General features: G+C 53.2%; 25 protein-coding genes and 1 non-coding gene across 59 annotated transcripts; 13 read left to right on the top strand and 13 right to left on the bottom strand.

The window, feature by feature from the left end:
* Window positions 1-36,876: 36,876 nt before the first annotated feature.
* Zbtb9 (zinc finger and BTB domain containing 9) lies at window positions 36,877-39,391 on the bottom strand. Its single transcript, XM_041634467.1, has one exon. It carries the CDS (start codon window positions 38,971-38,973, stop codon window positions 37,588-37,590), a length of 1,386 nt encoding a protein of 461 aa, XP_041490401.1. The 5' UTR covers window positions 38,974-39,391; the 3' UTR covers window positions 36,877-37,587.
* A 715-nt stretch (window positions 39,392-40,106) lies between these two features.
* Window positions 40,107-70,531, bottom strand: Syngap1 (synaptic Ras GTPase activating protein 1). Of its 17 annotated transcripts, none has more exons than XR_005972557.1 (20): window positions 70,357-70,528; window positions 67,289-67,410; window positions 65,460-65,565; window positions 59,683-59,774; window positions 59,195-59,316; window positions 57,031-57,184; window positions 56,752-56,850; window positions 54,528-55,151; window positions 54,258-54,402; window positions 53,901-54,045; window positions 52,249-52,485; window positions 51,961-52,162; window positions 51,607-51,785; window positions 50,954-50,995; window positions 49,542-50,613; window positions 48,909-49,082; window positions 46,980-47,191; window positions 45,277-45,367; window positions 44,460-44,539; window positions 41,811-41,942 (listed from the first exon to the last, which is right to left on the bottom strand). XR_005972557.1 is itself a non-coding variant. In XM_041634370.1 (19 exons), the coding sequence occupies exons 1-19, from the start codon at window positions 70,421-70,423 to the stop codon at window positions 41,796-41,798; spliced, it is 4,029 nt and encodes a 1,342-aa protein (XP_041490304.1). In that variant the 5' UTR covers window positions 70,424-70,529; the 3' UTR covers window positions 40,107-41,795. The 17 variants fall into 17 exon arrangements, 15 of the variants coding, with proteins under 15 accessions (XP_041490304.1, XP_041490302.1, XP_041490306.1 ...); XR_005972558.1 differs by having other exon boundaries at window positions 41,894-41,942; window positions 45,277-45,380; window positions 70,357-70,529; XM_041634370.1 differs by lacking the exon at window positions 44,460-44,539 and having other exon boundaries at window positions 40,107-41,942; window positions 45,274-45,367; window positions 46,980-47,185; window positions 70,357-70,529.
* A 1,742-nt stretch (window positions 70,532-72,273) lies between these two features.
* Window positions 72,274-73,784, top strand: Cuta (cutA divalent cation tolerance homolog). Its single transcript, XM_041634571.1, has 6 exons — window positions 72,274-72,485; window positions 72,714-72,922; window positions 73,050-73,109; window positions 73,226-73,271; window positions 73,371-73,420; window positions 73,593-73,784. The coding sequence occupies exons 1-6, from the start codon at window positions 72,444-72,446 to the stop codon at window positions 73,723-73,725; spliced, it is 540 nt and encodes a 179-aa protein (XP_041490505.1). The 5' UTR covers window positions 72,274-72,443; the 3' UTR covers window positions 73,726-73,784.
* An 88-nt stretch (window positions 73,785-73,872) lies between these two features.
* On the bottom strand, window positions 73,873-79,128 carry Phf1 (PHD finger protein 1). 6 transcript variants are annotated; one of them, XM_041634449.1, is made up of 15 exons: window positions 78,637-79,125; window positions 77,815-77,987; window positions 77,649-77,730; window positions 77,163-77,258; window positions 76,730-76,830; window positions 76,494-76,642; window positions 76,237-76,332; window positions 76,062-76,130; window positions 75,846-75,969; window positions 75,698-75,765; window positions 75,503-75,607; window positions 75,206-75,395; window positions 75,019-75,113; window positions 74,707-74,784; window positions 73,873-74,483 (listed from the first exon to the last, which is right to left on the bottom strand). In XM_041634449.1, the coding sequence occupies exons 2-15, from the start codon at window positions 77,968-77,970 to the stop codon at window positions 74,204-74,206; spliced, it is 1,689 nt and encodes a 562-aa protein (XP_041490383.1). In that variant the 5' UTR covers window positions 77,971-77,987; window positions 78,637-79,125; the 3' UTR covers window positions 73,873-74,203. The 6 variants fall into 6 exon arrangements, 3 of the variants coding, with proteins under 3 accessions (XP_041490383.1, XP_041490382.1, XP_041490384.1); XM_041634448.1 differs by having other exon boundaries at window positions 73,874-74,483; window positions 74,707-74,787; window positions 78,637-79,121; XM_041634450.1 differs by lacking the exon at window positions 75,019-75,113 and having other exon boundaries at window positions 74,342-74,483; window positions 74,707-74,787; window positions 75,206-75,384; window positions 78,637-79,128.
* A 1,098-nt stretch (window positions 79,129-80,226) lies between these two features.
* Window positions 80,227-94,473, bottom strand: Kifc1 (kinesin family member C1). The gene is made up of 11 exons (XM_041634439.1): window positions 94,300-94,473; window positions 87,259-87,396; window positions 87,070-87,169; window positions 86,351-86,404; window positions 85,595-85,645; window positions 85,021-85,418; window positions 83,414-84,193; window positions 82,458-82,748; window positions 82,288-82,361; window positions 82,125-82,200; window positions 80,227-80,429 (listed from the first exon to the last, which is right to left on the bottom strand). Exons 1-11 carry the CDS (start codon window positions 94,315-94,317, stop codon window positions 80,385-80,387), a joined length of 2,025 nt encoding a protein of 674 aa, XP_041490373.1. The 5' UTR covers window positions 94,318-94,473; the 3' UTR covers window positions 80,227-80,384.
* A 13,256-nt stretch (window positions 94,474-107,729) lies between these two features.
* On the top strand, window positions 107,730-107,972 carry Smim40 (small integral membrane protein 40). Its single transcript, XM_041634588.1, has one exon. It carries the CDS (start codon window positions 107,730-107,732, stop codon window positions 107,970-107,972), a length of 243 nt encoding a protein of 80 aa, XP_041490522.1.
* Window positions 107,973-111,469: 3,497 nt separating this feature from the next.
* Daxx (death domain associated protein) lies at window positions 111,470-116,522 on the top strand. The gene is made up of 8 exons (XM_041634433.1): window positions 111,470-111,608; window positions 112,577-112,799; window positions 113,052-113,883; window positions 113,963-114,174; window positions 114,367-114,556; window positions 114,682-115,123; window positions 115,254-115,455; window positions 116,272-116,522. The coding sequence occupies exons 2-8, from the start codon at window positions 112,593-112,595 to the stop codon at window positions 116,329-116,331; spliced, it is 2,145 nt and encodes a 714-aa protein (XP_041490367.1). The 5' UTR covers window positions 111,470-111,608; window positions 112,577-112,592; the 3' UTR covers window positions 116,332-116,522.
* Window positions 116,523-116,876: 354 nt separating this feature from the next.
* On the top strand, window positions 116,877-120,230 carry Zbtb22 (zinc finger and BTB domain containing 22). Its single transcript, XM_041634443.1, has 3 exons — window positions 116,877-117,201; window positions 117,547-117,644; window positions 117,742-120,230. Exon 3 carries the CDS (start codon window positions 117,811-117,813, stop codon window positions 119,710-119,712), a length of 1,902 nt encoding a protein of 633 aa, XP_041490377.1. The 5' UTR covers window positions 116,877-117,201; window positions 117,547-117,644; window positions 117,742-117,810; the 3' UTR covers window positions 119,713-120,230.
* A 132-nt stretch (window positions 120,231-120,362) lies between these two features.
* LOC121435261 (TAP binding protein) lies at window positions 120,363-128,110 on the top strand. Its single transcript, XM_041634469.1, has 8 exons — window positions 120,363-120,634; window positions 120,761-120,931; window positions 121,109-121,369; window positions 123,942-124,340; window positions 124,489-124,830; window positions 124,906-124,995; window positions 125,098-125,162; window positions 126,869-128,110. The coding sequence occupies exons 1-8, from the start codon at window positions 120,598-120,600 to the stop codon at window positions 126,878-126,880; spliced, it is 1,377 nt and encodes a 458-aa protein (XP_041490403.1). The 5' UTR covers window positions 120,363-120,597; the 3' UTR covers window positions 126,881-128,110.
* A 286-nt stretch (window positions 128,111-128,396) lies between these two features.
* On the top strand, window positions 128,397-135,635 carry Rgl2 (ral guanine nucleotide dissociation stimulator like 2). Its single transcript, XM_041634426.1, has 18 exons — window positions 128,397-128,910; window positions 129,126-129,323; window positions 130,608-130,691; window positions 130,932-131,110; window positions 131,211-131,261; window positions 131,347-131,644; window positions 131,875-132,126; window positions 132,206-132,309; window positions 132,388-132,472; window positions 132,547-132,615; window positions 132,740-132,814; window positions 133,458-133,490; window positions 133,609-133,730; window positions 133,832-133,927; window positions 134,004-134,115; window positions 134,194-134,487; window positions 134,815-134,929; window positions 135,018-135,635. Exons 2-18 carry the CDS (start codon window positions 129,168-129,170, stop codon window positions 135,227-135,229), a joined length of 2,337 nt encoding a protein of 778 aa, XP_041490360.1. The 5' UTR covers window positions 128,397-128,910; window positions 129,126-129,167; the 3' UTR covers window positions 135,230-135,635.
* Window positions 135,636-136,290: 655 nt separating this feature from the next.
* Pfdn6 (prefoldin subunit 6) lies at window positions 136,291-138,406 on the bottom strand. 3 transcript variants are annotated; one of them, XM_041634579.1, is made up of 5 exons: window positions 138,164-138,406; window positions 137,698-137,836; window positions 137,442-137,512; window positions 137,238-137,362; window positions 136,291-136,753 (listed from the first exon to the last, which is right to left on the bottom strand). In XM_041634579.1, exons 2-5 carry the CDS (start codon window positions 137,759-137,761, stop codon window positions 136,630-136,632), a joined length of 384 nt encoding a protein of 127 aa, XP_041490513.1. In that variant the 5' UTR covers window positions 137,762-137,836; window positions 138,164-138,406; the 3' UTR covers window positions 136,291-136,629. The 3 variants fall into 3 exon arrangements, with proteins under 3 accessions (XP_041490513.1, XP_041490514.1, XP_041490512.1); XM_041634580.1 differs by lacking the exon at window positions 138,164-138,406 and adding an exon at window positions 137,965-138,036; XM_041634578.1 differs by lacking the exon at window positions 138,164-138,406 and having other exon boundaries at window positions 136,292-136,753; window positions 137,698-138,003.
* On the top strand, window positions 138,337-146,811 carry Wdr46 (WD repeat domain 46). The gene is made up of 15 exons (XM_041634444.1): window positions 138,337-138,467; window positions 138,556-138,756; window positions 138,848-138,928; window positions 139,040-139,152; window positions 139,274-139,361; window positions 139,442-139,503; window positions 140,919-141,023; window positions 141,130-141,280; window positions 141,394-141,529; window positions 142,457-142,556; window positions 145,503-145,816; window positions 145,906-146,000; window positions 146,093-146,188; window positions 146,292-146,405; window positions 146,500-146,811. The coding sequence occupies exons 1-15, from the start codon at window positions 138,399-138,401 to the stop codon at window positions 146,602-146,604; spliced, it is 1,830 nt and encodes a 609-aa protein (XP_041490378.1). The 5' UTR covers window positions 138,337-138,398; the 3' UTR covers window positions 146,605-146,811.
* Window positions 146,801-148,940, bottom strand: B3galt4 (beta-1,3-galactosyltransferase 4). The gene is made up of 2 exons (XM_041634476.1): window positions 148,780-148,940; window positions 146,801-148,420 (listed from the first exon to the last, which is right to left on the bottom strand). The coding sequence occupies exon 2, from the start codon at window positions 148,402-148,404 to the stop codon at window positions 147,286-147,288; it is 1,119 nt and encodes a 372-aa protein (XP_041490410.1). The 5' UTR covers window positions 148,405-148,420; window positions 148,780-148,940; the 3' UTR covers window positions 146,801-147,285.
* Window positions 148,941-149,294: 354 nt separating this feature from the next.
* On the bottom strand, window positions 149,295-152,610 carry Rps18 (ribosomal protein S18). The gene is made up of 4 exons (XM_041634572.1): window positions 152,548-152,610; window positions 152,001-152,099; window positions 149,501-149,781; window positions 149,295-149,414 (listed from the first exon to the last, which is right to left on the bottom strand). Exons 1-4 carry the CDS (start codon window positions 152,548-152,550, stop codon window positions 149,339-149,341), a joined length of 459 nt encoding a protein of 152 aa, XP_041490506.1. The 5' UTR covers window positions 152,551-152,610; the 3' UTR covers window positions 149,295-149,338.
* A 192-nt stretch (window positions 152,611-152,802) lies between these two features.
* Window positions 152,803-163,290, top strand: Vps52 (VPS52 subunit of GARP complex). Its single transcript, XM_041634432.1, has 20 exons — window positions 152,803-153,114; window positions 153,859-153,943; window positions 154,595-154,647; window positions 154,771-154,846; window positions 155,037-155,104; window positions 155,329-155,504; window positions 156,393-156,543; window positions 157,795-157,895; window positions 157,988-158,120; window positions 158,213-158,270; window positions 158,599-158,732; window positions 159,343-159,498; window positions 159,903-160,021; window positions 160,271-160,394; window positions 160,549-160,644; window positions 160,730-160,837; window positions 161,005-161,070; window positions 161,621-161,732; window positions 161,946-162,064; window positions 162,199-163,290. The coding sequence occupies exons 1-20, from the start codon at window positions 153,025-153,027 to the stop codon at window positions 162,343-162,345; spliced, it is 2,172 nt and encodes a 723-aa protein (XP_041490366.1). The 5' UTR covers window positions 152,803-153,024; the 3' UTR covers window positions 162,346-163,290.
* LOC121435728 lies at window positions 156,849-156,951 on the top strand. The gene has a single exon (XR_005972591.1). It is a non-coding gene; the product is annotated as a U6 spliceosomal RNA (small nuclear RNA).
* Window positions 163,291-169,580: 6,290 nt separating the features above from the next.
* On the bottom strand, window positions 169,581-173,664 carry LOC121435274 (H-2 class I histocompatibility antigen, L-D alpha chain-like). Of its 3 annotated transcripts, none has more exons than XM_041634493.1 (8): window positions 173,568-173,664; window positions 173,094-173,363; window positions 172,592-172,867; window positions 170,821-171,096; window positions 170,580-170,693; window positions 170,366-170,398; window positions 170,143-170,190; window positions 169,581-170,002 (listed from the first exon to the last, which is right to left on the bottom strand). In XM_041634493.1, the coding sequence occupies exons 1-8, from the start codon at window positions 173,638-173,640 to the stop codon at window positions 169,998-170,000; spliced, it is 1,095 nt and encodes a 364-aa protein (XP_041490427.1). In that variant the 5' UTR covers window positions 173,641-173,664; the 3' UTR covers window positions 169,581-169,997. The 3 variants fall into 3 exon arrangements, with proteins under 3 accessions (XP_041490427.1, XP_041490428.1, XP_041490430.1); XM_041634494.1 differs by having other exon boundaries at window positions 173,097-173,363; XM_041634496.1 differs by lacking the exon at window positions 170,143-170,190.
* Window positions 173,665-184,577: 10,913 nt separating this feature from the next.
* Window positions 184,578-188,010, bottom strand: Ring1 (ring finger protein 1). 2 transcript variants are annotated; one of them, XM_041634472.1, is made up of 7 exons: window positions 187,858-188,010; window positions 187,641-187,766; window positions 186,710-186,939; window positions 186,409-186,624; window positions 185,718-186,107; window positions 185,136-185,409; window positions 184,578-184,974 (listed from the first exon to the last, which is right to left on the bottom strand). In XM_041634472.1, exons 2-7 carry the CDS (start codon window positions 187,716-187,718, stop codon window positions 184,873-184,875), a joined length of 1,290 nt encoding a protein of 429 aa, XP_041490406.1. In that variant the 5' UTR covers window positions 187,719-187,766; window positions 187,858-188,010; the 3' UTR covers window positions 184,578-184,872. The 2 variants fall into 2 exon arrangements, with proteins under 2 accessions (XP_041490406.1, XP_041490407.1); XM_041634473.1 differs by having other exon boundaries at window positions 186,710-186,870.
* Window positions 188,011-189,406: 1,396 nt separating this feature from the next.
* Hsd17b8 (hydroxysteroid 17-beta dehydrogenase 8) lies at window positions 189,407-191,434 on the bottom strand. 4 transcript variants are annotated; one of them, XM_041634526.1, is made up of 9 exons: window positions 191,374-191,434; window positions 190,994-191,211; window positions 190,797-190,913; window positions 190,595-190,687; window positions 190,413-190,498; window positions 190,250-190,334; window positions 190,044-190,086; window positions 189,793-189,867; window positions 189,407-189,601 (listed from the first exon to the last, which is right to left on the bottom strand). In XM_041634526.1, exons 1-9 carry the CDS (start codon window positions 191,417-191,419, stop codon window positions 189,585-189,587), a joined length of 780 nt encoding a protein of 259 aa, XP_041490460.1. In that variant the 5' UTR covers window positions 191,420-191,434; the 3' UTR covers window positions 189,407-189,584. The 4 variants fall into 4 exon arrangements, with proteins under 4 accessions (XP_041490460.1, XP_041490459.1, XP_041490461.1 ...); XM_041634525.1 differs by having other exon boundaries at window positions 191,353-191,429; XM_041634527.1 differs by lacking the exon at window positions 189,793-189,867 and having other exon boundaries at window positions 191,353-191,429.
* A 205-nt stretch (window positions 191,435-191,639) lies between these two features.
* Window positions 191,640-195,157, bottom strand: Slc39a7 (solute carrier family 39 member 7). The gene is made up of 7 exons (XM_041634466.1): window positions 194,368-195,157; window positions 194,113-194,281; window positions 193,904-193,957; window positions 193,618-193,776; window positions 193,365-193,505; window positions 193,057-193,253; window positions 191,640-192,378 (listed from the first exon to the last, which is right to left on the bottom strand). Exons 1-7 carry the CDS (start codon window positions 194,776-194,778, stop codon window positions 192,106-192,108), a joined length of 1,404 nt encoding a protein of 467 aa, XP_041490400.1. The 5' UTR covers window positions 194,779-195,157; the 3' UTR covers window positions 191,640-192,105.
* A 98-nt stretch (window positions 195,158-195,255) lies between these two features.
* Window positions 195,256-200,941, top strand: Rxrb (retinoid X receptor beta). Of its 4 annotated transcripts, none has more exons than XM_041634457.1 (10): window positions 195,256-195,734; window positions 196,312-196,529; window positions 196,968-197,124; window positions 197,403-197,582; window positions 198,549-198,721; window positions 199,261-199,390; window positions 199,584-199,716; window positions 199,820-199,923; window positions 200,070-200,175; window positions 200,275-200,941. In XM_041634457.1, exons 1-10 carry the CDS (start codon window positions 195,518-195,520, stop codon window positions 200,420-200,422), a joined length of 1,566 nt encoding a protein of 521 aa, XP_041490391.1. In that variant the 5' UTR covers window positions 195,256-195,517; the 3' UTR covers window positions 200,423-200,941. The 4 variants fall into 4 exon arrangements, with proteins under 4 accessions (XP_041490391.1, XP_041490392.1, XP_041490396.1 ...); XM_041634458.1 differs by having other exon boundaries at window positions 195,257-195,734; window positions 199,832-199,923; XM_041634462.1 differs by lacking the exon at window positions 195,256-195,734 and adding an exon at window positions 195,801-196,148.
* Window positions 200,942-202,134: 1,193 nt separating this feature from the next.
* Col11a2 (collagen type XI alpha 2 chain) lies at window positions 202,135-230,755 on the top strand. Its single transcript, XM_041634367.1, has 64 exons — window positions 202,135-202,186; window positions 202,493-202,701; window positions 204,993-205,142; window positions 205,235-205,445; window positions 206,055-206,217; window positions 207,975-208,166; window positions 213,028-213,087; window positions 213,174-213,215; window positions 213,886-213,948; window positions 214,247-214,321; window positions 214,933-215,019; window positions 215,243-215,299; window positions 215,477-215,530; window positions 215,616-215,669; window positions 215,754-215,807; window positions 215,962-216,015; window positions 216,184-216,237; window positions 216,321-216,365; window positions 216,470-216,523; window positions 216,880-216,924; window positions 217,149-217,202; window positions 217,374-217,418; window positions 217,505-217,558; window positions 217,758-217,802; window positions 218,052-218,105; window positions 218,190-218,234; window positions 218,941-218,994; window positions 219,204-219,311; window positions 219,940-219,993; window positions 220,279-220,332; window positions 220,437-220,481; window positions 220,735-220,788; window positions 220,920-220,964; window positions 221,049-221,102; window positions 221,196-221,249; window positions 221,391-221,444; window positions 221,770-221,877; window positions 222,008-222,097; window positions 222,254-222,307; window positions 222,524-222,631; window positions 222,742-222,849; window positions 222,951-223,004; window positions 223,105-223,158; window positions 223,313-223,420; window positions 223,594-223,647; window positions 223,859-223,912; window positions 224,114-224,167; window positions 224,293-224,346; window positions 224,638-224,745; window positions 225,088-225,141; window positions 225,292-225,345; window positions 225,453-225,506; window positions 225,830-225,883; window positions 226,111-226,218; window positions 226,317-226,370; window positions 226,447-226,500; window positions 226,713-226,820; window positions 226,944-226,997; window positions 227,192-227,227; window positions 227,426-227,479; window positions 227,592-227,859; window positions 228,754-228,866; window positions 229,112-229,318; window positions 229,754-230,755. Exons 2-64 carry the CDS (start codon window positions 202,620-202,622, stop codon window positions 229,892-229,894), a joined length of 4,890 nt encoding a protein of 1,629 aa, XP_041490301.1. The 5' UTR covers window positions 202,135-202,186; window positions 202,493-202,619; the 3' UTR covers window positions 229,895-230,755.
* Window positions 230,756-231,871: 1,116 nt separating this feature from the next.
* On the bottom strand, window positions 231,872-232,651 carry LOC121435712 (keratin-associated protein 4-5-like). Its single transcript, XM_041635176.1, has one exon. The coding sequence runs from the start codon at window positions 232,649-232,651 to the stop codon at window positions 231,872-231,874; it is 780 nt and encodes a 259-aa protein (XP_041491110.1).
* A 5,108-nt stretch (window positions 232,652-237,759) lies between these two features.
* Window positions 237,760-248,477, bottom strand: LOC121435301 (HLA class II histocompatibility antigen, DP beta 1 chain-like). The gene is made up of 6 exons (XM_041634535.1): window positions 248,314-248,477; window positions 244,219-244,485; window positions 240,166-240,447; window positions 239,574-239,684; window positions 239,003-239,035; window positions 237,760-238,245 (listed from the first exon to the last, which is right to left on the bottom strand). The coding sequence occupies exons 1-5, from the start codon at window positions 248,396-248,398 to the stop codon at window positions 239,007-239,009; spliced, it is 774 nt and encodes a 257-aa protein (XP_041490469.1). The 5' UTR covers window positions 248,399-248,477; the 3' UTR covers window positions 237,760-238,245; window positions 239,003-239,006.
* Window positions 248,478-251,106: 2,629 nt separating this feature from the next.
* On the top strand, window positions 251,107-258,244 carry LOC121435304 (HLA class II histocompatibility antigen, DP alpha 1 chain). Of its 2 annotated transcripts, XM_041634538.1 has the most exons (5): window positions 251,107-251,232; window positions 254,750-254,995; window positions 255,288-255,569; window positions 255,669-255,819; window positions 258,160-258,244. In XM_041634538.1, exons 1-5 carry the CDS (start codon window positions 251,151-251,153, stop codon window positions 258,164-258,166), a joined length of 768 nt encoding a protein of 255 aa, XP_041490472.1. In that variant the 5' UTR covers window positions 251,107-251,150; the 3' UTR covers window positions 258,167-258,244. The 2 variants fall into 2 exon arrangements, with proteins under 2 accessions (XP_041490472.1, XP_041490473.1); XM_041634539.1 differs by lacking the exon at window positions 258,160-258,244 and having other exon boundaries at window positions 255,669-255,823.
* A 5,243-nt stretch (window positions 258,245-263,487) lies between these two features.
* Window positions 263,488-266,306, top strand: LOC121435309 (HLA class II histocompatibility antigen, DO alpha chain). The gene is made up of 5 exons (XM_041634549.1): window positions 263,488-263,569; window positions 264,997-265,245; window positions 265,433-265,714; window positions 265,807-265,942; window positions 266,165-266,306. Exons 1-5 carry the CDS (start codon window positions 263,488-263,490, stop codon window positions 266,166-266,168), a joined length of 753 nt encoding a protein of 250 aa, XP_041490483.1. The 3' UTR covers window positions 266,169-266,306.
* The last annotated feature ends 936 nt before the right edge of the window (window positions 266,307-267,242 follow it).

Genomic DNA, 267,242 nt, shown 5'->3' with positions numbered 1-267,242 from the left:
GACATGCTCAGCCAAAACACCCAAACACATAAAAGTAAAGAAAATCTTCAAAAATATGTCAGGCACAGGGGTGAGGCTGCGGTCAGCAGGGTGTTTGCCTAGTATGCACGAAGTCCTTAAACCAGGTGTGCCTGTACGTGGCTACCCCCTCTGCATCTAGAGGCAGGAAGATCAGGAGTTCAAGGTCATCATCAGCTACTTAGTGAGTTCAAAGCCAGCCTGCAGGAGACCTTGTCTGAAACACACACACACACACACACACACACACACGATACAAGAGAGAAAGCTCCAGGGGCTGGAGAGATGGCTCAGCGGTTAAGAGCATTGCCTGCTCTTCCAAAGGTCCTGAGTTCAATTCCCAGCAACCACATGGTGGCTCACAACCATCTGAAATGAGGTCTGGTGCCCTCTTCTGGCCTTCAGGCATACACGCAGAAAGAATATTGTATACATAATAAATAAATAAATAAATAAATAAATAAATATTAAAAAAAAGAGAGAGAGAGGAAGCTCCCCTTGCAGAATGCTTATTGCGTCAGAGCAGCAGCTGGTGTCTTAACAACCTTCTTCCCACCATGACCCTCACAGGGAGAGACGCCCCCTAGGTACTGAGTGTACAGCGCCCTTCTCCAGGTCATGAGTGTCTCAGTGTGGTAAGTGTGGGCAGCCAGGGGTCTGTGTCTCGTCCTGACTCATCAGAGAAGCTTCCCGGGTGCGGGGAACCCTGGATCTCAGAGCCCATCACAGTCCAGACAGCAGAGAAAGCTGGGAGGCACCATGGAGACACCACTGTGGGTACTGGAAGGGAGAAGGGAAGATGAGTGAGGGGACTAAGAGGGCCGCCTTGAATGACACAGCGAGATCATGCTGTGAGTGGATGAAGAAAAACACCTCGCTTCCTCAGAACTCCGGTGGCCTAGGAGAGCGGTCTCCTGCCTCCTGCGGCTGATTCACTCCGAGCAGAGGTGGCACGCGGCCTCCTCCAGGCCTGTGGGCTGTCTGCACCTGCGCAGCTGCTCAGCTCCACTGCTGGGGCCCGAGAGCAGCCACGTGGACACAAAAGATTGTGATCTGACAGGTCTGTCCACCGTGGCACTCTGCCAACCTCTGCAGCAGAGGTCTAAGAGAAGGGTCCTGCTGGATTGGGGTCCCGAAGAGACATTCCACAAGAGTCAGGCTAGCCCCAGCGGGACCCAGTAGGAGATGTAAGGGCAGCCTGGGGCCAGGGTTCTGCCATCAGGTAGCTGCTGCAGGACTGGCACCCAATCAGGGGCCACTGGGTCCTGTGCAAGAGCAGAAAAATGTGTGTCTCAATAAGCATAGTTCTTTTTGAGACAGGCGCTCATACTGTGGCCCAGGCTAGCCTGGAACTTACAATATGTCTGAGAATGCCCATGTCTGATCGTCCTGCCTCTACCTGCTGACTTCTAAATTCTGAGGTTACAGATACGTTCGACCACGTGAGTTTCACGTTGTAGCCTTGGCCTCCCAAGGGCCAGGATCATGATCATTAGGAAACACATTTCAAGTTTGATTGATGTGAAAACTGTATTCTTTTTGTTTTTAAGATTTATTTGTTTATTTATCAAGTGTGTATTGTCCTGCCTGCATGCCAGAAGAGGGCACCAGATCTCATTATAGATGGTTGTGAGCCACCATGTGGTTACTGGAAACTAAACTCAGGACCTCTGGAAGAGCAGCCAGTGTTCTCTTAATCCCTAAGTCTTCTCTCCAGCCCCAAAGAATTATTCTTTTCTTTCTTTCCTTTTTCCTTCCTTCCTTCCTTCCTTTTGGTTTTTCAAGACAGGGTTTATTTGTGTAGCCCAGGCTGTCCGGGAACTTGCTCTATAGACCAGACTGGCCTCAGACTCACAGAGATCCACCTGCCTCTGCCTCCCAGAGTGCTGGGATTCAAGATCTGTGCTACAACAAAACCCAGGTCACTCTTTTCTAAACTGTTGAGTCCCTGCTGTGCTGGTTTCCAGTGTGAGGAGCATTTCCAGAGAGCTGGTCTAAGCTGGTGGTCAGAATCTCTGGAGTGGCGCTGTGGGTGATCTTAACAGGGGTTCCAGGGAGACCCAATGGGGACCTCTACTGCTTAGAAGTAAGAAACCACTAGAGATACCGATATGAAGATTATGAAAAGATCCTATGAGACAGGAAAAGAGTGTGGAGCCAGAAACCGGAGGGATCAAGTGTCCCAATAACAATGATGATGGCCATCCATTACTACCTCAAAGAATGTTCCAGAAGGGGGGTTCTGATTTGTCAAGGTGCTGGTTCCATTTTTTAGAACCAAGTGGTCTAAAACAACACATGCATGTTCTTAGAGATTGAGAGGCTAGGAGTTTAACATAATGATGCCAGTCTTCCTGTGTGTGTGTGTGTGTGTGTGCGCGCGCGCGCGTGCACGCACAAGGGTGCACATGTGTGTGTTTGCATTTATATAAATTCTTTCTTTCTGAGGCAGGGTCTCTCACCAGCTGGAACTTACCAAGTACACTAGGTGAGCTGGCCAATGAGCCCCAGAGATCCATCTGCTACCATCTCCCAAGTGCTGGGATTGTAAGTGTGCATGCATCACCCCATTTGGCTCCTCTCCCACCTTTGAGATAAGGTTTCACGATGTAGCCCTGGTTGGCCTGGAACTCACTATGCAGACCAGACTGACCTCAGACTCAGACAGATCCTTCTGCCTCCATGTGGGCCACAATTGGCAAATCAGCACTCAGGCCCACACTATACCCACTCCTGGGGGATCCGGCACCCTCTTTTGGCCTCCACAGGTTCTGCATTTAAGTGCATAGACACACGTCCATATAATCAAAAGTAACACAAACCTCAAAAGAAGAGGCCCTTCCAGGAGGTGTGAGCAGTAAGCTCTTCACGGACACGTGTGAGTCTTCACCGTGCTGGGCTTTCTTTTCAGTGATGCAGCAGCTCAACAGTCACCCAAGACCCTGAAAGGAGCCCTTTGCTATGCGTGGCAAGCTCACGGGCTCAGCAACTTGGCCTTGGGTGGAACCTCTCCTTGGCATAGTGTTGGTTGTCTATCTATCCTGGGTATAGTGTTGGTTCTCTATCTATCTTAGGTATAGTGTTGGTTCTCTATCTATCCTGGGTATAGTGTTGGTTCTCTATCTATCCTGGGTATAGTGTTGGTTCTCTATCTATCCTGGGTATAGTGTTGGTTCTCTATCTATCCTGGGTATAGTGTTGGTTCTCTATCTATCCTGGGTATAGTGTTGGTTCTCTATCTATCCTGGGTATAGTGTTGGTTCTCTATCTATCCTGGGTATAGTGTTGGTTCTCTATCTATCCTGGGTATAGTGTTGATTCTCTATCTATCCTGGGTATAGTGTTGGTTCTCTATCTATCCTGGGTATAGTGTTGGTTCTCTATCCTGGGTATAGTGTTGGTTCTCTATCCTGGGTATAGTGTTGGTTCTCTATCTATCTTAGGTATAGTGTTGGTTCTCTATCCTAGGTATAGTGTTGGTTCTCTATCTATCTTAGGTATAGTGTTGGTTCTCTATCTATCCTGGGTATAGTGTTGGTTCTCTATCTATCCTGGGTATAGTGTTGGTTCTCTATCTATCCTGGGTATAGTGTTGGTTCTCTATCTATCCTGGGTATAGTGTTGGTTCTCTATCTATCCTGGGTATAGTGTTGGTTCTCTATCTATCCTGGGTATAGTGTTGGTTCTCTATCTATCCTGGGTATAGTGTTGGTTCTCTATCTATTCTGGGTATAGTGCTTGTTCTCTATCTTGGGAAAGTTGTTTGCTCATTACTTCCCAGGAAGAGCCATGAAGCAGCTATCCACTCTTTTCATCTGCTACACCTGCTCCTGTGGGGAGAAGAGGGAGAGACCTGTATCACAGACTCCAGTTACACAGCTTTGGTTGCTATCTTTCTGGAACCCACCATCTCAATGAGCAATGTCTTTGGGGTGTCTCTATGTAGCCCTGGCTGTCCTAGAACTCACTCTGTAGACCAAACTGTCCTCGAAATCGAGATCTGCCTGCCTCTGCCTCCTGAATGCTGGGATTACAGTTGACTCTAGACTTTTAATAGCCAAAGAAGTTGGCCAGCAAGAGGGTGGGGTGGCACTGCCAACATCACTGGACAGGAGGCACAAGAGAACAGCCTGGTATGCCCAGAGCTGCCCTTTGCCCTCCCCTCCAACATGCCCACGTGTAGGAGGCTGCCTGCTGGTGGCACCCACCTTTCCTGTTGTCTTGTCCTGAAGAGGGCACTGTAGACTCATGGAGGTGGGGCAACCTTCTGTGGCAGCACTGTTAGTGGGGAAGGGAGCACTAATTGTTGTCTTCCCTAAGCTATCCTTACTTTTCCCACAAGATTCTTGTTCTTGGGTAGCTGAACCCAGTTTACCACAGAGCCAAGGAGGCAAGTCTCATTGAACAACTGCCCAGCGCAGCTATGCAGTCTGCTCAGCAATTTCACACTAAGAGTTGAGACAGAAATATGTGGTGTGTTCTGGGGAATGGTGGGTTGAGGAAACCTCGGAATAATAAGAGAAAGGCCTTAGGAAGGAGCTTTGGCCAGAGCTGGCCAGCTGTCCATAGGCAGCTTCCATGTGAGACCAAGGTCGGGGTGCTGGAGAAGGAATTGCACCTCTGCACCTAGAGGCGAGTGTTTGAGGGCAGGTAATCTTTCAAGCCTGGGATTACATGGGGCTTTTTGCCTTGTTTTCTGAGACAGGGTGGCTAGCCTGGAACAGGCCAGGCAGATCAGGCTAGCCTTGAACTTGTAGCAATCCTTCTGCTCCCGAGTGTTGGGATTACAAGTGTGTACACCCCTCACCCCCAGCCCTTATCCTAATCTGTGGCCTAGGGCACCCCACCTTTCATGTGAATGAGGATGGGATGAGCCATTCCCGCAGGTCTGCGTGTGGTTATCAGCAGCTGCACCAGCCTGTGTGTGGAGATGGGAGAGCACAGGGAGAAAGGGGAAGGAGAGGACTGAGGAGCAGTCCCGCTGATGCCGCAGGCAGGAGAGAAGCTTGAAGCACAGGGGCAGGGAGATGGAAGCAGACACTAAAGTAGAAACAAAGCCTCCATCAGGATCTCCTCCTAGCCAAGGCCCTGGAGGGGAGAGGACCTCCGCAGTCACATTCCGGCAGGACCGCATCACACTGCCTTCCCAACTGCCTGCAAAAAGGCAGCAAGCCTGGGAGGGGGAGGTTTATGAGTCTCGAAACCCTGCGAGAGAGGTGAGAGAGAACATCATAAACCTAGAATTGCTAGAAAGCCAAACTCCTCCTCTGAACTGCCAAAAATAGAAAGTGGGAAGTCAAATGAATATCAGTGGGAATGACAGAGAAAACGGGGCCATGTGTGCATCTCCAAAGGTGACAGTCACAGTCACTGGGGACGCCCTAGGAGCCAGGTGCTGAGCTAAGCCAACCGCACTTACGGTTTCACTGTATCCCTGTCATAACCCGGGAAGGTGGCTCCCGTCATACTGTCTTCACAGTCAGGGAATTCTCCAAGTCACTGGTCCAAAACTGCCTAGTGAACAGGGGAGGAGGAAGGGGCTATACAACGGTGGTCAGTCAAGATGGCTCAGCGGGCAGGAGCACTTGTCTGTCCATCAGCCGACAACTTGACCTCAGGATCCACAGTGGAAGGAGTGACTCCTGAAAGCCACCCTCCGACCTCCACACACACTCTGTCTCCTGAATACACACACGTACACACCGATGCACACTCACACACATACATACACAAGACACACACTCATACATGTGTGTGCACACACATACGTACACAGACACACACATACACAGACACACACTCACAGATGTACGTGCACACACAAACATACATACACACAGAGACACACGCTGACACACACATACATACATACACACAGACGCACACAGACATACAGATATACATACACACAGACACATACACTATGTATGAGAATGTAGTAAGAATTGACGGAGGGGGGCTGCAGATGGCTCGGTGGTTAGGAGCCGGGACTTCTCTTCCAGAGGTCTGCTGGCCAGAGCAAGGACTCTACCAACTACACCTTATCTTTTCCCAATCTAGAAACTTCTGCCGTTGTCACTGAGAACTCAGAGCTCAGGACACACCTTGCACCTGCTCTGCCACTGACAGTCCCATATTCTTTAAAAAGAAGTGATGTTCACAGGTCCTCTGGAAGAGCAGCTAGTCCTATAAACAGTTAAGCCAACTCTCCAGGCCTCTTTTTTTTTTTTTTTTTTGGTCTTTTGAGACAGGGTTTCTCTGTGTAGCCCTGGCTGTCCTGGAACTCACTCTACAGACCAGGCTGAACTCAAACTCAGAGAGCTGCTGTGATATGGGTGTTGAACTTGGTCCTCTAGGATCTCTTCAGCCCCAACAGTGAGGACTCAAGAGTACCTCAAACTGGGCGGTGGTGGAGCACACCTTTAATCTCAGCAATCGGGAGACAGAGGCAAGTGGATTTTTGTGAGTTCGAGGCCAGTCTGGTCTATGTAAGCAAGTGTCAGGACACCCAAGGCTGTTATACAGAGAAACCCTATTTCAAAAAAAAAAAAAAAAGACAAACAACAAACAAACAAAAGAGCACCTTGGTCTCCGCTCCTGTGAGTTCTCTGTAGCACGGTGGAGAACTTGCCTTGGAGTCACTGGGAAGCCCCATAGGTGAAGCGCAATGAACTATGAGAAAGGGAGCTGCTGCTGCTCAGGAACAGCTCACACCAGGCACACCCTGCACCCCTGAACTCAGGAGTCTGAGGCCAGCTTGTGGGATGGGCAGAGTCCCTATGGCGGGAGGGCTCTGTAAGACACGCAGGAGTGAGAGCCTGTATACAGCCTTAGGACCTATTTAATGACTCCACGACTCTGCTAAGCTCAGAGACCCCCACCCCAGACTCCAGGAAGGGAATTTCCAGGCTCTACGGGCTGCTGTGGGAGCTCCGACCTCAGCTCCGCCCACTGAGTGGCACTGAACTAGGCCTCAGCACCTACCTACAGCCTACCTGCTCTCCTCCCGGCTGTGTGGCTGAAGTGGTGGACACTGGCCTAGCACCCCCAAAGCCCCGCTGTACCCCCAGAACTGCGCATAAACCAGGTGTAGTGGGGGTACACCTGTTACCTCAGCAATAAGGAGTCATTGGTAGGAAGATCAAAAGTTCAAGGTCATCTCGGTCACAGACATTCCAAGGGCAGTCTGGGCTAGAGAAGCTGTCTCAAAACCAGCAAGCATACAAAGGAAAGTTGAAAGACAGGGAATTGTTCTAATCAAATCAGTCAGTTGTTTTGAGAGGAGGAAGACCAAACAGTGCGGTCCCTTTCTGAGTCTGGGAGTTCAGATCCAGGCGAGGGGAACCAGGCATGGGCAGAAGTCCTGTTTCCCCGGAGGCGCTTATCTGAGGAGACAATCTTATCTGAGGCCTCAGTTTCCAGCAAGGTCAATTCTCAGTTAGAGGGTGACCTATCTGGGAGACTAGGATTTAGGTTTTGTTTTGTTTTTTGATTTTGTTTTTTTTTTTTTTTTTTTTTTTTTTTTTGAGACAGGGTTTCTCTGTGGCTTTTTGGAGCCTGTCCTGGAACTAGCTCTGTAGACCAGGCTGGTCTCGAACTCACAGAGATCCGCCTGCCTCTGCCTCCAGAGTGCTGGGATTAAAGGCGTGCGCCACCATCGCCCGGCCTGACTGAGGGTTTAGAACTTGCAGACTCCAGGGTCTAGAACGGGATGATGTGAACATTGACCTGAAATACCTTCCTTGGGGATCTGGGCGCCCCGTGACTGAGCAGGGGTCCGACCCACAGCCAAGGAGACTGAAAACAAAACAGAAGCGGGCTTTCCTCTCACCTTTAGCTACCTTGAGGTGAGAGTGAGGGGTGTGGCCTATCGCCGTCACGTGACTTCGTTTGCAGCCTTCCAATAAAAATCACACAGGTGCCCAGGGTCTGGAGAGATGGCTCAGTGGTTAAGAGCGCTCCCTACTTTTGCGGAGGGCTCCAGTTCGGCTCTCAGCATTTCTATGGTGGCTCACAACCATCTGGAACTCCAGTTGCAGGGTACCCAATGCCCTCCCTCTTCTGACCTCCATGGGCACTAAGCACACACTTAGTGCCCACACAGACATGCAGGCAACACGCGCACATGCAAAAAAAAATAAAATGAAGTCATCCAAACAACGAAAGACAGCCGATGAGCTCCTCGCACACGCACGCACGGAGGCTGTTAAACCACACGCCCCTCACGCTGCACACGGGAGGGCTAAGTCAGCCAGAACACTGAGCAAAACTCCCTATTCTTTCTCATCTTAGCTCAGGCCCCCACTCCAGGCTACTGAGTTATTTTTGCTCTCTGATTCTGTCATCCAGCACTTTAACTGTCCCAGTTTTCTGACATCTGAAACTTTGATTATATGCCATCCAGCTCCATGTCCATGTCACCACTCAGAACACCACAGCCCTGGCCCACGCCCCCAGCTTCTTCTACGTGGAAGGTGATGGAGACTTTTTACCAAGGAGCAGCTCTCCAAACCTGGCCCTGGACTAAGAGCTGAATAGAGATGGCAGACTGAGATAGGTTCTGAACCTCGAGGGCATCCCCAGCTTCTTGGAGGACACAGATGTGGCAACATCCTCCATTTGATACAGCTCACACTCTGCGATTCTCTCCCTGCCTCCAAGCTAGACCACAGCGGAAGAACACTGACTCCCCTGAAGAGTCCTCTGACCTCCACACATGCATTCCATGGCACAAGCATGACTGTTCTTCTTTTCCTGGGTTTTCAAGACACGGTTTCTCTGTGTAGCCCTGGCTGTCCTAGAATACTCTCTGTAGACCAGGCTGGCCTCGAACTCATAGAGATCCACCTGCCTCTGCCTCCTGAGTGCTGGGATTAAAGGTGTGCGTGACTGTTCTTACACATATCATACATACACACACACACACACAACTTTTAAAGGAAAACAGAAGGCTGGAGAGTTAACTCAGCAGTTAAGAGCGTTTGCGGCTCTTTCAGAGGACAGGAGCGCAGTTCACAACAGTCTGCAACTCGAGCTCCAGAGGATTCTGACTTCTGTGGGCACTTAATATAAGTGCACACACACACACACAGAGGAACACACACACAGGAACACACACATACACACACACACAGAGGAACACACACACAGGAGCACACATACACATAGGAACACACACACAGGAACACACATACACATAGGAACACACACACAGGAACACACATACACATAGGAACACACACAGGAACACACACACAGGAACACACACAGGAACACACACACAGGAACACACATACACATAGGAACACACACACACACAGGAACACACACAGAGGAACACACACACAGGAACACACATACACATAGGAACACACACACACAGGAACACACACACACATAGGAACATACACACACACAGGAACACACACACACATAGGAACACACACAGGAACACACACACAGGAACACACACACACATAGGAACACACACACAGGAACACACACACATACACACAGGAACACATACACAGGAACACACACACATACACACAGGAACACACATACACATAGGAACACACAAACATACACACAGGAACACACACACACATAGGAACACACACATAGGAACACACACACATACACACAGGAACACACACACAGGAACACACACACAGGAACACACATACACAGGAACACACACACATACACACACAGGAACACACACACAGGAACACACACACACAGGAACACACACACAGGAACACACACACAGGAACACACACACACAGGAACACACACACAGGAACACACACACACAGGAACACACACACATACACACAGGAACACACACACAGGAACACACATACACAGGAACACACACATACACACAGGAACACACACACAGGAACACACATACACATAGGAACACACACACACAGGAACACACACAGAGGAACACACACAGGAACACACACACACATTTATAAAAATAAAGTAAATCTTGAATAAAAAGAAGAAATCTTCAGCTGGTGTGCTGGCACCAGTACAGTTAATTCAGTTCTTGAGAAACCAAAGCAAATGGACGTCTGTGAGTCTGAGGCCAGCCTGGTCTACAGAGAGTATTCTAGGTCAGCCTGGTCCACACAGTGAGTTCCACGCCAGTCAGGGCTGTCTATACATGTCGCAAACAACAGCAACACAAATTGTAAAAAAAAGAAAAATATTGAGAGAGAGAAAAGGAAGGAAGTGGGACTGGGGAGATGGATGGGTGGTTACAGCTCTTACCACACAATGGAAGAACCAGAGTTTGGACCCCACCCCAAACCCATGTAAAGGCCGGGAGGGCATGGTAGGCTGGCTGTAATTTCCGCCCCTGAAGGCATAGACCAGAATCCCCAAAGATGACAAGGAGGCTAGCTGTGCCGGTAAGCTCTGTTGACTGAGAGACCTGCCTCAGTGAGTAGAGCAGAGGCTGGGGGGAAGATGACCTGGCTTCAACCTAGGGCTCCACATGCACGTGCCCATAGACACACAAATTCACCACACAGGTACAACATACATGTACACACAAATCAAAGTGGAAAATGAAGGAAGCAAATTAAGGAGAAATTATGCAAAATTTGCTTTTTAAATTTATGTCTGTAAGTGGTAAGTGAGCGAGGACAGAAGCCGGAAGAGATGTTGGTGCCCTGGATCCGAAGGCATTGGTTATGAGCTCCTGGCCCGGCTTCTGGAAACCATACTCAGTCTTCCGTAAGAGCAGCAAGGACTCTTAACCCCGTGCTGGCTCTCCTGGGCCTGGGTTTTAACCCCCGTGCTGGCTCTCTGGGGCCTGGGTTTTAACCCCTGTGCTCGCTCTCCTGGACCTGGGTTTTAACCCCCGTGCTGGTTCTCCTGGGCCTGGGTTTTAACCCCCACGCTGGCTCTCCTGGGCCTGGTTTTTAACCCCCTTGCTGGCTCTCCAGGTCCTGGGTTTGTTTTCTGTTGAGACAGAGGCTCGCCATGTAGCCCAAACTAACCTCCAGCTCACAGTCCTCTGCCTCAGCCTGGGTGCTCTTGTCACAGGTTTGTGCCTGGCATCTGACCCTGGGCTAGAAGGAAGAGGAAAGGTAGCGTGGGAAGAAAGGATGGAAGGACAAAAGGAAGGAAGGATGGACCTAGCTTATATGACATGACTAATTTAGAAAAATATAATATTTATTTTTTGAGACAGGGTCTCATATAACCTGGCTTTAAGCTTGCGGGACTTGCTATGTACCTGAGAGAGGCCTTGAATTTGTAATCCTGTGTCCACCTTCTGCGTGTTGGAATTACATGTGAACACCACCACACAAGAGTACATGGTGCTAAGAATGAAGGTAAAGCTTCCTACAGGCTGACCAAGCATGCTACCAAAAACAGAATATTCTCCTGTTTGAAATATTTTTGTTGGGAGCTGGAGAGTGTAAACCGAGACTGTGCTTTAGTCTCCTGGCTGCCCAGACCCAAATAATCACACAGAAACTATATTAATTACAGCACTGTTTGGCCAATGGCTCAGTGTGGCCTACCAGTAAGGTTCTGGAATATTTCTCCTTCAGAAGCTACACGGTGTCTCTGATTGACTCTGCCTTCCTTTTCCCTGCATTCAATTTAGTTTTTCCACATTGCTCTATTCTGCCCTAACATTGGCCAAAGCAGCTTTCTTATTAACCAATGGTAATAAAACATATTCACAGTATACAGAGGGGAATCCCACATCATCTCCGCTTTTCTGTCTAAATAAAAAGGTTTTAACTTTAACATAGTAAAACTACATATAACAAAATAGGTATCAAGCAAAAATTAAAGTTACAATATTTTTTGTGAGTCTAAAATTTCATATCTATTTTATCAATTCCATCAAAGACACCAGAAGAATATAATATTACCTAAGTAAACAGGAAGTGCATTTTAAGCAATTTCCAAAATTGTAGGATTGACAGAGATATCTCACTGCCTGGACAGTCACCCAAAGTTCTTCTGTAACATTGGGGTACCCATCTTCAGCCTACAGGCCCATTGTATCTAGCAGACTTTTCCATGAAGCAGGAAATTTGAAGGATTGTTTCGCCTGTATTGGCAGTTGTTCAGTTGCTTTCTTCTGTGTCCTTCAGATTGTCTGGAAGTTTCTCCTGTGAAGCAGTAACCCTGAAGGACCATTCCATCTTTTGACAAGTTCAGCAGTCACTTTTCTGTGGGTCCTGCATGTCCAGTTCAAACAGCATAACATCAGGCAGTCCAGGCAAGAGCAGTTTCTTGCCCAAATGGCTAGCCCTGTCACATTGAAGGCAAATTCCATAATGAGTTTCTTCAATGCCCACCCACCTCTCAGAAGTAATTGGTGCTGCCAGAAGCAGATGTCTCCCTGTTGAGAAATGTCTAAGCTCTTAAAACCTTTTAAATGTTGTATTCTGTAGGTCTTTGAAATGTTGAAAATTATCTATCTAACTGAAATATATCTCTGTATATCTAGAAAACCTAACTAACATAATTAAAAGTTTGATTATTATAGATGATGATCTATTAATCTGTATTTCTTATATACATTACATTTGTTGTTGTTGTTGTTGTTGTTGTTTAAGACAGGGTTTCTCTGTAGCTTTGGAGCCTGTCCTGGGACTCGCTCTGTAGACCAGGCTGGCCTCGAACTCACAGAGATCCACCTGCCTCTGCCTCCTGAGTGCTGGGATTAAAGGTATGCACCATCATTGCCCAGCCTACATTACGTTTTAAAATGAGTTATACAAACATAATACCTTAAACAAGAGCAGAAATATATATATCATATCAACCTTAAATTTGTATCAATAGATCAAGATCCATACCAATGCAAAATAGTCATCTGTATATCATATCCCCCTTATGTTTTTTTTTAAATATTTATTTATTTATTATGTATACAATATTCTGTCTGTGTGTATGTCTGCAGGCCAGAAGAGGGCACCAGACCTCATTACAAATGGTTGTGAGCCACCATGTGGTTGCTGGGAATTGAACTCAGAACCTTTGAAAGAGCAGGCAATGCTCTTAACCACTGAGCCATCTCTCCAGCCCCCTGGTTTTTTTTTTTTTTTAGAAATTGACTTTGACCATTAACCATTTACCACCAACCCTTTTAAAATGAAAACAAGCTTTTATAAACAACAATTTTGGGAATTTGGATGTTGTTTTCTCCAAACTGCTTCCTGCTGTTTGTTGGACAAAGTATTTTTAGGGTTCACAGAGACCTATCAGAGGGTCTTGTTCCATCAAACCACATTATCCTGGAAGGAACCCACAGGTTCTCACCTTCTGTAGAAACAAACGTAGAATCACTTTTTCAAAGCAACATATCCTTAGACTCAAATTTTGAAGTCAAGATACCTTAAAAAATATGTGTTGTTTAGCTTAGCAGCCCCCAGAATCAAATGTTTTTCAGCAGTTAGCTCATTAACAGTAAAAAAATTCAAAGAAAACACAATAATACATGTAATTAAGACTCCGTATATTCCAAGTTTATATGGCTTATTTTATCTTTATTACTTTTTAATATTTACTTTATTATCTTCACTCTTTTAATGTATGGCCGTCTGTACTCTTTTATACTACTTTTACTCTCTCTCTAAAAGTAAAGAGACAGTTTTATTTTTTAAAACTATTTCTTTCTATAACTGGCTTTACCCATTTTCTTTCTTTCTTAAGCCTACGTACATTTTTTTTTAAACACACTGTGACCTGTTTAGAGGTGTATTTCTGGCTGAATCTGTCTTTATTGTGCATCTGTAATCCTTTGGTGATCACTGGTGAACTGTTAAGCAGGCATGGCAGGACCAGAGTGGCTGCTTTGGCAGTTGGTTCCACCCTGTTCAGCTTTCCCACACGGCAGAGGTCCATTTACTACCAGCTCTGGGAGCTATGATTACCACCCCAGCTCTCAGAAGCAGCTGGCCCACACCACCACCAAGCAGCTTGCAGCATGCTGCCCACAAACCCCATTCAAGTGCTCTGTAGAGGGACCTCCCAAAGAACCAGAGCCAGTTGTGCCACCAGCCACCAGTGCGGACCAGGAAGCTGTTTCTTAAAGGAGCCGCACTGATGGAGGAAGGTCATTGGCTAATAAAGGCACTGCCCTGGCCCATTTTATTGGTTAGAGGATAGGTGGGAGGAGTAAACAGAACAAAATGCTGGGAGGAAGAGGAAGTGAGCTCGGAGACTCGACCGCTTTCCTCGCGGGAGCAGACGCCTGAGAGAGACGCCATGCCCTGCTCCCGGGATGAAGCTCGGACCCAGGATGGACTAGGCTAGAATCTCCCCGGTAAGCGCACCTTGGGGTGCTACACACAGATGATTAGGAATGGGCTAAATTAATATGTGAGAATTAGCCTAGAAGAGAATGGGCCAAGCAGTGATTAAAAGAATACAGTTTGTGTGTTGTTATTTCGGAGCATAAGCTAGCCATGTGGGCGGCCGGGTGTGGGGGACGCAGCCCTGCCGCCCCATATTACTACACCGCACTGTTTTGGGCTGCTAACACTGAGTCAGAAGCTGTGGCTCTGCTCACCACCAGCAAACAGAGCCTATCTAAAAAATATGCAGCTACCAAGAAGCTGTGCTGGGCTTCTCTCTTTGTGGGTCTAGAGGCCTCTTTTTTTTTTATTATTATTTATTTATTTATTTATTTATTTTAAGCATTTTTAGGTCTTATATGGATCCATGTCCCACGTTTGGTACCATTTTGTAAACAGACACTGCACTTCAGTTTCCTGGCCACCCAGACCTAAATAATCACAGAAACTACATTAACTACAACACTATTTGACCAATGGCTCAAGCATATTCCTAGCAAGCTCTTACATCTTAAATTAACCCATTATTAATCTGTGTATCACCACAAGGCTGTGTCTTACCAATACGGTTCTGGCATCGTTCTTCGGCAGCTACGTGGTGTCTCTCTGACTTTGCCTTCCTTCTCCCTGAATTCAGTTTAGTTTTCCTGCCTGCCCATATCCTGCCTTGCATAGGCCAAAGCAACTTCTTTATTAACCAATGGTAATAAAACATATTCATAGCACACAGAGGGGAATCCCACATCAGGAGAGATGGCCAAAAGGTTAAGAATGCTTACTGCTTTTCCAGGCTCCGTTCCCAGAATACACATGGCAGCTCACAACTATCTGTAACTCTATTTCAGGAGGATCCAACACCCTCTTCTCACCTCTGAGGGTACAACATATGTGGTACACACACATACATGCAGGCAAACACACAATAAACACAAAGGAAATCTAAAAATATACTAAACTTAAAAGCAGAACAAAACAAAGCACAAAACAGGCAGAGGCAGGAGGATCTCTGTGAGCTCTTCTTCATCTTGGTCTACAGAGCAAGTCTCGGGCTAGCCAGTTACACAGAGAGACCTTATCTCAAAACGAAAACAAGAATAAGGGGCTACAGAGATGGCTCAGGAGGTAAGAGCTTACTCAAGACAGGGTTTCTCTGTGTAGCTCTGACTGTCCTAGAACTCACTCTGTAGACCAGGCTAGCCTCAAACTCATAGAGATCCGCTTGTCTCTGCATCCTGAGTACTGGGATTAAAGGCATGTGCTGCCTTTGCCTGGGGAATTTACTGTTCTTTAAGGATCCAAATTTGGAGCCAGGTAGTAGCAGCACACTCCTTTAATCCCAGCACTGGGGAGGCATAGGCAGGTGAGTTCAGTGAGTTCAAGGCCAGCCTGGTCTACAGAGTGAGTTTCAGGACAGACAGAACTGTTACACAGAGAAACCCTGCGTAAAAAGGATCTACATTTGGTCCTATTGCGCATGTCATGAGGCTAACAACACCTGAAACTTCAGCTTCAAGAGTAACGCCCTTTTCTCGACTTCATGGGCATGCACATGCGCACATCCGTGCACACGACACACATACACATCGTTACAACTAGAAACAGAAAATTAACTCCCACAACAACAAAACCTGTGTATGACTTCTGAGTGCCCCAGGCCTCCCTGTCCCTCTGCTGAGGACGGTGCTCCTAGAAGAGCCACACAGGGAGCAGGGGCCGGCAGCAGCCTGTCCATGGGGCATGCGCAGCGGGGCTGAACTGGCTTGCTTCCCTGAGCCTGCCTTTGCAAGCTCCCTATTACCAGCTTAGAGCCGCAGGGATGTGCTCTGTGTCCCGGGTGTCCAGCTCGGAGGCACTTCACTGGGCTGCAGAGGCCCTGGGGGCTTCTCAAAAGTCAGCTGCCTGTTAATTGCTTTCTGCGGCACATAAACAAAATCCCAAATTGGGAAAGTGAGAGAAAATAGAGTATGAAAATTTCTCTACTCCAAATGGTGATTCTTCTGTAGTTTTATGCATTCTTTTTCCCAGTCCATCAATTATTTAATACATCTTTATGATACATGGAAGTAATTGGCCCGATTCAAAATTAAAACTGGGGAAAATACATATGTGGGCCAAACAGTGGTGTGTTTTCCCCACTAGTAGTCCTTCAGGGAGGGGGGACTCGCTAACCACTCGGAGCCGGTCCTAAGCGGAGTTCCCAATGAGCTAAGCTAATGACTTCCTCCCCGAGGCTGCTCTGGGGCTCGTCACTTCTCTTGCGTCTTTTACAGAGACACCGAGGAAAGCAGAGAGGAGAGAGACTTTTAAAAATCTGCTTATTTCTGGGGCTGGAGAGATGGCTCAGTGGTTAAGAGCACTGACTGCTCTTCCAGAGGACCTGGGTTCAACTCCCAGCACCCACATGGCAGCTCATAACTGTCAGAAGATCCAGTTCTAGGGGATCTGACACCTTCACACCAATGCACATAAAATAAAGTTAAATAAACCATAAAAATAAAAAATAAAAAAAAATCTGCTTATTTCTATGGCTCTTTTGCCTGCATGTCCGCCTGTGTGAGGTTGTCAGATCCCCTGGGGCTGGAGTTATAGGTGGCAGGGAACTGCCTGACGTGTGTGCTGGGAGCCGAACTCAGGTCCTCTGGCCTCGAACTCACAGAGATCCACCTACCTCTGCCTCCCGAGTGCTGGGATTAAAGACGTGCACCACCACCGCCCAGCAAGATGTATTTTTGATTATGTGTGTGTGTGTGTGTGTGTGTCTATGGACATGTGATTACAGACACCCTTGGAGGCCAAAGGGGGGCGCCAGATCTCCTAGAGTTGGAGTTACAGGCAGTTTGACCCACACATCATGGGTGCTGCTGGGACCTGAACTCAGGTCCTCTACAAGTGTTCTTAACCGCTGAGCCCTCTCTGCAGCTCTTGAGAATCTTATTTGTGGTTTTGTGTTTTAAGACCTGGCTGGCCTGGAGTTCACTATACAGACCAGACCGGCGTCGACCTCACAGAGATCCACCACATCCAGCTGCTGAGAATCCTTCACTTGTCTTGCCTGACAGGGTTTGCTAGCTTACCCCTGAAGCTCCCATGGACATCCATGTTTGTGTTTCTTACATAATTTGGGCCTTGCTTGTCTTACTGCCAATTCCTTTCCATGTGATTTCATTTCTGCACAGACCTGACACACACGTTAATAGAAATGAATTTAACAAAACCTCACGGTAGCCTAGGAAGGCCTCTCCCAGGCTGTCAGCAGGAGCTCACCTCTGAAATAAGAAAGCAGCTAGCAACACATGCCTTTAGTCCTAGCGCTCGGGAGCAGAGTCTGGTGATGGATTTGAACGAGTCCAGCCTGGTCTACATACTTAGATAGTTCCAGGCTATCCAGGGCTACATAGTGAGACCTTATCCTAGGGGTGGAGGAGAAGAGAAAGTACACAAGGAATCAAACTCCTGAGTTAGAGTACACTTATAACAACAAGCAGCAAAATGAAACCCACCACACGGCAGTCACAAGCTATCACAGGGGTGGATGCAGAGACCACGCCTGTGGTCCCAGCATTTGTGGATGCAGAGACCACGCCTGTGGTCCCAGCATTTGTGGATGCAGAGACCACGCCTGTGGTCCCAGCATTTGTGGATGTAGAGACCACGCCTGTGGTCCCAGCATTTGTGGATGTAGAGACCACGCCTGTGGTCCCAGCATTTGTGGATGTAGAGACCACGACTGTGGTTCTAGCATTTGTGGATGTAGAGACCACGCCTGTGGTTCTAGCATTTTGTGGATGTGGAGACCACACCTGTGATCCCAGCCTTCAGTTCACTGGGCACATAGACCACACCTGTGATCCCAGCATTCAGTTCAAGGTCATCCAGTTCAAGTTTGAATCAAGCCCGGGCCACCTGCTTCCCAAAAGAAGAGCTGTGGTGGGTAAAAGGAGCGGTTCCAAAACTGTCTGAAGTGTAAGCAGGGAGAGAGGGAGGGCGAGGAGGAGGGCACACCTGCTCACAAGTTCACCTGATGACTGTTTTGGGCACCGACTGACCAGTCGCTATCCTTGACTCTAAGAGCAGCTGAGAGCAGAGAAGAGGCTGTGGCTGAAGATCTTCCAGAACTGATCTGGGACAAGAATTCCCCGAGTCAGGAAACAAAGCCCAAGAAAAAACAAATCCTCTCTAGACACACCAGACAAGCTTAATTCAAGGGGTGGGGGGGGTGAGGAGGCTTCTAGAAATCAGAAAGAAAACTCAGGTTTCCCACAGAGCAGTGATGTCCAGACAGACTGCAAACTTCTCTGTACCTGTAGAAATCTGGGGACTGGCAGCTACAGGGCCGGGGGTGGTGCTCAGAGCTCGGAACATCTAGGACATGTTCTGCCACTGAACTAGACTCCTAGCCCTTCACAGCTCCTACAGGGCGGTGTCTGGCAACTAAGACCTACCACCCCAAACTAAACTAAGGAGACATTTGAGATCGAGTGTACCGTGAACAATTCCCCAGCCGAACCCTAATTAGACAACTGTAAAAGCATGGATCTAGAATGTGGTATTGTAAGGAGGAATTATTTTTTGTAATATAATATTGTAGTAAAATAAATGTTCTTTTAAAAAATCTATTATTTTATTTTGCGTGTGTTTTATTTTGTCTGTGTGTATGTCTGTGCACTATCTGCATGCCTGGTGCCCTCGAAGGCCAGAAGAGGGAGTCAGATTTTCTAGGACTGGACTTACAGATTTTGTGAGCCACCATGTGGGTACTGGGAATGAACCTGGGTCCTCTGGAAGAGCAGGCAGTGCTCTAAACTGCTGAGCCATCTCTCCAACCCCTAAATAAATGTTCTTAAGTTTAAAGATGAATACTTTAAACTATTAGAAGGAGGCTGAAGAGCTGGGTCAAAGGTTAAGAACATTTGCCCCTCTTCCAGACTACCTGAGTCCAGTTCCCAGCACCTGCATCTGGAGGCTCACAAACCCTAGAAACCCAGGTTCAGGAATCTGACTTCCTCTTCTGGCCTCCAAGGGTACCCATGTGCGCGCGCGCACACACACACACACACACACACACACACACACATCTTTAACAAATTGGGGCAAGCTGGCTGTGTGTGATGGCTTTTTTTTTTTTTTTTGGTTTTTCGAGACAGGGTTTCTCTGTGGTTTTGGAGCCTGTCCTGGAACTAGCTCTGTAGACCAGGCTGGTCTCGAACTCACAGAGATCCACCTGCCTCTGCCTCCTGAGTGCTGGGATTAAAGGTGTGTGCCACCACCGCCCGGCGTGTGATGGCATATTTGAGAATCAGCTGAGTCCCAGAGCAAGGCCAGTCTGGGGTGCAGCTCAGTGGTAGAGAGGCTATCTTGCTACCAGGCATTAGATTTGGTCTCTAGTACTGCCACAAGATACAAGGCCAGATGGGGAAACATACAAAGACCCTTTGTCAAAACAGAGGTGGGGCTGGGGGTGTAGCTCAGTGGGCAGAGAGCTGCCTAGCATGCACCCCAGTTCTGCACAAGCCTGGTGGTGCATACCTGCCATCCTAGCATGCACCCCAGTTCTGCACAAGCCTGATGGTGCATACCCGTTGCAAAGGTGGGAGGGTTAGGAGTTCAAGGTCACCCTTTGCTAATAGTGAGTCTGAAGTCAGCCCGAGTTACACGAAATTCTTGTCTTAAAAAAAAAGTCAGAGCACGCCTTTAATCCCAGCACTCGGGAGGCAGAGGCAGGCGGATCTCTGTGAGTTCGAGACCAGCCTGGTCTACAAGAGCTAGTTCCAGGACAGGCTCCAAAACCACAGAGAAACCCTGTCTCGAAAAACAAAAAACAAACAGAAAAAAAAGTCAGAGGCTGATGTGGTGACTCAGTGGGTGGAAGAGCTTGCTTTGCAAGGCTGGCAATTTGACTTTGACTCCTGGACCTGTGTGAGAAGACAGATGTGAGAAGATTAGAGAAGGCACACATCTCTAATCCCAGCATCCCATGGTGAAATGGAAGGTCTTGGGAGAATTGCTCAGACGCTCTCAGGTCAGCTAGCCTGGGGTACCTGGGCAAAAAAGAGAGACCTCACCTCAGCAAGTTGACAGGAGAGAACTGACTCCCCAGAGTTGTCCTCTGACCTCTGGCACACACGTGCTGCGGCACACAGGTGCCTGGAGTCACACATACATCGCACACATTCACATGCAATACTAATAAAAGAGAAAAGGACAAGGAGGACAGCTCCACGCATTCGATCCCCAGAACCCCCAGGGCCAGGGAAGAACAGAGCCCTGCACGTTGTCTTCTGACTCACAGACTTGCTGCAGCACCCATACCCCAACACATACGAAACAAATACGAAATATATAAAATGTAATTTAAGAAACGAAGATGAGGTGTATAAATGTGTATGGGTATTGAATGAAGGTCCCTCAGAGCAGAAGTTAGAGTAGCTATGAGCGGCCAGGGTGGATACTGAGAACTGTGCTCAGGACCTCTGGAGAAACAGCAAAGGCTCTTGACCACCGATCTCTCAAGCTACCACTGTTAGGAGGAAAAAAATTACATCATGGCATTCACAATTAAAATGAAAATTTTTAATGTCTTTTGCCGTGCACCGCGCTCCCCGTCTGTGCTCTATGCGCTAGAATCCAGTTCGTGAGCTTCGGGCAAGGGGCTGGAGGTTGAGGAAGCACACGCAGAGACAGACCGACACACGGACCTCCAATCACTGGTACAAAGCCCTTCTTTAATAGCACCATGGAGGCTTAAACACACAGCCGTCAATGGCCAACAGGTGAAAATCCCATCCTCTGATCCTCTAGGTAAGGCACAGCTTTTAGAAACTTCAATTAGAAGGCTCTAGCAGGGAAGAGCAGCTGAAGGCCAGGACCCAATTGGTCCCAACAGTCTTTAGTGCTAGAACTTAAGAGGCTAAAGCAGGCAAATCTCTGAGTTTGAGATCAGCCTGGTCTACACAGCAAATTCTGGTCTACAAAGGGCTATACAGTGAGACCCTGGCTAAAAAAATAAACAAAGAGGGGCCGGAGAGATGGCTCAGACGTTAAGAGCACTGACTGCTCTTCCAAAGGACCTGAGTTCAGTTCCCAGAACCCACACGGTGGCTCACATCTCTCAGTAGCTCCAGTTGCAAGGGACCTGACACCTTCACACAGATACACCTGCAGGTAAAAACACCAATGCACATAAAACACCAATGCATATAAAATAAAAATAAGTAAATTTAAAGTACTGGGGGGGAAAAGCCTCTTTTGGCCTATGAGGGCCCCAAACATAAATGTAGGACACAGACAGAAGCACACACAAAATATCCATACACATAAAATTAATTTTTTTTTTTTCGAGACAGGGTTTCTCTGTGGCTTTGGAGCCTGTCCTGGAACTAGCTCTGTAGACCAGGCTGGTCTCGAACTCACAGAGATCCGCCTACCTCTGCCTCCCGAGTGTTGGGATTAAAGGCGTGCGCCACCATCGCCCGGCAAAATTAATTTTTTAAAATTAAACAAATAGGCCATTTTAAGAGATAAACAGGCTATTTCACACCTGGGCATGGCAGTGCAAGCCTGTAGTCTGAGCACTCAGGATGCCAAGGCGGGAGGATCGTAAGTGGCATAGTGAGAGACCCTGCTGCAGAGGAGGGTCCCTATATTCAGGGGCTGAGAGTCCCCAGTAAAGTGTGAGCTGTGAAAACACGAGGAACCGAGTTCAGCACCCACCAAACAAAAGCTGACAGCTATTACAGGCTCCTCTAATCCCAGCACCAGGACGGCAGTCAGAGATCTCGGGGCACACAGGCCAGCCATCCTAGCCTAACCACCAATTCCAGTGTGAGACCCTCTTTCAAAGAATAAGGAGACAGGGTTTCTCCGTGGAACAGTCCTGCTCTGCTGTCCTGGAACTCACTCTGTAGAGCAGGCTGGCCTCGAACTCATGGAGATGCACCTGCCTCTGCCTCCAAGTGCTGGGATTAAAGGCGTGTGCCTTCACTGCCAAGTCCTAAATATATTTTAATGTCAGAGTTAAAATGGCACAAAAAAAAAAAAGGTGCAAGCAGTGGCTGAATTTTTCACTCTGCACGCAGTATTAGCAGCTTAAAACAATGCTCATTTGTTTCCAGTTTTGCAGATAAATGTGAGGCTGGGACAGCCCGTCATGCATGTATTTTATTTCAAAGTGCCAACTCTGAAGGAATTTCAGTGGTTTTTTTTGTTTGTTTTATTTTGTTTTGAGGCATGGTTTCTCTGTGTAACCGCTCTGGCTGTCCCGGAATCCCTTTGTAGAACAGGCTGGCCTTGACCTCACAGAGAGGCCTGCCTCTGTCTCGGAGTCCTGAGATCAAAGGTGTGCACTACCACACCTGGGCTGGAATTTGTGTTTCTGCCAAGCATCCTTGTAAGTTGCAACATGGTTTTGCCTTATTTAACCCTGTGCTAGAAAAGGGTTGCTACGTAGTTCAAGAATACAAGCAACCCAATGCCCAAACCCCATCCTTATTATTTATTTTCTGGGACCAATTTTTGTTGTTGTTTTGAGCAGAGTCTCACACAGCTCAGGGTGGCCTCAGCCTTGCTTGCTGTGCAGCCCAGGCTCACTTGGAACCCTCGGATTTAAGGTGACCCCTCGCCTGGGTCTTCAGCTATGGGAATCACAGGTGTGAACCAGCACACCACTCTGATTTTGATCTCACGTCAGCGAACACAGTCTAAAACTCTCCGCAAAGGCCAGTGAAGCAAGACTGGCTAGTCAGGGAGTGGGCTACACACACTAGCAAGACTGGCTAGTCAGGGAGTGGGCTACACACACTAGCAAGACTGGCTAGTCAGGGAGTGGGCTACACACACTAGCAAGACTGGCTAGTCAGGGAGTGGGCTACACACACTAGCAAGACTGGCTAGTCAGGGAGTGGGCTACACACACTAGCAAGACTGGCTAGTCAGGGAGTGGGCTACACACACTAGCAAGACTGGCTAGTCAGGGAGTGGGCTACACACACTAGCAAGACTGGCTAGTCAGGGAGTGGGCTACACACACTAGCAAGACTGGCTAGTCAGGGAGTGGGCTACACACACTAGCAAGACTGGCTAGTCAGGGAGTGGGCTACACACACTAGCAAGACTGGCTAGTCAGGGAGTGGGCTACACACACTATCATGGACAAGGTAGCTTTCTTGAAAAAAATTTGTTTTAATATTTATTTATTATGTATATAATATTCTATCTGTGTATATGCCTGTAGGCCAGAAGAGGGCACCAGACCCCATTACAGATGGTTGTGAGCCACCATGTGGTTGCTGGGAATTGAACTCAGGACCTTTGGAAGAACAGGCAATGCCCTTAACCTCTGAGCCATCTCTCCAGCCCTTGAAAAAAATTTTAAAGTTCTCACTATACTGTGTAGCCCTAGCTGACCTGGAAGTTGCTATGTAGACCAGGATGGTTTCCAACTCAAAGATCAGACCGTCTCTGCCTCCCGAGAGCTGGGATTAAAGGTGTGGGCCACCACTCTACCTTTCCCCCTAATGGTTCTGGAGGCTAGAAGCCCAAGTTCCAGGTCCCATCAGGCTCTTTTCTCGGCATCTGGACCACCCAGTGATGTTCTACCCTCCATATTCTCCAGTACGACCTGAACCATGGCCTTAAGGGAATTCCCCTCTGCCCCAGAGTCCTTCATCTCTGCGGCTACTCTAGCAACATTTAATTAATCTTCCTTCCTTTCCCTCCCCTCCCCTTCCGCCTTTAAGATACTATCCTGTTACATAGTCCAGGCGGGACTTGAACCCAGTCTTCCTGCCCCAACCTCTTACAAGCCAGGATTTTGGTGTGACAACCATGCCCAATGAAGTGCACAGGGAGAAGTATTTTGGTTTTTATGCTGGGAACTGAAACCAGTCCTTGGCAAGTGTTCTTCCACGGAGCCACACTGCCAGCTCCAGTAACTGATTATCCTAAACTATGTTGCTTAAATTACAACATAGTTTCTGTCTGCTGAGAGGATATAAGCGAAGGAAGAGTTAGCAGCAGCCCAGCTTGGTGCTGCTGGGGAGGCTGTGCGCTGGGTAACCTGCAGAAGGCAGGCCAGCCAATGGCACCACTTGTCCATCTGGAGAGCCATGCTTTGTCAGCTTTCAGAAGAGGAGGCTTTGCTCCCCCCACACCGCCTGCTCTCCCATGGAGACCCCTGCTGAGAAAAGATGTTCAACAGCTTCTTGACCCCGGATGTGGATGGACTTCCGGCACTCAGTTGTCTCCTTATTCCTTCCACAGCATGCACTGGCTTTTATCACCTGTGGGAGAACCACAGTGACCACAGCCTCCACAGGTCTCCTCTCATCTCTGAACTGTTCCTCTTCGGCAGCCTGGCTTTGTATGCCCTGGGCAAGCACTCTGCAGCTCGACTCCATCCCTCTTCTAATTCCACGGTTTTGTAAACACTTTGATTTTTTTTTTTTTTTAAAGCTGAGTTTGGCAACTCCCATCTGCAACTACAACTCTCAGGAGGGTAGGAAGGAGGATTTCCACTCAAGGCCAGCCTGGGAGGTTCTGTCTCAAAAACTAAATGAGTAAAATAAACCCTTGTACTGGTCCTGTGGTACTAGGGAGGATGAAGCAGAAGTATATACAGCAAGTTCAAAGCCAGACTGGGCTGCTGTCTTGGGGAAAAAATCATTTTAAAACCAGGATCCATAATGGTTATATTTTCAAAATTCAAAATGTTTTAATTCTATTGTTTTGGTCTATGTGTATACCATGTGTGTGTTAGGGTGTGCTTACCTATGTGCAAGTGTGTGCGCATGTGTGTGTGGAAGCCAGGGGCCAGCACTAGGTGTCTTCCTCTATGGATCTCCACCCTGTTCTACTGATGAGTGTGTTCGTGTGTGCACCCATACAACTCTGCATCACGAGGAGGTCGGAGGACAACTCTCAGGAGTTGATTTTTTTTTTCTCCCGCCTCCTTTTGGGATCAGAGAACCAAACTCAGGTCATCAGACCTGCGTGTAAGCATTTCTGCCTGCTGAGTCCTCCAACTGTGGTCTCTTGTTGAACCTGGAACTCACTGACCAGACAGTTGGGCTAGTGAGCCCTGGGAATCCTGTATGTACCTCCCAAATACTCAGACTAAAGGCCACAAGCAGCTTTTCTGTTTTGTTTTGAGAGAGGTTTCTCTGTAGCTTTGTAGCCTGTCCTGGAACTAGCTCTGTAGACCTGGCTGGCCTCGAACTCACAGATCTACCACCGTCCGGCCGCATAGGAATCTGAATTCAGGTCCTCACACTTACGCAGCACTGTACGCACTGAGCCATCTGTACAACCACGCAAACTCTTTCCTGTGCTTATTTGTCTCTGAGGCAGGTTCTTACCATGCATCCCTCCCTGGCCTAGAATTCGCTATGCAGACGGGGCTGGCCTCCTGCTCCTGCGTCCCGAGCGCTGAGATCAAAGGTGTGCACCTTCATGCCCAGCCACGAAATTCTTTTAAATCCATCCTTTCCCCTCTTGCAAAGTGCTCTTGTGTGTCAGGTTGAGCTGCCTGTTCCTGGTTTCGGCTTTGCTGGTCGACCTCACTTGCTTCCCTCCCTAGACATTTCCTGTGCCTCAGTCAGCTCTGAAGACTTCATTATATTCAATGTGGATATTTTTGGTGAGACTAACTCATATGCGGTGGTGGCATTTTCTGTAAGTGGAACATAATGTCTGCCCGTCTTTTTGTGATGGATCAGCTGCTGCTGTTGAATCCCTTTATCTACTCATTCACTGGGGGCTCTTTTTTCGTCTTAATTTCCAGCTAATGCAACTGACCATTTTTATCCATTTTTCTGTGTACAGTTTTGACATTAAGCACGTTCACACTGCTGTGGTATTATTACTGTCATTCATCCACCTTGAGAACGGTGTCCTCAGCCCAAACAGAAGCCACGTGAGGCAACGGTCCTCACGTTGTCACTGTGCCAGCTGCAGAAGACAATCGCCCATCTTTCTGTGACTGGTTGACTTCCTCTAGTGTCATGTCTCAATGCTTCCGTGTCATGGAGTATGTTAGAATTCCCTTCATGTCTGTGACAATCTGGTAGGACTTAGCATCACCTGGGAAACAAACATATGGACTCTCTGAGGCTTTCCAGGGAGGTACCTGACTTGGGAGAGCACCCATGTTATTGGTATAGGTGGCTCACTCTGTAGGCTGAAGTTCTGGGCTGCAGAGAAGAGAGCGTGAGGAGTCACAGAACCCACCTCTCCTTGCTCCGACTGCGACGCGAAGTCCAGTGGCCTGAGGATGCCCCCAGCACAATGGACTGTGTGTCCTCAAACTGTAAGCCAAAAATAAACCTGTAGGTGGCTTCTTGCCAGGTATTTGGTCACTGCAGTAAGGAAAGGATTGCACCACTTGAGGCTGGGTATGAGCCAGAAGTGCCATGTACCGGAGGTGTAGGCTCAGGCGTTCAAGGCCATCACTGGCTATGCAGTGAGCCAACAAAGGCTGGATAGTTTCCACAGTGTTTATACGGCACAGCCACGTGCTACGTAACTGCTTCAGTCAACAGAGGCTCTCATACTGGTCCACCCCACAAACCATTCATGCACCCTGCGGTGTTTGTTTGTGCAATGGCAAGGTCACCAAAACCACATTTCCTTTAGTGAGTTCTCACTTTAAGTGATGCACCCGGGCACAGGGATGAAGGTAGAATACTGCATAACTCTCATGACTGGCACTCCTGGGAACACAGGGAAAGAAGTACCTGTTGTACGGCAGGGCGGAGGTCCAGCAAGACGGCTCAGTGGGCAAAGATGCTTGCTGCTGAGGCTGGGCACCTGCCACAGCTGGGGAGCACAGACTGCATGCTGTCCTGACCTCCACATGCCAGCAGCATGTGCACACCTGTGCATACACACAGAAATAAACAAATGTAATAAACTAAAAAGAAAGCAGAAGCAGTGAACTCTGACTTTCCTTACCACCTGGAGCTTCATCCTGACGAGTTCAGGGCAGAGGCTGGAACATTTCTGGACATGCCTCTTGTCACGGGGATTGGACATGGTGTGTGGTACCCAGCTGTTCAGTTACACCCTGGCTGACATTACCCTAATGGTGTCTCGAGGGTGTGGCTAACACCTGCAGTCAGCTGGCTTTACACACAGCTTGCCCTCCATGAAGGGGTGACCCTCATCTACTTAGCCAAAGGCCCTGAGAGCAAAGTGATTTCCTGGAAAAAGGAGAAATCTGCTTCACGATGGCATAAGCACCCTGCCTGCTCACCCTGTGCACTGCAGGAAGCGTGTCCTGCAGTTCAAGGCAATTCCTCAAGGCTCTGAGGACAAACATGCATATACCCCACCAGTTCTCTTTCTCCGCAGAAACCTAACCGATGTAACTGCTATCATCAAACACTACAGATATAGCAATGTGGTAATGTTTCTTTCTTTCATTTTTCTTTCTTTCTTTCCTTTTTTTTTTTTTTTGAGACAGGGTTTCTCTGAGTATCTCTGAGTAACAGCTCTGGCTGTTCTGGAACTCAGTCTGTAGACCAGGCTGTCCTCGAATCCACTGAGATCTGACTGTCTCTGCCTCCCGAGTGCTGAAATTAAAGGCAGGTGCCACTATGGCCTGGCTGGTAGTGCTTCTTGATAACTTTAATCTAAAATTATATGGCAAAAGAGTGCTCCCATGAAAAATCTACTCTCAAAGCTGTTTGAGTCACAGGGGCATCTTATATGCCCTGTGCTGTCAAATTAAAGCAAAGTCTTCATGGCATTCTGATGGACAGATGCATTTTCTGGGCACGAACTATAGTTTCACTTAAGCGTTTTGATCTGGGTATTGGTGGCACACATCTTTAATCCCAGCACTAGGGAGTAGAGAAAAGGCAGATCTCTGTGAGTTCGAGGCCAGCCTGGTGTTGATAGAAGTTTCTGTCCCACCTGGTCCTGCAGATATTCAGTCCCAAAGAAACACACAGAGGCTTATATTAATTATAAACTGTTAGGCCTATTAGCACAGGCTTATTACTAACTATTAACTAGCTCTTATAATTTAAATTAACCCATAATTCTTATCAATGTTTAGCCACATGGCTTGGTACCCTTTCTCAATAAGGCATTCTTATCTTGCTTCCTTGCATCTGGCTGGTGACTGCATCTCTGCCTTTCCTCTTCCCATAATTCTCTTAGTCTGGTTGCCCCACTTATGCTTCCTGCCTGGCTATTGGCCAATCAGTGTTTTATTAAACCAATACAAGTGACAAATCTTTACGGTGTACAAGTGCATTATCCCACAGCATTTTCCTTTTTCCCTTTCAAAACAAGAACTCTGGATCTAATTCCCTTTGTTTAGCTTTTTTTCCTGACCATTATTCATAACAAATTGTAACTAACACTCTAAATAAAGATAAACATATATAATTCATTTTTTTAAGGAATGTGGGCATAGTTTTCTAGGCTACTTTCTACTGACTGGGTGGGGGGTGGTGGTTGGTGCTGATTATCTTATGAAGGTCCAAAGAAAATTTAGGAATATGGTCAAGTCCTGACTGGAGTATTCTGTGAGGTTGGGTCACCTCAGCCAGCAGTCCTGAAGCTGTTCTAGATGCAGAACTCAGAAGAAACTGCAACAGAGGTGCTCTGAGACATTAGATCATCTGGGTGATCTGTTCCTATCAGAGATTTTTCAGGGGGTCTTCCTCAATCAAACTTGATTTTTCTTAATCCAGAATGAATCCACAGCCTCTCATATCCTGTGGAAATAAAAGCAGAACCTTTCCCAAAGTAACATCTTTTGACTTAAATTTTGGAGTCAAGGCATTTTCAAAATACGTACGTTGGATTAATCCAGCAGCATTTATGATCCAATGTCTTTTAGCAGCTGTTGTTTACTCAGTCATCAAACAGTTCAAAGACAACATAATAGCACAGCATCCAGACTCTATTTCCCATCTTTACATGGCTCTTTTTAAAAACTCTATTCCCTTTATTTTTAATTTTTGTTATTTTTGAGAGAGTTTCTCTGTGTATCTTTGAATGTCCTGGAAATCTGTAGACCAGGCTGGCCTTGAACTCACATAGATAGATACCAGCCTCGCCTCCCAAGTGCTGAGATTAAAGTTATGTGCCACCACACCCGACTACTCTAATTCTTTCTCTTTTTTTTTAAATATTTATTTATTTATTATGTATACAATATTCTTTCTGCGTGTATGCCTGAAGGCCAGAAGAGGGCACCAGACCTCATTACAGATGGTTGTGAGCCACCATGTGGTTGCTGGGAATTGAACTCAGGACCTTTGGAAGAGCAGGCAATGCTCTTAACCGCTGAGCCATCTCTCCAGCCCCCTCTTTCTCTTTTTTTTTAAAAGGACTTTCTCTATCCTTTTTTTTCTCACAAGCCTATGTATATTTTTAAGCACACTGTGAACCATTTAAAATTTTTATTTTGTTTTAATCTGCCTTTACTATAGATCTCTATCCTTTTCTGACCACAAGAGTCCTTAATCTCCTAAGCAACATGGCTAGGATTAAAGCTGCAGCTTTGGCAGCTGGCTCCACCTCATTTCTTAGCTTTTTGAGAGTCTAACTTCATGGCAGAAATACTGGCAGGAGCTGGACTTATTGTCACAAGTCTGTGGAGTTTCTAGGTACATGGCACCACCAAGAAGCCTAATGTTGGCTGCTCATAAACACCATTTAAGTGTTCAGTGGCAGAGCCTCTTAAAGAGCTGTGAGGTTTTGTCGCTAACACTAAGCCAGGAAGCTTCTCTTAAAGGAGCCATGCCTCTGCTTACCTCTAGCAAACAGTCCAAGAAAAGACAGTTACCAAGAAGCTGCCACTTGACTCTGTTCCTGGCCTTTTTATTTTTTTTTTAAAGCTTCCTCAGGCTTTATGTGGAAACTTTTGCCAAACATTTGGGTAACATCTATAGATGGAAATTTCTGTCCTGCTTGGTCCAAAGAAACACACAGAGGCTTATATTAATTATAAACTGTTTGGACTATTAGCACGGACTTATCATTAACTAGCCTTTACAACTTAAACTAACCCCTATTTCTTGTCTATGTCTAGCCACATGGTTTGGTACCTTTTCTCAGTGAGGCATTCTTACCTTGCTTCCTCTGTGTCTGGCAGATGACCACCTCTTTGCCTTTCCTTGTTCCAGCATTCTCTTAGTCTGGTTGGCCCACCTACACTTCCTGCCTGGCTACTGGCCAATCAGCGTTGTTCCACAGCATTTCTGAGGATGGGAACCTGTGGATTCCTTCCAGGCCAATGTGGCTTGATGGAACATGAACCCCCGAAAGGTCTCTGTGAACCCTAAATATACTTTACCCAACAAAGAGCAGTTTGGAGAACACTGCATTCAAACTCCCCAAAATGATTGTTTATGTTTGTTTTCATTTAAAGGGGGTTGGCTGTAAGTGGTTAATGGTCACAGTCAACCTCTTTCTAAAGAAAAAAAAAGGTGGGGATATGATATAGAAATGAATACTTTACAGTAGTAAGGACTTTGGTCTATTGATATAAATTTAAGGTCAATTTTGTTATATGTGTATTTCTACTCTTGTTTAAGGTATTATGTTTATACAGCTCATTTAAAAATGTAATATATAGTTAAAAATACAGATTATCCAAACTTTTAGTCATGTTAGGTTTTCTAGATATATTTTGGTTAGATAATCTTCAACACTTCAAAGACCTACAGAATGCCAGGTGGTGGTGGCGCACACTATTAATCCCAGCACTTGGGAGGCAGAGGCAGGTGGATCTCTGTGAGTTTGAGGCCAGCCTGGTCTACAAGAGGGAGTTCCAGGACAGGAACCAAAAAGCTACAGAGAAACCCTGTCTCAAAAATCCAAAAAAGAGGGGCTGGAGAGATGGCTCAGTGGTTAAGGGCATTGCCTGCTCTTCCAAAGGTCCTGAGTTCAATTCCCAGCAACCACATGGTGGCTCACAACCATCTGTAATAAGGTCTGGCGCCCTCTTCTGGCCTTCGGCATACACACAGATAGACTATTGTATACATAATAAAAATAATAAATAAATATTTAAAAAAAAATCCAAAAAAGAAACAAACAAAAAAAGACCTACAGAATATGGCATTTAAAATGTTTTAAGAACTTTGACTTTTCTCAACAGGGAGACATGTCTGCTTCTGGTGGCACCAATTACTTCAGAGAGATGGCTAGGCATTGAAGAAACACAATATGGAATTTATCTTCAATGTGACAAGGCTAGCCTTTGAGTAAGAAACTGCTTGTCTCGACTGCTTGATGGTATGCTGTATGAACTGGACATACAAGACCCACAGAAAAGTGATTGCAAGCTGGGCGGTAGTGGCGCACACCTGGACTACAAGCGCTAGTTCCAGGACAGGCTCCAAAGCCACAGAGAAACCCTGTCTCAAAAAACAAAAAAAAAAAAAAAAAAAGAAAAGAAAACAGAAAAGAAAAAAGAAGAAAAGTGACTGCTAAACTTTCCAAAGGACGGGATGATCCTTCAGGGTTCCTGTTTTGTTTTGTTTTGTTTTTGTTTTTTTTTTTTTGTTTGAGACAGGGTTTCTCTGTAGCTTTGTAGCCTGTCCTGGAACTAGCTCTTGTAGACCAGGCTGGTCTCGAACTCACAGAGATCCACCTGCCTCTGCCTCCCGAGTGCTGGGATTAAAGGCGTGTGCCACCACCACCCGGCTTCAGGGTTCCTGTTTCACAGAAGAAACTGCCTGACATTCTATAGGACACAGAAAAATGCAACTGATGAACTTTACCAGTATAAGGCAGTACAGATCTTCAAATTTCCTGCTTCACTGAAAAGTTTGCCAGGTATTGTGGGCCTATAGGCTGAGGATGGATGTTCCAATGGTACAGGAAAACTTTGGGTGACTATCTAGACAGCGAGATATCTCTGTCATTTCTAGATCTTTGGAAATTGCTTACAATGCACTTCCTGTTTACTTAGATAATATTATATCCTTCTGGAGTCTTTGATGGAGTTGAAGACAGTTATAATTTTCCTTAGTTATAATAAAAGATAAATAACAAAGAAAACATTAGATTCACAAAGATAATACAGATGACAGAGTATTTAATTTTGCCTAATACCAATAGACTAAATATTATAACTGTAATTCTTGCTTGATAACTGTTTTGTTTATTTAATTTTACTATGTTAAAGTTAACATGGGTTAATTTAATAGTTAGAGCTAGCCAGTAAGAAGCCTAAGACCATTTTAACTTATACTAAGCCTCGGACAGAGTGATTATTTCTTTTTTTTTTTTTTTTTTTTTGATTTTTCGAGACAGGGTTTCTCCGTAGCTTTTGGTTCCTGTCCTGGAACTAGCTCTTGTAGACCAGGCTGGCCTCGAACTCCCAGAGATCTGCCTGCCTCTGCCTCCCAAGTGCTGGGATTAAAGGCGTGCGCCACCACCGCCCGGCCAGAGTGATTATTTCTTAAGTGGCTGCAGGAACTAGTTAGTGGGGACCTGGTGGGTGCAGAGAAGCCAGCCTGATGGGATCAGAGGGATGGAGAACACTTCCAGCTACAACCTGGTCTACAGAGTAAGTTCCAGGACAGCGAGCTACACAGAGAAACTGTCTCGAAAACAAAAACAAAACAAAAACCCCATTGTTCTTGAGGCCATTATCACGACTACAGGCATAAAATACTGGGGAGGCATGCACGAATACAAAATGTGCCCTGCTTCAGAGTCTTCTTTGGGCACACACACACACACTCACACGTATGCACACGCGCGTATACACATATATACACACACACGCATACATATACACATGCACACACACGTATACACGCATACACACACAGAGAATTTAAAAAATATATTTCTGTATATCAAGAATGATTAAGGCATCAAGGCGGTCAGGGTCACCTAAATTCTCACTTCTTAGTGTGCAGGACTTTAGGTGTACTATCCAGGAAACAACTGTCTCTCCGGGCGCTAATGTTTTGAGAAAGGGTCTGGGCACAGCAGTTGTCTTACACAGGGCGTCATACCGCCAGGCTGTGTGTACACGCTCCATGGAGCTGAGACTGACTTTGAATTCCTGCTCTGCCTGCTCTACCACGTTCAGCTCAGCATGACCTCAATCTATAACTGCAGTTATATCTTTGTTTTCTAAATATTTTTTATGTGTATGAGTGTTTTGTCTGCATGTGTATCTGTGTACCATGTGCATGCCTGGAGCCCTAGGGGGCCAGAAGTGGAAGTTGTATCCTTCTGAGATGGGAGTTACAGGCAGTTGTGAGTCATTGTGTGGGTGCTGGGAATTGAACCTGGGTGCTCTGAAAGAGCAGGAAGCGTGCAAGTGTTAACTATTGAGCCACCTGTCCAGCCCCAGTTTAAATATATATATTTTGGAAACTGTTTTTCTGTGTAGTTTTGGAGCCTGTCCTGGAACTCACTGTGTAGACCAGGCTGGCCTTGAACTTACAGAGATGCACCTGCCTCTGCCTCCTAAGTGGAGTGCTGAGATTAAAGGTGTGTGCCACCACTGCCCAGCTAATTTTTATATAATTACTATCAGGTAAGATTGCTGGGGGGCTTAACAAGATGTATCCATAACAAAAAGACACATCAGATTCGAATAATAAAGCTTCAAGAATGTTGTAATAGCAGTGGTGGCATATGCCATTAATCCCAGCACTCGGGAGGCAGAGGCAGGCGGATCTCTGTGAGTTCGAAGCCAGCCTGATCTACAGAGCGAGTTCCAGAACAGCTCCAAAGCTACAGAGAAACCCTGTCTGAAAAAAAAAAAATTTTTAACAGGTTGAATAGAGGTAACGGGGCAGGCTCACCATTTCTTAAATACTCTAGAAAGTGCTATGTATACTGAGGTTTTAAGGCTTCCCGGATGGGTTCCAGGAGAGACCTCTTCAGTGGACTTGGCTGATACTGGCTGGCCTGTGCACACCCTTCCCTCTTCTCCCTCAACATGTCACTGATGAATACTCCAGTCACACTGAGGTGCGGTCAAGGGCGCTCCAGCCACAGTGTTGGTATGAACTGAGAGTCTGACTGAGATTTATTTTGTGGGCCTCAGGTCAAGCCCACCTTTGTAGTTGCCAGGCAATCATCTACCACCAACTTACACCCCCAATTCTCTCAGGAGAAGCTTATTTTCAGTCCTGTGCCACAAGGACCAGGGTCAGTTTGGAGCTCGGTCGTGAAGAACACAGTTCCTAGTGTGAGTTTCTAGATTCAATTCCCAACACCAACAACAAACAAAACCCCCCAAAACGAGCTTCTGTGGCAGTGGGCTCCACAATCTCAGCACTCGGAAGAGGAGGGAAGGGGCGGAGCACAGGAGGCCTCCGGCACAGAGCAAGTTCAAGACAAACCACTGGAACACACAGCCGCAGCTGGCTCCCGAATGGCGACAGGTAGTCTCAGGCTGCCCTTTGTCTTCAGCACCTTTACGTCACCCACAGTGAGGGTTCCCAAAGATGCAAAGCCCATGCAAAACTAGGCTGGGAAAACCAGGAAAACCAAGGTATCCCTTGTTCAGAGTTCGTATTTGCCATTGTCTCTCGGAAGCTTAACTGAGATGTTTTGAGGATATGGAAACGAACTTGCTAAGGCTTAAACTGGAGAACAATAAGGAAGCCGTGGGGAAGGGAAAGCATCTCAGTCCACAGAGGCTGAGCCCCGCTGCAGCTGAAGACCTACCCTCCTTGAGATGCATCTGTCTGTCTTTCACCAGCCCGTGGGAACCCACGCCCGCCCCGGGACAAGTTGTTTCCGCAGGGTCTATGCCCTGGGACGCGGGCTCCATGAGCTCTGAGAGGACTTGATCTTCCACAGGCGCCTCAGTGCTGCCCTTTCTATTCTTCTATAAATTCACCTCAGTAAGGCTATCCCGAGCCAACTTCCTGTGCTTGCAACCCACGGAACCAAGATAGCAAGGAATACAGCCACCTACCTAATGCATGCCAAGCGGGTGGGTAGGCCTGTGGTTGATCCAAGACACCACCACTACTGCCTTTCCCAAGGAATACACTCCTCACCAAGTGCATAAGACCATGGTCCATCTGAGAGTTTGAAAATTCCAAGCTGTACTTCACCCGCTTAGCCACAAAAATCCCATTTTGTAAAATATTTTTTAAATTGTGTGTCTGTGTGTGCAAGCATGTGCTATGGCATGCGTGTGAAGGTCTGTGGACGACTTGCAGAAGTTAGTTCTCTCCTTCCACCATGTGGGTTCTGAGGCGCAGACTCAGGTTATCAGGCTTCTTAGAAGGCACCTACTGACTCCTCCTGTCAGTCCAACACCTTTTGTTCTGTGGGTGCTGGGATCTGAACTCAGGCTGTCATGTTTGGGCAGTGACTGCTCTTATCCACTGAGACCCTTTCCCAGTGAAGGAAATCAGGTTAGCACACTGCCCTGTTCTAAGATCTGTAGAATAAACCAAAGTGCCATCCAGCACTATGCCCAATGCAAGATGTCAGAAAATACATTAATATTATGAACTCAAACCCTATCAAAAAGTGGCATGCCAGGCAGTGGTGGCGCACGCCTTTATTCCCAGCACTCGGGAGGCAGAGGCAGGCGGATCTCTGTGAGTTCGAGGTCAGCCTGGTCTACAAGAGGGAGTTCCAGGACAGGAACCAAAAAGCTACAGAGAAACCCCGTCTCGAAAAAAAAAAAAAAAAAAAAGTGGCATAAGCCAGGCATGGTGGTATACACTTGTAATCCTAGTATTCAGGGGTTGGGAAGGAGGATCATAAGTTTGAGGCCAGACAGTAAGATGAGGTCTCAAGCAAAACCCCTGAAACGCAAAGTGCCTTACCTGCGGTTCTTCAGCAGTGGGGCAGCCTGGGTCCAGCCAGCATTCTCCAGCTGTATTGGGAAACCAATAGGATTCTTCCACCAACACGTAACCGCTGCAAAAGGAACACACTCACCTCCTGCAGCTCTGCTCTCACACCTCCTCCACAGAAATCACTCAATCTAGGCTGCCGTCAGTTTAGATTTCATGCAAGAGTTTATTAAGCAATGAAATTAAGTCAGGCGGTGGTGGCGCACACATTTAATCCCAGCACTCTGAGGCAGAGGTAGGTGGATCTCTGTGAGTTCGAGGCCAGCCTGCACTACAGAGCAAATTCCAGGACAGGCTCCAAAGCTACACAAAACCCTGTCTCAAAAAAAAAAAAAAAGTAATTAAGTTAAGCAACTTTAACTCTCCATCACCTCCCTTCTGCTTTATAAGCATTTCTTCCCATCAAATGTGGGTGGGAGAGGGAGGCAGTACCGTCCTCTGTTCAGTTAGTTATTCTGCAGAATTCACCACGTGTGGTCTCAACCCTGAGTCCTAATCAGGGCAATTTGTTCAGCGAGCAATGGGGCTACCCTGAGAGCATTTTATGACAGTTGCCATCTCCTGAGTTCACCGGTCACATCTGTCACTGTGGTTACACGCAAGCCGTCAGTGGTTGTCAAAGGAAGACAGAGCAAAGGCTGTTGAGGGAGTAACCTCTGGAGGGACGGGGGTGGGGGTGGGGGGGTGGGAGGGGGTGGGGGGGGTGTCAGGGGTAGACTCACACAGATGCTCAGTGTGTTAAAGTGCTCACTGTGTAGCCCCGACTGGCTTGGAACTTGTTATGGCTGGTCTGGAGCTCACAGAGATCTGCGGCCCCTGCCTCACGCGTGTTGGGATTACAGGTGTGTGCAACCACACCTGCTGCGTGTTCAAGTACATTTTTAGAAGGACTTTGGGGGAGGTGTCTACTCAGGTGAAAAAGCAAAGTACAATCTAGAAAGAAACAGCAGGAAGAAGTATAGAAACAGAACACTGCCAACAGTGTGTGTGGGGGGGGGGATGCTTGGGGCTTAGTCTGACAATTACTTGCGCTCTGAATCAAATACATTCCTAGTCGGAGAGCAGCTCCCTTACCTCCTGGTGAAGAGGAAGTAAAGTTACTAGGTCATTTTGTTCCAACTCTTCGCTCACCAACCTAATCTAAGTCAATGGTTTCCTCACTGGCTACCAATACAAAAGAGGCCCTTTAGGGTGAGTGGTCAAAAATATGACTTTCCTACAGTCTGTTCAACAAACAGCTGGACTGAGAAACCTGAGCTTCCGAGTACACCAGGGTGAGGCCCTTCCCAAGAGCAAGGGGTTCACAAGCTATATAACCTCCTGGACTATGCAATCGAGGACCAAGGTGGTGACGTTGGGTGAGAGCCCAGCAGCAGTGGCTACTTCTCCTACAAGTCAGTACAGAGCGCCAGCTGTCATTTGTAAGTCCAGTGGGCAGTGCCCGAACCCTGCCCTTTGCACAAGTCCCGGTGGCGAAGGTAAAAGGCGTGGACACGAAAGCGACGGCCGCAGTGGGGACAGGCATCCAGAGCTTTGGCGTGGGTCCTCATGTGCTCTGTGAGGTGGTGCTTCAACTTAAAGCGTTTATTACAGATGCCGCAGCCAAAGGGCCGAAGGCTGAAGGTCAGCATGATGTGCCGGTCTCGTTTGGGCTTCACCGCGAAGCGCTTTCCACACAAACAAGCAAAGCACTTCCCATCTGCAGGCGGCGTCCCTCCCAGCTTCACAGGCCCATGCATAGCTTGTCCCGATCCTCCGGGCCCTCCGGACATGATTTCATTCCCATGAAGGTCCACTGGTTTCCAGGACGGGTCTCCTGACCCGGATGTTTCTCCTCCTCCTGAGGACAGCAAGTATCTTAGCTCTCCCTTTCCCTCAGAGTCTGCTTCAGAAAGAGTTCTGGTCCTCTCCTTCGCTCCTTGAGGCACAGTCCTACTTCCTGATGTCTTCTCCACAGACATAAGGGGGTCCAGATTAGCCTCTATGACATGGGAAGCCTGTACAGGAGGGGCAGGAAACTCAAGGGTTGAACTCTGGTCCTCCGGAGACATGCTGGGGAAAGCAGACGCAGGCAGGGGGTGGGATCCACAAGCTGGGGGAAACTCTTCGGGTAGTCTCTGAGGTTGAGTCTGGAAGAGGTGGGCTGCCGACCCCTGCTCCTCCTCCTCCTCCTTCACCTGAATCTGTAGCACTTGTTCCAGCTCACTCTTCTCCCCTCCAACGAGGTTCTCGGCGAAGGCAGAGTTCTCTGTGGAAGCGGAGGACTGCGCTGGGTTCTGGAAAGAGGAGGAGCGAATGCACCAGCCTCCTGAAGGGGTTGTGGAAAGCAGTGTGTGGCAGGCGGCTCCTCCGCCGCCTGAATTTCCACCGCCTGATGTTTCCAGTTCTCGAAGAATCTCTGAGCACTGATCCACGACTTGCCACATTTGCAGGCCACTGGCTACAAGGAGGTGGGCAGGGAGAGCATCCAGTGGCAGGCGGAGGCGCCCTGAATAGATGAGCTGAAGCAGTCCCTCGAAAGCATCTGCCTCAATGACACTGGGTAAGGTGAGTCGGGGCGCATTCCCCAAAAGCAGCTTGTCATGGAAGTAAGGAGAGGCGGCAGCCAGCACTGCTTTGTGAGCCCTAATTTCCCTGCCCTGAACCAGGAGGGACACATCACAGAACTTCCCCTCCAGCCTGTGGCGGTTCAGGGATTCTAGCAGCGAAGAGCTATGGTGAGGGAACTCGATGTGGATTGTCCGTGAGGTTAGGCTGCAACTCGGAGAAGTGGGTGTGGGAGGCTGAGTCGAAGCATCCATGGCCAGCTCGGGAAAGACAAATCCCAGGGAGTCGGGAAGAGCAGGGCTCTAACGACGGCTGCGGAGGCAAGAGACCGGACAGCCCCGGGACAGGAGACCTGTCTCAAGCTGCACCCCACAGACGCCTGAAAGTCCTCCCGTGACAGTTTCTGTCCATTAGTCCCGCCGACCGAGAACACCGACAGAACACCCACCAACCAGGGTGTTTATCCCAGGCCCTGCGGAAGCCGAGGAGGGGACTGCGCCCCGCTCGCCGGCTCGGGCCGCCCTCGGCTGCCGCTCGCCCCGCCTCACCGTGCTCCCACGGGCCGGTTCCGCGAGCTCCCGCCACGCGCAGGACGACCGGCACGCCCCCACTGCACGGGAGACCGTCTCGGAACTCGGCTGCGTCCACGGCGTCTGGTCGGCCGGAAGCGACCGCCGCTCCGCCGGACGCCGGGGCTGCTCAGCGCGCAGGGCGGGGCCGGGTCTGCAGCCAATGGGAGGACGGAAGCCTACAAGCCTCCTTCTTATTGGCTGTGCGGCCAGAGGAGGCGGGGCCAGGAGCCGGCGGGCTGCCCGAGCGTCGTCGGAAGAGCGTCGGAGGTGGAGGGCGCCGGTCCGCGGAGAGGGGCGAGACGGGCTCAGCAGCGCGGGGTGGATCTTCCCTCCCGCCGCGCGAGGTAGTTGCTGCCGTCCCCGGTGTGCACGCGGGGCAGCCAGATCGGAAGTCTGGAGCGTCCCCGCGCAGAGCACCCTGATCCTTTCCTCCATTTCGCAGAGGCGCGTCTTAGCGGTTAAACCCTGCGTGGAGAGTTGGGGAGACTGTTTTTGTCACTTGGGCCCTTTCGGAGCCTCAGCGGCGAGTGGCGAGCAGGAGTGGGGGTTCGGCCAGGTCGACGCTGTGGTGTAGATTGTTCTCCTGACTGGGTGGGACAGTGTAGCACTGCTTGCAGGCTGGCCAGCTTTCTCTCCAAAAGTAATTCCTGTCACCCCCTCCAGGGGACTTCAGTGCTGGGCCAGGTGGCATACGCCTTTAGTCCCAGCACTCGAGAGGCAGGGCGATCTCTGAGTTCGAGACCAGCCTGGTCTACAGCGCGAGTTCCAGGACAGCCAGGAAAACTCTGTCTCGAAAAACCAACTAATAAATAAAGGTCGGCCAAGCAATAAAAGAACAATCTCCGTTTATTAAACATGATTTTTCTGTTTCACCACACACTCCAGAAAAAAAGGAAATGGGAGTGGGAAAAAAAGGGGGTGTGGTAGGGCTGGGAGTAGGGGAGGTAAGGAGAACGAGTAAACAAACAAAAACGAGTAAGAAGAGCGGCTCCCTACTCTTAAGGTGGTGGGTGGGGAGAGAAGTGAGGGGCGGGCTAGGGAGCCAGGAAGCTCTGTACAGAGGGGTAGCCTCCCAGTCCCCACCCCGGTTATGTACAGTACAAACCCCAGATAATTACAACAGCCAAAGAGAAGGAAGGAGGTAAGAGGGTAGGGCCTGAAGTGGGGTAAGCAGAGGAAAGGGTGCGGGATAAAATTTCACATATTTACAACTTTTATATAAGTATAAATTTGGCCCCGGCTGGGTGGATGTGTAGAGGGTAAGACTGAAGGAGAGCTGTCCATACAAAAGGTTGAGTCTGGAGTCTGGGAGGAATTCTCAATACCAAACGCAAGAAGGAGTGAGGAGACAAGTCTGGGCAGGGGTCAGCAGTCAGAGAAGAGGGGGGTACCCAGCAGGGATTTCTCCCCTTCCATGGCCTACCCACCCCAAACCCCATCCATCCTACCTCCCCTATCCCGCCAGAGAGCTATGTACAGAGAAACACCGAAAAATCGTGGAGCTGGCGGGAGGGAGGGAGACTGGGTGAGGGGGGAGGGTGAGAGGGAAACCCAGCCCTGTCCTACCTCCCCAGGGGACAGAGTCATGGAAGGGGGCCCCCAAACACCCATCCTCCAACACAGGTCCCCCACCCTGGGGGAGAGAGACATGGCTTTTCCTAGAGTAAATTCCCCCCTCCCCATGGGAGTAGAGACAAAGAGGGAAAGGGTAGGGGCTGGCTGTGTGTCAGGGTAGGGCAGATCAGCTGGTCTGTCCTCCACAACCCAACACACAGGCCCCTAAACCCTAACCCTTCATCCGAACCTCAGTTCCACCCCACCCAACACACTGGGGGAGGGGAGGGCATAAGCCCCCTCACCCCGCTCTGGGACCAGCCAAGAGCAGATCAGGTGTGGGAAGAAGGGGAGGCAACTCCCATTCCCCCCTTGCCGCCCCCTCCCTGCCCCGGTGGCCCCCTCCACCCCATCTGGGTTCTGGGTGGGGAGAGTAAATGTAAAGAGTGGAAAGAGGAGAAGTTTGTGCGTGCTGAGCCCCCCCAGACGCTCCTGAGAAATCAAGGGGTAATAGGGCCCCCTCACCTGGGGTCCCCTCCCCATTACAAGGGGGACAGGGGAGGCCAAAATGGGGTGGTGGAGGGGAGTTAGATTGTCAGCTCTGGTTACTGCTAAAAAAATCACCCTGAAGTTGAAAGTTTGGAGGTGCCACACCCCCAGTGTGGGGGTGAGGGTCTGTCCCCCAGTGCTCAGGGGAACTATGAGGCAGAGGGTGGGGATAGCACCCCGGAGTGAAGGGGTTGGTGGGGTGAAGGTCCCTGGGGGTGAAAGAGGGCAGCTAAGGGTCCCACTCTCCCTCCTAGAAACGGTGCAGTGGAGGTGGCGGATGGGTGCCTCAAGGAGGCATTAAGGGAGGCATTCCTGCTGTCCCTCGGTGACGTCCAGTCCTGGTGGTTGGTGATGTTCCGGGGTGGGGTGCACAAGGAAGGAGGTCTGTGATGCTGGGTGGGCTAGTGGTCTGCGGTGTTTCGGAACTCGCCGTTCTCTGTGATCTGCAGCCGGGGTGGGGGTGGTGGGGCTGGGGGGGCCAGACCATTCCAAGGTGGGGCCAGCGTCACACGCGGGTTTGTTGGACCCAAGGGGGGAAGCTGCCTCTCCTGCAAGACACCAAAGAGGAGAGCGCGGACTTATTGAGACGCTTCGCAGGGGCAAGGATGCCAGCCCCAAGCAGTGCTCTTCACCCAAGGCCAGCGCTCCACAGCCATTCCACCTCCCTCCTGTTTTGTTTGTACCTCCAGGAGTCCTGGGGGATCTGGGAGAGAGCTCACACCAGAAAACCAGCTCAAAAGCAACTAGCTTTCACCTTCCCTCTGACAGAACTTCTGCTTCAAGAACTGTGTTTCCTCCCCCAGCCCCCTCCATCCCATGCAGGAACTTCAGCGCTGAGGATCCAGAGAAGGCAGTACAGTAAAACCTCATTAGTCCAAACCCCTACAGATGTGCAAGTTTGCTCATAATTTGAACAAAACCAGGGCTTGAGTTTTCCTTTATCTGAGAAGAATGAGCTGAGCAGTCCTGGGAATGTGTCTGTGGGCAGGGCCCTGGCTACACAGCTTCAGCTGTGCTCCCTGAGGGCCTGCGCAGGGCCTTGTTTAGAGTTCTACTTACTGTGTTCTGAAGACAGGCACTTCACTAAACAGACAACTGTCACTCAGTTCTGCCAGCTACTGAGAGTGGACCTCTCAAACAGAGCATCCCAAATTAGAGCGGGCTCAGGGAAGTGGTGTGGAGGGACAGCTTGTCGGGAGCTCCTCTCACGCCGGTAGGAATGACCCAAAGGTTTAGAGCAGTGGTTCTCAGCCTTCCTAACACTGTACACTTTAGTACAGTTCCTTATGGTGTGGTGGCCCCCAACCATAAAATTACTAATGTTGCTACTTCATAACTAATTTTGCTGTTATGAATTATAAATATCTCATGTATGACCCCTGTGAAGGGGTCATGTGGGGTCACGCTCCACAGGTGGAGAACCCCTGGTTTAGAGAAGTCACATAGCAGCTCCCCTCCTTCCCACCCTCCTTCCTTTCCAGCTTGAGCAGCAGACCCTGTGCCACCCCTGTACTTATTTTCAGAACATTCGGTGGCTCTGAGACCCATTTCCTGGTTCCTGCCCTCAACCCACCCTTCTGTGCCTCTGCTGGGAGAAGAGCACCTGGGTCTCCGAACTCCTGAATACTTAGTTGGCTTTTAAAAATCTATCTAGCTGGGCTGCAGTGGGACCAAAGCCTACAGATGGTTTGGAACAGATCCACAGATCACTGTCTGCCACAGACATTAGGTAGGGCAGCGTGGAGCTACCTGTGTCTGACCCTGTCTCCAAAGGACACAGGAAATGAAGGCTTCCAAGGTCAGCTTTCCTTTATACCAGAACCAAAGACTCACCTGGTCAGGACCACTCAGAATATAACCTTAGTCAAAGCTGCGCTCATGGCTATCGGGGATCTCCCCGGCAAGCAGTGAGAGGAGAACAGGGAAGGAACCCTCAGATGCCTCCACTCTGCTTGTCTGCTCATGACGACACATGGGCATGCCCCCTACGCCCCCATGGACCCACATTTAGAAACTGGATAAATTAGGATGCCATTATTCATTTTACAAAAGAATTCACTGCTGGAGTCCTTTAAATGGTGAGGTTCCCTGGTGTCTTTCAGTGTCTACAGATCACTAACTACTTTGACAGAGAGGCTGGGCACTCGGAGAGTTAAATTATAGTGTGAGGAGCCACTGCCCACCACAAATGAGTCCCACAGGAATGTGTCTCAGGACTGAGGTGTGCCTGATAGCTTCCCACTTACTGGCTTTTCAGTGTCCTAAAGGCTACTAGGCCGCAGGAGAGGGGAAATGAGTGGCATTAGCAACTCAGGAACTTAAGCTCTGACAAGAGAGGTTCTTTAACATGCTGTTCCTAGTGTCCCTGCCTGGACTACAAATGGCTACTGAGCCCTTGAATACATTCTAGGAAGCTGTTTCTCCTCACTTCTGTAACAGGCCACATCTGTCCCGGACTCCTGCCTGTTTATGCCATCCACCTTATTGACATGTCAGGACATCTCAGCAGCATCTCCCAGGGTCCCTTAGTGTCTTCCCAAATTAACTACCTGCTCCCATTCTGCCTTCTGCCTCACAGTGCAGGGAGAGAGCAAAGGGAGAGAGGGGAGGGGTAGGAATCAGGAAAGAATGAGCAGACCCCACCTACCTGATGGAGTCAGCACAGCCCCCTAGCCTGGCCCCAACCCAATATCCCTCCACCCTGTTATACCCACACCAACAGCCCAACTCCCAAGGACGCTCTGGTGAAATGAGGGGTGACAGACAGACACTGGATAGGTAGAGGAAAGGGAGGATGGTGTCAGGAGGTGGCTTGTGGGGCCAGTGTGGAGAGAACAGGGAACCTGTAAATGTGCTCGGTCTTGGTAAGGGTCGAATTTGGATTGCTAAGGCGTCAAAGGGTGTGGGGGTGTCTACAGGTGCACTCTGGCTGTACCTTGGGAAGGGGTCTGTCTGTGCAGGAAGTGTCAGGAGGGTGGGGTCTGTGGAGGGTCTCTGGGTGTAGTGGGCAGCAGTGAGAGGGGAGAGGCTGCAGAGAGTTGGGAGGGGTGGGCTTCACCACCAACCTGCAGTGGTCCGGAGTCACCTCCCCCAGTGTCCTCCGCCCGTGGTCAAAGCGGAACCAGGAGAATTACCTGATGAGGAGCTGCAGGGGGAGAGAGTGGGGTCATGGGGTCAGGAGGCTTAGTTGGGGGGGGGGGGCAGGGAGTCCTGGTGGTCAGAGCAGAGGGAGGAGGAATATGGATAGGAAAGAGCAGGGGCAAGGGTGCAGAGGGCCTGGAGGCTGGCTGGTGAGCAGAGAGTGTGGTGACAGGGAGTTAGACAGTAGGTTCGGGGACACCAGAGGCCAAAGGCAAGCAGAATTTGAACTACGGAAAGGGGCTTCTGGGAGAGGCCTTATGATCTGAAGAGTCAGGAGCAAGACACGATCTACTAAAGAGTCAGAATGGGGAGTCAAGAGAACCCTGAGTCCCTAGGATACCCAGAGCTTGGAGAAACTACAGCTCAGATTATGGATGCTCCATTTTATCAGTAAAAACTTCAGCCTTCCTGGATGAAGAAGAGCTGAGGAAGCAGACAGGAGTGGGCTAGTAAGAGGTACAAGTTCAAGGGCACTGGAGACGGGGGAGCTAAGAGGCTGAAGTGCAAGGCCCTAGGATGCAGGCAAGAGTGGGAAGACAAGACAGGAAGGCATGGGAGTGACAGAGGCACAGACAATGGGATGCAGATGATCACAGGGTGCTGCAGGAAGCAGCAGTAGACAGACAGGACACGGGAGACAGATGGTGATGGGGCCAGGGTGGCTGGTGCAGTGAGTGCACAGAGACAGTGGGATGGATGGGGATGGGACACGGAGAAGATAAATGACATTGTAATTTCCACCTGAGCGTCGAGCAGCCTCTTCTTGGGTTCAGGCAGCGGCTCAGCCATGGCGGGGTGGTCCCGACGCAGCTCCTCCTCCACCAGCATCAGCCTGAAGGGACGGGCTTCAGTGGGGTTAGTGGCGGGCACGGGCTCAGAGCCCACCTGTAGTACCTTGGGGAATTCTGGACAGTTTCCCCTCCTTGCAGAGTTCTTGACCCAGAAGATGCTGTGCCACACAGGAACCCTGCTTTCCACTGCCTCCCAGGAGTCCTCATGCCTGCTTTCTGAGGGGCTTTTAAAGGGCTTTTTTATTTTTTTCATTCATTTATTTATTGGTTTCTCGGGACAGTCTCACTATGTAGCTTCCACTGGCCCGAAACTAACCTTAGACTTAGAGAGCTGCCTGCTTCTGCCTCACCAGTCATAGAATCAGAGGCATACACCATCACACCCAGCTTATTTCTACTGTTATTATTTATTATTATTACTTTTTTTTTTATTTTACAAGACAGGGTTTCTCTGTGTAGCCCTGGCTATTCTGGAACTCACTTTGTAGGCCAGACTGGTCTCAGACCTCACAGAGATCCTGCTTCCTTCCATGCTAGGATTAAAGGTCTGTGCCACCACTGCCCGACCTATTTCTGTTACTTCTATGTATCTGCATGAGTGTGTGCGGATGACTGCAGGTGCCCCTGGAGCTGGACTTTCAGGCAGTTAGGAGTCACCTAATGTGGGTGCTAGAAGTTTAACTCAGATCCTCCGGAAGAGCAATATTTCCTCTTTACTCAGTCACTTCTGCAATCCTAAAAGATTTGATCTCTCCCTATTGTTTTTTTCAAACGAGTCTTACACTGTAGTCAAGCAAGCCTAGAACGCACTATGTAGCTAAGGTTATCCTCCTGCCTCTGCCTCCTAAATGCTGGGATTACGGACATGGGTGCTCCTGAATCCTAAGGTTAGATCTGTGTCATCTTGTTTGTTCGTTTTTTGAGACAGGGTTTCTCTATGTAGACCAGGCTGTCCTAGAACTCTCTAGGTAGAGACCAGGTTGGCCTCACGCTCACGAAGATCCACTGGAAAGCTTGGATTAAAGGTGTGCACAACTATGTCCAGCTAGACATCTGTGTCACAGAGACTCCTGTAAGCCAGTGATCTGTAGCTCAGCCATCCCTCCTGGACACCCTGCTGCCAGATGACTTAACTTCTGTGCCCTAGGCCACTGTAATCAGTCCCTGTTCCTCAGTCCTAGGTGGCTTCAGTGGAGTACCCATTTTCTTCTAATTAAGTCTCACTCAAAACCAGCACCCACAGCAGATCAGAGTGCGGCTGCTCTGGCGAGAGGGGCCCCGCTGAAGCAGTTCCTCTGCAGCAGTAACAAGCTGAAAGCCCATTTCTGACGGAACCCCTTCCACAGCTGGAGAGGAGCTCTGCTCAGGAACACGGCAATGGTTAAGGGCTCCTGTGGCTCAGGACCACTGCTTAGCTTGTGGTGACCCTCACAGTGGGATTAAAAAAAAAAAAAAGGGACAGGGAGTCTAGACCTAAACTAAGTCCAGACAGTGATGTTAAGACAGTAATTGTTTTTCCCCCGGACTTCAGAAGTTAGTGTGTAAGCAGTGTTGAGGCTTGGCAAGGAAGTGTTCGATGTCTTAAGCAGGCTTTCCCTTGTCCTTCTCCCTCCAGCCTCAACCCCTTCCCACCCCTCCCGGGCCGCCCCTCACCTGCCAATGATGCTCTTGATCTGTGAGTCCTTTTCCACCTGCTGTTGCCTCAGGCGCTTCTCACTCTGCTCCAGGCGGGCTTGATACTGCATCAGGATCTTGCTTGTCTGTTCTTCCTGCGACAGCAGCCTCCGCTCATACTCCTCCAGCTTCCGGTTGGACATGTGTAGCCTCTCCTTCAGTGAGTGGATCTCCTCCTCGTACTCCTTCACCTGCCCGCCGGGCACATGACCCCGCACTGTGAGGGCACCCTGCCCTGGCTTTATCAGCCTCCTCCCATCCCCGTCTGTTCAGCCATGACACAAGGAGCACCCAATCCTTTCTCTGCCTGTTGAACATACTTAATCTGCTTTTAAGAAAGCCCTGATGTAGCCGGGCGGTGGTGGCGCACACCTTAAATCCCAGCACTCGGGAGGCAGAGGCAGGCGGATCTCTGTGAGTTCGAGGCCAGCCTGGTCTACAAGAGCTAGTTCCAGGACAGGAACAAAAACCTAAGGAGAAACCCTGTCTCGAAAATCAAAAAAAAAAAAGAAAAAGAAAAAGAAAAGAAAGCCCTGATGTGATAACTGAGGCTTCCTCAAGATGCAACAAGGTCCAAGTCCCACATCTTAGAAGTGTGCCATGCCCTCACACATGCATGGGGGATATGGGGGCTCCATAGGGCACCCTGGCAAGACTACTGGACAGTCCTTGAGAAGCATTATCTAGAAATTAAAGAAAAAGGAACTGTATTTCCAAACTAAGACTAAGGACATGGCGGGGAGTGAGGGCAGGCTGTCTCATGTGACTCCTTCCTTAGGCCTGCCTTTCCTGCAGATAGGAGATCAAGGGGACCCCAGGCTGGAAATGTTGCTATTCATATGAGTCTGGGTTTCCAGGGTCAGGAGCTCAGACCAGTTACTTCATTTTCCTGTTGCTTAATATAATTGTCACATGTGATTCTTTTGTTTTATTATTTTCAGTGCTAGGGATCAAATCCAAAGCTTCACTACTAAGTTCTACTTGCAGCTTACACATAGCTATTTAAAAGTCAAATAACTCTAAGATTTTAGTTCCTCAACCACAACAATAACATGTGTCATATAGGTAGCCACTAGCTCAGGCAGTCTATGTTCCCAGCTTATTTTCCCTCCCAGAAGCTCTGGTGTCTAGGGCTAGGCCTGAGCCTTCCTCCCAGGATTCTGCATCTGAAGCAAGAACAAGAAAGGCAATCTGAGAAGCTTCACCACCCTGTGAAGGTCCATACCTAAGCAGCTCCATTCTAGACACACAGGAGAGAGGAATCCATGGCCTATGATGGTTGCCTTGGGCATGAGTGCTTAACCCTGTAGTAGAACTTGCTGATTGATACCCAGGGCCTCATACATTCTAGGCAAACATTCTACTAACAAACTATATTCCACAGCTTTCTTTTTACTTTTGGTTTTTTATGGTTTATCTGTAGCTTTGGAACCTGTCCTGGAACTCGCTCTGTAGACCAGGCTGGCCTCCTACTCAGAGATGCACCTGCCTCTGCCTCGTGAGTGCTGAGATTAAAGGCCCCCAAACTGCCCGGCTTACTTTTTACTATTTATTTTGAAATAAGGTATCATATCATAAAGTTGCCCAAGCTGGCCTTGAACTTGACATCTCTTGCCGTAGCCTCCTAAGTAGCAGTTGGCAGACCTGTGTTGCGAGGTCTAGTTTGATAGTGTTCTTCCTACATGCCCTGCTCCTTCAGCTGGTCTCCTTCTTACACCTCAACAGAACAGTCCTCTCCAGTCCACAGCGTATGTAACCCACAAACAGACTGATACATAAGGACCTAACAGACTAGGTCTTTCCTTTCTCCCCAACTAACTGAGCATGGGTCTTTTTCCCTTGGAAGGACTAAAGGCCTTCCTTGGCATGAGAGAGGAGGTACAGAACTGAGAGGCAAGGCCAGCGTACCCTGTCCAGGCGGCTCTCATCCATTGATTTCGAGTACTCCTTGAGCTTGTACTCTTCCCGCTCGATGTGTGCGCTCTCGATGTCAGCTGACAGGTGGGGCATATTGGAGACCCAGGCGACCGTCCGCTCCGAAGCCGGCATTGTGGGGTTCAGCGTGGATGGAGTCTGGGAATGCTGAGACAAGCAAGGCAGGGTAGAGAGCAGGAAGGTGGGAAAGGGAGGGTGTGCTCAGAGGAAGAAAAGAGAAGTGCAACCCAGACCTGTACCCGCCTTTTCCCTTCTCCCCTGAGCACTAATGAGGTGACTGATCGTGCCTCCCTTGGGAGTGAGTGCTGAGGGTAGGGTCCTCCGCTGACCATCTACACATCCTTAGTACCTGGACAGCTCACAGGACACTGCTGAGGCCCTCTTATGTTTGTGAGCTTTTTGTTTAGAGACACAATATCAGTACCTAGCACTGGCTAGCCTCAGACTTGGCAATCATCTTGCCTCCTGACTGCTGAGAATACAGGCCAAATGCCACTTGTTTGTTTAAAGAACAAAGAAGGTGAGAATTGTAACACCCACTGTTCCACCCCATTTCATTCCCTCGCTCCTCTCCACCCACCCTACCTCACCCTTACCCTCACCTACCTGCTTAGTGATGGAGGGCTTGAGCCCCCCACCCCCTCCGCCACCGCTGCCCCCGCTGCCCCCAATGCTGCCCTCTTTGCTGAGGCTCTGTTGCCGTGGACGGGCAGGACCATAACTTGGCTCCGGGGACTGCAGTAGGTTCCCGCTGGATGGCCGGGGTTTCTGGGCAGCGCTCACTGTCAACTGCTGAGACTTGCCCCTCTGCAAGGGAGGCGGCTGGCCCCCACCACCCCCGCCACTGCCCCCACCACTCCCACCTCCGGGCCCTGAGGGAGCTGGCCTCTGGGGACCGATGGTGATCTGGGGAGGGGACAGCATGTGCTGAAGGTTGTCCTGAAGTGAGAGCTGCCGCCGGGTGAAGTCAGTACCAGAGGGTCCAAACTCATCACTGTAGCTGTGGCTGTGAAGGATGGAGGCAGCAGGGGGCTTAGGGACCCCTGAAGAGAGGTCCTCGCTCTTGCTATAGCCATGGAATGGGGCAAAGGTGTCTCCTGGGGGCTCTCCACCTCGATGGTGGTGATGGTGGTGGTGGTGGTGATGTGAGGAAGGTGGACCATGACCACTGCCCCCTCCATGGCCCCCTGGGGGCCCTGGCCCATCAGCAGCCATGTGGAAGAGAGGGTTCTGGAAGGAGAGGGGAATACGCAGTTGCTGGGCAGGGACACCATCCGTGGTGACACCCATCTGGCTAAGGCGCATGCCGGCTGCTGTGATGGAAGAGCCACTCCCTTGGGAGAGGCGCCCGGCAGGTGCAGGCCGCAGCCCTAAGGCTGCTGTCAGTGAGGCCTGGCTTGAGTGCAGCAGGTCCCCAACAGCTGCCAGGTTGGAAACACTACTACTGTTAAGACGGCCCCCAGGCCCATCACCCTGAAGGTCCAGCATGGATACGCTCTTGTTGACACTCAGCATCTTCTGCTCTGGCTCTGTGATGTCCGAGCTGCTTGTGCAATATGCTGGGGATGACCGGGCCAGTGGTGGCCGGCTCACATAAAACAGGTCTTTACCCCCACCGGGTGGGGGTGGTGGTGGCTTTTCCTTGGTTGGGGAGGGGAGGCGAGCCATGTCCATAGAGCTGTTGGAAGGGAAGGCACACACAGGCAGAAGTGAGGCTGGGACTACTGGTGCCCGAGCCTGTGGTCTGGTGAGAAGTGGGACGCACAGGGAAGGGCTGAGCGCTGGTGGTAGCAGCTCTAAAGAGGCAGGCAGGGAGAATGGGAGGGGAAGCTGGAGAAGGGAAAGGACAGGCCTAGGAAGGGGGTTAAGGCCTGGAAAGGGAGGTGGGGCAGCAAGAGAGGAATGAGGGTTGGTCTGGGCAGGCATGGAGGAGATGAGGTGCACTGAGGAGGAGAGGAGCAGAGGCGGGCAAAGCCCAGTGCAGCAGGACAGGAGGGTGGGGAGGACAGAGCCCTCACCTGTTGAGGCCTCGAGCCATGAAGGACTGAAGGTCGATGGAGCTGGAGAGAGATGCAAAGGGGCGAGCAGACAGGAGAAGGAGAGAGGTGGAGATGATGGGAGGGATGGCGGGACGGGTGTGGTGTCACAGATGGAGACACGGGTGAGGAATAGCAGAGCAGTCACAAGATGAAGGACAGTAGCTGAGGCCCAGCCCCACCCCCATCAAACTGAACGCCAGGCTCCGGGGCCCACTCAGCTCCAGCTGCTGCTTCTCTGAACGCTGGGTCATGGGGAGTTCTCTGGGGCAGGGGTTGTTAGGTCACGTAGAGACACCTGAGTATTTTGGTACCACATGGCTGAACTGCAGCCTACAGGAGCATGGGCTGGCAGAGGGACAAAGCAAGTCAGCTGCAGCAGAGTCAGTCCCTTTGGCTTCAGCTAAGCCTGGAGCAGAGGAGCCTCAGTATTTCTGGCTCTGGGCTCGGTATACATTTCTCCTTCTCTAGCTCTAAAGAGTTCTCAGCCTCCCACTGCCTATACCCTTACCACTGTCCCTAAGAACTTGCAGTTTCCCTTTTGAAGTCTAGAGAGATGCATCTAGGGCCCAGCAAGAAGCATCCAGGAGTGATCAGGCTCCCAGAGCACAGCAGTGGGGGAGCAGGGTGCTCACCTATTGAGGTCCCGCATCATGTAGCCCTGCATCTCGGCTGATGGCCCTCGCAGCACCACGGGCTGAGGCCGAGTACGTTCACTCTGGCGGCTCGGCTGCCTTTGGATGTTAGGGTTCCTCAGGGCTGTGCTGATGTCATTGAGGAGCCGGGGCAGTGGGCCCAGCTTCAGGAGGGCTTCCTGGAAGGACAAGGCTGTCACCTGATGAGTAAATGTCCAGTTCTAAAAGGGGCTCAGAGGGCACAGGCAGAGGCTGTGTGGAGTGTGCTGGAGGTGGTGGTGGTGGCGTTTCCGGGAACAGCTCTGTGCAGAGAGGGAAGCACCTGGGGGTAGGACAGAGGAGACAGCCACTAACCTTGCTGAGTTGGGGCAGCACCTCCCAGAGCAGGGCATGAAGTGTGGAGAGCTCGCGGCCCAAGTCTATGTAGCCCTCAAAACTGCTGCTGTTGGTCAGTGTGTCCAGGTTGGATATCTCGTACAAGAACTGCTGCATGGAGCCCCACTCCAGTTCCAAAAACTCGTTCATGAAGCCTAGGAAGTCCTCCTTTGAGGTAAACCTGCTCAGAGGCATAGATGCTCTGGTGACTCAAGAGACCCTTCCAGAAGCACAGCTCTTCCCCACCCTTCCTCAAGTTTCCCTCACTTGGAAAAGTTGGCCAGGTTCTGGATGACCTTGGCGATGAGGGTGAGGGTTCGTGAGGTCTGCTCATCTGGGTACTCCTGCATAAGCCCAAACAGACTGGGCGACATGATGGCTGGGCAGAGGAAGCGCAGGAAGAGCGAGGCGCTGATCAGCCTGTCGGCAATGTCCTCCCGGCCCCGCTCTGCACAACGCAACCGCCAAGATGCAAACACCTCCTTCAGCTCCCTCGGGAACACGCTGGGGGGAAGGGGTGGGGAGACAGAGAGAGAGAGAGAGAAAGAGAGACCGGGACTGAGCCCCAGAGACCCTCAGCTTCCAGGGAACATGCTGAGGGGGTGGTAGGAGGCGAGGGTGTGGAGACAGGTGAGAGAGACCGGAAGGGAGGGACTGCAGGAGAGAGACAGGAGGCTGCTGAAGAAGAGGGCCATGGTAGAGGGCACAGATTCTGGAGAGAGAAATGGAGAGGGAGAGAGGGTGAGGAGAGAGAGACACATGGGAGAGAGACGGAGGGGTGTGTGAGAGAGACAAGGAGAGGAGGAGAAGAAAAACAGACACCGGGGAAGAGACAGAGATGGGAGAGAGATGGAGGGTCACTTGAGGTACAGGGAGCTCGGACCCCCCAACTCTTCTGGATTCCAGGGAAATGGGGATGGACGTGCCCCAGGCATGATCCCCAGTCCCTGGAATGGCTCAGCTCATTCTTCCCCGCCTCCCAGTGCCACTTCAATGTCCCACTGACACCTTAAACTTGACTAGTGTAAAACAGAGCTCACTATCGCCCCCACACTGCCAGCTGGCTCCTTTTGACTTCCCTGGTTCTGTCAAGGAGGATGTGGATCTCCAAAGCACTAGTCCCATGACCTCTTAAGTCATCCTGACTCCCTCTACAGGACCCTCAGACACAACTGCTGATCCTTTCTGTAGAGGACCCTGAGCAGTCAGTCTCTTTCTCGGCCTTCTGACTCCCTCCTGATTCAAGGTCTGGTTTTCACTCCTGACCCATCAACCACAGCACCAACGGTCTGGACTTCTTTCTTTCCCTTCCCATATGGCTCACTTGACTCATGGGCCAGTCTCAATCATGCTACTTCTTGGTACCAACAGACACTCCAGAACATTCAGATGACTGTGACTCCTGAACCTAAGGCTTTGCAGATTCTCACTCTTCCCCGAGCACACCGCTTTCTTCTGGGCTCCACTATAGCCATGGCTCCTCTAAGCCTGTTCCAGTTACCAGCCATCTCCTGGAAGGCTCCCACACCTTCTCATATCCTGTGTGTTATCTCACAGCCTTGGGAAATGCCATTAGCCTACTGTGTGCAGACGCCAGTCCCTGTCCCCAGTCCTGGACACTTTGCGTGTGTGATTTTTGTCACAGCTGTGCCTTCTCTGACTGGATGCTGCACAAGGGACCCTCCCTGAACACACACACCATAATGGTTCTGTGGCCTTTTGGACAGCTCCTGTCCCTACTTATTTTGGCTGGAGGCCCTCTGAAGTCAGGGACCACGCCTTGTTCACCTCTGCTCTACAACACCCCAGAATGCTTTGCCCGTACTGATGCTCAGTCCTCTGAGGATGGACAGATGGATGAACAGATGAACACACAACTGCCCAACCCTGGCCCCCCAGCCCAGCGTTCCCAGTCTCACCAATGGGAGTTGACCACCTTGCACAGGGCCAACTCACAGCACATCCGCAGGTTGGCCTGGTGCTCTGCCAGACTGGATGCCGTGCACTTGATGGGGTCCACTTCACAGTTTTCCTCAGACTCGTACAGGGCACGGATGAACTCCCCTGGGAAAAGAGGTACGAAAGGGAGAGGTCACATTTTCCAAGGGCAGGGACAGGAGGCTCCCTGGGTTGGAGGAATGGCAGAATCAGATGGTTGGATGCTGGGGTCCTGGGACCCTGAGGAAGGGTGGATATGGGGTCTGGGGTGGCCAGGTTTAGGAGTGATGGGGTGGGCATGAGGAGGTTTAGGAGCAAGGCCTGAAGGTAGGCCATACCAATGGCATCCTTGAGGTATTTCTGACCAATCAGTCTCATATACTCTTCTATGGCTTTAGTGGCGAGCGTGTTCTCGCGGAATATGAGGTGTTCCCGTTCCATGAACCGGTCTACCTCTGACATGGCCATGTCTGACAGGAAGTCCTGGGGCCAGGAAAACCCCAAAGTCAGCCTCTGCAGAGCCCAGCCTCCTGGGTCTGCTCTCGCTTCACCACCCTCGGACCAGCACCCATTCTCACATCATCTTTCCCTGGGGGCAGAGTACTCACCTTGGCCTTGCCTGTACTCTGCAGTATGTGAACCAGTGCACTGGCAACCTCCTCCTTGCCCTTGACATTCAGGGCAGGCTCCAGGACTGCACACAACATCCGGTAGTGGTTGGTCACATACTCTGCAAACTCCTTGTACAGCTCCATGGGCAGGATGCTCATTGTCTGGTAGCGGGCTTTCAGCCTTACAGCAGGGCAGCCTCCTTTCCCCTTGCCCCCCGAGCCACCCCCTGACCCCCCTCCTCCTCCTGAGCCCATACCCCCAGAGCCCCCACTGCCTGTTGGCAAGGTCACAGGGTACCACTGCTCTGTAAAGTGGCGCCCAGCCAGGGTAGCCACCGGTACAGTCACCAGGCCAACATAGCCCGCCTTGTCTTTCTTTCGTTTTTTGTCTGAGTCACGGTATAGATGCAGCCGCAGGGCCCGGACAGCCGGCAGGTTGTTAAACTCAAAATGCTCGCCCCAGAAGACAGTGTCTCCTGAAGCTGAGCGGGGCTTGGAGGTGGTGCGTGCATACAGCATGTCGTCCAGGCACAGCTCGCAGTAATACCGTTTCTTGGGGGGCAGCTCTCGAGCTTCTATGATCCATAGTTTCAACACGTTATCTACCCGGCGGCTGTTGTCCTGGCATGCGGAAGTGGTTAGGGCAAACAGAACGGAAAAGTCAGGCACAGCAGGAGAGACAGCGAGCAAGTGAGCGTGTGGGATTGAGGTAGAAGCTGCGAGGCAAGCACACCGGGCCTGAATAGCGCCCACTGGGCCTGAGTAGTGCCCACCAGCCAGTTTCTGGTTTCTGAGATAGCCTCACTAGGTGGCCCTGGCTGGTCTCTCTAGAAACTGAGTGTGACCTGAGGTGGACATAGGGTCCTGGCTGATGTAATATAATTAAGATGAGGGCATATTTGATTAATGTGATCTCTTAATCCAGTGACTGACTTTATCACATGAAGAGGGTCATTCAGAGACACCCAGAAGGAAGCTGGCCATGCAGAGGTGGAAGGACTGAACTTAAGAGCTCCAGAATGGACACGGCTGTGCTTATGCCTGGACTTTAGACCTCCTGAACTGTGAGAGGATAGTTTCAGCTGACTCAGTTCATGGTAGCTTTTTACAGCAGCCCTGGAAGCTATCAGAGAAGGGTAGTCACACACACCAGGATTAATGTGGAGAAATGTTTGAGTCACAAGCCAGAAGCACTGAGGGCCAGTGAGATGGCTTACTTGTAAAGGTTCTGGCTGCTGAGCCCAATCACCCACAACATAGTGGAAGGAGAGACCCACTTTCAGAAAGTTGTACTCTGGCACATGGACATGTGCACTGTGGCACCACACACACACACCCTATATAAATAAATTCAGTTTTTATTTCATTTATTTGGTTTTTTGTTTTTGTTTTTGTTTTTTAATAGAACCTCTCTCCATAGCTCTAGCTGTCCAGACTGGCTGGACTCACAGAGATCGACCTGCATCTGTGCTGGGATTAATGGTGTGCGCTACCACAACCAGCAACACTTTTTTTTTTTTTTTAGTAAAGAAGACCTAAAGCTGGGAATGAGAAGATCTGCAGAAGCATCAGATGTTGCAAAACAGAATAACAGTTGCATATGCACAGGAGCAGTGAGACTGGACCAAGCTCCTGGTCAGGGTCATGTGACACCGCCATGAGTGGAAAGCGGAGTGGCTCAGATTGTGGGATTCCTTAATAAAGGTGCTGGGAAACAAGAGGAGGACGGCAGGACTGTGAGCTGGCTACAAACTGTAGTCAAAGACCAGCCGACAAGAGGGCAGCTTTCCCTTGGGGAACAGAAGACTTGGCTGGAGCACAGATGCACAGGACTCTGTCAAGGGAACCTTGAGGTCACCTAGGCCAACCACATTGCACAGACTTTATAGAGAGAATCGGCATTCATAGAGCACTGTCAGTGGTGCTGGGTAAGCAAGCACCTGTCAGGTGTGAGCAAGGCCTTCTATCTGCAGGGAACCAGATTGGAGGGCTGAAAGAGCCCTGCCGGTTCTCTAGGTCTATGGCTTTCATTGTAGAGAAGCAGAGTGTGGTGTAAGGCAGCAGTAAGGAAGAAAGGGAGCCAAAGGGAGGGTTCAGAATAAGGAGAATCACCCCTGGCTGTCCAGGTCTCTTAGACCTCTGTCCCCTCCTTCTAAGTCCCTGTCCTTTAGCCTACTAGACCCCGCCCCCCAGCCTCCTCTTTCCCCTTCCTCTCCAGTACCTTGTTGGGTTTTACTGCCCGCTGTAGATTCTCAATCCATTTGTCCCTTTCGGCTGCAGACCGACAGGCAAAGCACTTTGTTCCAGACGATGTTGTTACCTGGAGAGGAGTATGGATTTGAGACGGGGTTTCAAAGAGAGGCAATGACCACCGTGTGTTCTTTCCTAGTCCCAGGTTTGTTTCTGGGATATCCTCATGTGTGGCACTTCGTCATGGCCCCTTTGCCCCAGCCTCCACCATCCCTGCCCTCCACCCTCCTCGGTCCACAAGAGCCGCTACCTCAAAGCAGAACTCCTGGCCCAGGATGGAGCTGTGCACCGGCTTGATGATGGAGTCTTCATCTAAGTTGAGCTCCAAGGCCTCAGCAGCACTGCTAGGACTCAGCAAGGACTCATGGGAGTGGGACTCCTTAAAGCTTTGCATCAGCCGGGCCCTGGTAGGCGGGAGGTTCAGAGAAAGGTCTCTCCTCACACTCAGACTCTGCCTCGCCAGAGGTTCTGGAAGGCAGCCTTGGAAAGAAGGCAGCCTTGGAAAGAAGGCAGCCTTGGAAAGAAGGCCTCAATCCTTCACACACAGACTCACAGAAGAAAGACCAGACTCCCTGGGGAAGGCCATGGGAGGTACAGCGAAAACCAAAGCCCTTCAAGAGACTTCTCTACTTCAACTCATATGTAAGGAGTTGGGATACCTAGAAATCACTCAAAATTGCTGGGACAGACCTTTAATCACAGCAGTCATGAGACAGAGGCAGGTAGATTCCTGCTAATTTTAAGGCCAGCCTGGACTACCTAGCAAGTGCCGGCTAGCCAGGGCTACATAGTGAGATCTTGTTTTTTAAAAGAAACAAAGTCAGGCATAGTAGTGTGCAACACCTTCAACCCCAGCACTCAGGAGGCAGAGGCAGGCGGGTCCCTGTGAGTTCTAAGCCAGTCTGGTCTACAGAGCGAGTTCTAGGACATCAGGGCTACACAGAAAAACAGTGTCTCAAAAACAAAACACAAACAAAATTTAAAAAGCCAGGTGGTTGGTGGTGGTGCACGCCTTTAATTCCAGCACTTGGGAGGCAGAGGGAGATGTATCTCTGAGTTTGAGGACAGCCAGGGCTACACAGAGAAACCCTGTCCCGAAAAAAACAAAAAGGGAAAAACAGACAAAAAAAAAAAAAAAAAAAAGACAGGACAGAACAAACAAACAGAAAAAAAAAAATGTCCTGGACATGTCTACATGACTCCAGAAATCAGAATCTCAATACATACAGAAAAGAAGCACGGAGAAAATGCAGTATTGTCTGGATTGGAGTTGGCACACAGCTAGTGCCTAATAAACATTTCATGATTCAAACTATGAATGAAGTAAGAGAACAGTTTTAGCACAACCCGGGGAAGAGAAAAGCACAAGAGAATGCTGTGGGCAGAATGGAGCAGAATAAAGGTCAGAGACGGGAGAGCACATTTGGGAAGAGGAGGCAGACAGCAGCAGTGGAGCAAAAGCAGGTGCAGTGAGGTTGAGGAGAGGCAGCACTGTGCAGAGGACAGAGACCAGGCTGGCGGTGCACACAGCACTGCAGGGGAGCACAGAGAAATGGGACCGAGGGACTAGAATGAGGGGAGCCGGGATAGCAAGTGGTGTGGAATGGATAGGGGACAAAGAGTAGGGAGCATGGGGAAACAGGAGGGAGAGCTCGGGTGTGGGAGCCTCCATGGAGTTATTTATAGCAGCCCCGTCATCACAGGCTCTGGCTGCCGTCAGCACCACGCTCCCCCGGCCCCCCGCCCCCGCGGCCAGGAATACCATGCCCTCACCCCCTGCCAGCCCCAAATCCAGCACTGGTTACTTGGAAGTGGGGGCAGGGAAAGGTGTGACTCACCTGATCCCAACCTTTCTACCCGCCTAATCCCTGGGCCAGCCAGACACAAGGGAAAAGAAGGACAGACTCTCTCCAGGGAGTAACTGGACTAAGGGGAAGCCCAGAGAAGGACAAAGGCAAGCAGCCAGGTCTCCCTCCTCATCCCTCGATTAACTCCAGCCTTTGCCCCCATTCTGTTACCTGCATACCAGACCAATTCCCTTCCGGTTGTTCTGTTGCTTCCCTCCAACGACTACTGGGGTCTCTGAGCCCTAGCCCTCAATCAGCAGCAACACCAGCACCCCTCACCCATTTCCAACCGCTGCCCTTAATTTCTGTCCTTTCCTGCCTTGGGCAGAAGCCCACCCTTCCTTCCACTCTAAGATGCCTCCTTAGCTTCACCTTCACCTCCTTCCCTGCCTCTGCAGGTCCTCCCCATCACCTCCTCTTTCCTGCTACCTACAGCTTAGTCCAGCTCCTCTCTGATGCCTCAGCACCCCAACGAAATGAGCCCCCGCAACCTCTGTACTCAGGGAATCCCCCAGCCTACTCAACACCATTATATCGCATCCATCTCATTCCAGGCCCTGTACCTACCGGTCATGGTCAGCACTTCGGAAGCGAGGCAGGATCTGGCGAAAGCTGCTGGTCCGGTCAAGTTTGGGTTGTGACTTTGTACGTTTGATAGAGCTTTTTAGCCTCCGGCTCAGGAAGCCTTGCTGGGGAGCAAATGGGAATAGGGGTGACTGGGGCAGTACAGAGTCTCTCTAGAACCACTCAGCTGGCAGAGAATTTCTGGAAGAACACAGAGCGGGGAAGGGGATAGGAGCCCTGACACCAGTTTGTCTTCTGGCTCCCACAGATGCTGTGTGATGTGAGCAAACACAAACACATACTAGCTTGGAAAAGGTGGGAGGGCTGGCCTAAGAAGTAGGGGGCAGAGCCAAGAAGGGGTAAACCAAAGAGGTGGGGATATACATGCACACTCTTCCCTGGTCCTTTGTCAGAATCCTGGGACTCCAGCTGGGGCTGGAAAGGATGGGGCCCAGCTGGGCCACATCTGGCAGGCACTTCCATTCACTCACCGAGGGCCGGAAGGGCGCTGCGGGGGCGGCCTCCATGCTGTACTGCTTCCCCCCTGGGACACTCTTCCTCCTCGAGCGACCCAAGTGGTATTCTAGAGGGGAGGAAAGGGCCCGAAGGAAGTTGGGGGAAGGGGACAGGGGACTCTAAGTCCCGATATCCATCCTGGGTCAGTACATTCACCACCTCCCTCAGTCCCTCAGCTTCGGCCTCACCTACCCCCCGGAAAGCAGCAAGAAGAGCAGCGGCGGCGGAGAGGCTGGCGGTGGGAAGGAGGGGGCAAGGAACCTGAGCCGGAGCCCCCTGATGGGGTCGGGGTGGGAGGCCTTAAGCCCATGACTGGGGCTGACAGTCAGCAGAGGGGCATAGTCAGGAGGAGGGTCAGTAAAACCTCCGTAATGAAGAATACCCACGAACCAGGTAGGCTCGGTGCCCCGGCTCCCACCCGAGAGAAAGAAGGGGCTTGCTTGCGGGGGAGATGGGTTAAAGGTCATTGCCCATGGATAGGCTTTCCTCTTTTCTCAGCTGGGCACATCCTCCACCTGCCCCCTACCTCCCCAAGCCCCTGTCTATCTGGAGGTCCAGGGCTGCCTCCCATGACCCCCTCCCAGGACTAGAGGGGGGGTCTCAGAAGAGACCTGTGCTGCGAAGAGGGGAACCGAAAATCCGAGGAAGGGGCAGATGGAAGCAGGGGCGAAGGAGCCGGTTCCACGTGCACTGCAGTGCTAGTGAAGGGTTGAAAAGGAGAAGGCAAGGGAGTGGGGAGGATGGGCAGTGGGGTTCTGGGGACTCCCCAGTAAAGGCTGGTGAGGAGGAGGAGGGGAGGCGAATGCGGATGAAGCTCAGCCTGCCAAGAGTCTAGTGGAAGGGAGGTGAAGGTTTGCTGCTAGGGAATTTGGAGGGGATAGGGGCTGAAGGAGAATGAAAGTGGGGGGATGCCAGGCTCCGGCTCCAGCTCCAGAATGGCTGCCCAGGCCTGGGCTCCCCCCTCAGCCCCACAGTCACCACTGCAGCCAATGGGGGGGCCGGTGCTGCATCAGGGGCGGGGCCACCATCTCCATGGCAACAAGAAGCTACAGGCTGGGGGGGGTGGCGGACCGGAAGAACTGCCTGTTAACCCACTAGGTTCCAGAATAGAACAGTGAAAGCCACACTACATTTCCGTGCCTGCTTCAAGACTGCATTTGCCTCAGAGCCAGTCTGTCTCTGCTCCTTTCATAGGCAAACTCAGGTCTGCACACACAGGTCTGGATCCCAAGACAAGAGAACCCGCTCAGTCTCCCAGGAACATGTGTAGAGCACAAAAACACACACTAAACAGAGGTAATACGTGTATATCGCAGCTGCAGTATGAGAAATAAGAGGGAACTCTGTGCTTGGGAGACATACAGACAGCCTGGAGCATGGGGGCACTAGGGACCCACATTGAGACCCCAGGCCCACACACTCCACATGCTTAGACATATGTGAGCACTGTACAGGGGTATACACCACATAAAGGGACATATAACCTATAACAGTTCATGCTCCACAGGAAGGGCATGCCAGTGTGAGCCCAGGGACGTCCATGGTCATCCCTGCACCATGTACACACGTGAGCTCGGTTAGATAAAGGAAGCTGCATGCCCCTGGAGCACAAACAGTCAGAACTCACACTAAGGATATCCACAGTCACTGTCTTTGGACAGCCCCATCCCCCTGCTGCCTTCTAGCTCTCCCATGACACTACACCAGCATCTGTGATGGCTAACAGAAAAACAGAACAATCAAAACAAGAAATGAGGATCAAATGTGTTAAGTGACCTTCTGTCACACAGTAAGCAGTGAGCCCCAGGGCCCAGCCTGTCTCCCTCCAAATCCAATCCTCTGCATCTCTCAGGTATGGCTGCCTTACTCTCATTCCAGGGAGCCCAGCTCAGCCATTCTTCTCACGCACAAGCATCTCTAATAAAAGCAGAAAAGCCTTAAGTTTAAGTCCACTGAAATTCTCTTTTAGAGCTAATTACATTCACAGAGAGGGAAAGAATCTGCTAATTGCTTTGCTTAGTTCCTGGAAGCAACACATATAATGCTAAGAACTCAGAAATAAGTCACAGGAGCATGGAGGCCACACACATGTGCTCACAGGGACGAGAAAGGCAGAAGCACAGAGGCAAGGGGGCTGAGTGACAGAAACACGGGATACTCTGTCATTAGTGTGCCTGCAGTGACATGTGCACACACCAGCACACAGCCATGTACACATACAAACCTGAAAAGCACACACTGCCACGCTGGGTCTCCATGTCCCATCCCTGCACGATATATACACTCATGCACACACATAACAGCCACCTACACAGGCCCGTAACACAGGCATTGTGCATACACCCACACAGTACACACCCTGTATACACACACAATTGCAAGCAAGCAAGCGCACACACTCACACACAGAGCACGGGCTTGGACTCCGCCTCTCCAGTGTGTCTAATCTTGCTATCACCCACAAACATCTCTCCTGCCCTCCAACCCCCAGATCCCTACCCTTCCCTGTAGCCTTTCTTCTCCATACCCAGCTGACAGTTCTGGATGGGAGCCAGTGAGAAAGGTAGCCAGAGAAAGATGAGGAGTAGGGTTAGAGAGGGAATAAACTGGGGGGAGGGCATGCTCTGCAGAGTCTGTGGTGACAGGCCTCACTGGGCACCAGCTTCTATGGCTGGATGGCCTCCTGCAATCGGACCAAGCCTGATCCTCCAGACCTGCACCAGCCTAGACTCTCCACACTGGCAGACTGCTTCCCAGAAGACCTGGATCCTCGTCTGCCTCCCCACTTCCCTATATTAAGCCTAGTCTCTTTTCTCTCTTCTAAGTCCAGCTCGGCTCTCTTATATTTCCATTTCTTCCTGGCTCTTTGCTCTCCTCTTTTTGACTCTCTCATCCTTACTTTCTCTCTTCACCCCACTCCTTCCCTTCAGGCTTTCCTGCCCCCATTTGGGAGCAGGCAGAGGCTCACCCTGCCTATCCCTAAGGTGTCTCATGCAGTCAGACTACAGGGAACCACTCACACACTTTGTCCCCAGCACTGGCACACCACCCACATCCAGACACGCCCTGGACACCCATGCGAGGACTGACACAGATACTCAGGCCAGAGCTGGAACACACATGCAAAGATACACACCTGCCACCAGGGACACTGAAAATTCTGCTCATTCGACCAGCCACACATTCCTACACACTTCAGCCAGGGACATGCACGCTCAGGGTCAGAGGTGACATGAATCAGTATGTCCACAAACTGCCCCCCAAAACAGTGGCTAGTCCCTCAGGCCCTCTTGCTCTTCACTGTCAGAGGCAGGGCAAGACAGGACATACCTGCACAGTGCTGGCTACACATGTGTGCAAGAGGAACTGGGCCCCATTTGCACATGGCACCGACACACGGAGACACCAGCACGGTCACGATCACACACGCAAACACCAGGGCTGCCCCTCCAGCAGGGCTCCAAGACCCCCCCTCACACCAGCCACCCCCACGCGTGCTCAACACCCTGCCCCCACGAAGATGCCAAGACCCCCCCCTCCCGACCTCTGCTGCACCCCTCCAGTTACCATAACTCCCCCCACTCGGAAGATGCAGCGAGAACATGCGGAGGGAGCAGCTGCTGCCGCCGCCGCCGCCGCCACCGCGGCCTCCCCAGCCCCCTCCCGTGCCCACGCACACGCGCGCCCCCGCCCCACGCGCGCGACCCCCCACGCGCGCGCCTCGTCCGCCCGGCCCCGCCCTTACCTCGCACCGCCCCCCGGGGGGTCGAGGGTGTCCCCGATGGGGGAGGGGCCCGTTCTGCGCGGGGGAGGGGCGAGTGCGGAGGGAGAGGGGGCGGCGGCCCGGCTCGCGCCGCCCGGCGCGGTGGGGCGGCGGCGGGGCCCGGGACGGCCTGGACGGCCGCGCGGTGAAAGCCGCGGGAACGGCTCCCTCCGCCGCCGCTCCCGCCGCTGCCGCCGTTGCCCGGGCCCCGCCGCCGTTGCTAGGCGACCGCTGCTGCCGTGGCCGCCTCTGTCACGAGCCCCGTCGCCCGGAGACAACGCGAGAGAGACGGGGGAGGGGGACAGAGGGACCCCCAAAACCAGCTAGGCCTCCCATCATCGCCTCCTGAGCAAGACCCCCACCCCCAAAAGAGAGAGAGGAGCCCTTGAAGAGAGCGAGGGTTTGCAGCTCCACCCAGCAGAGGAGGAGCCCTGGATTCCAATGCCCTCAAAGGTCCTGCGACCTCTCCCGGGCTGGAGCGTCCACAGCCTCAGCAAACACCTTTGCAGACCGGAGCCCCCAAGGCCCCAAAGACCTTTATGTCCCCTGCACATCCTTCATGCCCTCTACACACTCTGTTTCCCTCAGAAGATTCCAAACGTTCACCAGCTATTAACTTCCACTAAACCCTGTCCCCCCCCCCCCCAAATATATATATATACACCCTGGAACCATTCCCAGCCTCTACTAAAGCCCAATACAGTAACCTCCACAGGCCACCTTAACTCCACCCAAAACACAGGAGACCCACACCAAAGGCCTCAACACTCTGAGGACCCAGCGTAAGGAGACAGAGAACTGTGTGGGCAGAGCGGCCAACTGCAGGACACATGACGAACACGCTCTGTGATCATGTTACCATTCCGGTGCACACAGGTACACACTGCACACAAAAATTATGCAGCAGACACGGACATGACAGACAGACGTCACCCATTCTCTAGACACTCTCCACCACCACCTCCTGGCTTGCCTCAGAGTGCTACCTACACCCCTGTGTCAGTTTCAATGACAATGACACACATCCCTGACCACTGCTCCGGGGTCCCAAAGCTGCCCCCTCCCCCAGGGCGGTGAGGCCTTGACCTATCAGAAGGCAGAAGGCAGCTGGCTGGAGCAAATGGATAACACAGGCCACTGGTTCTCTAAGGAAGCAACTGGAAGCCTGGATCCTTGGGGAGGAAGAGATGGTGGGATAAAGGGGTCGCCTGGGGTTGAATGGGGGTCATGGAAGGGAAATGCTGAGGAACCGGGCAGTGGCAAGGGGGTTTCCGGGGACTGAGGGCGTCTCTTTGCACCTCGGCTGCAGATCCCTGTTCTCTGCCTTCATCTCCCCTCACTGTTCCCATGGAAACCTTTTAAGCGAACTTCTCAGAGGAAGACAAAAATCTTTTTTTAAATGACTAAAGAGGGGGGTGGGGGCAGAAGGGAGGAGGAAGGGGAAGAGACAGATGGAGAGAGGGAGAGACCGTGAGGAGATGGGGGTCTGACAGAGTTCCACCCAGAGCGAGGGGAGGGACAGGGGATCAAGAGGGAAACGGGAAAATGAGAGTGGGGAGAAACAAGAAAGCAGACGCGATACAACTACAGGAAACAGAATAAACTGACGAAAGAGGGGCAAGAAGAGGGAAAGGCCACAGGCCTGGAAGAAGATGGAAGTTCGCGGTGGGACACAGGTCTGGTGGTGTGGGGACTAGGTCAACCTCTCCAAGTTCTCAGACGGAGGATGTCAGGGCCGTGGCCAGGAACACGGACGGGGATTAAAGATCTAAAGAGACTATTTTTACAAGCACCGGGAAACAGTCAAACTTCGCTGCTGGAGAGGAGCGAAGCAGCGTAGGGACACGCGGGGGCCGCTCACCAACAGCCCCGGTACCCCGCGCAGCCCGGACGAGGGCGCCCTGTCCTCGGTATCGGGATCACGGCAGCTCTCCGCCCCCGCCCGCTCCCAGCGACCGTCCGGGGCACGAGCCTGCTCGGCCGCCGTACCATGCTCGCCGTGGGGCCGCCCCTCCACCGGCACAGAGACCGTGCGTCTCAGCAGTTTGTTGCGGCTGGACTCGCTCCTCCGGTCGCGGATCAGAAGGGGGTGTATCTAGGGGATTGGGGAGTGTGTCAGACCCCACGGGCCTGTGCCGCCCCTCCTCTCCCCTTCCATGGAAGGCCGGCCCCTTGCCAGCCCGCCTGCCCCTTCCGCCCCTGCCAGCTTCACTTGGCCCTGATAAGGGGACTTTCTGTTCCCTGTTCTCCCTCTTGAAACACAGTCTAGAGAATTCTCCCAAACCCCACTCCGTGCTTCCCGCAACTCCACAGGAGTTAGCTGCCTCCTGAATCTGGTTTCCCCTTGACCTTCAGTTCGTCCATTCTCCCTGCTTCCCTCCCAACCTCCTACCTTCCTCACCCCCTCCCCTCCCTCAAGCTTGTCGCAGCTGCATTTATAATCAGTTCCACAGCTTGTCTCCCTCCTACAGCCCGGCTTGCGGCCAGACTGGGACCCAACCTCCCCTCCCCCAAGAGGGCCTGGTCACCTCCCCCTTTCATCTCCTTCCTTTACCCTCCACCTGCAGCTCAGTTTCTCTTCCCTCAGCCCTACCTTCCCCTGGGCCTCACCTCAACTCCCCCTGGGAGTCGTCATCCTAACTTCCACCCCTCCCAGAAGCTAGACTCCCACGAGGCCCCAGCCCCACAATCCACCCAGCTCCAAGTCCCTAGGGCCTTCATTATTCCAGCTCCATCTTTGCCTTCCCACTCCCACCTTCCTACCAGCCAGGCTATCCCTGCTGGCCTCCATGGCTAGTGGGTCCTCCCTGTCTCCATCTCTGTGGCTCTCTCCTTCTCACTCCTGCACCGGTTCCCACTCATGCTGGTTCTCCTCTTCCCAGTCCATCCAAGGACTTCAGATCCTTAGTGGAGGCTGATGACCGATGCCAAATCACTCAAACGCCTTCCAACACCCCAGACTTGATGTACCAGGCACCTCGCCTGCAGCCAGAGTGACCCGGCTTCCCCAGATGCTTCTGTTTTATGGTCTGGTGGTCTCTCTACATTCTCACCTGCCCTCAAGGTCCCTCTTCACCCTGGTTAGCCCCAGTCCAGTGCCAGCCCCAGTTCTTAGAGACACCTCTCACCATCTCTTCCAGGCTAAGTCTCCAAAGATGGCTCCCCAACCACTCTCATGTCTGACTCACCCCTGAGGGCCTCACCCTTCTTCTCTGATGAACTAGCTACTACTGACCCTGTTCCTCCTTTGGAAGCCATACCCCTCTGACTCAGATCTTATGGCCACTCCTCTGTCCACCCAAGTCCTATTCCTGTACCCAGTTGCCCATGCTCAGTTGCCCGCCTCCTCGGGCCTCTCCTCCTTGCATCTGTCTCCCTTTGGGAAACCTACCCAGCCCTACAGAAGCCTATGTAAACCCTGGTCTCAAGCACACGCCTTCGCCAAGATCCATTGACCGCTGTCACCTCTGTCAGTCCCTCCAGTCCCTCCCACTCTTCTCAGGGACACTCAATCCTGGTCTGAAGAACTAGGGGTGGCAGGGGAGGGGAAGCTGAGGCTCACTCACTCTTTCCCTAGCTCTTCATTTTCCCTCCCTGGCTCTAACCTTTTCCCACAATATGGATGGAGTGGAAAATGGGAGGCACATTGAGAACCTTAGCTCCTCCCAGCACTGCCAATGGCCTCAGAGACCTGCTAGCAGAGGTCAAAGGGTGGCTCTCCTCGTCATAACACCCTGACCATGTCTCGGCGGTCTCCCTCCTTCCATCACTCCCTTCCCACCCATCCTCTCCGCCCTCTCCTCACCCCGCTCGCTCACCTCATCCTCATCCAGCATGAGCAGCTGGTTCCCCGAGATGATGCAGAACCGAGGGTTCCAACCAGGACGATCATACGGGGAATGAACGTATTGGGTTCGGTGCATAGGGGGTCCCCGTACATCTGGGGGACAGAGACACACAAACAGTAAGGGAGGGTCAAGACTTTGGGTGTCGAAACCTAAAACGGAAAGAAGAGCTTGCAGATGGGAGGAGTTGCCGCCTGTCTGGAGAGATCTGTTGGGCACAGGATGAGACTTTACACTGAGGAGTTGATCACAGGTGGCCCTGGGAAGGGGTTGAGGGTGGCTTCAGGGACAAGAATTAGTGTCATGACATAGAGGGGCTTTACCGGGGGCAGGAGAAGGTGGAAACTCTGCCCATTCACTTGTGGGGGAGTAAAGACTTATTGAAACTGGCAAAAGATACAGAGAGGTCAGAGGGAGGGTGTTAATAATCCACATACAAAGGATGTGGCCCAGTCATTCAGGAAAATGAGAGGTACCTAGCTTGTGGGAAAGAAAATGGGTGTTTAAGAACATTTGGGTCACGAGAATCTGAGGGCTAAGCATCTGGAAGGCAGGAAGGCAGGCTTCTATGTTCAAAGTATGGCGGCCTCCCTCCCTTCTCTCTCCTTTCCTCCCTGGTCCTACCCTGTTCCTCCTCTGGGGGAAGTTTCCAGGGAGAAGATGCTGAGAAGGATCAGGGAGGGATGGTGGGAAATGTAGTGCTGGGATAAGCAGAGACCAGTCAGGCCTCTGTCCATAACATGCCCAGCAGTCAGGGGTCAGGCCTGCTCCACAGGCTAAGACATCACCTGAGCACAGGGAGAGACTTAAGAAAGGGTGAAGGAAAGACTGGAACAACCAAGCCTGATGACAGAGGACGACCCCAGGATGACATATGAAGAAGAACAAATTTCCAGACAAGAAGGGACCAACAGCTGTGCATCCTTCAAGGCCTGAGGGTTTTCCTGCCGCATCTTTGCTGCCTTGCCAGCACCATTGCCATATACCATTCATGGAGATACGATGAAGGGCCTTAAGGGGGCCAGGAAAGTTAGACTGCTGATAAAACTAGGCTTAAGACATTAGTTAGAGAATTTCACAGGAAGAAACACCATGCTGTCGCCTCCATGGGATCATTAATTTGACACATTTCTGGAGAAATGGCCTTTGGGCTTTCTTCTGGTGCCTTGAGTGAGCTCTGAAAAACTCCATCCTCTTACTGATTATGGTGATTCCTCAGATTTACCCAACCTGCAGGTCAGAGAGAAAGATGAGCCCCTGGGATGGAAGTGTCTAGAAGTCACGATGCTTTCAAATTTTCACTGTAAGTGCTTTCTTGAAGACCCTGCCAATATCCTCCAGACAGGGCCGGGGAGAATAGCTCAGTGGCAGATAACCACTGGAGTTCAAAGCCCCAGCACTACAACAACGACACCATCACCCATAGCTTAGACCACAGACGCCCAAGGCAACAAGCCTACTGCATCTCAACACTTGGTGAACCTGAGGAAAAGCTGTTGATACATATAACCATAACAAAACAGAGGAGCTGTCCAGGCTGCAGCTGGGGCAAGCAGGTTAGACCACAGGGAACAGGAAAGGGACACAGGGAACCTTAACTTAGGGACTAATACTACTACTACTACACACACACACACACACACACACACACAGTCTCGACTTAAGAAAGATGATGATCCTGGAACATAGCAGAGAAAGAGGAAATGGGAAATGTTTACTGCAATGACACCTTCCACAAGAGTTCAAGGCAGAGATTCTTTAGAGCCCCTGTTCCAACCATCACAACCTGTGTTTTGGCACCCCCAAGTCCCCAGGAAGCAGAGGGGACCAAAGAGGAATACAGATGAAGGCAGGGTATACAAGGAAAATAAACAGGCACAGACCCTGGCGATGAGGTGGAAAGGGGTAGGAAACAGAAGATGGATGGGTTCAGGGACATATAACAGAGTAGATCTAAAAGAAAAGGGAGCAAAGATGAGGGGAGATGCCTAGGAACAAGGAAACAGATCAAATGGTTTCAACCAACATGGGGCAGAGGGAATGAGGAAGACCTAACAGGGGCAGAAACATGGGTGTCCAGGAGCAGTGATAGTGTAATAAGGAGTTATTAGAAGAGAGGGAGAGGGAATATATATGAGATAGGGGATTAATACAGGGGAAGGACAGAAGGGGGACTCATATAACAAACGGACACCATATGGGGGGAAAGATATAAGTGATGGACAGCAGAGGAAGGGAGGGGGAATGGAAATAAGTGGTGGGGGAAGGGGTCAAAGTGCTGAAGTGAAGCAAGCTGAGGAGGCCCCAGGGGTTGCATTTCCCGATCAAGAGTCCTGATGAGGGTCAATCACCAGCAGAATAGAACCTGGCCCTTGCTCCCATGACTCAATCTTACATCTCCCCTGACCCAACCAAAAAAAAAAAAAAAAAAACCCACTTGGTCCTCCTTCTCTGGCATCCCCTCCCCCAATCCTTTCTCTCCCTCCTCTCTTCCCTCCATCTGGACCCCCACCCCCCCACTGCCACCCTCTTTCTCCATCTGGCCCCATCCCTCCCTCCATCCTCCTCTTTTCCTACCCCTACCATTCTGAGCCCCTCACCAAATTCCCTCCCCATCTTCTCGGTCTCTCGTCCCACCTCTATGTTTTCATTTCCCCCTTCTCCCCCTCTCCTAAGATCGTGCCTCTATTTCCTTGATATTTTCCTCCTCACACAGCTCCCAAACCCAAATAATTTCTGCAGCGTTCCCCCAAACTCAATCCTCCCTTCTCACGCCGTTCTGACGCTCCTTCCCCTCCATCATCTTCCCCTCAGCCCCCTTCAAGGCCTGTGTCCCAGCCCCTCCATCCCTTACATACCCTATGCCTCTAACCTCCAATCCCTCCTTTCCCACTGTTCCCACCTCTGCCTTCTCAGCCCTCCCCTCTCCCTCCATTTCAGCCGCTCCCTCCCCTCGGTGGCCCCGGCTCTCCCCCGCCCCCTGCCCCTCCCCCTCTTGCCCCCCCCATCTGGCCCTCCCCCTACCCCTACCACCACCGTACCTCTGAAGGGGGCATAGGACATCGCGGGGATGCTCCCCCGATGGATGGAGGCTCGAGACCTGCTCATCAGGCCTGAGGGGGAGGGGGCGGGGGGACGGGGGAGAAAAAGAAGAGAGAAAGAGGGGGAGAGAGAGGGGGAGAAGGAGGAGGTGGAGGAGGAGGAGAGAGGAGGAGAGAGGAGCAGAGAGGAGCAGAGAGGAGGAGAGAGGAGGAGGAGGAGGAGAATAAGAGCCAACGGCAGCAGCGGCAGCACGGAGAGAGAAGGGGGGGCGGGGGAAGCGAGCTAGTGAGGAGAGAGCAGGAGGAGGAGGGAGAGACTCTGCAGCCCCCACCCCTCCTCAGGGAGACCCGGAAAAAGAGAGAGCCAGAGACCCCTGACTCATACACGCCGGAGGCAGCAGTCCTGAAGAAGCTGACCCCAGACCCTGAGACAGACCCCAGACCCAGAGAAAGATACCTCATCCCTCACTCCACACTCAAATTAATCTCACAGACCCAAATCTAGGAGGAAAGAGACCCCTGATCTCAGAGAAAAAGCCACCCCCCCACCCCGCAGAAAGGAACCCTAGATCAGAATCTGATCCTCAGACCCACGTTAGTCTTAGACTTGGGACCCTAAAGTGTTAGTTTTGAGGACCCAAAACAGAGACCCAGACTCAAAGAAAAAGATGAAATCACTATTAATAAGAGCCCCAGGCCAGAATTAGATCTTAGGACCTAGCTGGAGACGAGAAACCCCGGATTCATATCCCAGAGAAAAAATACTGCAGACTTGGGGGTGAGAGAAGAGACATTCAGCTGACCCAAAGATGGAGAAAGAGGACCACAAAAGATCCGAAACTCATTAAATCTGAGAGATCTTAGTCAGTGATCATGGACTCAATTCCCACAAACGACTCGAAAAGTAATTCAGACTCTATAAAGATCCCAAATATTGGACACCCCCCCCACACACACACACAAGGATCTCTGAGGCAGAGGGATAGCCCCCAACTCAAGAGGGAAATGAAAGAGCCTGAACTTCGGCCTGCGGGAATTCCAGCACCCGTGCCAGGGACCCCAGACCTGGGAGGAAGGGGTTATTTTGGGTGGCAGAGCCTTTCCCCCGCTGCTTCCTCCCTCTTCTCTGACCTCTCACTGGCCCCCTCTCCATTTTTGGGTCACTGGATGTGTTTGGGCCCCAGGGAGGTTATGTAGGGCAGGTTCTGGCTCCTTAGGGGAATTGGATGAAGGTGAGGAGACCCAAGACGGAGAGAAGGGTGGGCCGATCCAGGGGACAAGGATCAGCATGGGAGAAGGAACAGGGCCATCACTCCGAACCCTAACTGCCACTCATTTCTCCTCGCCACTCATTTGCGGGTTTTCGGCGCCTCCCATCACCGAGCCCATATACAGGTGTCACCCCGTCTTTTGATCACGGCCGTGTTGGCCATGGCTGAGCCTGCCTGCCCGCTGCCCCCTACCCGGGGACAGCTGGCTTCTCAGCTCGGGGCTAACGCGCGGGCGGGCGGGCTGGCGCGGGGCGCTGTCCCCACCCAGCACCGCCTGCTCAGACCCTCGCCGCCGCCGGCCTCGGGGTAGGGAGGAGGAGGGGACTGTTACTAGGCACATTCCGGGGCTCAGGACGACTCCCCGGCCCCAGCCTGACGCAGCGCGGGCGCCGCTCGCCAGCTCCTGCGTCACGTGGCCCGGAGGCCGTCCGGCCATTGGCCGCCTCCAGCAACTACTGAGGCGGCGCCGCCTGAGAGGGCGAGAGCCGTCACGTGACGGCGGCCGCCGCAGCGGCGTCCCCCAGCCAGCGGCCGGCTGGGGCTTCACTGAAATGGGCGGGCCCTGTCGGCACACGGCCTCCTTTCTAGCTGCCGATTGGCCAGAGGGGCCTCAGCCCCGCCCCATCAGGAGGCGGGGCAATCGGGCCACTCGAGGGCCGGGATTGGGCAGATCTGAAGACCCTCAGGAAGGCGGGGCGGCTCCTGTCACGAGGCCGCCGCCCAAGTTAGAGGAGGCTGCTCCTCTGGGGCTCCCCGTCCCTGCTCCGCTAAGCGCGCGGCTTTACACCCCCTTCCTTCTCCACCAGCCTGGGCTGCATGAGCTGGGGGCGGGCGCCTGTCGTCCTGCTCGGCGGAGGGGTGAGTCTGGCCCCGCCCCTTCCGGTCTCCAAGTTTCACTGGGCTTCTGCACCCCAAGCTCCTAGGGAGGGTCCGACGGGGTGTTCCAAGTGTCTCTAAGTGTCAGGGGCCTTATTCCTTGCTGGTGCTGAGGAGGCCGGGCAGAGGCTTGGCGCCTGGCCCAGGAAGGCGCCCGGCGTGCGGTGTCCTGGGGCAGTTGTGGGGACGCTGAGCCTCCCCCCTCCCCAGGCCACGCTGCTCGTGTCGATTCTTTGGATGCCCGCGCTGCTGCCGCTGGCTTCCCGCCTTCTCTTGCTGCCCCGAGCCTTGCTGTCCATGGCTTCTGGAAGCCCTCCGTCCCAGCCTTCTCCGGCCTCGGGCTCCGGCTACGTTCCAGGATCAGTTTCTGCAGCCTTTGTCACTTGTCCCAATGAAAAAGTCGCCAAGGAGATCGCCAGGTGGGGACCTGGGAACCTACCAGGGAGAGCTGGGCTAGGGGAAGGGTGCTGCCCCGGCGGGTGGCCCTGGACTGCCATCCAAGTCCAGGCCGGCGGGGCGCACTGACTGCCCGCGCTTCACCCTCAGGGCAGTGGTAGAGAAGCGCCTGGCAGCCTGCGTCAACCTCATTCCGCAGATCTTGTCCATGTGAGTCGCCACTCAGAAACTCAGTCTAATTGAAGGGGCTGAGAGCTTTTGCTGGGTGGGGGGGGGCAATCATTCTTCCCCAAGACTTTGTGCCCTTCTTTCTCTGACCTCTTCAGCTATGAGTGGAAAGGGAAGATCGAGGAAGACAGTGAGGTGCTGATGGTGAGAATCCCCCTCTTGTCTGGCTCCTTGGACAGCTGTGGCTCTGGCCTGGCAGCAGTTCCACCCCTTGGTTGAACTGTGTCTGTCTTTGCCCTTTAGATGATTAAAACCCAAAGCTCCCTGGTCCCTGCTCTGACAGAGTTCGTTCGGTAAGAACTTTAAGGTTTTCTTTGTGGCGGTACTGGGGGACGGACCAGGGCCGCGAGCATTTCAGGCAAACCCCAGCTCACCCAAAGAGCTTTGAAGTGGACACGGTGGGGTGGACTTTATTGGGGTGTGCCTTTGGGTGAGCGAATAACCCCAGCCCTGTCCCTTCTGCAGATCTGTGCACCCTTACGAAGTTGCTGAGGTGATTGCATTGCCTGTGGAGCAGGGGAATCCCCCGTACCTGCATTGGGTGCGCCAGGTCACAGAGTCCACTACAGATTCTGCCACAGCCCCCTCCTCTGCTTAAAGCCCCCTGGTTTCTAGGTGATGACCGAGCCCCCAATAAATCCTCTTCTGTTCTCTGTCTGTTCCCGTGTAACATAGATGCGGGTGGTGGAAGATCAAGCACCCCTTGCCCTTGTGTTCTGCCCCTCTTTCAAAATGACTGTCTGCCACGTTCGTTTATTTCTCTTTATTACAGTCATACAGAGTCTGGAATCCTGGACCACCCCCCCACCCCCATCTCTATACCCAGGGGTTGTATAGTTTTAAAAAATACTTTAAAAGCTGTAACAAAATAACGTCAAAGGAAATGAGAAGGATGAGGGATCAGGGGTCATGAAGGGGCAGAGGAGAGGACCTCTTCCCCACTCCCCTGGATTCCAGCCTGGGCAGTAGGGAGGACTACTCCCCATCGCTCCAGGTACATCCCAGCTGTAGGTGAGGTCAGAGGTCAGGGCATGAAAGTGCCAGTGTGTGGATGGGGAGGGGGCAGAAGAGGGCTGTCAGAAGATGCCCCCTCCTCCCCACTCAACTAGGTACTGCACAGAGCCGTCCGGCCGCACTCTCCGAGCAAGTATCCTGACAGGGTCCCCTCGGGACAGGTAGCCACCCCCACCTCGGCCTCCTCCCCCAGTCCCCGGAGACAAACTAGGACATAAGGGGGAAGGGGGGACTGAGTGTCCAGAAAGGCCGGGGGTGGGGGCTGAGGTGGGGGAGGCAGTCACTGAGTGGGGGGAGCTAGGGATATCTGTGGGGAAGCCAATGTGAAGTTCCAGGGGTGACCTGGAAGAAGAGAGAAGACAACAGTAAGACCAGACAGGCCAGATGTGGGTGGCTTGTGCCTTTAATCCCAGCAAGGAGGGCTGCCATCTGGGCTACAGAGACCTTGTCTTACACGGCATGGAGACCACGAGACCACGTGTGGATCAAAGGAATGAAAATAGAGTTTGAGACTAAGAGCCTAAGCCCACAGAAGGAAAGGAAGGAGCTGACCCGACAGACTCACCTGTCTAGGGCTTCACTGTCCCCAGAGGTCCCTGCAGTGCTGGCAGAAGGGTGGAAGGAAGCAAACATCCGGATGGGGCTGCTGAGGTGTGGGACAGGCAAGTCAGGACCTGAGGACGGAAGCGTGTCTTCCCCACCAAGGGCAGAGTTCAAACAGTTATAGTTCACTGAACTCCCAGAATACTGGTGTCATTCATGCTACAAGTCTCTTAGAGACAAGAATTGAGAAGCGAAGGGGAAGAAGGAAAAGAATCGCAGGTGATAGTGGCTGGAGAATGGAAATAGCTGGGGCTCATCTCGATCAGGCACTGACCTGGGCAGACAGCGGGCCTCTGTGGGCCGGAAGTTGTAGCCGCTGCTGCCCTGATAGCTCTGGTTAGGGCTGGGGGGTGGTGGAGACACTGAGGCCTATAAGAAAAGCCAGAGGGACCCTGTAATGGTCCCTGATCCTTCTCCTCATCCCACCAGTTTGCCCAACAGGATTCCCCTTGCCCTTGTACCTGCAGTGCCCTCCGTAGACGAGCCTGCTCCCTCTGCTCCTGGGACCCATGCCGACTGTGTGCTGCTGTGGATGGCCCCAGCTCCTCCTCTTTCCCCTTCCGCCTCTTTCTCAGGGGTTCTGGCTCCGACCTCCGGCGTTTCCCCAGGGGACGTGAGACCCCTCCCCCAGGGCCCTGCCCTGAAGGGAAGCTGTAAGAGGCCTCCTTATCCCCCCAGCCCCCTCCCAGGCACCCCAAGACCCCCCATTCCTATACATGTACCCTCCAAACCGATTCTATCCCCTCTGGACCAGTGACCTGGTGGGGGCTCCATCTCCAGTGATAGGCTCCACAGGAGGAGGGGTCCGAGTATGGAGACCAAAAAGACATTTCCTCTTTTTAATCTCCCTCCCTGAAATGAAACTAGAACAAGGAGAGAGACAGCAGGTCAGTGCTGTGGCACAGCTCCCCCATCCAGACTCCATATCACCCCGTGCCCCTTTTCCTGACTACCGGTCCTTGTGGCTGTTAAGTGCAGAAAGGAGCTGGGAAGAGCGCTCTCCCTTGGGGGTGTCTGAAAGCTAAAGGAAGAGAGTAAAGGTCAGGGAGCAGTCATTCCTCTTCATGTCCCACCCCAGGTCCCAAATGGTAGAACCCTTACCTCCCCCAGGAGCAGACGGTCCCAGTTCTCAGAGGTGAAGGGGAGGATCTCTCGGTTGAAATCGAAGTACTTCTTCTTACAGCAAACACTGAGATGGTAGAGGACAAGATGGGCTACGTCCACCCTAGGAGGAGCATGACATCGTCAGCACTGTGGAAGTCAGGAGTCACTGGGGTATAGTAGCAGGCAATAGAATTGAGGGCACAGCCGCCTCACCAGCGAAGCTGTAACCGTCGGACCTTCTCGGGGCCACCGCAGCACACACAGCATTCAAATTCATAGAATCTGGACAGAGTAAGGTCAAGAAGGCACCTCCTTCAGCCCTCCTGCGCAACAAGTGGCAGAGGGCAAGCCGGTGAGGAAGGCACCGGGCAGTCTCCCTCCGGCTCACCTGTCTCCGTAGAGGAGGGGCTTGCTCAGACACTGGGTGCAGGCCTCATGGAACCACTGAAGGCAGCGCCAGCACTGCAGCATTTTCAGGTTCCACCTCAAGAGGACGACAGTCTGCCTGTGGCCTCCATCGCCACAGGGGCACCCTCACCCTGTTTGCTCCACCACCACCAGCACGCCCCCATTGCCATGGGGCCCCTCACCCTGTTCGCTCCACCACCACCATGCCGCCCCCAGCTCGCACCCCTCATCACTCACTCCCCAGGACCTCCACAGTAACAGTAGCTCTGTTGCCGGTTGCTCAGGTGGCCAGCATCCCAGTCCAGCCCCTTTAGTCCGTAGGGCAGAGAGAGTTTCATGCCCAGCATGGCCCGCGCATAGGGCCCCTTCTTCAGTGCGCCTCCCCTCTGCAGAGGAACAGGTGAGGACCTCAGAAGCAGGAGGGGAGATATCATGGAAGGCTCCCACAGGAAGGGGCAGAGAGCTGCTTTTACCTTGGTGGCAATCGCAAAGACACACTGGCGGCAGACCCAGGATGTGTCCTCTCCTTCTCCAGGGGCTGGGGCCCTGGGAACGTGACAGTCCTGGTGATACGCTGAATAAGGACAATGTTGAGAGTAGACCACTGTGTGCATACCTCCACGGTCCTGCCAGGTGTGTGTGCATTATCCTGACTTTGCAAGTGAGCAAACAGGTTTATAGCGGATAAGGGCCTTGCTCAAGGAAGCATGGTTAGAAAAGGATGCATGTAAGCCACCTGGCGTGGTATATGTCACCTTCATCCTATGACTCCCTCTCTACTGAGAGATGAGGTGACAGGGTGAAGACTGGCCAAGGACAGGAGACACAAAACCCATGCTAGAAAGGCTAGTCGCAATCCAGAAGACCCAGGGCAAATTCTACCATTCAAGTACCCTGCCCTCTCACCATGGCGACACTTCTCACAGCTGACCAGCTGGTTCTCAGGGACCACAGTCTCAGAGCGACAGACACAACAGAGGAGCTCCTCCCCAGGGAGGGCAGCTATGAGGGAACAAAGTGTCAGGAGGCTGTCTTCAAGCCAGCACTTCCCATCCCCTTCCAGCTTCTGCAGGTGTGCAGCCCCTCCATCCTCTTCCAGCTTCTGCAGGTGTGCAGCCCCTCCATCCCCTCTAGCTTCTGCAGGTGTGCAGCACCTCCCAGCCCCTCCATCCCCTTCCAGCTTCTGCAGGTGTGCAGCGCCTCCATCCCCCACCTCTAGCTTCTGCAGGTGTGCAGCGCCTCCCAGCCCCTCCAGCTTCTGCAGGTGTGCAGCGCCTCCCAGCCCCTCCAGCTTCTGCAGGTGTGCAGTGCCTCCATCCCCCCCACCCAGCTTCTGCAGGTGTGCAGTGCCTCCACCCGCCTTCCAGCTTCTGCAAGCGTGAGGGATCTCACCGGGGCTGATGTCCTTCCATAGAACCTGAAACTGGGAATCGTCCTCAAACTGGACCAGGCATACCTCCCGAGCACTGTCCACCTGGACCAGGTGAGCAGAGGTTATGAAGTAAGAGCAAGAGTCAGGAGAGTGAGGAGGTGGCAGGAGAGCGGAGGTAACCCTTACCTTTTTGATGGTGCCCAAGTACAGCAGCCCATCAGTCCATCTGGCCAGCACATCTTGACCCTCCCAAAGTCGAGGTCTGGGGCCTGAGGGAGCAGGGGAGGCTGGATCCCAAAGAGAGGGTGCACCCAAGCGGCTCAGCCGGGGGAGCTGCGCCATTGCATCCTGGGGGGGTGCTAGTCAGAAATAGGAAGGGAGAGTTTGAGTGTTAAAGCTTTGTGCTTTCTTTGCTTTTTTTCTGTTGCGGGTTAGGACCAAGCACCTCCAACCCCAGCCTCTTAATCCTTTAGACACCTAAGGAGGTGGGTCACCCTGGCCAGCTTCTTGACTCCACTCCTCTCCCTCCAGTCTCCTCAGCCTAGTTCTGTAGCATCCTACCTCCCAGGGACCTCAGGGGAAGAGATGCTTGCAGGACCAAGGTTACCACGCAGGTTCACCTTTCCCAGCTGTTTAGAATTATCCTAATTGGGACGCTCTGTTGCCTTTTGGGATATTTTAGGAGCTTTTCTGGATTTGTTTCCCTGAGTAGAAACAGCTGCCTCCCCGGGCCTGTGCGTCTCATTTAGAACAACTATCCTGATGCCAGGCTATGTTAGGTCACCCTCAAATTTGAGGCTCCATGCCCCAAGATTAGATAACTTCCCTGAGTGCCCCAGGAGGGGGGCGTGTCCCTATCCAGGTCTCTACTCCCCTACACCACTAGTCTGAGGAGGAATTTGAGTCAGCCCAGCCCAGATCCTAAACCGGGACCAGGAGGCTGTCATGTCTCTTCCTGCACACCGACCCCCGCTCCCTGCCCCCGCTCAGGGCCTCCCGCCTTCTTACCGGTGACAGCTGGGGCAGCTGGGAGACAGGCAGGAGCAGACCCAAGAGACGTGGGTGAGCCCCGAGTGCAGGAAGAGTGTGTGTGGACGCCGGAGGGCGTGCAGGAGGAGGCCAGGGGGTCCCCGGGCCCAGCCCCTCCGTCCTGGCTGCTCTGGGGCGTATGACGCAGCAGCCAAAGCAGCGGCAGCGGCAGGAGGAGTCGGCAGAGGGAGGGAGGAGTGGTGGGTGGGGAGCACCAGGGGGAGGAGAAGCCGGAGGGGCGGGCAGCACCTCCGGCAGGCCCGGAGGGCACTGCACGGTCAGAGGCGCGGCCGGTCGGGGAGGACGAGGGAATCCTAGCAGCCCCCTTTTCGGGTGGGAGGCTCGCTCCAAGAGCAGCAGGAAATAACCCTCTTGGCAGCCAGCCTGCAGGTCAGGGCTGGGCTCCGCCCCATGCCACATCCGTTAGCTGCCCCGCCCCCGTGGCCACTCCAAGCTCCGCCTCCGCACACGGCACCGCCCTCCCCCATTCACACTTCCTGTCGCCCCACCCTTTTGCGCACGCGCGGCCCCGCCTGGGCGCTGCACCTGGGCAGGCAGCCACACCTCCCGCCGCGAGAACCGTGGTGTGACTGAACTCCTGGGCATTGCAAAGGACGTCGCGGCTAGTACCGAGGCGGTGACGTGTCCACGGGCAGCCAATGGACAGCGTGCGGCAGAGAACCGTAGTTCGAACCGTTGGGCAGGGAAAGGGAGAGAATGTGGAGCGCACTGGCACTCACACCAGACAAGGACATTTCTATCCCTGGCTGGGCCTGGTGGTGGGCAGCTATGGATATAACTTCCTGTGCTGAAGGATAGAAAAGGGGCATCGGGACAGCCAAGTTCTTGGCTAAGTGAAATGCCCACAGCCTCACTCTGCAAAACACACGGCAATGGACACTTATATTTGCTTACAGATACTGTTCACGGTGGTGGCACGCCTTTAATCCAGGCGGACCTCTGTGAATTCAAGGCCAGCCTGGTCTACAAGAGCTAGTTCCAGGACAGGCTCCAAAGCTACAGAGAAACCCTGTCTCAAAAAAAACAAACAAAAAAAAAAAAACCAGATATCTGTTCACAGTACCTTCCTCTAGCAGCTACTCGTGTTAACAAGATCTTCATACAGACAATGAGGGCTGGAGAAATGGCTCAGCTTTTTTTTTTTTATATTTATTTATTATGTATACAATATTCTGTCTGTGTGTATGCCTGCAGGCCGGAAGAGGGCACCAGACCTCATTACAGATGATTGTGAGCCACCATGTGGTTGCTGGGAATTGAACTCAGGACCTTTGGAAGAGCAGGCAATGCTCTTAACCGCTGAGCCATCATCTCTCCAGCCCCAAGATGGCTCAGCTTTTAAGAGCACTTTTACTGCTCTCGCAGAGGACCCAGGTGCTGCTCCCAGAACCCACCAGCCGCTCACAGCCCTAATTCCAGTTCCAGAAGACCTAAAGCTCTCTTCTGAATTCAAGGGGCACCAGACAGACACATGGTGCTTATGCACACACACCTAGGCAAAACAATTATACATAATTTTAAAAAAAATCTAAGATTAAGGAAAATGTCTTAAGCCTGCAACAAAATGTCTTTATTTGATAGTTAGGTACATAATGTTGTCCACCAAATAAAAGCATCTTTCACACACACACACACCAGGTACACAGACACCAAAACACAGATACATGCACACTCGCTTGCTCGGGAATCAGGCACTGGCTCCAGCTTCATTTCTTATTAGCCTGAGCGGTACCAATAACACACTGGTTCACCTGTAGACAATAAGGTTATACAAGATCAAGTTTGCAAGGTAACTGGAACAACCTGTCCATTCCACCCCTAGCCCTGATGCTGGGCTGCCCTCTGAAATACTGAAATAGGGGCTATGAAAGTAGGCTCAGCCTGGCTTCCCTTAAAGACAACTGTCCCATGTTCGTTCACTAAGCCTGGAGGAGGTCAGAAGCCCTATAGTACTGGGTAGTTTTTATGTCAACCTGACACAGCCTAGCTCTCATTTGAAAAGAGAAAACCTCAACTGAGAAAATGTCCCATCAGATTGGCTTATGGACAGACAAGTCACTTAATTTGTGATTGATACAAGAGGACCCACAACCCTATTGTGGGCACTATCACCTAGGCAGGTGGGTTCTGTGGATAAGAACAACCATCTATAATGAGATCTGGTGCCCTCTTCTGGTATGCAGGCAGGCATGGAAGGAATGTTGTATACATAATAAATAAATAAATATTGAGCCGGGCGGTGGTGGCGCACGCCTTTAATCCCAGCACTCGGGAGGCAGAGGCAGGCGGATCTCTGTGAGTTCGAGACCAGCCTGGTCTACAAGAGCTAGTTCCAGGACAGGCTCCAAAACCACAGAGAAACCCTGTCTCGAAAAAACAAAAAAAAAAAAAAAAGAAAGCAGGCTGAGGAGCAACCTAGCACTCAGGAGGCAGAAGCAGGCGAATCTCTGAGTTTGAGGCCAGCCTGGTATGCAGAGTGAGTTCCAGGACAGGCTCCAAAATTATAGGAGTGTTTTGCCTGCATATGCAGAGAGTGTTAGCAGATCCTCAAGTTAGAGTTAGGGATTTGTGAACCAACATGTGAGTGCTGGGAACTGAACTCAGGTCCTCTCCAAGAACAGCAAGTTCTCTTAACCACTGAGCCATCTGCCCAACCTGTACATCACTTTAAAGCCGCCTCCCTCCATTTTGAGTCAGGGTCTCTGTACATAGCCCTGGCTGTCCTGACACTAGTTCTGTAGATCAGGCTGGCCTCAAACTCAGAGATTTGTCTGCCTGCCTCCCTGTGCTGGGATTAAAGGTGTGAGCCACTACCACCTAGCTTGGGGGCTGTTTTTCAGAGCAAAGTAAACAAGGGACAAAAGTACATACACAGGGAGGGAGTCAGAGCACAGACAGACACATCTACACAGGGAAGGAGTCAGAGCACAGACAGACACATCTACACAGGGAAGGAGTCAGAGCACAGACAGACACATCTACACAGGGAAGGAGTCAGAGCACAGACATATCTACATAGGCTGTGTGGTCATTTCTTCTAAAAATATTAATTCAGAAGGCAGCAGTTAAAAATGGAATCAGTGTGCAGTACCCAAGATGCCTATCAAGTTTTAATTGTTTGGATAGATGTGCCCCAGCCTAGAAAACAGGAGTCATGATGGAGATGCCTCTGAACAGCCAGCTGACATATGGGCAGGTGTGGTGCTTTAAACGAGAAGGCCCCCATAGGCTCACACATTTGAATCCTTGGTCCCAGTTGGTGGACCTGTTTGGGAAGTGTAGTGGGGGTGGGAGTCTTTGAGATTCCAGTCCCAGTCTCTTTGTTCTCTGTCTCCAACCCCATTCACCTGCCTTCTGCTGTGCCCCATTGCCATAAAGACCATGAATTTGAACCCTCTAAAACTGTAAGCCCCCAATAAACTAAGACAGCAGGGTAGCAATAGTACCTTGGAGGCAAAGCGCAGTGAATTGAGAGACTCAGAGACATTCTCTTCCAAAGGGGAAATGTTCACAAACATGAGCCTGTGGAAAGAGAAGGCCCACACCAGCATCAGTGGTCTGCCAGGCTGAACACACACACAGCCCCTTCAGTCTGTCCCTTCTACTCACATCTTGGCACTGCCACCCAGCGAGTTCTGCAGCAGGTAGGTAAGCTTGCTGTTTCGGTAAGGTACGTGAGACTCCTGAAGGGTAAGGGCACAGGCAGTTAGGCCAGGACAGGATCTCCACAGCTCATGGTGGCCAGCCCCTGCCTTACCTGCCCATGCATCCACTCCTACCTTATTGCTCAGAGCCATTATGACCAGTCCCAGTGTAGACAGACTGCTGTTGATAGCCTGTGTTTCCCGAAGACGGTCACGCTCCCCAGGGCCTAGGGCTAAGCCAGGGTCTAGCCGCTCACTCCCAGCCAGATCTATAAGGTTGAGGGGAGCGCCACACTGCAGGCCCCGAGCAGCATGCTCTCCAGAAATCTGCAGCTGGAACACACTGTGACTGCGTGATGATCTCTCATTCTGGGCAGTGCGGGCCACAGCCCGATTCTGGCGGGCCAAATGGAGCAGAGCCTCCACCTGGGGATTGTATTAGCAAGGCATAGAGGCAGTCACAAGTTAGGCCACGCTGATGGAAGTCTGGTAATGATCCACTCCTGTCCTCTTGGAGCAAAACCACAGACTAGCAGTATGAGTACAAACACATTCAGACAAGAGCCTGGGGCGGGTCTATTGTCCAGGCCTGCAATGCCAAGCACTTGGGAGGCTGAAGCAGAACTGAAAGTTCAAGGGCTCCTTGAGAGACAGGGGGAGTTCTAGGCAACTTGGTGAGGCCATATGTCAAAATTAAAACTGACTAGGTATGGTGGCTTGGGTCTATAATCCGCAGCACCCAGAAAGCTAAGACAGGAAGATTGTATTGAGTTCAGAGTCAGCCTGGGCTGGAGTGCAAGATTCTCAAAAGGAATAAAAGGACAGCCCAAGCGCATCCCTGCCTGAAGAGCACCAGAGCCCTGAGACAAAACAGCCAGGTAACCATCATGGTTGGGGTGAAGAGCAGGAAGAGTCCTGATGCCCCTGGGAGGCGTCTAGTGGCAGTCGCCCCTCAGATGCACCACTTGTCTCTACCCCTTGCAGCTAAGTCTAGTGACACCCACGCTCGCAGCCCATCCTTTGTCCTTTGGTATGCTCTTATCTACACCACCCTGCCCACTTCTCCCACTCCAGCCCCCACTCGCCCTCACCTCTTTTTCACAGGAAACAGGGACATAGCGTGCATTGGTGACGGTGAGCTCCTCACTCCCTGGACCTGCTCGACGAATCTCACACTCGCCTCCTTGCCCCTTCCGGGTCCCAGTGGCTAGCAGGTCTCGGACAGTCTCATTGTAGATCTCTACGTAACTTGCCACAAAACTGTATGTCCAGCCCTGGCCACCCATTTCCTGGGCCACGGAGAATAGATGCCGCAGGGCCCGAGGGATCAGCCCCTCCAGTTGGGGGTCTCCCCCAGGCCCACCCTCCATAGTGAAGGTCTTGCCACTGCCTGTCTGTCCATAGGCAAAGATACACACAGGGTAACCATCCAGTGCTGACTGGACAAGCATGGAGATCTCCTCAAACACTTCCTCCTGCTTGCTTCCTGGTGGGAATACCCGATCAAAGGAGAAATCATGGCGGGTAGTGGGTGCTGGTGCCCCGGTCAGGGTGGCACGTCGATCATCAGACCGTGAGACGCTAAGGTGGGTAGGGGGATCAGAGGGTCCAGCAGGGCCATGGGGAAAGAGGAGGAAGCCAGGGGATGGAGTGGGCTCCCCTGCAAGGACAGGGCGCACCCGGCAGAATACCCGGATATTGCCCTTGAGTTCCTGCAACTGGTTGTGGAGTCGACGGCGCTCCATCTCCAGGCCATGTAGCCGGTCTCCTTGTTCAGCCAGTAAGGTCACCTGGGCTGCGGTCTTCTGCGTCAGAGACACCACTTCTGCTTCGCTACTTGACAGAGCGGTTTCTGAGGCCTGTAACCTCCTCTACCCAGAGCAGAGGAACAGAAGGTGGGGTACAAAGAGTAATTAGAACAAGGATTATGCCAAAACGGGGTAGGTCTCTTGTTGCATGGTTGTCACAGTCCGGTAAAAAGATAAGAAAGCCGGGCGGTGGTGTCGCACACCTTTAATTCCAACACTTGGGAGGCAGAGGCAGGTGGATCTCTGTGAGTTTGAGGCCAGCCTGGTCTATAGAGCTAGTTCTAGGACAGGCTCTAAAACTACAGAGAAACCCTGTCTCGAAAAACCAAAATAAAATAAAATGCAGTAAGAAAATGGGTGTAGAGCTGCTTGGACTACAGATCGATCAGTGAATAAAAGTTTCAGTGTGAAAGCCCTGAGCTGACACTCCCAGCATGCATGGAAGAAAAGCTGGGCATGGCTCCATGTACCTATAATCCCAGCGCTGGGGAGCTGAGATGGGCAGATCTGGGACCCTGCTGGCTAGCCCAGCCAAAACAGTGAGCTTCAGGTTCAGTGAATCCCTCACCCCTTGCTGCCAAAAAGAGAAAGAAAGAAAGAAAAAAAGGTGCGGAACCCCAGCTCTAGGATAAGGAGTGTGAAGAGCTGGCCAGGAAGACGCCAGAGTGGCTCAACAAAGGGGGACGTGCTATCAGAAGTGCCAGACGTGGGCCTCGAGTCATTAGAGACAGTAGTGCCAGCTAACTGGAGCTCAACAGACTTCATGGACACGGGAAGAGGGAGAAATGCCCGAGATGTGAGCAGGTAGCCTAAGGAGATGGAAGGCCTCCTGAGGTTTCTGGGAGCCTGAGGAGGGGAGGGAGGCAGCACTGTGAGAGTCCAGCCCTTACCTCTTGCTCCTCCAGGCGGGTGGCCAGTGCCTTCTGTTCCTCCTGCAACTCCAGCTTTTCTTTCTGGAGCTCCTGAACCAATCTCTCCTTGGTACCCAGGCATTCCTCCAGCTCCAACACACGGGCACACAGAGTCTCTAGTTTCTGCTGGCTCTGCTCAGCCTGGGTCCGAACACTGGCCAGCTCCCCTGCCAGGGTGTTCCGCTCTGTCCCCAGCACTGTGGCCTGCTCTTGGGCTTCTTTGAGTTGCTCCCGAAGCCCCTGGTTCTCCTGGTCCAACTTCTGAGTCTTCTCCCGATAGCGTTTCAGCTCTTCATTGAGGTCACACAGCTGGCCCTTCAAGTCCCAGGCAGGACGTTTACCAGGTCTCTTCCCTGCCACCATTGGGGCAGCTGATGCTGACAAGGCACAGAAGAGGTATGGGTCAGGAGTCTGCCTCTACCCACAGGCCTCTAGACCTCACACCACATCCATCTCTCTCTTCTCCAGACAGTAAGGCAGCAGATCTTTTCTGGGCACTCAACACCTCAGCTTCCCATCCCAGCCTCTCACCCAATGTTTATGTGTCACCTACTGCCAGGCTTCTGGGCAGGAGCAGCAGGAGCGGCCTTCGTGTTCTTCAGCACTAGAGAATTAGAGTTGACATGGAATCATAGGTTGGACATGCTAGGACACACCTGAGGGCAAGGCTGGAGAATTGCCAGTTCAAGGTCAACCTGAGCTCTAGTGAGACTCTAAAGAACAAATAAGCACAAAGGCTGAGCAGTAGAGAGCAATGATGCGCGCTCTCTCTCTCTCTCTCTCTCTCTCTCTCTCTCTCTCTCTCTCTCAGAGAACCCAGGCTTGGTTTCCATCGTCCCTGTCAGGAGACTCAGAACCATCTGTAACTCTAGCTCCTAAGGATTCAATACCTCTGTGCACATACCTGCTCATACACATAAAGTAAAATTAAAAAAATAATAGATCTTAAAAAGAAGCCCAAGCCGGGCGATGGTGGCGCACGCCTTTAATCCCAGCACTCGGGAGGCAGAGGTAGGCGGATCTCTGTGAGTTCGAGACCAGCCTGGTCTACAGAGCTAGTTCCAGGACAGGCTCCAAAGCCACAGAGAAACCCTGTCTCGAAAAACCAAAAAAAAAAAAAAAAGAAGCCCAAGGGTCGTGTGTGGTGTGACTTCATGGTAGAGCATTCCTGACATGTGCAAGGCCCTGACTTGCTCCCCAACACCACCCCTCCCCTACAGGAAAGACTTGCAGGACCAGAGCTCCTCAGCAGCCACTCTCCCTCACAGGGACCCAAACCCCTGGTCAGCCCCACCTTAAGCACTATTACCTGAAGCAACAGTAGCACAACCACGAGGTCCTGTCTTCTTAGGGCCTTTCTGAGCTGTCCAAGGATGCAAGAGAGGAAAAAGTACAACACCCACTGCTGTGGGACTCCATCAGACAACAGCCTGCCAGGCCCATGGTGAGCACGGGCTCACGTACTCTAGTGCAGATGAAAACTGTGCAGCCCCTTTCTGCTGGATTCTGGTCCCGTTCCCAGCGCACATGGAGGACTGCGGATTGCTGCTCTTACTGTGAGTTTGTCCCCAGGTAAATAAACCTTTGCTATTGCTATCCTCCATTCTGGGCTATTGTGGAACTCTTCAATATGGCTACAGCCCACTCTTGGGTAGCATACAGATACGTATCTCCAGGGTTAGAGAGAACTCGCCTTGTTCTGCGAGTCTCCAGCCAGCTCCTAATGTCCCTTGTAGGACCAGACACAACTCACTATTATCAAAGCTCAGCCAGTAAAGAGTAGGCAGAGCGATGCACGCAGTAGCTGCTATTCTTCGTGTCTGCGTTCACAGCGTGTCTCCCCAGACTCTTCCCAGGCAGAACGGCTACCCCTGAAGAGCTAGACTTCGGAGAAGAACTTAACAACCTTTGTGCCTTTGAAATTCTGAGCCAAGTAAAAAGTTAGTATTGACTCAAACTAGATAAAATTTGGAAGAAAAAAGAGAGCGGTTCATGCCTCACTCTTGGTCCAACCCACCCAGAACCCACCTGCAGTAGGGCCCTGTGTCTGTGACACTGTGCTGAGCACTGGTCCTCTGGGGCGGGATGTGTCAATTTTAGTCACTGCACCCAGGCCTCGTGTCCGTTTCTGGGGAGAGATAAGGATGGGGTTCCACAGTGACCTGTCCTTGTCCCTCCCACCTCTTTCTTACTCTCTGCTCTCCAGACACATCTCACCTTTGCAGGCTCCAAGGCATCCTCCATCTGGTCAGGACCCCTCTTGAGTTTGCTTCCTGGAAGGGGCAGTCGGGAGGAGGCCTTGACCAGGTTTGTCTTCAGCTCGAAGTTCCTCTTCACTTCCAACAAAGGGGGTCTCTGTTAGAAAAAGAGGCTCTTAAACCAGGACCAAGCTGGGCATGGTGGCACATGGGAGGCAGAGGCAGGCGGTTCTCTGAATCTGAGGCCAGCTTGGTCTACAGAACGAGTTCCAGGACTGCCAGGACTAGGCAGAGAAACTCTATTCTAGAAAATCAAAACAAAAGACAGGGTCAAAGCCCACAAACTCCTCTTTTTTGGAGCCCCCCAACCTTAATTTTCATTATTGACTATCAGCAAGCATTAACTGAGTTGGGCTGTATGCCAGTTACACAGTGCAAAGGGATGGCGAGCATACGAGGAGTGGGGCTACCTGCAGGGGGAGCTAGAGGGAGCTGCCACAGCTACAGAACGATATCCTGGAAGACAGACTAACACACAGTACAGCCAGGAAGCCAGCAGGCCTTTCTAGTTAAAGCTGGGACCATACAGTAAAGGAGAGGGCCCCTTGTCAGGAGGAGCAGGCTGTTTACAGAGTGCCATTTTAAATGCGTCCTCTCTAGACACCACTATCAACTACTTAATTCTGCAAACGGGGGAAGGCAGACACCAACTAGTGGAGGTTGTTAGACCCCTCAGACTGCTGTTAGCCACCATGTGGATGGTAGGAATTGAACTCAGGTCCTCTGCAAGCCAAGTGTGCTAAGCCATCTCACCAGCCCCTCAGCTTGCTCTCTTATACATCCGTGGCCTTATATCCTGTCCAATGATGGTGCCACCCATAATGCAATCTTCCCGCATCAACATAAATCAAGACAATTCCGCAGTTAAAGTTTCCACCACTCAAGTCCAAATGGATCAAAGACCTCAGCATAAAGCCAGCCACACTAATCCCAGCACTCAGGAGGCAGAAGCAGGCGGATCTCTGTGAGTTCGAGACCAGCCTGGTCTACAGAGTTAGTTCCAGGACAGGCTCCAAAGCCACAGAGAAACCCTGTCTCAAAAAACAAAAAAACAAAAAAACAAAAAAAAAATCCAGCCACACTGAACTTTATAGAAGAGAAAGTGGTAAGTACACTTGAACGCATTGGCACAGGGAACCACTTCCTAAATATAACCCCAGCAGCACAGACACTGAGAGAAATAATGAAAAAATGGGACCTCCTGAAACTGAAAAGCTTCTGTAAAGCAAAGGACATGGTCAACAAGACAGAATGACAGCCTACAGAATGGGAAAAGATCTTCACCAACCCCACATCAGACAGAGGTCTGATCTCCAAAATATACAAAGAACTCAAGAGATTGGTCATCAAAAGATCACATAATCCAATAAAAAAAAATGGAGTACAGATCTAAACAGAGAACTCTCAACAGAGGAATCTAAAATGGCTGAAAGACACTTAAGGAAATGTTTAACATCCTTAGTCATCAGAGAAATGCAAATCAAAACAACTCTGAGATTCCATCTTACACCTGAAAGAATGGCCAAAATCAAAAACACTGATGACAACTTATGCTGGAGAGGTTGTGGGGGAAAGGGAACACTTCTGCACTGCTGGTGGGAATGCAAGCTGGTACAGCCCCTTTGGATGTCAGTGTGGCGATTTCTCAGAAAATTAGGAAACAACCTTCCTCAAGACCCAATAATACTACTTTTGGGTACACATCCAAAGGATGCTCAATCGTGTTACAAGGACATGTGCTCAACTATGTTCATAGCAGCTTTGTTTGTCATAGCCAGAACCTGGAAACAACCTCAATGCCCCTCAAAGAATGGTTAAAAAAAAAATGTGGTACATTTACACAATGGAGTATTACACAGCAGAAAATAATAACGACAGCATGAAGCTAGAAAACATTATTTTGAGTGAGGTAACCCAGACACAGAAAGACAATTATCACATGTACTTGCTCATAGGTGGTTTTTAAACATAAAGCAAAGAAAGCCAGCCTACAAACCACAATCCCAGAGAACTTAGACAACAATGCGGACACTAAGAGAGACTTACATAGATCTAATCTACATGGGAAGTAGAAAGTAGAAAAATACAAGATTTCTCATGAGTGAACTGGGAGCATGGGGACCTTGGGGGAGGAATGGAGGAGGAAGGGGAGAGGCAGGGAGGGGAGCAGAGAAAAATGTAGAGCTCAATAAATATGGAATAAAATAATAATAATAAAGTTTCCACCACACATGTTCTCAGGATCCAATTCAGGTGGTCAAGCTTGGCAACAAGCGCCCTACCTCTCACCAGCCCTTTAAAGTACAGTCGGACGCAGTTTTAAGGATGAACAGTTTGGGCACATGTCCTGTTCAGATCAATGGGACACCAGAAAGGGAGGAGGAAGCCTGCCAGAGGGAAGGAACTGCTGGCTGGTGTTGTGATGACAAGTCTGGATGCTCAGGGGACGAGGCACTGTGATCTGGAGTCAGGAGAACTGAACTGTGGATCACACATAGGAGCACTCTCTGACCCTAGCACTCAGGAGACTGGGACAATAGGGTCATAAGTTGGAGGCTGGCTTGGCTGGATTACAAGCAAGATCTTGTGGGGAGAACAAAAACAAACAGAGGTAGGAGAGAGAAGATGCCTAGCATCCCATGCAGAGACTGTATTATCCATCCACAGGGGCTGCGAACATCTGCCTTCTGGCAGACACAGAGGAGTGGTGCACCCCAAGTCCGTGCCTTCTCTGTGCATATTTTCTAGGGTAACTGCCAAACTCTTGAATCGTACTGAGTGCCTGGGACAGAACCTAACTCACTGCATCACTAGATGCATCACCTAGTGACTAAGTGCAAAGGATGCCTTTGGGTACCAGGGCTGCACGCTGATGGGACTCAGTGAGACTGTTTCCAGGGTCTGAGCACTGAACACAAGTCCCTGGGGAAAAGCAGGTGAGCATTAACAAAGCTGGCGGAAGCCAGTGTTGGTGTGATTAGGAACTGGCTGGGTTTGGGTGCGCAGGAGCTAAGGTAGTCTAAGCTAACCCCAGCGTGCCAACTACAGTTCATTACAACAGCGGAGGAAGGTCTGATTCAGTTCAATTTTTTTTAACTATTGCTCTGGAGCGGGGGCTGGGTGTTGAGCAGAAACCTGAAGGTTTTGGGGGGAACTGAGAATTAGCCAGCCCACTGGCCAGAATCTGTAGTCTGCCCCAAACCCAAATCGCTTGTATAATGGCTGAGCCTGGGGTGTCAACCAGATGGACAGAAAGTATATACAGTAATTGAGCCCCTGAGGACAGATATGTTGATTTCAACACATAAAGGGCGAATCTGGTGGGCAGTGGTGGTGTACGCCTTTAATCCCAGCAGTTGGGAGGCAGAGGCAGGCGGATCTCTGTGAGTTCTAGGCCAGCCTGGTCTACAAGATCTGGTTCCAGCCGGGCGGTGGTGGCGCACGCCTTTAATCCCAGCACTCGGGAGGCAGAGGCAGGCGAATCTCTGGGAGTTCGAGACCAGCCTGGTCTACAAGACAGGACAAGTTCCAGGACAGGCTCCAAAACCACAGAGAAACCCTGTCTCAGGAAAAAAAAAAAAAAAAAAAAAAAGAAAGAAAAAAAAAAAAGAAAAAAAAAAGATCTAGTTCCAGGACAGGCTCCAAAACTACAGAGAACCCTGTCTGGGGGGGGAGGGGGAGCGAATCTGGAAAGCGCAATGAAGCCTGGAGAGGGGTTCTGACTACATAAGCCCTGGCTGTCCAGGTGTCGCTGACAGTGTGGGGAACTAGTCAGTTCACCTAGTAGTGAACTTAATGCAGGAGAAGAACTAAAACATTTAATGACACCTGCAGGTCATCACAGTGGAGTCCTGCAAGAATGAGTTGTGATGGCACAGAATGTGAACCGCCTCAAACTCCTACACACATTACAAAGCCTAACGAACCAAGCTGGCTTGGTCTGGCTTCAGGAAAAGAATCTTTGTAGGTGCGGCAGGTGCCTGTGGTTCCAGTTACCTGAGAAGGGAAAGAGGTCAAGCTCAAGGCTGGTCTAGGCAACTTAGCTTGGCTGTGTTTACCAGAGCTGGAAAAAAGACAAAAGACTTTGGGAATAGCCCCTGAGTACTGTGTGCAGCCAAGAGCCGCTCAGTCTCCTGCACAAAAACAGAAAGAGACCAGCAAGGTAGTTCAGAGGTAAGGGCACTGGCTGCCAAACGCAACACCTAAGTTCAGCACCCAGAAAGTTGTTCTCCGCCTGACCTCTGCAAGAACGCATGGCACACGTGTCCCCCACCCCACAAGACTTAATACACAGCTTTGCTAGGATAAACTTACAAGCTGATAGCCGCACCACGACTTGAATTGTATGGTGATGCACACGGACATGGGCCCGCTATGGCCGTCTCCCTCAGCTACTGTGCACTTCAGCTGACTTTGTGCAGAGGTGTTAAAAGCTGTCCTGGCCAGCAATCTTCAGTATATAAAACCCAGGTCAGCCTCAGCTACACGGGTTGGGGGCGGTGGGCTATCCTTGAAAAGCCTGTCCTGGCACTAGCTCTTGTAGACCAGGTTGGCCTTGAACTCACGGAGATCCGCCTGCCTCTGCCTCCTGAGTGCTGAGATTACAAGTGTGCGCTCTATCACCGCCCTGCCAGTGGTAGGTTTTTGTTGGATCTCTTTCCCAATTTCCATTAACTGCCACATACTATCTAATGATTGAGTAGTATCAATGATTGTGCACATCAGGCTAAGCCATGAACGAGGTGGAACACGAACACGTGTGTAGATGACAGCGGTATACCACAATGTCAAAGAGGTTAGACACCCCTGACAGTGATTGTCTAAAAGATGATGCCAGGGCTGGAGAGATGGCTCAGAGGTTAAGAGCACTGACTGTTCTTCCAGAGGTCCTGAGTTCAATTCTCAGCAACGACATGGTGGTTCATAGCCATCTGTAATGAGATCTGGTGCCCTCTTCTGGCATGCAAGCATACATGGAAGGAATGCTGTATACATAATAAATAAAACTTTAAAAAAAAAAAGATGATGTTAACATGGTTCCCATATCTTTCTACAAAGAAAGTGACATCCCCCATTTCCCCCCCCCCAAAAAAGTCAGGCGTAGCAACCAGACACTTTGGTGGCACAGCAGGTGCATCTCTGAGTTTGAAGCCAGTCTGATCTACATAGTCAGTTCTAGACCAGCCAGAGCAACATGGTTAAGACCCTGTTTCAAACAAACAAACAACCTTATTGCTGATGAAAAGCATTACCTTTGGGGCTTGGTTTTTGTCCTCTAGTCACTTATTTATTGTGGACACCTCCAAGCACTATAAACGGTATTTCTCTCCCTTCTATAAGGGCAGAGGCGGTGATCGACTCTCAGAAGCATTTAACATTCACTACAAGGAGACACACTCAACCCTTTCTCTCCAGAAGATCCTAGACGGAAGTTTTCCACTCTGCTCAACCATACAATCAGTGTACAGCAGACACTACAATTTCCTCCAACCCCCCAAAGCTCCTCTCTCCACAGTGCTTGCTCCCTGGCAGATACTGCCTTACACTCACTGCCCTGCTCTTTGAAGCAAAATTTCTGGAAAATGGTATCCAGAGCAGGGTTTCTCCACCTACGGGTCGCTCCTTCACAGGGACATAGCAAAACTACAGCTAACTGTTTTCCTTGTGGGGTCAGCACAACATGAGGAACTGTATTAAAGGGTCACAGCATTAGGAAGGAAGAACCACTGATCCGGGACAGTCATTGCATTGAATTATATTTTCTAAACAAATTTCACTTCCATCGTCCCCCACACTGCCATCCTCAAGCTGGGCAGCGGTGGTACATGTTTTTAATCCCAGCACTTGGGAAGCAGAGGCACAGAGTTCTGGACTAGCCTGGTTACAGAGCAAGCAGCTTCATGATTTCATAACATGTTTCTTTTCTTCATTTGTTGAGACAGTGTATCGCTTGCCTGCAACTCACTCAAACCCTGTCTTAGCCTCTTCCGGTTGACCTCAGAAAGGTTTTGTTGCTTTTGGCAGGCGGGTTTTTGGATTAAGGGTTCCTGGGTGCTTGCCTAGCACTGCAGCACCAAGCTCCTCCTTCCAGCCTTTAGTCCCCGAGCGAGCATCAGTTATGGTCCTCCTCCTCCTCCTCCTGGCTTTCTTCCCCTGAACTCGCCAGAACCCTTTCTCAGCCGGCATTCACTGCCTTCCTACAGAGTTACACAGCTTACTGACTTCTGCCTCCCCAGTGAAAATCAGCTCAGTGGTGGCTGGTGTCTGTCTCCCACATAAGTACAGCTGTGCAGGGCATGCAGAAGATGATCTGCAAGTGTTGCATCAACAGATCCGAGAAACCTCTGGCATTTTTATGGTCACCTGTCACAGTGTCTCCTTTTTGGCTGAGTACCAGAAAGTCTCTCCAAGTTGAATGCTGACTGTGGATCAATCTAAGCTGAAATATAGTAAGCAAAGAATGCAGGCTGGCATTTCCTGTCACTAGAGTTCAGAACGTTAATTGTAACACATACACCTTAGATGGGTGTGAGAGGAGCGGGATACCCATAAAGTATTCAAACAGTCTCACTGGGCAAAAGAGATGAGAGAATAGTAAGTCCTTTGTATAGATCGCCGCATATCTCCTCTCCCTTCCTCCACCCTGATCCAGCAGCAATGAGAATCAACACAACAGAGCACCGGCAGAGATGTGCCTTGGGACAAGGGACAAGGCCTCTCGGAACCCTCGCTTCTCCCACAAGGCTATCTGTAAAGAACTGAGACGCAGAAACGCGTCGGATCCGCTTGACAATTAGAAATGGAGAATGCTGGAGATAGCTAAGCGCAAGCACGACGGGGGCGGCGGGCCAACATCAATGCGACCGTCTTGGGCGTCTCGCTGCCTGTCGCCTGCACGGCCTCGGCCGTCCCAGTGTACGCCCGAGACCGTACGGCCCTCCCCTGGCAGCCGGGCATACAAGCCCCGGACCTGTCCCCAAGGCGCCTCCGCAGTACTCACCTGCGCCTGCATGTTCATTGCGGTCCGCACAGGACGGGATGCAAAGGAAGAGAACAGGGGGACGGCGCCCCGGGACCTGCGTCCTCTCACGGGCTCGTGAGACGCAGCCCGAGCGACAAAGGGGTCTGCAACCGGGCCACCTGCCACACCCGCCACTTTTGAATTTCAAACCGCCGCGCCGTGGACTCACCGCTCAGTCCGAAGGGGCCAATCCGCGCCGGCGACACGGCCGCGAACCAATCACAGCGCCCTCCGCCTGCGGGGCTCCGCCCTCTCGGCGGTTCTAGTTCCCGTCACCTCGGCGATGGAGAACGGGACCCTGGGATTCCACTTCCGTATCCACTTTTCCTGGCCCCTCCCCTCCTGGACGCGGAGCGCGCCGCACTTCCGCTAGGTCACGTCGGACGTGCGCGTGTGTGGAGGAGTCCGGCAGGGGAGGGGTCTGCGGGGGACGTACGGCAACGCGCATGTGCAAAGGCGCCCCCCGCAGCGCCGGGGAGGAGCGAGTGCCACCCAGCGGACCGTGCGGGAAATGCACTCTTCATCGCCTACCCTCTGGACCCGAAACGCTGCAGCCGGGTCGCTCAGGTCCGAAAAGCGGGAGCTGCTTTGCTGGCGCAGAAGTAGGTCTGGCGGTATGACAACAGGTGTAGCGTTTACCTAGAGTGCTGAGACCTGAGTTCAATCGCCAGCGTACGAGAAAAGGAATAAAAGAAAGGAGGTGGGAGAAAGCACGAGAAGGCGAGCAATCAGAATACGAGACTCTTGCAGTGTGAAATATCATGCAATATGGTCGTAAACCGGGCGGTGGTGGCGCACGCCTTTAATCCCAGCACTCGGGAGGCTGAGCGGATGGATCTCTGTAAAGCCAATCTGGTCCACATCGTGAATTTCAAGACAGCCAGGGCTCTCTGGAGAGAGAGAGAGAGAGAGAGAGAGAGAGAGAGAGAGAGAGAGACCCTTTCTCAGATAAATAAATAGTGTGTTTCTTTATATCAAGTTGTAAACCCCTGCCCAGTGATCTGATTTTTTTTTTTTCCGAGACAGTGTTTCTCTGTGTTACAGTCCTAGCTGTCCTGGGACTAGCTCTTGTAGACCAGGCTGGCTTCGAACTCACAATGATAGGTCTTCCTCTGCCAGGTCTGAATTTGTCTTTTATTGAAACCTGCTTTTTGAGTTTATCTTTCTTAGCATGAAGCATGACAGCAAGGTAAACGTGCTAGTGAGTTTTTCCATATGCAATGGGCTGACCTGGCAGCTGCAGCTCTTGGGGAGGGGCTGGCTCAGGTGGGCTTGCTGCCGCTAAATTGTCCGCTGACGGTAGAGCTCCCCTGTTGGCGCACTCACAGGCGTCCGAGAAGGATACATTAGAACAGGGAGTATAAACCAAATGGCCTCTGTATCAATTCAAATGAGAGAGGCTTACCCACAGCTAGCCTGCGATCCTCCACAGTGAATCTCTGGACGGTTTGTCGGGGGCAGAGGTCAGCCTTCAGCTGTCACACTGGGCAGCATCAGCCTTTGGCAGCCGGACCAAGAAGGGCTAATAGACTTTTCTCTGGAGGAAGAACCTCGGAGAACTAACCCATCTTGGTGAGGCCGAGTAGGACAGTCAACCCAACGGTCTCCTTAGTTTGACCAAGGCCCTGATAGCAGGAAAGGAACGGAGCAGTTCTTTGCTCAGCGGTCAGTGTTCCTACGCCTGAAGCAAGCTCCAGGTGAAGTCAATTGCTGCCCATCTTCTTTGGAAACGGGTATTTTGTCTACCAGGGAATGTCCTTTGCTTTAAACATCTTAAATGCACATCCAGAAGATTTCTCTGAGGGATTTGAAGGCTGTCATCTAACCTTTTTTTTTTTTTTTTTTTTTTTTTTTGGTTTTTCGAGACAGGGTTTCTCTGTGGCTTTGGAGCCTGTCCTGGAACTAGCTCCTGTAGACCAGGCTGGTCTCGAACTCACAGAGATCCGCCTGCCTCTGCCTCCCGAGTGCTGGGATTAAAGGCGTGCACCACCATCGCCCGGCTGTCATCTAACCTATTAAGTGTACCTGATTTATTCATTTATTTATTTATCTTTGAGACAGGGTTTCTCTGTGTACTCCTGGCTGTCCTGGAACTCGCTTTGTAGACCAGACTGGCCTTGAACTCAGAGATCCGCCTTCCTCGTCTCCCAAGTGCTGGGATTAAAGGTGTGCGCCACCACTGCCCACTCCAATTTTTAAAGTTTAACAAAGTTAGCAAAGACAAAGAGGCTAGGCATACAATTTCAAGTCAGTTTTTGCTAGCCAGAACAGAACTCAGGAATTCATAAACTGTATTCATCATGTTCTTTATCTAAAAACAATATCAGCAGCCTGATGTTGAACAGTTAGGAAAGGAGTAAGTGATTAGACCCACACCTCTAAGTCAGTTTCTGTAGCTGAGTAGACCTGTGTAACCTTGGAAATTTATAAACATAAACCTTTGTTTGTTTTATTCATATATATATTCATTATATATATTATTTATTCATATATATTCATACACACACACACACACATATATTTATGTAGGGGTGTCCTGCACGTACACCTGCAGACCAGAAGAGGGCACCAGATCCCATTTACAGATGGTTGTGAGCCACCATGTGGTTGCTGGGAATTGAACTCCGGACCTCTGGAAGAGCAGCCAGTGTTCTTAACCTCTGAGCCATCTCCCCAGCGCCACATACATTGTTTTTAAGTCATATTTTTCATAAATCTTGCTCATGCTTTTGTCCTCATCTGTGTTTTGTTTTGCTTTTTTCCTCTCAGGACATCATACAAAAATCCATCCTAATCCAAAACATTTTGGAGACTTGCTGTTGACCCCCTAGTCTAAAAAGTAGATGCAATGATAAACAGGGCTCGGCAGGACTGAGTAGGCTATGGCCCTGTCTCAGTTGGTTTGTACTACACCAGCAAGCCAGGACAGGCTCCAAAGCTACAGAGAAACCCTGTTGCAAAAAAACAAGAAAAGCAAAACAAACAACAAATTGTATTTTCCTAAACAAGAGTGAAAACCAAGTTGCATATGAGCATACTGTATATTTTTAACTATCACCCCTCTGTTACAAGTTTAAGCCATATTTGTTACAGATTTTAACCATACCCAGTGAACTTACAAATTCTGAGATACAGAAACTTTATACAGTGGTCTTACAAATCTTGAGCTAAAGTTACACTATAGCAAAAATTTCAGAGATGTAAGAGATGGGGGTACCCTAGATAGTTAAAAAAACAACAACAGCCGGGCAGTGGTGGCGCACGCCTTTAATCCCAGCACTCGGGAGGCAGAGGCAGGCGGATCTCTGTGAGTTCGAGACCAGCCTGGTCTACAAGAGCTAGTTCCAGGACAGGCTCCAAAACCACAGAGAAACCCTGTCTCGAAAAACCAAAAAAAAAAAAAAAAAAAAAAAAAACAACAACAACAACAACAGAAAAGGAGTGTGGGAGGAGCGGTCCTGATCTCTATTGGGAGCGGTTTATATTTTACCTGTTTGGTTTTGTTGTGTTTGAGACAGGGTTTTTCAATGTAGCCTTAACTGTCCTGGAACTCGCTCTGTAGACCAGGCTGGCCTCGAACTCACAGAGATCTGCCTGCCTCTGCCTCCCGAGTGCTGGGATTAAAGGCGTGCACCACCATCGCCAGGCCATAATAAATAAATCTTAAAAAAAAAAAATTCGGACCACAGATATGGTGGGTGGGTGAGAAAACCCAGCAGGAACAAATGACCCACACCTAGGGACAGCCACAACAGCACCTTGGTTCAGTTCGGAGCATCCAGGCCCCCAGGAAAGCAGTCCCTTTGTGTCCTTCCCAGCTGTTCAGCACCAAATGTGTTAACTGAGGACGACATGATCACTCCATAGCATGGGAAGGGTGTTATTACAGACAGAGAAACCAACCGTACAAAGGAATCTGAAAGTCTGGGACAGAAAGGGGAAGAGAGAAAAGTAGACTGATCTTGGCCAGCAGACAGGACACGACCAGGCCTGTCGGTGAGAGACGGGAGAGGATCAGTGGACACGGACTAGAGAAAGCAGCAAGAACAGCAGGCACATGCTGAGAACAGCTGGGTCGCAAGGAGAAGGAGCAGGATGCGCAACTGGGGGAGGGAGAGTTTAAAGAGGGGTACTCTAGTGTTGGCTTTTTTTCTTCAGTTTATCTTTATGTAGATTGTATGAAGGTGTCAGATCCCCTGGAACTGGAGTTACAATTGTGAGCTGCCATGTGGGTGCTGGGAATTGAACCCGGGTCCTCTGGAAGAGTAGTCAATGCTCTTCACCACTGAGGCATCTCTCCAATCCCCCTCTTGTGTGGACTTTGACGTGTGTAACAGGGCCACAGATCTTAGCACAACTGACTCCATGATGGAAGTACCATTCAGGCTGTAAAACTCAGCACGTAGACAGAACCACCTGCCAAAATGAAAAAGCACAGACCACATCCATTAAAGCACATAGTTCTGGGAAAGTCGCTAAATGCACGGGCCTTGCTTTTTGGTTTCTATAGTTCCATTCCTTGCTAACTGTTCTTGCTGCCTAAAGTGTGTCAACCTGGAAGACCCTAAGAAAGGCTCCATGCCGTACTGGGATCCTAAGCACCCAGTGTAGTCACCGGCCCACTAAAAAACGACTCCTTAGTGACTTAAACCTGTGTCCAAGCAGACTTCTCTGCTGGAGACTTCACAACCTTTCTGAAGGTCCCACAGAGATCCCCAGAGACCAGACCTCAAGACACCAGGAGTCTCAGGGCCCTCGTGAAGGCAGAGTGTGGGGTCAGGGAACTTTGAGGGCGTGAGGTATTCCAGGGCCCCAGGGCTCTCTTTGATCATTCTCTGCCTAACAGTGAAGTCAGACACCTCCACTCCAGAAGAAACAAACTTGTTGGTCTGTCACCTCCAGAAGTCAGTCTGGTCAAGTTACCTTCTGTTTAGACACATAGGGGAAGGTGGACATGGCAGCTGTTGTAGTGTCTGGGATCTGTGTGAGATGTTACTGGATTCTCGTGTGTGTGTGTGTGTGTGTGTGTGTGTGTGTGTGTCAGCCAGAGCCCCCTGGCTTAAGACTTGTGCTCTCTTGTTCAGGATCTGAATTCTTTTTGATCTGTCAAGTCCTCCAGAGAATCCTCCCCTGTCCCACGTGAAGCTCCTTGGAGTCACTAGGCCCCCACCCCAACTGGCACACACACTCGCAGCCCCCAGATCATCCCAGATCAGTCCTGGTCCCTGTGTGGTGTCTAGGAGGGACAGAATCTCTCAACCAGGGTCCCCTGCCATCTAAGCAAAATACACACATGGAGGGGGAATGAGTTCCCTGAGGTGCATTCCCTCTTCCCCTGCAGGCTCTAAGCAGTCCCAGAGAAGGGGAAAGAAGTTCCACTACTTCTTCTTTGACGATCTATGTCTTCACTTCAACCATTGATCTGCATAAGTGGAAAACAAAACCCACCATTTTTTTGAAAAAGGTAGATAATCAGGGACCGGGGAGATGGCTCAGAGGTTAAGAGCACTGGCTGCTCTTCCAGAGGTCCTGAGTTCAATTCCCAGCGACCACCTGGGTGGCTCACAATCATCTGTAATGAGGTCTGGTGCCCTCTTCTGGCCTGCAGGCATACACACAGACAGGGTACTATATGTAATAAATCTTTTTAAAAAAAAAGTAGATAAACGGCCTTTGGGTGGGGTGGGTGATGCAGGGGGTGGGGGTCACTGCTGGGCAGTGCAGGCTGGGCAGGACAGACTTTCCCTTATGTCCAACACTGACCAAGGAGACTTTAACCAATCTTTGCTAGGTCCTTTTTTTTTTTTTAAGAAAAATTACAGGGGGCTGGAGAGATGGCTCAGTGGTTAAGAGCATTGCCTGCTCTTCCAAAGGTCCTGAGTTCAATTCCCGGCAACCACATGGTGGCTCACAACCATCTGTAGAGAGGTCTGGCGCCCTCTTCTGGCCTTTAGGCATACAGACAGAATATTGTATAAATAAATAAATATTAAAAAAATAATAATAATAAATATTTTTAAAAAAAGAAAAGAAAAATTACAGACAGCTGATAAAGTGGTTTCCTTTGTCACCTAGTTGGCCCCATGAGCAGAAACAAAGTTATGAAAGTTAAAACAATTTAGATCCCAGTTGCTGAAGACAGGACAAAAGGTGTTTGACAACAGAGAAATGAGCCGGGCAGTGGTGGCACAAGCCTTTAGTCCCAGCACTCAGGAGGCAGAGGCAGGCGGATCTCTGTGCATTTAAGGCCAGCTTGGTCTACAGAGTGAGTTCCAGACAGAGAAACCCTGTCTCGAAAAACCAACCAAACAAGAAACAACAGAGAACTGACTGGGACTAGACCTTTGCATAAATTGAAGCTTCCGTCACTTTCTCTGACAATGAGACACAGACCTAGAAAAACTTTTGGTGTCTTGGTTGGGCCTGGTGGCACGCCTTTAATCCCAGCACTCGGGAGGCAGAGGTATGTGGATCTCTGTGAGTTTGAGGCCAGCCTGGTCTACAGAGTGAGTTCCAGAACAGGCTCTAAAACTACAGCGAGACCCTATCTCAAAAAACAACAAAAACAACCAAACAAACAAAAACAGAAATCCACCTGCCTCTGCCTCCCGAGTGCTGGAATTAAAGGCGTGTGCCACCACTGCCTGCATGAGTCTGATTCTTGCAGAACAGATGTACACTGTTTTGGACCTGAAAGATGTGTTCTTCAGCCTTGCATTGGCAGAGGTTTGCCACCCCTCTTTGCTTTTAAATGGACAGGCCCAGAGGGAGTTTACAGAGGGCAACAACACGTCTGGACCAGACTGCCCCCAAGATTCCACAGTTCTGCAAATCTGTTAGATAAGACATTAGGAACTGACCTCCTGCTCTCTACTGGGGGCTCCTCAGGAAAACAGATTCTAAAGGGGCCACTGAGGGACTGCTGCAAGAGTTACAGGCCTTGGGCTACAGAATGTCTACTAAGAAAGCCCAGCTTTGGACATCGGAGGCTACCTAGCTTGGCTACCAGCCTAAGGGAGGCTCTAGGGGCCTGTTTCAGAGCTGGATTGCCACCATCTTCAGATCCCGCTTCCAAAGAAAAAGAGACTGGCTGGAGAGTTCCTACAAACAGCTGGATGGATACTGCAGTCTCTGAACACCGGAGTTTGTGGAAGCAGCAAGGCCTCTACATAGTAGCACAGAGGGGGCACTGAGCCCCTAATAGGGCTGAGACCGCACAGAAGGCATCTGCAGCTTCGAAAACAGCTCTGACTTCAGTGTCAGCCTGTGCATTTCTGGGTGTCTCAGAACCCTGCCGTCTGTTTGACATTGAAACAAGACAAAGGTGCCTCCATCCCAAACAGAGCTTCTCTGGGTAGCTTTGGAGCCTGTCCTGGAACTCGCTCTGTAGACCAGGCTGGCCTTGAACTCACAGAGATCTGCCAGCCTCTGCCTCCCACATGCTGGGATTAAAGACATGTGCCACCACCGCCTGGTGACAAAAGAGGTTTTAACTCAAACTTGCTGGCCGTGGTTATGCCCTGTGACATACCCGTCCAAACAGTTGGATCCTGTAGCCACAGGATGGCTCACCTATGTAAGAGCTGTGGCAGCTACTGCTATTCTGATGAAAAAGAAAAAAAAAAGGTTAAATCTGGTCAAGATCACACACTCACATCGCCCCATGCTGTTGAGACCTCCTCCTCCTCCAAGCACAGAAAGATGGCTGTCCAGTGTCTGTGTGGCCCAGAACCAGGCTCTCCTCCTGGACCACCCTCAAGTTCGCTCTGAGCCCATCAATCCTTCTTGCCTGAGGATGGCCTTCAGGTGCTCACCCATGACTCTTGTGAGGCGAAAGACAAAACCAGGTATACCAGAGCTGCAGCAGTTTCTTTAACTGAGACAGTTTGGGCCCAAGCCAGGACCTCACCCAGAGAGAAGTGATCTACCTGACCCAGGCTCTCAGATGGGGAAAAGATGTCTGAAGAGTCCAAGAATAAGAAAATAGGAATGTAGAAATAAAGAAATATAAAGTTACAAGTCTAGGAGAAAGAACAGACTGTCAGCAGCTTTCTCAGCAGATCAAGGATCAGTCATTCACAGTGAGCTATTTTCTCGGATGCTTGGGAAGCCTCCATCAGCCTAGGTCATTTCATTTTACAATGGGCTGTTCTATTTACAAGGCCGGAGTTTCTCTCTGCACACTTAGTGTCCTGGCCATCCTTGATGAACTGAGTTAACCCTTAGGAGACAGAGATGCATGACCTCTGGGTTAGGCACTGTCTCTGTTATGGAAACTGGCACCATCATAGGGGAGGCATGGGGCTTCAGTATACACTGCCTGGAGGAACCAGGAGAAACAGTGACCACGGTGCAAACACCTGGTTGACTAATGCGCTCCGAGAATGGAGGTTGTAAAGTATGGCAGTCGGTATCTGAGTTTTACCTTGAGATAGTGTGAAAAACTTTCTGCTATCTTCTAAGTTCCCAGCCTAAGAACCAATCAACTCTAATTTATTAACCTCCTGGTATTACTAGCAGTCCCTTTTCTGACTAATTGCTAAAGATATCTGTTTTCTTGCAATTAGTGACTTTCGCTGTAATCTACTCTGAAACATATTTCATGATGGCTTCCTAGTTACCCATTGACATTAGCACTCACTCCCCTCCTTAGGGTCTACATTGACTGACCCACAGGTCAGGGCAAGATCGTAAAAATTCCTTTGTTCAGACCTAATGCTTGGTGCCCCTACTATAAAAAGTGGGTTCAGAGACGGCCTTTTGCCATAGCCTAACAAACGTATCTCTGGCTGTGGTCTCAGCTAGTTGATAAGCTTCTGGGCCCCACAGTGTTTTTTTGTTTTTTGTTTTTTTAAGTTTGCTTCTGGTTTTCCTGGGATCTGGTTTCTGGAATAAAGTTTGCTTCTGGTTTACTAGACTTGGTAGTGTTCTCATCTGTGGGCGACCCCCCTGGACCCAACAATGTCCACCACAAGTGTCCCCTTGTTCGAGTCCAATGATACCATCTGGGTCAAGTGAGCAGGTGGCCAAAGGGGACTGAAACCCGCTTGGAACGGGCCCGACACGATGATTCTCACCACTCCTACGCTGTGAAGGTAGCTGGCATCACACAATGGATCCACCACGAAGGGGGCCAGGGAAGCAGAAGCCACAGCTGCTGCCGTCAGTTGGACTGATTCCCGGACCATGGACCCATTAACATTAAGGTTTCTTTGGGTCCCAAGCCCTTCTGCTCCCTGCCCCTCTCTTTCCGGAGCCTTACGTTTGGGGTGAATCATGGTGCAAGCCCCACAGCTCTCAGGTTTGATTTTGCTGGGTAGTGGTGGAGCAAGTCTTTAATCCCAGCATTAGGGTGACAGAAGCAGGTGGATCTCTGAGTTCGAGGCCAGCCTGGTCTACAGAGTGAGTTCCAGGACAACCAGGGCTACACAGAGAAATGGTTACAAAAAAAAAACAAAAACAATCAAACAACAACAACAACAAAAACCCAATAACAACACACACACCCCCGAAAAAAGTTTGATTTTAAGATACGAAGTGAAGGGTGGGGTAATACGGCCGCTTTTCTGACTTTATTTTAATTTTTGAGACAAGATCTCACTATGTAGCTCTGGCTGTTTTGAAACTCTGTGTTAACCAGGCTGTTCTCCAATTCACAGGTAGTCCTCAGCCTCCTGAGGGCTGGGGCCAAAGAGGGGCCCCACCCTGCTTGTTTATTTGAGACAAGATCCCCAGTGTCCCAGGCTGACCTTGAATTTCTTCCTGGTGGCTCCCCAGTTCTCCAGGGTTGGGATCCATGGACCTCCCCCTCCCCCCAGCTGATTTCTTGCAAAGTATTAAATCCAGGGCTTTCTGGAAAACAACCCAAATTCATTACATGTTTAAGGGATGAACTACTAGACAACAGAACAACTATCATTTGAAAAATATCTGTAGCTCTTGTTCCAAGAAATAAAACTGAAAGTACCACACTTCCCTGAATACTTAATCCCAATGCTCAGGAGGCAGAGGGATTGCTCTGAATTAAATAAAGCACAGAAGTCTTTGTGCGCACAGATAAGCACCAGGGACCCCGGAATGTTAAAGTGCACACGGTTCTGTGAAATACCTGTGTCTGCCCAGAAGTCTGCAGTGGACTGTCCTCTGGCCTAGTACACTTGGCGCTGTATGCGTGACTAAAGATCTTTCTGGCACCGGATCCTCCACAGACCCTTATCTTAAATTTATTTATTTAATTTTTTTTTTGGTTTTTTCGAGACAGGGTTTCTCTGTGGCTTTGGAGCCTGTCCTGGAACTAGCTCTGTAGACCAGGCTGGTCTCGAACTCACAGAGATCCGTCTTTAAATTTATTTTTCTAAGTCAATCTACAGAACCTGATTTTACAAAGAGTTTCAATATTTCTTTCTATTTGGTTACTTTGTTTCTCAAGGGGATGTATGTAGCTTTGTTGTGAAAGTGGGACTGAGCTAATTATCACCAGGATAATGTTCACCAAACTGGGCTCTGCTTAAATATGCAGGAAATAAACCACTCCAGGAGTTTGAACAACATCTGCCACGGGGTTGTATTCAGCCGAACTGCCTTCTTGCCTCACGAGGGTTGTTTCTCTGCCACGGTGAAAGCCGGAAGCATGGGCTGCGTGGTGAGCACAAGGCCAGCCTCTGAAGCTATGGAGAAACCCTGTCTCGAGACAAATACAAACACAAACAAAAGAGAAAAGAGAAAAAGAGGAAGGAGATACAACCCAGAAATCAGAATTTACAGCCGGGCGATGGTGGCGCACACCTTTAATCCCAGCTATCGGGAGGCAGAGGCAGGTGTATCTCTGTGAGTTCAAGACCAGCCTGGTCTACAGAGCTAGTTCCAGGACAGGCTCCAAAGCCACAGAGAAACCCTGTTTTGAAAAAGCAAAAAAAAAAAAAAAAAAAAGCCGGGCGGTGGTGGCGCAAGCCTTTAATCCCAGCACTCGGGAGGCAGAGGCAGGCGGATCTCTGTGAGTTCGAGACCAGCCTGGTCTACAGAGCTAGTTCCAGGACAGGCTCCAAAGCCACAGAGAAACCCTGTCTCGAAAAACCAAAAAAAAAAAAAAAGAAAAAGAAAAAGAAAAAAAAAAGAAATCAGAACTTAAAATTAGGTTCGTTTAGATTCTAGCTGGGCAGTGGGGACACACGCTTTAACCCCAGCACTTGGGAGGCAGAGGCAGGCCGATCTCTGTGAGTTCAAGGCCAGCCTGGTCTACAGGAGAGCCAGGACAGGAATAAGGAGAAACCCTGTCTTGAAAACCAAAAGAAAACGAAAAAGAAAACCAAAACAAAACATCGAGAACACATTTCGATTCTGCACACGCTGATCTTCACTTCCACACAGACCCGCCTGCCTCTGCCTCTCAGTGCTGAGCTTAGCGGTGGGTGCCACCATGCCACCATGCGGGGCACCTTCCCATCAGTTTAACGAGTGGGACTACGGGGTGCCCTGGACAGGGTTTAAGACGATAAAATCAAACCAGGGCCCACTAGGATTGCACAGAGGTTCCAGGAGAGACCCCGAAAACTACGGAGAAAGTCAAGTCCTTCCAAGCTGCTGACCGTGCTGGAAACCTCGCTCAGCTGAGAGACCCTGACCAGCCTCCTGGCACAGGGCACCTTTCTTGACCCATGTCCCCATAACTCCCTCTTATCTTACCTCAGACCTACCCTGCTTCCTCAGTCTTGGGCATGAGACTAAAACGTGAGCCCTCGGATGGATGCTTGGTGCCTCTACTGTCCTTGGTGGCCATCTTCTCCGTGCCAGAGGGCTCCCCTGTAAGTCCTCCCACTAGCTGCACTCACAGGCTCCAAAGACAAGCTTCATAAGGATCTGTTTAGAATCCAACACAAACGTCCCTCCTCCTTTGGTGGCCCAAGACTCATCATCAGACCAATCACAGCTCCTCTTACAAACATCTTTAGTGTGTTCAAGTCTAATTAAAATCCCCGCTCCCGCCCCCCACAGGACCAGAAGTCAGGGGGCTCATTTGTTTGTTTGCTTTTAGGATTTCTTATCTTATTTTCTTTCTTTCTTTTTTTTTTTTTTTTTGGTTTTTTCGAGACAGGGTTTCTCTGTGGCTTTGGAGCCTGTTCTGGAACTAGCTCTTGTAGACCAGGCTGGTCTGGAACTCACAGAGGCCTGCCTCTGCCTCCCGAGTGCTGGGATTAAAGGCGTGTGCTACCTTCGCCGGGCTCTTATCTTATTTTCATTTAATTACTTAGATGGTTTGCTGTTTTATTTTGTTTTGAGACTATGCAAACATACTCACCTTAGACGTTAGCAATCCTGACCCTCCTGCGGCAGCATCCTGCAGGCTGGGATTTCAGGCACCGCTCAATCGCCTTAGGTTTCAGTTTCCCAATCTGAGGGCCACCCACAGAAACCGGGCAGGAGGAAACCAGCCTGCTTGGATTAGAGACACCCTTCCTTCACCCTTCTCCTGGTTAGAAGAGGCCACACCCATCCAACCTGTTGTCACAGCTGCTGGCTCCTCCACCCTGAGACCCTAGACTGAGGCTTGGACATAGGGGCCAGGATGCCAGTCCATTCCGGTTTAAGTGTCTGTAACGGCTCTTCAGTTTCCGAGGCAGAGTTACATACGGTAAAGCTGGACAGGACTTAGTGACCATAGAGTGTGACATCAGGCTAGGGAGACAGCTAGCTCAGCAGGCAAAAGTGCTTTTCGTCTCAGCCTGATTCCGAGTACGATCCCTGGACCCCGGGAACGGTGGAGTGAGAGAGCGTGCTCACGCAGCGATCCCTGGACCCCGGGAACGGTGGAGTGAGAGAGCATGCTCACGCAGTAAAACTTAAACCCGGCGGTAGTGGTGCACGTCTTTAATCCCAGCACTCGGGAGGCAGAGGCAGGCAGAGCTCTGTGAGTTCGAGGCCAGCCTGGTCTACAGCGCTAGTTCCAGGACAGGCTCCAAAGCTACAGAGAAACCCTGTCTCAAAAAAAAAAAAAAAAAAAAAAAACTTATAAAGAAATAAAAAATTGCCCCAAACTCAAAAACCTTTCTCTCCTTTCTTTTTTTTATATTTATTTATTTATTTATTTATTTATTTATTTATTATTTATACAATATTCTGTCTGTGTGTATGTCTGCAGGCCAGAAGAGGGCACCAGACCTCATTACAGATGGTTGTGAGCCACCATGTGGTTGCTGGGAATTGAACTCAGAACCCCTGGAAGAGCAGGCAATGCTCTTAACCACTGAGCCATTTCTCCAGTCCCCCTTTCTCTCCTTTCTACCTGAGTTCTGGAATTAGGGTCAAAGGCATCAGGTACGGGGTCATCATAGCCACGCCCTTTAATCCTGGCAGTGCTGAGCCAGGCCTTCTGAACGGGCACCGAGCCAGCCAGCTGTCTCGCAGTGGTGAAGATGGCAGAGGAAGAGGGCAGTGTGGAGGAGGGGGATGTGTTCCTAGCTTTCGCCCAGGGTCCCACTCCTCCTAGGGGGCCCCTGAGGCGTGCTCTGGACAAGATCTTTCTCACCTTCCTGGTCCTCTTCCTGACTCTGCTGATGCTGGAGGCTGCTTACAAGCTGCTGTGGCCCCTGCCATGGGCGACGTTTCGGGACTGGCTCCTGCAGACACCCGAGAAGGAAGGGGCGCTGGAACTCTGAGTGTCTCCCTGTAGACACGGTGTCCTTGCGACTGAGGTGAGAAAAGGAGACTTCAGAGGGATTGGGGTGGGAGGGATAGCTTAGGCCAGCACTCTAAGTTCCTTTCTGTTTATGCTCACGTGGGTGGTGGCTCTGGCTGTGTGCACACGGGCGCCCAGTGGCTAGAGGGTGTTGGATCCCCTGGGGCTGGAGTTACAGGATGCTGTAAGTGGGTCCTGGGACCCAAACTCATGTCCTCTGCCACCCCCCCCACCTTTAACTTCAGATACACATACAATGTATATTGATCATATTCATTTCTCAGACATCCCCCTCCAACTCCTCCAGGATCCCCCTCCCTCCCTATAAGTTTTATTTATTTATTTATTTATTTGGTTTTTCGAGACAGGATTTCTCTGTGGCTTTGGAGCCTGTCCTGGAACTAGCTCTGTAGACCAGGCTGGTCTCGAACTCACAGAGATCCGCCTGCCTCTGCCTCCCGAGTGCTGGGATTAAAGGCGTGTGCCACCATTGCCCGGCTCCCTATAAGTTTTAAAAAATTAACTTTTTAGTCAGTGTACAAGTGATGGGTTGTTTCATTGTGATATTGGCACATACATCATTGTGTTACCTGCCTCCTCCATGCTGTTCTGCTGCCCACCCTTGCTGGCCCCCCAGGGTCTTGAGCTGCTTCTTGTCACCTGTATCCCATCTCCCTCTCTTGAGTCACCCTCTCGACTGCTTCTCCCCTTCCAATCTACACATATGAGCTTACACACGAACAAACACACACAAGCATACACACACACATGAACACACACACAAGCATACATACACAAGCACACACATGAACACACACACAAGCATACACACACATGAACACACACAGCATATACACACAAATGAACACACACACAAGCATACACACACACGAACACACACAAGCATACAGATACATGAACATACACACAAGCATACACACACGAACACACACAAGCATACACACACATGAACACACACAGCATATACACACAAATGAACACACACACACAGCAGACACATGAACACACACACAAGCACACACACAGATGAACACACACACATCCCTCTGTATACATACGGTATATAAAGTTTAAATCCAGATTCCCACATATGAGAGAATAAAAGGGATAATCTATTCTTTTGAATATAGCTTAATTTTCTTGAGTGATCTCCATTTCCTCTGCTTTCCTGCAAATGTCACATTTTCTTCACGGCTGAATAAGACCCCAGTGTATGTGTGTGTACCACAGTTCTTTGTCTGTTGATGGACATTTAGGTCGCATCCATCTTCCGGCTTTTGGGAGCGCTACAGCAATAAACATGGACGTGCAGGTGTCTCTGTGGTGTTCTGACTTAGGCTTCTTCAACCACTGCTTCGGGATTGAGACAGCGGGACAAGTTTGGTCTCAGGCCGTGCATAAGTCCAGAAGTGATCATCTTGGCCCACCTCAAACTGGGCTATAGAAGGGTTTCTGGCAGACAGATAAAAGTCAGAATTCCTCAAGAATTTGTGAAACAGGTTCCTGTCTGCAAAGAGGACTGATTTCCCTTGCCTCTGGAAGAAGGGACAGATGGCTCTCCATTGACATGTGTGCATGGTGCCTCTCGGCCTACCAGAACCCACGCTAGCCCCCAGGTTCCTACAGTCCTCATCCATAAATACCTGTTATCTCTTTCAAAGCCCCAATTACTAACATCCTGGCCCCTCTCACCTCTTCCCTAAACTTCCAGACCCGCTCCAGCTCTGGAATTTCCCTTCCCCCAACTGCTCCATCTTCTTCTGGTCTTCGTGAGCATCAGACACACGGGGGTGTATATACATACATGCAGGCGAAACACGCGCAGTTCTGAGTAGCTGCAATTATTGCAAGAACAGAAGTGTGCAAACAGCGCAAACCCATGTTTGTATTATTCCTATGTACTTTATCCTGCGGTTTTCACCTCCATTACTCCCTCACACCCCCCCTTCACTCCCATGGAAGATGTTTCCCCACGGTCCTGGGCTTTCCTTCCTTCCATCCCGTCTTCTTCCACGTCCCCTCAGCCTAGGACTTGCCGTCAGCTTGCTTAGTTACTAATTTAAAAATATTCATTTTACTTTGTGCGTACGGATGTTCTGCCTGCCTGCACGTATGTTCATCACGAGCATGCCTATTGGATGGCTGGGAACGGGGTTACAGGTGATTGAATCTTTATGTAGGTCCTGAGAACCTGCGAGAGCAACCTCTTATCACCTTCTCAGGCCACTGCACTCACACACAGACATAAGACAGAAAATAAACAATTATGAAAAGATGGGGAACCTTCATTTCAGGAATCCACTCAGGAAAACCCATTTTGAGAAACCCAAGGGTATGGAAATAAATTAAATCCTTCATTATCTTTAGAGTTCCGTTAACTATTGAAGAACTTTTCTGTTTCCCAATTTAAATGCCATAAGCTCAGAGGGCCGGACAGGAAGCTAGGTGGGGTGTTTTATTTTTTTATTATTTTTTTTATTGAGTTTGAGGTTCGGGTCCTCTGCGAACCACTGGGCTTCTCGGTTCCGCGAATAGGCAAGATGTCCACCACCTGAGGAACGTGGAAGGCGGCAGAGGGGCGACCTTAGCACCAGGGGTGTTAACTTGCGCCCTCCTCACCAGCATAGCTGCGGGCTTCGCCTCGCTAGTCGGCGGGCGTCACAGCGGGTCTCCCGCCCCTCTTTTCTCCGCAGCTCCGGGAGGAGACGCCCCGAGGGATTTTATGAGCCTCTTTTCATCTTCCGCGCTCCCAGCGGCCGTTTACGCGGCTTCTCCGCCAACCCGCGCCAGGTTGTCCCGCGCCCCGCTTCAGGCCCTGCGAACCCCACCGTGAAGCACAGCCTTCTGGTCAGCATGACCCCCGGAGAAACAGAGGGCCGGGCGCCACGTCGGTGGTGCCGCGTGGGCAGCGCTCACCGACGGCAATAATAACAATAACTCACTCGCGCGGCGTGCTGTGCTCATTCCGTCCGCCCCTGACCGCCTCCATCTGCGCGGCGCCTCGGGAAGGGACGGGAACCCGGGGCCCGAGAGAGAGCACGGTAGCGAGTGTCAGGCTTACACTAACCCAGCACAGGCAAAAAAATTTATTCCGTTCCCTGGGGCCGTGCACAGCTGTGGAGAGAGCCCAGCTCCTTAGGTACCGTGCGGGGTTTCCTTCCCCTTCTAGGAGCAGGGGTTAGCTCTTACCCGCCCTCGACCAGATCGCGTCGGGGAGGTCTGACTGGTCCGGGGGACTCGGCAGGCACCAGGTGCAGAGAGCTCCACGCCTTCCCGGAGGAGGGTTGTGCAGGCCAGGCCAGTGCCGTACGGCAACATGGCGTGCCCCGTACCGGAGTACCAAAGCCCCGCCCCCCTGAGCGTCTGAGCACTGGGAGCGGCGTCCTAGGTGGGCGGGTCACGTGACGCTTCCGGCTAACAAGAGGACTGGGTGCCGTACAGCAACATGGCCGCCCGCAGGTGCTGCTGGCGGAAACTCTACGGCTTCCGGTCCATAGTGGGGCCTACGGTGGGGGTTGGGCGAAAGGAAGGCGGAGGGAACCATGCGAGGTTCTGTGATCCGCGGTGAGGGGATCCTCGAGGGACCGTTTCAGAGGTGGGGGCCGGGCCGTGCGCGGAGCGGGGCTGGCGGGGCAGGAGTGGCGAGGGCGAGGGATCGGCCGGACCTGAGTGCCGAGCCTAGAGGGGCAAGCTGTATGGTACCTTGCCAGCCCCGAGGAGGAGTGAGGCGGCCTAGGGCTGAATTGGGGGAGGGGGCACTTGGCGGGAAGCTGATCCAGGAGACTGGCCCCACCTGCGGCTGGGAGCCCAGGTTATCAGGAGTGTCCGGTGGTGAGCTCGCTGTCGGTTGAGTAAGAGAATGGGGCGGGGGGGGGGGGGACCGGGGTGCGGTGAGAGGCAGGGGACTTAAGGTGGAAATCTCCAGCCTAAAGTCCCGGTTTGAGGAATCCCAGTGGAAGATGGAACATGGACAGAGCTGTAGGAGGGGAGAGGGGACTGATTGGGCTTCACCTGGCAGTCAAGAGTTGGAGTTAGGGAAAAACTCGCAGAAGCCAGGCGGTGGTGGCGCACGCCTTTAATCCCAGCACTCGGGAGGCAGAAGGGGGATCTTTGTCAGTTCAAGGCCAGCCTGGTCTACAGAGCGAGTTCCAGGACAGCCAGGCCTACTCAGAGAATCCTTGTCCTGAAAAACAAAAAGGAAAAACTCGGAGTGAGACGTTTTTGTGTTTGAGGGCGGAGGTGGCACCGACGGGGATTTCATTTTTGTGGACAGAGTCAGGGAAACTCAGAGGCCAGCGTGGGACCTTTTACTGGAATGGGGAGTAAGAAAGAACTTTCCAGCTGACAGAGAGGGGAAAACACAACTGAGAGACCGGAAATTGGGGGGTGGAGTTCAGGGTGGGGATTTAAGGTTATATGGGAGGTTTGCCCCAGAACTGCTTTAAACTGGTAGTTGTCGAAGACAGTTGGGGGTACGTGATGGGGCGGGTCCCTGCAGGAGGTGCTCCTCCTGTGGCCCCTTCCCTTCCAGAACTCTGACCTTCCCAACCCTTCCCTCCTTAGGGGGATTTGATCCCCCATGGCCGCCGCTGACAGTGTCATAGTGCTGGACGATGATGATGAGGATGAAGCAGCTGCACAGCCGGGGCCCTCCCACCTGCCCTCCAATCCTGTCTCACCAGGGCCAGAAGCCTCTGGTCCCTCTGAGTCCCATGGGGATGGAGGAAGCAGTCAGTCAGGTGGCAGAAAGTGCTACAAGCTGGAGAATGAGAGGCTGTTTGAAGAGGTAAGCTTCTGAGAAGTCTCCTTTTGTTTTTGAGACAGGGTCTCTGTGGCCCTGGCTGCCTGGAACTGTCTAGGTGAGGCTGGCCTTGAACACTTGCTTCTTGACAGCTGGGATTAAATGTGTGAACCTCTATGACCTGCTAGGGAAGATGGAAGGGGAAGGGGATTGGATTGGCTATTGTTCTGGCTTTCCCACTAATTCCATTTTTTTTTATGCCTTCCTTGTCTCCCACCGTTCCCATGAACTCTCCAGTTCCTTGAACTGTGTAAGATGCAGACAGCGGACCACCCTGAGGTGGTCCCGTTCCTCTACAAAGTGCAGCAGCGTGCCCAGTCTCTGTTTCTGGCCTCTGCAGAGTTCTGCAACATCCTGTCCCGGGTTCTGTCTCGGGCTCGGAACCGGCCAGCTAAGCTCTATGTCTACATTAACGAGCTCTGCACTATTCTTAAGGCGCACTCAAGCAAGAAGAAACTGAACTTGGCTTGTGCAGCCTCAGCGCCCAGCGAATCCTCTGGTGATAACCCTCCCTCTGCTCCCTCCTCTGACCTGACAACTGCTGAGAACACTGCCTCTGAGGCCTCAAGGACCCGTGGTTCCCGGAGGCAGATCCAGCGCCTGGAGCAGCTGCTGGCACTGTATGTGGCAGAGATACGGCGGCTGCAGGAGAAGGAGCTGGATCTCTCAGAACTGGATGACCCAGACTCCACGTATATGCAGGAGGCCCGCTTGAAGCGGAAACTGATCCGCCTCTTTGGGAGGCTGTGTGAGTTGAAGGGCTGCTCTTCTCTGACTGGCCGGGTCATAGAGCAGCGAATCCCTTACCGCGGCACCCGCTACCCAGAGGTCAACAGGCGCATCGAGCGGCTCATCAACAAGCCAGGGCCGGATGCCTTTCCCGACTATGGAGATGTGCTGAGGGCTGTGGAGAGGGCAGCGACCAGGCACAATCTGGGCCTTCCCCGGCAGCAGCTCCAGGTCATGGCTCAGGATGCCTTCCGGGATGTGGGTGTCAGGTTACAGGAGCGCAGGCACCTTGACCTCATCTACAACTTTGGCTGCCATCTCACAGATGACTACAGGCCAGGTAGGAAGCCACTGGGATGCCTCCTAAGGGTCCGTTAGGTCACAGAGGCTGCACGCTCTGACCCCGCTTTCTCACACAGGCATTGACCCTGCACTGTCAGATCCCACGTTGGCTCGCCGCCTTCGGGAAAATCGGACGTTGGCCATGAACCGGCTGGATGAGGTCATCTCCAAATATGCAGTGATGCAGGACCGAAGCGAGGAGGACGAGAGACAGAAGAGAAGAGCTCGGCTCCTGGGCACCTCTTCCCGGTCTCCAGGCTCCCCCAAAGCCTGCTTGGATTCTGGTGAGGTATGGAAGGGTCAGCACCTGTCAGATCTTGTCTTCACCCTGCCCTGGCCAACAGGGCTTCCAGAGGGCTCATGGAGCAGTGTGTGGAAGCATGGGAAGAACCAAGTCCTCCCTCGGGGGTGGGGATTTGTGGCCTGCCTCCCTAGAGTTCTGGAAAAAGGGATTCCTTACAGAGACTCCTTTGTTCCCCAGGGTCCTAGTGGACTGGCGTCCCAGGAGTGCTCTACTACCTCCAGAGCTGAGGAGACTGATGAGGAGGAAGAGGATGAGGAAAGTGAGGAGGAGGAGGAGGAAGAGGAGGAAGAGGCCACTGAAGATGAAGATGAGGATCTAGAAGAGTTGCAGGAAGATCAGGGGACTGATGAAGAAGAGGAAGGAGGAGGTACATGTGTAAGCAGAACAGCTCTCTGGGTCAGTTCTGCTCTGTTGGGCCGCCACCCCCCACCCCCCAGCTCCGTTGCACACACACCCCTGCCCCAGTCCTCAGGCCACCCCTCTCTTTTCCAGATAATGAAGGAGATGGCCCCAGGTCCCCATCTGAACCAATGAAAGAGCTCAGGTCTCCTGCTGAGCAGAGGAACAAAGGACTTAGAGGGTCAGCAGCATCAGCTTCGCCCCTGGGAGAATCCCCAGACCCTCCCAGCGTGGATGCAGAAAGCAGTGGGGAACAGCTCCTGGAAGAAGAGAGTCCTGGCTCCCGGCTTTTTGAGCTAGAGATTGAAGCCTTGCCTGAGGATGCCACCCCATCCCCTGAGGAAGGGGACATTTCCTTTTCCAGGAAACAGTCAGAAGACTCCCTCCCCCCCATCTTGGAAAATGGGGCAGATGTGGTTACCTCTACATCCTTCAATGGGCGTGTCTCTTCTCACACTTGGCAAGATTCCAGTCCCCCTTGCAAGAGATCTCGGAAGGAGAAGAAGCAACTGGGATCTGGACCATTAGAAGACAGGTAACAGCAGGCGGAGGAAGAAGGAAGGCAAGGAGCTGGGGCTTTCTGATAGCAGACCCAGTTCACACTGGGCCCTCTGCAGCGCAGGTCCCTTCCCATCTGTTCATTAATTCATTCTCTTTACCCTTAGCTACCTAGAGAAGCAAACAGCTCAGCAGGGAAATGGGAAGAGCGAATGGACCCCCTTGGCCTCCCTGGCTCCTGTTGCTGATTCCTCCACAAGGGTGGACTCTCCCAGCCATGGCCTGGTGACCAGCTCCCTCTGCAGCCCCTTCCCATCCCTGAGAGCCCAAACTCCTCAGCCTCCATTTCCCCGACCTTGTATTTATAAGGTAAGCTGGGGCTGCTGTGTCCCCCCGAGAATTCATTTCTTACTGTCCCTTGCCTCTCTGTGGGTGCTGCACCTGCCGCCTCCATTTCCCTGTCCTGTGTGTGCGTCTCTGTGTTTAGGTTTATTTTGCACAGCATAGTGTCTCATGCCTGTAACCCCAGCACTTAGGAGGCAGAGACAGGCAGATTTCTTAAGTTCAAGGCCAACTGTCTTGTCTACATAGTGAGTGAGTTCCAGGCCAGTCAAGGTTACATACCCTTGTTTCCCCCCACTTCGAGACAGGGTTTCTTTGTGGGTTTGGAACTTGTCCTGGAACTCACTCTGAAGATCAGGCTGACCTTCACAGAGATCCGCAAGTCTCTGCCTCCTGAGTGCTGGGATTAAAGGCCTGTGCCACCATGCCTTGTGAGACCCCTGTTTTAAACAAAACGAAACAAAAAAACTGGTTTACTATATGTGAAAAGATGCTTTCTCTGCTTGTATGTCTGTGCACCACATTTGTGCCTGCTGCCCACGGAGGCCAGAAGAGGGCATCTGGTCCTCAAGAACTGGAGTTATGAAAGGCCGAGAGCTGCCATGGGAGTCTGGTACCAAACCCAAGGTTCTCTGCAGAGCAGCTGGGTTGTCTTTCCAGCCCTCCTTCCTAGTTCTGTTTTGTTTTTGAGACAGGGTCTTTTCTATGTAGCTCTGGCTGTCCTGGAACTCTGTAGACCAGGTTGGCCCCAAACTCAGATCAGCCTGCCTCTTTCCCATGTGCCACCACACTGTCTTGACCTTCCTAGTTTTTAATCTAACTCCTTCCTCCTGACTTCTGCAGACGAGTGTGGCCACGCAGTGCGATCCCGAAGAGATCATCGTGCTGTCAGACTCGGATTAGCAGCCTCCCTCCTGCGCTCCTGTCTCCGGAATGTTTTGGATGGCTGTTGGAAGTTGGCGAGAGGCAGATGACTGAGCAAAGGATGGACTGAGCTCCTCCCCTTTTGGTGGTGTTTCTTTTGAGAAAAACATCAGATGCTTTAAGTTTTACACAGACACATTAATAAACAATGAATTTCTTTTCTTACTGTATTCTTGTCTTTACCTTGTTTTTCTGCTGCGACAGCTGTCGCCTGGTTCTTGGTTAGGTCCGAGTCTGCCCTTACTAGCCTGGCCCTGGGACACCTTCTCGGGCGCCCTCATCACCCTTCCTTGAGCCTTCCCTTAGGCGCTTGAGAAGATTGGCGCTTCCTAAGCCGCCTTACTTTCTCACTTGGAGCGGTTGAGTGAAAAGGCCAATCAGGGGCCGCCTCAAGGTTATTTGGCCAATCCGAGAGGAGGCGGGGCTTCAGGGGCACTGTCATTTGCTGGGAAGAGGGCTGTTAGATCCCGCGAGCCGCTCATGTCCACCGCTCGGGGTGGAGCCTGAGCAGCGGAAGCCGGTACTGGTCGTCAGTGGGAAAAGGCAGGCTTGGAGGATTAAAGGGGAACGAAGGCTTCGGCCAGACCAAGTCCTGGGTCCGCAGCGGCGGAGGGGACCTGGCACCTTTAAGGTGGACTGGCGCGCTGGTCCTTTAAAGGAGAAGCGTCGGCGTCGGTCGAGTTTTGCCCAGCGGCACGGGAGGGGTGCTGGCCTGCGCCTTTAAGGTCGCTGGTCCGGGAGGCGGAGCGGAGGCGGAGGGCGGAGGGAGTCGGCACAAGATGGCGGCGGGAGGGGCCGGGGCTGCGGCTCTGGTCGCCGAGTGAGGGGGGGCCGGGGGCGCGCGGCCAGGTAAGCGGTGATGCGCGGGGCTGGGGGGGGCCCCTCGGGTCGGGGAGTCGTCCAGGGCGCCTTTGGGGCGGGGTGGGGGGCGGGGTTCGGGGGCGGGGGCAGACACGAGGCGGGGTCGGGGACCCAGGAGGCGGAGCCCGGCAGTAGCTGGGGGCGGCAGGGGGAGGGGCCCGAGAGTTGAGGGGGACACCCCTTCGCCCCAAGAAGTAGGTACAGCACGCCAGGGAGGTGCGCGTTTGGAGGAGAGGCGGCCGTGCGTAGGGTGGACGGCCATCCCCCGAGAGCCCCGGCTCTCCTAACCTAGGAACGCGCACTAACTGGATCGGGATACTTTTCTTTTGCTAGCGCTGCCTGCGGTTTGATGTCGTTTGATGGCTGCACTTGGATGACTGACTTAATCCTTCTGAGCCTCAGTTGCCTCATCTGTCCCATGGGGTTGAAAGGTACACCTACCCCAGTTCTAAGGCTGACACAATGTTTTTATGCTGTGACGGGCTGTGACTTTTCAAAATCCTATCATTCTTCTCTTTTTCCCCCCAGAGACCCCCCCGGCCGCCCTCTTCTTTCCTTTGTTCCTGTGGCTGGGGGGGTATCTTCTCCTCCCGCAACATGGAGCCATCTCCTCTGTCACCCAGTGGGGCGGCTCTCCCGCTGCCTCTCTCGCTGGCTCCGCCGCCGCTGCCTCTGCCCGCAGCTGCAGTGGTGCACGTGTCGTTCCCTGAAGTGACCAGTGCCCTCCTGGAGTCCCTCAACCAGCAGCGGCTCCAGGGGCAGCTGTGCGATGTGTCCATCCGAGTGCAGGGCCGGGAGTTTCGTGCACACCGGGCTGTCCTGGCCGCCTCCTCTCCTTACTTCCACGACCAGGTCTTACTCAAAGGCATGACCTCCATCTCGCTGCCCAGCGTCATGGACCCGGGTGCGTTTGAAACAGTCCTGGCCTCGGCGTACACGGGCCGCCTCAGCATGGCCGCTGCTGACATCGTCAACTTCCTCACGGTGGGCTCGGTCCTCCAGATGTGGCACATCGTGGACAAGTGCACGGAGCTCCTTCGGGAGGGTCGCTCCTCAGCCACTACCACCACGGTCACCACTGCCGCAGCCCCCTCTGTCTCCGTCCCTGGTGCCAGTGTCCCGTCAGGGAGTGCGGGCGCTGGAGCCCCGGCCACCATGGGCTCCGTCCGCTCCCATGCTTCCAGCCGGGCCAGTGAGAATCAGTCCCCTAGCAGTAGCAACTACTTCAGCCCCCGGGAGTCCGCCGAGTTCTCCTCTTCCTCCCAAGACACCTTTGTAGCGTCAGCAGTTGGCTGTGGGAACCGTCGAGATGGTGGCCCTGGCTTCCCAGGCCCTGTGGTTGGCAGCATGGCTGCCACTTCTGGAAAGTTGCTGCTGGAGGCAGACGAGCTGTGTGATGATGGTGGGGACGGGAGGGGGGCCGTGGTCCCCGGGGCTGGGCTCCGGAGGCCTCCCTGCATGCCTGCCGGTGCAGTGCCACAGAAACACTGGGTATATGTGAAACGAGGTAGAAATTGCCCTGCGCCAGCCTCTCTGCTTCACCAAGATCCAGAGCTAGAGGATGAGGAGGAAGAGGAAGATCTAGTGTTGACTTGTGAGGATGACGAGGATGAAGAACTGGGGGGTGGCTCCGGGGTTCCTGCAAGGGGAGAGCCTGAGGCTACGCTCAGTATCAGTGATGTGCGGACCTTGACTGAGCCTCCAGTCAAAGGGGAGGAACAGGTCAACTTCTGTGAGTCCTCCAATGACTTTGGCCCCTATGAGGGTGGGGGGGCCGGAGCGGGGCTTGATGACTCAGGAGGACCCACCCCCTCCTCCTATACCCCCACCCACCCTCCACGACCCCTCCTTCCTTTGGATGTGCCGGGCAACCAGATCTTGGTATTCCCATCCTCCTCCTCACAGGCTCCAGGCCAGCCACCGGGGAACCCAGCAGAACACGGGGCAGTGACCCTGGGGGGCACCTCTGCCGTGGGTCTAGGCATACCAAGTGGCTCTGGTGGGGCCCCTGGAGGGACGGGCAGCAGTGACGGGAATAAGATCTTTTTGTGCCACTGTGGGAAAGCTTTCTCGCATAAGAGTATGCGGGACCGGCACGTGAACATGCATCTCAACCTGCGACCTTTCGACTGCCCGGTGTGCAACAAAAAGTTCAAGATGAAGCACCACCTAACTGAGCACATGAAGACGCACACAGGCCTCAAGCCCTATGAGTGCAGCGTCTGCGCCAAGAAGTTCATGTGGCGGGACAGCTTCATGCGGCACCGGGGACACTGTGAGCGCCGGCACCGGATGGGTGGGGGCGGGGCCGCATCAGGACCGGGATCCGGGGCTCCTACTGGGCCTGCCTTGCAACTTAAGAGGGAGTCTTCCGGAGTGGGTGGGGGCAATGGCGATGAGGCGAATTCGGCCACACCCCCATCCCATAGGCGTGTCTGGTCCCCACCCAGCGTGCACAAGGTGGAGATGGATTTCAGTGGGGGCGGAGGAGCGCACTGAAGGGCTGGCCATGGGGAGCTTAGTCTAACGGCAACGTGGCCCCAGAGTTTTCCCCATTGCACTGTCTTCCCTTACCTCTGTGGACTTGTATATATTCTGGAGAGGGCCTAGGGTGCACCATTGCCAGTAGGTTCCATTCCTCAGCCTCTTCTTCCCTCGGTATCTCTGGAAGTAAACCTTTTTTCTTCTCTCTTGGGCACACCAGTGCCTCACCCTTACAGAATAGGGCCCACACGATGAGGGAGTGGAAAGGGGGCATTTTGAGCATCCCGGAATCACAGGGTCAACGGTCAAGTTGTGCTGGTTTGTGCCTGGTCTGTGTTTGTGTTGTGGGACGAGGCCTTTCGAGTCTTATCATTTCCCCTCCTGAAGGATGTGCCCTTTATTTCTGTACCAGCCCGCTCTTCCCAGGGAGATTCCCAATCGGGTTTTCGTGAAAGTGGGTGGAGACAAGGAATGAGTCGCGTAGTATAGGTTTTAATTTTTAATGGTGATTAAAATATTTATTGGTCACTTCACTTGGCTTCCCGATAGCCCCTCTGTGTTTGTTGGGACCTGGCACCGGTCGGGGAGGTCGGAAAACGCGGGTGTAAAGCTTCTAAAGGCGGTGGCGTTGAGGGGACGCAGCCGGAGGGCGGAGCCTAGGTTGCTAAAGGACTCAAAAGTTGGCGCTGCTGGGTGATCCAGGAGGGTGTGCAGGGCGCCGAGGGGCAGAACTGGAGGCAGGGTGTCGTAACTCGTTTGGCCCTGTGGGCTGCGTGCCTGCAGCGGGAGGCCAATCCCTCACCTGACGGAGCGTGAATTTCCGGTCCCTTGCGCTGGCTTTTGGAGGAAAATGAAAGTGAAAGGGGGAAGCCGAGACAGAGAAGAAGAGATCGCAGCGCCATGAAGCCTCTGCCCTTGCTTGTCGCTGTGGCTTTTGGTGAGCGAACCCCATTTCTTCTTGTTTAGGAAAAGGCGCACTGGGAAGGAGAGGAGTTCCAACTCCCTCCCGAAGGGGCGGGGCAGGTCAGTGGACGTCCTGGTCACTGGAGCCCCTCTCCCCCAGGCCTAGTGACCGCCGTCTCGGCTGGACCAGCTGCGATTGAGTGCTGGTTCGTGGAAGATGCAGGTCGGGGTAGCCTAAACAAGAAACCTGCCTCGTTGCTGCTGCGCCAGGGACCCATGGGTCCACCGCCCCGGCCAGATCTTGACCCTAAGCTATACTTCAAGGTGGATGGTGAGTCTTCGGAACTCACCTGCCATCTATCGCCTCTTTAGCTCACGTAGGGCCCTGGACCCCAGTTTCCCCTTTGTAAACATGTCTGGGTTCTCCCTAAGTCTCTCAGTACTTTGTTAGTATGTGCATTCCAGACGTTTCCAGCCGGACTACCGTTGTACCCTTTCGGTCCCGCAGACACAGCGGGAATGCTCCTGGCTGCCTTCAGGCGGTACCCCTCAGGCGCCCCCGCGCCACACTGCGAGATGAGCCGCTTCATCCCGTTCCCCGCCTCCGCGAATTGGGCTAGACATCTGATCCCGCAGCGGAGCTGCCCACGGGCCCTGGATGGGGATTGGCTGCTGGTCAGCGTGTCCAGCACCGTCTTCAGCCTCTCTAGCTTGCTGCGACCACAGCCGGAGCCTCAACAGGAGCCCGTCTTCATCACCATGGCAACAGGTAGTCGTGGAGAGGTGCGGGAGATGGATGGGGAGTTTTTAAAGGTCTAGATCTGCCAGTGGCCACTGGCTGAGTAGGTTTGAATGAGTCTTTTCTCCATTTGGGATTAGTATATATATTTTTTGTTAAACGAGGCAGTTGGTTAGCATCTATCTTTACCTTTCTTGGTCAGGCCAAGAATAAAACTGAAATCAACTCTGGTTTGGGGGCGGGGATTGGGGAAGTCATGGTGGTTTCCAGATAGCAAAGTTTGAGGAACTTGTAGAGTGACAGGCAGTGAGTCTTAAAACCCGAATTTTGTCTGTACTCCTCCAAGGTCAGTAAATTGCTAGCCCCGCCCCCCAACCCCCTACAGTTGACTCTGAGTGTCCTAAGCCCATTCTGGCCTAGCGACCACCAGCCAGGCAAGGAAACTCTTCCTCAGGCTCAGCTTGGGGCCATGGTCTGTGGTCCGTTAATAGCGGCCTCTAGCGGGCAGAAAGGACTCGACAAAGACGGAGGATTCTGCAAAGGCCACTTAGTGACTAGCAACGCCGCCGTGTTCCAGGGGTCCAGCACTTTGCTGGGCTGGACTCGGGGTTACTCCTTGGGCAGATATGCTGAAACGGGGTAGATGTGACTAAATGTCTAGGAGCTCTCGCTGTTCTCTCTGGCCAGTCCCCACACAGCTGCTCTTCACTGTGAGATGGTGGTGGCGCCTACCTTTCCTCTATGGCTCTATTTTTTCCAGCTGTGAAAAGCAGGAACTATTTTCCCAGCTGCCTTTCCTTGTGACAGTGAAGCAAGGCACTTGTTACTTTACTCACTGATCTAAAAGAAAATGTTCACTAGCACCAAGAAAAAGTTAGGATGCAGAAATTTCCAGCTCCAGGTAACTAATGTTGGAAGCTTATATAGACCAAATCCTTGGCAAGGTGTGTGGGCGTGTGCCTGTGGTCCTAGCACCGGGAAGCTCAGGGAGGCCTCTCGGGTGTGTGCAGCTACCCTGGGCTAGCCTGCACAACATAGCAAGACTCATTGTCTTCCCTCCCCCCCACCCAAACAGGGTTTCTCTGTGGCTTTGGCTCCTATCCTGGAACTCACTCTGTAGACCAGGCTGGCCTTGAACTCACAGATTGCCTGCCTCTGCCTCCCAAGTGCTGGGATTAAAGGCATGCACCACCACCACTTGGGAAAAAATAAATCTTTTACAAAACAAAATAAACAAAGCATCAATGGGTTGGGAAACTCAGTGGTAGAGTTTCCCTATCTGCATGAAGCTCTGGTATGCAGACTTTCTGTGCTCCGTGTACAGAGCCTCCTGGAGAGGTCCTTGTTGAGCCAATGGAACAGATTTGGTTAGCTAGAGGCATCAGCTGACACAGCCTTCACCACAGCTCAGTCGGTAGGCATATTCTTATTGCCACCGCCTCTGTTATGCATTTGTTTCTGAGGCTGAGTCTCACGGCCAGGCTTGTCTGGCGCTCATAGCAATTCTCCTGTTTGAGTCTCCTGGTTTGGAAATTAGGAGGGGCTGAGTTAGGTGTAGATCAGTGGTAGACCCATTGCATACTATGTGTGAGTCTGATTGTAGGTGTTGGAGATGATGCCTACAATCTTAGCACTTGAGAAGCAGGGACAGGGGGCTCAATAATTCCATGACAGCATGGGCTATATGAGACTGTTTCAAACAAGATGGAGTACTCGCCTGGCCCACGTGAGATCCTCGGTCCATTCGTTAGTGCAGCACCTGTTAGCCACCCCCCCCACACAAATAAATAAACAAATGGAAAGAACTCGAGAGGCTGAAGTAAGAGAATCAACTGAGTTCCAGATTAGCTTAGCCTACCTACATAGTTTCAAGATGGCCAGAGTGAGTCTTGTCTCAAAAAAAAAGTGTGTGTGTTTGTGTGCTGCGCATATGCAGAGATGGCCCAGCAGTTAAGAACACTGGCTGCCAGGGTAGTGGTCTTAGTGCCTACATGATGGCTCACAGCCACCTGTAACTCTAATTCTAGGGGATCCAGTGCCCTCTTCTGGCCTCCTTGGGTACTGCACCCACATGGTGCACTTACATGCAGGCATTCACTCATACACATAAAAATTAAAAAGTAATAAATGTGCACTTAGGTCTTGGACATCTTCAGAATTTGAGAACCATAGTGGGCAGAGTGCTCAGCAGACTGCCCAGAGTCGCACCTCTGCCCCACATGCACACGCCACCTTGATTATCCCTGTATTTTCTGCACTTTCTTAACTATGTTTTTTTTGTTTTTGTTTTTGTTTTTTTTTTGGTTTTTCAAGACAGGGTTTCTCTGTGGCTTTGGAGCCTGTCCTGGAGCTAGCTCGGTAGACCAGGCTGGTCTCGAACTCACAGAGTTCCGCCTGCCTCTGCCTCCCGAGTGCTGGGATTAAAGGCGTGTGCCACCATCGCCCGGCCACTTTCTTAACTATGTTGGCTTAGAACCAGAATAAAAGGAAGGCTTGGAGGTAGTATTACAAATGGGGGTGTCTCTGAGGGGTGGGCCAACTGGAGCTTGGCCCAGGCCCACAGCTCTGCCTCTCCCTTTCTCCCCTCTCTCCCAATGTCCAGTGGTGCTGACTGTCCTCACCCACAGCCCTGTTCCCCGGATCCAGCTGGGAAAAGACGCAGTGCTGGACCTGAGCTTTGCCTACATGCCCCCTGTTCTGGAAGATGCTCTGTCTCCAGCCACCGGCCCCCCTCCCTTTGGGCTAGAGTGGCGACGGCAGCACAGGGGCAAGGGTTACCTGCTGCTGGCTGCAACTCCTGGGCTGGCTGGGGAAACGCCACCAGCCCAAGAAAAGGCCGTGGCCTTTGCTGCTTGGGATGACAATGAGCCCTGGGGCCCGTGGACCGGGAATGGAACCTTCTGGCTGCCAGCTGTGAAGCCTTTTCAGGAGGGCACCTACCTGGCCACTGTGCACCTGCCCTATCTACAAGGACAGGTCTCCCTGCAGCTGACTGTGCACAGTGAGTGGGGACACCATGGCAGGGGAGGGAAGATAGACTGGGGGTCCTGGGGTTCTCCACCATCGGAGTGCCCTCTCTAGTATTAGGAAGCCAGAAGACAAACCAAGGGACGAAGTGGACTCTCACTTTCCTTTCTATTCTTTCTTAGAGCCCCCCAAAGTGTCTCTGACACCAGCACCCCTTGTGTGGGCTGCCCCAGGAGAGACACCCCCGGAACTGATCTGCCTTGTGTCCCACTTCTACCCTGAGGCGGGCCTGGAGGTGGAGTGGGAGATCAGAGGTGGCTCAGAAGGCGGTTCTAGAAAGGCCGAGGGGGAGACATGGCTGTCCACCGTCCGCCACCATTCCGATGGCTCTGTCAGCCAGGCTGGGCACCTGCGGCTGCCCCCAGTCACTGCCAATCAGCATGGAGTACGCTATGCCTGTCGGGTCCGCCACCCCAGCTTGCCAGCATCAAGTCGCAGTGCTGAAGTCACCTTGGAGGTGGCAGGTAACCTGGAGAACCTCTGAACCAGGGCGGAACCTCAGAAGACACCAAGCTCATTCACACCGCTTCCCTTGCTAGGCCTCTCCCGGCCCTCAATCGAAGACAGCGTAGGCCTGTTCCTGTCCGCCTTTCTCCTTCTGGGACTCATGAAGGCACTAGGCTGGATTGGTAGGTGTGAGCCTGCTCCCCAGGACATCTCCCGCTTACTCTCTGTGGTCTCACCTCTTCCTTCCCCGCCACTCACACCCCTCCCCTCCATCTTTCCCATAGCAGCCTACCAGACCATTCCTGAAGACTCAAAGGAGAAGGCGGCAGCTGCCAGCCTGGACTCAAAGGTAACAGTGCCCATTCCCGGTCTTTCCCGCCTCCTGCCGTGTTATACTCTGTGGTGGGACGCTGGCATGGCAGGCAGCCGCAGGTGTAGACTTCACACAATCCTTCGTCCTAACTGTACCTCACCTCAGACTTTCCAGTCTGGGTCTGTTTCCCTGGGTGCAGTGTAGTCTGTGAGACGTGACTCAGACACAGAGACTGGAGTAATTAGTAGTTACGTTAAAAAAGAGAAGTCGGGCGGTGGTGGCTCACACCTTTAATCCCAGCACTTGGGAGGCAGAGGCAGAGGCAGGTGGATCTCTGAGTGCGAGGCCAGCCTGGTCTACAGAGCTAGTTCCAGGACAGGCTCCAAAGTCACAGAGAAACCCTGTCTCTGACAAAAAAAAAAAAGAAAAACCAGGTGTGCCGGGCCATGCTTCTGGGCACAACACTCAGAGGCTGAGGCAGAATCTGAGTTCTAGGCTGCGCCATGGAAACCTTGGCTCATGAGAAAGAGAAGCAAAATGAGCCAGGCAAAATAACTTAATAATACATTTATTGAATTTTTGTTGAGACAGGGTCTCCTAGTCCAGGCTGACCTCAAACTTGATGCATAGTTGAGGATAATTCTATTTATTTATTTTTGGTTTTTCGATATAAGGTTTCTGTGTGTAGACTAGGCTGGCCTCCCTTTGTTTGGGGAGTAAGGCTCACCCCACCACAGGGCTTACTGAGGGTGATCATAACTCTCCAGTTCTCCCTCCCCTTTCAGTGCCGGGGTCACAGGAGTGTCACCATGCTCAGTTAACAAACCTTGCCTTTGTAATTTTTAGAAATTACGTTTATCTGTGTGGGCATGTGCATACCACGGCAGACACGTGGAGGTCAAAGGACAATTTGGGGGAGTTGTTTTCTCCTACCATGGGGGGCTTGGGGATCCCTTTACCCACAGCCGCCCCACCAGCCCATCTTTCTGAAGGCTTCATCTTGTGTGCCTGTGTGAATGCGGGGTGTGTTCTCACGCATGGTTGGTTGTCAGGGGACAACTCTGGGGAGCCCAGCTCAAACTCGACCACCTGCAGTCGACTCTGTCTGCTGAGCCATTTCACCAGCAGGAGAGAATCAGAGTTTATTACAGAGGAAAGTGGGTGCTGTCAAAGTAGGAGGACGGGGGTGGCCAAAGGGACCAACCGCTCTGGAGGAAACGCTCTCACAAAGCAAGACCACTGTACACTCAGCATTAATTCTTGAATCTCCCCTATCCAGAAGATTTAAACATGTAAACCATGCAAGAAATCCCAAAGCTCCCAGCACAGCCCAGGGGTAGAGTTTGCTTGGTCTCAGATGACCCCGAGGGCCTTTGAGAAGATGGCTCCTCTCTTCCAGAGAACTCAGGAGGTAGAACACTCAACACTGTATCTAACAGGCAGGAAATGCCAGCCCTATCCTGCTCCCTTCCCCTGACAAGAATGTTTCTGGATTAATCAGGAGGAACTCACTCTGCATCAAATCCTCCACTTCTTTTTTTTTTTTTTTTTTTTTTTTTTTGGTTTTTCGAGACAGGGTTTCTCTGTGGTTTTGGAGCCTGTCCTGTTCTGGAACTAGCTCTGTAGACCAGGCTGGTCTCGAACTCACAGAGATCCGCCTGCCTCTGCCTCCCAAGTGCTGGGATTAAAGGCGTGCGCCACCACTGCCCGGCTTAATCCTCCACTTCTTTTTTCTCTTGCAGAAGTCACAATAAGGCACAGTTTCTGTGGGAGCCACCTCATCTTTGCCCAGATGATTCCAGTAGCCCCTCCACCAACAGCTTCTCTTCGAGACATCTACTCTTTCCATTGAGCATGCAGCTAGGGTTGTTTATTTTTTACTTTTGTTGTTGTTTTTGTTCTTGTTTTTAGACAAGGTCTCTCCATGTAGCCTTGGCTGGCCTCGAAGTCCCAGAGATCCATCTGTCCCTGCCTCCAGAGTGACGAAAGGCATTGGCCACCATACCTTGAGGATTATTATTATTTTAATTCTTGAGGCTTGAAGGCAGAGGTCCTCAAAATTTTGGGTCCCAATACATGTTAAAATGATCAAGAAGCCCAAAGAGTTTTTGTTATGTGGGCTATTAGAACTTAACTTAAAAAAATAAAATAAAATAGAAAAAAAGAAGAAAAGAAAGAAAAAGTGACCTATGTCTTTGATCCATCACTTGGCACTCCAGACTCCGGAGTCACTTGAGTCTCATGCCAACCTGATTTACAATAGGGAGTTCTAGCTTAGCCAGGGTGGGGTTCTGTTCAGAGAACTAAACACAAGAATTAAAGGCACTGGGGCGCACGCCTTTAATCCCAGCACTCAGGAGGCAGAGACAGGGTGGGTCTCTGAGTTTGAGGCCAGCCTGGTCTACAGAGCTAGTTCCAGGACAGGCTCCAAAGCTACAGAGAAACCCTGTCTTGAAAAACAAACGAAGTGTCTCTGTATGCTCTAAAGCAGCGTTTCTTAGCCTGCAGAGCTGCAGGTCATGGTCCCTCTAAGACCATCGGAAATATCAATGTTTACACATTAGGATTCATAACAACAGCAAAATTACAAATATGAAGTAGCAACGGAAATAATTTTATGGTTGGGGTTACCACAATATGGGAAACTGTATTAAAGGGTCGTAACATTAGGAAGCTGGAGAATCACTGGCTATATAATTACAACGACTAAGGGATCAGAGCATCTTAACGTGCTGGGGACCTCTGGGACAGCTCACGACGGTTCTAGAGCCCAGCGGTCCGTGTGTCTCCCAAGACTAATGCCTACCTCTCCAGCTCCCTTCACACCACAGCGTTTCTTCCACTTGCTCTACTTTCGCCATCTTTGGGCCCCAGGCCTGATGGGCCTCGTCCTTCCACGGACTAAAGGATGTCCGTCCTCTCCTGCCCGCCCGCCCGCCAAGCCACCGGTCTAGTCGCGTGCCAATAAAACTGTTTCAAAGTTTTCCACGTGGGTCTCATTCTGCCCTTTTTACAAGCGCAGCGAACCACCCGTCGCCTCCTGGCCCTAGCCACTACCCGGCCTGCCCCAAGCCGGGGGGTGGGGGTAGGGGCCGACGCAGCCACGCAGGAACTGCGCACACTCTGGCGCACCGAGAGACCCGGACTCCGGCGGTGACGGACCCGAGCGGACCCAAGAGTGACGGAAACGCCGCCGCACCTTCCTAGCCGACGTCCGGCCCCGCCCCTGGAGTGGGCGGACACAAAGGCGGCCCAGAAAACCCGGGGCGGATTTGCTCCGTTGCACCCGCGCGCTGGAGTGGGCAGTGTCATTAGCGGGCTGCAGTAACGGGGTCGCCCCCCTACCAGAGCGCTTTCCGAGGGAGTTGCACTTGTGCTTATTAGAGAAAGATTTAAAATCCTGCCCTTGCCCTCCCGCGGAGGCTTGAGAGGACTCGATCGCCAGTCTGTCTGTTCTGGGCGACCGGGGCTCCGGAGTCCCCGAGCAGGGTTGCAGGGTCTAGTGGAGTGGGGCACCTGGCGCCTGGGTCCCGAACCCTGGCGTCCAGCACTTCCCTAGTCGGCGGCCCTGGCTCCTGTCCTCACTTCCTTCCCTTTTTGGCTCCTGCTGTCGGGCGGGCGGACGCGGGGAGGGGGGAAGCGGAAAGGGCGGGAGAGCCCGGGAACCCGGCAGGGTTCGGGAGGGGGGGCGCGGAAAAGCTCGGGAGGGGACTCGGTCGAGGGCCAGAAACCGACCAGGACAGAGGGCCAGGACCCGCGCGCAGCCTCTCACCCCTCCCGACAGGTCAGAGCCGGAGCACCGGTTGACCCTGCCCATCCCGCACTTATGATCCCCTAACCCCTAACGGGCACTGAGGACCCCGGTTTCCTACTCCCGTGTGCTTTCTCCCCCCAGCCTTCCTGAGGGACCCCCACACAGGCCTTCCCTGCCCGTGTCCCCAACGCCCGTGTCCCCCACGCCCGCCTGACTCCACCCTCACCCCACCCGTCTCTCCCCAGGCGCCCCCATGGCTTGACCCCCGCTGATTCCTTCACTCGGCCATGCTCCCGCGGCCCCTGCGGCTGCTTTTGGACACGAACCCCCCCGGGGGAGTCGTGCTGAGCAGCTTCCGGAGCCGAGACCCCGAAGAGGGTGGGGACCCAGGTGGCCGGGCCGTGGGCGGGGGGCAGGAGGAAGAGGATGAGGAAGAAGAAGAGGTGAGACGCGGGTGGTGGGAGGCAGGGCATTAAATATTTCTGAGACTCTCCTCCTTCTGGTGTCTCTGGGTCCCTCGGTCTCTTCCGCCCTGCCTCGCTCACATCCGGACCTCTGCCTGGGTATTTGGCCGCGGGTCCTGGTGTCTCTGGAGTCCTCCCTGTCCGTCTGCGGGACTCGGGACCCGCCTGCAGGAACCTGCCGAGTTCCTGCCTGGAAAGTCTGGCTGGCAAGCTGGCGGGCTGTGCCTGCGGGGCTTAGGCCCTTCTTGCCCGTGCCTGCCTCAGAGAGCTGCCTCTGGGCGGTGTGTCTAGGTCCCTGTCTCCCTCCTGGTTTTTGTTTGGCGGGGAGGGGTTTGTTTCCATGGTAACCAACTCCTCAGCCTCTAGGATTGGGGAGGGAACCCTCAGATTTCGCCGCCCCTTCCCCCACCCCCTGGTGCCGGATTGAGTCAAACCTAGAGGTACTGGCACCTGGAGAGATGATCCCAGGATAGGTAGACAATGGTCATCTTCGTTCTTAGGGACTGATAGCTGTGGCCAGCAACAGGACTTAGGGCTTCAAAGAGGGTCCAGAAGTTAGATTTGGAGCCAAGAGGCCCTGGACTCCTGGGTCCCGACATTAATTAGTAAAGTTAGGGTGACTGGCAAGGCTGGTTTTTCGGGATCAGTCGGGGGAGGGGCTAGGGCCACATGACTATGAGTCTACCGCCCCCCCCCCCATCACCCTTACTTCCCCTTCTTCTTGTAACTGGGATTGGAGCCGCCACCTTCAGGGGGTCCCCAGTGCTGACATTTAGTGGAAGCTGCATTCGGGAGACCTGGGAAAGGGGTCTATGAAGAGAAACTAAATTTGGGCTCCTCTGCTTCTGTCAGGGAGGGCGGGGCATGAGACCGTCTGACGGTTCAGCTTCTCTCTGCTTCAGGTCTCTCTGCCTTCGGCTTTGGGCCTCCTGTGGCGCCCTGCTCCTACCCTTTGCACCCCGCTTTTCTGCCGTGTTGGGCTCAGCTGTGGGGGGAAAGGGATTTGGGTGTGTTCCTGCATTCAGTTGGCACCTCACTGAAACCTCTATTTCACCGAACTCTGAGGCGGTTTGGGGGGGCTGTCTGAGCCCCAGTGGGGGTAGACCTGGGGTCACCAGCACCCTCTACCCCTCGTACTCGCTGGTATTGTCCCCCGCCATCGCAGGTGAGGGGTACAGTGGGAGGAGCAGGGTCTGGGGAACAATGGCTAGGGACCGGACCGGAGGTGCTGTGGAACTGACTTCCTCTTCCTTGCTTCTCCAGGCTCCTGTGTCTGTCTGGGATGAGGAGGAGGATGGCGCCACCTTTACTGTCACAAGCCGCCAGTATCGGCCTCCTGATCCCTTGGTGAGATCATGACTTTGACTTCTCACCTCTGACCCCACACCTCTCAGTTCTTTCTTTGATTTCTTTCCTCTCCTTTGGCCAGAGCGCTGGTTGGATGTCTGGAGTCTAGGACTTTGTGGTGTGGTTTAAGCCATGCACCTTGTCCTCTCTGAACCTTAGCAAAAGCGAGCGAGGTCTGGATTACCCCAGACATCTAGCAGTAGGCTCGGGGAGATCAGTGTGCCCCTCCGTGTTCTCCAGGTCCCCTTGCCTCCCCCGCGTTTCTCCCGACGGCTCCGCGCTGGCACTCTGGAAGCCCTGGTCAGACACCTGTTGGATGCCAGGACGGCAGGGACTGACGTGACTTTCACGCCAGCCTTGCTGGCCACACACCGGGCCTTCACCTCCACGCCAGCCCTGTTTGGGCTTGTGACTGACAGGTCCGGGACCGAGGGTTGAGGGGCTCCTGGATGTGCTCTGAGCTCACAGCACCAGGGGGGTTGGCAAAGCGGCGTAGGTAGAGCCTCTCCTCATCCCCAGGCTGGAAGCCCTCGAGCTGCGTGCTCCTGGCGAGCTAGAGAGGACCACAGGGTGAGTGGCCCCTGACTCTACCTCAGTCCCCTCTGAGGAAGCCGAGGTTGGACCTCTGACCCTTGGCTGGTTCCCCTTCTCCCAGGGTAGCCATCTCCGTTCTTTCAACCTGGCTGGCCTCTCACCCTGAGGATTTTGGCTCTGAGGTCAAGGGTCAGCTTGACCGGCTTGAGAGCTTCTTGCTTCGGACAGGGTATGCAGCACGGGAGGGTGTTGGGGGGGGCAGTGCTGACCTCATCCGAAACCTTCGGGCCCGGGTAGATCCCCGGGCCCCCGACCTTCCTAAGCCCCTGGCCCTTCCTGGCGATTCCCCTGCTGACCCCACGGATGTCCTGGTGTTCCTCGCTGACCACTTGGCCGAACAGCTGACCCTGCTAGATGCGGTGAGACCTTGACCTTTGACCCTACACTCTGACCCCTCACTAACTCTCCTGGGCTCCAGATCCTTTCCTTGCTTCCAATGCTCCTGGATTCCTCTGCCATCTGCTGCTCTGACCCTCCCTTCCCTCCTCCCTGTGGCTGTCATCCTCCAGCTCTGTGCCCTGCTGGTCTCTGGTATTGGAAACTTGCCTGGCTTGTCTATGAATTGTAACCTATGACCTCCACCCTGTAGGAGCTGTTTCTCAACGTGATCCCCTCTCAGTGTTTGGGAGGCCTCTGGGGTCACAGGGACCGGCCAGGACATTCTCACCTCTGCTCATCTGTCCGAGCTACTGTCACACAGTTCAACAAGGTGGCAGGGGCAGTAGTTAGCTCTGTCCTGGGGGCCACCTCAATTGGAGAGGGGCCGGGGGAGGTGACCGTGAGGCCCCTCCGACCCCCACAGAGGGCCCGGCTCCTGGAGAAGTGGATCCGAGTGGCAGAGGTGAGAAAGAACAACCCTACTCGGGGGCTGTGCCGTGGAGAGGGGCCCTAAGCCTTGACTCTGTTCCCGGTCCTCACAGGAGTGCCGCCTGCTTCGGAACTTCTCCTCAGTCTACGCTGTAGTGTCTGCTCTGCAGTCCAGCCCTATCCACAGGCTTCGGGCGGCCTGGGGGGAAGCAGCCAGGTGGGAGACCTGGAGTGCCCGAGGCCTGGAGCGCAGCAGCTAAGCCAGGCCTGTGCTCAGACTGCTCTTCCTCCCTAGGGACAGCCTCAGAGTCTTCTCCAGCCTGTGCCAGGTTTTCTCAGAGGAAGATAATTATTCCCAGAGCAGGGGGCTCCTCATGCAGGTGAGGCCAGTCTTGCTTTCTCTACCTCTGCACCTGCTCCCTCCTCCCAATCACCTGGTCTCTATCACCACCAGGAAGTGAAGCTGCAGCCCCCTGTGGAGCCACACTCCAAGAAGACGCCAAGGTCTGGCTCCAGGGGTGGGGTGAGTGACCAGAGGGTCTGGACGGGAGGCTCTTTGTTCACCCTCTGAGGTGAACAAAGCCGGTTCTATGGAGGGAAGGGCTGTTTTCTGACCTGACTGGAGTCTGACCCTGACTTCTCTGCAGGGTGTGGTTCCATATCTTGGGACCTTCCTGAAGGACCTAGTGATGCTTCACGCCGCCTCCAAGGATGAGCTGGAGGTCAGTGGTGTGTGTGTGTGTGTGTGTGTGTGTATGTATGTATGTGTGTGTTTGCGAGAGGTCCATCCTGGAAGGCTTAACAAGGCTTAACAAGGGCACCTAAGGGTCAGGCTACAAGACAGAAGCAGCAGACTGGCTACAGTTTCTGGAGCCAGGTTCTGTTACCATAGCACACAGTTGAACCTCTGCACTTCAGTGGTCTGTCAGTATATGTCCGACTGTCTACGTCAGCCTGTTAACGTCAGTGCTGCAAACGAAAGAAAATGCTGAGGCTTCCAGAAAGCTCCCTGTCCTGCCGTGAGCCCAGTTTTCTCATCTAGAAGCTAGATGCTTTCCCTCAGACAGCAAATTAAAGTCTTAAAGTGTCCAGTGGAGCTGGGCGTCAGCTGGACGGCACGCAGGTAGACACAGGCAGGTATCATGACTTCAAGGCTGGTCTCATCTACGTGGTGAGTTCTAGACCACTCAAGGCTACACACAGTGAGACCCTGTGAGGCTGAGAGTTTGTGTCTGAGATGTGCCTGGGGACAGACAGGGGTGAACTCAGGGTCTGAGTGGCTCGTGCACTGCCTGTTTGGGGACGGGGGTGTTCTCCCTGGTGCCCGAGCAGGGTCATCATTTTCGTCCCTTACTGCCCCTGCAGAATGGCTACATCAATTTTGACAAGCGGAGGAAGGTGAGCAGACTGAGGCTGGATGCTGGGCTTCTCCGTCCATGCTCCAGGAAGGGGAAGGGGGAGGCAAACTCAGGGGTCCCTGAGTTTTGGCTCCTGCAGTTTGAGGGCTCCTTCCCAGGAGTTTGCTATCCTTTCCGAGCTGCTACGCCTCCAGAATGAATGTCGTGGCTATGACCTCCGACCTGACCCCGATATCCAGCAATGGCTCCAGGGCCTCCAGCCATTAACTGAAGCTCAGAGGTGACTGGCTGACTGGGTGGTTGGAGGACACGGGCTGGGGGACGTGGGTGTGCGTGTGTTGGTGGCATGTGCTGACCTCTGCCCATGGCTATCCTGTCCAGTCACCGTGTGTCCTGTGAAGTGGAACCACCTGGTACCAGCGACTCTCCTGCTGTGAGGATGCTCCGGCCTACGCTAGTCATCTCCCAGTGCACAGAGTAGGAGCACTGCTGGCCGGGAGCTGGTTTCCTGGGGACCTTCCACTGCCAGTTCTCTAATTCCCTGCCTCTCCAGAGTCCTGGGCTCGGTTGGAGGCCCCACTCCTCTGGTGTCCTGGGATCGGCCCAGCGTTGGGGGAGATGAGGTCCCTGGAACCCCTGCTCCCCTGCTGACTCGGCTGGCCCAGGTGAGTCCGCTCTTAACTCTATGCTAAGACATTTCTTTTTCGCCTCCTTCCCTTCTGACTTGACCTGTCTGCCCCTAGCACATGAAGTGGCCGTCTGTCTCCTCTCTGGACTCTGCCCTGGAAAGCAGCCCCTCCCTGCACAGTCCTGCCGACCCCAGCCACCTCTCCCCTCCAGCCTCCTCTCCTAGGCCTTCTCGAGGTCACCGCCGCTCAGCCTCCTGTGGATCTCCACTGAGTGGGAACACAGGAGAAGGGGCCTCTAGGGGTGCTGGATATGGGGGAGGAGCATCTGGACCAGGGTCCTCTGATTGCCGAATTATCCGAGTCCAGATGGAGCTGGGGGAAGATGGCAGCATCTACAAGAGCATCTTGGTGAGAGACATTTGTGTCGCCTTGGGTTTGGGCAGCCAGGACTCAACTGTGGCTTCTGTGGGACTCAGAGCAGGTGTTCGACGTTGACGGCAACTCAGTGGGCCACTCCCTGAGTTCTGGGGGCTGCACTACACCTTCAGAGCCAACAGTTTTCCTGCATGCTTGTTGTACTGGGCACCATGTGGGCTGGTTTACCAGGCACTGGCAACCACCATTTTGGGTTTCCTGTCTTTTGGGTTTCCTGTTCATTTTAACTCTTCTGGCTGGGTTGGAAGGATAGGAAGCCGGCTGTCATATGTATTTATTGCTCTTCTGGTCTCTTGCAAGGTGACAAGCCAGGACAAGGCCCCAAGTGTCATTAGTCGTGTCCTTAAGAAAAACAATCGTGATTCTGCAGTGGCTTCAGAGTTTGAGCTGGTGCAGCTGCTGCCCGGGGAGCGAGGTGAGCGGCCAGGGGAAGACAGAGTGGAGGGTGTGTTCTCACTGGGCCTGGGGAAGCAGTGAATGCCTGACCACCTCTGCACCCACAGAGCTAACCATCCCACACTCGGCTAACGTCTTCTACGCTATGGATGGTGCATCTCACGATTTCGTCCTGCGGCAGCGCAGAAGGTCCTCCACTGCCACACCGGGCTCCCACGCCGGCCCCTCTGCCTCAGGAACTCCCCCAAGCGAGGGAGGAGGGGGCTCCTTTCCCAGGATTAAGGCCACAGGGAGGAAGATTGCGCGGGCCCTGTTCTGAGGAGGACGTCCCGTTGGTTTACAGAAGTCATAGCGCTTGCACCAGGTGTGAGCAGCCACCAATGGCGGCCATTACACCAGGGCGGAAATCCCGAAAGGTGGCCAGCAGCCCTGGGACAGTGAAGTGCACTTGTTTACCAAACCACCTCAAAAGCCAGCCCCGTGGGACTGGTGACCATATAACCAAATTGGGTCCCTGCACATGGCGTCCACCCGGGGAATGTGGCATACTGTCAGTGCTGGGGAGAGTATACTCCTGCCACGTGCTAGCCTGTGACGGGCCCAGGAGAGGCCTAGAGGCTGAGCCCAGGGTGGAGGACGATGACAGGACGTTCTGCTGGGACTTTCTCGTCCCACGCTGGGGGTTCCTGTCACTGTGCCAACACTAAGATAATAAACCAAACACTACCTGATCCCGTCCCCGTCTTTCAGTGCACAGAGCTGGACACAAGGACTGGGGAATGGGTATGAGGGCACAGGACAAGGGCCAATGGTGCCACTCCCAGAGGTCCCCAGCATGGCTCAGTGTTCACGGGCTTGGCAGGATGCACAAGGCTCTGGTCCATCCTGGAACCTGAGAGCAAGGTCCTGGTGACAGTTAACCCAGTGATGCCCTCACTCCTGGCCCCTTCATAGACTCGGCTTTCCCTTGCCACAGACCCTAAGAGGCAAGGGGTTCCTGAGGGATAGCAGTCACTGTGGACGTCCCTCAAGACAGTTGTAAGAGATAATTTAGGACAAAGAAGTTAAGGAACAACTTTGTGGATATGACACATAAATTTGGGAGAATTTCAGATTAGTTAAGTTACATTCAGTCAGGCGCTGGTGACGCACGCCTTTAATCCCAGCACTCAGAAGGCAGAGGCAGGTGGGTCTCTGATTTTGAAGCCAGCCTGGTCTACAGAGTGAGTTCCAGGATAGCTAGGTTTATACAGAGAATCCTTATCTCAGAACAAAAAAAAAGTTAAGATTCAAAGCAATGGTAAGATGCCAGGTGAAGACGCCAACGCTCTAGGGCTGGGGGGGGGGGGGGGCAGGTGCTCAGTGAGTGACCACATCCTATCCCAGGCTCTCAGGCCGAGAACTCGGAGTTCCATAGCTAAGCTGACGTTCTCAACATCAGGCTGCACTGCATCTTAGGGAAGGGAAGGTAACGGGCTGCACGAACAGGCAAGACACCGCTCGAGACATTTCAGACTCCAAACTGAAGGCGCACAGGCAAGACCCTGCGTTTAGTTCTCGGCACCAGGAAAACGAGTCACGAGAACTGCTAGAGAGTCCAGCGGCAAGAACTCTATAGAACTAAGAACCCTGACTTGTTTTTGTTTACATTTTATTGGCTATTCTAGTGGGGACCCTGGAGCTGCCTCACCCCTCCCTCCCCTCCCCCTTCCATGGGGGTCAGGCCTTCCCAGGAGCCTTTGCTGCCTGGGCTCGCTGGAACTCCTGTTGCAGCTGAGCAAGGGTTTCCCTCTGTTGCTCTGACTGCCGCTCAAGGTCCCGAAGCTGCGATTCGTAGCGCTTACTGAGGAGGGGAAAAAAGGGACAGGAAGAAAGAAGAAATTAGTGGGACTCATTGCTGAGTGGCGAAGGGGGACTGGTGGTGAGGTTTGTGGGATGGGAGTCGGGGGGAGCGCTAAGGGAAAGAAAAGGCTGATGAGATGAACCAATCTCCAGAACCCACACACTGTCCTCTGACTATACCTGAGTTGCCATGACACACGTGACACCCCCCCCCCAATTGTAACATAAAAAGAAAGGTTGAAGTGGTGGTGCCTCTAAGCCAGTCCCTCGGAAGGCAAAAGCAGTTGTATTTGTGACTGAGGCCAGCTTGGTCTAAGCAGTGAGTTCCAGGCCAGCCGATAGTCTATGGCGAGACTCCATCTCTGGGAGGAGTAAAGGAAAGGAGGGCTTGGGAAATGGATAAGAGGGGCGGCTGTGGAGAACTACCCAGCCCGGGCTCAACACTTCTGCGCTGAAATGCCAGCGCAGGGCGGCAAGGCACTTACATTTCCGCTGTGATATAGTCTAGCCTCTTCCCCACCGTGGCCCGAGCCTCCCCTAGCTCCTGTTTGACAAGTACGGGTCCCAGCAGCTTAAAGACGACGTTGGATCCATCCAGCAAGGCCAGTTCCTGAAGAGGGGATGGGAGGGTTTATGGGATAACCGTGCCCAGCAGAGCTCCTCCTGGCCCCAGCGTCCCAGATCCTCACCTCCTTCACGATATTATTTTCTGTTAGCTGGGCCTCAAGCTTCTGCCTCCCTGACATGGATTTACTTAAGTCTGAGGTGGTGAGAGGAAACGCATGATTAAAAACAGCGAATGGGCCAAGACTCGCACAATCCCGGAGAGGCTGGAGGTGAGGATAGAACAAGGATGCCGAGGCGAGGGGCACGAGGCTCCCTCCCACTGCGGGGTGCTTGAGCTGAGAGCGGAAAGGGGCAAGACCGCGCCAGCTCTGCTCTTACCCTTCTGCAGCTGTTGGTATTTCTCCACTTCTCCCTGCAGCTTCTTTTGGATCAGCTCAGCCATGGTGAAGATGAAAGCCTAGGGCGGGGGTCGCTGGCTCTCAAGCGATGGAAGGCACCTGGGCTCCGCTTTCTGGCCCTGCGGAGGGACAGCACTTTCTGTTGGCAGCTCTCTGAGGCACCGCAGCCTTTCCTCATCCAGAGCAGCCACTCCCTAGGAACTGGAGAGCGAAAGCAGACCCCGAATCCTCCAAGTCAAACCCTAACCTCTTCACGTTAGACCCACTGTCTTAATAAACCCGGAAGTAAACAAGGCATGCCGGGAGAAAGACGGCGCCGGAAGCCACATTCTGACACATGCCGGGATATGTAGTTCTGACCTGTGTGACACTCGTTCTACCGAAAGGGCTAGACCCGAGAGGTTTTAGGCAAGAGAGAGAAGTTAATCTGGCAAAAAAGAACTCACCGTTACCAGGATTCTGGACCCGGACTTTCCTGTTAGTCATCATTTGGTCAGAAGCTGCCCCTCGGGCGACCCTACCGGCTCCTAGAGGCTCGCGGAGGTTTGCCTTCACACAAGATGGCGCCAGAGGCTTCAGATCCCGTACGGCGATGATTGGACGAAGGCCGGAAGTTTCTTAGCTGTGGGTCTGCTGAGGGGAGTTCCACACGTGGGTCGTTGTTTCGCGTCGCTCACCGAGATGGAGACTGCCCCCAAGCCGGGCAAGGGTGTTCCACCCAAGAAGGACAGCCCTCAGGCCAAGAGGAAGGTAGCGCCCTGGGTGGGAGGCTGCGGGCGCCATGGGGCTCGGGCTCCTGGTCGGGCTGCGAGTGCTAGCGCTCCTCCTCTGCCCCTAGAAACCGCGGCGGTACTGGGAGGAGGAGGTCACCCCAGCCGCCGCCCCCGCGGGGCCGCCTCGGAAGAAGGCCAGGGCTCGGGAGCCGCGACCCCCGAGGTCCAAGGGCGTGCGCGGCGCCCCGAAGTCTCACTTCTGCCGGAAGCCCCAAGCCCCCAAGAACGCCTCGGATCGGAAGAAGCCGCGGCGGACCCTGTCTGGGGTGAGCCTGGGACCGACGGGGCTGGGGGCAGTGCGGGTGAGAGGAACCGGGTCGATCGGAACCTGCCCTTTGCCTTCCTTGCCCTCGCCAGGCCCAGGACCCGTTCCCAGGACCCGCCCCCGCGCCCGCGGAGGTGGCCCGGAAGTTCTGCCGCATTGACAAGTCCCAGAAGGTGAGGACGGGCCGGACTGTGGGGCGGGACTGCAGGGCGGCCCGGCTGGTGGCCTTGCTGGGGCCCCGCAGGTGCTCAGCGGCTCTTCCAACCCTGTTGACAATACCCTAGCTCCCCCATTCGAAGCCAAAAACCCGCACCAAACTTGAGACGGCTGAAGCGCAGGAGGAGGAGGCAAGCGTCAGAGCTGCCCGGGCCGAGCTGCTGCTTGCTGAGGAACCTGGGTGAGTGGTGCTGGACCCGCGCTCTCCTACCCTGTTTTTCTGGGACTTTGATTTTGCATTTTCGTGTTTGGATGCCAGCTTCATGCTAGAGAGCGTCCCTGTCGTCCTAACTGCCTTTCAGGTTCCTGGAAGGAGAAGATGGCGAAGACACAGCCAAGATACTGCAGACAGACATCGTGGAGGCCGTGGACATTGCAAGCGCTGCCAAGGTGAGCCTGAGGTGGAAGAGCGGCCCAGGAGACCGCCTGGCCTCCTTCATTCGTTCAATTTGTTTCCCACCCACTCGCAGCACTTCGACTTGAACCTGAGGCAGTTTGGACCCTACAGACTGAACTACTCTCGAACAGGGAGGTAAGGCTGAGTTCCAGTGGACCGTCCCTCTTTCTGAAGAAGGACTTAGTGATTTGTGTGTATGCATGTGTGCACACGGAGGCCAGAAGAGAGCAGGCTTTCTCTGTAGCTTTGGAGCCTGTCCTGGATCTGCTGTGTAGACCAGGCTGGCCTTGAACTCACAGAGACCTCTACCTCCCAGGTGCTGGGATTAAAGGTGTGCACCACCACCGCCTGGCAGGGCTTGTGTTTTCTTAACCAGGAAGCCTTCAGGTTCCCTGTGGTCATCCTGTCTTCCTTTCCTTTGGTGCTGGGGTTATAGGCATGTACAGGACACCCAGATTGCAACGTGTGCGCAGTCCCAGCTCTGTTCTGTCTCTCTGCGCTGCCTCCTATACCTCCCCTGTCCCCTTTTTAGGGAAGAAGGGTTGATTCTGACCTATAGCTCTGGGGGATCATCACAGCGTGAGCTGGAGGGAGTTGAGCTTTTTTTTATGGTTCTGGATTTGGAACCCATGCCCTTGTATGTGCCTTCAAGGCACACACTTGACTCTTGAGCCACACCCACCCTCGGCAGCTCAGCTTCCAGTGACTTAGTGTGTGCCTGTTCACTTGCTGGTGTACCTGCACACAGGCGTGTATGCGTGTGATTTCCAGAGGTCTATGTGCCATCTTTTTGTGTTGCTTTCCGGTTTCTCTTCTGTTTATCGGGTATGAGTGTGCCTATGCATGGCCGTGACATGCTGAAGTTTTCTCTCTGTCTGCCTGTGTGTGGGTCTGGAGTTCAAACTCAGGTTACCCTAACCAGGCTCACACCGCAAGTGCTTCCGGCCGCTGAGTTTTCTTGCTGGACCTCCACTTTATTTTTTAGCATTTCTAAGTTTTTACTATTTTACAAATAGTGTATCGCCTGCATGTGTAAACATCATGTCAGAAGAGGGCATCATATCCCTAGGAATCGGGGTTACAGATGGTTTGTTTGTGAGTTGATGTGTGGGTGCTGGGAACTGAAGCCAGTGTTCTCCACAGGAGCGGCAGGTGCTCACTGCTCAGCAGTCTCTTTAGTCCTCCACCTTACTGCTGAGCGGGTTCCTTACTGAACCTGGAGCTTGTTGGCCGCCTGGACTGTGTCCAGCAGGATCTGTCTTCCTTGGCCTCCCTGGCGCTGGGATTACACGTGTGGCCCGGATCTGGGCTCAGGTTGTGTGCTTTTGTGGCAAGCTCTTCCCTGACTGAGCCATCCCCCTGCTGTGACTCGTGACCTCGTGTGGCTGCATTTCCTCAGCTGCAGGAGCTGTGTCCGCCTCAGTTATGCAGTGCACGTCTGTTTGTTGCATCGCTTCCTCCGTCTGTGGAGGGGCTGGGGCGGGGCTGACCGAATGATTCCCCCGTCAGGTCAGGGCGCCCCCTGAGTCAACTCTGCTTCACCTCCACAGACACCTGGCATTAGGAGGTCGTCGGGGTCATGTGGCTGCCCTCGACTGGGTGACAAAGAAGCTCATGTGTGAGATCAACGTCATGGAAGCAGTGCGGGACATCCAGTCAGTGCTCCCTCTGCTAGCAGTCGATGGGAGTGGGTCGGCTGTTCCCAACTGGGTGATGCCCTGTGGTCCTGGCTCCATGGAACTCCTTCCCCTTTCTACCCAGCTTTCTCCATTCTGAGACTTTGCTCGCTGTGGCTCAGAACCGCTGGCTTTACATCTACGACAACCAGGGCATTGAGCTCCATTGCATCCGTCGCTGTGACCGAGTAACTCGACTTGAATTCCTCCCCTTCCACTTCCTCCTGGCCACCGCTGTGAGTGGCTGTGGAGCAGAGGGCCCCGTGGCAGCTCTTGGGAGGAGCTTTCTCCTTTAGGACCAGCAGAGGGACACTGGGCAGCTGGACATCTATCTCTTTCTCCCTCTCAGTCAGAGACAGGGTTTCTGACCTACCTGGATGTGTCAGTGGGGAAGATTGTGACAGCTCTCAATGCTCGGGCTGGCCGGCTCAGCGTCATGGCGCAGAACCCTTACAATGCTGTGATTCACCTGGGACACAGTAACGGTCAGTTCCTGGCTTTTCTTTTTTTCTTTTTGAAACAGGGTCTGGTGTTAGAGGAGGCCGCTTGTTTGTCCTGGCCGCCCAGAACCAAAATAACCGCACAGAAAACTGTATTAATTAAATCACTGCTTGGCCCATTAGCACTAACTTCTTACTGCTAACTCTTTCATCTTAACTCATTTCTATTAGTCTGTGTATTGCCATGTGGTTGTGGCTTACTGGCAAAGTTTCAGCATGTCTGACTCTGGTGGCTCCATGGCTTCTCCTTGACTCCGCCCTTCTTTCTCCCAGCATTCAGTTTAGTTTTCCCTGCCTAACTCTGCACTCCCTGCTCTGCTATAGGCTCAAGGCAGTTTTTTTACTAACCAGTGGTATTCACAGCATACAGAGGGGAGTCCCACATCAGTCTGGTCCTGTAAGGAGTCTTTTTCTGTCTTGTCAGCCATCTCCCAAATAACAACGTGGAGACTTATGAGTGCTCAGACTTAGCTTAGGCTTGTCCCACTAGCTCTTCTATCTCAGCCCGTTGATATTGATCCATGTTCTGTCATAGACCCCACCCGAGCCTACTGCCAAGCTTGTTACCCATCTCTCAGTACTGTCGTACTGTCCGTGCTGCTTCTCTGTGCCTGGTTGGGTGTCTGCCTTCCTAGAGTTCTCTCTCTGCCCGAAGTCCTGCCTATACCTCCTGTGTAGCTATTTGCTGTTCAGCTTTTTATTAGACCAATCACAGTAATACACCTTCACACAGTATACAGATATTCTACAAGTACCTGTCTCAAACTGTGTTTCCAGCAGCCGGCCTGTCTCCCTTTGCGCGTGTGTGCTGACCTGACTGACGCACTTCTCTTGTGCTTTTCTGGCCCTCCACTAACAGCAAGAGCCCTGGCTGGTTCGCTCTGGTAACCCGGATTCTCCTCTTACCTCCAGGCACCGTGTCTTTGTGGAGTCCAGCTGTGAAGGAGCCACTGGTCAAGACTCTGTGTCACCGTGGTGCGGTGCGGGCCGTGGCAGTGGATCCCACAGGCACGTAAGTCACTTGTTGGGGGCGGGGTGTTAGGCGTGGTTAGGCAGGAAGAGATGGAAGGCAGTTCCATCCTGAGTTCCCTTAGGAGCACAGGCTGCATCCAGCCTGCATGGTGTGTGTGTCCTTGCCGTCCTGTGCAGATGGCCTAGTTTATGGGAGCACTTCCCAGGCCTGCTGGTGTTGTGTCACTGAAGACCTTTGGTGGCTCTATTACTTGATGTTTTACAAAAGTCTCTCCAACCTGAATTGAACTCCTCTCTAGCCACAGGAGAGTAGATTCAGGGACCCATGCTAATGTCCCCAGGCAGCCCAGAGCCTTGCCCACCAGAGGTGCCCTGTGAATGTCTGAAGGATGAAAGGATTAAGAAGACGATACAAGTCAGAACAGTCGGGGAGTGTTGGTTCTCCCTCAGACAGCAGACATCTGAACCTTTGATGAGGATGCCGCGGTGTGTTGTAGTTGCTAGCACTGCCTGGCTGCCCCGACCTCGTTTTAATGACGGATAAAGGAAGGCTTAGCAAGCTGATACTCCCATACAGTGTGTGCCTGAGGATGGGGAGCTCTCTGCTCCGTAATTTACGGTGGCCTAGAACACGAAGCAAGCCTCCTGAGTGGGATTACGGGTGTGTGCCACAGTGCCTTTTTGAGCCACAGTTCCCAAGTTCTTCAGGAATCAAAAGCATTGGTTGCCTGAGCAAGGCCTGGTAGTGCACACTTTAATCCCAGCAGCCAGGAGACTGAGGCAGGAAGATTGAAAGTTTGGAACTAGTCTGGGCTACATATTGAAACCAATCAAAAACCTCGTTCTCACATGTCCTGGGCTGAGGTCTGGCACTTGGATCATCACTGTTTTTTTTAAAAAAAAATTATATTTTATATGCTTTGTTGTTTTGCCTGCATGTTTGTCTGTCAGGATTTCAGATCTTGGAGTTACAGACAGTTGTCGGCTCCATGTGTGTGCTGGGTCCTCTGGAAGAATAATCAGTGCTCGTAAACACTGAGCCTCCGGCTTCTTTATTGGTTGTTGGTTTTTCAAGACAGGGTTTCTCTGTGGTTTTGGAGCCTGTCCTGGAACTAGCTCTTGTAGACCAGGCTGGCCTCGAACTCAGAGATCCGCCTGCCTCTGCTGGGATTAAAGGCGTGCGCCACCACCGCCCGGCTATGATGCTATGTTTCTGTGGCGTATCCCTGAGCGGTCTTAAGAGAAATTTCCACTCCCTCTTACCCCAATGATCAGGGGCTTTGTACATGAAATTTCTGTTACTGCAGGTGTGTGTGTGTGTGTGTGTGTGTGTGTCAGGGAGTTTATGAACAGGGTTTCAGACTAGCGCTGAACTCAGTGCTGGGACTAAAGCTGTGTGCCACCACCACTGCCTGGCTTTTTTTTTTTTTTTTCAACAAGGTCTGACAGGGAAAGCCTGAAGTTACCAATTACCAATGTGCAAAAGTTTTCAAGATGCTGGGATCGTTCTGGCTGCTGCCATTGTTTTTGTGAACAAGTGATTTGGTTCTGCCCGATCTCTATCTGTGCCAGCTTGGCTCTGGAGTGTAAAGAAGCCTGGCTGAAGCTTTGTACCTTTAATGCCTAATAGACCTGAGCTCTAGCTTATCCTGCCGGGGCCTATAACTCTCCTGCCCAGGGCTTCAGCCTGGTCAGCACTGTAGTCACAGACACTCTTTATCCTGTCTGCTTAGCTCTGGTTCTCCTCAGGCTACAGCTGAAGCAGCCTTTTCAAGGCTTTCTGGAAGCCTGCGTTAGGACCACCCTGAATTGGCTTCTGGAGGCTGACATGCTTCTTGTGAGCACAGCAGTTGGGTTGCCAGACTGGGACTTGCCCAGCCTCAGGTCCTCCCGAGGATGTGACACTGTCCGGATTGTTCTGTCATTTCTGGTTTGTACCAGTGGCCTTTTCAGCAGGACATGGTCTCACTACACAGCCCTGGCTGATGTGGACAAGGCTGGCCTCGAGTTCACAGAGATTAAGTGCTGGGATTAAAGCCACGCGCATCATGCCTAGCCCAGGGGCCTTTTTGTCCTGCCAGGTGCTATTGGATTGCCCTGGAATTTTTCAGTTCCTTCCTGGATTCATGGTCAAGGCCAAGAGACTCCTTGGCAAGGCTCATCACCTTTAGCTCCCCTCTCGGCCTCTGGAAGAAAACAGCTTGTCTATGGGGCAGCGCCACCCTGTCCGTGCACTGTTTTGCTTTCTAGGAGGGATGTCTTTGGAAGCATGATCTTCACCTGTCCTGGCACTGGAGCTCCCGGAAACTCAGTCCTCCTCTCACTGGAGCTCTTACCAGCCCAGAAGACAGCTCCTACTTTCATGTCTGCCCGCAGCTGGTCGGGTCTCATGCTAGGGGAGGCCTCCCTCATCTCTAAGGGTGCTCGGCCCCTTTGTTGAGCCACCCTGCTGCCCTTCTGAAGTAGAATGCATGGCTAGGTGTAGACTGGTGTGTTCTACAGATCTGTGACTGGTCTAAGGCAGTGTGGGTCCAGTAGGTATGGGAGCAGACACCAAATAGGCCTGAGCCCGGAGTAAAGGGCAGAGCAGCTGCCCAGCGGGCCCTGAGTTCAAACACACACCCCCACACCCCCACCTAGCCAAACCACAACAAAATCACAAAAGACTTCACGTCTGTCTCAAGCCACTCCCTAACCCAGATTTCCTCTCTGGCCTTGAAAACAGGTCCAAATCCTTAATCTCAGCCTTTGGGAGGTACAGACAGGTTGATCTCTCCGAGTTCAGGGCTCCATAGTGAGACCATCTCGAAACGAACAAATACTAAGTAATGAATGGAGACAGTAGGGTGAGTTGTGTGAGATGCGGGCAGTGTTTAGTGTGGAGAGAACTTACTAGTCTTTTCTTTCACAACCAGAGTAGATACTTGGGATTTCGCCACAGGTTCTGCCAACACCCACTGGAGATTAACTGGTTCATTTCTCACAGGTACATGGCCACTTCCGGCCTGGACCACCAGCTGAAAATCTTTGACTTGCGAGGGACATTCCAGCCCCTGAGTGCCCGGACCCTGCCCCAGGGAGCAGGACATCTGGCCTTCTCCCAGCGGGGACTGTTAGTTGCAGGCATGGGTGATGTGGTCAACATATGGGCAGGGCCGGGCAAGGCCAGCCCCCCCACCCTGGAACAGCCCTACCTCACCCACCGACTCTCGGGCCATGTGCATGGCCTGCAGTTCTGCCCCTTTGAGGACGTGTTGGGGGTGGGACACAGTGGAGGCATGACCAGCATGCTGGTCCCTGGTAAGTGGGCCAGAGAGTGGAACAGATGGGGAGGGCCGACAGGCCCAGTCAGTCCAGAGTGGCAGGGCTGGTGCATTCTCCTCCTTCAGGGTCTGCTGAGCCCAACTTCGATGGTTTGGAGAATAACCCTTACAGAAGCCGAAAGCAGCGCCAGGAATGGGAGGTGAAGGCGCTACTGGAAAAGGTGAGCTCTGCTGGCGCTTTGTCCCCTCTCTCATCCTCTCTGGTGTCACCTCCGTGGGGCTCCTACTCATACCTGCCCTGTCACTCCTTCAGGTACCTGCAGAGCTCATCTGTCTGGACCCCCGAGCCCTGGCAGAGGTGGATGTGGTTACTCTGGAGCAGCAGAAGAAGGAGCGGATAGAGAGACTGGTATGAAGCTGTCCAGTTGTTCAGCCCTCCTCATCTCTGTGCCCTACCCCATTTTGAGTGCAGCTCCTGGGCTGCCCTTGATTTCATCCCTGTCCCTTGTCAGGGCTATGACCCTGATGCCAAGGCCGCCTTCCAACCCAAGGCAAAGCAGAAGGGCCGAAGCTCCACAGCCAGCCTGGTGAAGAGGAAGAAGAAGGTCATGGACCAGGAACACAGGGTACGTAAGCATGGGTGTGGTCAGGTGTCAGCCTGCTCCTCATCAGCCAGCCCCTGCTCACTTTGCCCGGTGCTCCCCACTTCCTTGTCTCCAGGACAAAGTCCGGCAGAGCCTCGAGGAGCAGCAGCAGCGACAGAAGCAAAAGACAGCCAAGCCCGCGGGAGCCCGCCCTTCTGCACTGGATAGATTTGTGCGATGAGCCAGAGACGGCATTCCCCAAGATAACCACAGGGGCCAGATGGCTCAGTGCATGAAGACACTTGCCGCCAAGCCTGAAGACACACGGCAGAAGAGAGTCACTCACACAAGTTAACTTTCTGTGGACTAGTGCACATTCAGGGCGGCGTGCAGTGTGTGTACACACACACAAAATGTAAATAATAATAAAAGATCTATAGGGAGTTCATCCCATGTGCCTTGTGTCTTACCTTAGCACTTACTTAGCTAGCTCCTTGGGTGGGTGGGTGTTAAACAAGGTTTTGGAGAAGTATCTGGATCACCCTGTAGATGTTTTCCCCGTATAGGGCTGTTCTAGACTCAGCTCATTGCCCTGCCTCTCCTACCCCACACCTACTGCTGCCTCAGACCTTGCCTTAGCCCCAAGTGGCCGTCCTAGATGGACTTCTGTGCAGCACAGCAGGTGTGCTGAGGTCCTGGTGAAGACAGGTGAAGACCTGCACTTGGGGTGGAGACGTTTTATTGGGCTCCTGTCCCAGCTGGTGACAGCAGTCTCCCTGGCACCCCTCCTGCGTTTTATCCCTCCCTGCTGTCTCTGGTGCTCTCAGGACAGGCCTGGTAGTGGCTTCAGAGTCTGCTGTGAGGAGATGGGTCACCGCAGGGAGGGAGCTGCAGCCTGGGCACAGGTCTCTGAGGAGCTGCCTTAGCTGTTGAGCCAGGCTATGAACCGGCACCTCAAGACACCCAGGAATCCCTGGAGCCAGGAGCAAAAGGGCTCAGTCCTTTTCCCATCCCGTCCGCTCACCAGCTTCCAGGCTTCCTGCATTTTCCAGGGATCCACCTGGTGGGATGTTAGCAGAAATTTCCCATAACAGCACCTGTCCAGGGGGTAGTGAGTGGCGCCAGCCAACTTGACACAGTGTGTGGGGGCAAGGCCCCCTCGCCTTGCACTCACTCCCACAAAGACATCCTCTAGAGGTAGAAGGGGTGCCCGGCTGGCCACCTTCAGAATGAGCCGCACAGCAGAGGCGGACAGTACGTACCCTGTGCCCGAGGCATAAGGTGGGAAAGGACCCCAGGTTTCAGGCCACAGTTCTTCTGACACGTGGTGCCGGTTCCCTGGGGTCCGAGTGGGGCGTACCCTCCAGTGCACTCGGCCTAGATACAGAAGTGGTACCGCCTGGCCTTTGCGCTCTTCATGGGCAGCTGTGATCTCTTCCTGTGGCTTCTTGCCCTTCTGCCACCGCTCTGAAGGACCCCCTCTCTGGATCAGCTCTGACACCAGCTCATGGACGTTGACATACACGTCGTCGTCTGTCTTGAGGATGTAGCGGGCCATAGGACAGTATTTATTTACCCAGTTCAGCCCGCTGAGGGTCTTGAGAGTGAGGTTGCGGTAGGAATCCTGGAAGGAGGCCTGCAAGATGTCCTTCTGCGCTGCCGACTCCGAGGTCAGGTCGGCGGCGAGGTGCTGTCCTGTAGGTTCTCCCAGGAGGAAGAGCGTCTGCACCCTGAACCCCCGGACCTCGCGGATGGCGCCCCAAGACCTTCGAATGGCGTTCCTCTGGTTCAGGTGCTCCGGGGCCGTACACACCAGGATGAGCAGGAAGGGAGGGGGTCCGGGGCCAGCGCAGGCCAGGGGGTTGGAAATCAAGAGGCGGGGCAAGGCGAGGGGCGGCCCGGGTGAGGCTGGGGCTGGCAGCAGGGACGCCAGGGACAGGCTCAGCAGCTCCTCCCCGAAGCCGGAGGGTCCAAAGAGGGTCCAGAGGATCACCAGCAGCAGGATCGCCAGGAGGAGGCGCCGGAAGAGGCTGACCGGCATGGTGAGCCGCGGAGACCTGTGGGCAGAACTGTTAGAGCGCCAGGAGGCGGGAAAGCGGCCCTAACCGGCCGCTGCAGCAGAAACACGAAGGCCTGTGTGCGGCGGGCCTGGCGCATTGCGAGGTGCAGCCCCAAGCCCACCGCAGCGGCCCTGGGAACCACAATCTTCTCCTAGCCCACACGCCAAGCTCGGCTCCTCCATTGCGCCCCTCCCCCACTACCTTCCCATCATGCACTCAAGGCCGGAAGTCGACAAGCAGCGTGCACCGCGCTTGGCCCAGCCCTTCCCGTATTCGTTCCTGCGGTAGCGTAGGGAACCGGGCCACCCAGTTCCCGTATTTAGGACCTCTGGAGTTGCCAACGCCCATTAACTCACCGTAGCAGCCTCCGGCCACGATGTGCCCACTCAACACTACTCTTAATTACACGTACTTTGTACTGAGATCTAAAGCCTGCTCAAGCTTCTCCTGGGGGTTGCCCAAGCCCGCGGCAACACCTCTGCCCACTTCTCAACAGCTCTGTACTGACAGATCCAGCTTGATCCTTGCTCAAGCTCCCCCTTGAGGTTACCAACACCGGTGGCAACACCTGTTCCCGCCCAGATATGGTTGAACCAAAGGGTGGGGACTGGCAGTCTCCATGAAGACCAACGATTGTTCCTGCAACCTTATACCAAACAAAGCAAGGGATAGGACTGCACTGTTCTCCAGTTAGGAATCAGAGCCAGGTTATAGGCCTCAGCTCAGACACAGGAGCCCGTGTGTGTGTGTGTAAGGGAGATAGATATTTTAATTCAACCACACCGAAGATGTCACAGCAGGGATCTCCTCCAGCCAACCATTGCAGAATCCTCCCCCACCGCCACCCAGCCACACGAGACAGAGACCGAGGTCACAGGCATATAAACTATTTATTAACAGCAAAGGCCCAGAGACTCATTTCTTCTTGGATACACCCACAGTGCGGCCCCGGCGGCCAGTGGTCTTGGTGTGCTGGCCTCGGACACGAAGGCTGCAGGAGGAAAACAAACCACAGGTCACACATCAGCAAGGTCAGACAGCCCACTCAGAGCAAGCATGTGATGCCCCCCCACTCACCCCCAGAAGTGGCGCAGCCCTCTATGGGCCCGAATCTTCTTCAGCCGCTCCAGGTCCTCGCGCAGCTTGTTGTCCAGGCCGTTGGCCAGAACCTGGCTGTACTTCCCGTCCTTCACATCCTTCTGTCTGTTCAAGAACCAGTCTGGGATCTTGTACTGCCGGGGATTCTGCATGATGGTGATCACACGCTCCACCTCGTCCTCCGTGAGCTCTCCAGCCCTCTTGGTGAGGTCAATGTCCGCTTTCCTCAACACCACATGAGCGTATCTCCGCCCCACACCCTGGGGAAAAGTTTAGGAATGAGGTTTGGCTTACCCTCTTATTAACCTATTTACTCAGAAAGCACAGACTGCACACACACACACATACCTTTAATCTCTGAACTCGGGAGAACCAGGAAAGTAACCTGTCTAAATTCACCAATCCCATAACAACAGAACCCAAAGGGAATCCGTTCTGTCATTTCCCAAACCACTCTTCCAGATGTCATTCATTCAGGCCACACCGGATCAGTAACTTAAATTTGACACCATGGTGCCCAGCCTCCGGTTTCAGGCACTTAGATTTTGCCCAGTGAAGAATGAGAGGCCCTTTTCTCAACAAGGGAACAAATTCAGGATCTTCTGTGCTGACCAAGGATTGGGATGAGGTGCGCAGCCCAGGGAACACAAAAAGCATCCAGATGACACCCCACAGGAGGCCCAGAATGGCAGTCATGACCCACAAACCAAAGGTGACAACAAAGACCAAAACACTGGCTGCAGTGTGCCTACATAGCACATTCACCTCCATACACCCAAAGGGCGACCGCACGCCCCTCCTAAACATGACTGGATTAAGTAGATGGCCACACAAATGCCTGTTAAAGCTCTAAGACAGGAAAGTAGAGCTCTCTGAACCCCAAAGTGGGTTTGACTCTGCCCCCTAGTATTTAATGGGGAAAAAAAAGTGTTTTAGGGGCTGGAGAGCAGCTCAGCGTAAGATTTCTGGTTGCTTTTCCAGGCCCAGCACATACGTGCTGACAGCCACGCAGGCAGAGCAAGTGCACACCCTCAGCAGTCTCCACCGTGTTTGTTCTTGTGAGACCCTGTTCTGCACTCAAGGCTGCAGGTACTGAAGGTGCACGTGTGATGCCAGCTTGGTGGTGCAGGCCAGGCCAAAGCTAGGGTGAGACTATTTCACAACACGGGGCGCCATGCCCAGGCTTTCTGAGTTTTGTAAACACTTAAGAATTGACTCTTGCTATTTACAGCAGTTTGGAAGGACAGGATTTCTGACAGTACTATAGAAGACCCTACAAGCAAGGGCAGGCAGTACTTCCCACATCTGCCCAACCCCTTCCTACAAGCTTCCAGATGGTCAAACACTAATTTACCACCTTAACCAAGAAGCAAAACACAGCCTTAAAGAATTCATAAAGCCAGCTGGGCGGTGGTGGCACACGCCTTTAATACCAGCACTCAGAAAGCAGAGGCAGGTCCGTGGATCTCGAGTTCGAGGCCAGCTTCGTCTACAAGAGCCAGTTCCAGGGCAGCCAGGGCTGTTACAAGAGAAACCCTGTCTCAAAAAAAACAAACAAAAAAACAAAAAAACAATTCCTAAAACCGCTGGGCGGCGGTGGTTCAGGCCTTAACCCTGGCATTTGGGAAGTAGAGGGCAGGTAGGTGGATCTCTGTGAGTTCAAGGCCAGCCTAATCTACAGAACAAGTTAAACCCTGTCACAGGGGGAAAAAAAAACAATTCAGAAAACAAGTCACGGCAGACTCCATCTCTTACCCTTTCTTGGTTAATTTAAGTACATCTTAACCACACCTCTGATCTGGAAGACCACCCCCCATAATCCCTTTCCTCAAATTCTGAATCCTTCTCCCCTATCTCCAACAAGCTTTACTTCTTAGGAACCCTCACTACACAGGATCTTCAGACACTGTGCCATGATCTCTTCTACGATCAGTAGGATGCTCAAGTTTGAAAAGGCAGGTCCCACAGCACGAGCATCACCCCAGGCCTTTCGACAACCCCCAGATTTCCTCACACCCCTCAGGACCACCATCCTCTAACGGCTCACAAGAAGCCAACACACACAGGAAACCTGGGATGGCAGACAGGCTAGCCCTTGCCCTCAAGGGGTACAGAATGACTGACAAGATGTTTTTAGTTATAAAACCACTAACTCTGGTAAAAATGAATAATGTCCCTACCTAGAAGGCTCTCAGCTCCGCAAAGAGAATTATTCAAGCTTCTACTCACCCTCTGCGTTGACTATTCCAACTACAACAAAAGCTACCTTTTACTCCTGGCATAGTGTTGTAGGCCACCCCCCCCCCCAATAACACTGCAGATCCACGGGTGCTAATTCACAGAAATCCGACCCAAGCGTCACCGCTACAGTGTGCCACAGAGAACACTCCAGGACGGCTCTCACAACGCGGGGCAGGACCACGCTCACGCCCCATGTCTCCTCTCTTCTGCATCCCCTGCCCGCTAACACTGCTTTTACCTTAATGGCAGTGATGGCAAAGGCTATTTTCCGCCGCCCATCGATGTTGGTGTTGAGTACTCGCAGGATGTGCTGGAACTTCTCAGGGATCACGAGAGACTGCAAGGACACGGGGGACAATCAGACACTGGTGGCTATCAAGCCGAAAAGGCGGCTGAGACGGGGGGGGGGGGGGGGGGGGTGTCCACCGGCGAGCACGGAGCCCTCCTCTGCCAGCTCCTCCACAGCTCAGCGCTCACCGCAGACGCTCAGGCGCGGGAAGATGCAACCCCGGACACGACGGGGGACGCTGGCTGCGGCCAAATGCGCTCCGGGCACGGGAGGCTGAGGACCCACCCGGCCAGGCTCCTGCAACTTTGGTGCGTGCAGTGCATGCCCCTTCCTCCCCGGAACTCCACGTCCTCGGTCGCCCCCTCCCGCGGTCGCGCGCCATCGTCTCGGGGGAGATGCAGGCAGGCAGCCCAGGGCCTCCTCAGACCCCCGACGGGAAAACGCTCCCTGCCCCGGCTCAGATGTCGCCCGATGCCGACGCGGAGTCCACTCTTACCATGGCAGCGGCACAATCGGCGGCGTGTAGGCCTCCCGTGGAAGAGGGAGCGGAAGTGACGCATCGTCCTTATATACCATCCCGGAGGAAGAGGCGGGGCTATCTAGCAGGCGCGCTTCAGGAAACGACTTCTCTCCCCGCCCCTCCCTTAGCGAGGAGTCGAATTTTGAGAGTTTGGATTGGGAATCATAACTTCCGGTCCGGTCGTCTTTACCGTCGTAAGGGTCCTGTTCCGGGCGTGCGCGCAGCGGAGGTTCCGGGGCAGGATTGTGTTCGTTTGAGGCGATCGCCTTCCTTCGCTTTCGCACTTGGCCGAAGTGATCTGAGTCTCACAGGGGAGACTGGAGTTAATCACGTTAGCTCAAATATCACGGAACTTTTTTTTTTGTCGCCAGACAAGACGTTCTGGGACTTGTGGTTTTTGCTTCTGAAACGGACTCCGAGCCTGACAGCCGACGGAAGTGAGGCTGCGGGGGAATGGCCGCGGCGGCGACCATGGCGGCTGCTGCCCGCGAGCTGGTGTTGCGGGCCGGGGCCTCAGATATGGAGGAGGAGGAGGGCCCGCTGGTGAGAGTACGGGGCAGTGTGTCCTCGGGAGTGTCCTCAGGAAGGTGGAGGCTGAGCTCAGACAACGGTCTCCTCCTGCTCCCGGTGATGGTGACCGAGCCTTCGTAGGGACCAGAGTGGCAGGAACTCAAGTCCCACGGACACAGTGTCACCTTCCTATTCACGCTAGAAAAAAAAATTCTTAGTAGAAAAGAGGAAGTAGTGTAAAAGATTCAGAACGTGGGCTCTGGAGCCTGATTGCCTTGCTCCCACTTCCAGCCCCACCACTTGTAAGCTGTGTTTTCCGAGGCCTCGCTTCCCACACCTGTACAGGAGAGGCGTTATTCGGACCTACCTTATAGGTCGTCGTTAGGATTTAGCCGAAAGAGTTTGTGCGAGGGTGCACCCGACACACAGGTAAACAGCATGTAAGCTCACAATTTTAGCATCTGGAACTCTTAGGGTGCGATGGTACAACACCCGAGGTAACAGGACAGCGGTCCTAAATTCAAAGGCAAGTCCGGCTAATTAATCCTAGTTTTTCTCATTTGAACACCTCCAGCGAATTGCCTGGGTTTTTTTTTTCTGACATATTTTCTACTCGTTAGCCCTGAAAAGTAGATCTGAGTGCGTGAGAATCTTTGACCCACTAACTGTGACTCCCCTGAGAAAGCGCCCCCACCTCACTTTCAGGATTAGGAATATCCCGCTGTATTTGTTTCCCCCCTTTCTGTATCCCACATTCACTAATCTGCCCCTCTTCAGGGGGGTGCTTCTGGACTCCAAGAGCCCCTGCAGCTTGGGGAGCTGGATATCACCTCTGATGAATTCATCCTGGATGAAGTGGATGGTGAGTGGTGCCGTGGGTGGGGGCAGCGTAGCCAGCCCCCTTTATCCTTTAGGAATATGTTATGCGACAGACAGTAGATGACCCCCCCATACTAACCCCTGCATGGTTTTTTTTAAATGCAGTATAAAGTTTAATCGATGAATTGAGGTTTAACTTCCAATTTAGGTTCAGTAAGAAATGAACAGTAAGAGTAGGACACTTACAGCAATACACTATGATAAAATTTGCTGAGTCCCCTTTTTTGCTCTTCCGGACTCTTATTAGTGAAAACAAGGTTTGTTTGAGCATAGACATGTGTAGACAGCCAATCCGATCACGAAGACAGCTAGTGAGTGATTGACAGGCTGGTACCACACACACCATAGATGCATCCAGCAAAGACAATGCAAGTCCAAGGTGGGTGAGAGGGCCTTCAACTTCTCAGAATGCCGCACTTATCTTAAAAGCTTCTAAATCATGCTTTGGGATTGCCATTTAATATTTTTGGTCCGTGATTGGCTAGACTGAGGAACTGAAGCAGCAGAGCCAAAGCTGCTGTCCTTATCACTGGAGACACCGGGTCGGAAGGAAAGGGGAAGCTGGTGTGCAGGTGCCCAGGGCGGGCAGAGGGAGGCGTGGCGCTGGACCCTGATGGAAAATGTCTGTTTCCAGTTCACATCCAAGCAAATCTGGAGGATGAGTTAGTGAAGGAAGCTCTCAAGACGGTGAGGCTCTCCCCTATGCCAGTCTGCCCCACCCTCCCTCTTCAGTCCCCTCCAGCCCGGCACTGAGTCTGTTCTGGTGTCCTTTCACAGTGGCTTCTTCCTGACTTCTTGTCGTTTCCCCAGGGTGTGGATCTGCGACACTATTCGAAGCAGGTGGAGCTGGAGCTGCAGCAGATTGAGCAAAAGTCCATCCGGGACTGTATCCCCCAGCAGAGGGAAAAGATGCAGTTACCTACATGGGGTCTGGGGAGGTGTGATGCAGGTAGCCCTGACAGGGATGGCATCTCTCTCTAAGGTTTCTGTCACTTTGGGGAGACTTTCGGGGGGGAAGTACTGCTGGTCCTCAGAACTCTGTGTTCAGTGAGAAGCCCTTGACTTTTGGGGGTCAGATATCCAAGAGAGTGAAAACATTGCGTCTCTGCACAATCAGATCACAGCCTGCGATGCTGTCCTGGAGGTTGGTGGCCCTCGCCTGTGGCCCCTGACAACCTTGACCCCATCATGCCCTCTGCTCCTGGTTTTTTGTTTTGTTTTGTTAGTACTTTTTGTTCCCTGGGCAAATGAATATGTGCCGCCCTCCTGGGCTGTTGGATCCTGGGGTGTTCACTCAGACACTTGGGTGACATGCTTGTCCCTGTCAACCCTGTGACATGCCCACAGTGTTTCCTGCCCTCCCCGTAGCGCATGGAGCAGATGCTGGGAGCTTTCCAGAGCGACCTCAGCTCCATCAGCTCCGAGATCCGGACCCTGCAGGAGCAGTCAGGAGCCATGAACATCCGACTTCGTAACCGACAAGCAGTGCGGGGGAAACTTGGGGAACTTGTAGATGGGCTAGTGGTGCCCTCTGCTCTGGTCACGTGAGTTGCTGGTTTGAAGGGTCATGATGTCCAGAGCAGGTGGTCGGGCTGAGGTTGTCAGGTACCATCTAGAGACCAGGAGTGCTGGCTAATGCCCGTAATCTCACGTTTGGAGGTCCAGGCAGGAGGTTGCTGCAAGTGATCACCCTTGGCTACAGAGTGGGCCCAGGCAGTAGGATGCTACAAGTCACCAGCCTGGGCTACAGAGTGGGATCTTGTTTTTAAAAAGTTGTAGAAGGAGCTGGAGAGATGGCTCAGTGGTTAAGAGCACTGGCTACTCTTCCAGAGGTCCTGAGTTCAATTCCCAGCAACCACATGGTGGCTCACAACCATCTGTAATGAGATCTGGCACTCTCCTCTGGTGTGGGGACATACATGGAGGCAAAATGTTGTATACATAATAAATAAATAAATAAATAAATCTTTAAAAAAAAAAGTTGTAGAAATAGCCGGGCGGTGGTGGCACACGCCTTTAATTCCAGCACTTGGGAGGCAGAGGTAGGCGGATCTCTGTGAGTTCGAGGCCAGCCTGGTCTGCAAGAGCTAGTTCCAGGACAGGAACCAAAAAAAAAAAAAGCTACGGAGAAACCCTGTCTCAAACCTCCCCCCCTCCAAAAAAAAAAAAAGTTGTAGAAATTAATGGCTGGGTTAATAACTCCAAACCCTGCTTTAGCCACCATAGGATAGCACATGGGTTAGGTGTGATCCAAGATTAGGTGTGTAGGAGCCTGTGGGGAGGCGGGCTCAGGAGTTGAGACCTTTGTACGTATAACGAAGGTATGAGACGGGAGGAAGGCAGAAATGACGCAAGCTGTGAGGGTGTGGGTCGGTCTGTTTCAGCACTGTTGAGTGTCCCTTCTCTTGACCCCCGTCCTCCCTGCTCCTTAGAGCAATTCTGGAAGCTCCAGTGACAGAGCCCAGGTTCCTGGAGCAGCTGCAGGAGCTGGACGCCAAGGCAGCTGCGGTCAGAGAGCAGGAGGCGAGAGGCACAGCTGCCTGCGCAGATGTCAGGGGCGTGCTAGACCGGCTGCGGGTCAAGGTAGGGTGTGGACACTAGAGTCACCTCCCAAGAACCCACGCAGCTTCCCTCAGTGCAGTGCTCACTGGCCCTCTGGTCTCCCCGAAAATCTGGAGAAGCTGGAGATGTGGCTCAGTTGGTAGCGTGCTTGCTTAGTGTGCACGAAACCCTGGGTTCCACCCCCGCTCTGCAGACATTGACCTGCTGGCACTTGCCTGCTGTCCTTGCACTCAGGAGCTGACAGAGGAAAGATCAGAAGTTTCGGGGTCATTCGCTGCTACACAGGGAGTTTGGGGCCAGCCTGAGATACATGAGACCCTGTCTCAAAAGCTAACGATGTAGAAACTAAAATTAGAACAATACAGAGAAGATTAGCATGGCCTCCGTGTAAGAGAACACATGAAAATTTGTAAAGCATTCCATATTTTTTTTTAATATTTATTTATTTGTTATGTATACAATATTCTGTCTGTGTGTATGCCTGCAGGCCAGAAGAGGGCACCAGACCCCATTACAGATGGTTGTGAGCCACCATGTGGTTGCTGGGAATTGAACTCAGGACCTTTGAAAGAGCAGGCAATGCTCTTAACCACTGAGCCATCTCTCCAGCCCCTCCATATATATATATATATATATATATATATATATATATTTTTTTTTTTTTTTTTTTTTTAAAAAAAAACAGCCTGGGGCTCCATATATATATATATATTTTTTTTTAAAAAAAAAACAGCCTGGGGCTGGAGAAATGGCTCAGAGGTTAAGAGCATTGCCTGCTCTTTCAAAGGTCCTGAGTTCAATTCCCAGCAACCACATGGTGGCTCACAACCATCTGTAATGGGGTATGGTGCCCTCTTCTGGCCTGCAGGCATACACACAGACAGAATATTGTATACATAACAAATAAATAAATATTTAAAAAAAAAAAACAAAACAACAGCCTGAAAAATAGGGCCAGGCACAGTGGTAAGTGATTTTAGCCCTAGCAGTTGGGAGGCAGAGGCAGGTGAGTTCCAGGCCAGCCTGGTCTACATAGGGAGTTCCAGGCCAGCCTGGTCTACATAGGGAGTTCCAGGCCAGCCTGGTCTACATAGGGAGTTCCAGGCCAGCCTGGTCTACATAGACCTTGACTCAACAAACAAAACATAAAAACACAACCAGAGTATCCTCTGCCTTCCCTTTACCCTCACGTCTGTCACCTCCTTGCTTCCTTCCACACAGGAAAAGCCCACAGCTTCATGGCTTCATAGCCTCTTTGTCCCCCACATCTAGGCAGTGACAAAGATCCGCGAGTTCATCCTTCAGAAGATTTATTCCTTCCGCAAGCCGATGACCAACTATCAGATCCCCCAGACAGCCCTGCTGAAGTACAGGTCGCCACCCTGGGACAGGCACAGGGTGGACCGTGAGCTTTTCAGCAGTCCACTGTGAATGTCCAGGGTCTGACGCGCCCTGGTCCTTCCAGGTTCTTCTACCAGTTCCTGTTGGGCAACGAGCGAGCAACAGCAAAGGAGATCAGGGATGAGTACGTGGAGACGCTGAGCAAGATCTACCTGTCTTACTTCCGCTCCTACCTGGGGCGGCTCATGAAAGTGCAGGTGAGCCAGTGGGCAGAGGGCTTGGAGGAGGGGCGGAGCTCCCCACCTGCTGGTGCTGGGGCCGTGGTTGAGCTCTCTGTCATTTTCTCTAGTACGAGGAGGTTGCTGAGAAAGACGATCTAATGGGTGTGGAAGACACAGCAAAGAAAGATATCCTGGATCGAGGGCCTCCTGTCACACTCCCACCATGTCAGGCTCACTGTGGGGCTGACTGGCTCCAGCCCCCAGGGTTCTGCTTCTTACCCTCTCTGTGGGGCGGGGCCTTTGAGGATGTGAGAGCGGGAGCTTCCCCTCCCAGAGGCGCACATCATCCTGAAATTCTTCACGTTGACCCCAAGGGTCTGTAGACTCCCTGATGCCCATTAAGGTGTCAGGTGAAGTGAGGTCCTGGTTCTGGAATGGGGTGTCCAGGTCATTTTTAACTTCCCAGGAATCTCGGGTCAGTCTCAGTGATTTCCCTGACTCTGATGCTATTCACGATTCTTCTCGAAGCCATCCCTCCGAAGCAGGAACACCATCTTCACCCTGGGCACCCGGGGTTCTGTCATCTCCCCCACTGAACTTGAGGCTCCCATCCTGGTGCCCCATACTGCTCAGCGTGGAGAACAGAGGGTATGATTCCCTGACCGGGATCAATCCCCTAAGCTGTCAGAATGGACTTTGGGGCCCTGGCCTGCTGTAATTGGGGGACACAGAGACTGGCCATGGCGGTATCAGTCGTGAGGCAGCAGCTGAAGTAGATGTGGGGCAGCAGCAGCTGTGGGGAGGCTTTCCTAGTGTCCTGTGCCCTCATCAGTGCCTGTTCAGGGCTTTCCTAGTGTCCTGTGCCCTCATCAGTGCCTGTTCAGGGCTTTCCTAGTGTCCTGTGCCCTCATCAGTGCCTGTTCAGGGCTTTCCTAGTGTCCTGTGCCCTCATCAATGCCTGTTCAGGGCTTTCCTAGTGTCCTGTGCCCTCATCAGTGCCTGTTCAGGGCTTTCCTAGTGTCCTGTGCCCTCATCAGTGCCTGTTCAGGGCTTTCCTAGTGTCCTGTGCCCTCATCAGTGCCTGTTCAGGGCTTTCCTAGTGTCCTGTGCCCTCATCAGTGCCTGTTCAGGGCGTTCCTCCCTGCATGGAGGTCAGGTGTGGGAGGGTCAGGTGTGTGTGAGAATCTTTCCTGAGATATGCTGAGGCCCCATATCTGTGGGTTCAGTGTTGGATCCCACCCTTCTCTCTGTCCCTCAGTATCCGTTCGAAGCTCTCTTCCGCAGCCAGCACTACGCCCTCCTCGACAATTCTTGCCGTGAATATCTTTTCATCTGTGAATTTTTTGTTGTATCTGGCCCAGCTGCACATGACCTATTCCACGCTGTCATGGGCCGCACACTCGCCATGACCCTGGTGAGCCCCTGGATTCTGTGTTTTACCCTCCGTTCTCAAGGCTCCCCCACATCCAGTGGGGTCACAAGTGGCAGGATTGAAAGCAGGAGTGTCCCGTTCTAAAAAGTCTAAGCCTTTACCTCACAGCATGGCCCCCTAGGAGATCCTTAGAACTCGGGGACCTGCTACTTCCTCTGTTTTTCCTCAGTAGAGAGAGACTTTAAAGCCTCAGCCCTGGCTTCTGCTGTGAGGAACTTTTATAGTTGAGGCCAGTGAGCAAGTCAGGGGCCCCGGAGGTATCTGTGGACAGGAAAGGAGGTGTCTCCCTAGCCAGCGCCTTGTCCCCTAGAAATGTACCATAGGTGGCTCATAGCCACCTGAACAACAAACTGACATCTGATTGTCTGCCTGTTGCTGTACCACAGAAACACCTGGAGTCCTACCTGGCCGACTGCTACGACGCCATTGCTGTTTTTCTCTGCATCCACATTGTTCTCCGATTCCGCAACATTGCAGCCAAGAGGGACGTGCCTGCTCTGGACAGGTCACTGCGCTTGGGTCCTGGTTCCTAAGACGTCAGGGCTTTATCTTACACAGACAGCTCCATCCTGACCCTGGCTGTCCCTCACCTGATGCCCTTCACCCTTATTCCCATGTGTGTTTAGAGGAAGCATTGGTGTCACACACACACGCACCCCTGCACCCTCAGTCACCATGCCCCTGAAGGGTGCTGTGCACCCACAGCCTGCCAGCCCCCTAGCCAGCTGACCTTTGGTTCTGATTAAGCCTGCAGGTACTGGGAGCAGGTGCTTGCCTTGCTGTGGCCTCGGTTTGAGCTGATCCTGGAGATGAATGTCCAGAGCGTCCGCAGCACTGACCCCCAGCGCCTCGGGGGGCTGGACACTCGGCCCCACTATGTGAGGGAGGGTGAGGGTAACAAGGGAGCCTTGTGGTCACACTTAGTGGTTTTTGACACTGGAGAAGGAAGGACTGGGAGCAGGAGCTGCAGAGGCAGCTGGGAGGTTGTGTCTGCCAGGCAGGCTGATGGGAGTCTTCCCTCCTTGGTCCTAGATCACACGCCGCTATGCTGAGTTCTCCTCTGCACTGGTCAGCATCAACCAGACCATCCCCAATGAACGCACCCTGCAGCTGCTGGGACAGCTACAGGTGGGGCTGGCACACAGACTTCCCAGCACGGGGAGGGCCCTGAGGTCTGGCTTTCTCACTTGCTGCTTCTGTTGGGCTGTTGCAGGTGGAGGTGGAGAATTTTGTCCTCCGAGTGGCTGCAGAGTTCTCCTCCAGGAAGGAGCAGCTTGTGTTTCTGATCAACAACTACGACATGATGCTGGGTGTGCTGATGGTAAGGCCACTCCTCCCCGGGGTCCCCACGGCTTGTCAGCTCCACAAGCTCAGCGCTGTGCAGCTCAGCGCTGTGCCCTGGATCCTAGCTCTGTCTGCAGTGTGGGGTGGCAGAAGGTGCTGGCGTGAAGGGTGTCCCTAAGTTCCTCACTCCATGTGTCTCCTTAGGAGCGGGCTGCTGACGACAGCAAAGAGGTGGAAAGTTTCCAGCAGCTGCTCAATGCTCGGACACAGGTGGGGCCTGGGTGTGGCAGGGAAACCTGGGTGCTACTGGGCTGACCTCAGTGTGCAATCATTATTGCAGCTCACTGCCTTGTTGCTAGTCTGTTTCATTTCATTTTAGTGATATTAATAGCTTAAAAGCAAAATAAAACTATCTGTGCGTGTGTGTGTGTATATGTGTGTGTGTGTGCACATGCCAAAACAAACAGTTCTGCTTTATAGGGGATTATTAGTGTGTGTGTGTGTGAGAGAGACAGAGACAGAGACATAGTCACATGTCATGAAACACACGTATGTCAGAAGACAACTCTAGGACCGGGCTCCTTTCTTGCCTCTTCCACTTTGTGTTCTGGGGTCCAGTGGCAGCACTGCTCCCCCTGAGCCAGCTCATTGGCTCTTGGTTTTCCTTGGGGACTTCCTCTCCCCCTTGTGAGATCACCACCTGGAAGGTTCACAGAGGCTGGCTGTTCTGTAGAGTGTCACTTCCTCATCGTCCCAATCCAACATGGAGTCCTTTGTTCCCGGACTCCTGACTCTGGTTCTGGCTTGCACATCTCTCTAGGAATTCATTGAGGAGTTGCTATCTCCTCCCTTCGGGGGTCTGGTGGCGTTTGTGAAGGAGGCTGAGGCTTTGATTGAGCGTGGACAGGCTGAGCGCCTTCGAGGGGAAGAAGGTATGAGGCTGTTGTCATGGGACCAGGGAGGGGAGTTAAACAGGACAGTGAGAAGGGGCAGGGCACAGGGGATGGCACAGCGGGGAAGACTTGAATGCAGGAGGACCAGGAAAGCTGGGCTTGTGGGTGAGCACGGCTGTGCCCTGGGCAGGCCTTGCCGGGGTAGACGGTCCCCGGGCCTGGCTGCTCTGACACTCCCTTTTCCTGTGTCAGCCCGAGTCACTCAGCTGATCCGTGGCTTTGGTGGCTCCTGGAAGGCATCGGTGGAGTCTCTGAGTCAAGATGTCATGCGGAGTTTCACCAACTTTAGAAATGGAACCAGCATCATCCAGGTGCCCTGCCACTCCCAGCCCTTTCCCATGTCCCATGCCTGATGGTTTCCTTCCTGTTTTCTCTGGGAAGTCACCGACCAGCTGTGTCTGAGATTCCCGTGAAGCTCTGACCCCTGACTGTCGTCTCTGTGCAGGGGGCGCTGACCCAGCTGATCCAGCTCTACCATCGCTTCCACCGGGTGCTGGCGCAGCCGCAGCTCCGGGCGCTGCCAGCCAGGGCCGAGCTCATCAATATTCATCACCTCATGGTGGAGCTCAAGAAACACAAGCCCAACTTCTGACTCGGTCCCCGGGCTGACAGCTCCCATGGACTCTGCACCGCACACAGTGTCACCTGGGTCCCCTTTCCCCCTCCTGTTGTCTCTGAGGCTTCCACACTCCTCCCCCAGCCTCTATTGAGGACTCTGCCTCAAGAGAGTGTGCCCAAGTCGTTTCTTCCTGGACTTCCTGGACCTTTACCATTTCCCCATCCCTGTCACCTCCACCTCTGATGGGTCGCAACTGTGAAAGCTTGCACTGCTTCTGCGATTGCGGCTCAGCTCTTAGGACAGAGCTGTGGAGGCTGCCTCTGCTCCCCTGTAACTTGGTGGACCCTTGGTCTCCTCTTGAACACTAACCCATCACCTCCTGGCTGGGGCTCAGTCTCTCTGTCTGTTGTCTGTCTGTCTGTAGGCAATAATAAGTACTAATGTGCCGACAGCTTCCTCTCCTTTGTCCTGGGCCTTTGAGCTCTCCAGCATTTCCTTACTGTAGACCTATCCGGGTCCCAGCCTGGTGGGCATCTAGGAAGAAGGGAGGATGGTGACCTATGACCTGTCCCTGCTTCTGACCCCAGGGGTCGTGGGTTGCTTAGGAGCAGACTGCTTTGTAGCCCTCCAGGATGGTGGCACACGCCACAAGGCCTGGGAACATGGACAGCTGTGGGCACTGTCCTGAGGACTACCATGGGAAAAGTTTATGACTCTGGGATTGTCTTAACCCCTAAGTGACATCACAGCTCCTCTGGGATTGTCTCAGCCCCTAAGTGATGTCACAGCTCCTCTGGGATTGTCTGTCTCAGCCCCTAAGTGACATCACAGCTCCTCTGGGATTGTCTCAGTCCCTAAGTGATGTCACAGCTCCTCTGGGATTGTCTCAGCCCCTAAGTGATGATGTCACAGCTCCTCTGGGATTGTCTGTCTCAGCCCCTAAGTGACATCACAGCTCCTCTGGGATTGTCTCAGTCCCTAAGTGATGTCACAGCTCCTCTGGAATTGTCTCAGTCCCTAAGTGATGTCACAGCTCCTCTGGGATTGTCTGTCTCAGTCCCTAGGTGATGTCACAGCTCCTCTGGGATTGTCTGTCTCAGTCCCTAAGTGACGTCACAGCTCCTCTGGGATTGTCTCAGTCCCTAGGTGATGTCACAGCTCCTCTGGGATTGTCTGTCTCAGCCCCTAAGTGATGTCACAGCTCCTCTGGGATTGTCTGTCTCAGTCCCTAGGTGATGTCACAGCTCCTCTGGGATTGTCTGTCTCAGTCCCTAAGTGACGTCACAGCTCCTCTGAGGGTGGAGGGTCTGCAACACCTGCATCCAGACATTGGGGCAGGGGTGGACCTGACTCTAAAACACACATCTTGTCATTCACATTTGATCCAGACCCTCCTGCTGCCCTGCTTCTGTGCCCAGTGAAGACCACAGCAGTGGGTCCTACCTTCCTAATGCTGCAACCTTTAATACAGTTCTTCACATTGTGGTTACCCCATAAAATTATTTTCATTGCCACTCCATAACTGTAATTTTGCTAGTTATGAAAAATAATGTTAATATCTGTGTTTTCTGATGGTTTTAAGCAACTCCTGTGAAGGGTACTTTAACTCCCAAAGGGGTTGTGACCCACAGGTTGAGAACCACTGGTGGCAACTGAAGAAAGATCCTTGACAAGTCCTTTTTGGGGGGTTTTAGAGACAGAGTTTCTCTGTGCAGTCCTGGCTGTCCTGGAACACTCTGTAGACCAGGCTGGCCTTAAACTCAGAGCTGACCTGCATCTGCATCCCAATTGCTGGGATTAAAGTTGTGCACCACCATCCAGCTTCTGACCAAGTCTTAAACAAAACCCATGTGGTTTTAGACCTATAATCCCAGCTAATTGGGAGACTGGCATGGGATAGAAAGGCTGCTTGGGTTACAGAATAAGTTCAAGGACAGCCTGGACCAGGTCTTAAAAGTAAAGTCATGAGCAGGGAAATGGCTGAGCGGGTAAGAGCCCTGGCTGCTCTTTGGTCCTGAGTTCAATTCCCCACACCATATGATGTCCAGTCATCTATTATGGGATCCGGTGTCCTTTTGGTATGTAGGTGTATGTGCAGATAGAGCACTATATTTATATATATAATAAATAAAATTAAAAAAAATTAAAAAGCCAGGAATGTAGTTCAGTGGCAGGAAGCTTGTGAGGTGGACAGCAGTCCCTGGGTTCCTTTTACCACGGGGGAAATTCCAGGTGAAAGAAGCTATCCAGAAAAATTAATTTGAGGTCATTTCCTCTTCCCCATTCACATTCAGGTCCTTGGCCAGTGGCCTCTTTGAGGTGTCACCTAAAGATCTGGCTGTTGCTGCCCTAGGAGGGAAAGGAAGGAAGAGACTCTGAAAGCCACTCTTGATTGGACCGTATGCCTGTGGGCGGAATCAGTGCTGTCCTTAGGGAGCTTGCCCAGTCTACCTCATTTCCCCTTCCTGGTTCCCAGTTCCAGCTTTTCCAGTCTCGCTGTGGCTCCCAGGATTCTTGAGGCTTACCTGGCACAGCACTAGGTTGGGGGCCACAGGCTCACCCCAGACCTGGCCGCGGGAATCCTTCATTGTCCTTTCTGGCTTTCTGTGCTTAACAACCTGCTCCCCCTCTCCCCCCAGGTGTCAGTCTTGGGGGTCCCTGTATTCTGGTCTCACCGAGCCCTGGCTGTCCTGGACTTGCTATGTGGATCAGGAACTCAGAGATCCTCCCGCCTCTGCCTCCTGAGGGCTGAGATTAAAGATGCTCCCAAAGAATCCGTTATCTTTGTATGGATACCTTGCTCAGCCTAGATATAGTGGGGAAAGCTGGGTCTTGTGTCAAAGCAGTGTGCTAGACTTTGTTGATTTCCCTTGGGAAGCCTTACTTTCTCTGAGGAGTGGATGGGGTCTGGGGTGGGAGAGAAGGGGAGGGAACAGGAGGAGAGGAAACTGGGATTGGTATGTAAAATGAGAAAGGATCGTTTTTAAACAATAAATTAGTTAATTTAAAAAAAAAAAAGGTGTTCCGAAAGAAACCGGGAACCCTTTCTTTGGGTTGCATCTAACTAAGCTAGTGGGGCTGAGGTGTAGTCAGGTATGACGTGATCAACATGCAGGGTTGAATCCCTGGCAGCATCAACAAGGAAAGAGAAAGAAAGTAACACTGTGATGTGAGGGGCTTGAAAAGTTTCTGCACCTCATAAACCACTCTGCCCAACACAACACAGTAATCCGAATCAGACCAAATCAAACCAAACTAGAAACAGCCCAGGTTAGTGGACGCCAGTGCTTCCGGATGGTGTTCCAGTCACCCAGAGAAGAGACAGGGAAGGAAGACCAGAAAATTATGTGTTTCTTTGTGGGGGGGGAGTTTAAATTCCCTTTGAGAGTGGTCTTGAGTATCCGGGTAGGGGTCATCTTTTGAGGGGCTTTCTTGTGGGCAGAGTCTGGACTGAGGTAACTCCCAGGGGAGGGGACTTGGGATGGAACTTCCACCCCAACATTCCAGACTCTGGATATATGGATGTCAGAGGCTGGGGTGTGGCTTCCATCCAAACGGGTCTGTGCAGGAGACAGCCGATTCTTCAGTGTGGTCCAATTCTTCAGTGTGGCCCAAACAGCCTTTGAGGTTCGTGAACCCTGTCAGCAGTTGGGTGACTCTGAAGCCTGCAGTCTGATGGGACATTCAAAGTTGCTCTGTCGGCCCTGGGACCTTCGGAAGCCGCGATGCCGCTATCCGCCGCCAGGGGGCAGCAGGACCCAGGAGTAGGAACTGGTCACCAAACTGCTGTGGGCTTTGAATGCTGGGTAAGGCAGGGAGTCATGACCTATGCCCGCTTCATCCTGAAGCAGCAAAGCATTTTCCCTTTAGCCCCAAATCCTGTTTTGTGATTTGCAAGGCTTCGTGGTTCTGACAGGCCAGAAAAGGGTGCTGGATCCCCAGGACTGGAGTTATGGTTCGTTATAAGCCTCCCCATGGGTCTCCTGTAAGGGAGCTCTTCACTGTGGATCCAGAAGGTCAGCTGGGTGATGATTTCTCTGCCTCTCTGAGCTAGCAGGCTTTTATTCCAGCATCTGGCTTACGAGTCTTTATTGGTAAAATTGAACAATTGAAATTTTATTAAAAATGTTTGGCACTCCAACCTGTGGTGTGAGCACACAGACAGAGAAATCATGCCAGCTGCAGACAAACTGAGAAGCCATCAGGTTTGCTAAGACACCTGGGAAGTCCTCAAGGAGAGAGCTAAGTAATATTAAAAGGAAAAATCTTTTCCACATCAAGGGTGGGAAAATCATAACACAGGGCACTAGGACCCTGCCACTCAGCTACTTAGGTGGCCTGAAAACAGAAGCAGAAAATGAAGAGAAATGACTGAACTGAGATTGACACACACAGATCATAATTAATATCAGTCTGTCATTCATATTTCATCCTCAATAGCCGTAGTAGATTTTTAGTGCTAAATATGAAAAGTTTTGATAACTGTGCCAAATATAAAAAGTAGAGATTTATTAGATACAAGCCTTATAAAGACTTAGAAATGAAAATAAGAAAAATACACAAGCACAAACAGAGGAATTTAGACAAGAACCTACTGTGCCACCTCATGGTGAAACTGAAGAGGGGTGGCCCACGGTTGTTAGAAAACCAACCTTAGTTTACCCAGTTATTACAAATAAAAAGCTACCCTCAGGCAATAGGCACCTCCAAGGCTTTGCAGATGTTAAATGGAATCCTATAGACATATGACATTTGAAGGGTTTTAAGGAAGGGGTCATTTCATGTGTATGCCATCACCCTATGTGAAGAAGATGTTAAACTCATGGACAACTCAGAACACGGTTATCCCCCAACACTGGAAAGGTTTGGCGACAGCAGCATTGGAACCTGGTCCTCAGTTACAGCGGTGAACATGGTGGACAGAGGAAGTCAGGGCCCTGGAACAATGAAATAGGGCAGAGGTGTTGATATTTCTCAAGATCAGTTTCTAGGTGAAGGCCAGTGTGCTGGGCTACAAAGACAGCATGGATTTGATGCCCACACCTTGCTGCTGTGTCATTTAGCAAATGCTTGTGATGAGGGCGAAGAACCAGGAAAGAAGTCTGAGTCGTTTACCATACAAGACCCCAAAGAAGACTTACTTCACTGATATTCTGCAAAGATTGATTTCAAAAGTCAGACAAATATTAATTGAATCTTTGGCTTTTGAAAATGCTAATTCAGAATGCAAAAGGGTGATTGTGCCTTTAAAGGCAAGATCAGCACCAATAGATGAATGGATTAGAAATACAGCTGATACTGGACCTCAGGTTTATGATGATACTTTGATAGAAGTGATTTCTAAAAATTTTAAGGAAAATCAAAATGTCAGGTGTTTTAATTGTGGTAAGTAAGGTCATCTGAAATGGGATTATAGGGAAGGCATTCCTAGAAACAATGTATTTTTTCTAGAGAGAATCCAAACAGAAGGTCCCAGCCTTCTGGAGTATGCAGAAGGTGTTACAAAGCCAGCATTGGACTAATGAATGCAGATCAACATGGGAGAAGCAAGGTAACCCTTTGCCACCGGGAAATGCCAAAGAGCACCTCTTGCAGGCTCCAGGGTTCAATTTGGTTCAATCATTTCCTGTCAGAACTGGAGAAACTCATCCATAGAGCAATTAAAAGACTTAATGCCTGTTTGTTAAAAAAAAAAAAAAAAACAGCACTGCTCTGGATGTGATCAAGGACAGAACAGCCTTCAGTAGAAAAAAATAAAAAATTCAGGAGCAACAAGAAAACAAGTATTTTGGGCAAACTGCTGTAAATGATCAGAGATGAAAGCTAAAATACAGATAAATGGCATTGAGATGGAAGGTTTACTAGACACAGGTGCAGATGGAACAATAATTTCACCAAAGTCCTAGCATCCAGCTTGGCCTCTTCAGGAGGTCAATGTTCAGTTTCTAGGGATTGAAACTTTGTCTCGGGTGAAACAAAGTGCAGGGTGGGTGGAATGTATAGGGCCAGAAGGACGAATGGGAAACTGGTTTTACTTTTGGTGTTTTTTTTTTTACTTAAAACTCAAGATCATATTTTTATATATAAGGGTTTTATAAACCCAGTGGCTAGTGTGCAGAAAAGTCAGTAGTTTTTTTAAGGCCTGAGTTCTTTTTTTTTTTTTTTTGGTTTTTTTTTCAAGACAGGGTTTCTCTGTGGCTTTGGAGCCTGTCCTGGAACTAGCTCTTGTAGACCAGGCTGGCCTCGAACTCACAGAGATCTGCCTGTCTCTGCCTCCCGAGTGCTGGGATTAAAGGCGTGCGCCACCACCGCCCAGCAAGACCTGAGTTCTTTACATTAGCTTTTGGTTATAATTTTTGAGACCTGCAGCTAATCAGAGCACTCCTTTTGAAATGCTTGATTCATTTTTTTCTTTTATTGATTTTATTGTGCTCGACATTTTTCTCTGCTCCCCTCCCTTTCTCTTCTCTCCCCTTCAACCTCCTCCCATGGTCCCCATGTGATGTAGGAGGTCCTTCTGTCTATGTGTTGCTTTTATTGGTTAATGAATTAAGAACTGGCTTGGCTTATAGCATGGGAGGAGGAAGACCCAGCCTGTAAATCCTCGAGTCTCCACTGGAGGCAGCACCAGGATTCCCAGAGGCAGAGAGGGAGAGGGGACCCTGGGCATAACACAGGACAGATATGAGATGAGACCCTGTGGATCCCTCCTCTCTGCCCATCCTACAACCTGGGTTAGATTCTGATAAATGAAAAAGGAGAGAAACTCCAGGAAGGGGCCTGAAGGGAGGCAGGAGCTCAGGAAACTGAAGATCATGTTCTCATCCCACAGTCTCCTGAGTGCAGGGCCTAGTGGACCTTGAGGGGACAGGAATGGAAAACAACTGTTAATGCTGTCACTAAGGGACCCCACAGGATAATGAGGCAGGCACCACTCACAGGAGCAAGAACAGGCCTAGTCCTCCATACTAACTAAAAAGACAAGAAATCAACACTAAAGACAGAGGAAAGAGTAACAGCCAGGAGAGCAGCCCTGGTGACTCATAATCCCGGGGACAGGACAAGGCTCTAACCATCCCAGTGTCCCTGTGATCACAGATCTCAGTATGTGGTTCTAAGTGATGAAGAGAACAGAGCCAGGAGGGGACAGAGCAGAGGAGTGACCTTGTCAATGCCAACAACGCACAGCCCTGTTCTCACTCAGCTCTCACAGCCTCATCCTGTCCCACCACATGCACACAGCATTGTGAACACAGATTCTGGGAGGTTCTCCACGCTGCCATTTATTTCCTCCACAAACTCACAAACTCGATGTATCGCGAACCTTTATATTACCTGACAATTAATCTGTTAGATCAAGGACATTAACGATCAAGTTCACATTCAGATTCTTATTTTCAGTGGGGAAGTCAGGGTTGCAGCTCAGGACAGCATGAAGAAGACAGGATGGAGATTCCCCTCCTGTCTGCAGGAACAGGAAGGTTGGCTGTGGAATGGAACAGGGCAGTGCAGGAACTGGGTCCTGGGATGTGGGGTGAGCTGGGCTCCCCAGTTCTTCACACTGAGCCCATAGGATCACAGGGAACATCAGACACTATTGCTGAGAGTGAACTGAGGGGCTCTGGATGTCACAGGAGAGACCTGGACACATCGTCTGTCACTGCATCCACACCAGGCAGCTGTCTTCATGCTACAGAACAAGAGTCATGAACAATCACTGTGAAGACAACATCCCAACAACCCACCACTCACTCAAAGATGATTCTGGGAGTCCCTGAAACCCAATCATGTCCACTCTGCTCCTCCCCAAGTCAGGTCCCAGGTGGTCACCTTTACAGTCTGGGAGAGACACATCAGAGCTCTGGGAACTGTCCCTGCCTAGGGTAAAATTATATATATATATAAATAAAATTATATATATATAAATATATATATACATCATACATAATCCCAGAATATTTTCCTGCAGGAGCTATTATTGATTGTCAGAACTCCCCAAATAATTCAGTTTCAACCCAAAGGCCTCAGGGACAATCCTGCCCACCACTCTTACCTGGAGCTGGAGCATAGTCCCCTCCTTTTCCACCTGTGAGAAGAAAAGCTGTGAAAGACCAGGGAAGTCCCCGACTCTAGGAAGTTTCCAGAACTGACAGCAGACCAAGGTTAGAGACAGCAGCAATGAGGGGTGTGGATGTGTTTCCCATTAATGAGGCAGAGCACACTTCTAAAAGGGGCAGAGAGAGAACTCAGACCCTGCCCTTTCCTACCTGTGTTTCTCCTCCTTTTCATCACAACAACCACCACAGCTCCAGTGACCACAGCTCCAAGGAGAACCAGACCAGCAATGACTGCCATGATGGGGACTGTGGACTGAGGAGGCTCTGGGAAGAGATGGACAGGAAGGGAAGGTGAGGGTCATGACCCCAGCTCTCAGCCCTGACCCTGCTCAGGGTCCGCAGAAGGCTCCAGCTTTCCCTGACCCCAGCTCTGCACCCACTCCCTCCTTACCCCATCTCAGGGTGAGGGACTCAGGCAGCCCCTCATGGTACACATGGCATGTGTATTTGTGCTCCTCCCCAGAAGGCACCACCAGAGATGCCCACTTCTGGAAAGTTCCATCCCCAGAAGGTCTGGTCTCCACCAGCTCCATGTCCTGAGTCTGTTCCTCCTCCTCCCTCTGCCAGGTTAGAGTGATGAAGGCAGGGTAGAAGCCCATGGCCCAGCACCTCAGGGTGATGTCACCTTTAGGTCCAGGATGATGGGTCACATGTGCCTTTGGGGGATCTGTGTGGAAAATTAAATCCCACAATTAACAAGATAAACTGAAACCTGTAAAGACAAAGCTATAACAATGATGACACTGAACTATGTGACTGTTTGAACACTTCTGTCATCACACAGTGACCTGCAGGTAGAGCTGGTCCCCTCATCACAGAACTTCAGTTTCCTGGGAACCCAGAAGCTAAGAGGGAATCCACATGAGCCAGCAGGTCACCATGGTCTTCCTTATGTGATGTTCTGTAGCATAAGTTAGGTAGGAAAAGAATGAAGGGATGGAAAACAATTTATATACATGATATTAATTTTCATATCCAAATAAGAAATTAGGGTAACAGGTTACATGAAATGTGCCACTAATTCCTGCTGCCACCACTGAGGCACAGCCACTGTGGTCATCTTGCTATCCAGCATTAACTGTCCATCCAGGTGAACATCCATCACCACAGTGAGCAGCAGAAATGTGGTGAACTTCTGACACTCAGCCGGAGAAAATGACTCCCAACTCCTGTCTCTGAGGGACAAGATAGCAGGTATTGTCACCCAGGATCCCTGAAGTGTGCTGTGGAGCCCAGTGCAGCACTCACTGGGACACAGCGGTGGTCACAGGGTGTGTGGATCTTCCCTGTCACTCCAGTCCTGGAGTTGCAGAAGACCCTCTGTCTCTGAGGAAGTTCAGTTCCTAATTCACTAGGCCTACACTGTAACTTGTTGGGTCAGAGGGAGAGCAGGGGGCTCTGGATGGCTAACTCTGGCTGAAAATAGTCTTAAGTTCACAGGAATCTTTCTCGTTTAAAGGGAACACTGATTTAATTTGTCTAATTATGTAGAGTATCAGTACCCACGGCACCTGTGCAGATGGATACACAAGATAACACAGGGAAGGGAGAGAAGGAATACCCGCCCAGTGAGGAAGAAAAACTCACTAAAATGAAAATGACAACTTGAAAGAAAAAGGTAAAAAGAAAAAAAAATCCGTAAGTGCCCACGTGACAATTCTAGGAAGAGATAGAATTGGGGTTGGGATGGATGCAAACCTGACACACAGGAATCTGGGAGAATTTATTCTTTGGAAAGTTCTAGAAACTTGGGGATGCAACCTAGGGTAGAGGCATCCATGTCTACCCAGAGGTGAAGAAGACTCCGGTCCTGGTGTGTCAGGGCTGACACACTCAGATGACAGGACTCGGTGTCCACAGACACTGGGTGTGGGCAGAGAACCCGGCCTGGGAGAGGCCATGGCTGACAGGGGCTGCAGACTGAAGGAGCCACTTTTGGTGATGTCGGGATCCTCTCTTCTCCCTCCTGAGACAGATGTGGAAATGTCCAGGGAGAAGTCTGAGCCCTGGGAGGTCAGTGCAGTCCCTGCCATGCTGGATCAGGAGACTCAGGGACCCTGTCTGCCCTCAGAGACAGGGGCATGACCCCAGTGAGGGTTTCCTCTTCCTCAGGACTGAGCCCAGCCCGAGGGCAGAGGGAGGAGTTGCCCGTGGCCCCGCACCTGTGCGCAGCAGTGCGTCCTTCCCCTTCTCCAGGTATCTGCGCAGAGAATGCACACACAGGCCCTCCAGGTAGGACTTCCATCTCTCTGCCTCCCCATCCTGCTCCCACTTCCGCCGGGAGACCTGCGCTGCCATGTCCGCCGCTGCCCACGTCGTCAGGTCCTCGTTCAGGGCGATGAAGTCTCGGCCGTCGTAGCCTTCCTGAGTGTACCCGCGGAGGAGGCGCCCGTCTGACCCCACCTCACAGCCGAACATCCACTGGATGGTGTGAGAGCCTGCAGGGACCCCGCGGTCAGCCCCGCCCACTCCAGTCAGTCCCGCCCACCCGCCCCGCCCCCGTCACCCACGCCCGCGGCCCCGCCCACCCGCGGACTTTAAACCGAAAGGGAAATCGGGTCCGGTCCCCGCTCTCCTCCCGAACCTCGGACCTGGGACCCGGGGCGACTCCGGCCCGTGCGTGGGGACGTGGAGGGGTCGTGACCTCCGACCGCGGTCACTCACTGCCCTCGCTCTGGTTGTAGAGGCGGAGCAGGTTCCTCAGGTTCACTCGGTAAATTTGCTCGTTGTCCTTGGCGATCTGTGTCTCCCTCTCCCAATACTTCGGCCCCTCCTGCTCCACCCACGGCGCCCGCGGCTCCATCCTCGGAGTCTTCGCGTCGCTGTCGTAGCGCACGAACTGCGTGTCGTCCACGTAGCCGACGGAGATGAACTGGGGCTCCCCGAGGTCGGGCCGGGACACGGCGGTGTCGAAATACAGCAGCGAGTGCGAGCCTGGGGGCGGCGCGCGGTGAGACCCCGACCCTGTTCCCGGGACCCCGGGCAGGAGCGCGGGCCGGGAGGGGAGCAGGGCGCGGGGCTCGGGACGCGGGTGGAGAAGGGGCGGGAGGGTCCGGCTGGGCCACGCGGGACGCGACTTCCCCGGTGCCGCCCCCGCCCTCCCCGCGGAGCCCGTTTCCCTCCGGACCCCGCACGCACCCGCGCGGGTCGGGGTCGGGGCCAGGGCGGCCGCCAGCAGCAGGAGCAGCGTGCGCGGCGCCATCGCCCCCATCTCAGATCTCGGGCGTCTCCTGAGTTCCGCGGACTCCGTGGACTTTATAACCGGTGACCGCGGCGACGCTGGTTGGTTCCCCGGGATCTCGTCACCCAATGGGGGTGAGAACCGCCAAGTTGTCATCAGTGTCCGAGCAGAAGGACCTGGGGAGGACAAGGGAATCCCCAGCCCTGGGCTTCCCCACCCAGACCTCACCGCCTGGGGACTAAGACTTTGTCTGAGTCCTGCGCTGTGGGAAGGAGCGCTGTGTGTCGTGGTGTCTCTGAGCCGCCTAAGGACAACTGCTCCTCAGGTTAGTCAGGATGAAACCTGGGAGCATGAAGTTTCCAGGTAAAATACACACAGCACTTAAAATGAATGTTCATGGAAACAGGTGCTGTCGGAGTCCTGGAGGGTGCGGGGCTGCTGTGGACACTGGCATCGGGAGGTGACTGGGGTTTTTAAGCACTGTTGACATACTGTGTCATATGTGACTCTCCCTGCAGGAAGGACGCCCTGCTCACCTCTGCTTTCACTTTCTGCTCCAGTTGTGTTTGGCTAGAATTTGAAGACATCAACTTAAAAATTCACAGGAAAAAATTATAAAATAAATTTTTCTCCACATATTGTACACAAATGAAACCTAGAATCCCCGATGTGTACCTCTGCTGTTAGAATCACCCTCTATCCAGTGTCCACACTGCACAGGCCTGAGGAACTAAGAAGCCAACTGTTATCAGATCTAGGGTTCCACACACCTGCGACATTCATCTCCCTCATCTCATTAGCTCATAGAGTGAGAGTGAAGGTCAGAGAGAGAGAGAGAGAGAGAGAGAGAGAGAGAGAGAGAGAGAATGTAATTTCTACCACATGGTCACTATTATTTTTCTTTATAGTTATTCTTCCTTTCTTACTGTGATTTATTCCCTAAAGCAACTGTACCATGGAAGTATGTGCACACAGGTAAACGTGGAGTGTAGACAGGGTCAGTGCCCTGCTGTATTTGGTCTCCACAGGGTCTCTTCCGATGGAGAAGGGGTCTACTGTGCTGAGACAATTCCCCAGGTCCACACGGACAATCTCAGGACTATGGAATGAAGATCCATGTAAAACACAAGCACCTGGAGCCACAGATGATCATCTGGGAAGAAACACTAGGAGTCTGAGTGTAAGCACAGGCTGTGAAGACACGATCCTGAGTGAAGAGGCAAAGTCTCTGTTTACAGGTGAGATCCCTGGGCATCAGACTTGGCAGTGTGAGCCGCCCACTGCAGGTGAACACAGGAGCTTGGTCTCTGAGATCAACAACAGCCAGAGATGTGGAAACAGAACTTGTCTCAAAACAAAACAAACACACACACACACACACACACACAAAAAAAAAAACAAAAAAAACAACAGGAGAGACACACAGGTCAGACTCACTTCATTCTCTCCTCACCCTTCCTTTTCCTTCTCCCTAATAATTAGACCCTGAATCGTCTAGAAGAAAAGTCACTTCCAGGAACACAATGGCAACAACAATCAGGTTGGGATGCAGGGCAGAGATGCTTCTCTTTAAAGCTGAGGCGCTGGCCTGCAGGCACCACACAGACTCCCACAGAGACACAGTCATGCTCACTGTCCACGCTACTCCAAGGGTCTCTGGTCTCAGGCTGCCCTGCCCCCATCAAACTTACAGCCAGGTGGAACATCACATCCTTTCCGCCAGTGGGAAGAAGACATCTTGTTTTCTTTCAGGGAAGAAGCAGATCCATGGAAACCAAAAGAGGCTGCAAATCCTGGAACCAGGGAACTTTCTAGAACTCTGAAGCAGCAGCTAAAGTAAGAGCAATAATTGGTTAAAACAGGATCCCTTAACTTGGAATGAGGATGTGTGGGAGGGCCCCACTGAAGCTGAGAACTTTGAACCCTTAGATTCTCAGGTTTAGCTCACCTGTGGAAGCAGTCTCTCTGCCCTCAGCCACAACCCCTGAAGACAGGGGTTCCTGTCTGTCCTGGAACTTGCTTTGTAGACTAGGCTGGCCTACAAACTCTCTGAGATTAACCTGCCTCTGCCTCCCGAGTACTAGGATTAAAGGTGTGCGCCACCACTGCCCCACAGCCTTTTCACCTTCGATTGAACAAATTAATCCTTTATTGTCTGTTAACCAGCAGTGACTGTCTCTGAAGGAAATGTTAAGCAAGACAATTCTGATGTCCCTCAGAACCCAACATTAGTTACCTCTAGACCTATTGTTAGCATCCGGGTACACCTGGCCCTGCCCATTGGGGACCTGGCAGAGTGTGCCTTCAGGCATAGCAGGCAGTACCCTGGCCTGCTGTGTGGTCTCTGTGCACATGTGCTGTGCCCCATCCCTTTAAAGGACAGAGTTCTGCATATTCCCTTCTTTCTCTTCCTCTTCCTCTCTCCCACAGGTCTCTCTCTTTCCTTGGCTCTCTGTCCCCCCCCCCTCGCTCTCTGCACCTCTCTCTCTGTGTCTCCCCATGAGGCTGCTCTGTGCTCCCCTTCTCTCTCCCTTTGCTCCCTTCCTCCTCCCCCACAATAAAACTCCACATAGCTCTGTCTGCATGGCGTGTCTGTCTCTCACCCACCCTGGGGCTCCTTGGACCCACCCTGCGCACTCAGGTCCATCTTGTGCCACATTGTAGCACCTCTAACCAGACTGCAGGCAGAGCAGACAGCTAGAGGGGCGTAGAGAGTATACTGCCGGAGGGGATTGCTGCAAAGCTAAAGAACTTAATACATTTGCTAATTCATCTAGGAGAAATCTGGAGAATATGTGTGGGATGGAATAAGGATGTGGAATAATGGTGGAAGAAACATTAAAATTGGGTTAGATTGGAAGTTTCCCACAGTTTAAAAAGGTCAAAAGTTTGGATGGTTGTCTGAAGCATTTGTCAAAAATGGCTTACTGATAAGGACTTGGAGCTGCCTGACACCTTAGGCTCAGTGTTGATGAAGGGATTTTAAGGCTCAGGGATATTGCAGTGCTGGAGTGAGTGTGCTGTGTAAAACCTAATCCTCCACATGGGAAGTCCAGAAGACACACCCTTCACAGACCTGTAAGACACAGTGATGAGGGGCACCAGCAGGGTTCAAGAGTTTTGTTGTTAGCCGGGCGGTGGTGGCGCACGCCTTTAATCCCAGCACTCGGGAGGCAGAGACAGGCGGATCTCTGTGAGTTCGAGACCAGCCTGGTCTACAAAGGGAGTTCCAGGACAGGCTCCAAAGCTACAGAGAAACCCTGTCTCGAAAAAAAAGAGTTTTGTTGTTGGGGCTGGAGAGATGGCTCAGTGGTTAAGAGCACTGTCTGCTCTGCCAGAGGTCCTGAGTTTGATTCCCAGCAACCACATGGTGGCTCCAAACCATCTGTAAAGAGATCTGGCGCCCTCCTCTGGCGTGTGGGTATAAATGGATAAATCTTTTTTTTTTTAATTTTTTTTTTTTGTTGTCAACCTTTTCCTTGAGCCAAAACTTAGGGCTGGAGATACTGCTGCTCAGTGCAGCTCAGCTGGACGAATTAAAGACAATGGGATTGGGCTGGAGAGATGGCTCAGAGGTTAAGAGCACTGACTGTTCTTCCAGAGGTCCTGAGTTCAATTCCCAGCAACCACATTGTGGCTCACAACCATCTATAATGAGATAAATAAATCTCATCTATAATGAGATAGATAAATAAAAAAAAAGACAATGGGATTCACTGGGTCCCATGGTATCAGGGACACAAGGCAGCATGAAATTGCTAAAGGCAATGTGATCACAGTTATCATGGTCAGCACAGGCAAAGGTAATTTTTTTTTTTTTGATTTTTCGAGACAGGGTTTCTCTGTAGCTTTTTGGTTCCTGTCCTGGAACTAGCTCTTGTAGAACTCACAGAGATCCGCCTGCCTCTGCCTCCTGAGTGCTGGGATTAAAGGCGTGCACCACCACCGCCCGGCTAGGCAAAGGTAATTTAATGGTGGCATGAGTCACATGGACCTGGTGTTTCCAGGCAAGAAATCAATAAGAAACTGTTGTAGTCAGTATTCTATTGCTGTGAAGAGACACCATGAACATGGAAAATCTTTTTGTTTTAACAATTTATTGTTTATTTATTTATTTATTTATTTTTTGTTTTTTTGTTTTTTTTTTTTTTTTTGGTTTTTTCGAGACAGGGTTTCTCTGTAGCTTTGGAGCCTGTCCTGGAACTAGCTCTTGTAGACCAGGCTGGCCTCGAACTCACAGAGATCCGCCTGCCTCTGCCTCCCGAGTGCTGGGATTAAAGGCGTGCGCCACCACCGCCCGGCTTATTTTATTTATTAAAGATTTCTGCCTCCTCCCCGCCACCGCCCCCCCATTTCCCTCCCCCTCCCCCGATCAAGTCCCCCTCCCTCGTCAGCCCAAAGAGCAATCAGGGTTCCCTGCCCTGTGGGAAGTCCAAGGACCACCCACCTCCATCCAGGTCTAGTAAGGTGAGCATCCAAACTGCCTAGGCTCCCACAAAGCCAGTACGTGCAGTAGGATCAAAAACCCATTGCCATGAACATGGAAAATCTTATAAAAGAAAGGATTTAACTGGGATTTGCTTACAGTTGCAGAGGTTTAGTCCTAAAAAACAATGACTCATGAGATCTGCAGGCAAATGAAGGGAACTAGGAAAAACCATCCTGAGTGAGGTAACCCAGACTCAGAAAGACAAACATGGTGTGTACTCACTCATTAGTGGAAGTTAGATGCAAAGCAAAGACTAACCAGGCTACAATCCACAGCCCCACAGAAGCTAGATAACAAGGAGACTCTAAAATGGATGCATGGATCACTTGGGAAAGAGGAAACAGATGAGATCTCCTGGGTAAACTGCATGGGGGGGGTTAAGGGGTGGGAGTTGGAGGAGCAATGAAAGAGATATCTTGATAGAGGGGGACTTTATGGGGTTAAGGAGAAACCTGCTTCCAGGGAAACTCCCAGGAATCCACAAGGACGACCCCAGCTAAGACTCCTAGCAACAGCAGAGAGGGCGCCTGAACTGGCCTGCCCCTGTAATCAGATTAGTGACTACCCTAATTGTCATCAAAGCACCTACATCCCTTAACTGAAGGAAGCAGATGCAGAGATCCAGGAGCTCAGTTGGAGAGAGGAAGGAGGGATTACATACACAAGCGGAGGTCAAAATCATGATGGGGAAACCACAGAGACAAATCACCTGAGCTCAGAGGAGTTCACGGACTCTAGACTAACAGCTAGGGAGCCTGCAAGGGACGACCTAGGCCCTCTGCATGTGAGTGACAGTTGTGTACCTTGGTCTGTTTGTGGGGGCCCTAGCAGTAGGACCAGTACCAGTCCCTGGTGCATGAGCTGGCTTTGGGAACCATTCCCTATGGTGGGACGCCTCGCTCAGCCTTGAAGCAGGGGGAGGAGCTTGGTCCTTCCTCAACTTGGTGTGCCTTGCTTTGCTTTGTTGACTCCCACGGAGGCCTTACCCTTTCCAATGGAGACAGAGGAGGAGTGGATGGTGGGAGGAGAAGGAAGGTGGGGGAGGGGACAGGAGGAGAGGAGAGAGGGGAAATTGGAGTGTGTATTCTAATTGTTCTTAATAATAAAAACCCGGAGTCAGATATTAGGGGTGAAAACTGGGAGACCAGAGAAGCAGAGCAGCCAGCCGCAAGAGAGACCTTTTACCTCTGTCAAATCCTCAGACCAAAGGGGCAATCCCGTCCCTATGATTCCTCTGATCGAAGGGGTGATACTGTCTCTACAAATCTTCAGATTGAATGCTTTCTGTCTCTATGAAACCTCAGACTGCACTGGGCTCCTTCCTGTCTCCTCCTGCCTTATATTCTTCTCGCTGCCCAGCCATATCACTCCTGTCTCCACCTCCATAGTGCTGGGATTAAATGTCTGAGCTCTGTTTCTCTTTTAGACTGATTCACTCTCAAGGTGGCCTGGATCTCCTGATCTTTCTGCTTCCTCCTCCCAAGTGCTGGGATTAAGGGTGTGTGCCACCACTGCCTGATCTCTATGGCTAACTAGTATCTTAGCTCTGAACTCTGATCTTCAGGCAAGCTTTATTTGTTAGATCACAAACAAAATATCACCACAGGAAAACTGTGGTTAGTATGTAAAATACATTTTAAACATTTAATTAAAAAAAAACCCTTTGAGCCGGGCGGTGGTGGCGCACGCCTTTAATCCCAGCACTCGGGAGGCAGAGGCAGGTGGATCTCTGTGAGTTCGAGACCAGCCTGGTCTACAAGAGCTAGTTCCAGGACAGGCTCCAAAACCACAGAGAAACCCTGTCTCGAAAAAAACAAAAACAAACAAACAAACAAAAAAACCTTTGGACTCTATTAACTTAGTAGACCACTGGCACCCACTAACCCGAAAAATAGCATCTGAGGCCTATGGGAGAGGATCCCCCATCTTCTCCATCTCTCTCATGTTTCTGCCAATGTATTCGTGATGTGGAGGTGATGCATGTTGTGAATATGTTTTAGTGCCATTGGTTAATACAGAAGCTGCTTTTGGCCAATGGCTGAAAGAGAGAGAGAGAGAGAGAGAGTAGGCAGAGTCCGGGAGAAGCCATGTAGCCACCACCTGGGACAGACGCCTCCGCTAGAGCCCACTGAAACTTTGCCAGTAGGCCACGACCTCATAGTGATGTCCAGATTAATGGAGATGGGTTAGTTTAGGATGTAAGAGTTAGCCAATAAGAAGCTAGAGCTAATAGACAAAGCAGTGATTTAATTAATACAGTTCTTGAGTAGTAATTTCGAGTTTGGGAAGCCTCCCCCAACATATTCGAAGTGTCTTTGGTCATAGCTTTCTTTGTTCTGCTCCTATGAAAACTTTATGAAATGGTTACCATATTGGAATATGGAATTGGGGTGACCTAAACCCATGGTCTGACGTTTTTCTGTTGGCTTAGTGACTGTACATGAACCTACTGATATTTTAGTTACCGTCTGTGGCCCCAAGGCCCCCCAGTCAGCACCCCACTGGCCACTCAGGTCCTGACCTGGAGGGACTTCTGATCCCACAGCTGTGGCAGAGATATAGGCTTAAACCACATGTATATAGCATGCATACATACATGTAGCAATATGTGTATAGTATGTATACATATATATACTATGTATACAGATCTGCAGCTTTAAACTGATTCTCTATCATTCTATTTACCAACAAAGACTTGGAAGTCAAATGTGGGGAGAAAACCTGCTACGTCAGAGAGGCTAAGAAGTGACCAGCTGACCTTGCTTTTTGGCCAGAGACCCAGCAAGAGACATGTCTCTCCACTTGTCCCAAACCAAAAAGAAGTGCAAAAATTCCAAGCCCATCCTACTTCTTTCTGTGTGTCTGTCCATCCATTTTCCTCCTCCTCCAGACTCTCTATGGCTAGTTCCAATCAAATAGTTGTTGGCCCCGCCCCCTGTGTCATGGTTGATTTTATTTAATTAATGCAAGTGCAAACTTGGAGTTCAGGATATGATTGACTATCCTGAAACAATGGTCACTGGAATCTGACTCTATGATAAACCATCTGCAATTCCCTTTGAAGAGAGAGCTGTGTGTTTTGAGTGACACAGGCCAGCCAGGGCTACCCTGTGAGACTCTGTGGAAAGACAACAGAATGGGTGATGCTGGGGTGGCCTCTCCAGCGCCCTTTCACCTCTGAGAGTGAATTCCGTTTAGCTTCTGTCAGTTGTCACTGCTGATGCATCACAGGGAACAGTGTTGCCAACTTCGAAGAGTAAACTGTGTGTCAAGTTAACACAAGGACTGAGGTCCTACTTGGCCCAAGACAGGAACAAAGTGGCAGCTGTTGTTGAAGCCAGAGACTTTCCTAAGGGAACCCCTACCAGACTGAGCATAGCAGCTCCCTCTTTGGTGCCAGGCTGGCTGGAGGGCGCTGCTAACTGTTGAGACTTTGTTCAGGGGCTTCTGTGGGAGTGGCAGTCCCCGGATGGTGGGGACTTGAGCTCTCTGGCTTTGCTGGAATCCACGATATAGATGAGACTGGACTCAACTCCCATAGATCCGCCTGCATCTGTCTCCGGAGTGCTGGGATGAAAAGTGCCTGCCTCCATCTCCCGCAGTAACTGTTTCTTAGCATCAGGGAAGGTAGAACCGAAAAAAAAGTGGGCAAGCCCCATCCCACCATGTTTCTTCCAAAAATTTTTGTTGTTGTTGTTTTTGTTTTGTTTTTTCGAGACAGGGTTTCTCTGCAGCTTTGGAGCCTGTCCTGGAACTAGTTCTTGTAGACCAGGCTGGTCTCGAACTCACAGAGATCCACCTGCCTCTGCCTCCCAAGTGCTGGGATTAAAGGCGTGTGCCACCACCGCCCGGCCCCCCAAATTTTCTAATCCTGATAATTTTCTTTGTGACACAGTGCATCATGTACCTGGAAATCAGTATGTAGCCAGGATGACCCTGAGCTTCCTTCTGATCCTCCTGCATCCACCTCTGCAGTGGGAGGATCACAGGGCTGTACCTCAACGCCTGCTGCACTGAGCCTTGCTCAGCCCTGCTTTCCCTTCTCCACTTTCTCCTCCATCCTCTCCTCTTCCATCGCTGCCTCTACTCCCCTTTTTTCCTGGGACACCTGCTCTGCTGTTCTTTCCCCTTAGAAGCCTCTAAAACAGCTGGAGGCGCCTCTTTCTGGGCTTCGTTTCTGGTCGCGTGTAATAGGATTTTGGGAAGTCCAGGAAAAGGCGAGATAGGGTGGAGGGGCAAAGGTGATGGAGCCATTAGCGGAGGAGCTGGTGTGAGCTTAGCTTCTGGGCGAAAGAATTGGGTGGATCGGTAGGGGACGGGGAGTCTGACCGCGGTCTGAGAATGGCCGGTAGGGGACGGTGTTTGACCACGGTCTGAGAATGGCCGGTAGGGGACGGTGTTTGACCGCGGCCTGAGAATGGCCGGTAGGGGATGGTGTTTGACCACGGTCTGAGAATGATTCACACTTCCCTCAGGTGATGCCTCTTAACCCTCACAGTATAAACTGTCTGAGTGAAGGTGGCTGCAGCCCCACCTATTGTCCCCATTTGGCAGGCCAGGACACCACAGAAAGATCCGGTGGCTTGTGCAGGTGAAGATCCTGTCCATGGCTGCCTCTGCCTTCATCCTTCCTACCTCCGTCCTCCACAAAGGTCCAGCTGCTCTTGTGTATGTGTGTGTGCGTGTGTATATATGTATTTATATGTATATACATATTATGTCTCATCTTGCTGAGTCGGTAATGCTGCCTTGAGAATGTGGGGCGCAAACACCCCATCTGGGGTTGGTGTGTGAACTAGTGCCACACATGTAAGCTGCCTTCTCCCTGCACTGGGGAGAACTGTTGGCAGAGGTGGGGACACTTACCCCAGGTGACCTGTGACAGGCCCACACGTGGTGTCTCCAAAGTAGGGAGCCGCGTCTATGAAGGTCTTAGTTACGCAGGCAGGGGACATAGGAAGAGGTTGAAAAACTGAGAATTACTGAAAGGAAGCCAGACAGCAACTCAGAAGCCGCTAGGGATGAGTGAGCACTGATTGCCTACTGGAAGGTGGGCTTCCTCCTTAGTGTCTCCCTGGCTCCTCCCTACGTCTCTACCTCGCTGGTCTGCTGCACGGCCGGGCATTGTTGGATTAAGGGGATGCAGCTGGGCATGGTGGTGCACGCCTTTGATACCAGCACTCAGGAGGCAGAGGCAGGCAGGTCTCTGAGTTCAAAGCTAGCCTGATCAGGCAGCCAGGGTGACATAGTGAGGCCCTATCTAAAAAACAAACAAAGGGGTGGGACTCCCAGATGGACAGAGGAATGGGGCTGCACGGGGGGGGGGGGGGGGGGGGTAAGTGAGCATCTTGAACCTCTGTGGGACAACGGCGGCACATTGACAGGTCAGTGGTACTCAAAGGCGCTAGAGAAAGGGTGGGCTGTAATTGTCGGTGCCAGGGATCACACAAGAAAATCCAAGGGATCCAAGGGAGCCCACTCAGTCAGTCCTGCCTGCAGCATAGTGAGGCCCTGAGGGAGACGGGGCAGAGGGTACATTCATTCTGCTGCAGAAAGCATGTTCCTGAAACCCTAGACTCCTCTGGGACTCCAGACTCCAAGGCCACAACTGGTTCTCACAGCCCTCTCTTTTCTTTTCAGACATCAGCAGTGACGGAATGTTCTCTTCAGTCTTCATGGCTGTCTTCTTGGTGGCCAGACCGACTTTACTGCGGAGACCTGGCTTTGTACCTCCCGCGGGTTAACTGGATTTCACTGGGCTGATGGAGTTGTGCAGAATGTTTGGAAAGTCTGCCCCTTCATCTTCTCCTCCAGCTTCTCAGATTGTCCCTAGTTCCCTTGTCTTCAGGTGTTTGGAGCTCAGTGTAACTAGTCCAGGCTGGCCCAGAACTCATCATGTAGACCAGGCTGGTTTCAAGGTTGTGGCGATTCTTCTGGCTTTGCCGACCAGATCCTGGGACTGCAGGAATTAGAGACTATGGCTGGCTCCTCCCTCTTTTCATTTCTATTGTATGGGGGGAAGCTATAGGGGGGCTAATCTCTGCCATCACCTCCTATTTCCATCACTCATTTCCTGTGAGTTTTAAGCTTTCTCAAATAAAACACTAGGTAGCCTTGGCTGGCCTGGAACTCACTATAGACCAGACTACCCTCAAACTCAGAGATCCACCTGCCTCTGTCACCTGAGTGCTGGAGTTAAAGGCGTGCGCCACTACGCCCAGTTAATTTTTATGTGTGGGTGTTTCGCCTGCACAAGTCAGTGCATCACATGTTCCTGGTGACTGCAGAGGCCAGAAAAGGGCTTCAGACCCCCTGAAACCAGAGTTACAGATGGTGGTGCACCACCATGTGGGTGCTGGGAATCAAACTCAGGTCCTCTGCGAGAGTAGCCTGAGCTCTTAACCGCTGAGCCACTTCTCCAGCTCCCCCCCACCTGTTTATTATACACCCTTGATAGACACACACAGAGGACTGCAGCTTTCAAAGAAGTAAGCAAATTTGTTGTTGGTAGGAGGGTGGGGAGGGGGCCGCGTTCACCTCCCTGTCACCTGCAGGATGGGCAGTTAGGGTCAATAGAAAAGGCAGTAGTGGGCACAGGTCCTTGCTGTACAATATAGAAGAATCTGATATAGATACTTTGTATAAAAGCCATTTGTCCTTGCTTGTGTCCTCTTGCTGTCTGGCTGGGAGGCATTGGGAGATGAAGCTGGCAGGGTGAGCCGGGACACAGGGACACCCTGTGGTCCCCATCTTCTGGCTGTGCCCTTGTGGAGTCATTTTGGGTCCTTAGTGGGGGCATAGCAGAGCTCTAAGGGCCTGGACACCTTCCAGAACTTCTCATTCACGAGCTCCAAGGTCAGCGAGCCATTCAGCGTCTAGAGAGGAGAGAGGCAGGGGGAGGAAAGTTGGAAAAGGAAATGGACAAGAGACAAGGAAAGAGGAAAGAAAAGGGGGGGGGGAAGGGGAGTGTACAGAACCAAAGCCCACAGAGAGGGACAGAGCAGGGCTGAGACGCTGGGGGACAGGACATGCTCACCGTGAACGCTCCACCCCCAGGCGCTATGTAGATGGTGTACTGCTTCTCACTGACACCTTCCAGGCTGGGCAGGGTGGGCTCCTCAGGACCTTCGCCTCCTCCAGCAACCCCACTCTCCCCCCCACCCCCATCAGGTCCGCCTGTGTCCGAGGCACCCCCACTAGGCCCTCCAGGCTCTATGGTTTCCTGTTGCTGCCTCCGCTCCAGGGCAATACGCAGAGCCAAGTACTTGGAGAGATGATCCACAGTGGCGTTCCCAGTGGTCTTCACGTACCTGGAGGACAGAGCGGGGACGTGAGGGCAACAGAGTCCTCTAATGGACAACTTCCTCAAAAGGCCTGGCTAGAGACACAGGTACCCCAGGCTCGCTTCTAGCTAGCTATGTAGCTGAAGGTGACCTTAAACTTCTCATCCCCCTGCCTCTGGGATTACGGGTGCACACCACCACCCTAGTTTATGTGGTGCTGCAGGAGAAAGTCGGGGTCTCATGGCTGTTTGAAAAGCATGCTACCAACTGAACTACACCCCAGGCCTGGAGCCCCCTTCTGATGCAGAATCCTGAACTCAGGTAGGGCTCCTCACCTAGTCTGGCAGTATTCTCCCTTCTCCACAAGCAGGGGGTGGGGCCGGAACACAAGCTCGATCTCGCTGCCTGGCTCTGGAGGACTGGGAGCCCCAGGAGGGCTGGGGGGGCCCAGAGTTCCCCCTCCCAGAGTGCCACCCCGATCACCAGAGTCTTCAGAACCAGCACCCCCGCAAATCCCCCCAGCAGCACCGCCTCCTGTCCCTACAGTGCTGCCCCCTGCACCCCCTCCACGGGGTCGCTTGGGAGCAGGGCCTGGAGTGGAGTCAGGAGCGGAGTCAGAGCTTACATCCTCTCCATCCCCTTCTCCCTCCCCAGGTTCTCCTTCCCCCCCACTCATGGTGGTGGTCTGATCCGATCCGGGCATCGGCCGCCTTACACGCTGGGCCCTGTAGAAATAAACAGTCTGGGTTAGAGAGAGCAGAACTCAGGCCTGTAAGTGTTAAACTTCAGACGACTCTGAGCCATGGAAATCCTAACGGTGATGTTGCATGTTTACCAGTCGCTAAGGATGTATCAAGCATAGTAAGTGTTTTTACTTCTATCCGATGACAGAAGAAACAGGACTAGACTGGTCTGAGAACACAGGCACCTGCCTGGTCAACACCTGGCAGCTGGAAGAGGGTAGTCTACGAGACCCCTACTCCAGACCTCCTCACAGCTCACACCTGAGTCTCCAGACCTCCACACCTGTGCATGGCCTGCATCCGAAGTCCCTCCTCGATACTGGAGCTCAGCGCCTGCTGGTTGTGCAGGCGGCTGAGGCGGATGAGCACTCGGTCCTGATGGGCCTCGTATTCTTCCCGGCTAGGGTAGATTTTGGAGATCAGGGCATCAAAGTTGGGGTCTGGCCGTAGGGACCGCTTGGATACCAGCTTTTTCCGGCAGGTAGGGCACTCCTTGTTCCTGGGTTGGGAGAGAAGAAGCTCTGTGGGCTCAGTCGCCATCACTGATATCCCCCCTCCCCACTGCAAACGGTCCCTCCTGTTACCCGCTCCGCAGGGCAGTGACGATGCAGTCAGAGCAGAATCTGTGGAGGCACTCCTTGGTGGTCATTGTGTTCTTCAGCATGTCCAGGCAGATGGGACACATGAGCTCCGAATGCAGCGACCGAGGTGAGACCGCTATCTCTGTCCCGTCCATGATGGCTTCCTGGGCCATTAGCAGGTGGCAGAGGGTTGGGGAAAGGAATTTCAGAACCCGGACAGCCATGCTGGCCAACTGAGGAAGATGGAAATTCTGGGATGGAGGAGACCAATGACTTGGAAATTACCCAGAAGGGATGAGGACTCATTCACAAGGAGTTTTGAAACAGAAGGAACAGACGTTTGGTGAGATGCTAGGGTTAGTTGGGGACGGCACAGGCTTGGCGAATATTTATTCAACAAACTTCTTTTTGTTTGCTTTTTTGGGGGGTCTCACTATGTGTGTGACCCTAGCTGGCCTGGATTCACTATGGAAAACCAGGCTGACTTCAAACTTAAGAGATCCACCTGCCCCTGCTTCTGCAGTGCGCCACCACACCCCGCCTCAACAGGCTTTCTTAGAACTCTAAGAGCGAGACTACTAGAAATTCAGTGGGCCTGTTAAAACAGATTTTCAGTCAGAACACTGGAGAGTTCGCTTAAACTCGTAGGACGAGTCTGCGTACACGGACATGTGGGACATGTGCGAGCCGAGAGGAGAGAGAAAATGTAACTTCTGGCGTCTGTTTACCGTGCTCCAATTAACGCAGCACTATCTGCCATACCTCTCTGACACGGCTGTTTGGAGAGGTTAAATCGGATTAAACGAGGTAAGTGCAGAAGTGCTTTGAAAAGATGAAAGGTGATTCGAACGCAGAATCGGGCAAAGAATAGTGTGAAGGGGGAGGGGGAGAGCTGGCGGGAGGGGGTGAGTTGGGACTGGAAGATCCCTGTCACCTGCGGGGTCCGGTGCAGCTCGTAGAGACTCAGTTCCCACGTTTTGCTGGCATTCTGGGCATTCGCCGGCGTCGTCATGGTGACGGGGCGCGGACCCCCTCCAAGCAGGGCTCGGCCGAGAGAAGTCTGCGGAGTGGGGGGGAGGGGACGCTGTCGGGGCCGCCCCTCTGCAGACCCCGCCCCCGGAGCCCTGTGCGCGCACCCCGCGGTCCCTCACCCGGCTCCGGCCGTCGCGCTGCCCCGCCGCGGGCCTCTCCCCGGGGACCCCCGGGCTGCGCCGCCCTGGTCTGCTCGGTCCGCAGCTGCCACTCACACAGCGGCTCTCGCTGCCACCGCCGCCGCCGCCGCCGCCGCCGCCGCCATGGCCCGGGCGCTGAGGCCCGACGTCACTTCCGCCCTCCTTGCATCCCACCCCCGCGGCGGAGACGTCACCGCCCTCGCGGCGCGCGTGGAGGGTGCCGTGGAACCGGGTTCCCCCTCCCCCGCGGGGCGCGCACAGAGCGGGCCTGGGGGTGGGGGTGCTGGTGCGTGCACGTGGGGAACCCGAGGGCGGAGCTCCCCTCGCGGCGCGGACGATGATCTCCAGCTTACCCCAAGCCGGGACCCGGGATCCCCGGAAAGCCGGCCGCAGCTGCACCTCTGCTGCTGGGCGCGCGCCCTGCGCCCCTAGGGCTGCGGCGGGGTCCCGGGTGTCCGGGGGACCGGCCCGCGCTCCGCCCGGCCTCTCCCCCTCGAGGTTTGGGGGCGGCGGCTCGGGACGTCCAGACGCAACTCTCGGCCGGAGCCAGAGACTCGAGAATTGCGTTTGGACAATCAGGAGCCGCGGCCCGGGGCGGGGAGGGAGGCGCACCGGAGGCATCGGGGATGGAGACGCCACGCGGAAGCAGGGAAACCAGATGGGACCCCCGTGGGGGAGTCGAGGAACACACGAGTGAAATGTGTGGCGTGGGAAAGTGGGCAGAGCCTCTCTGGGACTCGGAGTGAAGGAAGCGGACGGAGAGGAGCGCGAAGAGGAAGGAGCAGGGCCATCCCGGTTGAGTTCAGGGAATGAGGAGCACGGTCTCGTGACGGGCGTTCTGTCCCTCGCCAGCCTGCGCTGCGGCTGCCAGGGGGTGGCCTGTCTCTGGGACAAGTTAGCAGTGGGTCCCCTCGCCCCCAACCCCAGTTACCCCCTACTTCCCTGTTCTCTCCTTCAGTCCGTGGCCAGTCCTTATGTGGGCGCCAGAGTCGATTAGCGCGGACCCCCTCCCCTTCCTCCTCCTTCTCCCAGCCCCCTCCCTTCTGCTCTCCTCCAGCCCCTTTCATCGGCTAGTCCATTCCCCTAATCCTGGCCCCCTCCCCTAATCCCCCCCCCATCCGACCCCAGGCCGGCTGCGGCTATTGTAAGGTGGAGAGAAGGGAGGGGAGCAGAGAAAGGAGGGGTGGGGGTGGGCCACCTGTTCCAAGACCCCCTTCCAAGGCCAGACTGGACACCAGGATGGGGCCAAGAACAAATCACCCTTGGGGGCCATAAGGACCCGGGGATTGGTGGGGGGGGGCATGACTGGTGCTGCAGGTCCAATGAAAGAGGGTGGGGACAGAATCCCCCTCCCTCTGAAAGACCCCGAGTGTCACGCACACACAGTGACATACACTCTTTCCTCTCACACCCGGCGGCGGGGGTTGCCCTGGGAGACCAGGCAGTGAAAGGGAGCAATCCTTCGGAAAGGGGAGAGAGGGGGAGGTGGGGAAGGGTCTGAGGGCTTGGACACAAGAAGAACCGGAGGTGGCAGGGAAGAGGATTTGGAATTTATTAGGGTCACAAGCACCCCTGCCTTCCATATTCAGCATGCCTGAGCCACACACTGCCACCCCCTTTGTAGCCTGGGAAATTAGCGTCCTCGTCAGCAGGAGGCCAGGCAGTGGTGGGGGAGCGGCGAGCAGCGTCCAGCTTCCACGAGGCAGTTACAAGAAAAGACCTCCTGAGAGGGGCAGAAACATGGGAACAGGTGCATGGGTCACTGGTGAGGTATACGGATAGGCACCCACTCTGTCCCTGGTCTAGAGAAGGGACCTCTGCCCTTCGGGCTGCACGGTCCCCTCACTTTCTCATTCCAGCAGTCGAGGTTGTGTTTTTCCGTCCCGTCCGCCCTCCCCCACGAAGGCCTCATACCAGAGACTTCCACTGAGGCCCCTGTGATATATCCACTGTCTTCAGATGCCAAGAAGGCAACCACATCTGCCACATCTATGGGGACGGTGGGGGAAGGGCAGGCTCACTGCCTTAGATCCGGAGTGGCTATACTCCCATATAACCCCAAGCCACACCAATCATTAATCCCTCTGCGACATTTTAAAAAATATTACAGATTTAAAGATCTCTTCAAGTCCCCTCCTCAGAGCCTTCTCCCAACGCATGCTTACCCTCAGGGTCCCCCAAGTGTCCTAACGGGATCATTGCAGTCACCTGTAAGGAAACACTCTTGTCGCTGGAAGTTTCTTTTATGGACTTTTTTTCCCCTCTTTTTTTCATCCCTCACTAAATACATGTCTGGAATACTCACCGTTTGCACTGTGCCCAGTAATCTCCCTCACCGGCCTCCTCTGACTGCCCTCCACCCACAGCCTACCTTGTCCTTCACTTTCTCTGGCATTTTCTGGGTCATGGGTGTTGTAATGAACCCTGGGAGGACTGAGTTACATCGGATCCCATGTCTGTGGGAGGAAGAATGGATGCTGACCCTGGGAAAGACACTGACCCCTCCCTCAGTAGGGTGCCCCGTTCTGACCCACCGTCCAAGTTCGCGGGCTGCAGTCTGAGTGAGCCCAATCACTCCCGCTTTGGAGGACGCATAGTTTGCTTGGCCAATATTCCCCACCTATGGTGAGTCAGAGACCCAGGGTGAGTCAGGAGTCTCCAAGGGAGTCTTCCCAGAGCCCACGCGGCTAGCTGCCCTGGTCCAGCTCAGCCTGACCTTTCCAATGATGCTACTGATGTTGATGATAGAGCCACGAGAGCCACTGGACACCAAAGCCTGGGCTGCAGCCTGAGTGACTAGGAAGGTGCCCTGGCACGAGAGGGTAATGAGCTGGCAAGATCAGCTGGGGTGGCAGCCCTCCTCCAAGTCCTTCCCCAGGCTAGGGGCGGGCACAAGTCACGGGTTCAGAGGTCACCACCTTGAGATTGACAGCTATAACTCTGTCCCAGTCTTCTTCCGACATGTGGAGCAGAAACTTATCGCGTGTGATGCCCGCACAGGACACAACGACAGATGGCGGGCGAGAAAAGCAGGCCTATGGGAGGGAGGGGGAGGCTGACACCAAAGGCCACAAAGGGCCCAGCCGAGGGCTGTGGGACGTGGTGACTGGTTCACCTGCACTTGCTCCAGCAGGCGCCTGGCAGCGGGGGCCTGCGACACGTCCGCCTGGAAGGCGGCGTGCTTCCCGCGCGGCGCCCCGGCCTCGCTCCCCGAGCCGCCCAGCAGCTGCACGGTGTCCTGTGCCGCTGCCCCGTCCAGGTCGCAGGCGGCCACGACGGCGCCCTCTTTCGCCAGGCGCACGCTGATCGCGCGGCCGATGCCGCTGCCCGCACCTGAATGGGGGGAGTCCGCGGTAGTGGGAAAGACGGGCGGAGGTCAGAGGTCACGGGGCGCCAAGTTACTGAAACTCGGACAAAAGCGCCAGGGACCCCAGGGATGGCGCTCGCTGACATGGCCCCGGCACCCCAACCCACCCTGGGAGGGAACCCCTGAACCTGTGACCAGAGCCAGCGCGGAGCGGAGCCGGAGCTGAGACGCCATGGTGGCTGGGGGCGGGTGGGCCCCGTAGCCCAAGCCAATCCGAGCACATGGGGGCGTGGCGAGGGCCGAATTGGGCCCAATGGAAACCCCGTGAGCCAAAGGCCTCCGGCAGCCACCTCCCACTGTGGGGGCGTGGCCACCCACTACCCCTGGGGACTTGGGGAATATGTGTAGACAAGGGGCCCCCACTCCCCCCAAAAACAAAGACTGCATGAGGGCCGAAGATCCAAGTACTTTATTTCTGATCATAGTGCCTCCTACCCATTCAAACAGTGATATAAAAGGAATAGAAACAAAAATAAATCAGGCCGTGAGATTTTACCAAGGAACATTCTCCCATCCCTCTACTTCCAAATCAGGACACACGATTGATGTCTACCCACTCCTGTCTTCCTGAAGCCACCACCAACCAGTTCAGAAGAGGTCGGACCTTGGAGGACCCCGTTTGGCATGTTGGTGCTGGGAAAACAAGCAGGGTAGGGACCACCAGGTAGGCTCCAGTCATCCCAGTCTTCTTCATGGTCCCTTTATTTCTCACCAACAACATTGTTGGGCAGTGTCCAACACTTTGGTCCCCCTGACCTGTCATTCTCCAAGGCTAAAACTCCTTCCTCTGGCGAGTTAACATTGGCCAGGGCTCCCAACTGTCTTTATTTGGGAGGCAGGGGTGGCAGATTCCCCCGCCCTCACTCGAGGTGGGCAATCAGTACCATCATGACGACTCCCCCCAGCAGGCCCAGCACCTCCAACAGAGACTGTAATGGGGACGCCTCTCTCAACAGCTCAGGCAACACAGACACTGTTGCTACATAGATAAAACCACCAGCAGTGAACGGCAGAACCCAGCCAGGCCCGGCACCACCTGCCATCTCGCTGCCTACTGCCCCTCCTTCGGTGAGAAGGGCACATGCTGTGCCTGCCAGCGCTCCTACTGCGGTCAGGAGTTGCAGACGCATCGCCTGGTGGGCAGAAAAGAGAAAGGTCATTGACAGCCAAAGACTAGGTGTGACGGTGGGGACAGCTGTACAAGTGTGCATGCTTTCGGAAAGGTGGAGACGGTAAGGGGCTGGTGCAATGGCTCCATCGATAGTGTTTGCTGCACAGCGTGAGGATAGGAATCTGGACCCCAGGCACCTGCACGGAAAGGCAAGCGCGGTGGGGGTGTTTGCAATCCCAGCACCGAGAAGCAGAGGCTCCCTGGCCAGCAGACAGTCACCCAAGACCCCCAGCCCCAAAAGGCTGAAAAGCACTAGAAAAGCGGTGGTGGCACATGCATTTAATCCCAGCACTCGGGAGGAAGAGGCAGGCGGATCTCTGTGAGTTCGAGATCAGCCTGGTCTACAGAGCTAGTTCCAGCTCCAAGGCTACAGAGAAACCCTGACTTGAAAAACAAAAAATAAATAATAAAATAAATAAAAAATTTAAAAAAGGAAGAAAGGAAGTGAAGCACTAGAACAGACATCTGAAAACTCGTCCACCCCTCCCCCGCGGCCCTTCCAGGCTGTGCACCAGGCAGCACACGAGGGTCACGGCGACAGCACAGAGCAGAGGTAAAGGAAATAACTTGCCCCTTTCTGAAAGACTTGCCAATGGTAGGACAGCTTGTTAGGAACAAATGACAGGCAGTCGGCACCAACCTGTTTTTTGCTGCAGCCAGACTGTACCAAGATGGCAAAGTCCCCAACCTCATGAGGCACTTCATGTAGCAGGACTGTCATTGTGGTCAGGATCCCTAGCCCTCGGCCCCCACGAAAGGAAGCTCCAATGGCCAAACCATCTGTGAAGTTGTGGGCCAAGTCAGCAGCCAGGTTCAGATATCCAGACACACGCAGGTCTTTTGTAAAGAAACAAGACAAAAAGATTGAAGGCCATACGTACCCCTTGGAACTGTCTAGATGCCAACATCACCTCCAGCACACATTCTGTCCACCCACCCGTCCCTCACCTGAACCTGGTTTTTCTTCCTCTTCAGGGTTCTGAGGTTTCACTGGCCCATCCTTCGGCCCGTTCCCTCCTCTCCTTTTCCGCAATGTCCCTGCTCCCTTTTCTTCCTCCTCTGAGCTGGGCTTCTCCTTGGAAGGACACTCTGAGGGAGAACAGGAGTTGATAAGATGGGGACAGTGCTTTTGACATGTCCTGCATAAGAAGCCTGTTCCACCTAAGAGCCTACAGCTCTGTGGCAGGCTAGGCAGGCTCACCCTGTCTGCCATGGCCATGGCTCCCATGTGTGTGGCTGTCTCCGTGTCCGTGACTGTGTCCGTGTCCTCCTTTCACATGTCTCACAAATTTCTCCACCACGAGGAAGGCGACAATCCCACTGAGAACCCACAGCCCCACAGACAGAATGGGGCCCTGTCCTGGGAGCAGAGGCATCGAAGCATGAGGAGATGCGGATGCCGAACTCCTCCTCCAGTGCAAGAGGTGAAGAACTGGCAGAGGCAGACACTCCCCACATCCCGATCCCCATTCCCATCTCTTTCTCACCACTGTGGGAGTGTCCATGTCCAGGCTGCTCCACAGCGTGGTGAGAATGAGGTTCTGCAGGAAATAGAAAAAAGGGGAACGCTTGGCACAACGCATGTGCAGTTGAGGTCGATTGGAAAATCCAGGGTCAGAAAAGAGAAAGAACCACCCCCTTCCCTTCTAGAGGATAAATCATCTTAAGTTTCTGAGGTAGCGCCGAGGTTACTTACCCAGAGCATGAGGGATGAGGTGCAGGAAGGCATCACCCAGGAGCCCACCAGAGGCAAAACTGAGCAGGATCTGGAGCAGGGAGCGATGCCTGGGAGAGTTAGACTCCACCGGGATGAGGAAGAGCACAAAGAATGGAGCCGCAGAAATTAGCACTGTGGCCCCCAGGGCCTGGGGAAGGGGAGTCACAAGTCACATATGGAGTTTTCCAATGACTAAGAACCGGTCCCTCTTCCCCACGTCCCCAGCGGACTCACATAGGCCCAAAGAGAGACAGTGTCCAGGTGGTGCTTGGCGCCTGGAGCCCCCGTCTCCCGAGAGGCTCCGTGGCTATGTTCATGGGCAAGTCCATGTCCTCTGTGGTGGACGCTATCATGGGAGTGACCATGGCTATGGCCATGGTGGAAATCCTCATGTAAATGTTCATGGTCGTGGCTGTGGGCATGCCCATGCCAGATGCTCTCATGAGTGTGGCCATGACCATGGGCATGGCTGTGTCCATGGTGGAAATCCTCAGGTGAGTGCCCGTGCCCGTGGCCATGGAAGTCCTCTTCCACGTCTTGGTGCGGGTCACCATGACCCCCGTGTCCGGCCACCAGCAGCCCCACAGCCGCCCAGGTCAGCAGTCCCACAGCCACCCAGCGGGGGACCCGGAGGCCCTCGGCCATCGCGCTGACCGGAGGGACAGACGACGACTCTACCTGACGCTGTTCCTAAGCGGGGTCCGCTTCCCTGCACTCGTGCCCTTCCGCCACCCCTGGATGGCTCGCTCCCCTCTCACATTGTCCCCAAGGCGGGTTCTCTCGCTCCCCGACACCCCACCCGGATGCAGACCCCCCCACCGACACCGCTCTAGCCTGCGATCCGCAACTCCACGGTCTCTCTGGGCCCTCGTCTCTATGACCCACGGTTGGGGCGAGGGGGGAAAAAGGCCCGCAAAGCGCCGCAAGGCAGCTGGGGGGAGTCCTCACCGGCTCCGGGATCCTCTCGGTTCTCCGTGTGCTGGGACGTGGCAGTCACGCCTCGAGCTCCCGCGAGATCAGGAAGTTCCTGTCGGCCCGCACCCCGCTACCTTTACCAACATGGCGGCGCCCCGCGGACGGCGCGGCCGCGCCCCCAGCGCGCATGCGCACGGCCGGGGTCATCCGAGGGGATGGCAGGCGCGGGAGCTGACGGGCGGGCTGAGACCGCCTCCTCCGTTCCCACCTCGGCGAGGGGGCGGGAGCTCGCGACGAGACTTCCCGTCCGCACCAAGATGGCGGCCACCCCGGTGCCGTCACCCCGGCGCCGCGCCGAGCGCGGCGCCTGAGCCCGCTGTCCCCGGCGGCGCTCCCCGAGTCCCCCCGCTCAGCCCCCCCGCGCGTCCCGGGCGCCTGTCGGGCTCCCCCCATCCTCGGGCCGGGCGTCATGTCTTGGGCGGCTCGTCCGCCCTTCCTCCCGCCGCGACATGCCGCGGGGCAGTGTGGGCCGGTGGGGGTGAGGAAAGAGATGCATTGTGGGGTCGCGTCCCGGTGGCGGCGGCGGCGGCCCTGGCTGGATCCCGCGGCGGCGGCCGGAGAGCAGCAGACCCCGGAGCCGGAGCCGGGGGAGGCTGGCCGGGACGGGATGGGCGACAGCGGGCGGGGTGAGTGTCCCGTGGGTCCCGGCCGGCGCCCCCCGCGCCCCCTCCCCGCGCGCCCGCCCCCTTGTTTGTAAACACGCGCCCTCGCCCTCCCAAGGCCCAGCACCCTCCCCCGGGGCGGGGCGCGGCGGGGGAGCTTCCGCCCTGCAGGTGCGGTCGGGCCGGGCCTGCGGCAGGTATCGGGCGTGGGAAGGACACCGTTCCCCTTGGGCTGGAGGACTCCGGGCGTCCGAAGGCTGAGCTTGCGCCCCGGGACCGGGGATCTCGTCCATGCTCTCCGCCCCGAATGTTCTAAGTTGGGAACGAGGGGGTCCACCGGCACGTGCTTTCCCACCCCACCCCCGAGGTCAGCCTGAGATGACCCGGGAGTCTCCGGCTGAACTGGCTTCCTCTGGTCAACCGCCTCCCCTTGCGACCGTGAGGAGTGAAATTGTTGTTTGACAGCTTGGTATTTCTGAACTCCGGGGTCGTGGGATGTGGTGGGTCAGGGAGAATTAAAGTGTCCATTTGGATGATGAAAAGACTCAACTTTCTCTTCTTGTCTCTCCTGTGTGTCTGCCTGTGTGTACCTCCCTCTCAGATTCCCGAAGCCCAGACAGCTCCTCTCCAAATCCCCTTTCCCAGGGGATCCCCCCCTCTTCTCCTCCTGGCCCACCTCTTACCCCTTCGGCACCCCCACCTCCAATGCCACCCCCTCCACTGGGCTCCCCCTTCCCAGTCATCAGCTCTTCCATGGGGTCCCCTGGTCTGCCCCCTCCGGCTCCCCCAGGATTCTCCGGGCCGGTCAGCAGTCCTCAGGTGAGAGGTCGTGACCTACTTATTGCCTCTCTGCTTTCATTTCCCTGTTTCCACCTTCTAAGCCCCTCCCTGCCATCTTTCTGTGGACTTCCCCATGACCCCGTGACCTTTCTGGTTCTCCAATCCTAGCAGCCCTGTGGTCTCAGACCCCTTGCTCTTCCTGAAGTGAACAGTGTTTCTGTGCATGCTTCTTCCTAGCTCTATTTTGAAAACAAACAAAAACCCTGAGCCCAAAGGGAGTATTTGTGATATCTTTTTCAGCTCACAGTGACTTTCTGCCCTTTTGGTTCTGTGCCCTTCCCGGCCACTGGGTCACACACAGAAGGGTGCATATTCATTCTTGGGGTTATGCTTCAGGGAAGGCCCTTTACATTAGACCACAATGTTGCCAGTACCCTCCCAAGAGCCCTCTGTGACTTCCCTGTTCCCCCATCCCAGATTAACTCCACAGTGTCGCTCCCTGGGGGCGGGTCTGGCCCCCCTGAAGATGTGAAGCCACCGGTCTTAGGGGTCAGGGGCCTGCACTGTCCACCCCCTCCAGGTGGCCCTGGGGCTGGCAAACGGCTGTGTGCAATCTGCGGGGACCGAAGCTCAGGTATGAGGCTCAGCCCAGGTGCAGAGGAGGAAAGAACATAGAGACTTTACCACTGCCTGTGGGCGCCCACGGCTTCCTGAGGGTGGTCAGAGCAAGGACACCTGTGGGGCCTTTAGATTCCTATCAGATGCAGGTAGGGGCAGTCAGGGAAGGGGCTGAGGAGGTGACTGGCTTATCTCGCCTTGTGAGCTGCTCTGTGTTTGGGAAGGATTCAGCCTTGGATCCCCTGTGGGCAGGTGTCTTCGCTAGTCTTCCCTGCCACACTTCTCCCCCTGTAGGCAAGCACTATGGTGTGTACAGCTGCGAGGGCTGCAAGGGTTTCTTCAAACGCACCATCCGGAAGGACTTGACCTACTCCTGCCGCGATAACAAAGATTGCACGGTGGACAAGCGCCAGCGGAACCGCTGTCAGTACTGCCGCTATCAGAAGTGCCTGGCCACAGGCATGAAGAGGGAGGGTAAGGAGCTGCCCCAGCCAGCAGGAGAGCCTCCACGTCTCTCTCCTCCAGGGGGCGAAGTTTCGTTTCTCTTTCCTGTTCTCCTCGATTGCTCCTCCGGGTTAAGCCTGTGATGCTGTGGGCTCTCCCAGCTTGCCTTGGACTACCCAGGCCTCTGCTCTTTCTTCTCCACTTCATACAGCCCCTGTCTCGCTTTGATCCTACGTTCTATCTTTGGTCTCCCAGTCTTTCCTTGAATCCTCAAGACTTCTACCCTGTTAAGCTACAGAATCACTGAAGAGGTCAGGACTTGGCATCTCTCTTCTCTGAAACTAAGTAAACCTGATGCCTGAATTTTAAGAGACACTTTAGGGCTTATTTTGGTCTGGTCCTTGCTTTCAAGAAGATGAATCTTGGCTTTCCCAAGGTCACACGACGGCAGAGTGGCAGGACCAGAGTCAGAACACACCCTCCAAAGACCTGGACCCAGGTCACCAAGATGATGACATCGTCTGTAGTCAGAGGAGCATAGGGTTTGTCGTCAGCCGTGTCTGGAGTCAAGCGTGTAACTGGTCGTGTATTGCGTGAATTTAGGAGGCTATGTCTTTAGCCTCGGGTTCCTCATCCTTAAACCTTGGGGCAGGAACCCACGAGGCCATTAAGACGCTCCAGTACATGTTAAAGCACGTTGGCACATTTTTAGCATATCACTGACCCTATTAAATGCAGATTCTTCTCTGATTCTTTCACCTGTCTATTGCCAGGTGGACCTCTTTATCTGTCTGTTCATGTACTTATTTATTTGTGGTGATGGGGAGAGCCCTGGGTCTCGTGTGTACTTACTTGTCAGGTGCTCTCACCAAGAGCGCTTTGCTTCCGGATTCCCAGGTCTTCCGTTTCTATTCACCTCTGGCTGCCATACCCCCAGGGACATTGGACCCTCCTAGCTGGCTTCCAATTCTGCATTTTTCCCTCCCCACCCCACAGCGGTCCAGGAGGAGCGGCAACGGGGGAAAGACAAGGATGGGGACGGGGACGGGGCTGGAGGAGCCCCTGAGGAGATGCCTGTGGACAGGATCCTGGAGGCAGAGCTTGCTGTGGAGCAGAAGAGTGACCAAGGCGTTGAGGGTCCCGGGGGGACCGGGGGTAGTGGCAGCAGCGTGAGTGATGGGGTTGATCCCTTCTCCCTCAGGTTGGGGTTGGGCAAGGAGTTGAGGTCCGTGTGCTCCACCTCTCCTCTTCCTCCCTTCCTCCCCTCTGCACCTTGTCCTGGACTGGAAGTGAGCCAGGCATAGTGGCCCTTGCCTATAATCCCAGCACTTGGGAGACAGAGATAAGTGGCTCTCTCTGCGTTCAAGGCTAGCCTGGTGTACATAGCAAGTTCCAGGCCAGTCAGGAGCACATAGCGAGACCTTGTCTCAAGAAGTCTGTCTCTGATGTGGGTGAGAGCTTCCTCACCTCTGCTTCCACTAGAACGTTCAGAGCAGAGCGGAACCTAAATCAGAGACGGGTTCAGCCAGAGCTTGCAGGGTTGAAGAGGAGCCTAAATCAGAGACGGGTTCAGCCGGGGCTTGCAGCGTTGAAGAGGAGCCTAAATCAGAGACGGGTTCAGCTGGGGCTTGCAGGGTTGAAGAGGAGTGCCACAACCTCCAGCAGGGATAGTGACTCTGCCCTCCCATGCATCTTCTGGTCTCTGCAGCCGAATGACCCAGTGACTAACATCTGCCAGGCAGCTGACAAGCAGCTGTTCACACTTGTCGAGTGGGCAAAGAGGATCCCACACTTCTCCTCCCTACCTCTGGATGACCAGGTCATATTGCTACGGGCAGGTCAGTGACCTTGACTTTCTTTGACCTCTTGACATTTGACCCCTCTTTGTCCTCCTGACCTTCAGTGACCCTAGTAGCCTTCTCTTGCATATTCAGGGAGCTTGACTTGCTGACTTGCCCCCTATTTTCTTTGTGCTCTGGATCCCATGACCTGGTGTGTGCCTGCTGACCCTTGGTGCCCTCTGGCCCCTAGGCTGGAATGAGCTTCTCATTGCCTCCTTCTCCCATCGGTCCATTGATGTCCGAGATGGCATCCTTCTGGCCACGGGTCTTCATGTGCACAGAAACTCAGCCCATTCCGCAGGCGTGGGAGCCATCTTTGATCGGTCAGTGGCCCTTGGCCAGGCTGTCCTGTAGCTAGAAGGGGTGGGGCAATAGACTGGTCCGTGTCCAAGGCTGGCTGAGCTGTGACCTTTGAGTGACCTGCAGGTCCCTCTCCAGGGTGCTGACAGAGCTAGTGTCCAAAATGCGTGACATGAGGATGGACAAGACGGAGCTTGGCTGCCTGCGGGCAATCATTCTGTTTAATCCAGGTAAGAAGAGGCCACTTTGGAGCCTCCTCTTCTCCACAAACCCAGCTGGCCTCAGTTCCCTGAGGGGCATCTTGAGGGCCCCTTCTGCACTCCTGACTTGACTCACCTGCCTTCTTCCTCTTGCTCTTCCTCCTTTACCATCCCAGATGCCAAGGGCCTCTCCAACCCTGGCGAGGTCGAGGTCCTGCGGGAGAAGGTCTACGCGTCACTGGAGACCTACTGCAAGCAGAAGTACCCTGAGCAGCAAGGCCGGTGAGAGGGGATCCCGGGGTGCGGCCCCCCAGAGGGTGAGGCCGGAGTATGTCCAGGGCCTGGCTGGTGCTGGCGCTCACTCCCTTCTGTCCACCTCAGGTTCGCCAAGCTGCTGCTACGTCTTCCCGCCCTCCGCTCCATCGGCCTCAAGTGTCTGGAGCACCTGTTCTTCTTCAAGCTCATTGGCGACACCCCCATTGACACCTTCCTCATGGAGATGCTGGAGGCTCCCCACCAGCTAGCCTGAGCCCAGGCGCACACGCGTGCTCCTCAGCAGGGAGCACTGTGGAAGAGGACTGCGCCTGGGCGGGTGGGAGGGCCCAGGGCCCCGCCAGAGCCATGGGCAAGTGGTGCAGAGCAGGAGGGCACTTCTGCAGCCTGCAAGGGGTCTGGCCCCTTAGCAGGGTGTGCCCGGTCCCAGAGTCAGATGGGACCCCAGATCCCTGTGACCACTACACGTCTACCTTCAGTGGCCTTGAGTCTCCCGTGATGTAGGTGATTGCTCACCCTGGCTCCCCGAGCACAAAGCACTGGCCCTGGTCCTGGGACCCTGCTCCCTTCTCGAGAGCGGGATGGAGCTCCTCTAGAAAGGGTGTTGTGGGGCTAGTCCCCGAGCTGATGGTCTTCGGAGCAGGGCTCTGACAGCCCTTCATACCCCCATCCTGACAGAGGGGGGCAGAGGGGGGCGCCTGCCTCCTGTAGCTCCCTTTGCGGCACACTGCAGTCAGACTGAAGAATAAAGGGTGGTGGTGAAGGGGCCGGCGGAGATGGAGAACTGACTATTTTAATCTCCTGTGAGGAGAGACTGGGAGTTAGACTCAAAGAAGTACTGTACATCCCCAGGCTGGCCTAGATGCCAGGGCTGGAGGTGGCATGTAGGCAAGGAGGCCCTTTAGGTGGTCCGCCCCTGTGACTTTCCGGGCACTGCCTTCTTCATCTCACTGGCTCGTGGAAGGGGTCTGGGCTGTGAGGGGGGCGCTGATTTGGGTGGCCTTTCCTTTTACAGCTGTCCCTACCTACTCCTCAGCCCACAGACTGGGGACTGGGGACAGAGAACTGATGGGGATGGCCAGCCTTCAGAGATGGGTGCTGGGCTGCATGGGTTTTACCCGGGGTCTCTTTTCGGGGGAGGCTTCCTCCCCCGCTTTCTCTTGCACATAAAATCGCTTTCCAGTTAAAATAGCTGTTTTCTGGACTGAGGTAACTGGGCGGCGGGCACCGTGGCATCGTCTAGGTGTAGGGATTTTTTTGGTGAGAATCCCTGACTTGCTCCCTGGGTGCTGCAGGGGCCGACCCGAGGTTCCCTGGGGCTGCAGAGGCGGTGCAGGGTGGGAGACACAAGGCGTGCTTTGTCGGGAGGGGGAGAGGGTGTGCCAGGTTGGGGGCGGGGCTGCCCACGGAGAAGGGAGACCGGCTTTTTCTCAAAGGCGCCTTGTTCGCCGGTGCCCTCCCAGCGCCAGCGGGCGGCGGCGTCTCGCTCGCTCCAGCTTTCTCCCCGGCTGCGCCGCAGGCTCCGGGCAGACCCGGCGCTGTGCCCACACGAAGGGGTGCGCTGGTCTCAGCGCTGCCCTCCTGGAGCGGACACGTCCCTGAGTGACCCTTTTGCCAGACCCTTCTGGCAGCATCGCCTGTCCCCTCATCACGGTCCTGTGCCCCTTTTCACTGTTTTACCTTGTCCAATATTTCTATCTTCTCGGGCGATTAGCCCATTTGCCTATCTCTGACCTCTGCTCCGCAAGGACCCCACACCCCCCCACGTTTATCTATAGCTGGGTCTATAAACACCCCGCCCAGGGCTGCTCTGTAATTACATGGGGCGGGACGAAGGAGGTAATTATGGAGACCTGATTACGAGTGGACGTGGGGCGGTCGCTGTAGGCCCGCCCCTTATGTCCCACTGTGCCCTGAGTCCCTCCCCGGACTCCGCAGAGGGGCCCTGGGCCCCCAAGGGCAGGGACCGTTGTGTGTGTGACTGGACCATAGGGTCCTAAAAAGAAAGGAGCTAGAGAAGGTATATTGTGTTCCCCCAAAGACATTGAGGGTGCACACAGACCACCTAATCCCTCCAGGAATAGGAGTGTACCCTTCCAGGGCCAGCGAGTGAGGAGCGGTTCTCGCTCCTACACTCCCCTGCTCAGGTGGAGATCGGGGGTGGGGTTTCCCTTTGGTGGCTGTGGGCGGGCGGCTAGAGACGGGGGCCGGACCTAGGGGCGGGGGCGTGCTGGGGTCTCTGAGCTGCCAGGGTGGCCAGGGGCACACAGTAGCAGCCACCGCGGAGCAAGCAGCAGTGACAAGCAAGCAGACGTCTCCTCAACAGCACCTTGCTGCATGGAGTTGACCGCTGAAAGCTGCTGACATCCCTGGGTCCTGGTTCCGAGGCTCAGCACGCTTTGTCTACAGTCCACACCAGAGCTGTCTGGGTCTGGGACCAGGCATTCTGAGCCATGAAGTGGGGCAGCAGTTGCCCCCGCCTCCTTCTGCTCCTACCTCTGGTGCTGGGGCTGAGTGCTGCCCCAGGATGGGCAGGTAAGAGGAGTCTTGTCTGGGTGTCAGTCAGCTGGAGGTCAGAGCATCTACCTGAAAGGGACCACAGATGCCTCGAGTAGGAGCATCTGCGTCTTAAGAAAGGGATTTGGGGTTTAGGATGAAGGGCGAACACTCGAGTTCCTTGTAGCCAGTATGGGACTGTCACCCTCCTTGAAATGACTGGTGGAAGGCAGGTGATGGCAGCGGCTGGGGACCACAGACCAGAGCCTAAGCCGGCTGGGTTCGTGGTTTGGGTCCTTACATCCGAGGATGGCCAAAGCCAGTCTTGTCCAGGCTTTGCTGATGTCGGGCCGGTGAATGCCAGGGCTGATGGGTAAAGGAAGCAGGGTCAGAGCCAGGGAAAAAGGCTACCTCCACTGTCCTGTTCTCTTTGGGTCCCCCAACCCCTCCCTGTGCCCTGGATGCTGCCACGCGGCTGGCTCTAGGGAACACCAGGGCTGGCTGCCAACAGGACGGCCGCTGGACAGGCCAGGATCAGGTGTCTGAGGCCAGAGCCAGCTCTTTGCATTCCTGCCCCTCCCCTCCCCCTCTGGCCAACCGGACTCCTCTGGGACCCTTGTGTCCACAGGCCCAATCTTTCCCCCCTTTTTCCTCCAGAAGGGAAAGGCTCCTAGAAAAGAGGATTTGATAGCAGAATAGAGTCAGGGAGTGCTGGGTCTAAGCAGGATGGAACCAGCTCCTCTCTCCCAGAACAGGGACAGGACTGATTTTGTATATATCTCCATTATTCATGTTTTCTCTTCTCTGGAGAGAAACTAGGCAGAATGGCAGTGTAAAGGATATAGGCTAGACCAAAGAAGTAACATAAAATGAAGTACAAGGTGTTTGCAGAGGCAGGGGACTGACTGAGATCACTGTCCCTTGTTTGGGACCTGAGCCGGTGGAGGGGGGAGTCCAGGGAGATGGGTGACTAAGAATTCCCGAGAGTAAAGGACAGGGCATTTGGGGGCTCAGGGCAATTGATGGGGTGCCAATGTGTCTCAGACAGTGGGCTTAGTATGTGGCTTGAGGGGGGCCGCCTGTGGGCAGTGAGCGTGGTGTGGAACTGTCCTCCACTGGGCTTTGGTGGAGGGTGGGGACCTCCGAGGTCTCCTTGGCCAGGGGTCTCTGTGAGTCTCTGTTTCTCTGTCTCCCTCACCTGGGTCTCTCAAAGCTGCCCTTGTGTGTCAGTGTTTGCAGAGCCGCCACACTTGGGGGCCAGGCTCCTCAGGGGCGGGGGAAGGTCGCGGTTTCCTCAGCTCCTGGACTCAAAAGGCCTTTTCTCTCCTGCCGGCTCCACCTCGTCCACCCCACCCAGCTCTGCTCTGCTGACTGCCCTGGCCTCTGCCCGCCCCCACTTCCACCAGCCTTTGAGAGCACCCTCTGTGGGAGCTCTCCACTGTGGGGCAGATGCTGTGCTTTGGGGTGCGAGCCTTCGCTTTCCAGGGAGTTTGGGCCCAGGAAGCTGAAATTTAAGGAGTCCTGGCTGATGGCCTGTGATTTGAATCTTTAGATTCAGATGTCGGGGGTGGCAGGGCAGGACTGAGGTTCCAGGTGTGAGGAGCTGGCCTGGGATTTGGGCAAGAACTCTGATGGCATCTACAGATGTGTGGCTTGCGGCCCTGGACCTGCTCCTGCCCTGCGTGGCAGCTTCAGTTTCCCCTTCCCCCTCTCCAAACCTGGGGGCATAGACATCTGGACCACCCGGTCCTGGTCCTGCTATCTCCTTCCTTAGCCCAGTCAGAGCTGCCCCGCCCCCACCTCAACCCAGTCTTAAGCAGCTGGAAGACCTCTCTTAGGCAGCCGCCTCTCTGCCTCCCTGTGCCCAGGATGATCGATCGCCCAGATGTTGTTTGTGCTAGAGACCAAGCAGATGCCAGGAAGCCAGAAACTGGGAGATACAGAAAGGGAGGGAGAGCAAGGGAGAGAGAAAAGGATGGATAGGGTGTGGGGGAGAACAGAGGAGGGATAGGAGGGAGGGTCTGACAGGTGCACAAGCAGAAGGAGGGCAGAGAGGGAGGGAGGGAGGGAGGGAGGGAGGGAGGCAGGGAGAATCTTAGCAAAGATTCACAGCTTAGACAGCGGTGGTGGATCTGAAACACAGATGTGGGGGGCGGGTGCGAAGGCCAGCCACAGCTAGCTGCACTTCCCCTCTGGGCCACTTTGCTTCCCATCCATATAGGTTCTTTCAGGGTAATGTAAAGGATCATGAGTTGGAGATCTGGGTGTTCCCTCTTTAGACCCTCCCTGGGACCTGTCCTGTCCCCTGACTCGAACCCTGACTCTCCCAGGTGCACCCTCTGTGGATGTACTGCGTGCCCTGAGGTTCCCCTCCCTTCCTGATGGTGTCCGGAAATCAAAAGGGGTCTGTCCGACTGATGTGGCCTACCGCGTGTCACGACCTGCCCAGCTCAGTGCACCCACCCGCCAGCTCTTCCCAGGTTTGGGCAGTGAGATGGGGACATGGGGAGGTGAGGTTTGGGATCGCCTCACCTCTCACTGTGTCTGTGTGTCTCTTTCTCTGGGCTACCAGGAGGCTTTCCCAAAGACTTCTCCCTGCTGACTGCTGTGCGGACCCGCCCTGGCCTCCAGGCTCCCCTCTTGACTCTATACAGTGCCCAGGGAGTCCAGCAGCTGGGCCTTGAGCTCGGTCGCCCGGTGCGCTTTCTGTATGAGGACCAGAGGGGGCGGCCACAAGCCCCCTCTCAGCCTGTCTTCCGAGGCCTCAACCTAGCCGATGGCAAGTAAGTCAGTTGGTCCCTTTGGACTGCCTGACCCAGATTGTCACGAAGTCACTCAGAAGCCCCAGTTTCTAAACTGAGGGCTTCTGCTGGTCCTTTGAGCACACTAGCCCGCTGCTCAAACTTCCTGATCAGGGTTTGGGTCTCAGAGTCTGGGTTGGGGAATGGGAACAAAAAGGTGCCTACTGGCTCTCTGGTAAAGTATTTAGTGTTTTGAGCCTTAGTTTCTAGCAGACAAATATGACACCCCAACTGGAAAATGATTGCAGGGTGCCCATGCTGTAAACACCGATTACATGGTAGCCCTTGCTTGGAATTCTTTTTAAAAAATTAATTAATTTATATATGTGGGTGTTTTGCCTGCACCTACATCTATACACCACGTGCATCTGCAGATCCCAGATGATGATGTCCGATCCCTGGGGACCAGAGTTGCAGGTGGTTGTGAGCTACCATATGCATGCTGGGAATTAACCCAGACCCTCTGGAAGAGCAGCCACTGCTCTTGACTCTTGAGCCACCTCCCCAACGCTATTGTTGTAATTCTTAATCCCGTCATCACTACTGTCTGTTCCACCCGTCAGTCACATGGACTTCTTACCCCACGGTTAGGTGGCACCGTGTGGCTGTGGCCGTGAAGGGCCAGTCTGTCACCCTCATTGTGGACTGTAAGAAGCGGGTCACCCGACCCCTTCCCCGAAGTGCGAATCCAGTGCTGGACACCCGTGGGGTGGTGATCTTCGGTGCCCACGTCCTAGATGACGAAGTCTTTGAGGTAAGCTCAGCGGCTGTCTGAGGAGGGTCACACTTGTGGCTCCAGCCCTCTGTCTTCCTAGCCTTAAGCCTTTGGTTTCCTTCCCAGGATTTCCTATTGCCCTTTCCGCTCTTTAGGGCTGATCTTTTTCAGCGGGCAGCGAGAGGCCTACTTATGTAAATACAGCTGATTGTCACCACTGTCACTTGTCACCTGTCCACCAGTGATTTATTCCTTCACCCAATTTACCTGTTAATTCACCTGCCCAGTCACCCACAGACAACCCCTCTTCCTGCGTCCACCCATGTGTCCATCGGGCCCATTGACACCACTGACCTGTCTCTTCCTGTGTCCACCCGGCCCACTGACACCAGTGACCTGTCTCTTCCTGTGTCCACCCGGCCCATTGACACCAGTGACCTGTCTCTTCCTGTGTCCACCCGGCCCACTGACACCAGTGACCTGTCTCTTCCTGTGTCCACCCGGCCCACTGACACCAGTGACCTGCCTCCAGACGCGTGCATGCCTTACCTCTTGGTCCACTTACTCCCCGCTCATGCAGCTAGGCTCATAGTGAGCCGCTCACCTCTCTTCCCCTGCACTGCTACTCCCTCCTCAACCCCCCACCGTTCATTTACCCGTCCCCACATCTGTTCTCTCCTCCACTCACCCGCTCACTCCATCCACCTGCACATACATGGACGCATGCCTCGGTTCACCAGCCGCATAGCTGCTACAAACTCAGCCGCTGCTCCGCTCCACTGCGCCCACTCATCTCCCCGCCCCCTCGCCATCCAGCCACTCAGGTACCATGCATTAGCCCCGTCCACACAGTTAGACCGCAGTGCATACCCTTCACCTGCCCCCTCATTTTCCTGTGAGTCCGTCCACCCACCCATCCATCCACTGTCGTTCTTACTGTGCTCGAACCCCTGTTGACCCGTCTGCTCTTCCACTCCATCTACCCATCCACCCATCGATCCGCCTGCCCACACCTACTTTTTCTGAACACAGCATGAAAGTTCAAGGTCTCTGTCACCCCAGGAGGGTCTTTGTTTTGCTTTGGGAAGAGCCAGTGTGTGAGACTCAAGTCATTGCCACTGAGATCCAGAAGGAAATAAGTCCCTTGTCTCTAGAGGTCCGTCTGAGAACTCCCATCATCACTGATGGTGGAAGGTCAAGGTCCCAAGGCCGTCCCTGTCTCCAGAAGCCCTGTGGAAAGGCCTATGTGTGACCCTAGGAGCAGGGAGGAGCTGGCCTGTGTTGAATCTGCAGTTGGAAGGCCTGAGTTCACTCCATCTACCTACACATACATGGACATCTTGACCGGTCGTTCTGAGGGACTTTGGCTCATCATTTCTCGTTGAGATATGAAATAAGGGACGGCAATCCTTGTCCCCCTGCCTGTTCCTGTCGTCCCTATAGGAAGCTGCTCGTGACCTTCCTCCGTGCTATTGCTTAGTCTGAGACTGTTGTGTGGATACAGCTCATAGTTGTGTATTCGGTCATTCGTCACCTGTCCAAATCTGCTTGTTTATCACCTGCCCAGTCTCCCAGTCACCCAGAGACAACCCCTCTTCATGTGTCCACCACCCATCCATCTCCCCAGCCAGCCGACCTTCTGACCTCCCTCCGGATGCATGCATGACGGCCTTACCTGTTCATCCGTTTCCTCGCCCGGACATCTACCCAGTCACTTTGTCCCAGACCGTTCCTTTCGCCTCTCCTAGTCCCTCTGTCTATCTCTCCATCGCTTCTCCCTCCTCATATCTTTGCAGGGTGATGTTCAGGAGCTCCTCATCGTCCCAGGCGTCCAAGCTGCCTATCAGTCTTGTGGACAGAAGGATCTGGAATGTGAGCGGGAACAGAAGGATGCCCCTCAGATCCCGAAGCCTCACAGAGCCCAGAGATCGCCAAAGAAGCAGCCATCAGGACTTCATAAACCACAGAACCAGGAGCCCCAGCGACAGGTAAGGGAGTCGGGCAAACAGAAGCTGCAGCCTTGTGTTGCGGGGAGGACACTGGGGTTCTCCAGGGCAGCCCTCCTCCCCCCGCAGTGTTCCATGCTGCTCCTCCATCCTCTCCCTATCTCCCAGCAGTATTTCTCTATTTCCATCATGCCCTCCTCCCAGTCCTAGGTCATCAACCTTTTTATTTTCACTTAAAAATAAAAAGAGTCATTATGAAGAATCCCCAGCGGGAGCTATGTGCCCTGCTTGTGTGGCATCTTCTTCCCGTCTGCCTTGGGTTTCCCATCCCTTTCTTGAATTAAGAGATTGGGGGACATTAGGGGACAGGTGAGCCCCGAGGAGGTGGGACAGGGAAATGAAGCTGAGATGTGATACCAAGGGGGGGTGGTGATAGGGAGGGACTAGGCTGAGAGGGAATCTCAGCGGGGCCAGGGGTGGTGGTCTGTGGATGTGTGGAGACAGGAGCAGAGTTTCTGCTCACCAAGTACCTTGGGGTGTGATGGGAAGAGAGATGAATGTCTAGGTTGGGGGGATGACTGGGTGGTTGGGGTGACAGCTGTGTTTTGGGCACAGTAACTTGAAGACTGGAGGGTCAATCTCTTAATCGTGTCTGCTTCTGTCCACATGGGAAACCCATTTCCTCCTTCTCCCCTCTCCCACTATCTCCTCCACTGTCACCCTGTCTGTCACCCTCACCTCTCACCCCCAACTCCACATCATCTCCTTACTGCCCCTCTGGAATCTCTGCCCTGTCGATCCCCCTCCCTGCTCCTAGCCCACTGAGTCTCTCTACTATGACTACGAGCCCCCCTATTACGATGTGATGACTACGGGGACGGCCCCTGATTACCAGGTAAACTCGAGGGCCCCCTTCATCTCTCCCCTTTCTCCCAGCACCTCCTTACACTAAGTCCCCATCAGCCCCAGCTTCTGGGAGAGACACTAGACTATGGAGGTTCACTTGCTCACTGCCCGCCCCCCATCTCTCCACTGCAGCGTCCTCAGAGCTCCAACCGCAGGGCTCCCCCTTCCCCTAGGGGGCGTCGGACCCCTCCCCGAAAGCCTAGCCCTCCTGCCAAGAGGTCAGCAGCCAGGCAGGCGCCCCCCTCCCGACGCCCAGCTCCGCGGGCAGCTTCCCCCGCTGCCCGAGCCCTCCCCAGGACCAGAGGCAGCGGTTATCGGCAGGTAGAACGGGCATCCAGATCTTTGCTCCCAACTTACAGACACTGGAGATTGACTCTCTTTAAATTGTCTTTCTCAAAGGGGCTGCAAGATCTGAGATTTCCCCCATCCCCCACCCCAGAGCCTGCCTGTGGTGGGGACAGGTGGCAGCTTTGCTTTCTTTCCTGCTAACCTCTCCCTCCCCCCCCCTCCTTTCCTCCTCTCCTTGGGACTAGTACCCCACCCCAGGTGAAGAGGAAGGAGTCCTGGAGTCCAGCCCCTTGCCATTCCTTGAAGAGGTAACTTTGTCCCCAACATTACCCAGCTGGACCCCCCCCCCCCCAGCATCCTCCCTGGCCGGAGGGCTCTTCATGTACCCACTTAAGACTTCTCTGGTCCCTCCAGATCTGCCACCTGCTTGTCTGTGTGTGGCTGTTTCTTCTGGGGTCACAGCCTTCTCCTCATATTTTTTTGACTCTAAAGTAGACTCTCTATGTTGGTGTTAGGTGAACCCCTTCCTGTGTCATGGTGCCATTCCTGGGTCTGTTTTCCGTCCAACATTCTCGCTTTTTTCTTCTCTCTGTCCTTCGGTCTTTCTGTCTGTGGTCTTACAGTCCTCATTTGTCATTATGTCTATGGACTATCCTGTGTCCAGCCCTCCGGCCACCCTTCTTGTTCTCCGCTATTTTCCCAATCACGTCCATTTCCAGACGTCCATTTGTGGTCAATAACTATTCCTCTTCTGTCTGGTCCCTCTCCTTGCTCACTGTGGGGGAGAAAACTCCAGTCCCAATGACCCTCAGGTTCTTTGAGGACAAGAGCCTCTTCTCAGGCCTAAAGCCTCCATCTATCTACCCGCCCCATCCTTGGGAAGGAGCAGACAGATCTCCAGGTCCCCCCAACAGCTGACAGTTTCCAGGCAGAGGAGTATGGGGAGGGAGGCACAGACGCCCCGGCAGGGCTCTACGATTACACCTATGGCTATGGGGACTATCATGAGGAGACCGAGCTTGGCCCTGCCCTCTCTGCGGAGACAGCCCACTCTGGAGCCGTAAGTGAAATCAGCTCCTAGCCCATCCTTGGCCATCAGGGGTGCTCCGTGGATGGCTTCCTGTTTGATCCTGGTTGGCTGTGTGCTACTTCCTGTTGGCTTGTCATGTTGTCTTCACACGAGATGTCTGTGCCGCTGGAGATCACTTCCTGCTTTTTCTTGCCAAACGTCTTACCCCGTGCCTCCCTGTAGGTCCTCTGTCTCGCATGGCCACTTCCTTTCTCCTTCGGCCACTCTTGTCTAAATTGAGACAGGTGTTAGAAAGCTTTCGTCAATAAACAGCTGCCTTGTGTCCAGTTTCCGTCTGTCTCGTCCCTCTCCTCCTGCTCAAATCAACTTCTCGTCCATGTTGATGCTCAAGGTCCCCTATGACATTTTCTAACCTTGGGGGCCACTTCTGGTCTCTTTCCCTGTCTACTGTAGCCTTGATGTCCCTCCTGTGTGAAGCTGGGGTAAAAGGGATTGTTTGTTCTGATTTTTCATGCTGTTTTGTGGTAATTTTCTTTGGCAATAAACTACTTCCTGGATACCTCAGATTATGGAAAATATTAGGCTAATTCATTGTGGACCTATATGTGTACTGTGGCTGTTTCCTGTGTGTCCTTCCCTGGGGTTGGTGTGTTTTCCTTGCCTTTCACCCTCTTAATTCTCTTGGCAAGAGTCGCTTTTCTGTTTGTTTTGTGATTTTCTTTTCTCTCTTGGTCATGGTAGCCATGTTGTTTTTGAAGGTCCACTTCCTGGATTCTTTTTTCTCGGAGGCTTCCTGTCTCTCTAACCACTTCCTGTTTGTTCAGTGTGTTTTCCAGCCATCTTGGCTGTGTTTAATTTTTCTTGGCTCTGGTGTCGGTGTTGCTTCCAAGTGTGCGTCCCTTTGTTTTATCTCCTTAGTGGCATCCCAGGTCTTCAGACGGCCCTCTCTGTTGGACTGCTTCCCGCTGGCTCCACCTTGTCCTTTGCACGCTTGGCGTCATGGCTGTCCCCTTGCTGCTGCTGCTGCTGCTGAACTCTGAACTCTGAACCCGCTTACCTGATTCTGCCACCCTTGGCTGCTTTAGCTGCCTTCTGAGTATTTGGGGTTGGGCTGGGATTTGGGAACCGATCATGCCTAATTGGCCGAGATGGGGGTGGAGGGAGGAGGTCAGAAGGTCTTTGTTGGGAGAATGGGGGCAGTAGTAAATGACCTTTGTCCTCTCTGCCACTATCTTTGCTCTGGCCTAGAGCTTGGAGTGGGAATTGGGGCAGAAGAGGGGGAGGGAGGAACTGGTGGACTTGGAATATAAGTGGGGGTGGGGAGGAAACTAGGGTACTGTGAGTGTTGCTAACTAACCTAAGAGCTGTATTTTCCCTAATCCACCTGAAAGGCCAGAATGTGGACTACCAGTGGCAACAGCTTTCTAAATCTCCTTCATGTGTATGTTTGCCTGTACACAGACATGCCTGTGCACGCGCGCACACACGCACACACAGAGACATGCACAGGCACGCACACACGCGCACACACACGCATGCACGCGCACACACGCTCGCACACACGGGCGCGCGCACACACACACAGAGACACGCACAGGCACGCACACACAGAGACACGCACACACACAGAGACACGCACAGGCATGCACACACGCACACACACGCATGCACGCGCACACACAGCTTGCACACACGGGCGCGCACACACACACACACCACAGGCACGCACACACAGAGACACGCACAGGCACGCACACACGCGGCGCACACACACACAGACATGCACAGGCACGCACACACGCACACACAGAGACAGGCACAGGCACACACACACACACAGAGACACGCACAGGCACGCACACACGCACACACATGCATGCACGCGCACACACGCTTGCACACACGGGCGCGCACACACCCACACACCACAGGCGTGCCTGGTGCCTGCAGAGGTCAGATCAGGGCATCAGACCCTCCAGAACTGGAGTCACAGGTGTTGTTGGCCACCAGATGGGTGCTGGGGACCAAACCCAGACCCTCTGCAAGAGCAACAAGTGCTCTTAACTGTTGAGCCATCTGCCCAGCCCCTCCGGGGCATTTTTGACTTGTGAACCCCTTGAAGCTAGAAATTACAACTAGATATGGGCATGGTGGCAATGCCTATAATCCCAACACGAGTGAGGCTGAGGCAGGGGGACTGAGTTTGAGGGCAGCCTGCAGTACTCTGAGTTCTTTTAAGAGTGTCTTGAAACAAGCGACATGAAAGCTATAGATAAACTTCTATACCTTAGGACACACGCTTTTCATTTTCTGGAGGAAAACACGTAGCTTTTAGAATCAAATTCTCATCTGGTTCTGCCAGAAATAAACCTACCTACTTACTCGGGAGCTGAGGTCAGGGTGAGGAAGCAGGCACCTCTTCAGGTCCTAAGGATTCCCGGGGTCACCTTTGGTGACAGGGTGGGGTCCCCCAGGAGAATTCTGGGGTTTGGAATCCCAGGAGGGAAGCGGCTCTCAGAGACACAGCATGCGCTGGCTTTGGTGGGCTGGGGAACTGGCTTAGAGCTTGGAGGTGGTGTCCAGGAGGTCCTGCAAGGGAGGCTGGAGTTGGGATGGGGCAGATGTTGTGTCCTGGCAATTCACGGGCCCCACTGGGGGTTACATGTGTGTCTCCCTCAGGTTGCCCACGGACCCCGGGGGCTAAAGGGAGAGAAGGGAGAGCCTGCGGTGCTGGAGCCTGTGAGTCATACTGGGGGCGGAACTGGGGAGGTAATGGGGTGGGTGCTGGCCCCCTGGCTTCTAACTTTGGGTGTCTGACCCCACAGGGTATGTTCGTAGAGGGACCCCCTGGCCCAGAAGGCCCTGCGGTGAGTATATTATAGAGGCTGCCTTTCTTTTATTAGAGACGTTTCCTGCAGGTACTTCTGTGGCTTGCCTAAGTATGTCCAGGTCTCCACTCTGAAGAGTGCTTCCAAACCAGACTCCAGATTCCCACACCTCTGCTGTAGAGACCACCCCCGAGTCCGTGCCCCTCGTCTGTCTGATGTACCCCCCAGTCCATGCCCCTCATCTGTCTGATGTGTATCCCCCAAGTCCATGCCCCTCGTCTGTCTGATGTGCACCCCGCGGCCACATGCCCCTCTTCTGTCTGATATGTACCCCCAAGCCCATGCCCCTCGTCTGTCTGATGTACACCCCTCAGCTCATTCTCCTCATCTGTCTGATGTGTATCTCCCCAATCCATGCTGCTCGTCTGTCTAATGTGCACCCCCAAGTCCATGCCCCTCGTCTGTCTGATGTACACCCCTCAGCTCATTCTCCTCATCTGTCTGATGTGTATCCCCCCAATCCATGCTGCTTGTCTGTCTGATGTGCGCCCCTCGGCCACATGCCCCTCATCTGTCTAATGTGCACCCCCAAGTTCATGCCCCTCTTCTGTCTGATGTGTACCCTTTGGCCACATGCTCCTCTTCTGTCTCGGCCGCGTACCCCTCTTGTGTCTGACGTCCACATCTGACTTTCCTTCTTGTCTCTTAGGGATTGACTGGACCCCCTGGCATCCAGGGGAACCCAGGGCCAGTTGGAGACCCTGGCGAGAGGGTAAGTGACTGTTCTGGGTATGGGGAGAGCTGCAGAGGAACCGCTCACATCCTGTGGGTGCTGCGTCTGGTATCCTTTATCAGCTGAAGAGCAGACTGTGCTCCCCATAGCCTAGAGTGGGCGCACACTAGCGGGAGAGGGCAGTAAGCTGGGGCCTCCCTGCAGTTTTCTTCACAGGGTAGAGCATTCAGGGGGGATCAAGAGATGTCTATGTTAGTCCTGTAGGGAAGGATTTCAAAATGATATCACACCTCTGACCTGCGTCTGTCTCCCTTTCTTCTCATTCTTTCCCACTCAGGGTCCCCCTGGCCGGGCAGGGCTCCCCGGGTCAGATGGAGCCCCTGGTCCTCCAGGCACATCTCTGATGCTTCCAGTGAGTTATCTCCTGGGCTTTGAAACAGGCCGGGGGTGGCGCTTGTATCACTAAGAACTAACCAAGAAGGCTGTGGAGGAGAAGCTGGGCATGACGGGGCATGACGCGGCTTGCCAGAGCTCTCAGCCCTGGACCATGACGGTAGAAAGAACTGGAGTTCATAGCACCAACGGAAGCCATTGATCTTTGGGGGTGGGAATATTGCACCCTCTTTAGACCTGGGACCAAACATGGGTCTTGAAGAACCAAACATGGATTATCTAAAAGAGGGCAGAGGCCGGGTGGTGGTGGCGCACGCCTTTAATCCCAGCACTCGGGAGGCAGAGGCAGGTGGATCTCTGTGAGTTTGAGGCCAGCCTGGTCTACAAGAGATAGTTCCAGGACAGGCACTAAAAACTTCAGAGAAACCCTGTCTCAAAAATCCAAATAAATAAATAAATAAATAAAAGAGGGCAGAGAATCTCATATGTTAGGAGGTGAAGAAGCAGAGGAGAGTATTGTAACCACAGTGGAAGGCGGGTGGAAGGGTGGTACCTAGCCGGAGCCAGGGCACAGCTGAGACATTGGAGGAGGGCGCTTGGATTTTCCTTGTGTCTTCTGTCTCCCCTCAGTTCCGGTTTGGCAGCAGTGGGGGTGACAAGGGCCCCGTGGTGGCAGCCCAGGAGGCTCAGGCCCAGGCCATTCTGCAGCAGGCACGGGTGAGCAGGGCCAGAGGAGGTCCTGGTAGAGGGAGGTCTGTGGTGGAAAGGGAAGGCACTTGTGGGGTGCTGGTGTGAAAGGTTGGGGAGACAGCCTGGTTTTGCTCAGGAGAGATGGAGCTGAGCTAAGGGTGAGGATCGGCTAGAGGAAGGACAAATGTGGGGTGTGCTGGGCTCTCAAGTTGCCTCCCTCTCATCTCTGCTGTCTCTCTTGCTCCTCTAGCTGGCGCTCCGTGGGCCGCCTGGCCCCATGGGATACACAGGCCGCCCTGGACCCTTGGTGAGTGAGTTGGGAGTTAAAGTGGCGTTTCTTTATTTGTGTGTGTAGTTAGAGACAGTTCTGTCAAGGAACGAGGTCAAAAGTTTTGCTTCTTTGGTGGGGGGATGCGGCTGGGTCAGAGGACCCTTTGAGATCACTGTTGGGTGTATTCTTCAGTATGGCCATTTTCTCTCACAGGGTCAGCCTGGGAGCCCAGGCTTGAAAGGAGAATCTGGAGACCTGGGCCCTCAGGTGACAACCCCCACATGTGATTTGTAGCTCAGTGTCTCTCCTCTCGGCCTGTGCTTGTTAACCATCCCTGTCTCTCCCTCACTAGGGCCCCAGAGGACCACAGGGCCTCACAGGCCCTCCTGGCAAGGCTGGGCGAAGGGTGAGCCCTCTAGGGATGGAAATGGAGCTTGGGGGATAGGGGACCATATCTCAACTTGTTCTCACATGTGCTTTGTGCCCCCAGGGCCGAGCCGGTGCCGATGGAGCCCGTGGGATGCCTGGAGAACCCGGTGTGAAGGTAACCTGCTTACCCTCCTCTGACAGCTGTAGCCGCCTGCCCTGCCGCAGGGCTCACAGCTCACCAGTGGGATATAGCCCCTCACTCGGGACAGAGTAGGCAGGGGGGATGGGAGGTGACTGGACCTCACTTCACTTCTCCCTCTTCCTCCTAGGGTGACCGAGGCTTTGACGGACTTCCAGGACTACCCGGCGAGAAGGGACACAGGGTGGGTGTGATGTGGGCGGGCTGCAGTCATGGGGACTGATCTCTAGAGGGGAGGAAGGGACCTCAGAGTAAGTCAGAGAGGCCTGGGGCTCAGCAGTTCAGGGAAGGGGCCAGTGTCTGCCTGTGTGAGGAATCTGAGGCCTCTCTTCACTGCTCCCTTCTTCTCCAGGGTGATACGGGCGCTCAGGGCCTTCCTGGGCCTCCTGGCGAGGATGGAGAGCGGGTAAGTGTCATGGTCAGGGCGGGAACTGGACTCAGACGTCTGGAAGGCAAGACTGATCTGATCAATACGCCCTCCTTCTCCAGGGTGACGATGGAGATATTGGGCCTCGAGGGCTGCCTGGAGAGTCGGTGAGTGTTCTGGGGTGCTCTGCGGGAGCCACAGGAAGTGATGGGAACAAAAGGGACACCTTTCCTATCACCCTCTCATGCTGTCTCCATCAACTCTGATGCAGGGACCCAGAGGACTTCTCGGCCCTAAAGGTCCACCTGGTATTCCTGGGCCTCCGGTAGGTGACACCCTGACTTCCAGCCTCGACCTTACCCCTGACCTCTCCTAACTACTTCCTTCCTCCCTTCCTCCCCTACCCATTTTTCCCTTATTTCTGCTCCCGCTTCCCCACAAGCAGCACTTGGTAGATCATACAGTACAGTGCACCAGGGCTCTGGCTGTAACAACAGAAATCCTCAAGAAAAACAAACAGAAGCCCTCACAGCCCCAGGCCCACGCCCTGTAGACGAATGTGCGGTCTGATGGGGCGTTTGCTGTCCACCCTCTGGGATGAGCAGGCCATGATTCTCAGAAACCACAGTGTTCCTGGCCTGGCCCCAGCTTCCATTCTGCTTACCCCATCTTGTGTTTCAGGGCATTCGAGGCATGGATGGTCCCCACGGCCCCAAAGGGAGCTTGGTGAGTGATGGGCATAAAGACCCCGCCCCTCATCCCTACAAGTCCCTTACCCAGTCTTGTCGGCTGCCATTTTGAACCCCTTCCTGTTTCCTGACCCTGTCCTCTTGGCTGCCCTTGAGATTTCTATCCTTTCTGTTCTGTCACTATCTTCTGCCTGACCCTGTCTGACCCTGCCTGACCCCTGCCTGACTTTAGACTGGCTTTCTCTGACTGCTTGTTTCTAGGGACCTCAAGGAGAGCCAGGGCCTCCTGGACAACAGGGCACTCCTGGGACCCAGGTGAGTGGTCCTGCTCTCTTCCCAACCATAGTGACTGCCACCTAGGCCTCACCATGGGGCACACTCTGGGTGGGGACAGGTCACTGGGCCCTTCTTGCTCTGGCACTTAGTGGGGATGTAGAGAATGACGCAGCCCCGTGGCTCACGTGACTTCTCCTTCTCCACATGCAGGGCCTCCCTGGACCTCAGGGTGCCATCGGTCCCCATGGAGAGAAGGTGGGTAACTGATTCTCAGGGCATCGTGTTCTAGCAATGGGCTAGGAATGCGTCCCTCTCTCCTGAAATCCCAATTCCTCCTGCAGGGTCCTCGTGGGAAACCAGGGCTCCCTGGCATGCCGGGATCGGATGGACTCCCAGTGAGTACCCCTCCTCTCTGCTCTCCCCAGGGTGTCCCGGCAAGCCCCTCAGTGGCTACCTTTTCAGTGTGCGCCTTTACTGTAAGGTCACTCATGGGTTGCCTGTGGTATCGGCTTTGTCAGCGCACAAGGCAATTTGGGGACTCCTGGAAAGGTGACAGGGCTCAGCAGTGACGTTCTCTGTAACTCCTTCTCGCAGGGTCACCCAGGGAAGGAAGGTCCTCCTGGAACCAAAGGGAACCAAGTGAGACCCTCCACACTTCCCTTTACCCTCTGAGGTGTCTTCAGACTGCGGGGAGCGGGTCACAGTCCTTGGGATTCCTGTCATCCTTCACTTGGCTCTGATGATGTTCTGTATCTAAGACCCATGACCCCCTCCCCTGAACCTTAGTGTCCCCCCAACCCCAGTATAGTTGCTATGTTCTCCTGCTCCCTGAGGCCCTCACAGTGACATCCTGAGGGACTTCATAAACCTCTCTCTTTCTTTCTCCAGGGTCCCTCTGGACCACAGGGTCCTTTAGGATACCCAGGCCCCCGAGGTGTCAAGGTAACTGAATACCAGGGAATGGGTTAGGGGCTCAGTACTCTAATTTAGCCAATCACTTGATCTCTGCCCTCCCTCTAATTCTAGGGTGTGGATGGAATTCGGGGCCTGAAGGGCCACAAGGGTGAAAAGGTAAACCTTGTGCATTTGCTTCTAAGTACCGGTACACCTTCTCCTGCCCTCCCCTCCTCAGCACCCACCTGCCCTGCCCTCCCCCAGTGCCCACCTTCCCTGCCCTCCCCCAGTGCCCACCTACCCTCCCCTCCCTCAGTGCTCACCTGCCCTCCCCTCCCTCAGTGCCCACCTGCCCTCCCCTCCCCCAGTGCCCACCTGCCCTCCCCTCCCCCAGTGCCCACCTGCCCTCCCCTCCCCCAGTGCCCACCTGCCCTCCCCTCCCCCAGTGCCCACCTGCCCTCCCCTCCCCCAGTGCCCACCTGCCCTCCCCTCCCCCAGTGCCCACCTGCCCTCCCCTCCCCCAGTGCCCACCTGCCCTCCCCTCCCCCAGTGCCCACCTGCCCTCCCCTCCCCCAGTGCCCACCTGCCCTCCCCTCCCCCAGTGCCCACCTGCCCTCCCCTCCCCCAGTGCCCACCTGCCCTCCCCTCCCCCAGTGCCCACCTGCCCTCCCCTCCCCCAGTGCCCACCTGCCCTCCCCTCCCCCAGTGCCCACCTGCCCTCCCCTCCCCCAGTGCCCACCTGCCCTTCCCTCCCCCAGTGCCCACCTGCCCTCCCCTCCCCCAGTGCCCACCTGCCCACCCATATCTAAAATCCACCCCTTTTTGCCTGTGTTCCCTGAGCCCACGCCCGGCTTCCCCAACCTTTACCCTCTGTCTTTCTCAGGGCGAGGATGGCTTTCCCGGGTTCAAAGGTGACATGGGTGTGAAAGGAGACAGGGTGAGTTCCTGCCCACCCAGTTCCCCACCCCATCCTGCTGTGCTTCCATTTGGAGCTGCCTTGTGCTTCCTTGAAAGGGAGACTTTTCTCTCCACTGCTGTGTCCCCTTTAGAGCTGTGTCCCAGTGAGGTGGCCACCACATTGTCAGCCACACCGGCCCCTCCATTCTCTCCCTGTCCCCAACACTCACTTCCCCACTCTCCTCTCAGGGTGAGGTTGGAGTTCCTGGTTCCAGGGGAGAAGATGGCCCTGAGGGGCCGAAAGGACGCACTGGGCCTACTGGAGACCCTGGACCCATTGGGCTTATGGGCGAGAAGGTGATGGGGATGAAGGAGATGGGGGATAGTGGCTCGGCCACGGGGCCAGGCTGGACATGGGGTGCCAGCTGACTTGATCACTGCTGGTCCCAGTGGCTTGAGTGGGGGGCATGGAAGTCAAGGGAGAATCCTTGGTGTGGCAGGCACAGGGCATCTGAGCTGGGGTGAGAAGGTGGAGAGGGGAGTCAGCGGGGGAGGTCTGTGGCCTTGTCCTGCCAGTCCTGCAGGTAGCCCCACGACAACCCTGCTTCACAGATGAAACTGTTGGCATAAGCAGGGGCATTAGGATGGTTGTGAGCCCAGCAGTAAAGGGCGGAGCCAGGCTGTGAGATGCAGGGTCCTTGTTTCCTACCCCAGCCCTGCAGCCCCCTGGTCAGGGTGATGTGAGGAGCATTGGGAGGGAAGGACCAGAGGGAGGAGCTGGGCTGGTGCCCCCCAGGGGGGGGAGGCTGGGCAGTACAGCAGTGGGCGCTGGGGTGGGTAGCAATAGCTGGACCACAGACTCTGCAGGACTCCATCAGGACAGAGATGAGCTTGGGATACTAAGCCCATGGGACTTCTGCAGCCAGTGTTGCTGCTAGGTGTCTGTGGCTCCTGTCCTTCCTAATTGGGTTCTGTCCTTCCACAGGGCAAACTAGGCGTTCCTGGTCTGCCTGGCTACCCCGGACGCCAGGGTCCCAAGGTGATGTGATGCCCCTTTTTCTGTCCTCCTCACTGTCCTCTCCTTGACTTCTGACCCCAGGAGGCATAGCCTAGCAGAGTGTGGGGTTCCCTAGAGTGTAGTTAGCTGACTCCCATTTTACAGATGACAAATAGAGGCCCATAGATCAGCAGGGGTCTTTCCAAGGCCACCTACTTGCTGGGAAGACCCAGTTGGCACCATGGCTGCCTTCATAGCTTTTCTTCGCCCTCTTTGGCCCTTCCCAAGCCCCCTCCTCTCATCTTCTTCCTTCTCCATCCTCACCAGGGGTCCCTGGGCTTTCCTGGTTTTCCTGGAGCCAGTGGAGAGAAGGGAGCTCGGGTAAGCAGTGGGCAGGGAGGTGCAGAGGGAGGAACTGGGGGTGGGGGGAGGCTGCTGTGGGACTCTTGCCTTGGTTAATGTTTGCTTGGCTTTATCCCCACCAGGGCCTGTCTGGAAAATTAGGACCTCGGGGAGAACGGGGCCCCACGGTGAGTGCTGTGGGCAGACACCCATTACCAAATGGCTCCAGATCCCAGAGGTGGCCTGGGCAGGTTGCTCAGTGGGTAGCGACTGCACGTGCACATAAAGCCGTGGGTTCGAACCCCAGCACTGCCTCAGCTGAGCGTGGCTGTAGAATCAGGTAGAAGCGAGAAGATCAGATGCTTTCGGTCACCCTCAGTGACAAGGTGGGCTCTTCAAGACTAAAGGATGTTTCTACCGTCCCCCCTTCTGTCTCCCTAGGGCCCGAGGGGTCAGCGGGGACCTCGAGGTGCCACTGGGAAGTCTGGCGCTAAGGTGAGTGAACTCAGTATGGCTGTGTCCATCCCCCGAAGCTGGGCCTTGAGCGTTCCCACCCCGTCCACTGTCTTCCCTTGGGCAATGACGGATAAACGTCCACCTCACTCCCTGCCTGTTCACCCCCACAGGGAACATCAGGTGGTGATGGTCCCCACGGGCCACCCGGAGAGAGGGTGAGTGTGGCTTGGATGCTCTGTCTCCCATGTTCATTTGTCCAGAGCCTGTGCTTCCTTCACTCACCCCATCCCTGTCTCTAGGGTCTTCCTGGTCCCCAAGGCCCCAATGGATTTCCTGGCCCCAAAGGCCCTCCAGTAAGTTGACAGCTGATTTGTGACCCACCTCCCTTCCTTCTCCCCCATTCCTCTTTCCCATCAAGAGTTCACCTGACCCCAAACTCTTTCCAGGGCCCAGCAGGGAAGGATGGGCTGCCGGGCCACCCAGGCCAGAGAGGAGAAGTGGTGAGTGATTCCAGCGGTACAGGGTGAGAAGGGGCTTGGATCCTGCTGCCCCAGCTGCCCCTGGAACTGGGTACTTCCTCCCCATGGCCACCCACCCTTGTCCATCCCTGCTCTGACTCCCCTATATCTCTTTCCTCTCAGGGATTCCAAGGGAAGACTGGCCCCCCAGGACCCCCTGGAGTGGTGGGACCTCAGGTAGGTTTCCCTCAGGAGAGGATGCACCCCAGACCTGGAGTTCGGGACCTCTAGCGCTGCTGACTGCCTGGGCAGGGACCTTGGGCTGAGGCCCTGAATTTCTGCTCCTTCCTGGGTGGGTCTCTCTTGGAGAACTTTCCCAGCTGTGACACAAGGTGGCGTGGTCACGCCACACTGGGGATACTGAGCCCCAGAAGCCAGGAGAGCATCAGTGTCCCAAAGGCTTTTGGGGAAGACTAAGGAAGGGGCGCTAGACTGGCACTTTCCGGGGTGCAGAGTGGAGTCTCAGGGTCACAGAGCTAAGCTTAGACTGTGCCGTCCCCAGGGAGCAGCTGGGGAAAGCGGTCCCATGGGGGAGAGAGGTCACCCTGGCCCCCCAGGACCTCCTGGAGAACAAGGACTGCCTGGAACAGCTGGAAAGGAAGGCACCAAGGTCAGTGAGGGGCTGGCCACCAAGGAGGTGTTGGGGTGGTGAGGAGGCTGCAAGAAGTGGACCAGTATGGATCTGAGGGCTCAGATACCTCTGCTTAAATTATGGTTGATCACGCCTCTTTTTGTTTCAGGGTGATCCTGGTCCCCCTGGGGCTCCAGGAAAGGATGGTCCGGCTGGTCTGAGAGGCTTCCCAGGAGAGCGAGGCCTCCCAGGCACTGCTGTGAGTGAACCCCAAAGCCAACAGCTTGTAGTGTCACTCTCGTCCTCCTTGCTTTCACCTCACTGAGCCTACACTTTCCGGCACATCTTTTTGGGGTCCCCTGCCTGTGAAGCCTCCCCTTCTTATCTCACCTGTTGCCCTAAATCTGGTTCATAGGGCGGACCTGGCTTGAAGGGAAATGAAGGTCCAGCTGGCCCTCCTGGCCCTGCAGTGAGTCTGGGGCCCCTGGAGGCTGTGGGCAGGAACCAGGAAAGGGGACAGACCGTTGGAGGAGGATGCTGGGCAGGATGTGGCAGGAGCCACGGGCTGGGTAGAGGGGATTTGGGGTCAGCCAAGATGCATCTGATTTACTGTTTTTCTGAGATCCATGGTCGGGGGTCCTGGGATCTCCTTCCTGGAGGGTCTGACTTCATCTCTCTCTCTCAGGGCTCCCCTGGGGAGCGAGGTGCAGCAGGATCAGGGGGCCCCATTGGTCCCCCAGGACGTCCAGGCCCACAAGGTCCCCCTGGAGCAGCGGGAGAGAAAGGCGTCCCGGTGAGCATGGGGCAGGGGGCTGTGTGCTGTGAACTGAGGGGTGATGGGTACCCAGGTGTTTTGTGGGGGTGCTTGAGGGTGAGGCTGCATCCTTCCCTTGTTCCCTGCAGGGTGAGAAGGGCCCTATTGGTCCCACTGGCCGTGATGGGGTGCAGGGTCCTGTGGGGCTTCCTGGTCCAGCGGGACCCCCAGGTGTGGCTGGAGAGGATGGAGACAAGGTAAGACCCTACAGTCTTCTCTCCACAGAGACTGCTGACCTCTGACCTCTATCTAATTTGCATATCTCCTTCCCCTTGTATCTCATTACCTTCTCCTGCAGGGTGAGGTGGGAGACCCAGGACAGAAGGGGACCAAAGGGAATAAAGGCGAACACGTAAGCATCCATGACCTTGACTTTTGACCTCCTGACTTTTAACCTCATTCCACCCTTGATATGACCTATCCTGGCATCTCTGACTTCCTTTCTTCCCTAGGGCCCACCTGGACCGCCTGGTCCCATCGGTCCTGTGGGACAGCCCGGAGCTGCGGTGAGTGCCTCTGGGTGTCCACGGAGGCCCCAGCAGACTCTAGCCTGCCTCAGTTTCCCCTTCGTCCTTGTGTCTGATGCTCAGGTCTGTGTGAGTTTATGGATGGCAGACACGTGACCCATGACCTAGCATTCTGTCCTTGTCCCTGCTCCAGGGAGCTGATGGGGAGCCTGGAGCTCGGGGGCCCCAGGGACACTTTGGAGCCAAAGGCGATGAAGGAACAAGAGGATTCAATGGGCCCCCAGGACCCATTGGCCTCCAGGTGAGCGGGGATGGGAACAGGGCCTGAGAGGTAGGCTCTGGGAGGGTCTGTGAGCACCCTGCCAGTCACCGGCTGATGCAGACAGGGGAGGTGGGGACAGAGAACTGCGGCCTCTTAGGGCTGAGTGACAAGGGTTGGGTGTTGGATGGGCTGATCACTGGGTCTGTGCACAGGGCCTGCCAGGACCTTCTGGAGAGAAGGGAGAAACAGGAGACGTGGGACCTATGGTGAGTGTGACCCTCGCTGACCCGAATCCACCTGCTACCCAGCCTGTCCCCAGCCTGACACTCCACTGCCGACCGCATGGCTTGCATGTAGCCCCACCATCTGCCTCACCTGGACCTCTGCTTACACAGCCCTACCTCCTCCTGCTCAGCCATAGACTTCCTTCTCTCCTTTCATTCCCCATCCTGATGTATTCATACCCCACCCACCCAGGGACCACCTGGCCCTCCAGGACCTCGCGGCCCCGCTGGACCCAACGGTGCTGATGTGAGTCATCTCGTCCCTTGTCCCCTGCCCCTTCAGACCCATGTAGTTGAGTCCTTTGTCTCCTTTTCCCTACACCATAAACCCTAGTCCCATCTCAGGTACCAAGAGAAGCATCACGGCCCTGAGATGCTGCCACCATCTCCCTGCTGTGCTCAGCCAGGCCCCTGTCTCCTCTCATAACGGCTTCTCTTCCTCTTCCAGGGCCCACAAGGTCCCCCTGGAGGCGTTGGGAACCTGGGTCCCCCTGGAGAGAAGGTAGCTGAAGAGGGGTGAATGGACCAGTCTTGGCAGGGGGAATGGGATTAGATTTCTGCTTATTTCTGACAGAGATGTGGGGTTGTCAGGACGTGTGGGGGACTTTGATGCTCCTCTCTTTGTAGGGGGAGCCGGGAGAGTCTGGGTCTCCGGGCGTCCAGGGCGAGCCGGGTGTCAAGGTGAGTGGCAGTTCTGAGACCTTGTCCCTGATACCTTTTGCCCTTCACTCTACTCTTCCCTTTCTCTCTCTTGACCTGGGACCTCCACCTGCTTGGTCTATGGGCCTGAAGGAACCCAGCCACCATTTCCTTGAAGGGAGGAAGGGCCAGGACACTCCCCATAGGCATGACCCTGACTGTCCGGTTGTCACCAAGTGGCTGAGGGGAGGCTGAGGCTGTCTTAAGAGTAGACTATTTCCCTGACTTTCAAGACTCCCTTGAGACCATCTGTTCCCTCCACTCGCTCTGCAGGGTCCACGTGGTGAACGTGGTGAAAAAGGAGAGGCTGGGCAGGCGGGAGAGGCTGGACCACCAGGGCCTAAAGGCCCTACAGGCGATGATGGCCCCAAGGGGAACCCTGTGAGTTTGGGGAGTGAATGGAAGGTCTGGGAATGGGAGACCCCGGGATACTGGTGTCTGTGTGTGTGGTGTGTGTGTGTTGGTACCTTGGAATGCAGGGAGCCCAAGGGTGGGCCTGTCCCTGGGAGGGAGGCTGTGGGGTTGGGTGCTCCTGCGGAAGAGTGCAGAGGGGAGTGAGAGCTCTGCCATAGTTTGGGAGCATTGAGGAGGCTAAAGTGATGGGGCAGCGGGGAGGGCACAGGAGACCCTCCTCCAAGGATGACAGGTGTCCGCGGGGCTCTGTGTTGGCTCTGAATGGCCTTAGGGAGCTGTGATGTTAACCTTGCTCTTCCTTTGGATTAGGGTCCCGTTGGCTTTCCTGGGGACCCTGGGCCTCCTGGAGAAGCTGGCCCACGGGTGAGTCTTGTTGAGGGAGGCGGGAGGGGCTTTCCGGTTGGCCTCTCTGCAGCAGGTGGGCCTGGGTCTTGGGGTTTGGCAGGGTGAGGAGTCTGGACTGAGATGCCGGTCAGGTGGGGGACCCTCCTCTGACTCTTTTCACCCCTTCAGGGCCAGGATGGTGCTAAGGGTGACCGTGGAGAGGACGGCGAGCCAGGACAGCCTGTGAGTGACCGGTGCCCCTCTCTTCTCACTGACCCTTTGGGCCATACCTGTTCCCAGAGGTCTCCTGACCGGATCCTACTCAGACTCCTCCTATCCTTCCTCCGTAGGGATCCCCTGGTCCCACTGGGGAGAATGGGCCCCCTGGACCCCTTGGGAAGCGGGTAAGTGATGTTGATTCTGCTGCCTGTCCTTGGATAGGGTGGATGGAGGTGAGGCGAAGGCAGGTGATGGGCAGGGAGAGGCTGTTAGCTGGTTATCTGTGGGACTTGCAGCTGGCCATCTTTGGTATGCTCGGTGCCTTGCGTGTTTTAGGTGGGTGTGGTTGCTCTTGTCTTCAGTATTTGTGCGTGGTCCTTTCTAAGAGTGCATGTGTGTGTGCATATGTATGTATGTTTTTGTGTGTGTGCACATGCGTGCATGCAGCGGGAGGGGCTGAGTTGAGTCTGGTTATCGACTATCATTTCTTCCCTGCTCTCCTCCTCAGGGACCTGCTGGCACTCCTGGTCCAGAGGGACGACAAGGAGAGAAGGGAGCCAAGGTGAGGAAGCGACCACCCTGGGTGCTGGGACTTACTCTTCCTTCTTCCTCTGAGTTCTGTCTCCAGATGCCTTCCCTATACCCCCTTTCCCTGCTGAGTCCCCCTGTTCCTCTGCCAGGGATCCTGAGGCGTCGTTCTCTCCTTCCCACCTCACCCTTCCGCCAGACCTCCTTCTGCCCCCCTCTGCCCCCTCTGCCTTGAGAACAAGTCCTTTCTATGTGTTTCAGGGGGACCCTGGTGCTGTTGGGGCCCCAGGAAAGACAGGCTCCGTGGGTCCTGCAGGCCCGGCAGGAAAGCCTGGCCCTGATGGTCTACGGGGGCTCCCAGGCTCAGTGGTAGGTTGCAGTATGAAGAAGTTGGGAGGGTGAAGGCCGTGGGCGGTGTATAATGTGGGGATAGCCTTCCTGACCCTGCGGTGTTCTCTAACCTTTAGGGTCAACAAGGCCGCCCTGGAGCCACAGGTCAGGCTGGACCCCCAGGTCCTGTGGTAAGTAACTGGGATATATGGTGGCTCGGGAGTGGCCAGAGCCAGGGAGGAAGTTGAAGGTTCTTGTCTCCCCTAGGGACCTCCAGGGCTTCCTGGCCTCCGTGGTGATGCTGGAGCCAAGGGGGAGAAGGTGAGCAACAGATCCAGGATCATGGTCTCAATCCCAGGTCCCATGGGAATGGCCAGTGTCCACTGCTCTGCTTCAGGCCTCAGGGTTCTTCTTCATGTCCGCTGAAGCTTTCCCCAAATCCCGTGTCCATCTCCCTATCTTCCTGCCCTTCTCCGTCTGTGTAAGGTCTTTAAGAGTCCCTGTGACCCTGTGACCACCTTCCCCTTATCCAGGGTCACCCGGGTCTCATCGGACTGATCGGGCCGACGGGAGAGCAAGGAGAGAAGGGAGACCGGGGCCTTCCTGGCCCTCAGGGCGCCCCCGGACAGAAGGGAGAGACGGTGGGTCCGGGAATGGCTCAGAGAGGTCTGGGGTTAGGGTGGAATTCATGCTGAAGGTGGGCGTGGGAACTGGGCTGTAGGGTGGATTGAGGGACCCAGCCTCTCCCCATGCTGTTGTTCTAGGGCATCCCCGGAGCATCTGGCCCCATTGGTCCTGGAGGGCCTCCTGGCCTGCCTGTAAGTGAGCCATCTACCTCTCCTCCTAACCCCTTCACCCCACTGCAGACGTCCCAGTACGGCTCTCAGTGCCCCGCGGCTCTCTTCTGGTGTATCCATGTCCCTCATGTGGAAACCCAGGGTCCATGGACTTGTGACTTTGTCTTGCCACTCCTGTGTCCTTTCCTTTGCTGACCCCTTCTGTTTATTTACAGGGACCCGCTGGCCCCAAAGGAGCCAAAGGAGCCACAGTGAGTGACCTCTTAGCTTTGACTTTGCCCTCCCTGAGCTGGGCTTAATCCTGTCTCTGCAGGGCAAACACACACATTCCCCCTCTTCGCAGCGGGGAACCCCTCATTTCCAACAAGAGACCAGTTTGACCCTTTTGTGACCTCCAGCCTATGCTTCACCTCTTGACCCCTCCTTGACCTCATTAATTTCTTTGTTAGGGCCCAGCCGGACCTAAGGGAGAGAAGGGCGTGCAGGGCCCCCCAGGACACCCGGTGAGTGGGGAGAGCAGGCAGTGCCCAGTACCGGCTGCTCTGGCTGGGCAGCCTGACACACCCGTCCGCTCTACATTCCCCGTGACCTCACTGCACCTCTGTCCCCATCCAGGGGCCCCCGGGTGAGGTGATCCAGCCACTGCCCATCCAGATGCCCAAGAAGACCCGCCGCTCTGTGGACGGAAGCCAACTGATGCAGGACGACGAGGCTGAGCCCACTGGTGGTGCCCCAGGCACTCCTGCCGGGCTGGAGGAGATCTTTGGCTCACTGGACTCTCTGCGGGAGGAGATTGAGCAGATGAGGAAGCCCACAGGGACCCAGGACAGCCCTGCTCGCACTTGCCAGGACCTGAAGCTGTGTCACCCCGAGCTTCCTGATGGTCAGCATTGGCCTCAGGCTGGGGACGGCCCAGTGGCTGCTGGAGTGGGGGATCTTAGGGACAGTGCTGGAGTGGGGGGAGTCTTAGGGACTGCGCTGGAGTGGGGGGGGGTCTTAGGGACGGCGCTGGAGTGGGGGATCTTAGGGACAGTGCTGGAGTGGGGGGAGTCTTAGGGACAGTGCTGGAGTGGGGGGAGTCTTAGGGACTGCGCTGGAGTGGGGGGTCTTAGGAAGGGCGCTGGAGTGGGGGGTCTTAAGGACGGTGCTGGAGTGGGGGGGTCTTAGGGACGGCGCTGGAGTGGGGGGGGTCTTAGGGACGGCGCTGGAGAGGCGCTAATATGGAGTGGTATCTAACAGGAACTGGTTGCAGGTGTGTAATAGTCACAGGTGTGTGACAGTCACAGGTGTGTAGCAGTCACAGGTGTGTCACAGTCACAGGTGTGTGACAGTCACAAGTGTGTGACAGTCACAAGTGTGTAGCAGTCACAGGTGTGTGACAGTCACAGGTGTGTAGCAGTCACAGGTGTGTGACAGTCACAGGTGACTGTGTGAGAAGTGCTTTGGGGTCTTAGCAGCTGATGTGGCTCCATTTGTAGGCAGTAGCACCCATGAGAGTCAACACATACATGTGTGCACACACCTGCATTCACACAGATCACACTCCTCCCACAGGGGAGCCCAGAACCAACACTGGAGCTGCAGGCACCAACCAGAGACTGGGGTGGGCTGCGGGGTGATAAGTAAACTGAGGCAGGGCTGGGGGTGTCACAGGGCTGTGAGTGGGAGCCTGGGCCGTGGCTCTGGCTGGGAGCCTTGGGCAGGGGAGGGAAGGGAGCACGGAGATGGAGGATCATCTGGGACCTGGGACCTGACCTCCCTGTGTTTCACCCGACAGGAGAGTACTGGGTTGACCCCAACCAGGGCTGCTCTCGGGATGCCTTCCGGGTGTTCTGCAACTTTACAGCAGGAGGGGAGACTTGTGTTACACCTAGGGATGACATCACACAGGTGCGAGCTGATTGGCCCTCAGTCTGCCAGCTCTTGCCCATCCTGACCCTTCATTTCTTTTTGTGTGACCTTTGATGCTTTGTCTTCTTTCCTGGAATCCCAAGACTGAAGTTTGTTGTTCCTTACCCCGTCTGTGGCTGCTTCCCGGAACCCCTCAGTGTTTAGTGTCTCCCCCGACTCTTAACTCCGCCTATGGCTGCTCCCTGGAGCCCACAGAGTCTCCCCTGACTCTTCTTTCTCCCCAGTTCTCCTATGTGGACTCTGAGGGCTCCCCAGTGGGCGTGGTCCAGCTCACCTTCCTGCGTCTGCTCAGCGTCTCCGCCCACCAGGATGTCTCCTACCCTTGCTCTGTAGTATCCCAGGATGGCCCCCTGAGACTCCGGGGGGCCAATGAGGATGAACTGAGCCCCGAGACCAGCCCCTATGTTAAGGAGTTCAGAGACGGCTGTCAGGTGGGAACCAGAGATGCTGGGTGGGTGGCAGATCCCCGATTTGGGCTACAGGAAGAAGATGGGGAGAGCATTCGGTGGGATGCCTAGGGACAGTAGGGAGGAGCCCAGCTTCCGGGTGTCAGCTGTGCCTGAGGGGCAGGAGCTTAAAGAGCTAAGGGGGGAGTGGGAGTTGAACTTGTGTGAGCCATCTAGGTGGCCTCGTGTGTGTACACACACCAGCGTTGATGCAGTTACACAAGCGCATGTGTTTGTGGACCTTCAGGTGCCCGACAGAGGCACATGGGGGGCAACACATTGATGTACCTAGTCCATACATCTGGAACCATCTGGGTGTGGTCAGGATTCTCAGGAGAGGCGAGCCTGGGGGCTGGGTTGGGGTCCATTGCCGGCTTCTCCCCCATGCTCATAGCTCTCCTTCCCTGTCTCTCTGTCTAGACCCAGCAAGGCCGGACAGTGTTGGAGGTGCGCACGCCGGTGCTGGAGCAGCTGCCTGTGCGGGATGCCTCCTTCTCAGACCTGGGGTCCCCCACAAGGCGGGGAGGCGTGCTTCTGGGGCCTGTGTGCTTCATGGGCTAGGCCCTTGCTGACCCTGTCAACCAAAAGCAGACCCTCCTGGAGTCACACAGCATGAACTTCACGCCACCTCCCATGAAACCCCTCGTCATCTAGGGGACCTTGGGCCAGGGCACCTCAAGCCTCAAGTCAGGGGCAGCAGCCAGGGGTGGGGTGAACCAGGGCATGCTGGGACAGCCCAGTGGAAGGGTGGCACCTGGGCCTTCGGCTCCCCCACTTGTGACCTATTAGAGAGCTGAGACCTTTATTTAAAGCAGTTCCCTGTCCCTCCAAACAAGTGGAAGAGAAAGGACACTGTGTATTTTGTATTTAAAAAAAGGAATTATATTAATTATTTAAAGAGAGAAAAAAAAAGTAACAAAGATAAAGAGAGAAATGCCCGAAACCAGCAGATACTGGGGACAGGTGCTGCAAGGGTGGGCCAGCACCCCACTCTCCCCTCAGGGTTTTCCTTAGTGAACCCCCTTCCTCACATCCACCTGGGGTGCTAAGAATGCTGGAACACACACACTCCCCTGCCTCAGGGCTCCAGCTCTCGCTCCCCAGGGAGGAAGTTCTGTCACCCAACTGTCCCGTCAGGAATGGCCTGCCACTTAAGACCGGCCCTTTCTCCGGGGACACCAGACCAGAGGCCTGTGCAGGGCCTGCCTTGGGCAGGTTATTGAGATACTGATTCTCCCAGGGGCTGAAGTCATCAAGGCTCTGGGCACTGTCCTGGCCGCACAGTTTCTTCCCTGGGCACCTCCTCACCTCCCTGATGCTGAGGAGGGCTAATGTCTAGCCTATGGCCAGAAGGGACTCCCAGGAGCCCACTAGCCCTGTGCCCAAGCCCCTCTGACTGACGGTTAAATAATGTGATTGTCTCCTGGGTGTGTGTTGGTGCTCGCGTTGTTATTTCAGCCTCCCCAGGTTCCTACAGCACTCCTGTCCCCCCAAAAGGCTGCCTTCATCCTACACACAGGAGTTCCCCAGCGGGTCCCGGGGCTTATACAGCCTGGGTGTCAAGAACAGATCCCCAAATGGATGCTCCCAGTGACATCATACACAGGCTCTGATCCAGCACAGGGTTGCCACTGCTTATGTGAGCTTTGCCTCCCCAACTGCCCACAAATACAGTTGCCCTTAGGTCTTCAGAGTTAGAAGAAACTCTGGGTGGTTCAGTCTAAATTCTGTGCAAGGGGTAACTTTGCCCATTTCCAAGTCATCAACTTCTGCACATTTTCCAAGACATACTGTATTCCCCAGGCTTGCCATGTTCTGTTGTCCAAAGCCAAAACTGAAGTCAGGTCTCCTACATGTACATGTTTTCACACACACACACACACACACACACACACACACACACACACACGCATTTTTATTCCATGGGGCTTCATGTATGTATACAGTTTCTCTGCCTAGGGACTGCTGACCTCCTTCCTTCCCAAGATGCATTTCTCTGGGCTTGCTCAGTAGCTCAGGTCTGCTCTGGTTAGGAGATCCTAGGGTGCTGGGTACCCCTAGGGGCCTCCTGCTCTCCTGGGGCTTCCCACCCTCATACAGCATTGCTTGCTCTTGTCTGTCGATTGGAGGTTGAGAGTTACCCCAGGGCCTTACCCAATTGGGATGCCCTCCTTACTGAGGAGGGAGGCCACATGTGTTTGTCCAGTCCATCTGTGACCTGTGGATGGGGTGGCTGAATGTTGCCCATTTGCACCCAACACTCACCTCATCCCCACCCCCATCGCCAATACTTCCCTGTGGTGAGTCCCAGTCTGCACCACCAGGACAGTTTCTGCTGGAGGGCAAAACCATGGAACTTTGGACCCCAACCATTTTTAATGCTAGGAGCCCCCCCCCAACCCCTGTACAGGTGCAAACTCAGTGGAGATAGAGTTCACCGCAGGTGTAGACTCAGCGTAGGGGGAAAATTTAGTGCAGGTAGACACCCCAGTGCTGGTGGAGACTCAGTGCAGGTGGAGACCCTAGTGAGGGGCAGACTCAGGGTAGGTGCAGACTCAACACAGATGGAGACAGTTGCAGGTGGAGGCCCCAGTGCAGGAGACAGTGCAGGCAGCGACAGTGTAGATGGAGACAGTGCAGGTGCAGACAGTGTAGGTGCAGACAGCGCAGGTGCAGACAGTGCAGGTGCAGACAATGCAGGTGCAGACAGCGTAGGTGGAGACCCCAGTGCAGGCACAGACAGTGCAGGTGCAGACAGTGCAGGCGCAGACAGTGCAGGCACAGACAGTGCAGGTGCAGAGAGCACAGGTGGAGACCCCAGTGCAGGCACAGACAGTGCAGGTGCAGACATTGCAGGCACAGACAGTGCAGGTGCAGACAGTGCAGGCACAGACAATGCAGGCGCAGACAGTGCAGGCGCAGACAGTGCAGGCACAGACAATGCAGGCACAGACAGTGCAGGTGCAGACAGCGCAGGCGCAGACAGTGCAGGTACAGACAGCGCAGGCACAGACAATGCAGGCACAGACAGTGCAGGTGCAGACAGCGCAGGCGCAGACAGTGCAGGTGCAGACAGTGCAGGTACAGACAGCGCAGGCGCAGACAGTGCAGGCGCAGACAGCGCAGGCACAGACAGCGCAGGCACAGACAGTGCAGGCACAGACAGTGCAGGTGCAGACATTGCAGGCGCAGACAATGCAGGCACAGACAACGCAGGCGCAGACAGCGCAGCACAGACAGTGCAGGTGCAGAGAGCACAGGTGGAGACCCCAGTGCAGGCACAGACAGTGCAGGCGCAGACAGTGCAGGTGCAGACATTGCAGGCACAGACAACGCAGGCGCAGGCAGCGCAGGCACAGACAGTGCAGGTGCAGAGAGCACAGGTGGAGATGACAGTGCAGGTGGAGATCCCTCCTGCATCTGAATGCCTCAGTTCTGCCTTTCTGTCTCTCCTGTCAACTACTTAAGTTGTCTTTCCCCACTGCAAAATAATCAGAATGATACAGTTGGGGGCATGATGGCACATGCCTTTAAAAGCATTGGGAGGCAGAGACAAGTAGATCACTGAGTTCAAAGCCAACTTGGTCTACACAAATTTCATGCCCCAGAGCTACATATAGACACCCTGTCTCAAAAACAAACAACCCAGAGCAATGCAGGCCTATGATATCATGAAATCTTTTCTCCTTCTTTGCCCATCGATTTATTTCTTATTCCTCAGCCCCTAAGAGGACTGAAGTGTGTGTGTGTGTGTGTGTGTGTGTGTGTGTGTGTGTGATCACCTCATCTACCCAGTGCCACAGTGGATGGAATTTTGGGGATCCCGTGTGCCTTTCCATGTCTATAGTTAAGTCTGGAGAGAGACCTCTCCCTCCCCGGCTCTCTCCCTGGCCCCAGAGACGCTCATCCTCCCCACCCACCCTCCTTCCCAGCAGGGCTGGGCCAGAGCTGAGGTTTGGCCAGGGCTCCCTGCAGCTGGTACTAAACCGCAGAGGTCACCCATAGAGCACAGAGGGGAGTGTCCCCAAAGATCACTTTTGCTTTGAACTCCAACAGCTTTTCTCCATGGAAACAATGCCACACCATTACTCAAATAACTTTTACATTTGGAGTTAGGTCCCCAGGCCAACCCACAACAGGCTATAAAATTACTCTGCCAACCAACCCGATCGGAGAGTTCTAAGCAGCTCTGCCAAGTGGCAGCTGCACGGCAGGTTCACAGCCTCTCCCTGCAGTGGCCTCTCCTTTCTCTCTAGGAACCTTGGGCCTGGCCCTCAGGTAGGGTGGGAGGAGCCGAAGGGCAGAGAGTCTGAGCTGGTATTCTGGGGTGTCCTGACATGTAGGCATGTGGGTGCTGGCAGTAGCTCTGATGGCTTGGGGCAGAGGACATTTCTGTGTGTGTGTGTGTGTGTGTGTGTGTGTGTGTGTGTGTGTGTGAGAGAGAGAGAGAGAGAGAGAGAGAGAGAGAGAGAGAGAGAGGATGAAGGAGAATCAGAAAGACAGTGGCAAGTGCTCCAAGGTTTTGAGGCTCCACAGTGGTTCTATCTGGGACAGACCATACCAGCTGCTGTAGGAGGTAATGGATCTAGAAAGATTTCTGTTTCTGAGTTTAACTGAAACCTCAAATTAGAGGGAGACATTGGTGTCACCAGAACAGGCCAGAATAGGACAGAATTGTGGGGAGGATGGTGACACAGCCCCACAGCCCACTGTCCTGTTGGTGGCTTAGAAGAGGAGGAGGAATAAAGAGTCGGGGGGGAGTTACCAAGCGGCAGTCCCCTAGCCTGTTACACCCTGGCAGCTGCTACTTGGCTTTGGGCATTCCTGATTTATGGGTTAAAAATAATCTTAAAAACCAGGGGTGGCAGTATATGTCTGCAAACCCAGAACCTGGGGAGGCTGAGTGTTGTAGAAGGTCACTTATTCCCGGCTGCCCAGACTCGAAATAATCACACAGAAACCACATTATTTGTAATACTGTTTGGCTAATAGCTTAAGCATATTTCTAGCTAGCTCTTATATCCCAAACTAACCCATCTCCATTAATCTGTGTAATGTCACGTGGCTGTGGCTTACCAGCAAAGTTTCAGCATGTCTGTCTCTGGCAGCGGCTTCATGGCTTCTCCTTGACTCTGCCTTCTTTCTCCCAGCATTCAGTTTAGTTATCCCACCTACCTAAGTTCTGCCTTGCGCAGGCCTAAGACAGTTTCTTTATTAACCAATGGTAATCATGGTATACAGAGGGGAATCCCACATCAGCTGAGGCAGGAGGATTGCTTAGTCTGAGGTTAGCCTGAGCTATGTTGTAAGTTAGAGGGCAGTCTGGCTACAGTATGAACCCTACCACAAACAATGTGAAACAACACAACAAAACCATGAAGAACAACACACTTGGGCCGTTGTTGCCTGGAACACTGTATATCCTAGAAGGCCGGGGCCTTCCCTGCTCTCTGCTTTGGCTGGGTACATGCAGTTTCATATGGATCAGGCTCGGTGGGAATGGAGAGAAGGAAGGGAGGGAGGAGCAAGGCTCCAGCTGCCTCCCAAAGACATTTCTATGTGGTAGGGTAGAGACTCAGGTTTGAGGCGTGTGGCCGCTGTTCCTGTGAGCCTGATAGAGCAGAACTGTGAAAGTCACTGCCACCTTCTTCCTGGAGAGCTTCTGAGAGCCTCCAGTTTGCTGGGGGGAGGTGACATCACAGAGACTTGGATGCTCATAACCGTCCTATCGTTATTTAATGGCAGTTTTATGGGAAGTAGCCTTGTGGGCTGTCTCTCTGGTCCTTTGTTGTGTAACATTCTATTTGTACGGAAGTGTTAAAACTCAAACTGGTCTAAAGGGGGGCTGTCAATCCTGCAGGGAGACCCCTTAAAAGCCAGGAAGTGGCTGGGCAGTGGTGGTGCACGCCTTTATTCCCAGCACTCAGGAGGCAGAGGCAGGCGGATCTCCACGAGTTCCAAGTCAACCTGTACAGAGAGAGTTCCAGGACAACCAGAGCTACACAGAGAGACCATGTCTCTAAAAACAAAACAAAAAACCAAAACCAAAACAGAAAAACAACCAAACAACAACAACAAAAAAAGCTCAGAACATGAACAACTCAAAAGCTCCAGGAAGCCCCTGAAGCTGACCAGATTTCCCAGGACCTTCCCTTCAAGTGCATCTGAGCAGAAAGAACCGCTGGGGGCACTCGGACCCACTGAGCTGCCAGAAGAGACTCCAGCACATCAGGCTGCTGGCAAGCTGTGCCCTGCACCCCAGGTTTCCAGTTTCATGAGCCATCACCAACGCTGGAGTGGGTTCTTGACGGTGTAGCTGTCATTGACTGTAAGAAATCCCGCATCCACACTCCACAGAAACCCCAAAAGACTTAAGCCATTTGTGCCCCACCTTGGGCTTTCTTTGTTGGTTCGCTGTCTGGGGTGAGGAGGTGTTTATTCATGTCTCGTGGAGAATGGCATCAGACAACACCCTAAATGAAGAACGGGTAGCAGCCCAGATGCAGGAACGATTCAGGTCTTAGCCTCAGAGAAAACGAAATGGCCCCCTCCCCTCTGCGGAGGTAATTCTGTCAGCCCCTGCTGGTCGGCACTGTTAACCTGTGCCTGAGCTGTCCGAGGCACAGGAGGTGAGAGAGTGCCTGTCTTGTTCCACAATCCCGCAGCTCCTGTGAAGGTCATGACCCCAGCCTCTTCCGTCTCTGAAGGGCTCAGAAGCCATGAACACTCCAGCAAGTGTGGGGCTCATGGTGACACACTGTCCTGCTGTGTCCACATCTCCTCTTGGAAACCAGGCAGAGGCCGGCTCTTCTTATTGAAGGTTTACCGCAGTCTCAGGGGATTGCTTCTCTTTTCTTCGAAGACAGAATCTCACTTCGTAGCCCAGGCTGGCATCAAACCTGTAAATGATGCTCCTGCCTCTGCCTCCCAAGGGTTGGGGATTACAGGTAGGCATCAATATGCCTGGCTTAGGAGTCTTAAATATTATCTTTGCGTAAAATGTTTTGACTACAGTGGCAAGTGTCCCCAGACACTGGTGCTACAGCAGACTTAGGAGGAAGGGTCTTGGGATTTGTCTCACCTTGTGAGAGGACCTTGGTTTCAGGCAAAGCTCCTCGGCCTCAGAGGATATGTCAAAGGAGGAGTGTTCGTGTGTGTGTGTGTGTGTGTGTGTGTGTGTGTGTGTGTGTATGTACATGCACACACATGCACGCTCCTGTGAGTTTATGTGCACCAAGTGCATGCAGCTGATGGTGGAGGTCAAAGGGTGGAGGTCAGAGGGTGGAGGTCAGAGGGTGGGACTCCCGGAGCTGGAGTTATAGGTGGTTGTCATCCTCCTGATGTGGCACTGGGATTCAAACTGAGCCCTCTGCAAGAGCAGGAAGTACTTTTAGCCACTGCACCATCTCTCCAGCCCCAGGAAGTGAGTTCTTAAATCTTATGCATTCTTTGTCTTAGAGTCTCTATTAATTCCTCTTCTCACACTGTGACCAGAACCCTGAGAAAAAGCTCCTCACAGTTCTGAGGGAGTCAGGTCATCACTGTGATGGCAAACAGGAAGTGGGCTGGGCTGTAAAACCTTGAGACCAGCTCTCCAGTGCTCCACTTCCTCCAGCAAGGCTCCATCGCCTAAAGATTCTGTGGGTCTTAAATAGCACCACCAGTTGGAAACTAAGTGTGCAAACCCATGAGCCCGTGTGGGACATCTTACACTCACGACCCCATGTGGGTATCTCACAATCAAACCACAACAGGGATTCGGTGACATTCAGTGGCTTCCGTGTCTGCAGAACTGGGCAGGGTTTGGTAACCTGACCACTTGGGGCTGGCTTCCTCTGTAACTTTATCAGCTTGCTAATGGGTCTGTTATGCTCTGAGGATTGAGATCCTGGGGGCTGATGAGCCATGAAGAGTTGCTTTACCTCCATCTGCCCTGCACTCTGCAGTGATTTCATTTCTCCAATTCTCTGGCATCATCTTTGCACCCATTCCCATAAAGCCCACTCAGACAGCCTTAGACAAAGATTATAAACCTAGTCTGCCCACTGTGGCTGCAATGGAAAAATAAAATGCTGTGGATCCCGAGTGGCTGCAGTGGGCAGCGGGCCATGAGACCACGCTGCAGGTCTCTGAGTGGGGGCAGGCAGTGGGCAGCTGGTCCCAAGAGCAGCCAGTCCCAGGCAGGGATGGTGCAGTTCCCCAAGTGGCTGCAGTGGGCCACAATGGGCAGCAGGTCCCACGAGAAGAGACAGACAGATGGGCATGCCACAAGACCACGTCACAGGTCTCTGAAGGTGCCTGGTCCCAGGCAGGGAGCCATGTGGGCAAGAGACAGAGACATGGATAGTGAGGTTGGATATTTATTTAGTGGATTATGGAAGGGAAGGGAGAAAAGCAGAGAGAAAGAGACAGAGAAGGGGAAGGGGAGAAGTGGGGAGAAGGGAGAGACAGAAGCTGCCTCTTTGAGAGGGAGACAAAAAAGGAAGGGACTCAGGCTGGAAGCTGAAGATCAGCTTGCCTCACGGAGGGGGCCATGGCTTGTCTCTTAAATGGACAGGGCAGATCATTACAGTGGCAGCTACTGGGTCATTCTGAGGCCATGTTTGAAGTTAGGGTTTGGATCTGGAAGGGTTCCCAAAGGCTCACAGATAGATGGCTTGGAGCTTGTCAGTGGGTTTATTTGGTGGGTTTATTTCTGTTCGTATTTATATGTGCATGTGTGTATTCACGGATGGCAGAAGAACATGTCTTTTGGGGCTGGAGTTACAGACAGCTGAAAGCTGTTGCGTGTGGATGCTGGGGACTGAACCGGGGGCCTCTGGAATTCAAGTGCTTGACTGCTGAGCTGTCTCTCCAGCCTCTGCTCAGTTCGTGGACTGTCGGGAGCTGGTGGACACCATGGAAGGTGGAACCTGGTCGGAGGAAGAGATCAGTGAGGACATGCCCTTGAAAAATTTCTGTGCATGTATGCGTCTGTGCATCTGTGTGTGTGTGCGCGTGCATCTGTTTATGACTCAGAAATAGCTTTTTTCTAAGCACTATGGAGGAAAACATGTCACTGTGATTCTGTCTTCTCCTCTTCTAAGTCCCAGGACAGAGAAATTAAGACCTTGTAAGACAGTGTTGGGGCCTGGAGAGACAGCTCAGGGGTTAAGAGCACCCAGGTTCAGTTCCCAGCACCCACATGGTGGCTCACAACCATCTGTAACTTTAGTTCTAAGGGATCTGACGCCCTCTGCTGGCCTCAGCAGGCACCAGCATGCAGGTGGTGCACAGACACACATGGATACAAGCTTTCACCCTCAAAATAAAACTAAGTAGTCTTTAAAAAGGCTGAGTGTTGCTGGGCGGTGGTGGCGCACGCCTTTAATCCCAGCACTCGGGAGGCAGAGGCAGGTGGATCTCTGTGAGTTTGAGGCCAGCCTGGTCTACAAGAGCTAGTTCCAGGACAGGAACCAAAAAGCTACGGAGAAACCCTGTCTCAAAAAATCCAAAGAAAAGAAAAGAAAAAAAAAGGCTGAGTGTAAACTTGTAAGAACAACTTACCTCAGCTTCCTTCCTCAGTGGTGGGAGCCCCACTCTTCCCCATACTCCCTCAGGGGCTGAGCCTGAGAGGGGAATTCAGGCCTGAGATGTTCTGACCACAAGGAGACAGGCACAGCATCTTACCTGCTCACGGAGATCCTGGAGATCTCAGCTGAGCTGAATGAGGGGATGAACGGGAAGGCATTCAGCTGTGAAGTCCCCTCCGATGGTGAGAGAGCCTCCCATCCCTCCACACCTCCTTCACTGCAAGTTCCCTGAAGAAGCCTGGGAACCTGGGGACCTTGTAGCCTAGTGGTCAGACCCCAGGCTGGGGTTTCCTCTCTCCCTACAGGACAACCAGTTCCAGTGGCTTCTAGAACTCTCCAATATCATTTTTCTGCCTTTGGCTCTTCTGTAGACAGGAAGGTGTATCAGGGAAAGGTTAGCCCAGTCACCTGCCAGGATTCTAGGCTAGCTCCAACTACCTGCCAGGATTCTAAGCTAGCCCCAGTCATCTGCCTGGATTCTAGGCTAGCTTCAGCCACTTGCTAGGATGCCACTTGCTACGATTCTAGCCACCTGCCTGGATTCTTCATTTCACATCTTCGGTGTCTGGGCTGAGACCGAGTCTCATTGTGTAGCCCAGGCAGGCCTTGAACCTGCGACCCTCCTGCCTGTGCTGGCATTAGAGGCAGCGGCTCCACACAATTCTCACCCTTCTTGCGTTTCAACTGCATGGTGATGCCCACCGCCAGGAAGAGGAGTCCCAGCACCAGGCCAGACACTCCCATCAGCGTCTTGTTTCGGGCAGAGTCAGACCCGACCTCTGGAAAGGAGAATTCAGGGTTTGTGTCCTCTCAGCAGGCACACCACTCCTGACTGCCCTCTGGTAGGGAGCAGGATACCAAAACAAGGGTCACCAAGAGGGACACACTGTGGGGGAGAATACGTAGAAGGGCCCCGAGATCTAGCCTAGGCTGGTGTCTTCTAATGGGCACGAGTGTGGATTCTGGCAGCTGCCTCTCAGACAAGGACAGACTACAGACAGAATGAGGAAGTCAGGCCCAGTGTGAGGGCGGGGCAGGGGATGTCTGCCTCCCTAGACTTCTGACAAGGGCAGATCCGCAGGCCAGGGACAGGCTCTCCTCTCAGGCCTCCAGCTCAGAACCAACTTTGGGGGCCTCTAGGAAGTACGGGGACGGTCAAGACCCCACATGCAAACACTTAGGGCAGTATCGGGAACCATGAGCCAGGGTGCTGCCAGCTCTACAGAATGTGGATCGAGGAGGGTCCCCAGGGTGACTCACTCCACTCTACGGTGACGGGGCCCTGCAGGCTGGGGTGCTCCACGTGGCAGGTGTAGACGTCTCCCCGCTGAGGGGTCATCTCCAGCATGACCAGAATCTGGAAGGTCCAGTCCCCGTTTCGGATCAAGTTGGTGGCCACGACTCCGGCAGTTTCCTCTTGGCCATTCCGGAACCAGCGGACTCGAATGCTGCCTGGGTAGAAGTCTGTGGTGTGGCAGACCAGCAGGCCGTGCTGCTTCAGGCTGACCTTCTTGGAGGGTGACACGTGTACCTTAGGCTGAACTAGGAGCGGGAAAGGAGTGGCTTGTGAGAGTGTGACTCTGTGGCGCACGCCTTTGATCCCAGCACTCCGGAGGCAGAGGCAGTGGGTCTCTGTGAGTTCGAGACCAGCCTGGTCTACAGAGTGAGTTCCAGGGTTGTTGTTGTTTTTTTCCAGTGAGACTCCCACTTTTTCAACTTTTGTCATGGTGAGAAGGATGTAGGATTCATTCAAATAATTTCTTAAAATTAATTTTTAAAGATTTATTTATGTTATCTTATGTGTATGAACATTTTGCTGCATGTATGTCTGTGCATGCCTGGTGCCCTGGGAGGTGAGAGGAGTGACGGATCCCTCGGAACTGGAGTTACAGAGGTTCTGAGCCACCATGTGGTTGCTGGGAATTGAACCTGGGTCCTCTGTCGGACCCACTGAGCCATCTCTCCAGCCCTTGAATAATTTCTTTCTTTCTTTCTTTTTTTAAAAACCAACAACTTTATTTCATGCACATTGGTATAACGATGTCAGAGTCTCTTGAACTGGAGCTACAGACAGCTGCAAGCTGCCATGTGGGTGCTGGGAATTGAACCTGGGTCCTCCGGAGGAGCGGTCAGTGCTCTTAACCGCTGAGCCATCTCACCAGCCCCTTGAGTAATTTCTTGAAGTTAATGTAAGGACAAAAGCATTCGTTGGCTTTCTATTTTAAATGTTTTCAAACATTTCAAAAATTGAATTATGTTTATAGGTGTGCTTGTGTGTGGGTTTGTGCACGAGGATGCAGTGCCTGAGGAGGCCAGAAATTACAGGTGCTTGTGGCATTGGTATGGGTGCTGAGAACCACACTTGGGCCTTCTGCTAGAGCAGAGCTCACTCATAACCGTGGAACCATCTTCCCAGCCCACCCCTAATCTAACACACGAGACAAGTCTCATGGGACTCACAAAACAATCTATGTATTTTACGACCTTGGGTTGGTATAACCTCCAAGACCTCACTATTCACAGCCTTTGAAACAGCACTCTGAGCTCCCTGTGTAAGAATTCTCAACCACTCCCAACTTCCTCTTCTGTTTTGTGGGTGCTCAGGAAGTCAGGCACAGAGGGAGGTCTCTGCATGTCTCTCCCCTCGTCCACTCCCCCTGATGCTCAAACTCAGCATCCATGCCTGCTGTCCACTCCCTGTGACCTCACAGCCCTCCAGAGAGCTGCTGCTTTTGGATGCCTGCCACCAGGTTGCTTCCCCCTTAGAGGCTAGAAAACAGTAACCTGCCATGCAGAAAGGCTGGTGCGGGGGGATTTCCACAGGCAGAGTCCTGGCCCCAAGGCCTTTCTGTTTCTAGTATCTACACCTAGTATCTACATCAACACCCTGACAATGGGGGCACACTCCTCACAATGGGGCTCGCTCCTGACTGACAATGGGGGCATGCTCCTCACAGTGTCCGTTGTCCATTGGCTCTTGGCCTCAGGCCAGGCTGCCCACACTGCTAGAAACTCAAGGAGATGCCCTTTTAGAGCCACTTGGGTCACTTTCATAACTCCACAGTTCTTCATTCAACTCCTTCCCTCCATTTGAATTCCTGAACTTCAAGCTTGTCTGTTTTGTGCCTGTAGTAACACAACTGGCCTCTAGGGGGCACTAGAGCTAAATCTACAGGCCTAAGGGACTTTCTACTTTAAAAAATATATTCATGAAGACAAGAGATTTCCCATGTCTTATGGCTGCATGCTGAATGGCCACTGAGCATCTATATGATTGTTTCTAGAATCTTCTCAGTTACCCACACTAGACACCTAGTCCAGATGGGTGCAGCGATGCACTCCTGTGAATCCAAGCATTCCCGAGGCAAAAAGGAGGAAAAACCCATAACTTTGGGGTAGTCGGAGTTACAGAGATTCTTTCTCAAGGGGGACTGGGATGGAGATGGTTCAGCAGTTAAGAGCACCGGCTACTGTCCCAGAGGACCCAGGTTCAATCCCCAGCACCCATATGGCAACTCACAACTGGAACTCCAGTTCCAAGGGATCTGATAGCCTCTTCTGGCCACCTCGGGCACCAACAGATACAGATACAGTGTGCACAGACAGACAGACAGACACACCAGCAAAACACCTGCACACATAAAGTTTTTTTTTTTTTTTTTTTTTGGTTTTTCGAGACAGGGTTTCTCTGTGGCTTTGGAGCCTGTCCTGGAACTAGCTCTGTAGACCAGGCTGGTCTCGAACTCACAGAGATCCGCCTGCCTCTGCCTCCCGAGTGCTGGGATTAAAGGCGTGCGCCACCACCGCCCGGCACACATAAAGTTTTTTAAAAAAAAAAGAAATAAATTTCATAACTCTTGCTCATTTTGTTTTGTTTTTATTGATTATTTGGTTATTTAGTTTGAGTAATTTTAAGATTAAACTGCAAAGGTCTTTCCTCTCATAATTAATGCTGTCGTTACTATTGCTAGGATGTTAATTCCTTATCCACTGCTCCACCTTTTCTCTTCCCTGCTCACTTAGCACTCTGAGAACACAGCTGCAGCCCTGACACCCCCTGCTTCTACAACGGTTCCGTGTGGGGCACGCCCAGTTACAATCCTAGGACTTTCTTGAGTCTGGTGGGTGGTGAGTTCTAGTCCAGCCTGGGTTACACAGTGAGCCGGTCTCAACAGCCGTACTCAGGGTCTGCCAGCACTTAGCACCGGCCGTCCTGGAACCTCAGCGCCGCCAAGTGTGGATCTGGGCGGTGCGGAGCAGAGCGAGTGGGGACACTCTGGGGTGATTCACCCAGGGCTCTCTGCATCCTGGCAACCGAGCACACCGAAGGAAAGGGTGCCAGCCTGCAGTTGAGGGCAACCCACAGCTCAGGTCACTGTTCCGATTCTTTCCCAATCTGTCCAGGTTCTCACTCATTCCTGGGAGTCAGGCTTAGCCGATGACTGGGAGTCCCGATTTCTAAAGAGAGTATTAAAGGCATGTCCCCACACATTCTCCCCTGTGCCTGCGGAGGGCTCCCCATTTCTCAGGTTTCCTCGGGATGCTTACCAGGCTCCTTCACTCCAAAAGTTGAGGGGCTCAGAGCCAGGGCTCTTTTCTCCCAGCCTTGCGGAGTCCCGCACAGCTGATCTTTCTCCCCGACTCTCTGACCGCTGTGTCTACCGCCCCCACCGCAGTGTCTAACCCCCTCTCCCGACTGCTGTGTCTACCCCCCCACACACACACCGCAGTGTCTACCCCGCCCGACCGCAGTGTCTACCCCCAGTCAGCTCTCTCCGATTTCCCGATCCCTCAGCTTCTGCCGACTTCTGACTGTTGGCCCCCTCTTGTCTGTTATCCTGTATACCTGTGACACTTCTCTGCCCCCTGTTTGCTTCACTTCGCGGGCTCCTCACAGGGACTACTGCCCCTTAGCACCAGTCCGCTGTCCCCAGGACTCAGCTTTATTCTCTTTACTGATTGGTCTCCCTAGATGACCTCACCCGGCAGACCCTCCTACATCTGTCCTTGAGGCCTGAGTCCCGTCCCCTGCAGCCCTACCAAGTCGGCTGCACACGGCCTGTGCTGCTAGGAGGTGGCACTTGATGCCCATCTCCCCACAGTCCCCTGTGATTGTCCATGGCCCGGCTTCCTTCACCCTACAGCCTGCTGGTTACAGACCGCGACAACGCTCTTGATATTGCCTATTCCCACCTCTGTTCATAATCTTGCTCTGGCCTCTTTCCCCCAAGGCTCCCCCTGCTCCCACCCGGTCGGTCCCCCGGGGCTGCTGCTGTAGCTCCCGCCTGGATTTGTTCTCCACCCGGATCTCACCTTGGCGCTTCACAGTGAAGGCCTGGTTCAGCTCGTAGTTGTGTCTGCACACCGTGTCCACCTCGGCCCTCCGTCGCTCCATGTAGTCCTTCTGGCTGTTCCAGGACTCGGCCCACGGCCGCCCCATGGCGGTGAGCGCGCGGAACTCGCCCACGGTGCTGTCGAAGCGCATGAACTCCTCGCGGTCAAAGATGCATCTCATGATGTAGCGCTGCGTCCCGTTGTTCTCCGCGTAGCACTCGTGCAGCGCGCGCAGCAGGTGGTTCTCTGCGGGCATCAGAAGTCAGACCTGGGGCGCTGGGACCCCGCCTTTCCCTTTCTCTCTTCTTCTCTCCTCCTTCTCGCTTCTCTCTCCCACTTTCTCTCCTCCCCTTTCTGTCTTACTCTCTCTCTCCCTCTAAGTTTAGTTAGTGCTGCCGGTGCGTGCACGGCTGTGGGGCCATCTACTGGAGCATGGGACACTATCAATGACCACACATTCAAAAAGAAATGATCTGGGGCTTGGACGGAGGCTGGGTGGTTAAAAGCACTGCTGCCCCTGCAGAGGACCTGCACCCCTATGGTGGCTCACAGCCATTTGGACCTCCAGTTTCAGGAGATCAAAGCCACTGGCGTCCAGTGGCACCAGGCACACTACTAGTGATGCACAAACATACACGCAGGTAAAAACTCTCTCCTGCGTGGGTACACACACACAGCCTTCTTCTTCCAGCAGCTCCCTAGGCGTTGGCTGCCTCATGGTGAGGTTCACAGGGCATAAAGGGACTCCCTGTAGAGGGGACACCAGTACCAGTGAGAAGGGTTGAGGCACTGAGGTTACAGTTCTGTGAGCTGCTGGGTTGGGTGACACTTCACATGGGGCCACCAGGAGTCCCTAAGAAGTGAGGCTGCAGGGGAGGGTTTGGGGTCCTGGGAGAGGCACTGATCCTTCTCTCTGTGGGGACTCCTGCCTGACCCGGCCACCTTGGACACAGTCAAATGTCACCTCCACCAGGAGCCTCCCCTTTCCCCTTCTCTTCCCCATAGCAAGGTGCTTTCCTGTCTGTGCCAATGTCTTGACTACTCCTGCATGCTGGGAATGCAGAAATAAACCCATAAATATAAGATATAGCATGAAACTTTTTAGTCTAAAAGCTAAGGAGCTATTTATTTATTTCACCTTCTGTGACTGCACGCGGCAAGGCTTGGTCTTAAAAGGTGTGGACTGCATGTGTAGAAACGCCATGAGGAAATTCACCTCTGTGCATGATAACTTAAGAAACCGATTAGGGCTTGAGAGATGGATCAGCAGTTAAGAACACTTGATGCGCTAGGTGGTGGTGGTGCATGCCTTTAATCCCAGCACTAAGGAGGCAGAAGCAGACAGATCTTTGTGAGTTCAAGGCCAGCCTGGTCTACAGAGCGAGTTTCAGGACAGGCTCCAAACCACAGAGAAACCCTGTCTCGAAACCCCCTCCCACAAACAAACAAACAAACAAACATACTTGACGCTCTCACAGAGGACTTGGGGTCAGTTCCCAGCACCTCTCACAGAGCTGCACACAACCACCTGCAACTCCAGTTCTAGGGAGTCCAATGCACTCTTTTGACCTTTGTTGGTACCAGGCACACATATGGTGCACAACAGCATGCAGGCAAAACACCCACACACATAAGTAAATAAAAAATATGAAATTAGTTTTTAAAAGATCTGGAATAGCAGCATAGTATCTCTCACGTGGAATCCCAGAGCTAAGGATGCAGAGACGGGAAGATTGCCGTAAAACTTGGGGCAACCAGGTCTGGTGGGGAGGGGTGGATATTGCCCTGGACCTTACTCACTGAAAATCACCAGAGCAGAGCCCTATGGGTCCCCTTGTTCCTAGAGGCCTGGTAACTGTTATGAAAGGAGCATGGGAACCCTCCCTCTCTTCCTAGGAGCCGCCAGCAGTGTGGGTCCATTCTGTCTGCCCTGTGCGAGCCTCTGTGGGTCTGTCTGTTCTTACTCAAACGAGGGAAGCGGAGATGGTGTGGTTGTTCACGTTCCACCCCCTGCAAATTACCATCTCAAAGCAATTCCGGCCTTCTTTCTGCGCCCAACAATGGGCTCCAACACAATCCGTCCAGATCAGAAGATTAAACAGACTGTCGCGTTTGTACCACAAGAGGGAGCTCTAAACCGTTCATTACCGTGTTTTCTAACCAGCAGCCTGGGGCCAGGAGCAGCTCTGCCTTGTAGGCTTGCCTTGAGTCCCATTCCCAGCACTGCAACTAATAAACACGTTAAACTAAACTAAATAAGGTATCGCTTCATTTAAAAGCATATTGTGTGTTGGTTTGGTGGAGTATGCTTGCAATTCCAGCACTGGAGAAACTGAGGCAGGGGCATTGTGGAAAGCTTGAGACCAGCCTGGACTCTCAAAAAACCATAACAACAGAAGATACCAGAAGTTAAGGCCAAGGCTGCTCCACCCCACAGCTTCTGAGCTGCGTGGTTAACACACTGGTGGACGGCCAGTGCATTTGACATGAGATGATTGTTAATTAATTGACTTTTTCTGTCCTTGTCAGGGGTGACAGAGATGAAGGGGGCTAAAGCCAAAGACAGGAGCCCAGAGCCCAGACAAATCAGCACTGTTTGCTGTAGCTACAGACACTGGGAAACACCATGAGGTCAAGAGCAAACAAACCCGGAGAGCAGGTGCAGGGAGAGACAACTATGGGATGGATGCTCTGGTGTTCCCCATCACCATAGCAACGCCAGAACAACTGGCTCATCCTGGCGGACTCAGAAGGACCTGCCCAGCTGGGCCAGAGGATAGGGGAAGGGTGGGAAAATCTAAGGGCACCGTAAGAGCCAGACCCACACTCTGTTCAGAAGTCCTGACCTGCCTCCAAGGCAGGCGTCTCTCACTCAGCCCAGAGCCCGGGGCCATCATTCCCCCTCCCCAGCCACCTGCCGCTCATTGTCTGCCTGCCCCACCCTGCATGCAGGTCTTCTCATTTTAATTCATTAGTTTTTATTCCTCCTATATAACATGTTAGCAAGCAAGGAAAATAGCTTTCAAACTTTTCTTTGGCAGTACTTAACCTTTGTAAATGGAAGGTAGCCATGAAGCAGATAGAACCTAACCGTGCAGGGTTTCCCTCCCCAGCTGCTAAGCCCTTTCCCTTGGTGACATCACTCTCTGACTGCCAGGACCTTAAAGGCACAGCTTCCACAGCCGAGTGGGTCCCTAAGTTGGGTCTCACAGCCTCTGTGACCAGCAAGGACAGGTCCTCTTGCCTTCCTCAGCAAGTGCACCTGATATCTCAGGAGAAGCCCTGGGTCTCAAGGTCTGGACTCAGGGGTTCAATGCAGTTGTTCCAGAAAAACAGGCAAAACGAAGGCACTGCATTTTAGGTCCATCCCAGGATGTGGTAGCTTAGTGCTTACAGCTCTTCCTACAGTGCTCAGAGTAAATCTGGAGACGGAAGAGGCTTCCTGAGAAACGCTGGACCTATCAGCCACAGCACCGCAAGAGCCGGGGGACCGGAGGCGGGTCTTCCGTGAGCAGGCTGGCCGGTCACCTACACTCAGTTCTCACGTGTCTGCACACCCTCATCTTGTCCTCCCACAGTTCTCAGCCCACTCCAAGACTAGTGAGGGTCTCAGGAAGTCAGCCTGCACAAGAACACTATTGGGGCTGAGCCTCAGCCCGCCTTGCCTTCTCTCAATTAGTGGTCTAAGGGCACAGGCTCCAGCCCCACCCTGGAGGAGCAGGAGCCATTCACTGTCTCTTAACACTGAGTCAGTCGGGTGACTAATTTCCTTCGAAGCTGTGTTGGGGGTGTGGGGAAACCCAGGAGGCGGAGACTTCTGACCTCTCCATAAACCTTGCCTTGTGAACGCATTCTAGAGCTCTGGGCCCGTTGTCCATAAGACATGTATGTCAACCCCCAACACTTCTGCCTGGTTTACTGTGTCTATGCGCCTGGGCATGGGACACACTGACTGAACAGCCTGCTTTTCTAGCTGGGAAGGGAGGTTGTAGGAGAAGCTAGGAGAAGCCCCATGTCTATGAGGGGACGGTCCTGAGCCAGACCCTCCGGAGTCGCCGCTGTGCTCCGTCTTACCTGGAGGAGCCCCACCCTGGATCCCTCTGCTCAGCAACACCGTCAAAACTGCTATCCAGAGGGCCACAGGGAGCCCCGGGACCATCGTGGAGCTGGAAGGGTGGGTGAGGGGAGGAAATAGTAGCAGGGGATGGAGGACTCCCTAAGCCGGGCTGCCAGGTGAACAGTAGAGACTGTGGCTAAAGTTGTCTGCTATGACCCCAGAATCAGACAGAGTCTGAGGAAAGAACCAATCAGGCTTGAACTTCCTATGAGTCATCAGTCACTGGGTAGATGGTGCCAGAGGCCTGACCACCTAGTGGGTGATGCAGGTGGGATGGCATCGGAGGAGAGAGGACAGTGATGCTTGCTTTGATAACCTGGGTGCATCATGAGATTTGGGGGGAATGTGTGCTCTGTTCTGAGTGTGGTGAGACATTCTGCTGAGCCGTCGTCTCGGGGACTTTCCTTCCTCCGATCCCACCGCCTCGCACGCCCTCACCGGACAGGGGATGGAGCAAGCGTCATCTTAGGGTGTGAAAGGTGATGCATTGGCCTGACTTCTATAGCATGTACTGTCAGCATCCTAGCATCAGACCGAGTCCGGGATCTGTCTGCTTTGCTGCTGCCCAGGGGCATGTTCAGGAGAACCACCTACCCACATCGTCTTTCTCTCAGAGGTCTGTTGGTCCTGGAGGGTACAGGAGTCCCAGGGCACCTCCCCAGGATACCTTACAGGGTCCCCCAACCTAGGAGTAAGGCACACCCACAACTGTGTAAATATCTGATTTTAAGGAGTTTGATTGGGGACTTGGACGTCTGCAGATGTTATAAACCACCTGACAACAACATTGTGAAGGCACATGACAGAAATAGAGCTCAAACTCCTTCAAGACAGTCAGCCCTGAGGGGATAGAACAGACTGGTGAACAAGGTGAGAGACAATAACTACCAAACCCAACCTCCTGAAAATATCTGATTATGTCATGTTTATCATGAATATTTTCATCAACTTCCAAAGGGGATCATTCCCTACTTTATAATTTATAGATGAATCCTGTGAGGCCACATATTCTGGTAAAGAAAACATCATCCAACACTCAGGAGGCAGAGGCAGGAGGATCTCTGTGAGTTCAAGGCCAGCCTGATCTATAGTGCGAGTTCCAGGACAGACTCCAAAGCTACACAGAGAAACTCTATCTTGAAAAACAAACAGGACTAGAGAGGTGGCTCAGAGGTTACGAACACTGACTGCTCTTCCAGAGGTCCTGAGTTCAATTCCCAGCAACCACATGGTGGTTCATAACCATCTGTAATGAGATCTGGTGTCCTCTTCTGGCCTGCAGGCAGAATACTGTATACATAATAAATAAATCTAAAAAAAGAAAAAGAAAGAAAAACAAAAAAGAAAGAGGAGAAATATTATGTTGGCATCATTTTCTTATATAGATATTAAAATATAAAGAAAATGTTACCATATAGACCTTCATTAAGAGAAGAAAATAAAAAAAATAGGTATGTGGAGTCTGTGAAACCAAACCTCAATTCTCTAGGGCCCCCAGACTCCTGACTGGAGTCTCTTTGCCACTCCTCTGCTATAGACAGACAGACACTGAACACCCAGGAGCTCAGAATGGGGGAAGCTGGGTAGAAAGGGCGAGTTCCATGGAGCCAGGACCACAGGGCATCACCCAGTTGGGAACAGCCGACCCACTCCCATCGACTGCTAGCAGAGGGAGCACTGACTGGATGTCCCGCACCGCTTCCATGACATTGATCTCACACATGAGCTTCTTTGTCACCCAGTCGAGGGCAGCCACATGACCCCGACGACCTCCTAATGCCAGGTGTCTGTGGAGGTGAAGCAGAGTTGACTCAGGGGGCACCCTGACCTGACGGGGGAATCATTCGGTCAGCCCCGCCCCAGCCCCTCCACAGACGGAGGAAGCGATGCAGCAACCAGACGTGCACTGCATAACTGAGGCGGACACAGCTCCTGCAGCTGAGGAAATGCAGCCACACGAGGTCATGAGTCACACAGCAGGGGGATGGCTCAGTCAGGGAAGAGCTTACCACGAAAGCACACAACCTGAGCCTAGATCCCGGCCACACGTGTAATCCCAGCGCCAGGGAGGCCAAGGAAGACAGATCCTGCTGGACACAGTCCAGGCGGCCAACAAGCTCCAGGTTCACTGAGGAACCCGCTCAGCAGTAAGGTGGAGGACTAAAGAGACTGCTGAGCAGTGAGCACCTGCCGCTCCTGTGGAGAACACTGGCTTCGGTTCCCAGCACCCACACAGCACTCACAGCTGTCAGTAACTCCAGTTCCAGGGGATCAGGCACCGTCTTCTGGCCTCTGTGGGCACCAGGCAGGCATGCGGTGCCCAGACATACACACGGACCAAACACTCATACACATAAAATGAAATGAAAAATATTGAAAAACAGTGGAGGAAACATCAGAGATGATCTGGTGGCCAGGGTGACAGCGGTGTGGGGAACGTGGGAGACTTTCTATCTAGCAGCAGACTCCAGTACAAACACCCAGCACCGGGAGGGTGTGTGCCTCACCCTCTCAAGTCCCCACCCTGACAGCCCCCACCCCAACCCCTGTCAGCTTCAGAAAACTCCCTCCTCTTCAGCCCCCTTTACCCAGCAACAGCCGGGTCAGCTCTCCGGCTTCTCTGATTGGCTGACCCAGCCTCGCTGGTTTCCCCGGTCTTTTCATCTGTTTAGTCAGGCTACAGGAAGCCGCCGGGTGTCAGGGTTTCACCTGTCCCCAATCTGTCTCAGTTCTCTTCACTATCCTGTGATCACAGTCATCAGCGTAGATCCCCAACCCGTGCTCTGAGGGGAGAATGTTCCAGAGTAAAGCTGAGGTCCTGAGAGCCTCCTTCCTGGCTTTCCTACTGAGTCTCCCAGGATCTGCGGCCATCAAAGGTCAGGAGAATGGGGGGACTGGGGTCATCAAAGGTCAGGAGGATGGGGGATTGGGGTCATCAAAGGTCAGGAGGATGGGGGACTGGGGTCATCAAAGGTCAGGAGGATGGTGGGGGGCACAAGGTATGAAGGGAAGGTTCTCCAGGTGTGGCAGTGCACCAGGTGTGGAGGGGAGGTGCACCAGATATCGGGGTGTGCCAGGTGTGGAGTTGGACTGAAAGTGGCAGTGCACCAGGTAGGGGGAGGTGCACCAGGTGGGGGCGTGTACCAGGTGTAGAGGAGAACCAGGTGTGGAGGTGCACCAGGTGTGGAGGGGAGGTGCACCAGGTGGGGGCGTGTACCAGGTGTAGAGGAGAACCAGGTGTGGAGGTGCACCAGGTGTGGAGGGGAGGTGCACAAGGTGTGGAAGTACACCAAAAGTGGAGTAGCACCAGGTGTGAAGGTGAACCAGGTATGGAGGTGAATCAGGTGTGGTGGTGCACCAGGTATGTATGGCAGTGTACCAGATATGGGGGTGTGCCGGGTGTGGCAGCGCACCAGGTTTTGAGGTGCACCAGGTGTGGAGTTGCACCAGGTGTTGAGGTGCATCAGGTATGGAGGTGTACCAAAGATATAAGAGCTAGCTAGCAACACACTTAAGTGATTGGCCAAGCAGTGATTCAAATAATATAGTTTCTGTGTGATTATTTCAGGTCTGAGCTGCCAGGAATGAATGAACAGTTTCTCCCAACAATAGATAGATATATTATAGATAGATAGATAGATAGATAGATAGACAATAGATAGAGGAAGGTAGGTAGATAGGAAGATAGATGATAGATGGATAGGTAGATATAGATGATAGGATGTGTGTATAGATAGATAATAGATAGATGAAAGACAGACATAGATGATAGATAGATAATAGACACATAGATAGACGATAGACAGAAAGATCATTTTAGCCAGCCTAGAATAAGAAAATTACTTCTGTGTCTCTCCCTCACTTTTTGTAGCGCCGGCCTCTCTAGCATCAACCAAATGGACTTTTCCTTTCTTCCCTTCCACAGCTCACTTCCTCTCTTCCCATCGCTAGGTCTTGCCTCTTTAGCCATCTCCCTTTCAGGCTGCACACTGTAGCCACCAAGACCTTCCTAAACCCCAGACTGATGTCACACCCCTGTCAAAACCTTGTGAAAGTTTTCTGGCTTTCAAGTTGGCATTAAATTCCTAAGGTCAAGAAGTCTGTCTTGACCTCTCTGGCCCTTTCTTCCTGTCTCCTGTTCCATATCTGAAGTTTACTGCGGAAGCCTCTGTGGTTCTCCGAATGCCTGGACCATTCTTCCCGAAGTGAGAAATGGCGTTGCCCACAGCTTCAGTTCAACAGTTCACCTTCCCGGATGCCCGGGCGGTAGACAGCATTCAGAGCCTGCCGACAGCATTCAGAGCCTGCCGCAAGTTCTGTGTTCTGTCCTCACTCTTTCTGTCTGCTCCTGCAGTCAGTGTAAGCATGGGGGCTAGGAACCAGGCCATATTGCTGTTTGTCTCTCTCTCTCTCTCTCTCTCTCTCTCTCTCTCTCTCTCTCTCTCTGTGTGTGTGTGTGTATGTGTGTGTGTGTGTGGTGTTGCGATAGGGTCTCACTCTGTGACTCAGGAAGACTTTGAACTTTTGGGCTATCCTCTTGCCTCAGCCTCCCAGATGCTGGGCTTGCAAGCCTGAGCCACCACGCCTTGGCTTGTAATACGTAGGTTTTAGCGTATTTTTTCTGGATGATGTTGACTTCTTAGTGTGAGAAGTACTGAGGACTGAGCCCCACGAACGTTGATTAAGTACCCCACCTCTGAATGGTCTGAGGTTCCTCCAGCTTTTTGTATGTGATTCGGAACTAAATTGTTCAGACTGGCCTTGAAACTGAAATTCTCCTGCCTCAACTGTAGCTGGGATTACAGGCCTGTGACACTAGATGGGTATGAAAATGACTTTTGGAGGAAAATACATTGTTTCATATCTGACTGATCTTTAGAACTCAGAATCTGTGAAAATGATTAAAAAGTGTAAGCCGGGGGAGGGGGAAAAGTATAAGCCAGTTTTTTTAAAATAATTTATCTGTGTTTGTGTACATTGGTGTCTTGCCCTCATGCATGTGTGTGTGAAGGTGTCAGATTCCCTGGTACAGGAGTTACAGACAGTTGTGAGCTGCCATGTGGGTGCTGGGAATTGAACCTAGGTTCTCTGGAAGAGCTCTTAATTGCTGAGCCATCTCTCCAGCCCCAATTCCCAATTATCTTTTTTTTTTCTTTTTTGCTTTGTTTTGTTTTTGGAAACAAAGTTTCTCTGTGTAACAGTCCTGGATCTCACTTTAAACCACACTAGCCCCAGATTTACAGAGATTCACCTGCCTCTGCCTCCCGAGTTCTGGGATTAAAGGGGTGCACCACCACCACTGCCTGGCATGAGCCAGTTTTAAATGGTGCTTTAAGGGTTTTTTAATCTCCCGTTTCACCTGTTTTGTGAAGAAGATTCCTCTGGCTCACGAGGAACCTGAAATCCTTCTGAGGGAACATTCTGTTGCTGCTGAACAGTCCAGGCATAGACACTCCCACCTGCCCAGGCCGGGGATCCACAGGGAAGAGGCGGGGACGCCCAGCCCTCGGGATCCACAGGGAAGAGGCAGGGACGCCCAGCCCTCCCGACTCTTTCCCCACCATTTTAAATCCACAACGCTCACATGTTTATCACATTGTTGCTAACGATAGCTTGTCTTGTGTTTGCTGTTTCTAACAAACTAATCAAGACTAAGAAAAGATCAAACCACAGAGGGATTTCAAATTCAACAACTTCTATAATTCCATTTAAAACAAAATAAAAAATGTTTAAAAATGTATTGAAAAATAAAGTTTGAAACCATTGTCAAATCCGTCCTCAAGATGCTCAAGATAAAAAAAATGGTCATAATATCAGCACACACTGCAGGTGTGGGCTTATGAACTGAAACAGAAATCCAGCGACCATAAAGAGCCCTACAGCTCAGTGAGCTTTCCCCTCAACTTTCAATTTTCTGCCCGCCTGTCCCTCCATCCCCGTCAGTTCAAACCTAACTTCACATCTGCAGTTCTAGATCTGAGAGCCATCGGGAGAAGACCGTCTTTCTCCTAGTTTCTCATCTCTGTGTGACCTGGTACAAGTTACCCACTCTCTCTGAGTCTCCCTGGTTACTTCTAGGGAAGTTGTAACATCCACATGAGTCAAAGACATAACCTACTAGCAAATGCCTGGCGCTTGGTGCTCAGTGAGTTCCCGAGACCCCTGCAGAATCATGGGGTTCTGCCTGGGAGTAAGCAGGGAAGTCTCTCCAGCCGCCTCTCCCCTGTAGCCCCCCTCCCCTGCCTGCTGTTTTCTGTTGCTCCTTCTCCCCACATTTCCCTCTGTCGGCCTTTTCTGACTTTATGAATAAATCCAGCCATCCCCCCCTCCCCCGCCTCAGCACCACATAATAGTTCTTACATTTGTCCATCCTTCTGCATCTTGTTTGAACAGCGGACCATATAGCAATGTATGACATATTCGCACAGATGCAAACGCCGTCAGGTGACTGCATGTATGAGTTTGACGGCGATGAGCAGTTCTACGTGGATCTTGACAGGGAGGAGACAGTCTGGGGCCTGTCAGAGTTCAGCACGGTCTACGGCTTTGACGCCCAGGGGGCTCTGCCCTACATCGCCCGCCTGAAGAGCAACCTGAGAGCCTTGATCCAGAGACACAACATCACCCAGGTCCCCAGTGGTGCGGGTTCTCTTGCTTTTTCCTCTGCCACCCGGTGGGAGGGGTGGGAGGGGTGGGAGGGGTGGGAGGGGTGGGAGGGGTGGGAGGGCCCTGGCCCACACTCAGAATGAGCGCCCCTAACTCCCTTTGCTGATCTTCTGCTGTAAGTGGGGGACTGGTGTTGGCTCAGTGTTAGGAGTCTCCCAGCTCTCGCTCTGGACCCCAAAGGTGCTGTGAATTTAGACTGCAGCAGAAGACACCGGGTGGGAACTCAGTGACTATGCAGAACTCACCAGGTCCTGTCTCTTCCTAGAGCCTCCCGAGGTGACCGTGTTCCCCAAGAACCCCGTGGAGCTGGGTCAGCCCAACGTCCTCATCTGCCACCTCGATAGGTTCTTTCCCCCAGTGCTCAACGTCACATGGCTTCGGAACGGGAAGCTGGTCACTGAAGGGACTTCTGAGACCGTCTTTCTGCCCAGTACGGAACTCAGATTTCACAAGTTCCACTACCTGACCTTCGTGCCCACGGCCGAGGATGTGTATGACTGCAGGGTGGAGCACTGGGGCCTGGACCAGCCGAGCCTCACTCACTGGGGTGAGCAGAACTCCCTCCTCCCCCCAACACCCCAACACGCCTCTTCCGGGACCTCGCCGCCAGCAACCCACTGTGCTAACTGTATCTCATTTCCCACAGAAATGCAGGAGCCGTTCCAGGCTGCGGAGACCATGGAGACTGTGGTCTGTGTGCTGGGCCTGGTGGTGGGCCTGGTGGGCATCGTCATTGGCAGTGTGTTCATCGTAAGAGCTCTGCACTCGGGCCACGACCCCTGGATCCAAGGACCCCTGTGAGCAACTGTGGAGGTGGGAACGTTAGGGTGGAGTCAGGGAGTCTACTCCTCTGTGCAGAAAGGAGGGAACATTCACACTGATGAAGCAGACACAGATCTCTCGACGGCGAGCAGGACAGAGCTATGAGAGGCGACACTGACAACCCTGGGAACCCAAGGCTCGGGCCCTGCCCTGAGCATCTGTGCTTGCAGCCCAGTGTTATCCATCCTCCATGTGAGGGTGCTAACGCCACTGCGGTTTGTTGCTTGAGAGACGCTTAGGCGTCTTTGTGCACAAGCGCTTTAAAGCCAAGGCCACACAGGCTGTCTGTAACTTTCTCACTGCCCTGCCTTTCGTGAAGAAAGAGAACCAAGTTCAACCAAGGTCTAATCTGTCCTGCGTATGCGCGTAACTAGGTCTGTTGTAACGGATGACGCAGTTTCCCGTCTCTACTTGGACCCACTTGTAGCAAAACTCACATAAAATTTCCCTTCTGGGCTTCTATTTATCAAAACCTATTTATCAAAATCTATTATATTTCAAATTCTTAGTTTTTTAATTCTCCCGCTGGATAACGATCTCTCCACGATGACGGCGCCTCTCACCTTCGTCTTCTCATTCTTGACTCTGGACCTCGGGGCCAAGGTTAAGGTCCCCCCTCCACAGAGGTCCCACGGACTTCAGGGCACCCCTGTTCTGACTCCGCATTCATTCACTCCTCTGTTCCCTTACTCTCAGGTCTAGCCTCTTCCCCCACACCATATGTAAACACGCTAAGGTATTTAGTGAGTTTCCCGTTACATATAGTTACTGCGCGCAATGCGTGGCAGTATTCACCGTTCCTGTGACTTTAGTGAGCTCAGATAGCATCGCCCTGCACGTCTAATTTGAACCTCTGGTCTGTTCTGCTCTCACCACCCACCTGTCTCTACACCTCTGGGATACCTGCGCTGTGTCCGATTATCTCTTAATATTTTCACACAGACCTGCATCTCTGGGATTCATGGACCCTAGGAAGCAGTTGCAGGGAGCTGGGCATGTGGCCCCTTCCCTTGGCTGTATGCTGCCTGTCCATTGCCACTGCTACGTCTATGTTGGTTCCCAGTCTCCTGCAGTGTCTGCAGCCATGTCCACCTCTGCCCTGTCCAGTCTCCTGCAATGTCCACAGCCACGTCCACCCCTGCCCTGTCCAGTCTCCTGCAGTGTCCACAGCCACGTCCACCCCTGCCCTGTCCAGTCTCCTGCAGTGTCCACAGCCACATCCATCCCTGCCCTGTCCAGTCTCCTGCAGTGTCCACAGCCACGTCCACCCCTGCCCTGTCCAGTCTCCTGCAGTGTCTGCAGCCATGTCCACCCCTGCCCTGTCCAGTCTCCCGCAGTGTCTGCAGCCATGTCCACCCCACTCTGTCCAGTCTCCCGCAGTGTCTGCAGCCACGTCCACCCCTGCCCTGTCCAGTCTCCCGCAGTGTCTGCAGCCACGTCCACCCCTGCCCTGTCCAGTCTCCTGCAGTGTTTGCAGCCATGTCCACCCCACTCTGTCCAGTCTCCCGCAGTGTCTGCAGCCACGTCCACCCCACCCTGTCCAGTCTCCTGCAGTGTCCGTGCCCCCATCGTGTCTCCACGTTCCTTTAATTACTTCTAGTTGTGAACATCCTCACTTGTGGCTTCTTTGGGCTCCATTGTTCTTGTTCTGGTAGTTTCTGGCTTGCATCCTTTGCCCATTTTTTGGAATCAGTGCTTCTGGAAGCTGACTGGGGTTTTCCCTGCCATCTTGCTGGTGGAGTTCTCTTTGGACTTTTATAATTTTCCATGGAATGTGAAGGGAGGAGGTTGGGACCTCTCCTAGCGTATAGCCTTATGATGAGAAGCCTGTCTGTCCCTTCCTTCCTTTTTTTCCTCCCTCCCTCCCTTCCTTCTTCCCTTCCTCTTTATGCTGGGATCAAAGCCCTGCACCTCCACGCCAGGCTAGGAGCCCTGCTTCACGATTTTTATCTGTAGAGGTTAGCATACATCTTGACATTCAGTAATTCCTCCATAACATCTGTTGATCTGCTGGAAATAGTGTTTAATCCACCACTGATTTGCCCAAAGCCTCACTTGTCAAAGGCTAGGAGCGGGCTACAGGCTGTACAAGGATAAAGATGTTCTGTGGCCCCACCATTAGGAGACAGCCTCATAACTGCCACCTTGGTAGAAAAGGACATCACACAAACATGAGCAAGGCTCCAAGGAAGCCTCGTGGAAAGCAGGGCTGAGGAACTGGGCCAGGGAGCCATAGGGAAAGAGAAGGGTAAGGGAGGTGGGATCCCAGACTCCCTCCTGAACCTGAGGTTGACGGTGACTGTGTCTCGCTGCAGGTGCTGACTTTCTGAAAAGAACACGGCCTTGGGAAGGTGCTCTGACCTTATCTCTGCCTCCATCCTCAGTTGTGATGTAGCCCCAGCTGTCCTGGAACTCTCTATGTCCCCAGCTGTCCTGGAACTCTCAGAGGGCTTTGCCTCTCTGAATGACTTGCTGACCTTAAAGTGCTGTGTATGTCCTTAGTATCGCTGTCAGCAAAGCAAGGGTAGCAGGCAGGAGTTGCTGTGATTCTCATCAGATTGGACACCCTTCCCTGGACTCCACAGCTCCGCCTGGACACCCCTCCCTGGGCTCTGCAGCTCTGGGTTCCTGCATGATCACTTTACTGTCTCCTTCCAGAGAATTCCTAAGAACAACTTTTTCTGTTTCTGAGCTGGGAGACTCAGCCTTTCTGGACAGAAGAGGCCACTTATGACGAATGTCTCTTGACAGTGTGGCTTCAAGTGACGCCATGGGAGCAGTTACCGAGGGTTCTGACCTAGCTTTTGGGGAGAGTCTGAGAGTTCAGATTGGCCCTGGAGAGGGGACAACAGTGAAAGGGATGAATATTCGTTTGGGTGTAGTTTGAGAAGAGATTGGCCCTGCCTCTGGTTTGACTGTAATAAAACACCTTTTGGTAAACTTTCGCTTCTTCTAATACATAAGTTAAAATTAAGATGGTATCTCATGGGTACTTACAAATTCTAGCGTTTTTACTTATAACTGGACATGGAAATAAGAAGAATCCACACTCACTTTGTGGGTGCTGGGAACTAAACCGGAGTCCCCAAGAACAGCCGGTGCTGGGAACTAAACCGGAGTCCCCAAGAACAGCCAGTGCTGGGAACTAAACCGGAGTCCCCAAGAACAGCCGGTGCTCTTGAACTCTGGGCCATCTCTCCAGACTCTGATGTGGGATCTTTGATAAAAACTAATTTCAGTAACACATGGCTGTACCTCTCTATGAGTGTGATGAGATATTTTGTTGTGTGTGTACAATGTGTCGTGCTGAATCAGTAAATTGTCACCCATCATCACGATCAACTGTCATTTCTCTCTGTCGGGAACATTCAAAACCTTCTCCACCAACTGTTCTGAGACAGTCAGTGTGGTCAGCCGGCTAGCCATCCTCTCCACAGACTCTCTCTCCCTCTCTCTCTCTCTCTCTCTCTCTCTCTCTCTCTCCAGCCCCTGATGTCATCACTGATTGGCCATCCTCTCTTCCCCTGACACCATCACTGATTGGCCATTCTCTCTCCCCAGCCACTGACACCATCACTGATTGGCCATCCTCTCTTCCCCTGACACCATCACTGATTGACCATCCTCTCTTCCCAGGCCCTGACACCATCACTGATTGGCCATTCTCACTTCCCAGGCCCTGACACCATCACTGATTGGCCATCCTCTCTTCCCAGCCCCTGACGCCATCACTGATTGGCCATCCTCTCTTCCCAGCCCCTGACGCCATCACTGATTGGCCATCCTCTCTTCCCCTGACATCATCACTGATTGGCCATTCTCTCTCCCCAGCCACTGACACCATCACTGATTGGCCATCCTCTCTTCCCAGCCCCTGACACCATCACTGATTGGCCATTCTCTCTCCCCAGCCACTGACACCATCACTGATTGGCCATCCTCTCTTCCCAGTCCCTGACACCATCACTGGTTGGCCATCCTCTCTCCGCAGCCCCTGTCACCCTCACTTGGTGTGGAAGGTCCTTCTGTATATGTGTGGCTTTTATTGGTTAATAAATAAAGAAGCTGCTTTTGGCCAGTGGCTTAGCAGAGTATAGTCAGGCTGGAAGAGATATATAGAAAGAGTAGGCAGAGTCAAGGAGACACCCTGGAGCTGCCAGAGGGGATAGATACAAGCCTCCAGCCATAACCTTGCCGGTAGGTCACAGTTATATGGTAATATATAAAATAATAGAAATGGGTTAATCAAAGATATAGGAGCTAGCTACAATATGCTTAAGTGATTGGCCAAGCAATGATTTAAATAATACAGTTTCTGAGTGGTTATTTCGAGTCTGGGCAGACGGGAACGAACACAATCACTGGTCAGCCATCTCTCTCCAGATGCCATCATGGTTCTGCTCTCCCCGTCCACAGCATCAGTCAATTCAGTGTCCACATGTGAGGACTGTGTCTTCCCATATCCCACTTGCTCATCCCGTGCCTCATGTGGATTTCAGTTGTTACTTGTGGCTGTGTGATAGTCCACTGTACACACACCACATTGCACCTGTGTGATAGTCCACTGTACACACACCACATTGCACCTGTGTGATAGTCCACTGTACACACGCCACATTGCACCTGTGTGATAGTCCACTGTACACACGCCACATTGCACCCGGTGGACACTTAGGTTGCACTCTTTGTCTACATGTGGTGTGCTTGTAGTGTGTTTCATATGTGTGTGTGCTTGTGGTGTGTTTCATATGTGTGTGTTGTGGTGTGTTTCATATGTGTGTGTGCTTGTGGTGTGTTTCATGTGTATGTGTGTGCTTGTGGTGTGTTTCATATGTGTGTGTGCTTGTGGTGTGTTTCATATGTGTGTGTTGTGATGTGTTTCATGTGTGTTTGTGGTGTGTTTCATATGTGTGTGTGTGCTTGTGGTGTGTTTCATATGTGTGTGTGTTTCTTATGTGTGTGTGCTTGTGGTGTGTTTCATGTGTGTGTGTTTGTGGTGTGTTTCATATGTGTGTGTTTGTGATGTGTTTCATGTGTGTGTGTGTGTTTGTGGTGTGTTTCGTGTGTGTGTGTGTTTATGGGTGGGCGCATGTGTGATGTGTGTGCATGAGTGTGCTCATGCGTGTGGAGGCCAGAGGTATCTTCTCGTTCATGCTCCATCTCATTTCTTTCATTTTAAAGATAATTTCTATCTATCTATCTATCTATTTATTTATTTTTATGTTATGTGCGTTGGTATTTTGCCTGTATGTATGTCTGTGTGAGGGTCTCAGGTCCCCTGAAAACGAAATTACAGACATTTGTAAGCTGCCATGTGGATGCTGGGAATTGAAACCGAGTCCTCTGTAAGGGCAGCCAGTGATCTTGGCCACTGAGCCCGATTTATTTTATTTTTAATTATGCACACGTGTGTGTGCGTGTGTGAGTGTGTGTGTGAGTGAGTGTGTGAGTGTGTGTGTGTGAGAGTGTGTGTGTGTGTGAGTGTGTGTGTGAGTGTGTGTGTGAGTGTGTGTGTGAGTGTGTGTGTCAATGTGTGCATGAGAGCACAGGTGCCCACCGAGACTAGAGGCGTCGGGTCCTCCTAGAGCTGTAGTTATGGGTGTGGTGAGCCGTCTCATGAGGATGCTGGTGTCCAAACTCTGGTTCTAAGGGAGAGCAAGGCGTTCCCTCACCTGCTGAGCCATTTCCCAGCCTACCTCTGTGTCCTGGCTGACTTTCTGTGTCATCCTGACACAAGCTAGAGTCATCAGAGGAAGGAGCCTCAGCTGAGGAAATGTCTCCGTGAGATCCAGCTGGTAGGCATTTTCTCCATTAGTGATCCAGTGTGGGAGGACCCAGTGCATGATGGGAGGTGCCATCCCTGGGCTGCTGGTCCAGGGTTCTATTGGAAAGCAGGCTGAGCAAGCCATGGGGAGCAAGCCAGTAAGCAGCACCCTCCATGGCCTCTGCCTCAGCTCCTGCCTCCAGGATCCTTCCCTGTTTGAGTTCCTGTCCTGGCTTCCTTCAGTGATGAGCAGCAATGCTGAAGTGTGAGCCTAATAAACCCTTTCCTCCCCAGCTTGCTTTCTGGTCAAGGTGTTTCATCGCAACAATAGAATCCCTGCCTAAGACACCCCACCTTACTTTTTGAGGTGGTCTCACTGAACCTGGAGCTGACCTATGTGACTAGACTGGATGGCCAACAGATTTCATGGATCTGCCAGGCTCTGCCTTCCCAGGGACATGTTACAGAAACGCTCCACCATGTCTGGGTGTTTATGTGTCCTGGATTCCAGACTCAGGTCTTCATGCCCATGTGGCAAACTCTGCCCACAGAGGCACCTGCCCAGACCCAGAAATCTGTGTTTGTTACAAACCCCGCAGGTGACTCTTTGGAACTGAAGACCCAGGAGACTTCTCAGATGCGGCCAAGCTCGACAACCGTTTATTTCAGCATCTTTGACAAAGACTTTCAGAAATTTGTTGAGAGTTCTCTTTATCTGGGTAGACGGTTATCCGTTTTTATTTCCTTTCTCTTTCTGAGACAGGTCTACGTAGCCCTGGCTGGCCTGGAACTCACTCTGTAGAGTAGGCTGGCTTCAGACTCACAGAGATCCACCTGCCTCTGTCTCCAGAGTTCTAGGCCCAGCATCTCTCTATTTTCTGTATTGAGTCCTTTCCAGCGCCAGCCATTGGTACAACCCATCAAAGGGAAAAGCCAGGGGCACAGCACACCAGTCTCTGGCCCGCTGTGGATTATGCTGCATTTGGTTAACTATGTAAAGATGTGTTGTTGTTTCACCTTGCCTGCCTAAAGCATCTGATTGGTCAGCCAGTAACTGGGCATAGGAGGGATAGGTGGGGCTGGCAGGCGGAAGGAAAGGCAAGCCAGTCAGCCAGCTGGGGGCCAGCCAGACACAGAGGAGGCAGGAGAGTGGGACGGACGGTGTGTGGGTGAGGTAAATGAGCCCTAGGCAGCACCAATGAATAAAAATGGGAAGCCTATGCTAGGACCAAGCATTCGCAATTAGTAATAAATCTCTTTGTCATGATTTGGGGGCTGGCCAGCATAAAAGAGGGTGCTTGAGGACCAGAAGGGACAAAAAGAGACCACCTGTGCCCTCTGCCCACCTCCCATCGGTTGTGGGAACTGCCTGTAGCTTTTCTTCAGGAAAGCAGCTCCAATGGTTGCACATCCTTTCTTACAGGATAAAATAAAATAATATTTTTGAAAATGTTTTACAGATTTAAAGGGCTTTTATTCTCAAGATTTCCCTTTAAAGTTTCTTCGTGCAGTTTATTTCTTATTTTTACCCCAAATTTGTCCCAAGGGATCTACATGGAAAATCAGGTTCCTTCTATCAGAGACCACACGGAGGCTTTGTCCCCAGCACAGCCGTTTGGTGCTCCGAGACCTCCCTGCTCCTTCCTGAAGCCCCTTCTTGAACAATGAAGTGACAAGTGACCCATGACCTCCACCCTCCACCTTCTCACCCAGACTCTTTGCTTCTCTACCCAGCAACAGACCTGTTAACTCAGGGAGCTGCTCTGATTGGCTGCTTACAGCAAGGGTCTTCCCCTAACCTAGATCTGTTTCTCTTTACCTCCATCTTGCTCCCTCACTTCCCAAACAGAGGTTGTTAAAGTGCCCCACCCCCTCAGCAATGGTCCTCCGTGTGGAGCTGGTCCTGGCGTTTCACACCCTGATGCGCTTCCTGAGTCCCCAGGGAGTATGGGCCATCAAGGGTAAGTGCTGGGGACACCTGGGGGTGGGAGGAGACTAGGGAGACAGCACAGGGAAGAGTCTCCCTTCTCTGGTCTATGGGCAACTCCCTCCAGCTGTGGGCAAACCCCAGCCACTCTGGAACATCCACTCTGGAACCAGCTCCGGCTGTGACAGGGTCTCCTCTGGGCTCCCTTTACCTTCAGAGTCCTCCCTGTCCCTTCCTCTTTTCTGAGACCCATGCCCTCAGCCGCCTCACTGCTCAGCACCCTGGCACCTCTGCCACTTCCTGGCTCACACACCAGCTTCAGTGCGGCGTTCTCCGCTGTGTATGTGTGAGCCCCCGGCTCCTCCACTTGACATAATGCGGACACAGGACAGCCCTCACACTCACCTCACCCCTGTAGAGCTCTGAAGGCGCTGATGTGTAGCCCTGAAGCGTTCTGCTGTGAGGTGAGACCCATTCTGTCATCTCTGGGACGTGAACTTTGAACTCCTGATTTTTAAACTTTTTTTATTGATTTTTATTGAGCTCTACATTTTTCTCTGATGCCCTCCCTTTCTCCCCCCTCCCCTTCAACCCTCTCCCAAGGCCCTCATGCTCCCAATTTACTCAAGAGATCTTGTCTTTTTCTACTTCCCATGTAGATTAGATCCATGTATTTTTTTTTTTAAGAAGAGACAGGTTTTCTCTGTGAACCTCCAGCTATCCTGGAACTCGTTCTATAGACCAGGCTGCCCTCAAACTCAGAGATCCTCCTGCCTCTGCCTCCTGAGTGCGGAATTAAAGGTGTGCGCCACCACTGCCCGGCTTGAACTCCTGACTTTGTATCCAGTGTGTCCTATGATGCTTTGGGCTCTTCTCTCTCCCTCTCCACCTCCAAGTGTTTACGAGATGGTTCCATTGGGCTCTGTAGCCCAGGCTGGTTTTCCCACCTTCTGAGTGCTGGGGTTGCAGGACTAAGCCACCATGCCTGGCTTGTGGGGAGCTGTCACCCCAGCCTCTGGGCCACAGATCTTAGCTCATGCCCCTGTGCGTCACTGCACCTCCTCCACGCCTATACTGACTGTCTTTGCCAAAAGCTCCCCTTCAGTGCTTCCCCTTAACCATTCCCCCCTCACCCCAGTTTCACCACCTTACACACAAGACCTGACAGCGCGGCTGGGGCTACAGCTACAACAAATGATGGGGACCTGGGAACCGCAGACACCATATCCGGGGGGGGGCACCACTCCTTCCCAGCCTGCTTTGCGGGCTCTGTCCTCACACTTTCTGGTCACACACCCTCTGTCTTCTCCTTGCTGTGTCTCTGCAGCCTCTCAAGGGTCCGCTATGGCATAACAGGACTGTCCCCACACAGCCCAAGACGAGGCCAGGCTGAGAGTGAGCAGGTCTCACACCTGAGTCAGACCTGCTTCTCTCCCCCGACCCTGCTCTCACCCAATACAGCTGACCACATGGGCTCCTATGGACCCGCTTTCTACCAGTCCTACGGTGCTTCTGGACAGTTCACACATGAATTTGATGGGGAACAAATTTTTTCTGTGGACCTGAAGAACAGGGAGGTCGTGTGGCGTCTGCCTGAGTTTGGGGCCTCCCTATACTCGAACTTCCAAAATGGGTTGGCCAGCATCGCCATGATCAGAGCTCACCTGGACGTCTTGGTGGAACGCTCCAACCGAACCAGAGCCATCAGTGGTACCTGGCCTTCCCTCTGCCCCACCCAACTAGGCAGAGTCCTCCTGTCCCCTCCAGCCCCAGTAGGCACCACCCCAGAGCACCCCTGCGGGTGACCACATGGGAGGAAGTGTCCCTCACTCTTGGCCCTAGTAAGGCCCAGCTGTAAGGGGTGGAGCTCAGGGATTCAGGATCTCATTCCTCCTAGAGCCTCCCAGGGTGACGGTACTCCCCAAGTCTCGCGTGGAGCTGGGAAAGCCCAACGTCCTCATCTGCGTCGTGGATGATATCTTCCCGCCTGTGATCAATGTCACCTGGCTGCGCAACGGCCAGCCCGTCACCGAGGGAGTGGCCCAGACCAGCTTCTACTCCCAGCCTAACCACAGGTTCCGGAAGTTCCACTACCTGACCTTTGTGCCCTCGGCCGAGGACGTGTATGACTGCAGGGTGGAGCACTGGGGCCTGGACCAGCCGCTCCTCCAGCACTGGGGTACGGGGTCCCACGTCATCGCCTGTCCACGTCCGTGTCTCCTCTACTCCGGATCCCTTCCTGTGTCCTCTGACCCTCGCTTCCTCTCCCAGAGCCCCAGGTGCTTACCCCACCACCAGAAACCACCGAGACCCTGGTCTGCTACCTGGGCCTGGCCGTCGGCTTTGTGGGCTTCCTTCTGGGCACAGTTCTCATCGTCACAGGCATGTGCCTGCCCAGTGTCCGCAGGTACAGAAGCCCAGGGAGTCTGGGGGTGAAGGGAGGAGGGCACATGTGTGTCAGGGAGGGGAAATCAGAGATCTGTGAAAAGCAGAGGGGAGAGAAGGGGAGGGGGAGAGGAAAGGAAGGAAGGGGAGGGAAAGGAAGGGGAGAGGAACTAGAGAAGCAGGGGTTTGGCCAGTGGACAAATGAATGTGACCGACCTTGGTCAGCTGGGTTTTGCTACTTTAGGTAACTATTCCTCTGAGAGGAACCGTGAGAAATGCCCTGTGGCTTCCTGGCAAGCTTCTAGAAGCTTCTGTGTGCTCAGCTCCAGCCTGCTACAGTGTGGACCCCCAGTGGCATCAACCTCTGTTCTACAGGTCCCTCATTTACTGGCTCCCCAACTCCCCGTAGAACTTGTGGGGCCACGTCTGCCGCGCTCCTGCCCAAGTGCACTCACGGTTCCGATTCATCCAAACCTCTGGCAGCCACACTAAATTCTCTTAACGTTTTGCTGTTTGTCCTTTGTACGGGATCTGGGGCAATACTTACAGCTGAGGGATGCTGAGCACAGAGAGGAGCTCTGGGTGGTGACCACCCAGCATGGCGGTTCACACTGGTGAACATCGCTCATCTGTGCCTCGTTTGGTCCATATTTTGTCAGTGGGTTATTTTACCCAGGGGGCTTCATGAAACTCATCTTCTGAGTTCAGACTTCAAGGAAAAGTTACAGAGTATCTGATTACTGCAACAATGACAGCTCTGTGAGGTGTGAGGTGCCAGGAGCCAATGACAGCTCTGTAAGATGCCGGGAGCCACGCTCACAGGGATTCTGCTCCTACAGGAACGCCCCTCCCTTTCGGACATTCCCCTGTGAATGGCAAACAGCTGCCCAAGACTTAGGCGTGCTACTAACACATCAGGCAGGAGGGCAGCACCGTGGGTCTACAAGATACCCTGGGCTGGAGAGGCTGCTCAATGGTTAGAGCATTAGCTGTTCCTGCAGAGAACCTGGGTTTGATTCCCAGTATGCAGATGGTGGCTCGCAACCACCTGTGACTCCAGTTCCAGGGGATCCTGTGCCCTCCTCTGCCACCAGCACCCTTCTCCCTGGCACCAGGCACACATATGGTGCACAGACATACATGCAGGTAAAAAACTCATGCATATCAAATTGAAATGATAAGTAAATCTTAAAAGAAAAAAGCTGGATTTCCAAGTGACCCACCTGCTCTCTTTAGTCGTGTGGGCTGGAAGATCTTAACCGTGAGTAGAAGTGAAACACACAGAGAGCAGTGAATGTGCAAGGCTGTTCCTGTCAATCATC

Source organism: Microtus oregoni, unplaced genomic scaffold, assembly GCF_018167655.1.
Source record: "Microtus oregoni isolate MIOR12 unplaced genomic scaffold, Mior012 000046F_ref0000063, whole genome shotgun sequence".
Taxonomy (NCBI): Eukaryota; Metazoa; Chordata; class Mammalia; order Rodentia; family Cricetidae; genus Microtus; species Microtus oregoni.
The sequence above is the reverse complement of the archived record's forward strand: the minus strand, read 5'-3'. Positions and strand labels throughout refer to the sequence as shown.

Coding starts and splice junctions, on each gene's coding strand:
- Phf1 (XM_041634448.1), bottom strand. CDS start 77,970: ATGGCGCAGCTCCCCCGGCTGAGCCGCTTGGGTGCACCCTCTCTTTGG. Junction 77,731..77,814: donor ACTTGGGCACCATCAAAAAG/GTAAGGGTTACC, acceptor CACCTGGTCCAG/GTGGACAGTGCTCGGGAGGT. Junction 77,259..77,648: donor ATGGAAGGACATCAGCCCCG/GTGAGATCCCTC, acceptor GTTCCCTCATAG/CTGCCCTCCCTGGGGAGGAG.
- Wdr46 (XM_041634444.1), top strand. CDS start 138,399: ATGGAGACTGCCCCCAAGCCGGGCAAGGGTGTTCCACCCAAGAAGGAC. Junction 139,362..139,441: donor ACATTGCAAGCGCTGCCAAG/GTGAGCCTGAGG, acceptor ACCCACTCGCAG/CACTTCGACTTGAACCTGAG. Junction 146,189..146,291: donor AGGAGCGGATAGAGAGACTG/GTATGAAGCTGT, acceptor GTCCCTTGTCAG/GGCTATGACCCTGATGCCAA.
- B3galt4 (XM_041634476.1), bottom strand. CDS start 148,404: ATGCCGGTCAGCCTCTTCCGGCGCCTCCTCCTGGCGATCCTGCTGCTG.
- LOC121435712 (XM_041635176.1), bottom strand. CDS start 232,651: ATGTCTGCACCTGCACTGTCTGCGCCTGCACTGTCTGTGCCTGCACTG.
- Syngap1 (XM_041634368.1), bottom strand. CDS start 70,423: ATGAGCAGGTCTCGAGCCTCCATCCATCGGGGGAGCATCCCCGCGATG. Junction 67,411..70,356: donor GTCCTATGCCCCCTTCAGAG/GTACGGTGGTGG, acceptor TCTGTCCCCCAG/ATGTACGGGGACCCCCTATG. Junction 52,486..53,900: donor AAGGTGGTCAACTCCCATTG/GTGAGACTGGGA, acceptor CCTTCCCCCCAG/CGTGTTCCCGAGGGAGCTGA.
- LOC121435261 (XM_041634469.1), top strand. CDS start 120,598: ATGAAGCCTCTGCCCTTGCTTGTCGCTGTGGCTTTTG. Junction 121,370..123,941: donor CTTCATCACCATGGCAACAG/GTAGTCGTGGAG, acceptor CCCAATGTCCAG/TGGTGCTGACTGTCCTCACC. Junction 124,341..124,488: donor CCTGCAGCTGACTGTGCACA/GTGAGTGGGGAC, acceptor ATTCTTTCTTAG/AGCCCCCCAAAGTGTCTCTG.
- Zbtb9 (XM_041634467.1), bottom strand. CDS start 38,973: ATGGATGCTTCGACTCAGCCTCCCACACCCACTTCTCCGAGTTGCAGC.
- Hsd17b8 (XM_041634525.1), bottom strand. CDS start 191,419: ATGGCGTCTCAGCTCCGGCTCCGCTCCGCGCTGGCTCTGGTCACAGGT. Junction 191,212..191,352: donor TTCAGGGGTTCCCTCCCAGG/GTGGGTTGGGGT, acceptor CCCCCCATTCAG/GTGCGGGCAGCGGCATCGGC. Junction 190,914..190,993: donor GCCTGCTGGAGCAAGTGCAG/GTGAACCAGTCA, acceptor TCCCTCCCATAG/GCCTGCTTTTCTCGCCCGCC.
- LOC121435309 (XM_041634549.1), top strand. CDS start 263,488: ATGGTCCTCCGTGTGGAGCTGGTCCTGGCGTTTCACACCCTGATGCGC. Junction 263,570..264,996: donor GGGAGTATGGGCCATCAAGG/GTAAGTGCTGGG, acceptor CACCCAATACAG/CTGACCACATGGGCTCCTAT. Junction 265,246..265,432: donor CCGAACCAGAGCCATCAGTG/GTACCTGGCCTT, acceptor CATTCCTCCTAG/AGCCTCCCAGGGTGACGGTA.
- Vps52 (XM_041634432.1), top strand. CDS start 153,025: ATGGCCGCGGCGGCGACCATGGCGGCTGCTGCCCGCGAGCTGGTGTTG. Junction 155,105..155,328: donor CCTGCGATGCTGTCCTGGAG/GTTGGTGGCCCT, acceptor CCCTCCCCGTAG/CGCATGGAGCAGATGCTGGG. Junction 155,505..156,392: donor GTGCCCTCTGCTCTGGTCAC/GTGAGTTGCTGG, acceptor CCTGCTCCTTAG/AGCAATTCTGGAAGCTCCAG.
- Cuta (XM_041634571.1), top strand. CDS start 72,444: ATGAGCTGGGGGCGGGCGCCTGTCGTCCTGCTCGGCGGAGGG. Junction 73,110..73,225: donor ATTCCGCAGATCTTGTCCAT/GTGAGTCGCCAC, acceptor TGACCTCTTCAG/CTATGAGTGGAAAGGGAAGA. Junction 73,272..73,370: donor AAGACAGTGAGGTGCTGATG/GTGAGAATCCCC, acceptor TTTGCCCTTTAG/ATGATTAAAACCCAAAGCTC.
- Ring1 (XM_041634472.1), bottom strand. CDS start 187,718: ATGACGACGCCGGCGAATGCCCAGAATGCCAGCAAAACGTGGGAACTG. Junction 186,108..186,408: donor CGGATGCAGGCCATGCACAG/GTGTGGAGGTCT, acceptor TTATTTCTACAG/GGCCCAGCGTGTAAGGCGGC. Junction 184,975..185,135: donor CTGGGGGTGGAGCGTTCACG/GTGAGCATGTCC, acceptor TCTCCTCTCTAG/ACGCTGAATGGCTCGCTGAC.
- Daxx (XM_041634433.1), top strand. CDS start 112,593: ATGGCCGCCGCTGACAGTGTCATAGTGCTGGACGATGATGATGAGGAT. Junction 114,175..114,366: donor CCTGCTTGGATTCTGGTGAG/GTATGGAAGGGT, acceptor TTTGTTCCCCAG/GGTCCTAGTGGACTGGCGTC. Junction 115,124..115,253: donor TCTGGACCATTAGAAGACAG/GTAACAGCAGGC, acceptor CTTTACCCTTAG/CTACCTAGAGAAGCAAACAG.
- Rxrb (XM_041634457.1), top strand. CDS start 195,518: ATGTCTTGGGCGGCTCGTCCGCCCTTCCTCCCGCCGCGACATGCCGCG. Junction 197,125..197,402: donor CTGCGGGGACCGAAGCTCAG/GTATGAGGCTCA, acceptor CTCCCCCTGTAG/GCAAGCACTATGGTGTGTAC. Junction 198,722..199,260: donor CCGGGGGTAGTGGCAGCAGC/GTGAGTGATGGG, acceptor TGGTCTCTGCAG/CCGAATGACCCAGTGACTAA.
- Zbtb22 (XM_041634443.1), top strand. CDS start 117,811: ATGGAGCCATCTCCTCTGTCACCCAGTGGGGCGGCTCTCCCGCTGCCT.
- LOC121435304 (XM_041634538.1), top strand. CDS start 251,151: ATGTTCCAGAGTAAAGCTGAGGTCCTGAGAGCCTCCTTCCTGGCTTTC. Junction 251,233..254,749: donor AGGATCTGCGGCCATCAAAG/GTCAGGAGAATG, acceptor TTGTTTGAACAG/CGGACCATATAGCAATGTAT. Junction 255,570..255,668: donor GCCGAGCCTCACTCACTGGG/GTGAGCAGAACT, acceptor CATTTCCCACAG/AAATGCAGGAGCCGTTCCAG.
- Kifc1 (XM_041634439.1), bottom strand. Junction 84,194..85,020: donor CCCGCCTGGAGGAGCAAGAG/GTAAGGGCTGGA, acceptor TGCTCTGGGTAG/AGGAGGTTACAGGCCTCAGA. Junction 82,362..82,457: donor TAATGGCTCTGAGCAATAAG/GTAGGAGTGGAT, acceptor CTTACCCTTCAG/GAGTCTCACGTACCTTACCG.
- LOC121435301 (XM_041634535.1), bottom strand. CDS start 248,398: ATGGTCCCGGGGCTCCCTGTGGCCCTCTGGATAGCAGTTTTGACGGTG. Junction 244,486..248,313: donor CCAGGGTGGGGCTCCTCCAG/GTAAGACGGAGC, acceptor TGATGCCCGCAG/AGAACCACCTGCTGCGCGCG. Junction 239,685..240,165: donor CCCCGTCACCGTAGAGTGGA/GTGAGTCACCCT, acceptor TCTCCTTTCCAG/AGGTCGGGTCTGACTCTGCC.
- Rps18 (XM_041634572.1), bottom strand. Junction 149,782..152,000: donor TTGCCATCACTGCCATTAAG/GTAAAAGCAGTG, acceptor ACTTTTCCCCAG/GGTGTGGGGCGGAGATACGC. Junction 149,415..149,500: donor GGGCTGCGCCACTTCTGGGG/GTGAGTGGGGGG, acceptor TTCCTCCTGCAG/CCTTCGTGTCCGAGGCCAGC.
- Col11a2 (XM_041634367.1), top strand. CDS start 202,620: ATGAAGTGGGGCAGCAGTTGCCCCCGCCTCCTTCTGCTCCTACCTCTG. Junction 216,238..216,320: donor CTGGCGAGGATGGAGAGCGG/GTAAGTGTCATG, acceptor CTCCTTCTCCAG/GGTGACGATGGAGATATTGG. Junction 223,648..223,858: donor CAGGAGACGTGGGACCTATG/GTGAGTGTGACC, acceptor CCACCCACCCAG/GGACCACCTGGCCCTCCAGG.
- Pfdn6 (XM_041634579.1), bottom strand. CDS start 137,761: ATGGCTGAGCTGATCCAAAAGAAGCTGCAGGGAGAAGTGGAGAAATAC. Junction 137,513..137,697: donor ATACCAACAGCTGCAGAAGG/GTAAGAGCAGAG, acceptor TCACCACCTCAG/ACTTAAGTAAATCCATGTCA. Junction 137,363..137,441: donor AAAATAATATCGTGAAGGAG/GTGAGGATCTGG, acceptor TCCCCTCTTCAG/GAACTGGCCTTGCTGGATGG.
- Rgl2 (XM_041634426.1), top strand. CDS start 129,168: ATGCTCCCGCGGCCCCTGCGGCTGCTTTTGGACACGAACCCCCCCGGG. Junction 131,111..131,210: donor TTTGGGCTTGTGACTGACAG/GTCCGGGACCGA, acceptor CCTCATCCCCAG/GCTGGAAGCCCTCGAGCTGC. Junction 133,928..134,003: donor GTCATCTCCCAGTGCACAGA/GTAGGAGCACTG, acceptor CTGCCTCTCCAG/AGTCCTGGGCTCGGTTGGAG.
- Slc39a7 (XM_041634466.1), bottom strand. CDS start 194,778: ATGGCCGAGGGCCTCCGGGTCCCCCGCTGGGTGGCTGTGGGACTGCTG. Junction 193,506..193,617: donor CCATGGCCATGGCAGACAGG/GTGAGCCTGCCT, acceptor GTTCTCCCTCAG/AGTGTCCTTCCAAGGAGAAG. Junction 193,254..193,364: donor GGAAGAAAAACCAGGTTCAG/GTGAGGGACGGG, acceptor TCTTTACAAAAG/ACCTGCGTGTGTCTGGATAT.
- Smim40 (XM_041634588.1), top strand. CDS start 107,730: ATGGCAGAGGAAGAGGGCAGTGTGGAGGAGGGGGATGTGTTCCTAGCT.
- LOC121435274 (XM_041634493.1), bottom strand. CDS start 173,640: ATGGGGGCGATGGCGCCGCGCACGCTGCTCCTGCTGCTGGCGGCCGCC. Junction 172,868..173,093: donor CTACAACCAGAGCGAGGGCA/GTGAGTGACCGC, acceptor GGGTCCCTGCAG/GCTCTCACACCATCCAGTGG. Junction 171,097..172,591: donor GGACGCACTGCTGCGCACAG/GTGCGGGGCCAC, acceptor TTTTCCACACAG/ATCCCCCAAAGGCACATGTG.